At 46.1% G+C, this 242543-nt stretch overlaps 3 protein-coding genes and 1 pseudogene across 4 annotated transcripts; 1 reads left to right on the forward strand and 3 right to left on the reverse strand.

Annotated features, from left to right (window-relative positions):
* Positions 1-316: 316 nt before the first annotated feature.
* FOXN1 (forkhead box N1) lies at positions 317-27325 on the reverse strand. Its single transcript, XM_049859537.1, has 9 exons — positions 27321-27325; positions 14185-14336; positions 13291-13758; positions 10681-10791; positions 8903-9033; positions 7575-7671; positions 3450-3657; positions 2733-3224; positions 317-1101 (listed from the first exon to the last, which is right to left on the reverse strand). The coding sequence occupies exons 2-9, from the start codon at positions 14305-14307 to the stop codon at positions 782-784; spliced, it is 1950 nt and encodes a 649-aa protein (XP_049715494.1). The 5' UTR covers positions 14308-14336; positions 27321-27325; the 3' UTR covers positions 317-781.
* A 10913-nt stretch (positions 27326-38238) lies between these two features.
* SLC13A2 (solute carrier family 13 member 2) lies at positions 38239-117740 on the reverse strand. 2 transcript variants are annotated; one of them, XM_049859539.1, is made up of 12 exons: positions 117720-117740; positions 45939-46067; positions 45037-45173; positions 44722-44927; positions 44009-44189; positions 43776-43898; positions 41726-41944; positions 41406-41494; positions 40989-41110; positions 39694-39855; positions 38953-39090; positions 38239-38443 (listed from the first exon to the last, which is right to left on the reverse strand). In XM_049859539.1, exons 2-12 carry the CDS (start codon positions 46035-46037, stop codon positions 38279-38281), a joined length of 1641 nt encoding a protein of 546 aa, XP_049715496.1. In that variant the 5' UTR covers positions 46038-46067; positions 117720-117740; the 3' UTR covers positions 38239-38278. The 2 variants fall into 2 exon arrangements, with proteins under 2 accessions (XP_049715496.1, XP_049715495.1); XM_049859538.1 differs by lacking the exon at positions 117720-117740 and adding an exon at positions 45515-45523 and having other exon boundaries at positions 45037-45161; positions 45939-46066.
* An 8865-nt stretch (positions 117741-126605) lies between these two features.
* LOC126063134 (solute carrier family 13 member 2-like) lies at positions 126606-162574 on the reverse strand. Its single transcript, XM_049861326.1, has 12 exons — positions 162473-162574; positions 133803-133931; positions 133143-133279; positions 132828-133033; positions 132130-132310; positions 131895-132017; positions 130024-130242; positions 129703-129791; positions 129287-129408; positions 127993-128154; positions 127270-127407; positions 126606-126770 (listed from the first exon to the last, which is right to left on the reverse strand). The coding sequence occupies exons 1-12, from the start codon at positions 162572-162574 to the stop codon at positions 126606-126608; spliced, it is 1773 nt and encodes a 590-aa protein (XP_049717283.1).
* Positions 162575-188690: 26116 nt separating this feature from the next.
* LOC126063135 (ubiquitin-like protein FUBI) lies at positions 188691-206506 on the forward strand (annotated as a pseudogene).
* The last annotated feature ends 36037 nt before the right edge of the window (positions 206507-242543 follow it).

Here is a 242543-nt window from a genome sequence, read left to right on the forward strand (position 1 = left end):
ACACTTTGTGTCGGAATTGGGCTCAGATTGGTCCTGGAGTGGACGTTGCCCTCTCCCGTGTGTCACCCAGGGGAGGCTGGATGGAGCACATGTTGAAGATAGGTAGAGCCTGGATGGAGTAGGTGCTGCTAAGTGGCAGGATCTCAGGTCCCCATTCCCCCTGCGGTGCCCACAGACAGCTTGGGGAGAGGCTTTATATCTCCCCCTCCTTCCTGGGTTGTTGGGATAAAGATGGGGGAATAAATACAGGGGGCTTCTGGGAAAGAACATGCCTGAAGGCGGACAGCCTGCAGAGTGCTGATGTCAGAATGGGGTTCTGGGGTGGTCTTTGACCTGGCATGGGGGCTCTGCGCTTTTGGTAACCAAAACCCTCAGCTCTCAGCTGCCCCAGAAATGAAGCCAGGCTCTCTGTGATGTAGAGTTAACTCCTCTGGGCTATAAGGCGTGTGGATGGGTGTGTGTCTGCCTAATTCTGTGTGTGCATGTGGGTTCAAGTGTGGATGTCGGTGAGCTAGGATGAGTGTTTTCTTCCTGCTCCAAAACTTGCTCTTCAGGGGCTCTGAGTGAGGAGCTGGCCCACCAGGTGGCAGAAATGTGTGAGGGACAGCATCCTGGGGTGGTGTCCTCTTCACCCCCTGCTGCCAGCTAAAAAAACAAGTTGGCTTAGTGGCATAAGGGATAGGTAGTGTTTTCCTTCCTTGACCTTTCGGGTGAGCCCAATGTGGGCGGCCAGCTGGGACTTCTGGGCCAGGCAAAGGCTGGAGCTAATGCCAGGCACAGCTCATGCCAGGGCCATGGGCTTGGAGCTGGGGCTGAGGTACACAGAGGAGCCAGCAGGGGCTGTGGGGGGCGTGGGCTCCAGCTCCATGAAGGCCGAGTAGAGGGTGGTGAGGTGCAGGTCACCCAGTGCCCCAGAATCCCCGCTGTCTGCTGGTGCCAGCTCACCCGCTCCACTGCCTGTCTCTGCCAGGCAGGGCCCAGAGGGGAAGCAATGGGGTGGTGGCGGGGGTGGTGGTATGGAAGATGATGTCGGGGACGAGGTCACCAGTACCAGGGGGTCCAGGGCCAAGCTGTCATCCTTCAGCTGTTCCCACAGATTTCCTGGTTGGAGGAGGAGGGAAGGAGAGAAACAGATGTCACCAGGAAGCACTAAAGGAGCCCTGTATGCATTCCCCCGCCCCCAGTGGCTCTCGTGTGCTGCAGAGAGCAGGACTGGGGTAATATTGACTGGGGCACAGACCCTGGAACTAGCTGTGTGACCTCAGGCAGTTGCCGAAGCTCTCTGAACCTCAGGTTCCTCTTTCTATGTAGTAGGGTCTGAAAGCCATGAACTCGGGAGGAGGGTCAAGGATTTGAGAGCTGCCTACTGGACAGGTTGATGCAAATGCTGTACACTCTGGGGTTAGCTTAGGGAGGGAGCCCTGGGAACTCTTCATCCTGGCTCCTGCCCAGGCTTCCAAGCAAGGTGGATCTGCAGCCCAGAGCAAGTATCTTCCCACGATACATTGATGGGCCCAATGAGGTAGGTTGGGCATGGTTGCCTGGGCTTCCTCCACTGCAGGGTCCAGGGGATGGGAGCAGAGCTGGAAGCACACCTGACTCTGGGGAGCAAGCAGTGTGGACACTTGATCCCCCTCTCTGTGCTGTGAGACCTGCATGAAGACCAGGGCCTGAGGTTCCTGCCCGGGGTATTGGGGCTGCAGGGTCTGGAGGAAGAAGCCTGGCTAAACCCTTGCTTGGACTCCAGCTGCCTAGGTTCAAATCCAACTTCTCCCCCATTCTAACTACATGATCTTGAGTAAGTTACTCAACCTTGAGTAAGTTACTTGTCTGTGAAATGGGTTTAAGAATCCCTCCTGTCTTATCGGTCCTGATGAGGGCACATGTAAAAGGACTGGCATGGTGCCTGCTATTTAGTAGGGGCTCAAGTATATGTTATTCCATCCCACATGTCCATAGCTTCTTCTGGAGCTGCTTGAGCCCTGCCCTCCTCTCTGGACTGGGGAAAGGCAAGGGTCCAGCTGCACTTTTCCAACAATAGCTTCCCAAGACCTGGGCAGTCTTCTCATTAGACTGGGAACCCTCAGAGGGTAGGCTGCCTTCACCTGCTTGTGGATATTACCCACCCCAGGGCACACAGAGGGTCTGAGGCCTGGATTGGCCCTCTAGCCTCTTATACACCAGGGCCTGGGAGTGCGCTGGAGTTTAGATGGGAATAGGTGGGCTTTGCCCTATGCAGAGATGGAGCAGGTAAGATGGAGTATAATGGATAAAACCTGTCCCTGGACTCCTACCCCCAAATCTCTACCCAACCTGCCCAGCTCTGAGGCCTTCTATTCCACCACAGGAAGGGTCTCTCTCCTATTTTTAGATTAAAAGATGGACTCTGGGAAAATGCAAATGATTCTAGTAATGTCAGACTATCAGTCACTCACAACTAAGTATGAAATAGAACGTCAGACCCTTTCCAGCCTATCCAGAGTTGAGAGTGATTTGACGATGGTAATAGTTGGAACACGTTCACAGACACCAGGTAGAGGGAAATGGCAAGGGCATTCTTCTTTGTCCCATTCTCTGGATGGCAGGGAGCTTGACACACCCTGCCAGCTTAGGCCTTCTCTGCTTCAGTTGACCAGAAACCTGGCTGCCTGAAGACCAGGAGAGGATAGGCCACGTGGCCAGGTGCACCTCTCCAGTCCTGTCCCACCTCCTCTTTCCCATCCCCAGCTCACCCTGGAAGTCAAAGTCGGTGAGAGAGGGGTTGATGGCATCCAGGTCAGTGCCAAGGTCTCCATCTGGCAGCAGGGTGTCATGCACGGTCCTGGCGGGGGAAGGCTCAGCCAGCAGCTTGGCACTATGGCTGGGTGGGGTGTGGGCAGGCAGAGGTGAGTCCTGGGGGGTGCCTGGCTGGGCCCGCAGCTCAAGGTGCCCATCTGGCTGCGGGAACAAAGGCTGCGGGGGCCCTGGAGGGGCCAGGCCCGTTGAGAGGTGTGAGTATGTCTGCCCGTAGCAGGAGGGTACGTGTCCCCCGAATAGGTTCTGCAGGGGGTTCTTGCCAGGAATAGGGCCTGCCGTGGGGTGCAGTGGGTGCAGTGGCTGGGAGAGCCCAGCTGGGGGTGCCAGGGGCCGGATAGGGCCTGAGCCTGCCAGCCCAGGGGGTGGGCAGCCCAGCAGCGGGGAGCCCAGCTTCTCCCTCTTGTCTCCAATGAGGCTGTCCAGCTCTTCTGAAAAGGCCCGAGAGAGAAGGAATACCATGAGCCTTGATGGCTGAGCGCTCCCCCAATGCCAGGGTCTTGAGACCTCCCTTTCCCCCAGAATCTCCCTCACCCCCAGCCTTGGAACCCAGTCAGTGGCTGGAGCCAGCCCTTCCCTTACTCATCAATTCTCCCTGCCCAGCCTTTCCTCTCAATGCTCCCCTCTTAGTCCTCTCTGCACGCTGGTCCTCCCACCTGGCTTGGCCATGCTTTTGCGCACAGCAATGGGGTCTTTCCTCTTCCACTTCTGCAGCTCCTCCTGCATCTTATCAATCTTGGCTGGATTGAGGGCCCACAGGCAGCCCTTTCGAGAGGAACTTCCCGATTTGTTCTCCACCTTCTCGAAGCACTTGTTCAGGGACAGGTTGTGGCGAACAGAATTCTTCCAGCCATCAGGCGCCGTCTGCCAGAGCAGAGCATGCAAGAATTCAGGCCAGGTTCAGGTGGCCAGAGCCACCCTGGGGCCTGGGCTCCTGAAAACTCTTTTGCCCTCTGGGCATAGAACTGCCACCCACTCTGGGGTCGGCCTCTCTTCTCAAGCCCACGCTCTGCACATTTAAGTGGTGGAAAAAGAGTGAACAGGAACCTTGGCCACAAGTTTTCATCTAAAATCTGCCTTCATCCTACCATCATCCCTGGCCCCCTAAACCTGCAGAGGATTGCCAAGGCGATTCATAAAGGCAGGGCTGGCAGGGGCTACAGAGACTTCCTGGCTCATTCCTCATCTGAAGTTGGGACCCTCCCCACTGGGTCTTCAGTCCTGTGCTTGGACTCCTCTGTGGACAGGGAACTCACTACTCTGAGTTCTCCTGTGCCAGCTGTGGAGAGGGAGTTAGGGGAGACTATGCAACACTCCTCTCCTGGGTCTGCCTCATCCCATTTAGGGGTAAACCTGGGAGAAAAGAAAGATGGGTGAGGCTGGGGAGTGTTTGGGTGTGTGCACCTGTGACTATGTAATTGCACATGGGTGTGTGTGCGAGTGTATGGGTGTTATGAATTGAATTGTGTACCCCCAAAATATGTGCTTCAAATTCTAACCCCATATCTGTGGATGTGATATCATTTGGGAATAGGATTTTCTTTGTTATGTCGATGAGGCTATTATCAGCGTAGGGTGTGTTTTAAGCCAATCACTTTTGAGATAGAAAAGGAGCAGATTAGGCAGAGAAGCAAGGAAGCACAAATGGGGACAGACTGACGCCACGTGGACGTGGAGATCACCAAGGAACCAAGGAAGAGAAGCTGAAAGAGAAAAGGATTTTCCCTCAGAGCGGACAGAGAGAGACTTCCCCTAGAGCCGGTGCTCTGAATTCAGACTTCTAGCCTCCTAAACTGAGAAAATAAATTTCCGTTTGCTAGAGCCACCCACTTGTATTTCTGTATAGCGCACTAGCAAACTAAGAGACTGGGTTTTGGTTTAAGAAAGAGACAGAGAGAGAGAGACTGGGCATATCCCCTAAGTGTGTCTCCCTGGAGTGATCAGACTCCTGGGTCTGGGTCTGGGTCTGTGACTTCCTTGGAGTGTGGGGACAGACTGTGGGGACAGACTGTGGGGACGCGTGTGTGTCTCTGAGGATGAGTGTGTGGGAAAAAGTCTCTCTGGGGATGTGTGAGTACCAATGAGCGTATGAGTGTGTGGGCGGGAGTGTTTGCTTGAGTGTGCCCTGGGTGGCGTGCCCTAATGGGGAGGCCAGCCCTCCGGCTGGGGGTGCTCGTGCCAACAGAATAAACACCCATTAGGAGTCATGCCACCAGTGCAGTAATTGTGCCCAGGGAGGGCTGTAAAAACCATTAGGCTGACTCAATGGGTGACAGGCGGTGGCAGGGGTGCCAGTGGGCACCCCTTCTGCCCACCACCTCTGGGTCTCTTCCAGGCTCTGTGGCAGCCCTGATCCAGCAGGGGCTGACTGTGGCAGAAGACTCCCTTGGCCAATGGGGCCCCTCCGCCCTTATCCCCTTATCCCTCTCCTTTCCAGCCTGAAATTGCTGCTTAATGAGGGGCGGCCACTCCCTCCTCACCAGCTCACTTGCCCCAGGGAAGAGCCGATCCGAGTCACGCCCAGCAGAACCAGGCACTGATGTCAGTGTACTGCAAGTTGCTGGCAGGAGCTGCTGGAGCCTTCCTGGGGGGTGGGGGGCAACTGGCCCAGGGCAGCGGTCTGGTTGAGATGACCCCCAAGGCTTCCTGGGTCATGAGGGAGGATTCTCAAGCCACCAGACCAGCCGGCTGGGGATTCGCCTTCAACTCCCAGGACAGTCCCCACAAGAAGTCAAGGATGTGTCGCCCCATGGGCAGAATTAATGGGCACTGGGCCCTTTTATGGCCCCATAAACCTGTGACTTTGAGATGCCAAGGCAGCCCCCACCCCAGCCAGTCCCACATCCTTGATTCATGGGGCTACAAGTCACTCACCTCAGCTACCTTGGGCATGAGTGCTGCCCACCTCAGGGTCCACTCTGTCCTTGCCCAGAAAAATGACCTTCAAATGGGGAGTGGGGATGGTGGGGGCAGGGGATGGTGGAATTAATTCCTTAAGTGGGCCAGAGAACTATCAGAGTTGGAAAGAATCTTGTGTTCCCCTCAACTGCTCCAACCCAACCATTTTACGGATTGGGAAACTGAGGCCCAGAGAAGAAAGCCTAGCCCTATATCACACAAAAAGGCAGTGACAGAGTCCAGACTCCAGCTCTGTCCCCCAGTTAAAGTCCCTGCCAAATTCACCCCACAGGGCCTGCCTTGCCATCTGGTCCCTGTCCCATCTTCACAGATGCTTTCTCTCTGAAGTCAAATGTAAACCTGGGAGTGAGGGAGTGATGCAACTGGCTAAGAACAACAACTAGAACCAAAAAAAAAAAAAAAGCTGTTAGACCTCTTCGCTCTTCAGCCCCATAAAACAGGGATTACACAGCTCCCAGGAAAAATAATTAAGCCAGGAAGATGAGATGCAGGGAGGGGCTGGGGGCCAGGCAGGGAGTTGGCAGGGAGGGGAGGCTGAGAGGAATAGGGCAGGGCCCTCACTTCCCTCCCTGGCCCAGTCCCTTGAAGCCCTAGAGGGCCCTCCAAAAGCCTTGGGTGTTAGGCTCATTCTGCCCCTGGCCTGCTAGGGTGTGGGGGGCAGCCCTGGAGATGGGCTCTGATGCTTCTCAAGTATCAGAGACAACTCTCCTTCCCTCCTTCCTCCCCTCTCTTCCCAAATCGCTGGTGAATCACCATACTTTTCCATTCTGGCCAGACCACCCTGGCCATTTTGCCCCCTCCCCAGTGGATGGCAGCTCAGCAAGACCAAACTTGTTTGAATCTTAGCCTCAAATTATCCCCAGGCAGGACAATTGGGTGGATGGAGGGAGTGAGACTCACCCACTGGCAGGTGGAGCTGAGTTCTGGATTACCTTGACCTCAGCTTCCACCCTCTGCCTGGGTAGCAGATGAACTTGTCCTTCCTAGAGAATGTACTCCTCACACAAAGCTCTGGTCTCCCCCCTTCTCCAGAAGAAGGGGTCTGTGCTAGAAGGGGTGCATTGTGTGAGGGATAGGGAGGGAGGGGATGTGGGTGATTTGTGAAGCTAAATATCTCAACTCAGCAACTGATCCCAGCTACTGTGTGATCTTGGGCAAATGGATGGCCTTCTCTGGTGTGTTTATGCATCTGGGCAGAAGGGCACCTGTCCTGCTTCTATGGAGGGAGTTGGGCTTATCCCCTAGAAATCCTCTCTGGGGATGACAGGAGCTAGATCCTGCCCCTGACAGGGAGGGGCAGGTAAACCAGCTAGTTCCTTGGGGCACTCCAAGACTATGAAGCCCACACCCTACTTTCTGGCAGAAGTGCTGCTGAGCCCGCTGCCCACAGAGGCAGATCCTAATCTCACCTTGGAAGGCAATGGGCTCTGTGGTCCCAGCATCCCATGTCACCTTGGCTGGCCAGCTCCCACCCAAATTCCTCCGGCCCCGAAGTATCCTGGGGACGGGGGCGGGGATAGCCTCTCATTTCGTCCCAACTTCCTCTCCTCACTTGAGGTAGGTAGATACTCCCTGAAGCCTGTCAGGGCTGACACTGCCTGTTAGACCTGGGGAAGGTCTGACTCCAGCCTACTGCATAACCCTGGGTGAGCGCCTTGAGCTCTCTCTGCTCCCCACACAGAGCCCCTTCTTCAGGAAGTTGGTCCTTCTGAAGAGAACAAGAGGAAACCCATGGGGAGGCAAACCCCCTCTTAGCTTTCATTTTAATGCTTCTCCCACCTCAGGGCTGCATCCTCGGGCTCCAGAGAGGCCTGTCTTACCCAGGACTTGAGAGTGGTGGTGGGGGGCAGTCATGGGCTCACCTTGAAGTAAGGAAAGTGTTCCGTCATGAAGTTGTAGATCTCGCTGACAGGAAGGCTCCCAGTTTTACTGTTCTTAAGGGCCATGAAGATGAGGATGCTGAAGGCAGAGAAAGCCTCTGAGATTCCGAACCTCTGGCCAGGCTCTGAGCCCACCCATAGCCCCCATGACTGGAGTAATGGTAGAGGAATAACCTCCTTCAGGATTAATAGGTGAGAGGCTCCATGAAGTTGAAAGGAGAGGAGATGAGAAAGTATGCTTCAATGGCCACTGAAGTCAGGGATGGAGATACATGAGGGTCTTGTGGAATATGAGAGACCTGGGTTGCAATCCTGGCTTAGCCACTCACCAGCTGTGTGACTTTGGGCGAGTGTCTTAACCTCTCTGCGCCTGTTTCGTCAGTTTTGAAGTGAAGAAAGTAATAGCTATCTCAGAGTTGTAAAGATTAAGGACGATGCCTAGCACAGAGAAGGCACTCATTGCTCGGAAGCTGCCATTACCCCAATCAGTCCTCAGTCAACTGCATGGGAGTGGGATAGTAAGGGAGGGAACTCAGGTTTCTTGAGCCCCTACAATGTGCCAGGCACGGTACCTATGGTCTCTCACTTAATCCTTTCCACAGTCCTGAACTTCTGTCCCTGTATGTATAGATGAATCAACAGAGCCTTAAGTAACTTGTCTAAGGTTTCACAGCTAGTAAATTCCAGGGCCTGGACTTGAACCCAGTTCTTCTGGACTCCAAGGACTGCATGTGTGCCTTTTTGCACATCATGCTATCTTCCATGAACCATTTCTCTGTGCTCCTGGCAGATGTTTATGTTCTTTTTCCTTCCCCTCAGCTCACACTGGCTGATGACCTGACCCTACATAGGGCCTGGTACACAGTAGGTCGAGTGTCATTGTTAGTTGGATGAATGAAAGGATAGATGGAAGGGTCTCCCAGATGGGATGGGTACTGCTGGCCTGGCCTTAAAAACCACAGCCACAAAGCAGTTCCATCAGATCTGCCGCATGGTGAATAACTGAGACTTCATCCTTCATTTACTTCCTGTAGAGCTTTGGGGGTTTGGCTTCTCTCTGTATTTGGGGAGGAGGGGAAGGGGACATGCTCACCCCAGGGCACTGCATCGACATGGCTCCTCAGGGTTAAAAGAGAGGTCAGAGGTGATGTAGTATACCCCCCTGCCCGTGTAGGAATCTTCTCTCCAGCACTCTCAGGAAGCCATCCACCCCCTGCCAGTACTGTTTTACCCTGAGGGTTCCATGCCTCAGTTTCCCCAGGGGCTCCCCCACCCTTCCCTTTCTACCCCAAGAGTGCAGAGAAAGGTACCTGTAGGAGTAGATGGGTTTTGGGAAGAGAGGCTGGTGCCCATCAGTGCTGGCCTGGGGTGCAATCCGCTGGTATGGGTAATGCGAGGAGCCCAGGTAGGGTACAGTGTAGCTGCCACCACCTGGTGAGTACTGTAGAGGTCAAAGGGCAGAGTGGTTTCCAAGGTGACTCTTGCTCACCTCTCCCCATTCATTTACTTCCAGAGAGGGAGCTAAGGCTAGATTCTGCTCTCTCTGCTCATGGGCTCCACCTCCCTCCCTCAATGGCAGAACCAAGCATGTGGACATCTGAGGACCTCTGAGGAGACTCACAAGAGATCTTGAATTCAGGATCTCAGATGTCTCAAAGCTCCCTTTCTCCATCTCCTTCCTCTCGGGCCCTTTTATATACTTTGGTGGCTGTGGTGATGGGACAAGAGTCTGGCTGGGCATTGCCACCCTTTACGAGTTTCAGTGGCTTTTTAAAAGGGCCAGTCATGGTGGTGGGCAGGTGGGGGTAGGAGGTGGTTTTATGGCAAAGGGAGTGGCTGTGGTGTCAGGGATGGTGTTTTATGGAAGGGGGGTAGAAGACTCTGACTCCCCCAGCTGCTCCAGGCTGAAATGCTTTTTCCAGGTCACCCAAGAGGCACTTAGTGCCTGAGTCACCCTCTCTCCAGGTCCATAAAGCCCTGGGTGCGGCCATCTTATTTGGGGAGGGGGTGTAGAACGCAGAGGGCATCATAGCAGGGCAGGGACATGGAGAGGCCATTTAAGGTCTGGTGGCCCCTTAGCCCTGCTGTGGCTCTGACCCTGGGGGTAAGCTGACCCTTTATCCTGGGTCAGACCCTGAGCCTCAGGATGGCTTCGGTCATTCCCCTCCAGACAGTGAGGGTGTACCCTCATGTGTTCCCTCTAATTCCCTTCATCTCTTTCTTTCTCCCACAAAGTAGGCAGTCTGTCCCCTCCCCCCAACCCCTGCCTGTCTCCCTGGCTTTGCCAAGATCAGGACCAATGCCAAGGAGCTGGGAGTAGAACTCGCTCCACAGGCAGGGCCTGTCTCAGTGCGAGGCTGCAGGTGGATGGAGCCGGGTGATGGGCAACCACTTGCTCCATCTTGCCCGGTGACTCCTGGGAGCTCCCTGGCTGCTCTGGGTCTCTTTTCTTTCTCTTTTTAAAAACATCCATCCTATGCCAGTGTGGGGCAATTACTTGGCATCCTGAACATCTGGGAGGAGCTGAGACTGGGCAGTGGGGTGGGGAAGTGGCAAAGGGCAGAAGCTGGTGGAGACTTGGAGCAGTCCAGGTCGGAGGGGCCCCTAACCCCACACCTGGTGCCCACTTCCTGTAGGCTAAAGGAAAATGAGGGACCGAGGTCACATAACAAGATGGTGGCAGCCTGAGACGGGAGCCCATTGTTCCCTGCCTGGCTTGCCATGGTGGGTTGTGCTATATACTCCTTTTCTCTCTGCCCCGTCTGTCTGTGGCGACTCTCCTCCTCCCTCTCTTTTTGGTTCAAGTCTTGGTCCCTGCCCCAGTCTCAGCTTGGCTGTCTTGTCTGATACCTCTCAGGCCCATCCGCTCTGACAGAAGGGCAATTGTTTCCCTCCTGATTAACCACTGCTCTCTTACCCCCTCTGCCCCCTCTCCATACCCCAAGTGGCTCAGCATGGGGTTCAGGTCCCTGGTGCCCTTACCTGCCATCCAGTGCATACACACTCACATACACACTCACACACTGGAGAGCCCTCAGGATAATATCCTGAGGCCCCAGGGAAGCCTGCCCACCTGCCCTAGACCTACCTGGTGGAAGGGGGGCTGGGAGGGGCAGTACATGTGCTGCAAGGGGGGCTGGTAGCAGTACATCCCAGGACCACTCTCCAGAGCTGGGGGCTTGACCTTGACCTCCGACCCCTGCTGGAAGAGAAAGCAGATGACCAGATTGTGTTTTATTTTTCTCCTCTCTTTCCCGTGTCCTGAATCTTTGTTTTGCACAAAAGCAGCCTCTACCCCTTCCTCTATGAAGCTTATTCCTGGAGAAAAGAACAGTGAGGGGCAGATATTTTTCTAAGGGCAACAGCAAGTTAGTGGTGGAGCTGGGCCTGGCTGAGGCTATCTAGAGAAGTGGGGGAAGCTTGTCAATGGTCACCCTCAAACTGCGGTAGGACTGGAGATCTTCTAGGCTGGCACAAGGGTCTAGTGCCTGACCTCAGCTTACCAAGCCTCACTCAGGGCCTGCTAGTTCACAGCCCAAAGTCCCTCAGAGCAGGCTTGCCAGACACCCAGAATAGGCCACAGCTCCAGAATTCCCACTGAGGAGCTACAGAGTGGGTGAGGATGGAGGAGGAGGATGAACTATGGGAGGTGGCCAGACAGGTTTGTCCAGCTGTGGCCCCCAGGCCTCTGTTACTTCCTTCTCTGCAAAGCCCAGGGCAGCTCCAGCCAGGCTTTCTGAATGGGGCCATCCAGTCCTCTTCATTCTACCTCCTGGCCGTCCCCAACTCAGAGCTTTCACTCCTTCTTGCAAGGAGTTTACCCAGTTGCAGGTCTGTGTGGCCTCTATCACACTATTTTGTCTTAGGCAGGAAACCCTGGTGGCATAGTGGTTAAGTGTTAAGGCTGCTAATGAAAAGGTCAGCAGCTCAAATCCACCAGGTGCTCCTTGGAAACTGTATAGGACAGTTCTCTGTCCTATAGGGTCGCTATGAGTCAGAATCGAGTCAATGGCAATGGGCTTGGTTGTTTATTTATTTTTTTTGCCTTAGGCACAGGCAGCCTGCAGCTGGTGGTGGCCAGACCCTGGATTCCCATGGGACTGTGGGTCCCCCTGGACCTAGGACAGAGCTCTGTCTTACGTAGGGCCAGGAGGGGTGAGCAGCTGGGTCCTGGTTGATGAGCCAGATCTGGAGGAGGAGGACCACTTTGCCTGGGGCTACCAGGGGCTTTGGGCACCAGCATCTGGGCCCAGAGGGTTAAATCAGTGGGGACCTCTTTCTGCCCTGGAGTGGTTGATGCAGAGATTGCTGTAATCACAGAATCTTAGGCCTGGAAGGGCCAAGAGCACTTGTGTTCAAACCCCTCATTTGACAGATGATGGGGCTGAGCCCAAAGAGGGGAAGTGATGTGCCTGAGGTCACCCAGCCAGTCGACCAGCTGGTATGTCTCTGGGCCTGAGCTCTTCTCCGCTGTGAAGGGTAAGAGCTTGAGTTCAAATCTCAGCCTCACCTCTTACAGGCTAGAGGACACCTTGGCCAAGTTACTTGCCCTCTGTGAGCCTCAGTTTCCTCATCTGCAAAATGGGGATAGTGGGAACTCTTTAGAGAGTTGGTGTGAGGATTAAACAGACACTCAAAAGAAAGCACCTTGCAGAGTGAGCGTGGGCTGGCATTAAGTGGACATTTGGGGGACAGTAGCTGAGACTATGGTACTCACTGTGGGCTGCTGTCATGTTCAAGGGGCCTGAGGAGAAGCCATCAAAGGGCCCCAGAACCAGAACAAGGTCCTGTCTTGGCCACATTCAGTAGGTGTCCAAACCCCTTTCTCTATCTTTCAAGCCTGGGAAATAGGCTTTTAGGGGGGTTGCTTGGGGCTGGAATGGGGGCCTGTTTGGGAGCAAGAGGTGAGGAAGGCTGGTGAGCATTGAAGTAGGCATAGCCTAGGCTGAACCCAGTCAAGGCTCACCACCTGCAGGACCTCAAAACCAGAGCTGGGGAGCAAAGAGCAAAGCTTCGTTTAGCTTTCATCTTCAACAACCCTATAATGCAAATACTGTTCACCTTAATTTTTAGATAAGGCTCAGAGAGATTAAGTACTTACCTAAGGGTGCACAGCTTGTGGGTATGGCTGTGGAAGGACATGCTGACCTTCCAAGGTGCCTTCAAGATATTTCTGTGAATGTATGCTCAGATCCCACTCTGGCCAAAGAAGGTAGCTGGGAAGAACCCCTCAGGAAGACCTAGTCCTCTCAACTCTGTATGCTGTTGCTGGAGAGGGAAAACTGTGCTCTGTGGCTTCTCCCTAAACCCTCTGTTTTGGCCTCTGGAATGTGTTTTTCTTTTCACAATTGTATATGGGTGTGCTGGTCTGGCTGGGGATTCTTGACACTTAAACAAACAGAAGTCACACACTGGAATTCTGACTCAGGAGCCTCTGGGAAGCTGCCAGCTTTCTTAGCCTGACCTGCCTCCCCCATTTTACCCCCTCCATGCCGGGCCAGGTCAGCATTCCCCCCGCCCAGCTGACCTGGAGGCCTAGCACGAAGCCGAGAGGCCCTAACTCTCTGAGCTTGCCGCTTCCCTGGCTCACACTGATCCTAAGTGGAAAGGCCTGGAAAGAGAAGGCGAGGAATTTGGTCTTTTCCTAGGTTGCCAGGAAAGGGGGTAGGTGGGATGCCGACCGGCCACTATTACTCACCAGGACTTGGGGGCCTTGCTCCTGGCTGGGGTAAGGAAGCCCATTGCACCAGGCCTCTGTTGAGAAGCCAGGTAGGAAACCCTCAGCATCCCCCACATCCACGGGGATCTCCTCGAAGGTCTCCAGTGGCCCCGGGGTCTTAAAGGAGTGTCCATCGAGGGCCAGGGCAGTCTGGGCCTCAGGGAAGACGTCCTCATGGAAATGCCGTTTGTAAGGGTGGAAAGGCACATGGCTGCCCTTGAGGAAGCGTCCGGGGCTGCCTCCTGGACCCTCTTCAAAGCTGAAGCCACTGGGGTACTTGTCTGAGGATGAGAGCTGGAAGGCACCCAGGCTGGGGCCGGCTGGGCAGTGGCCCTGCACTTGCTCGGGGCCTGGTGACGCGACGCTGGGGCTGCGTGGGGGCAATGAGGGTGCCCTCTCTGCAGGGCCATCAGGCACAAAGGATGAGCAGCTGAAACCGGCGTGCTTCTGGGTGGACAGAGGGTAGAGAGCTTGTGAGCAGAGGTTGGTAGGCCTGCAGATCTGCTTGGACCCTACGTTGTGCTGGGGTGAAGGGGTCTGTGGGTGGCTCTAGGGATTCCCCAAATGATGGAGGAGACACATCCTACCCTTGGAAGCCCCAATCTGATGAGGGCACCCTGCCCCTAAGCCTGGGGAGCCCCAAGTCTGATGGGGCTCCACCCAGCCCTGCCCTGGGAAAGCCCCAGACTGGAGAGGTAGGCAGAAGTCTGGATCTGAACAATTCTGGATCATGGGGTCACTGATTACTTGCTTCCTAGTGGAAGAGACAAGACAGACCCTGGAGTTCCAGGGGATAGGGGGTGATTTGTACACCTGCTGCCTGTGCAGCCCTCGGGCCGTGGCTTAACCCAGGACTAGGTGCAAGATACTTACACTCTGTGAAGCAGGGGAGCCTGGGAGGCCTGGTGCCTGCATGAGGTCCCCTTGGGGCTCGGCCTCCAGTCTGGTGGGGCCTGGCAGCGTGACGTCAGACTGAGGCGGGAGCAGCGACACCATCACCCAGTCCTGGCCTTGAAGAAAGCCAGCTGTGATGAGAGGGAGGACCAGCATCCAGGGGTGATCAACCCCAGGTCCACCTGCACTCCCACCCCATCCCTGGGCTGGGCCCTGCCTCCAGCCCATCATCAGAGAGAGACAGAGAGAGAAGCAGACAGACAAAAATGAGAGAAACAGAAGGAAATAGACAAACAACAAGAGATGCAGAGCAAGAAAGGCAGAGAGAGAGAGAGAGAGAGAGAGAGGAGATAGATGGGTGAGGAGAGAACCAAGGGAGCAAGATAGCTGCCCTAGGAAGAGGGAGGGCTTGTCTGTGCCTGAAGAAGACCCTGCCTTGGACTCCTGGGGCTTAGACTCCTTGTCTCCACAGGGAGGGGGTAGGCCATGTGATTCAGGCAGGCAGCCTCCCTTCAGTAAGGGTGGGGAGAAGCTGGGGGACAAGTCGGACTCAGGCTTGCAGTGGGGGCTGGGCTGCAAGGGACTCAGCCCTCAGTGGAGGCTGGGCTTGACGTGGCATCTTTGGGGTCTTATCGCAGCAGCATGACCACAGTGTGCAACCGGTGCCTTAAGGGTCCTGGGTTACCTGGTGGCACCATGACCCAGCCAGCACTGGGTATGCCCCCGGCTCACTGCGCAATGTCCAGCATGTGCTGTTTTCACCTATGCCCTCCAAGCTCCAGCGCTTACCTATGACCTGCGCAGGCTGCTGCCACAGTCTCAGTTTCCCCATTTGAAAAGCTAGGTGCTTGGACTAGATGATGTCTGAGGGTCCTTTCTGCTCAGATCTTCTAGGATTATAGGGGATCCCTGTCCTCAGCACAGAGGAGTGGTTAAGAGGACTCAGGGCTCAAAGCCAGGCTCGGTCCCTTCCTTAGTGAGCTCTCTGAGCTTCAGCATCATCACAAGCAGAATGATAGCACCTGCCTCATAGAGCTGTGAGTATTAGATGAAATCATGCATAGAAAGTATTTAGTACATAGTATAGTCAGCTGTCATTAATACCATCATTCGTATGCTTATTATTATCCCTGGTGGCACAGTGGTTAAGAGCTTGGCTGCTAAGGAAAAGGTTAGCAGTTCAAATCCACCAGCCGCTCCTTGGAAGCCCTATGGGGCGGTTTTACTCTGTCCTATAGGGCCATTATGAGTCAGAATTGACTCGACCACAATAGGTTTTGGTTTGGTTATTATTATCCCCAGCTCTCTGCCTTCTCTACCAACTGCAAAGGGCAGCTCCTCTTGAATTCACTCCTTTTGCCCATGTTGTTTCTAATAAAAGCTTCTATTTGCTGAGGGTCTGCTCTGGCTGGCCATTGTGTAAATGATTTGCCCCCATCACACAGCGAATCCTTGACACTCCTCTTACGGTTTCTTCATTTGCTAGGGGTGAGGGTGGGAGTGGGAGAAGCTGGGTGACCAGGCAGCAAAAAAGCATGAGGTTTATATTTATGCCTCCTACACAAGACCCCCTTGAGCCAGAGCAGGGAAGCTGTGCTGTCCCAGGAGCTGTGTGTGTATGTGGGGGGATGGCTTCGGCTCCTCAGCGCTCAACCCGGGATGGGTACATCTTTGTTAACTACGCCATCTCCTTCATTTGGCAGAGGGGGTCATGAGGGCAAGGAAGGAAGAGATCTTGCCCCAAGTCCCACAGGAGATGAGTGGCAGAGGGGGATGGTAGCTGGGGTCCTGGTGGGGAATGATGCGGAGGCTCTCCCTCCCCTCCAAGAGTCCTCATCGCCCCTTCTCGATGTCCCGGCGCCTGCTCACTCGGCAATGCTAAATGTGGCGTGACCAGGGAAGCGCCAAGCTGGCCGTAACTGGACACCGAGATGGAGCAGGCCTGGGGCCCCAGAGTGCGGGGCAGCCCATCTCTGGCTCCGCATGAAGGCCAGGCCTGGCTCCCAGCTCCCTGGACAGCTCCTCCGGGACAGTGGGCCTGCCTGTCACACCTCACTGGCCCAGGGCTGCTTCCCCGGGAGGTGTTGCAGGGCTTGGCGCCTTCCCAAGCTGTTCTCCAGCTCCTCCAGCTGCAAGGCTGAGGACAGGCGGGGCTCCTTCCTCCCCCCAGATAGTGGGCTTTGTATGGTGGGGAAACAGTAGCTCCCTCCCTGGAGGTGGGAAAGCACGGTGGTGAAGAGCAAGAGTTTTGGAGTTGGGCAGACCTGAGTTTGAATCCCAGCTGTGTTACTTCCTGGCTCTGTGACTTTGGACAACCTCTAGCTCTCTGTGTCTCCCTTTCCTCATCTGATAAAAAATGGGGCTTGTGGACCCACCTCCCAGGGTTGTCATGAGGATTGAATGAGACGATGTGTATAAAGTGCCCAGCACATAGAAAATGCTCAAGGACATGTCATATATCTGGCCTCAATCGGCCAAATGAAGCTGGGCCCAAGGTTCTCTAGCCCCAGACCCTATAGGTTCCCTGATGGTCTTGGTGCTTCAGGCCTGGGAGTCCTGGGAAGACTGACTGATGACCCCATCTGAGGTGGCAGCTGCCCTTGCTACCTCTGCCCTGCCTGCCTGGCCTCCACTCAGTGGGGTTCAGGGGGCTCAGATCTCAGCTCTGCTCCTCCTTCTGAAGGTGTGGACCTAAGGAAGTGTTCCTGAGCCAGGGCTCTGGCCCACACGCCCTCCTGAGGGTCTGGCCTTTCCAGAACCCCCACAGCATCTGCCTCACCCCATCCTTGCACCAGGCCCTGTTTCCCAGGACCTTATCTGTAGCCCTGCCTGAGTTCCTGCAGGTCAGAGGCCTTAACCGAGGGATTCAGTTCACAGTCATGGCATTTATACCCTGGCTTGGCCAAACCCCACTTCCTCTAAGCCCCCACAAACAAGTTTACAAACCACAAAGGGAGGGATTTATAAAGGCTATGCGAAGTCCAGAGGGCTTGCCCTTTAATTTTCATTGATGGTACAGAATTCTCTTAGCCGTTTCCAGTCCAGAGTTTCCTGTGGGCAGGTTTTCTAAGTGATGACCTGATTCAGGGTCATGGCAACCCCTCGGTTCCCTCAGCTGAAGCTCTGTTTTACAAAGGAGGAAAGGAGGCCCAGGGAGGTCAGGTGATTTGCCTAAGACCACATAGCCCAGGAACCAGGAACGAGGTGGTTCTCTACTAAATGCCTTCAAAAGGGCCCTCCAGCCCCAGAGGCTCTGAGAGGTGTATATGAGGGACACCTGTCCAGTACAGGGAAGGGCTCACTGTGGGAGACGGACAAGGTGCTTTGGACCTTGACCCCCTCCCCAGAGTAGCCACCAGGGCTCCTGAAGTTGGATGATCTAGTTCAGAAGTTCTGAATCCCGTGGCCGTGAGACTTTGGTTGGGCAAATTGCTTCACTTCCTTTCCTGGGCCTCAGTGTCCTCGTCTGTAAAATAGGGCTAATAATACATACCTCTCTGGAGGATTAGACGAAATATTGCTTGTAAATAGCTTAACACACAGTACATGCTCAGTAAATGATAGCTATTATTAATAATTAGCAGTGGGACAGCATTAATTTAAGGCATGAGCTATGGGGGTGGGTAGAACAGAGGGGACTCCCCTTTCCTTCTTCCCACCTCCTTCTCTCTGACATTATCCTCCCCCTTTAGCAGACACTAAATCCCCCTCTTCTTGACTGTCTAGCCTCAGAGGTCATTTCAGCCATCCACCTGTGGGAAAGCCAGGGCCTGTAGAAACTCCCAGGGACTGGAGTAGGAAGAAGGGGGTGACTCTGTTGGTTTGGATCTCTCGGGAGGCCTCTCTGATGGCTTCAGTGTCCTGAGCCTCGCATCTATATGGGGAAGGAATCTTCCACTGAAGTCTAACCTTTATCCTTCAGTTTCAGGGAGCATGATGGGACTGGGCAGGCAAATATAGATCCAGTCAACTAATACAAGAGGTGCTGTCAGCTCTCTCCTCCCTTCTCAGATTCCAGGAGCTACCTTAGATGGCTCTCACGACTCTGCCACTTTAATGTGGTCTCCCACAACCCACAACCTGCTGCCTTCTTGGGCAGGGTGTCAATGGCGGACTGTGCCCTGGGGCCCCCTTGACCATAGGACACTCCACATCTACCAAGCACTTTGCAGTTTACAAAGTACTTTCCTAGCCATTATCTCATTTCATCTTCCCTCTGCCCCTGAGGGTAGCAGGCAGTAGTGGTGCGCCAGAGCCAGCTGGTATGGGCTTGCAAGAGCCAGTTGTGCCCATCTTGCCCAACTCCATGTCCGGTGAAATAGGCCCAAATCAGCCACTGGGACAGCATTTATCCATATCCATGAAAATTAGCAAATACTACAAACTACACCCTTTTGTTGTCGTTGTCGTTGGGAGCTGGTTGATGACACCAGCACACTGCTGGCAGGGATAAGGTCATTAACCTCATTTTTCAGGGGAGCAAATTAAAGCCCAGAGAGAGGAAGTGAAATGTCCAGGGCTACACAGCTAAAACTGGAAACCACATCTCCTGATTCTCAGGCCTCGAGATACCCAACTGAACCCCTAACACACACACTCCAGAGGAGTAACCCAGGAAGAACATTTAGCTGAAGACCATGGGTATCTGGGGCATTCTGTTTACCCTCTGAACTCTAACCTTTGGCCTCTTCTCCTCCTTCCATGGTCCTGAGGAGTTGGGGGGTAGGGGTAAGGAGAGAGGAGTAGACTTGCTCTGCCCTGGAGCAGGGAGAAGAAAGCAATGACCACCCCTCTCTGACCGGAGCAGGAAGGATGGTGGGTAAGAAGTTCCCCAGAAAGCATGACAAAAATTATCAAAAATGGTCATCAGTGAATCCCTGCTTTGGGCCCTTATCACAAATAGCTGGGCCCTGTGCTCTCCCCTACATCCACGTCTATCTGCATCTCAGAGTCCCAGCCTGTCAGGACTCAGGCAGAAGGGGCTGTTCAGGGATGGATGCAGGGGTCACCCTGTTTGCTGGCTGCGGCATCTTGGGCAAGTCTGGAACTGTCTGAACCTCAGTTCCCTGTTAAGTAAGATGAAGCGAGAGGACCATTTGCATGTAAAGATGCTGAGGCTGGCCCTGTGGAGGTGTATATGGTACCTGGAGCTGTCAGCTCAGCCCTCCCTGTCGATCTACCTTCAGGAGGGTCCCCCTAGGGGAATCCCCAAGAAGGCCAGGAATAGCTGCGTGAGTTATTATGTCTCAGATGGGAGGTGCTGTATTATCAGCCCCATTTTATGGATGAGGAAACTGAGACTCAGAGAGGTTGGCTCAACTTGCCCATGTTCACTCAGCTAGTAAATTATGCTCCCCAGAATTCAGATCCAGGTTTCAAAGTCAGTGTGCTTAACCATTATGCCACACGGTCCCACTTTGGAAACACCTTGGCCTCCCTGCTTATATCTGGAAGCCAGAGTGGTGGGTAGTGGGCAAGGTTGGAGGTTTCCTTGGGATGGTTTGTCCCTGTGTCCCCTGTGGGCAGCTGAGTCACAGAGGACAGGCAGGCATGGGGCACTAAGGGCCCTTACCAGCTCTCCATGCTCCCTCCTACCCCCCTTTAAGAGTGAGGTGGAGACAGCTCAGTTCCGCCTTAATGGTTTCTGTTGCTGGCTGCAGCAGCATGTTTTATGAGGGGTGGGGCCCTTGCCCAGTGCTCCCCTGTGGCCCCACCCAGGGTTCCGCCCCACCTGGCTGCTGGGAGGGGTCCCCTGGAGCAGCTCCGTAATTACTTAGTGGGGGGTGGTGGCAAGGAAGGGCCTGAGGGCCTTCCCTGAGACTTAGCCACACCAGGATACTGGGAGTCTGGGGGTGCCAAGAAGCGGGTTTCTTAGCTCCCTTCTTCCCATCAAGTTTGGGGGTTCTGAGGCCAAAATTCTGGCCCCTCTTGTTCTTGGCCTGCCTCAGTGAAGCTATTTCAGAAATGGTTCAATTTCCCCTGCCTGGAGTTCTGATTAAAGTGCTTTGCCAAGCAGGTAGGGATGGAAGGGGCAGAGGGTGGCAGTGGGGAAGAAGAACAAAGATGAAGGGGAACCATATCCTCCCCGTGAGAGGCACTGACACCTGCAGCTCAGTCATGCCCGTCCCCCAAATCAGGCCTTTCCTAAAGCCACTTCAGGCATTCTTCTGCCTCTGGAATTAAGCTGGTCCCAGAGCATCACTCAGTATGCCCATCCTGAGAAAGCACTTGAGTCACCTTATCTGCCTGTGGCTGATACGGAAGTTCTTCCATGTATCTAACCTTAACTCTCTTGTAATCTTGTCTTATCCTTCTTGCCATTCGCCAAGGGACCAACTACAAGCTAGATAAGGACAAAGGACACATCCCACCTCCAGGGTGAGTCCCAGCCTTGCTGCAGATGTCTGACTCCAACAACTTCTTGTTCCCTCACTCCCCTTTGCCCAGCATCCCTTCCACTCCGGCATCCCTGGCTAACTTTGAGCAGTTTCCCATCTCTCTAACCTCGCCCCAATCCCTGTCACCCAGCCTTGACCCCAAAGGAGTCCATTCCAAGCACTCACATTGGGCTCTGGGCCATGGCCACCATCACGGCTTCGAGGAGTCATTCAGTCCAGAAGCTTCCCCAGGAGCTTCCATGGAGGTATAAATACTCCCACATGCCTGGACCAGCCCCCTGCCTGAGGGCTGGGGCGAGACTGCCTCCCCAGGCCAGGTAGGCAGGTCACATGCCCCATGAATGCCACAGGACCACAAGCCCTTCCCAGCAGCCCTGGGGAGGCCAATTAGGGCCTGACCTCTCCAGATGGCTGGCTGGATGGAAGGATAGGATAGATGAAGGGATGGATGTATATATGAACAGATAGAATAGACAGATTAGTGGATGAACAGATGAACAAATGGATGAATGGAAAGTTGGACAGATGGATAGTTGGACAGGTGGGAAGACAGACAAATGGACAGCAGTGAAGATGGATGGATCCTTATTTGGTAGATGGCAAGGAAGGTTCCTTGGTTTCAAGGAAAGAAGAAATGCTACCCCTCAAGCTCCCATCCATCCACTTCTGAGACACCTACCAGGGACCCCTCTCTCCTCTGCCATGGCCACCTTAGTCTGAGACATAGGCTCTGCTGGCTCTTGCTACTCCGTAGACGTCCCTTTCCAGGGACCCCCCCTTCCCCCGATGCACTCCTAGCTGTGGGGATCTTTTGCTCTAACTTCTGGATGTCATTCTTGTTCTACCTTTTCCTCTCTCCTGCCTACCCTGGAGTTCAGGCTCTGAGGATGTGAGCCTGCCCCAGACCCAGCTCCCAGAAGCAAGGTCAACTTGTCCATCAAAGTTAATGGGGTCACAGAGGGTTTATAAAGTTCTCAATTCCAAGAAAATGCGACCCTGGGTAGACAGTTTTGGGAGAAGGTACCTCCCCCCCTCCCCCCTCCCCGGGGGGTTTTAAAGGCATGACTGAGTCTGATGGTGTAAACAGGCTTAGCAGGGGACTTGGGGGTGGACAAGGTGACCTAGAACGATCGAGAGCCTGGATGGAGGGCTAGTTCCAGGGAACATCTTCTCTTAATCCTCCCAGAGTGCAGCATGCAGAAAGCAGTGGTCTGAATCTCTAGACACTGATTTGCAGAGAAGAAAGTCCCCTCTAATCCTCACTGTGCTCAGCTGTGTGAAAGGGGCCAGAGTGGATGATGAGGTGGGGGAGTGATGGAAGGGACAGGTGGATTTTTCACAGAAATGTAGCCTTCATCTTTCCTTGAAACAGCCTTCCTCCAGTCACACTGGCTGAACTGGGGTGGAGGAATGCTCTGGGGGTTGGGGCGAAGGTGCTTGCCCTGAGCAACTATTAGCTCTGGGACCCAGTGGTCCAGAAGCCCCGCCCCCACAATGAAGTCACTCAAGCAGAGGCTGGGGGTCTGGCCCCGAGCCCCCTGTGGGCTGCCCTTGGTAACCCACGGCGGAGTTGATTGGCGGAGTTGATTGGCAGCTAAAGGTTTGAATTGTGAAGCCAACAGAGGTGATTAAAACTCTTCCGCTGGCCTGGCATTCCTGTCTCTGGAAGCCTTCACCGACCCTGGTGCCTTCCCCCCACTACTGCCCTGCAAAGCCCCCTTTTTCCCTCACAGGGAGTACTCCTGACCAAGGACTCCAGAAGTGTCCTCTCCCAGCTCTGCCACGGGCGTAGGCTAGTCACAGGAATGAGCCTCATTTCCTTCTTCATATAAGGGGGAACCCTCATCCGTGCCCTGCACACCTCACCTGACTGTCCTAAGGACTGAGTGAGAACCAGGATGTCAAAGGCTCTGAGGCAGAGAAACCGGCGCCATCTTGTCTGGTGCCCCTGCCTCCTCCCCTGGGATCCCAGGGCAGTGGAATTTCAGGAGAGGGTTGGGGGTTGAGATCTTTTCCTTTCCAAACAGTTTCCATTCCCAGGAGGCTTCCCCATGGGGGTGGTCAAGAGCACTCACATCCACCTAGTGGCCCCCTCTTTGCTACCTTAGTGGGGGTATTAGATGGACCAAGATCCCACCATCCCTCTGGTCAGGGGCCTCTCAGGGCTCTGTACATATCATTATCAGAAGGCTTGCTCATTATTCCCAGTCTGTTATTAGGGATATTAATTCTGCTGCCACTACTAATAATACAGACCTAGTATAAGACGAATACATACTGGTGCACCCCTCTCCCCCCATGCTGTGTGTGTATGTGTGTGTGTTTCACACACAGAGGAGGTAGCCAGCAGGTTATCTGCTTGGAGTTACCAAATCTTAGAGTGGGAAGAGCACTCTGAGGCCCTCCTATCCAAGCCCCCTCTGTTTTACAGATGGGAAAACTGCGGCCCCATCAGTAGGGGGGATTGTTCCCTGCTGTGTAGGCACCTGCGTTCCTAATCATCCCCTTGCCCCATTGAGGAGTGATGTGGGAAATGGAGGTTCTGGCGGTGTTTCCCTGAGTCCATTTAATTCCTTGGCTCCAGCCCCTATCTTTCCCACTTGACCACTGTCATCCCAAAGAACTCTCCAAAGCCCTTCCTCTCTCAAGCAGATTGGACATGCCCATGGGCAAGCCCAGAGAGGCTGATTCACCTTTCCAAAGCCACACATTCTGTGAGGCCCAACATGTGCTCCAAGAACTGCCTCCCAGAGGGAGCTGGGGACACCATGGAAAAGCAAACACTGCTTTGGTCACTGGACTCTGGGGGCGGGGGCGGGGGGGCGGCGGGGACTGTTAAGTGCAGAGTCTGAAAATTGGGTTTTCTGATCATGGTGGTGAATGTGTGTGTTTTTGTGTGCCCTCGCACTCATCCTATGCCTTTGGAGACTGATGGGCTGATGCAGTCTGGGACATGGCTGTGGAATTTACAAGTGTAGGTGGGAACTCCAACTGTCTCCAGGCAATCCGGTTCCCGACACGCCCCATTCTGGGTGTGTGTGTGTGTGTGTGTGTGCTCGCGTGCACACGCACATGGGTTGGTGCCCAGGCTGGCTGTAGTTTGTCAGAAGCAGCAGTTTCAGACTGGGGGAGCCCTGAAGGTCCCTGGAGGGTGCTTGAGGGCAGGGCTTGAAGCTGACCGGCCATGCATCCTCCCAGTGAGCATGGGGTAGAAGGTCAGATTCCCACTGGGCTCTCTGTTGCATCCTGGGGTATCTTGAGGGATGCCCATCCCCTGGGGCTTCCAGAGAGTTGTGAGAGCCTGGGTTCCCTTTTCACCATGACTCACGGCTGGCTCTCAAGTCAAGTTCCCTGAGAGATCACGATTCAGCTAACTCTCTCCCTGGCCCCATTAATCTGAGCTGACTAAGCAAGAGCCACAGGCGGGGTAGAGACCCGGGATGCTCATGACTGCAGTCATTCCTAAACAGCCTGGCAGACCTTTCTGTTTCAGCTTCTGTCCATCTCTCTGCCTGAGGCCTGGCCATGCCCATCTGACTGAGTAAGCTCCTAGCCCCTCTGATGAAGGCTGCCACAGCCTCCCTTTGGTGCCCTCTGAGCATGTCTTTCCATCTCCTGTTCACCTGACACACGCCTGCAACGTAGAAAAGTCCATCTGGACAACAGACCTAAACTTGTCTTGTTGCACCTGAGCTCGTTTTTACTGTTTGGCCAGCATCCAGACTTTAATGCCCAGAGAGGAACAGGAAGCTGAGGCTTCTCCAGGGATGACCCCAATCAATCGGTTCTTTCCCAGTGACATGGCTCCAGGCTCTTCCTGAACACTCGGAGAAAAAGGAGAACAAACCAGGGCCTGGCAGGGTGTTGGACTCTGACTTGTGGGGAGATCCATCCTAGGGCAAGGCGGATGGTGTGGGATGGAAAGATGGGGTTAGAAATGAGGATGAAGGTGGGGTTGTGGAGGGAAGGTAGGGAGGAAGAGGGGATGAGGCTGTAGAGCTGGATCTGGAATTGGGGATGGGGAGATGGATAGGAAGGGGGCTGGGCTGGGATTGGAATGGGAATGGGCACAGGGTTGGGATTCAAAAGGAGATATGGATGGGGTGGAAGAGTTGGGGGCAGGGCTGGGGTTGAGGTTGGAGAAGGGCATAAAGATGGAGGAAGGGGCAGGGGATTGGAGTGGATAAATTGGAAAGAACAAAATCAGGGACCATTTGCTTGAGGCTTCTGAGATGCACTCTCCCAGAGGTCATCTTGTCACTCTCCGGCTTCTGGGCATGCTGCCAGCCCAACCCCACCCATCCCAGATCAATGGCTGACTCTCCACTCAGGAAACTACCTCCTGGGCCACATAGTCCAATCAAACTCACTTTAAAACACTGAAAGCCTTTCTGAAGTCTAATGTCAACCCCTCCTTCTGCTGCAGAAGTCAACCTCGGCTTGCTGACCTCCACCCTGCAGGCCTCAGCAGGGATGGCGTGCTGAGACTCAGAAGGCAAGCGGAGGGCCTATTTGCAGGACTTCTGTCCTGTCCGTCCCTCAGTTACAGGAGAATTGGGGGCGGGGGAGGGGGAGGGCAAAGTAGAAGTGACTCACAACAGCCTCCTCATTACAGTATGGAGCTGGAGAGACTAAGGCGGCAGCAGACAGGGGCCTTCTCTCTGCCCCTTCCTGCACACATGCCCCCAGGAAATTTCAATGTGACTGAATAACAGTCTCTGGCAAGGTGCGTGGCTCCTGGCTGCGGGTAGGGGGTTCTGCTGGTCCATGAGAACCAGGGTCAACTCAAGGTGGAAGGAGGGATATTAGACATCCAGGCTGGGAAGGATGGAAAGCCCAAGGGAAGGGTTGCTGTGTTGCCTTCTTAGAGGACAGATGGGCCTCTTCATGGGGGCTAAAGGGAGGTTACCCTTGAGGGCAAGGATGAGACATGAAAATTTCCAGGGGCCATGTGTCACCAGTGGGCTTTCCCCCCTTATCTTTAGCTTTCTTGAGCCTTCTCCCATCTCAGGATGAATAATGATAGGCCATGTGTAGATAAGCCAAAGGTGGGGAGCAAGGAGGGGCCCAAAATTCCTTAATGCTTTTCTCCTGGTCCCAGGGCCCACTGAGAATTCTGGGGCTCCCCGGCCCCCTGGGAAATAAAGTCCTCTGAGAACTCCCTGGCATTCCCGGGAGAACAGGTTCCTGGCTCTGGGAGGTGAGTGAGGCGCCGGGCCTGGGGGGGCAGCGTGCCTCGGCAGGCCCTGGAGCTGGAGCTGAGCTCGACAGAGGCAGTGCGGGTGGGGTCGGGCGGGGAGCTGGGAGGACATGAGCCTCTCCCCATGACACCTTTGCCCAGGAGGATCCTGAGCCTGGGGCAGCCGCCTCCCCCTTTGCCCTCCCCAGGACCCAACCCAGCTCTGTCCCTGCCTGGCCCACCCTGGGCCCCATGCAGCACCACCAAAGAGGGGTCAGAACAGGAGGTGCTGCTCCCCCCTCATCAGATGGGGATGACTTTACACTGCCTAGATCGTGTGGGTCAGAGAATCACCAAGATGGTCAAAGGGTCTGAGCCCAGTGGGGACAGGACTAGCAAGCAGTGCCACCCTCCTCACCTCACCCTCCAAACAGCCCAAAGGGACTGTGGAACAAGCAGAGCTGGACCCTACAGCAGTAGAGACCTCAGTCAGTCTCTAGGGAAGACTTCATGACTGTGAGGGAACTAACTAATCAAGTTTCCTCCTTGGAGGACTAGGAGAGGTAGCGTGGGCTGGCCCGTCAGGCGTGGGAAATGACCAGTACGCAGGCAGAAGGATGGACAAGATGACTTCTCAAGAGGATGAGCCCTCTCCACCCAGCCCTTTCCCTCTGACCAGCTAAGCCTTTCCACAATGCACAAACAAACACATCCCCCCACATCTTAGGTGCAGAGAGAAGAGGCAAACACGCCCACTTGTTAGAGTCTCTTCTTAATCCGCCATGCTTCTTGGGACATTTAGGGAGGGCCTGGGGGACTTCAAGGGGAATGCCAGAATCTTATCTGATCAGGTAGGGGGTGGGGAGGAGCCATGGGAGCCAGAGGGGGCCCTCTGATGCCCTAGCCATATCCTTAAGGGCCTTTAGCCCCCAAACCTCAATTCTAGGCCCCAAGGGTCTGAGGGCTCCCAGCCTGTCTCAAGTCTGCTCACCAGGCCTCCTTGCCTCAGGAGTCTTGAAGCAGAGAGGTTCCCAGACCTCCAAGGATTCTGCCTGGAGCTCAGCATCAGCCACTGGTCCTGACACCTGTTTGCCACCTGTCTGCTTCTCCACCAGATGCACCATCTCCTTCCTGCAACCCAGGCCTCCCCACAGGCTCCAGGCATGCAGACCCAGGCCCAGGCTGCCCAGAGATGTTGAGCGATTCCTTGGTCCACACACACCCTTGGCACCACAGAGACTCAGCTCTCAGAGCTGGGCTCTCCCCACTCCTCCCGGAAGAGCCACTCAGTTGGGAATCTGCCTCCCTGTCTTTCAGCCCTAGTTTTCCAGTTCTAGCACTTCTGAGTTCTCATTTTCTCCCAGCACAGGATGGGTAAGCACACTGCCTCCAACACACAGAGACGCACACACACAATCCAATGAACAAACACCAGAAGGAAAACTCATGCTACAGCAAGAAGGATTGAAGTTAGACAACCTGGAACAGTAATTAGAAGAGCATGGAGGAGGGGGACCCCTTGGCCTCCAGGCACTCACCCTGCTTCCCGAGTCTCCCTTGGGCTGCAGTGAGAAGATGGGGAGCACTCAGGTGCTCCCAGCCAGTCCAGAGGCCCGTTAAAAAGGCAAGCCCCCTCCCCATGCCCTGGCCCGGCCCAGCTGGCCTCCACGGCTGACTTGGGCCGGGTCTCCTCTTACCTGCTCAGTGAAGCAGGTCGGCGTGGGGGCCCAGGGCTGGGGGGCCAGGAGCTCCGTCCGTCTGTCAGTCCGTCAGCTTGGCCGTCCTGGGTCTGTGCTGACATCAGGTGAGGGGAGGCAGCTGCCCGGTGAGCCAATAATTATGATATCAGCTTCCCCTTGCCCTGAGGGGCTGCTGCCAAAATGGGGAGAAGAAAAAGGTGACTAAGAAGCTAGTTTGCTCCTTGGCTCTCGTTTGACAGGTACCGGCTCCTGTGCCCGCCCCAACCACGCCCCGGCCCCCCAGCCCCTCCCTCCTCCTGGGCCAGCCCAGGCCCCCTGTCCCTGCCAGCCGGCATAGCCTGTGGCCTGTGGAGGAGGTTGTCCCGTGGCCCCCATCTGTAACCCAGAATGGGAATGTCAGTCCCCATGGGTGGGGCACAGGCTAGTTGGGGCATGCACATGTGTGTCAGGAGAGCCTGGTCGCCACATTCATGTTTGTGAGCTGGGAGGGGGTCTGGGCAGCAGCACTGGATGGTGGCCCAGGGTTCTCTGAGGCAGGAGTGGGTGGGCAGTGGCTCTGATTTCTCAAGGGCCAGGGACCAGGCACTGATTGGCTGGGAAGTGTCTGTCCACCTGGGCCAGCCATCTGTCTGTCTCTCCTGGTCTCTTGATACCTTCAGGGTGTCTCCTTGTGTGTGTAGGTGTGTGTGCACACATGTGTATGTGTCCGTGTTTCCTTCCCTGTGTCTGTGTGGGCATGCGAGTCTCTCCACGTGTACAGCTCCCTGGTGTGTGTTTGTGTCCTGGGTTGGCAAGTGTCTTGCTGTGTGTGTCTGTGACCTTGTATCCAGGTTGTGTCTGTGTCTGCTTGTGTGTCATCTGTGTGTTGACACCCTCATGTCTGTGTGCACATCTCTGGCTCTGGGTTTACAGCCCTACTCTCTTTTTATCTGTGTGTCTATGTGGTTCAAGATGGAGATGGATCCCCTGGTTCTGTGTCATGATCCCACTGCCACATTTTTTTTGAAAATAATTTCTATTGTGCATTAAGTGAAAGTTTACAAATCAAGTCAGTGTCTCACACAAAAACCCATATATACCTTGCTACACACTCCCAATTACTCTCCCCCTAATGAGACAGCCCTCTGTCTCCCTCCACTCTCTCTTTTTGTGTCCATTTCATCAGCTTCTAACCCCCTCCACCCTCTCATCTCCCCTCCAGGCAGGAGATGCCAACATAGTCTCAAGTGTCCACCTGATCCAAGAAGCTCACTGCTCACCAGCATTCTTCTCCAACCCATTGTCCAGTCCAAGCCATGTCTGAAGAGTTGGCTTTGGGAATGGTTCCTGTCCTGGGCCAACAGAAGGTCTGGGGGCCATGACCACAGGGGTCCTTCCAGTCTCAGTCAGACCATTAAATCTGATCTTATGAGAATTTGGGATCTGCATCCCACTGCTCTCCTGCTGCCTCAGGAGTTCTCTGTTGTGTTCCCTGTCAGGGCAGTCATCGGTTGTAGCCGGGCACCATCTAGTTCTTCTGGTCTCAGGATGATGTAGTCGCTGGTTCATGTGTCCCTTTCTGTCTCTTGGGCTCGTAATCAGCTTGTGTCCTTGGTGTTCTTCATTCTGCTTTGATCTAGATGGGATGAGACCAATTGATGCATCTTAGATGGCTGGTTGCTAGCGTTTAAGACCCCAGACGCTACTCTTCAAAGTGGGATGCAGAATGTTTTGTTAATAGATTTTATTATGCCAATTGACTTAGATGTCCCCTGAAACCATGGTCCCCAGACTCCTGCCCCTGCTACGCTGGCCTTGGAAGCATTCAATTTATTCAGGAAACTTCTTTGCTTTTGGTTTAGTCCAGTTGTGCTGACCTCCCCTGTATTGTGTGCTGTCTTTCCCTTCACCTAAAGTAGTTCTTATCTACTTTCTAATTAGTGAATGCCCCTCTCTCACCCTCCCTCCCTCCCCCCTCTCATAACCATAAAAGAATGTTTTCTTCCCAGTTTAAACTATTTCTCAGGTTCTTATAATAGTGGTCTTATACAATATTTGTCCTTTTGCAACTGACTAATTTCACTCAGCATAATGCCTTCCAGGTTCCTCCATATTACGAAATGTTTCACAGATTCCTCACTGTTCTTTATTGATGCGTAGTATTCCATTGTGTGAATATACCATAATTTATTTATCCATTCATCTGTTGATGGGCACCTTGGTTGCTTCCATCTTTTTGCTTTTGTAAACACCCACTGCCACATTTTATAGTCTGGAGGATGGGAAACAAAAACCCTTGTGGTTATGGCTCTTGTCCTTGATCCCTGAGATCCATGGAGAGAGTGGAGTGACTGGTGAGTCCTGAGGCTCTTGGACTTGGCCTGTACAACCTCCACCTGGGGCCTGTCCCTGACTCCCTGACAGTCCTCCCTGTGCCTGCCCCAAACCCTGTCCCCACCTCCCTCTCACTGCTTTCTTTGTCATCTTCCTTCTCTTCACTCCTGTTCCTAGGCACTTGCATGTCCCAAGACCCTGTCCTGGCCTCGACATCCTCTAAGCCCAAATGTATCTCCAGGGACCTAGTGGTAGATCTGCTGTCCGTCAAGGCCTGGGGTTTGGCTTCTGGCCTGAAGATGTAGACAGATCAGCTCCTCCCCACGTATTGAATCTCATTCCTAGGAGGGAGGCCTTGTAAACCTTGGCTGGGTGATGGTGGTGGTCATCTGGCAGAAGTGTGGAGTAAATTAAAACATTTGGAGACTTCTTGCTCTAGGCAGGGAATGTATTGTGCTAAATATCCATTTCGGAAAAGAGGATACTGAGGTAGAAAACAACGAACCCATTTGTGAGTGATAGCTGTGTGACCCTCCAGACTTATTCTTAGCCTCAGTTTCCTTATCCGTTAACAAGGGAAGAATACTAAGCACCCATACGCTTGTGAGGGTTAAATCAAACTATATGTTTAAAGTTCCCAAAACAATCCCTGGCATATAGCAAAAGCTCAATAAATGTGTATGTGTCCCCTTTTCTTTTCAGCAAGGCCAGTGATACCAAAACAAAACAAAACAAAATAAAACGCTTTGCCATTGAGTCGATTGCCACTCATATCAACCCTATAGGACAGAATAGAACTGCCCCATAGAGTTTCCAAGGAGCACCTGGTGAATTTGAACTGCCAGTCTTTTGGTTAGCAGCCATACCTCTTAACCAGTAAGCTACGAGGGTTTCCAGCCCAGTGGTAAACCCAGTGCCGTGGAGTCAATTCCAACTCATAGCCATCCTATAGGACAGAGTAGAACTGCCCCATAGAGTTTCCAAGGAGCGCCTGGCGGATTCGAACTGCCGACCCCTTGGTTAGCAGACGTAGTACTTAACCACTACATCACCAGGGTTTCCAGCCCAGTGGTACTGGTTAGGAAATGAAGAAGTGTTGACATGCCCACTTGGGTAATTTTGTTCTGGGGCTAGAACAGGGGTACCTTTCTCTGGGACTGATACTAGTAACCAATATCTTGGTCCCTTAACCTAATTATCCATGGAGTTTCATGGTGTAAGGGCAGCAGTCAGAACCTTCAAGTTGTTTGCTACTTGCTCCTATCTGATGTATACAGGGCTAATTGTCATTCCTAGACTCATAGGTATTTCCATATGGATGATCTGGGACAAAGAGCTGTGAAAGTGGTTCACGGGAGGCTGCTATCACTGCTATTGACCGGCATATTCTGAAGGTCCTAACCAGTGCAATTAGAAAAATAAATAATGGGTATAAATATTAGAAAGAAGGAGACAAAATCTTCATTAATCAAAAACAATCTGTTTCTAATTAATGGAAATCTAAGACAATCAACTGGACAACTACTAGAATAATGAAAGAATTTAGTAAAGTAGCTGGATATAAGGTAAGTATACAAAAACCAAGAGCATTTGTATATAACAACCAATTAGAAAATGCAAGGGAACAAAAGATCCAATTCACAATACTTTACTAAATACCTAGGAATAAACTTAATAAGAAATAACATAAAAAGTATATGAAGAAAAGAATAAAACTTTACTGACAGACATAAAACAAGACCTGAATAGATAAAAGTTCATATCATAATCCTGAGCTGGAAGACTCAATATCATATTGTAAATGTCAATTCTCCCCTAAATAATCAATAAACAGAATGTACTTCAAATCAAAAGCCTAATCTTTTTTTTTTTAATCTTAACACATTGATTCTAAAATTTAGGGGAAGAGTAAATACAAAAGAATAACTCAGAATTTTGTGAAAAAGAAGACCAATAGGGGGAACTTGCCCTGCCAGATTTCAAAATGAACAATAAGGCTTCTGTAATTAAAACAGTGTGACTTGGTTGCAGAAATAAAAGGCTCCAGAACAAACTTGGGTATTTGTGAGAAGTGAGTATATGATAATAAAATGTTTCAAAACAGCAGGGAAAAAAGGAGTTGGGATAGTTGACTTTCAATTTGAAAGATACGAAGTTAAATCCTACTTTACACTATACATAAAAAAAAATCAAGATAGATTAGTAATCTAATGTAAAAATGAAAACTGTATAAGTAAATAGACGACAATATAGAAAAAAATTGTAATTATGGAGTGGAAAAGGCATTTTTAAGCATGACATTGAATCTAGAAGCCATAAAGAAAAATGTTGACGGACAACTGAATAAAAATTTAAAATTTCTGTACAGGAAAATATGCCATAAACAAGTTAAAAGACAAAGAACAAAACAAACAAACAAACAAACAAAAAAACCCAGCAGCAACAACAAAAACAGCCTGGAAAAAAGCCTTGCAACATGTATAACAAAGGGTTAAGATCCATAATATATAAAGAATTCTTCTAAATAAAACAACAACAACAAAAAACACAATCTCACAGAAAAATAGACAAAGGACATGAATAAGCAATTCACAGATAAAATACAAATGGCCAATAAACAAGTGAAGAAATTTCAGCTTCATTAAAAATCAAGGAAAGGCAAATTAACTCGGGGGCTGAAGGTCCCAGTGAGGTCCTGATGAGATCCACAGGAAAGGACTGTGGTTGTCGCCTTCCCATAGTCTCTGCTTCTGATGTGTGAGATGCACTTCTCTTCTGAGACAGGGTCCATCTGTGCCCCAGGAATGGGCATGGGCTCTGGTTTCTCTTCCCTTTAGGAAGCACCACTTCTTCATTGCACGTAGTCTGGGAGTTGAAGAAAAAGCCTTGGGGATTCCAAAGAACTTAGACTGAAAAGGGATTTACAAGGAAAGTCTACGGGGCAGTTCTACTCTGTCCTGTGGAGTCGCTATGAGTCGGAATTGACTTGACGGCATTGGGTTTTTTTTTTTTTTTTTGGTTGCTCCTCATTCTGTGCCTCCAAACAGGACTATCCTCTCTTACTCTTACTCTTTTCACACCACGAATCTAGCCTCAACTCTGGCTACTGCGGTGTTGGCTCTGAAGGCACTCAGATTTCCAACCCTGCAGATGGAGCTGAGTTGGGCTCCTGCTTGGATGGGCTGTAGCTGAGTATCTAACTGGGCTGGGGTCCTGGGCAGCTCTGCCCCTCTGGAGACTAGAGGTCAGAGCAGATTCACTGTCTGCTGCTGAGCTCTGACCAGGGCTGGACTGCTATGAGCCTGGAACAGCCCTGGCTGAGGGTGGAAATTGCTGGGACTAGTGTCTGCCATGCTCCAGTCTGGGGCAAGACCCTGGGGACCCCAGGGAGGTGGAAGAGTATGTTCCCTTTCTCAGCAGGCCCAGTGTGGAGGAGAAGGCAACCCTCTCCTGCACCCCATATGGGTCTGGCCATTTTCTATCCACTTCTGCTTATGTGGGCTAGGCTTGTCTTCTCAAAGTGAGTTCCAAGACAGATCCTGCCTTCGCCAGGCCTTTCAAGCCTTACTTCTTGGTATGGAAAAGACTTAAAAGCACCTGCAGAGCAACAGACCCAAGCAGAGCTGCTATGAGGCCCTGAGGACCGAGGACCCCACACCAAAGAAGGGTTGGAGAGGCCAGGATGGGCTTCCTAGGAGAAGACAGGCAGCTCCTCAGCTGTGGGTGATGAAGAGCTCCCAGCCAGAGCTTGGAGGGTATGTGGCAGGGGAGCTGGTCTGGGAGGTCTGAACCTGTTCTGGTTGGCTGACCCCCTGGGAAATCCAGGGAGTTTCCAAGCTGAGCGCTTGGGGGAGGGGGTCTGGTGGGGTGGTAGGATTATAGCAAGAGTCCTGCTGGGTGGGGAGGGCTTCTCCAGTCTTGTCTTAATCCCTCCTGCTGCAGGAGGCTTAGTAGTGGAGGTGAAGGCAACAAAGTCAGTGTGTGTGTGTGTTCAGTGGCATCAGCTTGTCTGTAAGTACACACATACCTATTTGTGAGTGTGCAATATCTACATTTGTGTTCCCGTGCTCACGTGTGCCGCAGTGGGTGTGCTGTAAGTCTGTGCAGCTACGTATGTGATGCTGGGCATGCCCGTGACAGTGTCTGTGTCTAATCGTGTGTGAGCACCTGTGTCCTTGTGAGAACACTTAGATCTGATACTATGTGCGCAGGCTCCGTGTTTATGAGTGTCCCTGAACGATTAGGTGTATGCTAGCGTCTGTGACTATGTCCATCTGCCTATGTGTGTCTTTCTGTGAATGACTTGGTGTGTCTGAAGGGCTGTAAGTGCCAGTGAGTAACTTTGTGCATGCTTATCAGTGTGTCTGAGTGTGTGTAATTGTGTGTATGCAGGTATCTATGTCTGTCTATGTGGTTGTATGTTATTCTATGTTACCCAAGAATCCATGGCTCTGGTACATGTGACTGTGAGTCTCTACACCTTTAGGAACAACACTTCTGAATCCTTGTCACAATCTTTCAATCAGACTGCTCCCCTCCCCACCTCTGCCCCTGCCTCCTGGTCCTTGGGGTTGGGGGCTCATCCTTTTGAGGACCTCAGCCTCCATGCCCCTAGTAAAACCTTATGGTTTCACTGACCGTGACCAACGGGGCCCAGACTAGGGTGGAGACTGCAGGGGACACCCTCTCCAGGCTGGCACCCCACCAGGAACCTCACCCATCCCAGTCCTGCACCATCTCCCACCACACACCCGAGGGTGTACTTGCCCTCTCCCCCCTATATTGCCAGCCCTCGCCTTCAAGGAGCAGCCTCTCCTGAGACTTTGGGGAGTTAGGGAAGCCATGGTCTGAGCCCCCAGGGGACCTACTCTGGGGTGAGGGCCTGAACCCCTAGAGCTTCCCTTGACCTGTGGCCCGGAAGCCTAGGAAGGTGCATTCCAGAGTGGGGTCCACAGCCTTGCTCCCACCTCCTCAGTCTCCCTAGTAGGCTCCCCTCTTCTGCCCTGCCCTCTTCCTCCTCCTGGCAGGGCTCCACAGTTGCTTCCCTGGACTCTCTGGTTGCCATGGTCACCTCAGAGGCTGGTGCTGGCCAACAGGTGCTGGGAGAAAGGGAAACAAGGAAACTCCCAGGACCCTAAGGGACAGGGTCAGGGGGTGTCTTGGTTATGTAGTGCTGCAATAACAGAAATATCACAAGTGGATGGCTTAAACAAACAGAAGTTTATTCTCTCACAGCCTAGTAGACTAAAAGTCCAGTTCAGGGCATCAACTCCAAGGGAAGGCTTCCTCTCTCTGTCAGCTCTGGAGAAAGGTCCTTGTGATCAATCTTCCCCTGGGCTAGGAGCTTCTCAGCGCAGGACCCCAGGTCCAAAGGATGCATTATGTACCCAGTGTTTCTTTTTTTGGTGGTAGGAGGTCCCCTTGTCTCTCTGTTGGATTCTCAATTTTATATCTCAAAAAAAAAATTGACTCAAGACAATCCAATCATGTCGATTGAGCCCTGCCTCATTGACGTTATGCCACTAATTCCATCTCATCAACATTATAGAGATAGGATTTTAACACATAGGAAAATCACACCAGATGACAAAAAGGTGGACAATCACACAATACTGGGAATCATGGCCTAGCTAAGTAGGCAGATATTTTTCGGGGACACAATTCAATCCATGATGGGGAGAAATGGAAAACAGTAGGAATTGGCTCAGGAGCCCAGGTCTATTTGCTGAGCCTAAAATGACCTTGGCTCAGGGACACTTATAGAAAGTTGCCTGGAAAGGGGCTTTGGGGGCAGCCTGTCCAGCTTCTCTCCAGGAGCAAGAAGTCCCTCTGTGCTTCTGATACATTCATTCACCCATAGAACATTCACTGTGCCAGGACTTGTGTGCTAGGAACCAGGGACACAGAGCTGTATCAGGCCGACACTGTCCTCAGGTTGCTTCCGGCCTCACTGGTCTTCTTCAGCAAGTTCACTACCTCATAAGTTCTCAAGTCAGAGCGCTGCACAAATTCAGCTGGTTGGAGACACCCAAAGCCTCTTGCTGCCTCCCTAGAAGCCATGGTGGAAGGGTGCAGGTACCCAGGCGGAGAGGTTGCAGACCCAGTCCCAGCCAAGCCCCATCCACCTGCTAAAGCCTGAGTGTGTGTGCAGAAGGGCCAGGTTGCTAAGCTGTCTGTACAAGCCTGACCGGGGCTGCCAGGCCCTTCCTTCAAAGGCTGGCCCAGTCCCTGCTGCTTTATTGCCCAGCTAATGATGGTGATTAGGTCGACAGGTGCTACCTGCCTGCCTGCCCACCTACCTGTGTGCCCTGCTGCCTGCTGAAGAGGGTAGTTTCCAACAGCTGGGTGAGGACTACTCTCCAAGCTCTGTCTGGGCACCACCACAGATGACCCCTCCGGACTTGGGAGGGCTTGCATCCACCTCCTCCCCCGAGAAGGCAGGACCAGCCCAGTCCTCATCCCCTGGGGCTGCTGTGTGACCTCAGCCCATACCTGCCTCTCTCTAAGCAAGACAGTGGGGAAGGGGAGCTGAGAACAGTGTGTGGGGTGTGTGCACCTCATGAAGCTCATCCGTGTTTTCTCCAGCCAGGGCTAGACAGTGGGTACCGATGCAGGGTCCAGGAGGAGAAAGCATTCACAGAAGGGTCCTCCTTGCAATGGGCCTGGGGCTTCTCCTTAGGAGCCCACTGCATTGTGGGAAAGCCATTGAGGGAGCCCCACCATTCTGGGGCCAGCCCACTCCCATGGGGACTGTTGCCTGGGGCTTTGGTGGGGGGTCCCAGGTGTGGGTCTAGGTGGGAGCTGTGATTTATGACTGTGCTTCATGAGTGAGGAATGCCAGCCTAGGGGGCCGCAGGCAGGGTGGAGCCTCTCGCCTGACACTCCTCGCTCTCCTGGATGTCTGGCGTGTCCTGTCAGGATCCCCTGTCCCCTGGGGACGGCCACGTTCTCCCTCTTGCAGCGGCTCCCTCCCATTCATGCCTCCCCACTCCTCCATTCCAGCTCTGTGAGAACTGAGTGAAGACCCAGCCCAGGGGGGACCTCGAGTTAAATCCTTTCTGGTGGTCTGTCTTCAGAGCTCAGCCTCCCTTTTCATTTGGACATGAGAGTGATGGTAAATATGTCTTTTCTCTCACTGCAGCAGAAGGGAGCCAGATGAGGTTCTTGGAAACTTCCATCTAGATGAACTCAAGACTTTCAAAAGGAAGCCACATGAGGTTACATGCTCCTGTCTACAGTGAGGGAGACTTCAGGTAGACTCAAGGATGCACTTCCAGCCAGGAAGAGATGTTGAGCTCCCAGAATGGATGATGGGTCTTGCACCCCCCCCCCCACACCTCCCAGCAAGATAGATGAAAACTCTGGAGTCCGTGGGGGCAGGGATCGGTGGGGGAGGCAGAATCATCTAGAGTGTTGTCTGGCCCTGGGCTCTACAGGCCATGCCAGTTTTGAGCCCGTTCCAGTGAGTCTCACCTGCATTCTTCTTGCTGCAGGCTGTCATTTTGGGTGGGGGTCCATCCTTCTGGGCACCCAGCATGGGTCAGCCTGCCTCCCCTGGTCTGGTGGGACCAGTTTTTCCAGCCAGAGGAAGGGTCGGTGAGGAATTGGCAGGGGAAGAGAGTTTTATGTAAATGTCCAGGGAGAGCTCTGGGAACGGGGAGGCCGGTTTTCCCAAAGACACGCAGGGACTGGCAGCTCCCAACTAGCCTGGCTGGGTGATGTCAGTGCTGCTTTCCTGGGTGGCTGCGCCCACTCTGGTCAGCCTTGGCAGGGGCGCCCCACCATTACCTTCTCTCTTGGGTGGGAAGGGTGCCAAGGGGGCCGGATGGCATGCAGGGCAGAGGCCAGACCCCCTTCCACTGTGCCCTCAACCTGGGGCCTGATCACATGTGGACCAGCCTGGAGAAGGCTGTGAAAAACCATCCCAGACTCTACCAAAAAGACTTTAATGTGGCTAATACCTGAACTTTCCCCCAAACCAGCAGAGGCTGGGGAGACCTCAGAACCCTGGGCCATCCCAGAGACTGTTCCCATGGCAACCACTGATAGGCGTCTTCCCCAGCCCACCTTAACCCTGAGTTTCAAAGGGGTCTGGTCATCAAGTAGGAAAGATAAAGATCATGGACGCCAGAGATAGGATGCCGTATTGCCTGTGAACTCACACACATGCATGAGCTGTGCACATATGCACTGTGAAACGCACACACCTCAAATCATGTGCACACACAATGCCCCTCTCAGACATGCTCACATCACACACTGCCCTCGCATACATATATATACATATATACACACGCTTTTCTCAGACACACAGGATCGCACACATGTACCTTCCTTACAGACACACATCAGATGATGTATATACACAGGGGCCTTTCTTTCGGCCTTTGGTCTAGGACTTGGAGTTTGGGGTGTCCCCATCCAGCTCAGAGGAGGGGAGACAGGAATGGGTCTTTCTGTGTTTGGCCAGGCTGTGCCCTGGTCTAGGGCTGGGGCATCATGAAGTTGGGCTGGCAGTGGGCTGTGGTGTTGTCAATGTGGGCCCAGGAGGGGAAGGTGTGCAGGTCGAAGATGGCATAGCTCCAGCTGTTGATGGCCAGCGTGATGACCAGCACCCCGATGATGTTGAGCAAGAGTCCTGCCCGAGCCTGGTGTGAGGAGAGTCAGTTTGACTTCGCAGGTGCTGAGCTGAGCCGGTGCTCACCCCTCAGGTGTTCTGGGAGGCTCTGGGACCCTCCCACTAGCAAAATTCTCCCTGGGAAGTCCCCCACTGGTATAACTTGTATCACTAGGCAATGCCCTGTCCCTTGCTTGACTCCCAGTGCTAACAGGAAGAAAGGAGGCTCTTGGTGAGCTTATAGGGCCCTGGGCCTTGTTCTGTCTGAGCCCAACTCCCTGCTTGTGGGTACCTGATCCTTTAGAGTTGTTTCCATATTCCTTGCCTCCTTCCCTCTCTCTCAGTGGATGGGGCAGAAAAGAGCCCTAAAGATGTCCCAGCTGAGGGGTCACGTCCCTGCCTACCCCCACAGTCCCCCCGATCCAGGGCCCACTGTCAACTCTGAGAATCTCAGTGGTTTTAGGCTGCTTTGTGGTCCACCAAGCTGAAGAGACAGAGCAGGAAGGAGTGCTGAGGCCTCCCGCCCTCCCCACCACTCACCATATCAGACACTTTGAGGCCCCCGAAGGAGAAGACGATGGCATTGGGCGGGGTGGCCACAGGCAGCATGAAGGCCAGGGAGGAAGCCAGAGTACAGGGCAGCATGACATAGAGTGGGTGGAGGCAGATGGCCCGAGACTGCAGGGGAGAGGTGGGGCAGAGCTGATCCCACCCCTAGCCCAGGGGGGAGGAGTGCCCCCAATTCCTCTGCTCCCCTCTTGGAGGGACCACCCTGTCCACACACTCTGGTCATGACCCCACCACTTTTGCCAGAAGGCACTGTGTGACCTAGGAAGGGCCCCTTGACCTCTCTGGAGGGGACGAATGTGCAGCCCTGCCCTCTGGGGTGTGGTAAGGGGAGGGGACCATAAAACTGATCTCAAAGGGGCTCTAGGGATGTCATCAAAGGCAGCGGGGACGCACCTCGGGAGGAAGGGGCTAGAGACGCTCTGGTGAGCAATTTCACCTTGTGACCCCAAGAATGACCAGAACAAAGGCAAGGCTGGGAAGTGGGTGAGGCCACCAGCGAGCTCCATTAGGATACTCAAGGGGTGATGTCACCAGGGATAGGGCGAGTCAGGGGCCAGTATGCCTTGGGGCATGGGGGAGCTCAAAAGCCTGGGGAAGTACGGAAGTTCAGGGGTCCTCTCCCAGAGAGGGAGAAGGTACCCAGCAGGCAGAACTCTTGGGAGGGGTGGACTGGAGGGCTGCTTGGAGGTGGTGCCTACAGGGCCAGCTTACCATCGAGGCCAGGATGGGCAGAAAGATCGTGGTGGTGGCCACGTTGCTGGCGCACTCGGTGAAGGCGGCAACCAGGAGGCAGAGGATGAAGGCAATGGCAGGAGGTGGCACATTTTCCAGTGGGGTCAGTTGGTTCCCCAACCACGTCGACAGGCCCGAGCGCTGTGTGCAGAGTAGGGTGGTGAGTGAGAAGCTGGGCTACCTAGGGTCTCAGAGCCTGTGCAGAGTCAAGGGCAGCTCTGGGGACAAGACAGGGCCCAGGTAGAACTGCAGGCCTCTTCTCCTGTTCTTGGAGAACACTTAGGTGTGGGGAGAAAGGTGAGAGGAGAAGCTCAGAGAGGCAGCCAAAGGGTCTTCTTGGGAAACCTGGGGCTTGGTGGGAGTAAAGACCTGTGATCCTGCTTACTCCTGCCCTCCTGCCCTCTCTTGGGAAGTCCCTGGACAACCTTAGCCCTCTCCCTGCCTCCTCCAACCCAGTGAGCTGGGGCAGAGGGGACCTTACTCCTGGCAGGCAGGGGGAGTTGGGGAGGGCCCTGGTAGAGGCTGGAAAGAGTCTGACAGGAGGATGTGGGCATTCACAGGGTCAGAAGAACTTCAAGGTCTTCAAGGTGCCCCCTGCCTCCCTGGGTCTGTAATGTTGTAATTCTCTTGTACAATGCCACATGACCAGCACAGGGCTTGGCACAGTTGGTGCTCAATGAACGCTTAATGGATGAACTAATCACAGAACCAGGAGCCCACCGTCCACCCCCAGCACCAATACTTAACTCAGGGAAGCCCCCTCCTGCCTATGCAGTGAATGAAATCATCTGGGACACTGAGGCCCAGGGGTACAACTTAGGTTCAGGGATTTCCCATTTGGAAGGAAGCTCTGGGAAAGATGCACTGATCCCCGGAGCCTGGCACCCCCTGGTGGCTGCAGCAGGCAGACCGAGTCCAACCAAGGCCAGCAACTTGGTAGCTAAAGCTATTGCAATCTCTGCCTGGCAGCAGGGGTAGGAGAGGGCGGCCTGGGGAGGGGATGGATAGAGGTGAGAACAGTCTTCACCCTCTAGAGAAGCTTGCCTTCCCTTTGCCTTGACCTCAGTGGAGAGAGGTTTCTATGACTGGGGCCTCTGCCCCCTCCCTCAGACTGGCTCTAATCTAAGTCCCTCCAGCTGCCAGGAATTTTTTGCCCACAAGGGCAGCTCCTAAAAGGTGACCAGGTTTCCCCGCTTGGGATAGAAGTAGAGCCCCTCTGTCTCTTCCACACAGTCTCCTTTGAATAGGCTGGGGAGGGGCTGGAGTTTTCTCACCTCACTGCCCTTGGCCAGGGCAAAGCCACCACCCAGCAAGAGCACGACATTCCAGGGCATCTTCTCATTCACTGTCTTCCAGTTGAGGAGGGCAGGAGGGGCCTTCAGCTTCCCTGGATTTTCTGCTCCGCAAACAGAGGAGGAGGGGTCACCAAGAGAGAATGGGCCTTCCCTCCCCTCAACTTGGGATGTCCCTCTGTGGGTCCCTATCAGAGCCTAATGCATTCAGGAGGGGAATCCTCACTTCTGCAATATCCTGACTTTGCCACTGAGTCCCTGTGACCTTGGCAAGTCACCCCAACCTCTCTGGGCTCTGTCTACTCCTGCCAAGTGCAGTCAAAGATACACAACATGCCTGAAGGCTGGGGTTGCCCAGAGGAACTGAAGGCCTTTTCCTGCCCCAGACCAGGTGCTTACCTGGGTCCTGGGTCAGCCCTGGGATCTTGGAGGGCACGATGAACATAACTATGCTGATGAAGATGGCCACTGTCCCATCGGACAACATGCTGTGGGTGGGGTAGGGAGGGCAGGCTTAGTGGCTCAGGGTAACTCAGGGCCACAGGATGGAGGGGTGGCAGAGGGAAGCCCCTCCTACAGACATGGCAACCCCTCCTGGGAAGTTCCCACCTCCCAGGTGTTATGTTCCATTCTGTACTGGGGGCCTGCCCCTCTCCTCCTTCCCCAAATGTATGAAGTACACAGGTGTCATCCACCCTCCTCTGCCTAGCAACTCTCACCTTTCCCCCTTGGCGTTGGGAAAAGCCAGGTTGCCCCAGCCAAGGAAAAAGCCTGGCTCCCGGGTGAACCAGAGTAGCACCAGGGTGACAAAGAAGATGGCGACAGCTTTTTCTGCAAAGGTCATGGGGCCCAGCAGCCTGTGCTCTGTCTGGATGACACGAAAGACTGTCTGCTCTTGCTCCCGCGCCTCTTCTCCAATGCCAAAGTTCTTCTGGAAGCTGCAGGCAGAGGGGCAGGGACAGCTCTTGAGGGCCCTGCACCAGGCAGGAGAGCAAAGGGCTTTTAGTGCCCATTATGTGAAGACTGAGGCTTATGGAGGGCACCTCAGGTCACTATACTAAGGCCCTGGATCCACCCAAGGTCCTGGAAGAATAGAACGCTTTCAGAGGGCCATGGTTGTCATTTAATAGGGCAGGGCTGCAGCAGGGGAGGCTGATTTGTACTGGCTTGGCCCTGTTCCATGTGTCCTATGGACCCCCTTTCCCTCCAAGCATTCTCTTCTGCTGAGCCCTCTCTTGCTCAAGATGAGGAGGGCCTAGTAGCCCAGACCATATGCCTCCTCTTGGGCCTGAGTCACAGTTCTTCTCCCTCAACCACCTTTCAGGAAATCTTTCCCTCTTCCACCTGCTTCTGGGTATCCCCTGCCCAGCATGAGCCCCACCCACATTGTCCTCAGAAGCACAGGGGACTGTGGCCCACTTCTTTGTGTCTCTTACTTAACTTGTGTTGACATTTAACTTTTCACATGGGTAAATCTCAACTCCCTTGCTGGACTGTGAGTTCCTCAGGGGCAAAGACCATGCTTCACACGTATTTGAGTCTTCTATGGTGCCTCACGCTGTGCTGGTCTCTTTGACTACCACCTTGCCTTGTAACAGCCCCCAGTCTCAATTCAGTCTCCTCACATCTGCTGAAGTGATTTTTCCAAAGTACACTCATCATGCTTAAAAACTTTGAATGGCTCCCTGTTGCTTGTGCAGGAAGGGCAAATAACACAGTACTCATAGCACTGTTTCCCTATCCTCTTCTTAAGGCAGACATCACTGATCAATCATAGCACTTGATGCAACTGAGACCAGGGGGTCTTGCAATGATTTTCAACTCAGAGCTCCAAATAGCTACTAGTTACCCAGGTTTAGAAGTAGGAATAAAACCTGTTTGCTACTGGTGGCCTCAAGGACAAGGTCTAAACTATGAAGCCCATAATTTCCTCCATATTCTGCCCTTGCCTATTTTTCCAGCTATGTCTCCTGATATGCTATTTTGCACTTTATATTTTAGCTGCACAGATCTATAGTTCCCCCAAAGACATCATGTTCTTTCTTGCCTCTGTTTCTTTGTACAAGCTGTTCCTGCTGCCTGGAATGCCTTTACCCCATTCTCCACCTGGCTGACTTCTAGTCCTACAAGATTCAGCTCCAGCATCATCTCCTCCAGAGGCTTTCTGGGATCACATTACCCTGGGCTGAGTTAGGACCTCCCTCCTCTGTGCTCTTGTAGTGCCTGGGCTTCCCTCTGCCATGCCCCCAGCGTATATCATCACGCATCAGATGGCGTCTTCCAAAGACAGGGACTGTGCCTCCTGCCTCTTACCATTCTCAGTGTCCAGGATAGGGCCAGGCATACAGTAGGTACTCAATAAATGTGTTTGCAACTGAACACACTCAGTGTGTGCTCATTAAACATTATTAAAGGATTGTGGAGCACTGTGGGAAGGGGTCCGGTCCGGGCATCAGGAGACATGGTTTTCGATTCCAGCACTGACAAGTCTAGCTGTGTAAAAACCCACAGGGCAAATCTCTTTCTCACCCCTGAAGCCTCAGTTTGCTCATGTGCTTAATGGTATACTATTCTCCACTGGGTAATGCCTTGGGTTGCTGGCAACCAAAAGGGGGATACAAATGTACAGAGGGGCCTTGGGGGGTGGGGAGAAGTCTTCCCACTGGGGTCATGATATAATTTCCCATAATGGAGCAGCATCTGGACCCTGGAAGGTCCCAGAGGGTAAGGGCAGGGACTGAGGCATCTCCTACCCATTCCACCACTTACTTGAACCCCAGGAAGGCGATCTGCAGCCATAGCCAGGCCATCAGCAGCAGGATGACCATGGTGGGGAATGCAAAGCCGAACCAGGAAGCAAAGTTCACCACATTGGCATTTTGGGAGAAGAGCCTGAAGTGGGATGTGGGCTGCTGTGTGGCATTGCCTGGCAACCACCCAGCCCCATCAGCGTCTCAGTGAGCATACAGACGCCTCCCAGAGCCCCCTTCCCCAACACTCACGAGTTGATCTGGCCTTGCAGCACCAGGTTGGGTGTGGTGCCAGTCAGTGTTGCTATGCCCCCGATGCTGGCCGAATAGCACACGCACAGACTCATGCCCTTAGCGAAGCGAAGCTGTTCCTGGCTCTGACGTGCCCGTGGTCCAGAAGGAGCAGGCAGGGTGGGGAGGACCTGCCCGTTATCTGGGAGCCAGGGAGAGCTTAGGCAGGAGGCGGGCACATAGCCTCCTTGGACATCTTGTCAGAGAGTGGCCCAAGGTCTGGGCTGGGAGGAGGACAGAAGCTGCCCCCAGGTCTCATGGGTCCAGCAGCGTCCTGGGTCTCAGGGTGGGATGACCCTTAGGTCCCATCTGGCCCAACCTTCCCCTTGAGAAGCTTAGAGAGATGAAGAGGATGATTCGTGGTGTACAGGAAGAGTGGAGACTAGACTCCTGGCAGCCCACCCAGACTCCAGCTGTCTTCTTGCTAGGGAGGCCAACTATCCTGTTTGCCCTGGACCAAGGGGATTCCCGGGATGCAGGACTTTTTTAACCAAGAAAGTCCTGGGCAAACCGGTATGATTTGGTCATCCTACTTCTTGCCTCCCTGTTCCTTTTCCCCTAAGCCTCCCAGCTGACCACCACTGGGAATGGACATCCCCTCAGGTTCTCCCCAAGAGCCAAGGGGCTGGGGTGAGGGAGGGTGGGGGGACAGGCTTTGGCCACATCTTTCTCACCAAGCTTGGTCATCTCCTTGTGGGGAATTGGTTCCTGGAGCTCGAAGGTAGGGTTGTTGCTGCCCTCCTCGACGTCCTTGCCGGCGGGATGGCTGTGTAGCTGCTCCAGGACGGCATGTGCGATGGGCACCATCATGGCTGTGGTGGCTGTGTTGCTGATCCACATGGACAGGAAGGCTGTGACCGCCATGAAGCCCAGGATCAGCCTAGGGATGGCCAGACAGACACACTGGTGTTCCCATGTCCCTTGAGGGACTGGATATCCAGGATGTCACCCTGCCCCAGGAACTCCTGCCCTGGAGCGTGGGGACTCACAGGGCGGGCCGCACCCCAATGATGAGGAGCACACGGAGGGCGACGCGTTTGTGCAGATTCCAGTGCTCCACAGCGATGGCCACCAGCAGCCCCCCGATGAACAGGATGTTGCTGTCCCTCAGGTACTCGATGCAGACCTGGTGGGCAAACACATGTGGACGGGGACAAGCTGAGAGGCAGGAAGGCCCTGAGGTCTCCTACTGTGCACCTGGGCAGATATAAATGCGTAAATAGACTTTAGTCACCTGGTCTTTGGATTATCCGACCTTCAGTATTAGCCAGCTTCCTCTGCTCCCACCAAACTCCCTCTTTCTCCCCTCAGGAATGTTTGGGAGAAAATGCAGGCTGATCCCACTTATGTTTCAAGTCATGGACTAGGAGATAGATGATTTCATTCTGTTTCTATGAACTAGGGCCACGGTTCTCAAGGTGTGGTTCCCTGACGGCAACCTCAGCATCACCCAGTACTTAGGAAAACACTCAGGCCCTACCCTACACCTACTGAATTGGAAGCTCTGGGGCGGGGCTCAGAAATCTGTGTTTTAATGACCCCTGCAGGTGATTCTGATCATGCTCCTGTTTAGGAGACATTTAACTAGAGGAATACAAGCCCTTTAGCTGACTTTCAAGGCCTTTTCCTGGGTCACCAGGCCCTTCCACTTCCCTGGCCTAAGCCTAATCACTCCCACCTTGAATTAACTTTCAACACCAGCTGTACACTCTTCCTCATGTCTTCTAGCTGACTTCTCCCTCAGTGCCCTCTGATCTTCCAAGCACAAGCAGGGACCGCTCTTCCATGTGCCCTCCTATGATGAGGCTTCCCTGGTCACCAGGATCCTAGGGAAGACCCTCCCCTCCCCCTGCCCCATGAGCCCTTTCTCCTGAGGATGGGGGAGTCTCACCTCAGAGGCATCCATGATGCCCATCATGGGGAACAGGATGATGGGAAAGAGGGCAGTGACCGCCAGGGGCAGAGCTTCAGTGCACCAGAGGAGGGCCATGAGGATGATGGCATAGCCGCAGTAGGCTTCCTGTGGGTGGGAGGGGAGCAGCAGAGCTGTTGGGGGAGACAGGCCTGCTACCCAGTGTCACTGTCACCTCCTACCCCCCAGAGAAAACAGGCTGTTCGTAACAGTGTGGGGAGAGCCCGTGAAAGCAATAGTCACTGAATCCCAAGTCCAAGGTCCCATTTCAAAATGGAAATAAAAACAAAGCAAGTTCTGTTAAGGGTGATGGAAAAATTTGGGAGTGGCGATGGTTGAACAACGTGATGAACGTAACTAATGTCACTGAACTGTACATGTAAAGATTGGTGAAATGATAAATGTTTTCTTATCTATATATTTACTAAAATAAAAAGAAAACAAAGCAAGGCTGTCACCACCTTGTCTTTGACTTTGAGGTGCCTAGGCATTATAATCCAGCCACACTGGAGGGGGCTGGAGGGTCTGGAGTTGGATATCAGGCACCACTTGGCCTCAGATGAGATAAGGGCTGCTAGAGCAAGGACAGAAGCCTGGGCATTGTGGACCCCTTCCTGGCACCCTGGCCCTCCGTGGCCCTTGTTGCAGCTGTAATAATATTTTTATTTCTAAGACTATTTAATTACTGTACATTCACTCTACTAGGAAGTGAGCTCCATGATTCAGTTTTGTGGCCTCTGGGTCCTTGAAGCTCAGACCCCGGAAGGCTTCAGAGCAGATATCTTCTGCACGCAGATGGAGAGTTGTGGGGCAGGAGCAGTGGACGGTCTTATTCCTAACCATCCTGGCATGGATGCTGCACTGCACAACTCCAGGGGGTGCCATTCACATTTACAGCATTAGTGAAATGTTCTCCTGTGCAGGGACGAGTCGTGGTTTTGTGAGTCTTTGGGTGCCAGAGACTCCCCTTTCCTGTATGAGATGCCATGTCCAGAGAGTCCTGATTCAGGCCTAGGAAGGGACCTCTGGCAGGAATGGAGGCCTAGACAGTCAGCCCCAGACACCAGGGGCCCACCCTTCCCAACAGAGCCTCTCCACAGGGCTAGAAAAGAAGAGCCGGGGAGTCATTAGCCAGAAGGAGGCCTCCAGGAAAGGTGGCACTGCATTCAAGGCTCCCCAGGGCCCCAGCACCTGCCCACTCTTTGTTTGCCAAGGGAAGGGGCTGTGTGCTGGGTTAGTTGGACAAAGGGACTGGTGGGCGGGCGGGGGGAGCGGACAGAGGAGGTCCCTCCTTCCTTTCGCCACCCAAACTGCCCTGTCCCTCAATGTCTCCCCATCTGGTACCAGCTGGGCTCACTCCACTCCCGCATCCCAGCCTGCCCCCTCAGTACCCTGATGCTTGGGAAGGGCCCCTGGGGCAGGGCTAGGGGTGATCCATGGGAAGAGGAAGCTGCTGCTTACTGAGCAACTCACAAGAGCTTGGTGTTTTCGTGTATGGAACTGTTGGAACAGGCATTAAGGTGGGTGTGGTGGTCCCCTTATAGATAAGCTCAGAAAGAGTAAGTGGCCCCTGAGACTATGGCCCCTGGACACCCTGCTAACTCAGAACTGAAGCCACTCCCGAACTCCACCTTTCGCCAGGCCTATAAAACAAACAATAACACATGTGAGGAACATGGTTTTTAATTCAATCAAGTATACGAGACCAAACGGGCAATACCCGCCCAAAGGCAAAGATGAGAAGGCAGGAAGGGACAGGAAACCTGAACCAATGGACATGGGGAACTCGTGGTGTAAAGGGAAAGCGGGAGAGTGCTGTCACATTGCAGGGATTGTCACAAAACAATTTGTGTACAAATTTTTAAATGAGAAACTAATTTGTGCTATAAACGCTTACCTAAAGCACTATTAAAAAAAGAATAAATGGCTTGCTCAAGGTCACAGAACTGGGGAGTGGCAGGGCCAGGATGCGAACCAAGGCAAGGTGACTGTTTTGCACCACTGCGAGGGCAACCCCAGAGCATTTGCTGTGCTGTCTATGAGCACTGCGCCCCTGGAGCGTTGTGGTATGCAGCCTGCACTGTGGCACACAGCCTGCTGTAAAGCCAAGTCTGCTGATGCCAGGCTCACTTTCCTTCCTATCAGCCTCCACCGCTTGTCCCCACCCTGGACTTGAACTCACTGGTCCCAATGGTGGGGCCACCATGACCCTGGACCAGAGACCCATCCCCCTTCTTTTCCTCACAGGAGGCTGTTTCTGCTGATGCTGGCGTTTATCCTCACCGGCTTCCTCACCTGCAATGACGGGTCACCAGTTACTAATCCTCCCCACCCCTCCTCTCGGGCTGAGGGCAGCCAGCCCCCCTGGACCCTGGCATCCCCCGCCCCACCCACCCAGAACTCTTTGGCCTGAGTCAGGGAGGGGGGTGGGATGGTTGTCACTCTGCTGATTCAAGAAGAAACCTCTGCTAATAATCACAGCAGGGTGCCCTGGCTGGCTCCTCCTGCAGACATTGTGCTGAGTGTTTTTTTTTTGTTTGTTTCTTTTCTTTTCTTTCTTTCTTTATTATGCTTTAGGTGAAAGTTTACAGCTCAATTTCTCATATAAAAATCTGTACACATATTGTTATGTGACACTAGTTGCAATCCCTATAATGTGACAGCACACTCCTCCTTTCTACCCTGGATTTCCCCTGTCCACCCAGCCAGCTCCTGTTCCTTCCTGCCTTCTCATCCCGCCTCCGGACAGGAGCTGCCCATTTGGTCTCCTTTATCTGCTTGAACTGAGAAGCACACAGGTATTATTTTATGTTTTATAGTCCAGTCTAGTCTTTGTCTGAGGAGTGGGCTTCGGGAATGGTTTTAGTTCTGGGCTAACAGAGCATCTGAGGGCAGTGGCTTCCAGGGTTTCTCCAGTCTCTGTCAGACCATTAAAAAAAAAAAAGTCTGGTCTTTTGATGAGAATTTGACTTCTGCTCCACACTTTTCTTCTACTCTGTCAGAGACTCTCTGTTGTGTCCCTTGTGTTTTTCATTTTTAAATCACAGTTGTTCTGTGAGGTAATGACTGTTGTCCCCATTTCACAGATGAAGAAACAAAGGCACAAATAAATTAGGTAAATATCTCAAAGTCACACAAATACTAAGTGGAGAAGTCACACTATCTGGTTCCTGAGGCTCAGCTTTTTACCTTTTTACCTTTGCTCTGAGCCCAACCCCTTTTGCTAACTAACCCCTTCTCTGCCCTACCGACCTCACATCTGAGGGATGATCTCCAGTCTTGGGAGTTCCTGGGTGATGCAAACAGCTAAGTGCTCAGCTGCTAACCACGAGGTTGCTGTTCTAGTCCACCCTGACGTGCCTTGGAAGAAAGGCCTGGCTGGCAAGCTACTTCTGAAAAATCAGCCATTGAAAATCCTATGGAGCACAGTTCTGCTCTAGCACATATGGGGTCACCATGAGTCAAAATCGACCTGACAGCAACTGTTTTTTTTTTTTTTAATCAGATTACACAGATCAGGTGTTGCAGGTATCTCAAAATATTGTTTACATCCATCAACATTTTGAAATTATGGTTATTATGCCATTGCTTAATTTTACTAATAACAAAGCACATATATTTTGAATTGCATTTTTTTCATGTTTTGATAACTGTATTTTAAAATAAATGATTTCCTTTGTAATCCTATGCCTGTTGTTTTGTGCATTTAAAAGCAGTATTCTGAGAGGGGCCCACAAGGCTGCCAAAGGCAATCCCAAAAATGGATTAGAACCCCTGCTTTAAGGCAAAGGGAAGGAAAATATCTAGTGGCAACTACTGTGGCTTCCCTGAAGCACCTTGGGGATCTTCTAGACCTCCAGGCTCACACTCACTGTGGAATTAGTGTCTGGGTGGGAGCGGGAGTCTCTCCAAGCCCCAACAACACCGATGTGAGCCAGGTGGAGAATCGACAGTGGCCAGGCGTCAGCTGAGTGGGCACTGTGCACACGTTGTCACGCTCATGTCATCCTCATCCACCACCCACCTGTCAGGTTGTACTGTGGTGACTTTCATGTGGCTGTGATGCTGGAAGCTATGTCGCTGGCATTTCACATACAAGCAGGCTCACCCATGGTGGGTGGGTTTCAGTGTCACTTCCAGACTAAGACAGACCAGAAAGAAAAGCCCAGGGATCTACTGCAGAAAATTGGCCGAAGAAAATCCTGTGTATCACAGCAGAATATTGTTCAGTATAGCGCTGGAAGATGGGCCCCCAGGTTGGAAGGCAGTCAAAATACAGAGTGGCCAAAACAATGGACTCGAGCATACCAGCGATTGTGAAGGCGCAAGGCTGGGCAAAGTTTCCTTCTGTTGTCCACGTAGTGACCATAAGTCAGAGCCACCTCGATGGCAATTCGCAACAACTCATCCTCACGACCTCGTCTCCATGTCCCTAGCCCCTGGCACAGAGGTGTTGCCAGGGTTGGCCCTGTGAATAAGGCTCTGGCGGCCCCCCTCTCCCAGGACCGTGCCTGGTCCTTTGCTGGGGGGGGGGCTGGGGTCTGTAAGCCCTCCTTTCCCACATGTGTCACTGCCACCCTCTCACACTGCAGCTCCAAGACACCTCCCTCAGGAAGCCACCCTGTTCAGATCTCCATTCTCCTCCAACCTGTGCAGTTCCTGCTACTGGAAGCTCCTTGTGGGCAGGCACTGGCCCCTTCGTCTGTTCATTAGCCTCATTTAACACGTGCCCTCTCTGTGCCAGGTCTCCTGTCCTGCTCGTTCCACCCACAAATGCTCCCATCCACTGCTCTCCAGCACTCTAGGCCACTAGCCTGGCCCAGCATCGCTCATGGGGCTCCTGCAAGGGCCTCCTTACTCATCTCCCTGTTTCCTCTCTTGCCCCTAAAAGCCTTTCTCCTTGATGTAGTCAGAGTGATCTCAAATCTGTTTTATATAACCCCCCACCTCAGCCCAACACACACAACTCACCTCAAAGCAGCTCAAACCTCTTCTGTGGCTTCCTTCTGGTCTTAGGAAAGGTGGACTGGCCTGGGGCTCATGTCTTATAACACTCCCGCCTTGCTATCTTTGCTCCAGCCACACTGACCTTCCATTTCCTCAAATACTCCATCCTCCTTCTAGCCACAGGGCCTTGGCACATCATTTCCTCTGCCCGAACTCCTGTTCCCTCCCTGCTTTGCCTACCTGTTGCCTTTGAGTTCATTCCGACTCATAGTGACCCTGTTGGGCAGAGTGGAGCTGCCCCACAGGGTTTCCAAGGAAGTAATCTTTACGGAAGCCAGCGGCCACATCTCTCTCCCAAGGAGTGGCTGGTGGGCTTGGGCTGCCGATCTTTTGTTTAGCAGCTAGTGCTTTAACCACTGTGCCACCAGAGCTCCTTTCACTTTGCCTAGTTGATGGCTGTCATGGATTGAACTGTGTCCCCCCATAATATGTGTCAACTTGGTTAGGCCATAATCCCAGGATTGTGTGGTTGTCCTCCATTTTGTGATTGCAGTTTTGTGTTAAAGAAGGTTAGGGTGGGATTGTAACGCCTTTACTAAGGTCACATCCCTGAGCCAATGCAAAGGGAGTTTCCCTGGGGTGTGGCCTGCACCACCTTTTATCTTACAAGAGATAAAAGGAAAGGGAAGCAAGCAGAGAGTTGGGGACCTCGTACCACCAATAAAGTAGCACCAGGAGTAGAGCACATCCTTTGGGCCTGGGGTCCCTGTGCCTGAGAAGCTTCTTGACCAGGGGAAGATTGATGACAAGGACCTTCCTCCAGAGCCAACAGAGAGAGAAAACCTTTCCCTGGAGCTGACACCCTAAATTTGAACTTCTAGCCTACTAGGCTATGAGAAAATAAATTTCTCTTTGTTAAAGCCATCCACGTGTGGTATTTCTGTTATAGCAGCACTAGATGACTAAGACATTGACTATTCATTCTTGAGAGCTCAGCTCAAAGACTCTTCAAGGAAGCCTCCCATTTTTCACACTCTAAGCCCCTGCACCTCTTGTATACAACACTCATCACTATCTGTAATAAACATTTATTTTTATGAATTTCTTGATGAATATAAATATTTTTCTTTGGACTGTGCTCCCCTGGGAGCAGGGATCAAGTCTGTGTCTGCTTACCTGGGGCGGGGGGGGGGGGGGGGGGGGCTGGCACCTACACAGAATTGACGCTGAATGAATGAGTGAATAAATGTTAGACACTAGGGATACAGATGTTAGTCAGGCCTAGCCTGGTGTGGGCTAATCCCTAGGGCTGTGGCTTGGCAGGCTGGTAGCAGAGGGGTCAGAAAACCTGCACTCAGGCCCAAGCCTTATTTTGGTGTGTCCTTGGGCCAGTTACTTAACCTCTCTCAACTTCATTTTGTTGCAGGCAACATTGAACATTTTTAGCTGTAGACACACTGATCTCCTTTATGGAGTTTCTTTATCTAGAAATGAGAATAACAGAAAGGACCACCTTGTCAGGTTATTATAAGCAGCTAACAGATGTGAATATGGAGATATGAATTGTAAAAGACTTTGTGGAGATGGCAGGGTTAGTGTAGTGAGAGGAATGTGCTCCTGGGCTGCTAGGGTACCACGGTGGATGCATCCAGAACAGACTCTGGACTCTGGGCATGTGGCAAGGTGTGGGCAAGGTATGGGACCTGCGGGTATCATGGCCTTTACCCAGTACAGGCACAGTACAGCCTGCAGCTGTGGGACAGCAACAAATATGCCCAGTTTTAAAGGTGTCTCAGCTTATTCCTCCTGGTGATTGAAGGTTAACCCAGGGGGGCAATGAGCTGGCACACAGCGGGCCACTCCCCATTGGCCCTCTGCCTCTAGCAGGTGTGGATGCTGCTGGCAGTGAGAGTTCAAGGGACTGGGGAGTGAGGCCAGGGTACAAGATGGCAGCCTGCCAAGCACCATGACAAAGAAGTAGCCAGAAGAGGTCTGGTCTGAGGATGGCTTCTAGAAAGGGTATACTTGAGTGGGTATTGAGGGATAAGTAGGGCAGTACGGGCTGGGATGAGGGAGTAAGTGCAGATGGAACAGAATGAGGCATAAAAGATCAAGATGTGTTCTTGGAGGGGTTTGTGCTTGCAAAGAGCCTTGTCTACCCTCAGAAGGATCTAGAACATTATCTGGAAGACAAGGGTGGATGCGGGGAGGCCCTTGAAGGGTTTTAGGTGGAGAGAATGACCTGGTCAGAGTGTGTTTTTATTAAAAGATCATTCTGATGCTACTATATGTTAAAAAAAAAAGTGTACAAATGTTTGTATATGTTCAGATGAACTTCTGGATCCGGAGTTCTTACTTTTTTCCTTTTTTGTACCAGGACCTTCTTGGCTGCCTGGTGAAAACTTCCAACCCCTTCTCAGATTGATGTTTTTAAATGCATTACATACAATACATAGGGCTACAAAGGAAATCAAATATATTGAAATATAGTTATTGAAATGTGAAAAAATGTGTAAGATATGTGTGCCTCTTTGTTAGCTAATAAGACCTTCAGCTTTCTAATGACAACTGTAACTTCAAAGTCGTTATGAATGTAAACAATATTCCAAGATAACTGCAACAACTCTAATGCGTTGTGAAAACATCTGTGGTTTCTACCGGTGACTGTCACAGGTACTTGCCAATACAATTGTGCTTTGTTGTCTACCCTCAAAACAGAATGAAATGCTAAATTTTCTTTAGATATTGTTGTTGTTATTGTTAGCTGTCATTGAGTAGGCCCCCGACTCATGGCCACTCCACGCACAAGAAAACTAAATGTTGCCCAGTCCTGCACCAACCCCGTGATCGGTTACACACTCGACCTTTGTGATCCATAGGGTTTTCACTGGCTGATTTTTAGAAGTAGATCACTGGGCTTTTCTTCTTAGTCCATTTTAGTCTGGAAGCTCTGCTGAAACCTGTTCAGCATCGTAACACCATGTAAGCCTCCACTGACAGACACTCGGTGGCTGTTCATGAAGTGCGTCAGCTGGGCCTCCAACCTGGATCGCCCACATGGAAGGCCAGTATTCCTCCACTGAACCACCACTGCCCTCTCTTTAGAGAGTAGTGACAATAAAATGTAGTTTTTTCCATCCAAGTGTACAGACTTCCTGAATTCTCCATTGGCCCCCAAGAGTTAGGAGTCTCTGCTCTGGAAGGACATGCACGATGCTGGCCACTGGGGCTGCCCTGGGAAACGGGGTTACAGAATGGAAGGGTAGAGTGGGAGGGAGCCCACAATTTCACACTTTTGAACCATATGTATGTGTTATCTAGTTAAATAAATAAATCACCTAAAACCAAAAACAAGAAGCTTACACCAACTGTGGTGTGGCAAGCAGATGGGAAGACATAGGATGGGAGGCTGGAGATCACAGGAGGCCACACTGGGTGTCCACCAGGGTGATGATAATTGCAGCTCAGGGCAGGTCATGGCAGCAGAGATGGAGAGAAGAGGGCGCACTCCAGAGACATGGGAGGTGGGACAGATAGGCCTTGGGTGATGGGTTGCGTCTAGGGTGGAGGAGGAAAGGGAGGAACCAAGGGTAACACCCAGGTTCCTGTCCTGGATGCAAAAAGCATGGCAGTCAGACCCTGAGCTAGGACCACAAGGAGAGGAGCCAGGCTGAAGGGGCTAGGGGGAAGGAGGTACCGAGTGGGCTGGAGGCAATGATAGGCCAAATGCCTAATACAACAATGAGAGACTGGACATTCAAATGGACAGTGGCCAGACCACATCTAAAAACAAGACTCTAACTCACAAAAAAAGGAAAAAAAAAAAAAGGCCAGACTTACTGGTCTGACAGAGACTGGCAAAACTCCAAGAGTATGGCCCATGGATACCCTTTTAGCTCAGTAATGAAGTCACTCCTGAGGTTCACCCTTCAGCCAAAGATTAGACAGGCCCATAAAACAAACTGAGACTAAAGGGGCACACCTGCCCAGGGGCAAGGACTAGAAGACAGGAGGGACAGGAAAGCTGGCAATAGGGAACTCAAGGTCAAGAAGGGGAGAGTGATAACATGCCATAGGGTTGGTAACCGATGTCACAAAACAGTATGTGTGCTAACTGTTAAATGAGAAAATAGTTTGTTCTGTAAACCTTCATCTAAAGTACAAAAAAAAAAAAAAGAAATATAAAAAAGTTAAAACTGACCCACAGCCTCTGTAGCAATTGGTTCCAAATAGTCAGAATTTGGTTAATAACTGCAAGCTTTTCTAGTTTTTGGCTCCTGGCTGCTAACTGAAAGGCTGGAGGTCTGAGTCTACCCAGAGACACCTCAGGAGAAAGGTCTGGCAATCTACTTCCAAAAGATCAGCCACTGAAAACACTATGGAGTACAGTTTTACTCTGGCTCACAAGGGGTTGCTACGAGTCAGAATCGACTTGATGGCAACGGAGTATCAACCAGAGAAAGGCAAATATGCTCCCAAACCACTTACATAGGATGCCCCACTTCTAGTTAATTCTCCTCCAGCTTCCCCTTGCTAATAGCCTTCGATCAGGACACACCTGAAGTCTTCCTTTTTTTTTTTTCTCACTATAAAGCTTTTCCACTCAAAGGCCTGCCTTTGAACCTCTGCCAAATGCTAGAGATGGTGACTGGCTCCCTTCCAATAGCAAGCCCTAAATAAATAGCCTTTGCTTGTTCTTGTTTGGGTGCTTTTCCTTTATTTTCAAAACTTTATGTAAATGACTAAGGAGTCCTGGTGTCAAAATGGCTCGGTGCCTGGCTGCTAACCAAAAGGTTGGCGGTGGGAACCCACACAGTGGCTGTTGGGGAAGAAATCTGGAGCTCTCCTGTAAAGATCACAGTCTTTTGCAGCAGATTTGCCCTTTGCAATACTTGGTTTGATTTCTTGACTACTGCTTCCATGCGAACTGATTGTGGATCCAAGGAAAACGAAACCTTTGACAGCTTCAATCTCTTCTCCTTTTATCATGATATTGGTTATTGGGTCAGTTGTGAGGATTTTTGTTTTCTTTATATTGAAGCATAATCCGCACTGAAGGCTGTAATCTTTGATCTTCATCAGTAAGTGCTTCAAGTCCTCTTCACTTTCAGCAGGCATGCATATGGAAACCCTAGTGGCGTAGTGGTTAAGGGTTCAGCTGCTAATGAACAGGCCAGCAGTTCATATCCACCAGGTGCTCCTTGGAAACCCTATGGGACGGTTCTACTCTGTCCTATAGGGTTATTAGGAGTCAGGACAAACTCGACAGTAATGGGTTTGGTTTGTTTTGTTTTTCATATGGATGCAAAAGCAGGACAATGAATGAAAAAGACTGAAGAAGAATTGATGCCTTTGATTATGGTGTTGGCGAAGAATATTGAATATACCACGGACTGCCAGAAGACTGAACAAATCTGTCTTGGAAGAAGTGCAGCCAGAATGCTTCTTAGAAGCAAGGATGGCGAGATTTTGTCTCATGTACTTTGGACCTGTCATCAGGAGGGAAGAGTCCCTGGAGAAAGACATCATGCTTGGTAAAGTAGAGGGTCAGCGAAAAACAGGAAGACCCTCAACTAGATGGATTGACATAGTGGCTGCAACAATGGGCTCAAACATAGCAAAGATTGTAAAGATGGCACAGGACCAAGCAGTGTTTCGTTCTGTTGTACACAGGGTCGCTATGTGTTAAAACCAACTCGACTTCACCTAACAGCAACAGATTTGGTAATCTGGGGGCAAGATCCAAGCTGCAGAAATTTCTCCCTGCTCCAGGGATCCTGGGTTTTGAAACTGGCTCCTTCTATTCCTACTCCTAGGCATCTCAGAGGCCAAGAAACCTCTGTACACACAGCCCGAGGGGCTGCTCAGGTTACATTTAGGGATCACGCCTCTACGCTCTGGTGGGGGTGGCCAGACCCATTTCTTGTTTCATAGGTGGGGCTATCTGGCCTTGGAGAGGACAGCTGTCTGTTTGAACAGGGCTGTTTGAACAGAGCCTTGGAGACAAACCAGCATCTACGTAATGCCTGAGGCCACTTTGTTTTTTCCAGGGGCCCAGGAATTTAGACACGGCGCAGAGGGCGAAGGCAACCAGTGTTTACAGTGCCCCTGCATGCCAGTCAGGGTCCTTAAGTGGCACAAGTAGTTAAATGCTATTAATCAAAAGGTTGGTGGTTTGAGTCCACCTGGTAGTGACTGGGAAGAAAGGCCTGGAGAACTACTTCTGAAACATCAGCCACTGGAAACCCTGCGGAGCACAATTCTACTTTGACGCAAGTGAGGCCATCATGAGTCAGTTTGCTTGATAGCCGAAAAACCAAACCTGCGGCTGTTGAGTCGATTCAGACTCATAGCGACCCTATAGAACCTAGTAGACCTGCCCTTTAGGGTTTCCAAAGAGCGCCTGGTGGATTCGAACTGCCGACCTTTTGGTTCTTTAGCGGCTGTAGCTCTTAACCACTGTGCCACCAAGGTTTTGACATTATGGCAACTGGTATTTACTGGTGTGTGCCAGGAACTCACAGAGTGGGTTCTATCATCTCATCTCCATAACAGCCCTTAGGGACGAGAGGGCTTGGAGAGGCTCATTAAGGTCACATGATTTGTACGTGCTCCAGAATGGATTTGAACCAGATCCCTCCGGCTCCAAAATTCATGTTTTGTTCACTGGACTCTGCCTTCTGGACCAGGAGTCAGGAAGTCTCAAAAGATAGTGGCAGGCCCCAGAACTGAAGTCCAAATTCCTTGTACAGCCTCAAACTCACAGTGAATCACCTGAATCCTTGTCTGCCCCAGGGCTCGGGAAGAGCTTGCACTGAGGGCCTTTTAGTGAATCAAATTTACAGCAGGCACACACTGTCCTCGTGTTCTGGGAGTGCAGGTGACTTAGATTAAGAAATTCCACCTTCTATTCTTACTGTGGAAACCCTGGTGGCACAGTGGTTAAGTGCTACGGCTGCTAACCAAAAGGTCAGCAGTTCAAATCCGTCAGGCGCTTCTAGGAAACTCTATGGGGCAGTTCTATAGGGTGGCTATGAGTCGGAATCGACTTGACGGCACTGGGTTTGGTTTTTGGTTTTTGGTTTTTTGATTCTTACGGTAAATATAGTATAGATTTCAGCCAAGCCCTGTCCCAGCAAACATTGCGCCACCAGGAGAATGTTTTTACAGTTGGTGCATTGGGGCCCAGGAGGTATTTTTTTACTTTAACGTACTAGCTGTTTGACCTTGGACAAGTCATTTAACATCTTTGAAACTCCATCGTCTCTTCTATCAAATGGGAATAATATCTACCCACCAAAGTTGTTGTAAGGAGCCTGGTGGCATGGTGGTTATGTGCTTGGCTGCTAACCGAAAGATTGGCGGTTGGAACACACCAGCCTCCCAGGGGGGAAGATGTGGCGGCCTGCTTCGGGAAAGATTTACAGCCCTGGAAACCCTATGGGGCAGTTCTACTCTGTCCTATAGGGTCGCTATGAGCTGGAATTGACTCAAAAGCAGTGGGTTTGGTTTTAAAATTGTTGTGGGGCCCAGGTGAGCTTTAAGACATGAATAGGGTCAGGTCACTCTCCTGCTTAAACCATCCAGTGCCCCTCATGGCCCTCAGAGTAATATCCCCAGTCCTTTCCATGGCCTTGCAAGCCTGACTTTGTCTGACCTCTTCCCTCCTCTCTAAACTTGACTGAAGCTCTCTTCTCCTCTTGGTGCCACACTGGCCTTGTTTATTCTACCACCTTGCCAAGCTCACCCCAGCCCTTGGGCCTTTGCACTTGCTGTGTTTTCCGCCTGGATGACCCTTCACCTACAGTTATGGCTGGTTGGTCTTTCTTGCCATTCAGGTCCTAGGATAAATATCATTTCCCCAGGCACGTGCTTTTGTCCGTCTCTCCTCCCACCCCCATACAAGCTCCATGAGAACAGGGCTGGTGTTTGTTCTCCCTGAATCCCCTTCTCCCACCTACACAGTACCTGTCATAAAATTAAAGACAACAATAAACCAGTAGCCGTTGAGTTGACTCTGACTCATGGCAACCCCATGTGTGCCAGAGTAGAACTGCTCTCCATAGTGTTTTCAGTGGCTGGTTTTTTGGAAACAGATCACCAGACCTTTCTTCCGAGGCACTTCCGGTAGATTCAAACCACCAACCATAGTTAGCAGCTGAGTGCTTAATTGTTTGTGCCATCCAGCCACTCCTGTCACACAATAAAAAACCCATTGCCATGGAGTTGATTCTGACTCATGGAGACTCCCTATGCTTCAGAGTAGAACTGCTCCATAGGGTTTTTGGAATTGATTCCATGGCAACTGATAACAACAGTTTTTACAGAAGCGATTGGCAGGCTTTTCTTCCACGGCACCACTAGGTGGGTTGGAATCACCAACCTTTTGGTTAGTAACCCAGTGCAAACTGTGTGTGCCACCCAGGGATTGGTGTCATAGAGTAGGTGCTCAGTACTAAGGAACGAAGGAGCGGATATAAGGTTTCTGGCTATGGGTGACACTTCTTCCCTGTCTGGCTACAGAGTGGGGGACACACACAGTGAGGCGGTCTCAGGCCCCACCGTTCGCCATGACCACTAGCATTTCAAGGCTTCTCTTGCCATTAAGTGAACAAATGTACCATTTCCAGCCCCTAAACCTCTTCTCCCTTGATTCCCTTCACCTGACCTGCCCTCTGCTGATGCCTATGACTATTGAAATCTCACCCAGCCTTCAAGGCCCAACTCAAATGCCACCTGCTCCGTTCTTGCCCTTGACTCAGTTGAAAGAAGTTGCTCCCTTCTGTGAGCTCCTGCAGTCTCGGGCTAGACTGCTGCTGTAGCATAAATGCCTGTCTCCTCCTCTAGACTGTAAGAAACTTAAGGACAGAATGTCTGTATTCCTTTTCTGTAACTCCTGATGGGACAGAGCAAGGGCCCAACAGACGTCCCCACCTGAAGGATCTGCTGAAGGATTGGCTGATGGCTAGATGGATGTGAGGGTGGGTGGCTCAAAAGATGGGTTACAGTGGGGTACCTGCCTCCCTGGACTGCTTCAAGCAGAGACCCCAAGCCCTGGGTTTAGACTTTGCCTTGTTTTAGCTGGGACCTTAGGAACATTACCACTCTGGGGCTCAGTTTACATGTCTGTGAAAGGGAGGTTATTGTGCTATAGGGTCGCTATGAGTCAGAATCGACTTGATGGCAACGGGTTTGTGTGTGTGTGTGTAATAAATGAGCTAACACTTTGTAGTGTTTTACATGTCAGCTAGCACATCAATGGAAATCCTGGTGGCATAGTGGTTAAGTGGTACGGCTGCTAACCAAAAGGTTGGCAGTTCAAATCTACGAGGTGCTCCTTGGAAACTCTATGGGGTGGTTCTACTCTGTCCTATAGGGTCCTTATGAGTCGGAATCAACTCAGCGGCAATGGGTTTGGTTTTGGGGTTTTAGCACATCAATAAATGGCAACTATAATTACTATGAACACAGGTCTGAGCCTAGCCTGAAGCTCCCTCCCACCCTGACCCTCGGGGGCCAGGGAAATGAAGCTAAGCTTGGAATTCACGGCAGAGAGCAGATATTCAATAGGAATTCAGGACAAGACCCTCTTTGCTGTCATTCATTCATTCAATGAGTATTTTTTGAGCACCTACTGTGTTCCAGGCACTGAGGATTCAGTTTGGAAAAAGACAAAGTCCCTGCTTTCATGGATTGACTCTATAGAAGTGGGTTTGGTTTTTGGTTTAATATATTCTAGTGTGGGAAGTCAGAGAATACATAGAAAATAATTTAACACATACTTTCAGATAGTGAAAGCCTTATAAATAATAAGTAACAGAGGTATGTGATAACGAGTGACTGCAAATGGTTAGAGAAGGCTTTTCTAAGAAGGTGGATTTAAGCTGAGCTCTAAAGAATGACAAGGAAGTATTTGGGAACAGAGCATTCCAGGCAGGGGATGAGTAATTAGAGGAGAAAAAAAGATAGCTGATGGGGCTGGAGAAGAGAGAACAAAAGGTAGGATATAGGGGATGCAAGGTCCCTGAGTGGAGCAAACAGTTTGCACTTGACTACTAACCTAAATGTTGGTGGCTGGAACCTACCCAGTGGTACAACATAAGAAAGGCCTGGAGATCTGTTTCCTTAAAGATTGTTGTTGTTAGTTACGATTGAGTCGATTCCTACTCATGGAGGCCCCATGTGTGTAGAGTAGAACTGCTCCATAGGGTTTTTAAGGCTGTGACCTTCCGGAAGCAGATCGCCAGGCCTTATTTCTGAGATGCCTCTGGGTGGGCTCAAACTGCCAATCAAGAAAACCCTACAGAGCAGTTCTACTCTACAACACATGGGGTCGCCATGAGTCTGACTTGATGGCAACGGCTTTGGTGTTAGTTTTTATAAGAGATGGAGCCTGAAAAGTTGGCAGGGGTGAGCCTCAGGGACTCATGGCCACTCCGAGAGGTTAGGATTTTATTCTAAGTTTGATGGGAAAACGATGTAAGGTTTAAAGCAGGGGAGTGACATGATCTTATTTATGTTTTGAAAAGATCATCCAGGCAGCTGGGTGGAGAATGGGGAGAGATGGAGAATGGAAGCTGAGAAATCATGGCGGCTTGGATCAGGGTGGAAGCAGTGGAGGTGGAGGGAAGTGACTCTACCCAGAGTATCTTGTGGATGGACAGTGAATAGGACCTGGTGATGCATGTGGAAATGGATGAAAGAGAGGTCTAAGGAACGACTCCGAGTTTGGGGCTGGTGAATCGTCAGCAGAGAGATGCTTTTAAAGCCATGGGGAAAGCGAGAGAGAAGTGCTTGAGCGGTGCAAACGGCTGAGTGTTCAACTACTAGCTGCAGGGTTGGCCTGGTGCTCTGCTCCCAGAAGATCACAGCCTTGAAAAAACCCTATGGAGCAGCTCTACTCTGCACACATGGGATGGCCATAAGTTGGAATCAACTCGATGGCACCCAACAACAACAACATGGGGAGAGTGAAGACAAGGAAGAGAAGCAGGTTGTGCCCTTGAAAACCCCAGCATTCAGAAGGAGCCAGGCAAGGTGGCTGAGGTGGAAAAAAAAGAGGAGAAGTTGTCCCCAAAGCCAGAGAAGACTGTATTGCCAAGAGGGGGTGACTGGCTGTGACCAGTGCTGCTGGAGGTTGAAGAAGGTGAGGACGGACCATGGGGTTTGGGAGCATGAAAGGTGATGGTCACAAGAATCATCTTGGTGAACTAGGGGAATGGAGAGGAAGTGGGTGTGCCATGTAGACAATGGGTTTGAGGTCTCCTTTTGTGAGAGCAAGCAGAGAACAGAGGCACTACCTGGAGGGCAGTGTGGGACCAAGGGAAGCTTTTATGTTTTGGTCTGTTTTTTTTTTAAGATAGGCGATATCTCAGCATGTCTGTGTGCTGATGGGAGATACCAGAGAGAGAGGGGAAAATGGATGAAGCAGCAGAGAGAGGATAATTATAGGAGCAAAGTCCTTGAGTGGGGCTGGTATCCAGGGCCCCAGTGAAGGGGTTGGCCTACCATAGATAGGATCGAGGACAGTTCTTAAGTCAGGACAGGGGAGGCAGTGTCTGTGGCCCGAGGCAGGCAGCAAGGCCGGAGGCCAGGCTTCTTGTCCTGCCTGTGCCTCAGCTTTGCTGTGTGACTTTCGGCACGTAATCGAGTCTTCCTGGGCTGTGCTCTCCTAAAGGGTAATCACACACAGCTTCTGTCTGGCTTCCCTCCTGGGGTAAACACACTCGCCCTGGCCTGTCTGAAAATCCATGGGATGGGTCACCAGCAGAGTGAAACCCCTGGCTTTGGCCTGAGATGAGGGTCATCTAGGGGCCAGCAGGACTTGTCACTCATGAGGTGACAGGGGCCAAGGGGCTGTGCCATCACCACTCCAGCCCTCACCCCTTGGGGACATCGTGAGCAAAAAAGGCTTTCCCATCTGTGACAAAAGGAAGAAAATAGCTCCACGGGCTGTCCAAGGGGTGTGGGTAGGGTCATGACTGTTCCAGTCTTCAGGAAGCAGCTGGGTGGAGAGAGGACAGCACAGGCTTTGGAGCCAGACCACAGGCCCAGCCATGCCATGTCCCAGCTGGGTGACTTGCCGGGGGCACATTTGCTGTGGAGCTTGAGCTTCAAGGCCCTTCGCCTAGTAGAACCCTTCCTAAAGCCCAGTGTTAATCTTAGATCCATAGTTTTGTGTTCTTTTTCTTACAGAAGGGTCCCTACATTGTATCATATTGTAGCTCCACAAAACCAGGATCTGCCCCTGGACCTTGGTTAAGTGACTTGACCTTACTTTCCTTGTCTGTAAAATGGAATCATCAGAACCTGCCTCCCAAGGTAGGGAAAGATTACTGGGTGCACAGGGCAGGGCACACGGTGGTGGCTCAAATTAATGGAAGCCATAGCTATGACTCCTGTTGCTGGGGGATGGGAGGCAGGGATGCCCGGCTGTGCCCAGCTCCCCCGCATCCAGGGCACGGTCTCTTCCAGTTCCCATTCCTCCTCCTCAGTTGACTTAGCCCTTAAGATCAGAGGTGAGCTCCTTCCTCTTCTATTTACATTCTTAAAGATACAAACTGTCTGAGGCCAGCTCCCTCCTACTTCCCTTCGTCCCTCTCTAAACTGTCTCTCCTGCAGACTCACAGGCAGCACCTCCCATCCCTCAATGAGCCTGGATGCACATCAGTCCCCCACATCCCCCACTGATCCCAGAACCACAGCCAGTCCCTCCCACCCCCCACTGAGCCCAGCCCAGTTCTGGGCACATTGTGGGCAGCTCAACCCTCATGTACCCCCTCCTGCATCTCCTTGGCGGCACTGGCTTCCTGCTTCCCAAGACAGTAGATTTCAAGTACATCCATGCAACTCATATTGGCACCCACTGGGTGTCAAGCAAATGCCCTCTTTGACCTTTTTCTTAACCCTTAGCCTTCAGGAGGACCAGGTGGGTACAGTCTCACTTCCAGGGTAGGGGAGATGAGGAGGTTATGCCGGGTCCTAAGGATGCCCAGCCTGGCCCAGATGGTCCCCTTCCCTGCCCTCCTGGAGTTCATTTGTGCCAGAACTCCAAGTCCTTACCTTGGTGGGGATGACGATGGGCAGAGGCAGCAGGAAAATGGGCAGGAAGAGCACAGTCAGGTAGGAGCGATAGGCCCACAAGCCTTGCCACCAGGTGGCCATGGTGTGGACCAGCTAGGTCTGACTGCAGCACCTCTGGGAGCTGGGAAGCAGCCAGGGAGTGGATGCAGCCCGTAGGTGGCTGGAGCAGGCAGGAGGCTTATATAGAGCCAGCTGAGTGTTAACCATTGACCCACCCTGGCAATTAGAGTGTTTTTGGAGCCCGGGAGGTAAAGAGTAAGGAGGAGGGACCTCCAGGAGGTGTAAAGACCAGGAAAGCTTTGCAAAGAAAAGGAAGGAAAAAGAATAAGGAATAAAAGCTTAAGGTACTTTCAAGAAGTTAAGCCCAGAGTTAACTCCTTCTGTTCTTGGAGGCTGCTAGTGGCTGGAGGAGCTGGAGAAGCTGGAGAAGAAAGGGGACCAAGGAAGCCCCATAGCCAGCCTCCATAGGCAAGACCCCAAGCCCCTCTCCCCAGACCAGCCTCTCCTCTCTCCTTTTATTTCCCAAAGCCAGGTTCCAAGCTGAGCAGATGATACAGTTTGGGGTGGCCCCTCCTACAGAAACACCCTCCATTTCTCCTAGGAGTTTCCAGTCTAAGGCTGAAGGCAGACTAGTCCTGGAGCAAACCCTTCCCCCTCCTCCCAGTGTCAAGGAAACTGTCAAACTCACTAGTCCTGACTGTCTCTTACTCACTGTGTGATATTGTATCTGGGACTTCACCTTTCAGAATAGCTACTTCCTCGTTCTGCAGTAATACCTTCCTATTGCGAGTAGGGACAGATTATCCAACAGGCAAAGTAACCATGGGCTTACTTATTAACCTTTAGTGAACAATTTCACATGTTTTTCACCACAGGGCTTACTTTGCTTACCAGGTCATTTGTCCCTGTCAGGGATTGTAACTTTGAAAAGAGGCTTTGATTCTGTAGGAAGGTGCTGTGAAGGAGAGAGACAGATACCAGCCATACCTACAAGCAGACTCTGCTGTGGTGAAAAAATGTGAAATTGTTCACTACAGATGATCTGATAAGGAAGGTAAGCACAGTGCCTATTGGGTAATCTGCCCCTGATGGCGAGGCTCAGATTAAACAACTGATGGTATTAACAACAAATTAAACAACTGAGCACTGATATGTAGTAGGTGTGCAACATAGGTTTGTTTCTTTCAGTTTCTTCCTCCCTTCCCAGCTCGACTCCTGCCCCAAACTGCCATGGAAGACCAGCAAAGATTGTCTCATATTTTGGAAACCCAATCAGTCTCTCCACTTATCAATCCATTCATCTGTCTGTCCGTCTGTCCATCTGTCTGTCTGTCTGCCTAGCCACCCATCCACCAAACAAATGTCTGGTACCAATTACATGTTCAGCCCTGTGCTCAGGGTTATGGATAAAAAAAAGAAATTTTTTTTTTTTTTAGAGAGAGATGAAAATGCTGCTACTGCTGCTGGTAGTAGCTAACATTTGTTCAGCATTTAGTATAAGCTGGTTAGTGCACTATTTCATTTACTCTGTCCAACTACACCATGAGTTAGGTGTTCCTATTCCATTTTACAGATAAGGGAACTGAGGCCCAAGGACACAGAGCTAACCAGAATTCTAACATGGTTTGGTGAGGTCCAAGCCGGTGTGAGAGCCCCGGGTAGAAGGGGAACACTGGGAGCATCGTAGGAGGATTCTTGGAGAAGGTGGCTTCTGAACTAAGGCTTGAAGGTTGAGTCTAATTTGGTCATGAGTAGGAGTCCTTGGGGGCACAGTGGTTAAGGGTTTGGCTGCTAGCCAATATGTCAGCAGTTCAAATCCACCAGCTGCCCCTTGGAAACTCTATGGGGCAGTTCTACTCCGTCTTATAGTGTCGCTATGAATATGAATCAACTTGATGACAATAGGTTTTTTTTTTTTTTTAAGGGTTGTGTCTTAGTCATCTAGTGCTGCTGTAACAGAAAAACCACAAGTGGATGGCTTCAACAAAGAGAAATTTATTCTCTCACAGTCTAGGAAGCTAGAAGTCCTAATTCAGGGGGACAGCTCCAGGGGTAGAATTTCTCTCTCAGTGTGCTCTGGGAGAATGTCCTTGTCATCAATCTTCCCCAGGATCAGGAGCTTCTCTGCATAGGAACCCTGGGTCCAAAGGACACGCTCTGCTTCCAGCGCTGCTTTCTTGATGATAGGAGGTCCCCTGCATCTCTCTGCTCACTTCTCTCTTTTATGTCTCAATAGAGATTGACACAACGCAATTTTGTAGATTGAGTCCTGCCTCATTAACATAACTGCCTCTCACTGTGCCTCATTAACCTCATAGAGGTAGGATTAACAACACATAGGTATGTCACATAAGATGACAAAGTAGTCGACAATCACACAGTATTGGGCCTCATGACCTACCCCAGTTGACACACATTTGTGGGAGACACAATTCAATCCATAACAGGTTGCAAACAGAGGGAAGAGTGAACTAAGGTCCAGAGGGTTCTTTGTGTGTGTTGTGGGGAGGCGTTGGGGTGGGTTGGAAGGGATTGCCAGTTGTCAGTCTGGTCAGAGCTTCTGTATCTTGGTACCTGGCCCCTTCCTCACCCCACACTGCACACAGTAGGTGCACAATCCACAGTTCTGACGATTGTCACAATGTGACATCTGTGTGTGCCAGGATTAGAAGGCAGGATGTCAGGGAGAATGTTCCTGGCAGTGAACCCACTTGGCAAAGGTGCAGAAGCGTGGTGGACTTTAGAGAACAGAAGGTTCTTTGCAGTTAGGAAGCGGGTTTGTGGGGAGGTAGGATTGAGAGCTGATAACCACATTTCTAGGGTGAACAATAGCATGGCCTGGGCTGTTATGCCAGGGGGAAACACCTGAAGCCAGTGGGGTCTGTGTGTGAGAGACATCCAATGCCCTCTGCAGGAGTGGGCTACAGATATGGTGGATCCAGGTCTCAGGGCTCTGGTCCTGGCCAGCCCAGGGTGGGTGGGAAGCTACAGTAAGACAGGACAGACTGGCTACCCCCTCCACCATTCAGGCGCTGGCCCTCTGTTCCCATGCAGCCAACCTGCCGCCTGCTCAAGGCCAGGTGAGGAAGAGCCTGGAAGCACAAGTATAAACAAAAGATTTCAGATACCCACTACAATACCCCATCCTGTCTCGCCGAGAAGGCCTCTCCTGTGGCCTGAAGCTCTAGGAGAGTCTCAAGATGAGAAGGGCTGGGCCTCACCCCAGAAGAACAACATTCATTGTGTGTATAATCTATACTCCAGTTGCCCTAACTCTCCCTACCAACCCTGAGAGATAGGCTTAGAGCAATGAAGCTACTTGTCCAGGGCCACATAGCCTGTGAGTACCTGAGAGAGGGCCCAAATTCATATCCAAGACTGCCTGTGTCCTTTGTCCAGCCCTCCACGCCCTGGCCTCCTTCCAAGGAGCTGGGACAAAACTCAGTTTCCAAGTTAGATGGCTATTTTCCTGAGACCCCCTGGATTTACACCAATAAAAAAACCAACAGTCTGCTTCAAAGTCATGGACTTGGGACAACTGCCGACCTTCCTTTGAGCACCACAGTTAGGGGGCCATCACATCCCTAGCAACCACGCCCCATCAGTGATTAATTCACCTCAGAGACAGTGTCCTGAGGTGAGTGGCAAGCCTCTAGCAGTCACAGGTAGCTGAAAGGTTGATGGTTCAACATACCTAGAAGTGCCTCTGGAGACAGATCTGGTGATCTGCTTCCAAAAGGTCACAGCGTTGAAAACCCTAAGTAGCAGTTCTACTCTGCACACGTGGGGTTGCCAAGAGTCAGGATCCATTCAACAGCAGTTAGCAACAACTACCTCTTGCCTGGCAATCACAGCCAGGACCCTGCTCTGCTAGCCAGATACTCAGATTCATGCCAGGCCTGGTCAAGTCTCCAGTCTACCCCTCCCCACTTTGCTTCAGTAAGTGCAGCCATTACCTGTGATTTTTTTTCGTGGCTCCTAATGGACTACTGTGAACAACTTGTGGCTGTCCTCCTTCAGTCTCTCTTGGGGCTTTCCCTGTGATAGATCTCTTTACTATCTCAGGGAAGAGTCAGAACTGACACTCACTTGCGCTTTGACTATTGATCCTACTGGAGAGAGGCATCAGAGAACAGCTGAGAAAGGCCTAGGGGGAGAGGAGATGGTCCCTGCTTTCCTCAGAAGCCAGTGGCTGATAAGCTGGAGATAAGGCAGGGGTCGGGGCTGGGGCATGAGGGTGGCTCTTAGGAAGTTCAGAGCTGGGCATGTGGGCAGGGTTCAGAGAGCAGTCCCTGAGGGAATCTGGGGTTGAGCCAGCTGAGCCTGGAGCTCACTCAGGCACAAAATAAGCGGTCATGGGAAGGCGGGGATAGCGGGATATATCGGGCAGCATTAGGAATGGTGTGCAAAGCCTGGGACTGTCCAGCTGAGAAGAGAAGACAGGTGAGGGGCTGTCTTCAAATCCTTGATTGAAGAAGAGGCAGAGAGATTCCCAAGGACAGAGAGGGGACCACAGGACAGCACGACTGAAGGGCCAACTGGAGCCGTGCGTTAGTTTGTGAGGGCTGCTGCAACAAAATACCATAAATTCGGTGGCTGATAAGAACAGCAGTGTATCTTCTCATGCTGCTGGAGGCTAGAAGTCTGAATTCAGGATGTCATAGAGCCATGTCTCTGAAGGCTTTAGGGGAAGAGCCTTTGTCTCTCCCAGCTCCTGGTAGCACCAGGAGTTCCTTGGCTTGCAGCTGCAGCATAACTGTGTCCTCTAGTGGCCATCTTCCTCCTGCCTGTCTCTTCCCGTCTTTTATGAGGAACATTCAGATTGGATTAAGACCCACCACCCTACTCCAGTATGACCCCATGTTAATTTATCCATCCTACTGGGTGGCACAAATGGTTTGCTCTTGCCTAACCTAAAAGTTGGCAGTTTGAACCCACTCAGAGGAGCTGCGGAAGAAAGGCCTGGCAATCTGCTTCCATAAAGATTACAGAAAACCCTAAGGAGCAAGTTCTACTCTGTAACACATGGCATCGCTATGAGTTGGAATTGATGGCAACGTGAGGAGACTCCAGTATTACCTCATGATAGCATCTTCAAAGACCCTATGCCCAAACAAGGTCACTTTCACAGGTACCAGGGGTTAGGACTACAACATATCTTTTGGGGGGACACAATTGAATCTATAACAGACTGTTTTCAAGGAAAATGCCTCCCACCCCAAGAGAAAGAACAGAACTGGGTGAAAGGAGATGGGTTCCCCAGCCCTGAAAGTACTTCTTTGGGTGGCTAGTTTGCCCCAGGACAGTAGGGGGAGGCCGTGTAGGTCCCAGACTGAGTAGGGGGGTTGGGTATCTTGCTTACAGCTCTGAGAATCTTGGACCCAGAATCTGACTAATCCAGTGGCCCTTACCTCTCCCTCATCTTCCACTGCCTCTCCAGCTGGTCTACTTCATTTCCAAGCAAAACCAAACCAAAGCAGTTGTTGTTGAGTGGTTTCTCACTCATGGCAACCCCATGTGTGTCAGAGTAGAGCTGAGCTCCACAGGGTTTTTAAGGCTGTGACATTTTGGGAGCAGATTGCCAGACCTTTCTTCTGAGGTGCCTATGGGTAGATTTGAACCATCAACCTTTCTGTTAGTAGTCTAGCACTTAATTGGTGACACCACTCAGGGAAGCCCTACTTCGTGTCCAGCTGGGTCTTATGCATGATTATATTTCCCTCACACCTTGAAAAATGTGTTTAAGTGACCTTACAAGATCCAGTTCTTGCTTTCTTCTTTTGCCTCAGCTCTCACTCTTGGTTAGCACTCAGCAATAAGCCAGACTCAACTGTTTTCAGCTCCTCAGGTCGACCCAGCATTTTCTGAACTCTCCAGGGAGTTAAGTGCCCAGGCTCTTCCTTCTCTTAGGTATATTCTCCCTGCCTCCTCCTCCTCCCTACTTTACTGATGAACTCTTGCTCATCTTTTGGGTCTCAGCTGAAGACTAAACTTCTTTCCTGAACTTTCATCACAGGCTGGAGGGAGTCCCCTCCTAAGTGCCCTAGATGCCCCATCACAACATGTATCATGCTGCATTGTGTTCTCTTGATTCCAGAAAACCCATTTTGATTGAGTTAATTCTGACTCATGGTGACTCCATTTGTTATAGACTAGAACTGCTCCATATGGTTTTCTTGGCTGTAATTTTTACAGAAGCAGATTGCCAGGTCTTTCTTGCACAGTGCTGCTGGGTGGGTTTGAATCACCCATCTTCAGATTAATAGTCAAGTGCAAACTGTTTGTGCCACTTAGAGACCTCATCCTCCTGATATTTCCTCTATATCCTCCACCAGACTTTCAGCTCTACGAGGGCAGGGGCTGTCTGTCTGTACTTGGTATAGAGTGGGTGCCCAACAAATGTGTGTTGAAAGAACACATGAGTGGAGGAGTGAACGAGTGGGTGAATAGATGGGTAGGTGGGTGGGATGCCTATATGATAATTTACAAAGTTCATGCCAGAGAACCAAGCCCTCCTTCTAGCATGCTCTGGAACTGGTCCCTGGGGCCTCAGTAAGAGACAAATGGAGGCTATTGGTTAGGCAATGAAGAAAAGACATGAATGGGTTTTCATCACCATTAAGATCATGCTGAGGGAGGCGGAGCCAACATGGCACTATAGACAGAAGCACCATGCCATCCCTCTACAGCAAAGACCTGAAAAAGGAAGTAAAACAGATACAAACGTGGATCTTGGACCTCAGCCACCAAGAATGACAGACAAGGAGTATGGGAAGGCAACTTTACAGAGCTCCCAATAGGAGACAGAGCACCTGCCCCACACACCACGTCCTCTCCCTTCCCTCCTGCATATCTGCACTGTGTGTTTAGTGCTGCACCTCGATTGGCACAGGTGTAGACCACCAGACCCAGCCCTGCACTGCCCCCCGTCAGTCCCTGTATGTGCTGCAAACAACCCATCCCCACCCGACCCCTTCCTCTAGACCTGCCCTGCTGCACCATAGCCAAGTGACCAGCCCACCTGGACAAGGTGGTGAGAAGTATCATGCCCACAGACAAGAAAGCAACAAAGGATGCCCAGCCTGCCTGCCCAGACATAACCAAATAAATTAAAAAAGCAGGACCCAATGAACAAATCTACATTCAATAAATGAAGAAAATAATTCCTGAATGTCCTGAAGACAGGAGACAATACCAAAACATATTAAAAAAAAGGACAAGATGGCTCCAGAAAGCATCCGAAATGAAATATCAGATGACCTTCTGGTAGAAGAAAAGGCACTGGAGCTACCTGATGGGGAATTCAAAACTCTAATTTTCAGGGCTTTCCAAGAGATGAAGGAAAACATGGACAAAAATAAGGAAAAAAAAAAAGTCAAAATCATGGAAAAGACAGACAAAACAATGGAAGAATTCAGGAAAATAACACAGGAACAAAATTTCAAAATAAACAAAGAACTAGATATCATACAAAAATAGCAACTAGAAATCCAAAAGATAAACACCAAGATTTCAGAAGTGGGCAGTGCAGTAGAAGGCTTTAGGAGGGAATCTGAAACAACAGAAAACAGGGTCAATGAAATTGAAGACAAATCCTTGGATACCAAATTGTTTGAAGAAAAATCAGAGAAAAGAATGAAGAAAATGAAGAAACTCTGAGAACGATGTGGGATACAATCAAAAGCAAAAATTTGCATGTGATCGAAGTTCCAGAACAGGCGAAGAAAACAGAAAACACAGAGAGGATCATTGAAGATTTGATGATAGAAAACTTCCCTAACATCATGAAAGATGAAAAGCTGACCATCCAAGAAGGTCAACAAACCCCATATAGGATAGACCCCAGAAGAAAATCACCAAGACATATTATAATCACACTCGCTAAAACCAAAGAGAAACAAAGAATCCTCAGAGCAGCTTGAGAAAAACAAAAAGTCGTATACAAAGGAGAAACAATAAAACTGAGCTCTGATTACTCAGCAGAAACTATTCAGGCAAGAAGGCAATGGGACAATGTATATAAAGCCTTGAAAGAAAAACATTGCCAAAAAGAATAATATATCCTGCAAAACTCTTGCTCCAATAAAAAAAAAAAAATTTTTTTTTTTAATATGATGGTGAAATTAGGACATTTCCGGATAAACAGAAATTAAGGGAATATGTAAAAACCAAACGAAATTTACAAGAATTATTAAAGGGAATCCTTTGGTTAGAGAACCAACAATGTCAAACAACAACCTAAATCTAGGATGCAAGACAGCATCAACCAGATACCAACTGTCATGGATTGACTTGTGTCCCCTGAAAATAGCTGTCAACTTGGCTAGGCCATGATTTCCATTACTACGTGATCGTTGGCCATTTTGTCATCTGATGTGATTATCCTATGTGTTGCAAGTGCTACCTGTATGAGGTTAATGAGGCAGGATTAGAGGCAGTTATGTTAATGAGGTGGGACTTAATCTACAAGATTAGGTTGTGTCTGTTATAGCAGCACCAGATAACTGTCTTAGATATTCAGGGCTGCTATAACAGAAATACTACAAGTGGATGGCTTTAACAAAGAGAAATTTATTCTCTCACAGTCTAGTAGGCTGAAAGTCCAAATTCAGGATGCCAGCTGCAGGTGAAGACTTTCTTCTTCAGTTGGCTGTGGAGGAAGGAACTTGTTATCAATCTTTTCTGGTCAAGGAGCTTCTCAAAGGGTGTGCTATACTCTTGGCTCTTGATTCTTGGTGGTATAAGGTCCCCATGTCTCTCTGCTTGCTTCTCTCTTTTATATCTCAGAAGAGATTGGCTTAATTTGTAGATTAATCTCGTATATTGAATCTACATAACTGTCGCTAATCCCACCTCATTAACAAAACAGAGATAGGATTTACAACACATAGAAAATCACATCAGATGAAAACATGGTGGACAATCACACAGTACTGGAAATCATGACCTGGCCAAGTTGACGGATATTTTCTGGGGACACAATTCGATCCATAACACTGACTAAGACACCAACCTAGGTAATAAGCTCTCAAAGATAAAACAAAACTAAAAGATTTACAACAGGGAACCAGGGAGGTCAATCTGTAAATGACAACAATATCAGGACAATAAAAGAAATAAACGGTGTATGTGTAGAACTTTCAAATGGAGAAGAAGGCAAGGTGATATCAAGTAATAAAAGAGTGTTTTAAACTAAGGAAAAAAAAAATAAGATGGGGTAAATTTCAAGGTAACCACACAGAAGGTTAACAAACCTACTCATCAAAATAAAGAAGAAAAACATAAAATCTCAGTAAACACAAAATCTACAAGAATGAAAGAAAAAAAAATCCACAAACAAAAGGAATTCAGCACAGGAGAGTAAGAGCAACAAAGAAAACATCAGCACCACAAAAGAAAAAAAAAAAAAAGAAAGCACTATAAAATGACAGCAATAAACTCACGCTTATGAATAACCATACTGAAAGTAATGGCTTAAATGCACCACAAAGAGACAGGGAGTGACAGAATGGATTAAAAAACAAAACAAATAGGACCCATCAATATGCTGTCTGTAAGAAAACAGCTTGGAAACAAAGACATAAATATATTAAAAATCAAAGGATGGGGGGGGGAAAAAGCAGACAGCAACCAAAAAAGAGCAGGAGTGGCAATACTAATTCAGATAAAATAGACTTTAAAACAAAATCCACCATAAAAGACAAGGAAGAACATTATATAACTATTAAAGGGACAATCCACCATGAGGACATAACCATAATAAATATCTGTGCACCCAGTGACGGGACTCCTAAATATATAAATCAAACTCTAACAGCACTGAAAAAGGAGTTGACAGTTCCACAATAATAGTCAGAGACTTCAACATACCACTCTCAGTAAAGGACAGAACATCTAGAAAGAAACTCAACAAAGATGCAGAAGATCTAAAGGCCACAATCAACCAACTTTACCTCATAGACATATATAGAACACTCCACCCAACAACAGCAAAGTGCACATTCTTTTCCAATGCATGTGGAACATTCTCCAGAACAGACCACATATTAGGCCACAAAGCAACCCTCAACAGAATCCAAAACATTGAGATAATACAAAGAATCTTCTCTGATCACAATGCCATAAAAGTAGAAATTAATAACAAGAAGAGCAAGGAAAAAAAAAATCAAATACATGGAAACTGAATAACACCCTGCTTAAAAACCATGGAAAACCCTGGTGGCATAGTGGTTAAGTGCTACAGCTGCTAACCAAAGGGTCGGCAGCTTGAATCTGCCAGGCACTCCTTGGAAACTCTATGGGGCAGTTCTACTCTGTTCTATAGGGTCGCTATGAGTTGGAATCAACTCGACGGCACTGGGTTTGGCTTGGTGGTTTTAAAAACCACTGGGTAATAGAAGAAATCAAAGATGGAATAAAAAAATTCCTAGAATCAAATGAGAACAAAAACACATCATACCAAAACCTTTGCTACCAGAGGTCAATTTATAGCAGTAGATACACACATCAAAAAAGAAGAAAGCGAAAAAACAAAACATTAGCTACACAACTGGAACAAATAGAAAGAGAACAGCAAAAGAAGCCCACAGCCACCAGAAGAAAGGAAATAATAAAGGTCAGAGCAGAAATAAATGAAATAGATAATTTAAAAAGAATAGAAAGGATTAACAAAACCAAAAGTTGGTTCTTTGAAAGGATCAACCAAATTGACAAACCTTTGGCCACACTGACAAAAGAAAAACAGGAGAGGACACAAATAACGCAAATAAGAAATGAAACGGGGGACATTACAACAGAATCAACTGAAATAAAAAGGATAATAACATAGTACTATGAAAAACTACAACAAATTTGAAAATCAAGAGGAAATGGGCAAATCTCTAGAAGCACACTACCTACCTAAACTAACACAAACTGTAAGTCGAAAATCTGAACAGACCCATAACAAGAGAAGATACTGAAAAGGTAATAAACTCCCAACAAAAGGAAGCCCTGGCCCAGATGGCTTCACTGGAGAATTCTACCAAATATTCAGAGAATAGTTTGTACCAGTACTACTCAAACTATTTCAGAACATAGAAAAGGAAGCCAGCATAACCCTGATACCAAAACCAGGCAAAGATACCACAAAAAAAAAAAAAAAAAAAAAAAAATTCAGACTAATATATCTCATGAATATAGATACAAAAATTTTCAACAAAATTCTAGCCAATAGAATTCAGCATCATATCAAAAAAATAATACACCTTGACCAAGTGGGATTCATACTACGTATGCAAGGATGGTTCAACATTAGAAAATCAATCAACGTAATCCACCACATAAATAAAACAAAAGAATCACATGATCATCTCAGTCGATGTAGAAAAGGCATTTGACAAAGTCCAGCACCCATTCCTGATAAAAACCCTGAATAAAGTAGTAATAGAAGGGAAATTTCTCAACATAAAAAGAACTGGAGATAGAAAACCAAAGGGGAAGAACATGCTTGGCTTTTCTCAGGCTGAAAGAACTGAAGAAAAACTTCAAGCCTCGAGTTGCAATAGTGAAGGATTCTATGGGAAAAATATTAAACGATACAAGAAACATCAAAAGAAGATGGAAGGAGGGCCACATAAACCAGAGACTACATCAGCCTGAGACCGGAAGAACTAGATGGTCCCGGCTACCACCAGAGACTGCCCTGACAGGGAACACAACAGGGAACCCTTGATGGAGCAGAAGAACAGTGGGATGCAGACCTCAAATTCTTATAAAAAGACCAGGCTTAATGGTCTGACTGAGACGGGAAGGAACCCAGAGGTCATGGTCCCTGGATCCTCTGCTAGCCCAAGACTAGAACCACTCCAAAGCCAACTCTTTAGACAAGGATTGGACTGAACTGTAAGACAGAAAATGATACTGGTGAGGAGTGAGCTTCTTGGCTCAAGTAGACACCTGAGACTATGTGGGCAGCTCCTGTCTGGAGGCAAGATGAGAAAGTGGGGTGGAGGGGTAGAAACAGGAGCCAGTTGAATGGACATGGGGAATACAGGGTAGAGAGGACGAGTGTGCTGTTTCAGTAGGGGGAGAGCAGCTAGGAGTACATAGCAAGATGTGTATAAGTTTTTGTATGAAAGACTGACTTGACTTGTAAACTTTCACTTGGAGCATGATTAAAAAAAAAAAGAAGAAGATGGGAGGAATACATAGAGTCATTATACCAAAAAGAATTGGTCAACATCCAAGCATTTCAAGAGGTAACATATTATCAGGAACTGATGGTACTGAAAGAAGCAGTCGAAGCTGCACTGAGGGAATTAGTGAAAAACAAGGCTCCAGGAATTGATGGAATATCAATTGAGATGTTTCAACAAATGGATGCAGCACTGGAAGAGCTCACTTGTCTATGCCAAGAAATTTGGAAGACAGCTACCTGGCCAACTGAGTGGAAGAGATCCATATTTATGACTATTCCCAAGAAAGGTGATTCAACCAAATATGGAAATTATCAAACAATATCATTAATATCACATGCAAGTAAAATTTTGCTGAAGATCGTTCAAAAGTAGCTGCAGTAGTGTATTGACAGGGAACTACCAGAAATTTAGTCGAATTCAGAAGAGGGTGTGGAACCAGGACATCACTGCTGGATGTCAGATGGATCTCGACTGAAAGCAGAGGATACCAGAAAGATGTTTATCTGTGTTTTATTGACTATGCAAAGGCATTTGACTGTGTGGATCATAATAAATTATGGATAACATTGCAAAGAATGGTAATTCCAGAAGACTTAATTGTGCTTATGAGGAACTTGTACATAGATCGAAAGGGATAGAATAAGGGGATACTGAAGGGTTTAAAGTCAGCAAAGGTGTGCGTGAGGGTTGTATCCTTTCACCATACTCATTCAATCTGTATGCTGAGCAAATAACCTGAGAAGCGGGACTATATGAAGAAGAATGGGACATCAGGACTGGTGGAAGACTCATTAACAACCTGTGTTACGCAGATGACACAACCTTCCTTGCTGAAAATGAAGAGGACTTACCTCACTTACTCATGAAGATCGAAGACCACAGCCTTCAGTATTTATTGCACCTCAACAGAAAGAAAACAGAAATCCTCAAAACATAACCAATAAGCAATATCATGATAAATGGAGAAAAGATTGACGTTGTCAAGGATTTCATTTTAGTTGGATTCACAATCAACACTCATGGAAGCAGCAGTCAAGAAATCAAAAGATTCCTTGCGTTGGGCAAATCTGCTGCAAAAGACCTCTTTAAAGTGTTGAAAAGCAAAGTTGTCACCTTGAAGACTAAGGTGTGCCTGACCCAAGCCATGGTATTTTCAATTGCATCATATGCATGCGAAACGTGGACAATGAAGACAGAAGAATTGATGCCTTTGAATTGTGTTGTTGGCGAAGAATATTGAGCATACCATGGACTGCCAAAAGAACAGACAAATCTGTCTTAGAGGAAGGACAACCAGAATGCTCCTTAGAAGCAAGGATGGTGAGACTACGTCTTACGTACTTTGGACATATTGTCAGGAGAGATCAGTCCTTGGAGAAGGACTTGGTAAAGTACAGGGTCAATGAAAAAGAGGAAGACCCTCAACAAGATGAATTGACACAGTGGCTGCAACAATGGGCTCAAGCTTAACGATTGTGGGCATAGCGAAGGACCGGGCGGTGTTTCCTTCTGTCGTACATGGGGTCACTATGAGTAGGAACTGACTTGACGGCACCTAACAACATACAAAACCAACAGCCAACATCATTCTCAATGGAGAGAGGCTGAAAACATTCCCCTTGAGAATATGAACAACATGAGGATGCCCTTTATCACCACTCCTATTTAACATTGTGCTGAAAGTCCTAGCTAAAGCAATAAGGCAAGAAAAGGAAATAAAGGGCATCCAAATTGGTAAGGAAGAAGTAAAACTGTCCGTATTTGTGGATGGTATGATATTATACATAGAGAACCCAAAAGTCTCCACAAGAAAATTACTGGAACTAATAGAAAGATTCAGCAGAGTATTAGGATACAAGGTAAACATACAAAAATCAGTTGGATTCCAAAACACCAATAAAGAGAACTATGAAAAGGAAATCAGGAAAGCAATACCATTTATAAGAATCTCTAAAAAAATAAAATATTTAGGAATAAATCTAACCAGGGATGTTAAAGAGATATACAAAGAAAACTACAAAACACTACTGCAAGATAGCAAAAAAGACCTACATAAATGGAAAAATATACCATGCTCATGGATAGGTAGAGTCAACATTGTGAAAATGTCAATTCTAGCCAAGGTAATCTACAAATACAATGCAATCCCTATCCAAATACCTGCAGCATTTTTTAAGGAGATGGAAAAACTAATCATTAACTTTACATGGAAAATAGAGAGTCCCCAGGTAAGTAAAACACTATTGAAGAAGAATAAAATAGGAGGACTCGCACTACCTGACCTCAGAACCTACTATACAGCTACAGTGGTCAAAACAGCCTGGTACTGGTACAACGACAGACACATTGACCAATGGAACAGAATTGAGAACTCAAATGTAAATTCATCCACCTAAGGTCACCTGATCTTCCACAAAAGCCTGAAGTCCATTAAGTGGGGAAAAGACGGTCTTTTTAACAAATGATGCTGGCAAAACTATGTGTCCATCTGTAAAAAAAAATGAAACACTACACACAAAAACTCACTCAAAATGGATCAAGGACCTAAACATAAAACCCAAAACTATAAAGATCATAGAAGAAAAAAATAAAGTCAACACTAGAGACTCTAATACATGGCATAAACAGGATATAAACCATAATCAACAGTATACAAACACCAGAAGATAGGCTAGATAACTGGGATCTTCTAAAAATTAAACACTCATGCTCATCAAAAGACTTCACCAAAAGAGTAAAAAGAGAACCTACAGACCGGGAAAAAAATTTTCGCTATGACAAATCAGACAAAAGTCTAATCTCTAAAATCTGTAGGAAAATCCAACAACTCCACAACAAAAACACAAATAATCAAATAAAAAAATTGGCAAAGGATATGAACAGACGCTTCACCAAATAACATATTTAGGCAGCTAACAGACACATAAGGAAAAGCTCAGGATCACTAAACATTAAAAAAAAAAAATTGTCATCAAGTCGATTCCAACTCATAGTGACCCTATAGGACAGAGTAGAACTGCCCCATAGAGTTTCCAAGGAGCGCTGGTAGATTCAAACTCCCACCTTTTGGTTAGCAGCTGTAGCTCTTAACCATTATGCCACCAGGTTTTCCCACTAAACATTAAAAAAAAAAAATTAGAGAAATGCAAATCAAAGCTACAGTGAGATACCACCTCATCCCAACATTACTGGCATGAATCAAAAAATAGAAAATAACAAAAGTTAGAGAGGCTGCAGGGAGGTTGGAACTCTTACGCACTGCTAGTGGGAATGAAAAATGGTACAACCATTTTGGAAATCCATATGGCACTTCCTTAAAAAGCTAGAAATAGAAATACCATATGATTCAGCAATCCCTTTCCTAGGAATATATCCTAGAGAAATAAGAGCCGACACGCGAACAGACATGTGCACAGCCATGTTCATTGCAGCATTGTTCACAATAGCAAAAAGATGGAAACAATCGAGGTGCCCATCAACACTGTGGTACATATGCACAATGGAATACTATGAAACGATGAAGAACAATGATGAATCTGCTAAGTATCTCACAACATGGATGAATCCGGTGGGCATTATGCAGAGTGAAATAAGTCAATCATGAAAGGACAAATATTGTATTAGACCACTACTACAAAAACTCATGAAAAGGTTTACACACATAAAGAAAAAATCTTTGATGGTTACAAGGGAGGGGAGGGCAGAGAGGGAAAAACACTAAATAGGCATTAGCTAAGTGGTAACTTTGGTGAAGGATAAGATAGTACACAGTACTGGGGAAGCCAGCGCAGCTTGTACAAGGCAAGGTTATGGAAGCTCCATAGACACATCCAAACTCCCTGAGGGACCAAATTACTGGGCTGAGGGCTGAGGACCATGGTCTCGGGGGACATCTAGCTCAATTGGCAGAACATAGTTTATAAAGAAAATGTTCTATATTCTACTTTGGTGAGTAGCATCTGGGTTCTTAAAAGCTTATGAGCGGCCATCAAAGATACTCCACTAGTCTCACTCCATCTGGAGCAAGGGAAAATGAAGAAAACCGAAGACATAGGGAAGGATTAGTTCAAAGGACTAACGGACCACAACTACCACAGCCTCCACCAGACTAAGTCCGGCACAACTAGGTGGTGCCTGGCTACCACCACTGATTGCTCTGACAGGGATCACAATAGAGGGTTCTACACAGAGCTGGAGATAAATGAGAACAGGATTCTAACTCACACACATACACACAAAAAAGAGCAAATTTACTGATCTGACAGAGGCTGGAGAAACCCCAGAATATGGCCCTGGACATCCTTTTAACTCAGTACCGAACTCTGTCCTGAGGTTCACCCTTCAGCCGAAGATTAGACGGGCCCATAAAACAAAATGAGAGCAAATGGACACACCAACCCAGGGGCAAGGACGAGAAGGCAAGAGGGGACAGGATAGCTGATAATCGGGAACTCAAGGTCAAGAAGAGGAGAGTCTTAACACTTTGTGGGGTTGGCAACCAATGCCACAAAATAATATGTGTATTCATTGTTTAATGAGAAACTAATTTGCTCTGTAAGACTTCATCTAAGAAAAAAAAAAAAAAGACTTCATCTAAAGCACAATAAAAAAAGAAAGAAAAAAAATCGTGATGAGGACATACGGAGTAACTCTCCCAGAGCTGCACCCCCCCGCCCCCCCACCATCTGCTCCTGCTGCTGGAGGCTGGGCAGAGACCCACGGAGCCTTCCTATCCTAAAAGAGACCTGAGGCTCATTTATATACAGCAGGCCCAAGAATTCCCTCCCTGCCTCACCAAGCAGCAAGTGCCCTCCTCACTTCTTCTAAGTCTCCACGCCCAGATCTTTTGATGCCTCTCTCTTTTCTCATTTAAAATTTCCTCTCATGTTTATTTTAGTGATTTTACCTATTTCTGTATTTCAGGGAGGCAGTCGAGTTGGCATAAGACGGTAAGTGAAATGATTAACATTGGCTCCTCAATCTTTTGGGTCCCTGAACCTGATCCCGTCCTCCCATCCATTCCTTATCCATCCATGTCTTCATTCATACAGCAAACACTTACTGAAGGGCAAAATAGAGTTCTGGAATCCAACAAATCTGGATTTGAATCCTTCCTAAACTTACTGCCTATGTGACCTGAGACAAGACACTTAACCTCTATGAGCTTAGTTTTCTCCCGTTTACAGTGCCTGTTTAGCAGAGAAGAAACTGGAAATGTAGCTGGGAGAGAAGACTTGAACCTTGCAAGGTTGTTGGGAGAATTGCAAACACTGCAGGTGAAGGGCTCACTCTGGATGGGAACTAATGAAGAATAAACCAGTCAACCAACCAGTGTGTGTCTGACCCATGTGTGTCAGGGCAGAGCTGCACTCCATAGGGTTTCCAATGGCTGGTTTTTCAGAGGCAGACCACTAGGTCTTTCTTCTGAGGCACCTCTGGGTGGATTTGAACCAGCAATCTCAGCAGCTGAGCATGTTAATCGTTTGTACCACCCAAGGACTCCCAATAAATGGTAGCAGTTGTTATTTCTCCCTGGCCAATACTGGGCAGATGCAGCTCTTCTCCAGGGTCCCTTGAGTCTCAGTATCAGGAAACCAGTGCCTTTCGGGAGTTCAGCTTTAGTTTATTTGCCCGAGATTATTAGGTAACAACAAAGCTAAACAGGACTCTCACCAAGCCTCTCCCACAGCGACAGCAACAAAGTTTCCCTCATGTGTTCTGTCCTTGAAGGAAGGGAGTGGACCCTGCTTGGCAGGGAGGGGAAGGAGGACTGTGTTTGTGGAGAGAAGAGCCCATTGTAAAAGATCTTTTACTGTTGACCCATAACCCGCTGCCATCAAGTCAATTCTGACTCATAGCGACCCTACAGGACAGAGTAGAACTGCTCCATAGGGTTTCCCAGGAGTGGGTGGTGGAATTGAACTGCCAAACTTTTGGTTAGCAGGCGAACGCTCCAATGATGTCACTGATGACTGCAGGATTTGATGGGGTTGTTCTGGGTTGGTGAAGTGGTAATAAGACTAATACAACTGAGCACAGTGTTTGTTTGATTCTTGGAACTCTGTGACAAGGACAGCAAGTGGAAGGCTGCCCAGAAGAGGAGAGAGACCTCGTTGGTCCTTCTCAAGAGAAACGGGTCTTCCCCTCCTGCCAAAGAATTCTTCACTCCTCAAACCCTAGAAGCAGCTTCTTTCTGAGTGTATGAGTCTGGAGGACAGGTTGGAGTTCTGGACCTGCCTTCTAATATGGGCTGTGCTGGATTAGACCAGTTCCTGGTCTTTCCGAGTCTTAGTTGCTTTTTTCTGTAAAATGAATGTGAGGAAGACCTATCTGGAAGGGTTGAGGTGGGGTGTACACGAGAGGATAGATGAAGAGTGCCTGGCATACAGTAGATCCTGAGATAAAAGTTGGCTTCCTCCTTCTCCCTTTCCTCTTCAGCCTCTGCTTCCTACTCCACTCTCGTATTTACACACAGCCAGGTGTCTACCCCTCCTGACCAAACATCCTCAGGACTTCCCATACCCACCCACTCCCTGACTCCACGCTGCTGGGCTGAATACAGCCTTGACTTCTGGAATATGCTGCCCATCTCCTTCTCTGCTCCATGAAAACTCTTTCCATACCTTGAGGCCAGATCGCATCTGCCACCTTGCCCGATGTCGTGGCCCATCCTGACCTTGCTGTCCCCAGAATCTCTTTTAGGACATACTGGCTCCTTTGGATTCCTGGCACAAACTGTAGTTTTGGTGATAACATCTGCCCTTGCCGTGTCCTCCATTAGACCGTGAGGGCCTGGAGAGCAAAGGCAGGATCTGATTCACCCACCTTTTTAGGTAGTTTAGTGTGTAGCCCAGTGCTCTTCTCAGAGCAGGGGTCTAAAAAATGGTGATGGCTGACTGACAGACAGATGGACCCACTGGATTCCTTTATTAAATAAATTTGAGACCTCCACCTCCGCTTTCACCTCAACAAGATGGAAAAGAAGAGCCCCTTACCATTTACTTTCAAAGCATACAGCCCTCTAGAGCAGAGGGGGGGTCCTCGCACTGGGTGCCTGTCCCCTGACTTGAGACCCTTCACACTCTAGAATGTGTGCTCTTTAGGAAGCAGAGGAAGATACCCTCACTATTCAGGCTACAGGTTCCTGGAATAGTAGAGCTGGAATGGGGACTAGAGATTATCCAGATGAAATTTCTCAGTTCATGCTGAGGAAACTTAGGCTCACAGAAATTAAGGCATCCTGAACTAGAACTCAGGGCTCTTCCTCCATTCATTTCACTCTAAACATTCAGCCAACGTTGAATGCCCACTGTGGGTTAGGCCCTAGCTAGGCATTTTCACATCCATTCTTGAATTTAATTCTCACCATGCTGCTTGAGGTTGATACTGAACAGAAGGGCAAACTGAGGTGTCAGAAAAGGGAAATGAGTGGCCCAAGGCCTATGGCTAGTAAGTGGCTGAGTCAGAACTTGAACCCAGATTCTTCGACTGCCAGTGCCTTTTTCATTAACCATGCAGCCCCTCTTTGGCAATGCTGAAAGGCTGCTGGGAGAGCTGGCACCCATGCCGGGAAAGAGGCAGTGTTAAAGCCTATCAAAGAGATTGGGTGGCACAGTTGATGACAGAAGGCCACAGCAATGGCCTTTTGATAGAATAGGGCCCTGCTTTGTATAGCATGGAAATCAGACCTCACAGTCCTCAGGAATGCTGCAGGACAGCTCAGTACAGCTGAGAGCAGACAAAGTCCCAGGCCAGCTGAGCTTCCTGATGACAGCAGGGTCCCACACCCCATCCTGGTTTGACTCACACCTCCTTCTGGATGCCTCCTATAATGCAAGCATCATCCATACCCAATCCTAGTTCCCATACTTTTATCTCCTTTGGGTCTCAGTTTCCTGGCCTCAGACGGGATGATGATAGTGGTGTACATGAAGGTTTTTTCCCCTGAAACACCACTTTGTGGAGGTCAAGGCTCCATTCAAACACCCTTAGTCCCTACATATGCCTCATAATAATGACAACTGTTACTTGTTATTAAGTACTAACTACGTTCTGGAACTTTGCTGCATCCTTACCCTTATACGGTAGATACCATTAATATTCCCATTTTACAGATAGAAGAACTGAAGAACAGAGCAGTTAAGTACGTTGCCCTAGGTCACAAAGCTAGTAAATGGCAGAGCTGCGATTTAACCTCCAGTTGTCTTTGAGTTGACTCTGACTCATGGCGGCCACGTGTGTGTCAAAGTAGAACTGTGTCCCGTAGGGTTTTCAAAGGCTGATTTTCAGAAGTAGGTCACCAGGCCTTTATTCTTAGGTGTCTCTACGTGGACTGGAACTTTCAACCTTTCTGTTACCAGCTGAGTGTGTTAAATGTTTGCACCACCCAGGGGCTCCTGATTTAATCTCAGGATCACCCAAGTTCAAATTCAGGGTTTGCTCTATAACATCAGGGAATCTTGTGGGATACTTTATCCACTATTTAAAGCCCTACCTCCATAATCTATCTCGATTTCCCTTTCCAACCCCAACTTCATTCACATAGGCTCACTCACTGGTCCCCTCTGTGTTTTCTATCTGGGATAACCTCCCACTTCTCTCCAATTACCTAAATGCATATGCTTGTATTTGTGTGTGTGCATATTCATATAAGCCTAGATGTTGTTGTTGTTGCAATGTGCTGTCGAGTTGATTCCAACTCACAGATGCCCTATGTACAACAGAACGAAACACTGCCCAGTCCTGTGCCATTCTCACAATTATTTCTATGTTTGAGCCCATTTTTGCAGTCACTGTGGTAACCCATCTCTTTGAGGGCCTTCTTTTTTGCTGACCCTACTTTACCAAGCATGATGTCCCTCTCCAGGGACTAGTACCTCCTGAAAACATGCCCAAAGTACTTGAGACGAAGTCTTACAACCCTTGCTTCAAGGAACACTCTGGCTGTACTCCTTCCAAGACAGATATGCTTGTTCTTCTGGTAGTCCAATATTCAATATTCTTCACCAACACCATAATTCAAAGGTATCAATTCTTCTTCAGTCTTCCTTATTCATTGTCCAGGTTTTGCATGCATATGAGGCGATTGAAAATACCATGTGTTGGATCAGGTGCACCTTAGTCCCCAAAATGACATCTTTGTTTTTCAACACTTTAAAGGGGTCTTTGATAACAAATTTGCGCAATGCAATATGTCGTTTGATCTCTTGACTGCTGCTTCCATCGGCATTGATTGTGGATCCAAGTAAAATGAAATCCTTGACAAATTCAATACTTTTTTGGTACATCATGATGTTGCTTGTTGGTCCAGTTGTGAATATTTTCGTTTCCTTTATGTTGAGGGGTAATGCATACCGAAGGCTGTAGTCTTTGATCTTCATCAGCAAGTGCTTCAAGTCCTCTTCACTTTCAGCAAGAAAGGTTGTATCATCTGCACATTGCAGATTGTTAATGAGTCTTCCTCCAATCCTGACTCCCCATTCTTTTTCATATAGTCCAGCTTCCCAGATTATTTGCTCAGCATACAGATTGAGTAAGTATGGTGAAAAGATACAACGCTGACGCACACCTTTCCTAACTTTAAACCATGCAGCATCCCTTCATTTTTTACGAACGACTGAGTCTTGGTCTATGTACGGGTTCCATATGAGCACAATTAAGTGTTCTAGAATTCCCATTCTTTCAAATATTATCCATAATTGTTACAATCCACACAGTTGAATGCCTTTGCATAGTCAATGAAACACAAGTAAACATCTTTCTGGTATTTTCATGCATCTGTCAGTTTGTCGTACTGTGGTGGCTTGCGTGTTGCTGTGATTCTGGAAGTTTTCGAATACCAGCAGGGTCACTCATGGTGGACAGGTTTCAGTGGAGCTTCCAGACTAAAACAGACTGGGAAGAAGGACCTGGTGATCTACTTCGGAAAAAATTAGCCATTGAAAACCTTATGAACAGCAATAGAATGCTATACATGTGTTTATATCTATGTGGGATTTCTGCTGGGTGATTTTGGGGGAGCACTTAAGAAAGAAAGAGTTTGCTCTAAATTGGGTGCTGTCAGGAAGCAGTGGCAATTTGCTGATTACATACATGTCCCTGGTGGTACAAACTGTTAAGCACTTGGCTACTAACCAAAAGGTTGGCGGTTCAATTCTACCTAAAGGCCCTTTGGAAGAAAGGTCTGGTCATCTACTTTTGAGAGATCCCAGGCTTTGAAAACCCTGTGAAGTGCAGTTCTTCTCTGACAATACATGGGGCTCCCATGAGTCGGAAACTTAATAAAAAAACGACTGGTTTTGTTTTTTTAATCTAGCCCTGTTGGTCAAAGGAGGCAGGTAGGTACAACATTCAAATCTGGATTCTTCCAACTCTTGCCTTGTCAGCCTCCTGGAGAGCCTCTTGGGCATTAAGGTTCTATCTGCAACCCAGTACCTATTTGAGGTTGGAGTCAAAAGAGGCAGAAGTTTCCTATTTCTTTCCTCAAGCTTCCTCCCTTAAATCAGATCATTGGAGCTCCAAGTAGTAAGGTCCCAGGTAGTAAGTTCAAGGCCTTAGTAACAGCTGGATGTGAGGAAGTCGGTCTCCAGTAAAGTAAGCCAAACTGGTGGTGGTGGTGGGGGTAACCCCTGCTGGGAGGGAGAGCTTGCCCAGAGTGCTTAGGGCCTGAGAACTTTCGTCTATGAAAATGCCTGAGACCTAAAACAAAATTATAGTGGCATCAAAATACAACAAAATGCAAAATCAAAATTACCTACTTGATAATTAATTAAATGTCGCCAAAAAAAGTAATATGTCAAGGGCAACTCAATTTGATATGTAGAGTTTATTTACCGTGGGGTGGACAGCTTAGTCAATACCAAACCAAAACCATTGTGGTTGAGTTGATTCCAACACATAGTGACCCTATAGGACAGAGCAGAACTGCTCCATAGGGTTTCTAAGGCTATAAATCTTTATGGAAGCTGACTGCTATGTCTTTCTCCCACAGAGCAGCTCGTGAATTCAAACCACCAACCTTTTGGTTAGCAGCTGAGTGCTTTAACCTCTGCACCACCAGGGCTCTTGGTCAGATCCTAAAACTAAAAAAAACATTGCCTTTGAGTCAAACTGCCCTTTAAAGTTGCCAAGGAGTAGCTGGTGGATTTGAACTGCCAGATTTTTGGTTAGCAGCCAAGCTCTTAACCACTGTGCCACCAGGGTCTGGTTCTAGGCACACCTTAATCTGGCCCTTAATCTGTCTCTGTACACAGAATCACCCAATTCAGCTGCACTGGCCTGGGCCCCACTTGGAGCAGGATGAGCCAGCCTTGCCAGGTAAGCCGCAAGTGCTGGGCCGGGCCAGACCTCGCAATCGTTCTCTCCAGGACCAAGTCTCCATGTTATGTTTCCCTCCAGGAGGTGGCCTGGGATGTGTACCAACGGCCACAGCTGGGAGGCAGGGTGGACTAGGCAACAATACACAGGCCCTGAGACAGTCTGTCACCCTGGATGGCAGTGTCACTTCATAAGTGAGCAGGCAAAAGTTCAGGGCCACTCCCTTTATCCTTAGTAAGGCTTTGTGCATTAAAGTCTATTTGGTTTGATATTTTTATAGCCACACTAGCTTTATTTTGGTTGGTGTTTGCTTTTTAGATATTTTTCCATCCTTCAATTTCAACTTTGCAGTGTCCTCATGTTTTAGGCTTATCTCTTGTAAATTGCGAAAGCTAAAAACCAAACCTGTTGCTGTTGAGTCTGTTCCAACTCATGGCAATCCCAAGTATTGCAGAGTAAAACTGTTCCACAGGGTTTTCTTGGCTGTAATTTTTACAGAAGTTGACTGTACTGGCTTTTCTGCAACTAGTTTTTTTTTTTTTGAGTGTATGTACCAGCAGAGGGCGTGGTGATGACAACCCTCAATATGACTCCCTCATGAGTCATTTTGCTTCAGTGTGGAGAGTTTATCTGGGACACAGTTGTCATCCTGGGATCTTCCTTTATCATCATTCTGGGTATTCCCTTTCCTTCTCTTCTGTGTAGGATCTCCTATGTCATGTATTCACTTCCTCTTCCTTAATTTACACCCTCATTTTGGTAGAGACATCTTCTAATGAGCTTGTTGGGAAAGGATGCATGAGGTAAACTTTGTGAGACCTTACATATCTAAAAATGTCTGATTCTACCTTCACACTGGAATGATCATTTGGCTGGTTGTAGAACTCTAGATTGGAAAAAAAAAATTTTTTTTTTCAGAATTTTGAAGTCATTGTTCCATTGTCTTCTCATTTCGAGTGTCTCTTTTGAGAAGTTAGTTATTCTGACTCCTGATCCTTTTACGAAACCTGTTTTTTCTCTTTGAAAACCTTGAGGGTCATCTCTTTCTAATAGTCTAAAAAGTTTTGGAGTGGGTCTAATTTTAACCTTTGTGCTGGACATTCAGTGGACTCTGTCCATCTATCTATAAGCTCATTTCCTCCAATTCTGAGATTTTTTTTGGAAAAGTTTCTTTGAAGTTTTCCTCCCCTGTATTTTTCTGTTTTCTCTTTTTGGATTATTTAGATTTGGAGCCTGCTAGGTGGTGTCTTTAATTTTATATTTTCTCTCCTATTTTATACTTCTTTTTCTTTAGTTTCTTGGGGAATTTTCTCAGCTTTCTCTTGAACTTTTCATTTCTACTCCTATGGTTTTAGATATCTGACTGCTCTTTTTCTAATAACATCTGCTCTTGTTTCATGAACGCAATATCTCTTATCACGCTGATGATATTAATAATAGAATTATTTTGCAGTTTTCTTTTTCCTATATAGTTTCCATTTCTTCTGAGTTTTCTTTTGTTTGTTTTGGTCTCTAACTTCAATGTTAGAGGCTTTTCTCAGTTGTTGATAATCTACTATCATTTGTTTATAATTAAGAATGGGGAAGGAAAAAGCAAATCAGATGCTTTGAGTCAGCTGTGAGATTCCTTATGGTGACCTGGATTATTCATTTGTGTGTAAACCCCAAATGTCTCTATTTTTAGATCTTTCCTCTTTGGCTGTTCAGATTCCCCAGAAAAGACTTCTAATATTCTGACTAGAGTATGTAGGTTTTACTTCTAATGTCCTGAGGGTCCAGGGGAGAGAAATGGATGTGGTCTCTAAGCTTTCAGCATGTATAAAGTCACATAATCCACCTTTCAGTATAGTCCTCAACTGTGTTAGTCAACTGTTCCCTATCCAGAGACCTTCTGTTGTTCCTTCTTTTAAGAATAACCCTCCCCCCTGAAGCACTTTCTAGATAACATACATTTGCTATTTTTGGTGATGGGAAATGTAACACCAAATGTGGATAAAGGGTGCACAGCTTGGCCAAATTAAATGATGGCACTAAGATATACACACACAAAAAGGACCTTCTGGTAATTGCTATGGCATATATAATTTTGCAAAAATAACCAAAAAATATAAGTATGTATGTAGGCATATATGTATATCCAAAACCAAACCTGTTACTGTCAAGTCGGTTCCAACTCCTACATGTATATGTATGTATATATGTGTGTACATACAGGTGTGTGTATAAGTATATGCATGTATGTGTGTGCATGCATATATATTTGTATATATAATAAAGCACATAGGGGGCACAGTTATAGATACTTCTTAGACATAACCAAACACCTTGCAGCATTGGTTTTTTGGGTTTAAAGGCCTACGACTATAGTCTCGTGGGACAACTTGCTCATTTGGCATAATATAGTTCATAAAACTTATGTTCTCCATCCTAGTTTGGTGACTAGTGTCTGGGATCTTAAAAGCTTGAAAGGAGCCATCTAAGATACAACTGTTTGTCTCTACTCATTCAAAGCAAAAGAGAAAGAAGGAAACCAAAGAAGCAGAGAGGAAACTAGTCTACAGGCCTAATAGGGAAAGGATAGGTGGATCATGATAGAATGGGAGAAAAACGTGAAACAGAACCTCAAATGCTTAAAAAATCCAGACTTATGAACCAGCTGAGACTAGAAGACCTCCTGAGACTATCGTCCTGAGATGGTCTTTAAACCTTGAACTGAAATTACTCCCCGAGGTCACCTTTTAGCTAAATAACAGATTGCCTCACAAAATAAAGAAAATCACCTGTGAGTACTGCATCCCTTTAAAAAAAATCATCTAAATGGGACCAAACGGTCAACAATTACTTTGAATACAAAGATGAGAGGCTAATGGGGCAGGGAAACTGGATTACTGGAGCAGAACAACTGGAATGGAAATAATGAGAACCTTCGCACATTGTGAAGAATGTAACTTTTGTCACTGAACAATTTGAGTAGAAGTTATTGAATGGGAACCTAACCTACCATGTAAACTTTCACCTAAAACACAACAAAATATTATTAAACAAAAGAAAGAAACATATGGAAAGTTAAGTTCTTGGTTAGTTAATCCAGTGGTTAGTTAGCTGCCAGATTATCCCTTAAACTGTTTTCCTTGTGGGTTGCCACCACGTACCCTACTCTCTCCACTCTATTTCTGATTCTTGTTATAATTCCTCCTATTAAATGAATAGTACATTTTCCCCTTTAGAGAAAAATAAACATAGCATATCATCCAACTAAGAAAAAAAAAAAAGAATAACTCTCAATCTTCTGCTGAGGTGTAGGAAGCGCAGTCACCCCATGGCATAGGGTAGAGGAGGGAATTTGGCATCTAACTGCTTCTCAGCTTTCAACCAATCCTCCTTATTTTAAGCTCCACTCCCTTCCATCTCCAGTTCCAGAGGTGCTTGTGGCTTTCAATTACTGAGTATACAGAGAATTCAATGGTGAAAATGTGGTTGGTTCCTCACCGTTCCTTCAGAATTCTGCTTCTCTATTGTGTTAAGTAAAGTCGTCTGGTGGCGTAGTGGTTAAGTGCTACTGCTAACCAAAAGTTCAGCAGTTCAAATCCACCAGGTGCTCCTTGGAAATTCTATGGGGCACTTCTCTGACCTACAGGGTCGCTATGAGTCAGAATCGACTCGACGGCAATGGGTTTGTTTGTTTGTTTTTGGTATTCTGTTAAGTAGGAGCCCTGGTAGTGCAGTGGTCAAAGAGCTTGGCTGCTAACAGAAAGGTCAGCAGTTCTAGGGTTGGATTCTATTAAGCCACTTGGCCCATATGCTCATTGTCTTCTAATATATTACTGTTGTTGTTCTCCCTCCCCAACTCTTCTCCCCTTCTTTACTTTCAAAAGTAGGTGTCTTTTAAGAGGCTTTTTACTATATTTTTATTTAGGTATTTTTACTGTACTTTTAATTGGGTTTTGAATGAAAGTGAGATTAGTCGTATAGGTTGAATCTGCATCTTAACCTGGAAGTAATTTACTTTTTAAATTCAATTCCTTATCTCTCTCTCTTTAGAGGTTATAAACTCTATTTCTCTTCTTTTAGAATGTTAACAACTTAAAATACATGTGTTATATAAAGTCTAAACTATTCAATATCTCTACCATTCTTCTTAACACCAATCACCTCCACCTGTCTTACAAGTAATTGTCCATTTTTATCTGGTTACTTTTTACAATACTCCTCCCAAATTATACATTATTATTATAGTGTTTTCAACAGCCCATGTTTACTTTGATTTACCCACATGGTTACAGATTTATTTATGCACAATTTCTTCTTTCATCCTAAATATTTCCAGGGTCACTTAACCTACACAGCTCTTATTGTGAATATGATGATTTGTATCTTTCTTTAGTTCTGGAAATTTCTCAACCAATATCTCTTTAAAAATTGTGTCTTCCCATTATCTCTAGACTCTTCTGGAATCAAGATTAGATCTATGTTAAATTTCATAGTTTGTTCTATCCTCTAAGTTTCTTAACCCGTATTTCATTTTTCCCATTTTATTTGGCTCTGTACTGAATTCTGAATATTTCTTCAGTTCTATTTTCTAGCTTACTAATTCCCTCTTCATCTGTGTCAAATCTACACAGATAATATTTAACCTGTCCTCTCAATTTGGTCAAATTTTGTAAAAAACAAACAAAACAAAACCAGATTTATGTATTTGTTTATTTAATTGAGATTGGTAGGCGAGGGTAGGGACAGAGGAGAATAAATGGTTATGGAAAAATTTTAAAAGGTGGGATAGACTCAGCATGCTTAAATGATGACAGAAAAAGAGGAGAGACACAGACAGAAGGAGAGAGAGAGACTGATTTCAGACATTGTATGAATATACTTCTATGTGGAATAGATATGATCTATTAACATCTGTTCAAGCATTTGTTTTCAGTCAAGGTTCTTAATTGCAGTCCATGGGACCCAGGATAGCTAATTTAAGTAGGAAGAGGTTTATTAATAGATATCAAGTGGCTCAAAGAATTTCTGGAGAGCCAGGGAACTGAGCATGGAAGTTAAGCTACCAGCCCAAGGCAGCAAGAATAACAGGGGAAGGAAAAAGGCCTACCGACACCATAGGATTATTCCAGCAGAGGCACTACTACTGCCACAGCTCACTGCCTAATCCCTATAACACTAAAGCCTGGACCCTAGAACCTCATTCCCAGCTGTCCCCAAAGAACCAGAAGTCTGCACCACTGAGTTTTACAGACTTTTCAAACTCCCAGCCTGTGGCCCCTGACTCACATTTCTCCGTTGTTGGTTCCTGTGCTTCAGGGGGACAAGGTCATTGTAGCTGGTGGGAGCCTAGGAGATGTAGAGAGGAAGGCAAACTAGAAATGGATCGGAATAGTGACGAGTAAGCTGATCTACAGCATCTGCCAAACATGTAGCTTTATGTCTGGTGGTAGGGGAGACAGAAGGAGTCCTGGTGGCACAAATGCTTGAGAGACTCAGGAGAAAAACCAGCTTCCATAAAGATTACAGCCAAGAAAACCCTATAAAGCAGTTCTTTGCTCTCACATGGGGTCATTATAAGTTGAAATTGACTTGACAGTATATAACAACAACAGGAGAGACAGAATAGATTCCATTTATGGGATCAACGTCCGGTGGTGGTGTCAACGGAAGGACCCATGTCCAGTAGTGATGACCAGCTGTGTCCCAAACAGACAGTTCTTGGGCAAGCCTTTATTGTGGTTCCTGCTTATTTACCAAGTCTGGTTTTCCATTTAGTTCTGTGAACTTCTCAATGACCTTCTAATGCACTTCTGTTTAACTTAGCTAACATTAGTGTATATTGCTGCCAACAGAACCCTGATTCCTACCTACCCCAATCCTGCTTTTTACCCAACTGCGGTCTGTAAAAATGATGTGGGGGTGATGTCTGACCTCCTCTAACTTTACAATGGGGAAGGAGAATGAAGGTCAATAGCCCAAGGCTGATTCCTATGAGGCAGAGATCAGACGTGCCTCTTCTCTCTGTCATTTTTACTACCTCTGACACCAACCATCCTTCTCACAGCACTGTCTACTTCTCTGCAGGGTTTGATAATTCATTGCAGCGGCTACACAGAACTCACAGACCATACTCACGACTGTGGGGTTTAATAGGGAAGTAATAGTTACAATTCAGGCTCAGGAGCACCCAGGATACAGTTCTTCCATCAGGACAGCCTCTTCCCAGCCATGCTCACAGGTATACCTCTCCCTGGCCTTTAGCCTCTGTCCAAAGGCACTCAGCTTTCTTTCTCCATGGGCTGGGAAGCTCACCAGGGTATCTCCTGCTGCCTGGTCTTGCTGCCTCTGTCTCCTCTGGCTCCAAAAATCATACTCGCTCCTGGCTGTTTTTCCTTGATGGCAGTGGAATTTTCCCTTTTCCTGCCTCTGGGGTGGCTCATTTCAAGCTCAGCAGGATGTCAAAACTAACCAATCCCTTTGGTGGGCTACAATTACCCACTTAAACAGCCCTGCCCGATCACTTGGGTGGGAGTTAGAAGACCATGGCTAGAAAGGCACGGCAAAAGTGATACATCATACCGCAGGCCATCCCTGGCTTTTCCAGCCATGGTGCTTTCATATTTGGAGGATATCTTCCACCTCTCAATCATTTCACCAGTCCAAAACAGTCGTTAACAATTAGTTCAGCAGAAGGGCAAAGAGTCCTAAGGATGAGGTTACTCAGGTGCCAGCGATTCAGGTCTGTTGTGGAATTCCATCTGATCTGGTCAGGTTCTCTAAAAGTCATTTTGTCTTCAACCTTCCTGGTGTCCGATAAAATTTAACTGAGAGGAGATTATTCCCTTGCTCTGAGCCTCAGGAGGTATCACATAAGCAAAACTTTTAAGGGACTTTAGGTTCTGCCACTGTACTCCAGTCCAGCAGTGTCTCCCCCTTAGTCTACTCTTTCACACTTACAGCTTCTGCAATTACAGCTTTTACAATTACAATTAACCCTGTTAATAATCACCACAACCGAATCATGTAATCCTATCACCATCTTCTCTCACCCTCTCTTCCCCAAATCCATGACGAAAAGAGGAAATTATTTCAGTGGGGATCCTCCCTTATCCCCTTTACTTTGAGTATAAGTACACGTATGAAAGCATGTAAGCCATCCACTTTGGGCCTGTATCTCCCCCCACCCCCATTTTTGATAGCCAATGTTTAAATTGCCTGTCCCTATCAAATCAGTACTCTGAGGAGACAATCATGTTCCTTGGTCTTGAAGAATCTTCTGTTCCCGTTGGAACTTGAAGCATCTGCATCCGTAAGCAAAGTCTTTTCCAGAGCAAGCCATCAAATTGCAGCAATCTACACCAGCTCATGGTGTCAAGCATCTTTTTCTTCATGATACTGGGTGGAAACCCCAGGTTCTTACTTGGCATGACTTGTATCGGTCAATAAAGAAGAGACTGAGGTGGGAGAACAGGAAAGGCACCTTTATTTCATTGTACAAGGAAATGGAGTCAGTCAGAGCTGCTGCTGCCGAGGAAGGCGCAGGCAGGTTGCTTTTAAAAGGGATTACAAGTAAAAAGTTCATACAAGTTAGGTCAGCAACATTCTAAATGATACTACGCAGGCGCAGTGGGATTTACAAATAACCTCCAAGCAAAAGCAAGGGGCAAATGCAAAGTAGGTGGGTGGGGAGGGGAGCCCAGCAAAGGAAAAGATTCCTCAATACAGCACTGTAGGGGAGGTAGCCAGGTAAAGAATACAGCACTGTGGGGGCTCTGTCTCACTTCACCCATTTCTTTTTGGACATTAGTCATTCAAGACCAGTGTCCATTTTGAACTATAGCCCAGCTCAGAATTGTTTGGCATATTTTTGGGGAGGGGCAAATATTGGGCCTAGGCCTTTCATTGTGGCTACTGACCCCTTGTTGCCTTATACCTATTTAAGAGTGGCTTTCATGTGTTTATGTGAATAACTCTGTAAAAGATTCTCTCTCTTTTTTTTTTTTTTTTCCCAGATTGTTTTAGCTGTTGTCTTTATACCTCAGGGCCCAGTTGATGTGTCTTTATGAGTCTTTGTGGGTTCAGCTCCAGCTGGGTCACATTCTTTATACTCAAGGACTAGGAACAATGGCCCCAATATTATCTCTTAAATCATTCTTTTCTTTTGGCTGGAGACTGGAGATATTAATACCTGGATTTAGTCAAGTCCTTAGATGGTGGCCATGGCAGGCTCTTTAAACTCACGATGCTGGTTTTCCACTAGATACCATCTGGTTCTTCACCAGGCTCTTAAGTAAGAACGATGTCAGTCACATTGCCGAAGTGACTAGACTCAAAGTACACCGACATTTTAGCCCAAACCTTCTTTTGCCCTTTTAGGTGTGTAAGACAACAGAAGACAAATTTTATTATGCCCAATATTATCAGGATGCAGACTAAGAACATTACTATCCCTTGCAGTAGTGATCTAGCCCATGTACTTATTCCTGATGGTAACCAACCAGATAAATCTGGTGTTTGTAAGGGTGTTACAGAGTGTAACCTAGTAGCTTACCATCTAATTCTTTGTACATACTATTCTACATCTCCTGTGTTATTTATCCAAATGCAACAAGAGGTATTTGCTACAGCAGACTATACTTCCTTGGGCTAATAAAAAAATCTAAGGCTATTTTGTTGTCTCATGTCACCTCAGCTAATGAGGTCAGAGATTACTGTTGTGTTTTTATCTCATTAGCAATTTTGTCTGTTATTTGTCCCATAATGGTTGATAAATATCTTAAAGCTTTCTCCAGTTCAACTATACCATAACTAGGAATTAAAGCTACCAGCCCTTCCCTGAGTGTTGGAGCAATGGGTTTCTTTCTGACTCTAGTTTTTTAGTGTCTAACAATTTAACGTTACCTTTTCAATATTTACTAGCTTCATTATTATGAGTATCTATAAATCTGTTGCTGTTGAGTCTATTCCAACTCATAGCAACCCTATAGGACAGAGAACTGCCCCACAGAGTTTCCAAGGAGCACCCACTGGATTCGAACTGCTGACCTTTTTGTTAGCAGCCATAGCTCTTAACCACTATGCACCCAGGGTTTCCATGAATATCTGTAGGTAATCTTAAAATTCTCAAAGTGCATTGCTCATGCATTCACCAGGAATCTAAATAAGAGATTGCCCACGTAAACTCACTGTCAGTTGGAAAGGGCTAGCGGAAATGGAAGACATAGAAAAAGTCACACATGACAACCAGATTTTCATTAGAGAATACATGACTAAAAAGATAATATAGGATGGACCTCTCCTGTTGGAGGTCTTCAGTTAATCTGTTTAAAACATACGAAGTGTTCTTCTGGAGGGTAAGCTGTCCCTACTTGGTTTACCTATTAACAGTCATGGGCCACTTTCTCAGAAGCAGAAGTGTCACAAAACTGTTTTCAGGAGAGAAGAACTTCTAATTCAAGAGTTATAATATCGAAGCCCATTAGTTAAATAATTTAGGAGAAAGGAAAATGGTTTCTTATATCCAGAAAGTAGGACCTTAAAACGTCAGCAATATTCCCACATAAAACCCACAGCTTCCTTTCATTTATTCAGTCTTATGTACTTAATTTCTGTTCCATATGATTCTGGATCAGCCACAGTCTGTGAACTCATCAGCTTTTGCACAGGAGTTCTAGAAATTTTATTCAGTCTAGTCACAGTTCTTCTTGCAAGCCCAATATTTTGGTCAAAAGCTTTCAGCAAATCAGCAAAAACTTATCTGCAGATGACAAAACTTAATATGGTCATGATTAGCTTATAGAAATAATACTCTTATAATGAAAGACCTGGCATAAATTAATTACAAGCATAACATAAAGGTCAAATAAGTTAAAAAATCTTTAGAGATATAAAAATATCTCTAAATATAATCATTAACTGTATATTTAAAGAGCTCCAGATATAATACATAATAATCTTGAGACATAATACTAGGGTATACCAAGTCAGATATACCAAGAATATACCAAGGTTATCAAATCTTTAAATACCTGAATAGTAATAAAAGAAAACTTCCTGGGTAAAGGATGTGAATTCCCAAACCATTGGCTTCAATAAAGTTGTGACCAAGTTAGCAATTAAGAAACAATCATAAAATTATGACATAAAATTATGCATTTGCAGTCTAATATTAGGCAAAACACAGGAGGAAATACTAACATATACATTGTAACCCAAAGAGAATCAGGCGTTTGTCTTGATTTTGACAACATGTTCCACGTATTTTATTAAATAAAACCTTTTAGAGCTCTATTTTATAACAGTTTTTTGTGGCTTTCCATGAAGTTTCAGAGTTGACAGGAGTTTATCATAGGTCACCGTGAAACAAAACTTAAGCTATTTAACCAAAGATCTTAAAGTAAAAACCTTAGCTTTTTTTTTTTCTTCTAAAGCCAATGTGGCTTGATTTTCAACTCAGGAATCTTATTCTGATGATAGACGGAAGCTTTGTCTTCTAGACAGATTAAACTGAGACTAAATTAATCCTTCAATTCCAAAATCAAAGAAAGTTTTGTTATTTTAACAGCAAGAAACCTGATTCTTTGTTTTATATTTTATTTAACTGACGCTCCTAAAATCTCATAAATTAAACCATTAAACTTTAGTCAGACAGATAAAACTTTTGACCATATTGAGAGAGATATGGTTAACAGTGCTGGTGGAACAAAAGAGTTGTAAAAGATTACAATCTAGAAGTTGGGTAAATAGGAGCCACTCCCTGTCAACACAAGATAATGCTGAAACAACCAGTGAATTACTATCTCCTTCTTAGTGTTTTCTAGTCCCTTCCCCTTTTACAGGCTCCCTCAAGTGCATGAAGCGCCCAAGATCAGTGTGCTTGTGCTATATCCCATAATAAATGATGCCAAGGGCTGCCAAAAGGATTCCATCTTGAATATCAGTGGGTTCCATCTTGGATTCCAGATGCATGTACAACCTAATTGTTTTCTGGGTAAGTTACCTAAAAGGTCTTAGAAATTCTTTTAAGCCTCTATACCATAAAACGTAACTACTATGAAGTTTCATTCAACTTTTACTATTTCCTGTGTTTTCCCGATCGAATTTTAGCCCTTGAAGATTTTATCAACTGGCTTTGGAAACCACAAAGTCTCTGTTCAACTGACCAATTCATTGATATGGATATAACCTTAAAGTGTCTGGGTAGGGTTGGAAATATTCTCCCAGGCCGTTTCCAGTGTGTCTCATTTTGATTTCCTTTTTTTTTTTTTTTGGCTTCTTAAAGTTCCCCTACAATGGAGAGAACTTGTTTTCAGTTCTTTTATGATTGGGATCCACCCAATTTCTGACAACTATAGTAAAGTAGCAATTTTTCTTATTTCTTTTTTGTCTTAAAAGGGTCTCCACCTAGTTGGAAAGGGTCTTTCAAAATGCTTTCCAGGAGCTATATGACCTTGGAGACTGGCGGCTGGAGAACCCTGATGTTGTCCCACGCTCTCTATTTTTTGACTTCCGGTAGAAGACAAGATTAAGCTATTCTGATTCATTTCAATATGTTTAAATAGATTCAGGCATTTTGAAAGGCTATCTACCCAGTAAATACCAAAGCCCTTGAGCAATTTTGTAAATGAATCCATCCATTCTTGGCTAGGGAGGGGTCATCCCAATTTATTTAAAAAAAAAAACATATGTTTAAATTGATCCAGGCATTTTGAAAAGCAAAAGATCATTGATTTCTTTCCCTTTTATTATTCTCTTGGAAAGCAGTTTTGCTTTCTCTTTATCACAACCTTTTATTTACCCAGTAAGTACCAAAGCTCTTTAGCAATTGTTTTGTAGGTTTTCCTCCTTTTTCATACTCTGGAACTGTTACCTTTACTTTAATTCAAAATTATCCCTTTTCTTTAAATAAAACACATTTCATATAATATCTAGCTCAAGTTACTTAGAGAGGTTGCTTTTTAGATTGACTTAAACATAAAGTTCTTCAATGTAGCTACAAAAAAATCTAAATCATAAGACAGAGAGAAGACTGTTTTTCTTGGATGAGGAAAGAACTGAGGTTCTACGACAGCCTTACAAAAAACAGCAATTCTCAGCCATAGCTTCCAGCCTGATACGAGACAGAAACCTAGACACAATGCTTTAGACCAGAAGCAAGCTCTCAGAAGAAAAAGAGACAGAAAAACCACATAAACTCACTGAACAATACCATACAAAGCAAGGATATGGGGATTCTAGTTTCTTAAAATGTATGTAGCAATTTTTGGTAAGATCAACTCAATTCAACAGAAATAACAGGTTTTGGTTAAAATTTATTAACCTGCCAGAGCATCAGATAGAGGAATATTATTGTGATTCTTTATCGAGAAACTCTATCATAAAACAGGTATGGAGCTACCACTTCTCCCTGCAAATTTTATAAAACAGGTCAGGAGTTGCCACTTCTCCTTGCAAATTTGGCAAGAGAGAGAACTATTTTCCAGGTTTTCTCTGAGCCACAAAAAGAAACCTAACACTGAACCCTGCAGAGTTCGGGCAGTGTTTCCCTTAGAGCAATGTGTACCTTTGTTGTTCGAGAGTTTGCTCGTGGGTGGTGTTGCTGGTGCCTCTATGCCTTTAATTGAAGAAGGTTCTTACCTCTCTCACTGGTCAAGAATGAACAGGTAAGGAAGGCACAGAGAATTTTTCCACACAAGGAAAGCTTTATTGAAGAGGCTTGCAAGCGGAGATGAGGAGGGCCTAGACAACGCTTACCCCTGTCTCCCAGAACAAAGAACTTGCATGTGTTTTTAAAGGTTTTTGGGTGGGAAGGGATTTATGTTTATTCATGGGCATAGGTGGGGTTTTCCGGCAAGTGGCCCTTCTGGGCAGGGCTACGTTAACTACAGTGGTGTGCAGCAGCTTTCTAAGATGGCTCCTGTCTAGGAGGCTTCTGGGATTTGTAGCAGGACTTATTATGGGGTGTCGCACCTGCTCAGTCCCTCTTGTGGTGTCAGTTCAATTCCTGTCTCGGGTACTTGCATCAGGCAGAAGTCATTCGTTGGTGACCTTGTGAATGTCTGCGCATGCTCCAGGAACCAGATTGGGCTGGTTCTTCTGAAAAACATCTTACAAGGGAGTACATTCTTTGTTCTTTCCTTATTGGACATTCCAGGTTGGGAGTTTTATGTCATTAGCCAAGTGCATAGTATCGTAAGTTGCAAGTTGCAGGTGTTGCAGGGCTCCTTGCCTGGGGGCTCAGTCCCTGTTTCTTCCCTATCTCATTGGCAGGCAGCCTAGTGCTCTAGACTGTCTTGTGACCACCCTATCCTATCATGGGAGCCTTTGACACTCACGATGAGCACTGGCGACCACCCTAACGGCTTTTACTGGTTGACCCATGCCCAAATTTTTGTGGCTTATAGTGGCTCAGAGCTCTTTGAAAACGGAATTACCTCTCTAATGTTTCAAACACCTGGATCTGGACCTAAACTGCACTTCACCAAGAGTTATTAGGTACCACTCTTGAACAAACAATTAAGCAAAAATCTAAGAAAGATTCTCCTTAATTAAACAACCAGTTTTTCAAACAAATATGCCAAACAAAACTTAAGAAAACATGAGAAAAAGAACAAAAAGAATAAGCAAAGACTCGTTTTCCAAAAGCACACACCCCATCAGTGTTAAAGGGATTTGTAGCGTAAACTCTTGGATCCAAAAGATAGGACCTGCATTTTTGCTCTGCAGTCCAGGTTTCCTGGGGGTCAACTGGATTCCTGGTTTTAGAATCTCTGCAACAATTATGCCATTAACTCTTGTAGGATGAAAACACTGCAAAGTTTAGTAAAGGTTTTATTCAGTATATATTTAAAGAGGCAAAAGTAGGAAAGGGATAAGCATGCTGCCAGTGCCATGTGTGTTCCAATCTCTATTTCCAGCTCTTAAAGGTGCATCCTAGTGGGCCGTGTTCTGGGCTCCTTTGAACGTTCCCCATCCTCTGGATACACACAGTTACACACTCACACAACCTAATCTGGTGCACTAATTTAACAGTTACCTGAGCCTTTTATGCCCTCAGTGGTCAAATCCTCCCACTTCTTGGGACTCTTCTAAGGGCTTACCTAGGAATTACCCTGTTACTTACCAGATAACCTCAGATTTCTAATGCCCTCAATGGTCAATTTCTCCCACTTCTTGGGACTCTTCTAAGGCCTTACCTAGGCACTTACCAAACAACCCAGGTGTGTTTCATGTCTTTCATAGAGCCATTGTTTGGGCCCCAGGGGGGATTGGCTTTTACAGCTGTTCCAAGGTCTCCAGGAGAAAATCTCCTAGTGGTGCCAGACATCGGGGCCTTTGTATTTTCTGATCCATCTCAGAAACCAAGCAGGTGGCTCCTGGCTGGCTCGTCAGAAATGTTACTGGGTGGAAACCCCAGGTTCTTGCTTGGCATGACTCAGATTGACCAATAAATGAGAGACTGAGGTGAGAGAACAAGAAAGGCACCTTTATTTCGTTGTACAAGGAAATGGAGTCAGTTAGAGCTGCTGCTGCCAAGACTGCTCACCAAGAGCAGGCAGGCATGTTAATTTTAAAGTGATTTACAGGTAGGAAGTTCATACAAGTCTCATGGATTGAATTGTGTCCCCCCAAAATATCTGTCAACTTGGCTGTAAATCCTATCACTATGATGTCATTAGAGGGATTAGCGGCAGCAATAGAGGTCTACAAGATTACTTAGTGTCTTAAGCCAATCTTTTTTGAGATACAAAAGAAAGAAGCAAGGAGAGAGACATGGGGACCTCATACCACCAAGAAAGCAGCTCTGGCAGCAAAGCATGTCCTTTGGACCTGAGGTTCCTGCACTGAGATGCTCCCAGACCAAGGTAAAACTGATGACAAGGACCTTCCTCCAGAGCCGATTGAGAAAGAAAGCCTTCCCCTGGACCTGGCACCCTGAATTCAGACTTCTAGCCTACTGGACTGTGAGAAAATAAATTTCTGTTTGTCAAAGCCATCCACTCATGGTATTTTTGTTATAGCAGCACAAGATGACTAAGACACTCGGCAACATTTTTAATCATACTACGCAGGTGCAATGGGGTTTACATATAACCTACAAGCAAAAGCAGAATTCAAATGCAAAGCTGGAGGGAAGCCCAGCAAAGGAAATGATTTTTCAACACAACACTGTACGGGAGGAAGCCAGGTAAAGAATATAGCACTGTGGGGGTCTGTCTCATTCATTTGGTGGGGTTCTGGTCAGCTTATCCCTAGCCATCTAAAGTAGGTCACAATGGGTAGTAACCTTAGGCTCGAGAGTTCACACACACCTCTGGGCACTTTAGACAGTCCCTTCACACTCTCTTATCTCCAGCCCCATTGAACTAGGTCAACAGGTTCCACCTATAGGCTTAGGAGTTCACACACAACTCCTTTTATTTCTGACCAGCCAGCCTTCCCTCTCTCTCTCATCCCTATCTCTTGTGGGCTAGGTCAATGGGTGCCAGTGGAACATGTCCAAACTCAGCCCCTCTCTTCATTGCTGCAGTTCCCCCACTTCAATTCATGAATGAACCCAGATGGTCAGCACAAGCGAGCATACCAAGCTGCCTCCTCACTGGCGCCCTTTAACTTCCAGTCTTGGAAGGGTGTTGCTCCTGATGGACATTGACTTTTCCTGATGCATCCAACAGCAAACTGCTTTCTTGAAATTCAGAAAGCAAAACACTTTTTCTGTAAGTTCTTCCTTCAAATCCAAATCTTCTGTTCTCTCAGCAGTGCTGGGTGGTTCTGCATGTCTTTTCAAATGCAAAATCTGGGTGGGGCTCAGGTTTCATCCTAAGGCCCTCACTCTATACATAGGGCTACTGCATTCGAACAGCCTGTGTTTCCCTCAGGAAAATCCTAGTTCCTGTTTTAGCATATCCAATCAAGTATTGGATGAAGAGGGAGTTCCATGCACTTTGTAATCTATAATACCCAATAATGATTTCTATCATATATTTAGGTCAGCTTTACAACACTAAAGTGCCATCGAGTAGGTAGGAGAAATATTCAATATCCATAGTACATTCAATTAAACACATAATCCTAAACCCATAACCCTTTTAAAAATATTCTGGTTTTGTCTTCTTGTCTCCAACACTTGACTATCTTCCCCTTCATATGCATATGGCCTTGGAATGCTGGCTGGTTTGAACCAGTAGACCCTGGCCCCTTATCAGTCATCCTGCTTATGTGGCCTGGCTTTGGCACCAGCCACTTCAGCTGCAGCTTTTCAGCCATTACAAGTAATAACAACCAAAGTAATCATTTAAGAGTCAAAAGTTTGACTTCCCAGGTAGGCTTTGGCTGTGATGGTGGAGGCTATGGTGGCAGCCGAGTGCTGAGGAGAGGCCCGGGTGGCCTTGAGGCTGCTACAGGTGGAGACTGGGCCACTGTGCAGGGAGGCAGGAGCAGGAAAGCAGTGGATGTGGACACCAGAGAGCCCCAGTCAGCCGTCAGGAAGGTGTGGGAGGCTCTGCACATCTCCCACCGTTTGGCTGCTATCCCTCACAGGCCCTGCAGCCACTACTGGTGCCTCCTTGGGCTCCACCCTGGGCTCCACAGCCCTGGCCAGGGACAGACGGCAGCCTGCATGCTGGTGAAGCTGTCAACTAATAGGTTCTTGTCAAGCTGACTAGTGAATTTAAGTCAGCCAAACGCAGGGTTGGAAGAACAGAAAGGTTTATTCACAGTTTGCCAACTGGGAGGCAGGCAGGGACTCATGACCTGAAGCTGCCAGCTCCCTGAACCAGGGCAGATTTGGTCCTTTTATAGGGAGTGACATGCATATGCATGAACAGTGAGGGGAGGATATTATTCTTGTGAGGCACACGCAGTCCACATAATTTTAGTGAATGGATTTTTGTGCATGGCTCTCAAAATACTGCACACAGCCCTAAAAAAAATGGTGATGGCTTACTACTGCCACCCCAGGAAGGTCATGTAGCAGGTAGATTCAGAGTCAGTGCGCCTGTGCCTCAGCCTCCTGCCAGGAGAAGAGAAGAAACCTGGGGATTTGACCAATCATGGTGAAGTGCTGTAAAAGGTGTAACAAAAATGTAGCAAGAGTAGACTTTTCTGAAAAACAACTATTATGGGATGATTAATAACCCTTAATAACCCTTTCATGACTGCCAGCTTCATTCTCTCCTCTAATACTGGTCCCTTTAATCTTAAAGGGAAATAGGGGGTGAAGGTCATTCTTCTGTAGCTACTTCAAGCTGAATATGGGCAATGGTCCAAGCCTATAGGGCCCTCACAGAGTCAACTTACAGCTTTATCTGCAGGGATAGGTCAAAAGCCTTGTTGAAGCATCATTTGTAAATGGAATTTTTCAATCCTAAAAGGCACAAATCTAACAAGAAGCTTAAATATACAGGGACCAAAGGCAATAAGAGAAGTGCAACCAGGGGACCTAACAAGGGAAGAAATCAAGTGAGTGAGGGAAGTGCACTTTTTACAGCCTGCCATATATCCTGGCATTTCATCCCTGGTTAAAATTATGGAGCCACAGGGACTGATCATTTATCTTTTTTACTTTGATCTCAACCTGGCCAGAGGAATTTATATATGTGCAGCAAGATGTGTTTGCTACCTCACACGATCCTCCTTGTTCTGTCAACTGGTAGTCCAGTGCAATCTGGTGGTCCAAGACCACTTTGACCAAGGAGTCCAAGGATTTTTGCTGAGCTTCTATTGCCTGGCCTGTGGACTACGCTATGGTCTCAGTGCTCTGGGTTAAATTTTCTTAAGGTAGCCTCATGATAGATGAGTCCTCTCCAGGGGAGGAGCATTCTTATGGTGGCTCTAATTCCTGCCAGAATCAGTCCTATAGCTTGTATGTGTTGGGTGTCATTTTGAGGAGTGAGAATCTGTCTAGAGGTCTAGGTTGGCATTAAGAAGCCCAAGGTACATTCTCCCCCATGAAGCACGGGGTCTAGGTGCTCAAGGACCCACTCATCAGAATGACACTTCATTAGGTAGTGGGAAGTAACAATACACCCAGGCATATCCTTTCAGGGCCCAGAGAAAGTGGTTCGAAGGCATGGTGGTCAGGTTACCTTGGGCCTCCCTGAACCACCTGTTCTCAGAAATATTTCATCCCAACAGGCCAAAATAGCTGGTGCCAGGAGAGAAAGGTGGTGTGTTGGCTCAACAATCCCACTGGAATGAATTATAGGGCCTTTTGCTTTTTCTATTCGGACGGAGGTGTTGAAGTCAAGTGCCCAGCTCACCTCCACCCAAACACTCACTACACAAATTCCCTTGCCCCTTCGTACCTTGCAGTGCTGCTGGCATTTTTAAAGGAGTTTTCACAATCCTGGAGGTGGGAGACTTTCCAATTATCCATTAAAGTCAAGTTTTCTACTAGGGCCTGGGCCCTAACATAAAAAAAAAAAAATTAGGTCTCATTTATTGTCCCTTTGAGCTATAGGTCAAAAGACATGCCTGCTGGGTAGGTCTTGTTGAGGACTCCAGTATAGTTAAACCCAGCTGTAGGAGGCTTAATGAAAGGGAGGAGCAAGTAGGCTCTGTAGGGAAAGCTAGAATGGTTGAAAGTGGGGGGTGGCCCCTGGGAGTAGTCATAGGGAGAATTTGGAGGTTCCCTGAGGTTTTCATGGGAGGGGAAAAACATATTTAACATAAATGAAGTGGCTGGCCTCCACTGATGTAAAAAGTAAATTATTTCCCCAGTTTTTGGAGCCCTGTGCCCAAGGGATAGAGTAAAGAAACCCAGGAGGAATGTGAGAAGGGGCTTCATCTTAAGAGTCTTCTGTGTACAAAAGCAATTAATTCTTGAGAATTAAACCTTTGACTCCAAGGGAAGTAAGCGTATCCAAAAATGGGGAGCTGACAAGCAAAGGCCAAACATCTACAGCTATATAAGAGCTATAGCAAATGCAATTCCTAAGATCTCTACTACGTTCATAATTATCAGATATTTTCGCTTATCATGCACTTGCTCAGGGCCTGGTGACATGATGCTGGGGCTGTGTGGGGGCAGTGAGGGTGCCCTCTCTGGAGGGCCAATGGGCACAAAGGATGAGTAGCTGAAGCCGGTGTGCTTCTGGGTGGACAAAAAAGACAGAGGGTAAAAAACTTAGGAGCGGATGTTGGTAGGGCTGCAGATCTGCCTGGACCCTACTCTGTCTTGGGGTAAAGAGGTCCCTGAGTGGCTCTTGGGATCCCCCAAATGATGGAGGAGACACAGCCTGCCCTTGAAATCCCCAATCTGATGAGGACAACCTGCCCCTAAACCCAGGGAGCCCCAAGTCTGATGGGGCTTCATCCAGCCCTGCACTGGGAAAGCCCCAGACTGGAGGGGTAGGCAGAGGCCTGGATCTGAACACTTCTGGATCATGGGATCACCGATTACTTGTTTACTGGTGGAAGAGACAAGACAGGCCCTGGAGTTCCAGGGGATAGGGGGTGATTTGTACACCTGCTGCCTGTGCAGCCCTCGGGTTGTGGCTTAGTCCAGGACTAGGTGCAAGATACTTACACTCTGTGAAGCAGAGGAGCCTGGGAGGCCTGGTGCCTGCATGAGGTCCCCTTGGGGCTCGGCCTCCAGTCTGGTGGGGCCTGGCAGCGTGACGTCAGACTGAGGCGGGAGCAGCGACACCATCACCCAGTCCTGGCCTCGAAGAAAGCCAGCTGTGATGAGAGGGAGGACCAGCATCCAGGGGTGACCAACCCCAGGTCCACCTGCACTCTCACCCCACCCCTGGGCTGGGCCCTGCCTCCAGCCCATCATCAGAGAGAGACAGAGAGAGAAGCAGACAGATAAAAATGAGAGAAACAGAAGGAAACAGACAAACAAGAGATGCAGAGCAAGAAAGGCAGAGAGAGAGAGGAGATAGATGGGTGAGGAGAGAACCAAGGGAGCCATATAGCTGCCCTAGGAAGAGGGAGGGCTTGGCTGTGCCTGAAGAAGACCCTGCCTTGGACTCCTGGGGCTTAGACTCCTTGTCTCCACGGGGAGAGGCTAGGCCATGTGATTCAGGCAGGCAGCCTCCCTTCAGTAAGGGTGGGGAGAAGCTGGGGGACAAGTCAGACTCAGGCTTGGGGTGGGAGCTGGGCTGCAAGGGACTGAGCCCTCAGTGGAGGCTGGGCTTGACGTGGCATCTTTGGGGTCTTATCGCAGCAGCATGACCACAGTGTGCAACCGGTGCCTTGAGGGTCCTGGGTTACCTGATGGCACTATGACCTGGCCAGCACTGGGGATACCCCTGGCTCACTGCACAATGTCCAGCATGTGCTGTTTTCACCTATGCCCTCCAAGCTCCAGCACTTACCTATGACCTGCGCAGGCTGCTGCCACAGTCTCAGTTTCCCCATTTGAAAAGCTGGGTGCTTGGACTAGATGATGTCTGAGGGTCCTTTCTGCTCAGATCTTCTAGGATTATAGGGGATCCCTGTCCTCAGCACAGAGGAGTGGTTAAGAGGACTCAGGGCTCAAAGCCAGGCTTGGTCCCTTCCTTAGTGAGCTCTCTGAGCTTCAGCATCATCACAAGGAGAATGATAGCACCTGCCTCATAGAGCTGTGAGTATTAAATGAAATCATGCATAGAAAGTATTTAGCACATAGTAAGTGCTCGATAAATGTGAGCTGTCATTAATACTATTATTATTATCCCTGGTGGCACAGTGGTTAAGAGCTTGGCTGCTAACGAAAAGGTTAGCGGTTCAAATCCACCAGCCACTCCTTGGAAGCCCTATGGGGCAGTTCTACTCTGTCCTATAAGGCCATTATGAGTCGGAATTTACTCGACCACAATAAGTTTTGGTTTGGTTATTATTATCCCCAGCTCTCTGCCTTCTCCACCAACTGCAAAGGGCAGCTCCTCTTGAATTCACTCCTTTTGCCCATGTTGTTTCTAATAAAAGCTTCTATTTGCTGAGGGTCTGCTCTGGCTGGCCATTGGGTAAATGATTTGCCCCCATCACACAGTGAATCCTTGACACTCCTCTTACGGTTTCTTTATTTGCTAGTGGTGAGGGTGGGAATGGGAGAAGCTGGGTGTCCAGGCAGCAAAAAAAGCATGAGGTTTATATTTATGCCTCCTACCCAAGACTCCCTTGAGCCAGAGCAGGGAAACTGTGCTGTCCCAGGAGCTGTATATGTGTATGTGTGGGGGGTCATGGCTTCGGCTCCCCAGTACTCAGGCCGGGCTGGGTACATCTTTGTTAACTATGCCATTTCCTTCATTTGGCAGAGGGGGTCATGAGGGCAAGGAGGGGAGAGATCTTGCCCCAAGTCCCACCGGGAATGAGTGACGGGGGTGGGGGCTGGTAGCTGGGGTGCAGGTGGAGAATGATGGGGAGGCTCTCCCGCCCCTCCAAGAGTCCTCACCCCCCTTCTCGATGTCCTAGCGCCTGCTCACTCGGCAATGCTAAATGTGGTGTGACCAGGGAAGCACCAAGCTGGCCGTAACCGGACACCGAGATGGAGCAGGCCTGAGGCCTGAAAGTGTGGGGCAGCCCATCTCTGGCTCCGCATGGCAGCCAGGCCTGGCCCCCAGATCCCTGGACAGCTCCTCCTTACTGGCCCAGGGCTGCTTCCCCGGGAGGTGTTGCAGGGCTTGGCGCCTTCCCAAGCTGTTCTCCAGCTCCTCCAGCTGCAAGGCTGAGGACAGGCGGGGCTCCTTCCTCCCCCCAGATAGTGGGCTTTGTATGGTGGGGAAACAGTAGCTCCCTCCCTGGAGGTGGGAAAGCACGGTGGTGAAGAGCAAGAGTTTTGGAGTTGGGCAGACCTGAGTTTGAGTCCCAGCTGTGTCACTTCTTGGCTCCATGACTTTGGACAACCTCTAGCTCTCTGTGTTTCCCCTTCCTCATCTGATAAAAAATGGGACTTGTGAACCCACCTCCCAGGGTTGTCATGAGGTTTGAATGAGATGATGTATATAAGGTGCCCAGCACATAGAAAATGCTCACGGACATGTCATACATCTGGCCTCAATCAGCCAAATGTGGTTAGGCCCAAGGTTCTCTAACCCCAGACCCTATAAGTTCCCTGATGGTCTTGGTGCTTCAGGCCTGGGAGTCCTGGGAAGACTGACTAATGACCCCATCTGAGGTGGCAGCTGCCCTTGCTAGCTCTGCCCTGCCTGCCTGGCCTCCACTTAGTGGGGCTCAGGGAGCTCAGACCTTAGCTCTGCTCTTCTTCCTGAAGGTGTGGACCTAAGGAGGCCTCCCTGAGCCAGGGCTCTTGCCCACACCCCTCCTGAGGGTCTGGCTTTTCCAGAACCCCCACAGCATCTGCCTCACCCCATCCTTGCACCAGGCTCTGTTTCCCAGGACCTTATCTGTAGCCCTGCCTGAGTTCCTGCAGGTCAGAGGCCTTAACTGAGGGATTCAGTTCACAGTCATGGCATTGATACCCTGGCTTGGCCAAACCCCACCTTCCCTAAGCTCCCTATTCTCTCACTCTCCTTCGCACAGCATCCCTTGCTCTCCACCGTCCCTGGCTAACTTTTAGCAGTTTCCCACCTCTCCAGCCTTGCCCCAGCCTCTGCCACCCAGCCCTCACCCCAAAGAAGCCCAGTCTAAGCACTCACAGTGAGCTCTGGGCCATGGCCACCATCACGGCTTTGGGGACTCATTCAGTACAGCCGCTTCCTCTGGAGCTTCCATGGAGGTATAAATACTCTCACATGCTTGGACCAGGCTCCTGCCTGAGGGCTGGGGCAGGACTGCCTCCTCAGGGCATGTAGGCAGATCACATGCCCCATAAATGCCACAGGACCACAACCCTTTCCAGAAGCCCTGGGGAGGCCAATTAGGGCTTGACTTCTCTGGATGGATGGATGGATGGATGGATGGATGGATGGATGGATGGATGGATGGATGGATGGATGGATGGATGGATGGATGGATGGATGGATGGATGGATGGATGGATGGATGGATGGATGGATGGATGGATGGATGGATGGATGAGATAGATGAAGGGATGGAAGTATAGACGAACAGATAGAATAGACAGATTAGTGGATGAACAGATGAACAAAGGGATGAATGGAAAGCTGGGCAGACAGATAGATGGACAGGTGGAAAGGCAGATAGACAAATGACAGCTGTAAAGATGGATTGATGTCCTTGACCTGCATGTGGATGCTTATTTGGTAGTTGGGAAGGAAGGGTTCCTTGGTTTCAAGGAAAGAAGAAATGCTACCCCTCAAAGCTCCCATTCATCCACTTCTGAGACACCTACCAGGGACCCTTCTCTCCTTTGCCATGGTCACCTTAGTCTGCTGGGTTCTTGCTACTCCATAGATGTCCCTTTCCAGGGACCTTCCACCTATACACTAAATGTGGCTGGGCCCAAGGCTTTCTAACCGCAGACCCTGATGGTCTTGCTGCTTCAGGCCTGGCCGGGAATCTTCTGCTCTAACTTTCAGATGTCATTCATGGTCTGCCTTTTCCTTTCTCCTGCCTACCCTGGAATTCGGAAACCCTGGTGGCATAGTGGTTAAATGCTACAGCTCTTAACCAAAGGGTCGGCAGTTTGAATTCACCAGGCACTCCTTGGAAACTCTATGGGGCAGTTCTACTCTGTCTTACAGGGTTGCTATGAGTCGGAATCGACTCGACAGCACTGGGTTTTGGTTTTTGGTATCCTGGAGTTCAGGCTCTGAAGTTGTGAGCCCACCCCAGATGCAGCTCCCAGAAGCAAGGTCAGCTTGCCCACGAAGGTTAGTTAGTGGGGGTCACGGAGGATTTATAAAATTCTTGATTCCAAGAACATGAGACCCTGGATAGGCAATTCAGGGAGAAGCTGCCCCCGCCACCCCCCACCCCATGGGTTTTGAAGGTATGACTGAGTCTCATTAAGACAGAGACTCAAACCGCTTTGCATCAAAATCCTGTTTTCTTTGCTTGGCTTCATCCCTTACAGTGTTGCATTAAAAATCCCATTTCCTTTGCTGGGCTTCTTTCCCAACAGCTTTGCATTAAAATCCTGCTTTCTTTGCTTGGAAGATACATATAAACCCCATTGCACCGGTGTAGTATGATTAAGAAGGTTGCTGATGTAACTTGTATGAGCTTCCTACTTGTAAACCCCTTAAAAGTAACTTTTATCCTGGCCCTCGGGGAGAAGACTTGATGGCGGCAGCTCCAACTGACTTCTTTTCCTTGCGCTAAGAAATAAAGGTGATTTCTGCCTTCCCACCTTGGTCTCTTGTTTACTGGTCATTATCAGTCATGCTGAGCAAGAATCTGGGGTTTCGCCCAGTAACAGGATGGTGAAAAGAGGCTTCAAAGGGAACTTGGGGGTGGACAAGGTGACCTAGAATGATCGAGAGCCTGGACGGAGAGCTAGTTCCAAGGGACATCTCTTAATCCCCCCAGAGTGCAGCGTGCAGAAAGCAGTGGTCTGAATCTCTAGACACTGATTTGCAGAGAAGAAAGTCCCCTCTAACCCTCACTCTGCTCACCTGTGTGAAAGGGGCCAGAGTGGATGATGAGGCGGGGGAGTGATGGAAGGGACAGGTGGATTTTTCACAGAAATGTAGCCTTCATCTTTCCTTGAAACAGCCTTCCTCCAGTCACACTGGCTGAACTGGGGTGGAGGAATGCTCTGGGGGTTGGGGCGAAGGTGCTTGCCCTGAGCAACTATTAGCTCTGGGACCCAGTGGTCCAGAAGCCCCGCCCCCACAATGAAGCCACTTAAGCAGAGCCTGGGTGTCCCACCAGGAGCCACCTGTGGGCTGCCTCGGTAACCGGCGTAGTAGTTGATTGTGGCAGTGATTGGCAGCTGATGACTTGAATTGTGAAGCCAACAGAGATGACTGAATCCTTGTTTCATCTCATCCTCTGGCCTGGCATTCCCATCTCTAGCAGTCTTCTCGGAGCCCTGACTCCCCACTGCCCTGCAAAGCCCCCTTTTTCCCCCTCACAGGGAGTACTCTTCACCAAGGACTCCAGAAGTGTCCTCTCCCAGCTCTGCCACGGGCGTAGGCTAGTCACAGGAATGAGCCTCGTTTCCTTCTTCATATAAGGGGGAACCCTCATCCGTGCCCTGCACACCTCACCTGACTGTCCCAAGGACTGAGTGAGAACCAGGATGTCAAAGGCTCTGAGGCAGAGAAACCGACGCCATCTTGTCTGGTGCCCCTGCCTCCTCCCCTGGGATCCCAGGGCAGTGGAATTTCAGGAGAGGGTTGGGGGTTGAGATCTTTTCCTTTCCAAACATTTTCCATTCCCAGGAGGCTTCCCCATGGGGATGGTCAAGAGTGCTCATATACAGCTGGTGGCCCCTCTTTGCTACCTTAGTGGGGACGTTAGATGGACGAATATCCCACCATCGCTGGGGCTTCTCTCGGCTCTGTACATATCATTAACAGAGGGACAGCTCATTATTCCCACTTATAAGGGATATTAATTCTGCTGCCACTACTAATAATACAGACCTAGTATAAGACAGGAATCCCTGGTGGTGTAGTGGTTAAGAGCTATAGCTGCTAACCAAAATGTTGGCAGTTTGAATCCGCCAGGCTCCTTGGAAACTCTATAGGGCAGTTCTACTCTTTCCTATACGGTCGCTATGAGTTGAAATTGAATCGACAGCCACAGGCTTGGACTTGGGCTAGTATAAGACAAATACATACTGGTGCACCCCTCTCCCCACATGCTGGGTGTGTGTGTGTGTGTGTTTACACACACACAGAGGACGTCGCCAGTAGGCTACCTGCTTAGACTTACCAAATCTTAGAGTGGGAAGACCAATGGGAGGCCTTCCTATCCAAGCCCCTTCTATTTTACAGATGGGAAAACTGAGCCCCCATCAGTGGAAGGGATTGTTCCCTGCTGTGTAGGTGCCTGGGCTGATGTGTAGCCGGCTCTGCATTCCTAATCATGCCCTCACCCCACTGAGGAGTAATGTGGGAAATGGAGGTTCTGGGAGTGTCTCCCTGAGTCCATCCAACTCCTTGGCTCCAGCCTCCACCTTTCCCCCTTGACCACTGTCATCGCAAAAAGCTCTCCAAAGCCCTTCCTATCTCAGGCAGATTGGACATGCCCATGGGCAAGCCCAGAGAGGCTGATCTGCCTTTCCAAAGCCATAAATTCTGTGAGTCCCAGTGTGTGCTCTGAGAACTGCCTCCCGGAGGGAGCTGGGGACACCATGGACAGTGAACACTGCTGTGGTCACTGGACTCTGTGTGTGGGGGAACTGCGAAGTGCTAAACTATGAAAATTGAGTTTTCTGATTATGGTGGTAAAAGTGTGTCTATATGTGTGTCCTTGAGCCCGTCCTGTGCCTTCCTAGACTGATGGGCTGATGCAGTCTGGGACATGGTTGTAGAATCTTCAAGTGTAGGTGGGACCTCCAACTGTCTCCAGGCAATCCGGTTCCTGACACGCCCCATTCTGGGTGTGTGTGTGTGTATGTATGTGTGTGTGTGCGCGCATGCACACACATATGGGTTGGTGCCCAGGCTGGCTGTAGTTTGTCAGAAGCAGCAGTTTCAGACTGGGGGAGCCCTGAAGGTCCCTGGAGGGTGCTTGAGGGCAGGGCTTGAAGCTGACCGGCCATGCATCCTCCCAGTGAGCATGGGGTAGAAGGTCAGATTCCCACTGGGCTCTCTGTTGCATCCTGGGGTGTCTTGAGGGATGTCCATCCCCTGGGGCTTCCAGAGAGTTGTGAGAGCCTGGGTTCCCTTTTCACCATGACTCACGGCTGGCTCTCAAGTCAAGTTCCCTGAGAGATCACGATTCAGCTAACTCTCTCCCTGGCCCCATTAATCTGAGCTGACTAAGCAAGAGCCACAGGCAGGGTAGAGACCCAGGATGCTCATGACTGCAGTCATTCCTAAACAGCCTGGCAGACCTTTCTGTTTCAGCTTCTGTCCATCTCTCTGCCTGAGGCCTGGCCATGCCCATCTGACTGAGTAAGCTCCTAGCCCCTCTGATGAAGGCTGCCACAGCCTCCCTTTGGTGCCCTCTGAGCATGTCTTTCCATCTCCTGTTCACCTGACGCATGCCTGCAACATAGAAAAGTCCATCTGGACAACAGACCTAAACTTGTCTTGTTGCACCTGAGCTCATTTTTACTGTTTGGCCAGCATCCAGACTTTAATGCCCAGAGAGGAACAGGAAGCTGAGGCTTCTCCAGGGATGACCTTATCCGATCTATTCTTTCCCAGCAGCATGGCTCTGGGCTCTTCCTGAACATTCGGAGAAAAAGGAGAACAAACCAGGGCCCAGTGGGAGTGCTGGCGAGATCAATCCCTGGGGCAAGGGGGATGGTGTGGGATGGAAAGACGGGGTTAGGAATGAGGATGGAGGTGGGGTTGTGGAGGGAAGGTAGGGAGGAAGAGGGGATGAGACTGTGGAACTGGAGCTGGAATTGGGGATGGGGAGATGGATAGGAAGGGGGCTGGGCTGGGATTGGAATGGGAATGGGCACAGGGTTGGGATTCAAAAGGAGATATGGATGGGGTGGAAGAGTTGGGGGCAGGGCTGGGGTTGAGGTTGGAGAAGGACATAAAGATGGAAGAAGGGGCAGGGGATGGGGATGGATAAATTGGAAAGGACAAAATCATTCAGGGACCACTTGCTTGAGACTTCTGAGATGCACTCTCCCAGAGGTTATCTTGTCACTCTCCGGCTTCTGGGCATGCTGCCAGCCCAACCCCACCCAACCCAGATCAATGGTTGCTTCTCCACTCAGGAAGCCACCTCCTGGGCCACATAGTCCAGCCAAACTCAATTTAAAATGCTGAAAGCCTTTCTGAAGTCTAATGTCAACCCCTCCTTCTGCTGTAGAAGCCAATTTTGCCTTCCTGACCTCCCCCTACAGGCCTCAGCAGGGATGGTGGGCTGGTGGTTTGTGACTTAGAAGGAAAGTGGGGGGCTGAGTTGCAGGACTTCTGTCCTCCATCCCTCTGTTATGGGAGAATTGGGAGGGGGGAGCAGAAGTGACACCCAACAGCCTCTTCCTCATTAGAGTATGATGGGTGGAGAGACTAATAGGGGGGCAGCAGACAGGGGCCTTCTCTCTGTCCCTTCCTGCACATACACACTCCCAGAAAATTTCAATGTGACTTAATAACAGTCTCTGGCAATGTGCATGGCTCCTGGCTGGGTGGTAGAGGGTTCTGCTGTTCCGTGAAGACCAGGCTAAACTTAAGCTGGAAGATTAGACATCAGGAAGGACATCCAGGCTGGGAAGGATGGAAAGCCCAAGGGAAGTGTTGCTGTGTTGCCTTCTTAGAGGACAGATGGGCCTCTTCATGGGGGCTAAAGGGAGGTTACCCCTGAGGGCAAGGATGAGACATGACAAATTTCCAGGGCCCTGTGTCACCATTGGGCTTTGCTCCTTGTCTTTAGCTTTCTGAGCCATCTCCCTTTTCACAATAAATGATGAGGGCTGTGGATAGGCCAAAGGTTGGGATCAGGAAGGGTCCCCAAACCCCCTAATGTTTCTCTCCCCTTCCCAGGGCCCACTGGTCTAGAGGATTCTGGGGCTCCCCAAGTCCTGGGAAATAAAGTCCTCTGAGAACTCCCTGGCATTCCTGGGAGAAGAGGTTGTTCTTGGCTTTGGGAGGTGAGTGAAGCATGCGGCCTGGTGGGGGGGGAGCACGTGCCTCTGCAGGCCCTGGAGCTGGAGCTGCGCTTGGCAGAGGCAACGCAGGTGGGGCGGGGCGGGGAGCTGGGAGGACATGTGCCTCTCCCCGTGGTATATTCTCTCCAGAGGATACAGAGCCTGGGACAGCCTCCTCCCCATCTGCCCTCCCCAGGACCCAGCTTAGCTCTGTCCCTGCCTGGCCCACCCTGGGTCCCTTGCACAGCCACCAGAGAGGGGTCAGGAGGTGCTGCTCCCCCATCAGATGGGGATGCCCTTCCACTGCCTAGATCTTGTGGTTCAGAGAATCACCAAGATGGTCAAAGTGTCTGAGCCCAATGGGGATGGACAGGACTTGTGTGCAGTGCCACCCTTCTCACTTCACTCTTCAAGCAGCCCAAAGGAACTGTGGGACAAGCAGAGCTGGACCCTACAGCAGTAGAGACCTCAGTCAGACTCTAGGGAAGACTTCATGACTGTGAGGGAACTAATCAAGTTTCCTCCTTGGAGGACTAGGAGAGGTAGTGGGCTGGCCCGTCAGGCATGGGAAATGACCAGTACGCAGGCAGAAGGATGGACAAGATGACTTCTCAAGAGGATGAGCCCTCTCCACCTGGCCCTTTCCCTCTGACCAGCTAAGCCTTTCCACAATGCGCAAACAAACACATTCCCCCACACCTTAGGTGCAGAGAGAAGAGGCAAACATGCCCACTTGTTAGAGTCTCTTCTTAATCTGCCATGCTTCTTGGGACATTTAGGGAGGGCCTGGGGGACTTCAAGGGGAATGCCAGAACCTTATCTGATCAGGTAGGGGGTGGGGAGGAGCCATGGGAGCCAGAGGGGGCCTTCTGATGCTCCAGCCATATCCTTAAGGGCCTTTAGCTCCCAAACCTCAATTCTAGGCCCCAAGGGTCTGAGGGCTCCCAGCCTACCTCAAGTCTGCTCACCAGGCCTCCTTGCCTCAGGAGTCTTGAAGCAGAGAGGTTCCCAGACCTCCAAGGATTCTGCCTGGAGCTCAGCATCAGCCACTGGTCCTGACACCTGTTTGCCACCTGTCTGCTTCTCCACCAGATGCACCTTCCTGCAACCCAGCCCCCGCCCCCTACAGGCTCCAGGCATGCAGACCCAGGCCCAGGCTGCCCAGAGATGTTGAGTGATTCCTTGGTCCACACACACCCTTGGCACCACAGAGACTCAGCTCTCAGAGCTGGGCTCTCCCCACTCCTCCCGGAAGAGCCACTCAGTTGGGAATCTGCCTCCCTGTCTTTCAGCCCTAGTTTTCCAGTTCTAGCACTTCTGAGTTCTCATTTTCTCCCAGCACAGGATGAGTAAGCACACTGCCTCCAACACACAGAGATGCACACACACAATCCAATGAACAAACACCAGAAGGAAAACCCATGCTACAGCAAGAAGGATTGAAGTTAGACAACCTGGAACAGTAATTAGAAGAGCATGGAGGAGGGGGACCCCTTGGCCTCCAGGCACTCACCCTGCTTCCCGAGTCTCCCTTGGGCTGCAGTGAGAAGATGGGGAGCACTCAGGTGCTCCCAGCCAGTCCAGAGGCCCGTTAAAAAGGCAAACCCCCTCCCCATGCCTTGGCCCAGCCCAGCTGGCCTCCACGGCTGACTTGGGCTGGGTCTCCTCTTACCTGCTCAGTGAAGCAGGTTGGCGTGGGGGCCTGGGTCTAGGGGGCCAGGAGCTCCCTCCGTCGGTTCGCCTGTCAGCTTGGCCGTCCTGGGTCTGTGCTGACATCAGGTGAGGGGAGGCAGCTGCAGGGTGAGGCAATAACTATGATATCAGCTTCCCCTTGCCCTGAGGGGCTGCTGCCAAAATGGGGAGAAGAAAAAGGTGACTAAGAAGCTGGTTTGCTCCTTGGCTCTCATTTGACAGGCACTGGCTCCTGTGCCCGCCCCAACCACGCCCCGGCCCCCCAGCCCCTCCCTCCTCCTGGGCCAGCCTGGGCCCCCCTGTCCCTGCCAGCTGGCACAGCCTGTGGCCTGAGGAGGAGGAGATTGTCCCGTGGCCCCCACCTGTAACCCAGAATGGGAAGGTCAGCCCTCACGGGTGGGGCACAGGCTGGTTGGGGCATGTAGGTGTGTCAGGAGAACCTGGCCACCAGACACATGTTTGTGAGCTGGGTGGGTGGGGTCTGGGCAGCAGCACTGGATGGTGGCCCAGGGTTCTCTGAGGCAGGAGTGGGTGGGCAGTGGCTCTGACCCCTCAAGGGCCAGGGACCAGGCACAGATTGCCTGGGAAGTGTCTGTCTATGTGGTCCAGCCATCTGTGTGTTTCCCAGTCCCTCGATACCTTCAGGGTGTCACCTTGTGTGTGTGGGTGTGTGTGCACACATGTACATGTGTCCCTCCCTATGTGTGTGTGGGCATGTGAGTCTCTCCTCGTGTGTACCTCCCTGGTCTGTGTTTGTGTCCTTGGTTGGCAAGTGTCTGCATCCATGTCTTGTGTGTGTGTGTGTCTGTGACCTTGTATCCAGGTTGTGTCTGTGTCTCCTTGTGTGCTGTCTATGTGTTGACACCCTCACGTCTGTGTATACCTCTCTGGCTCTGGGCCTACAGCCCTGCTCTGTGTGTATCTTCGTGTCTATGTGGGTAGATGTCTTAGAAGAAACACAGCCAGAATGGTCCTTAGAAGCAAGGATGGGGTGACTACGTCTCACATACTTTGAACATGTTATCAGGAAGGATCAGTCCTTGGAGAAGGACATCATGCTTGGTAGAGGGTCAGCAAAAAAAGCAAGACCCTCAATGAATGGATTGACACAGTGACTGCAGCAATGGGCTGAAGCATAATATCCCTTGTGAGGATGGCACAGGACTAGGCAGTATTTCGTTCTGATGTACATAGAATTGGTATGCGTTGGAACCAACTCGATGGCACATAACAACAGCATGAGTAGAAATGGAGATTGTCCCCTTGTGGCTGTGGCTCTTGTCCTTGTTCCCTCAGAGTCCATGGAGAGAGCGGAGTGACTGGTGAGTCCTGAAGCTCTTAGAGTTGGCCCCCACAACCTCCACCTGGACTCAGGTCTGGGGTCTGTCCCTGGCTCCCTGGCAGCCCTAAAACCTATCCCTACCTCCCTCTCACTTCTTTCTTTGTCATTTTCTTTACCCCCGCTCCTGTTCTCATACCCTGGTTATCTTTCCTCTAGTCCTCCCACACCCACCCAAGACTCTGTCCTGGCCTTGACACCTTCCAAGCCCAAATGTATCTCCAGGGACCTAATAGTGGATCTGCTGCCCGGCAAGGCCTGGGGTTTGGCTTCTGGCCTGAAGATATGGACAGATCAGCTCCTCTCCACTTATTGTATCCCATTCCTAGGAGGGAGGTCTTGTAAACCTTGGCTGGCGGATAGTGGTGGTCAGCTGGCACAAGTGTGGAGTAAGCTAAAACATTTGGAGACTTCTTGCTCTAGGCAGGGAATGTATTGTTCTAAATTTCCATTTCAGAAAGGAGGATGCTGAGGTAGATATCAATGAACCCATTTGTGAGTGATAGTTAGCTGTGTGAACCTCCATACTTACCACTCTTAGCTTCAGTTTCCTCATCTGTTAACAAGTGAAGAATACTATTCACCCATAGGGTTGTGAAAGTTAAATCAAATTTTATTTTTAAAGTTCCTAGCACAATCCCTGGCACATAGCAAAAGCTCAGTAAAAGCATATGTGTCCCCTTTTCTTTTCAGGAAGCCCAGTGGTGCTGGTTAGGAAATGAGGATACATTGCCATGCCCACCTCAGTATTGGAATTTTGTTCTGGGACTGGGACAGGGGCACATTTTATTGCCAGGTGAAAACCCCAGGTTTTGCTTGGCATGACTTGTTACAGCCAATAAACAAGAGACTGAGCCGTGAGATCAGGAAGACACCTTTATTTCATTGTACAAGGAAAGGAGCAATCAGGGCTGTTGCCTCCAAGACTGCTCGCAAGCAGCTTGGGGAGGTGGGCTTGTACAGAGAGCAGAAAATGGAAATTCATCAAGAATATTGAGGATTGACCTTCACGCAGTCACTCAGGGTTTGGGGATGACTATGCATTTTCTCTACACAATGGTTTGATACTCTGGGATGGAGGAAGAGATTGATTTTCCTTCGTTAGGTTGCTAAGTCTCCACCCAGAAGCAGGTTGATGCCATCTATGGCCCATTCTGTGGTTATCTTGTCAAGGACAATTTCTGGCCCATTCTATAGCTATCTTGTGAAGGACAGATTCAGAAGAATGTGTAGCCTATTCTGCTCCTTGTAGGAGAATAAGCCAGACCAGGTGTCTCTTTAGAAGTGTTGGGCTTGAGGCTGCCTGTCTCACTTTCCCTGGGATTGGCACTAGTAGTCAATATCCTGCTTCCTTAACCTAATAATCAATGGAGTTTCATGGTGTAAGGGGAGCAGTCAGGACCTTCAAGTTATTTGCTAATTGCTCCTATCTGATGTATACAAGGCTAATTGTCATTCCTAGACTCTTAGGTATTTCCATATGGATACTCTGGGATAGAGAGCTGTGAAAGTTGTTCATTGGAGGCTGCTATCGATCAACATATTCTGAAGGTCCTAACCAGTGCAATTAGAAAAATAACTAATGGGTATAAATATTAGAAAGGAGGCAAAGTCTCCATTAATTAGAAACAATGTGATTGTTTATTTAGGAAATCTAAGACAACCAACTGAACAGCTAGTAGAATGAATGAAAGAATTTAGTAAAGTAGCTGGATATAAGGTAAGTATACAAAAATCAAGAGCATTTGTATATAACAACCAATTAGAAAATACAAGGGAACAAAAGATCTAATTCACAATACTTTACTAAATACCTAGGAATAAACTTAATAAGAAATAACATAAAAAGTATATGAAGAAAAGAATAAAACTTTACTGACAGATACAAAATAAGACCTGAATAGATAAAAAGGCATATCATAATCCTGAACTGGAAGACTCAATATCATATTGTAAATGTCAATTCTCCCCTAAATAATCAATAAACAGAATGTACTTCAAATCGAAAGCCTAATCTTTTTTTTTAATCTTAACATGTTGATTCTAAAATTTAGGGAAAGAGTAAATACATGAGAACAGCTTAGAATTTTGTGAAAAAGAAGACTAATAAGGGTAACTTGGCCTGCTAAATTTCAAAATGAACGATAAGGCTTTTGTAATTAAAACGGTGTGATATGGGTGCAGAAATAGAGTCCAGAACAAACCTGGGTATTTGTGAGAAGTGAGTATATGATAATAAGGTATTTCAAAACATCAGGGAAAAAGGAGTTGGGATAGTTGACTTTCAATTTGAAAGATATGAAGTTAAATCCTACTTCACACTGTATGTAAAAAAATTCAAGATAGATTGGTAATCTAATGTAAAAATAAAAACTGTATAAATAAATAGAAGACATTATAGAAAACAATTATAATTACGGAGTGGAAAAGGCATTTTAAACATTACATTGAATCTAGAAGCCATAGAGAAAAATGTTGGCAGATGGTTAAATAAAAATTTGAAAATTTCTGTAGAGGGGAAAATATCCCATAAACAAGTTAAAAGACAAAAAACAAAACAAAAAACCCAGCCACAACAACAAAAACAGCCTGGATGAAAACCTTGCAACACATATAACAAAGGGTTAATATCCATAATATATAAGAATTCCTCTAAATAAATAAGACAAAAAAAAAAAAAAGACAAAGGAAAAATAGACAAAGGACATGAATAAGCAATTCATAGATAAAATACAAATGGCCAGTAAATAAGTGAAAAAATTTCAGCTTCATTAAAAATCAAGGAAAGGCAAATTAACTCAGGGGCTGAGGGTCCCAGTGAGGTCCTGATGAGAGTCAGGGTAAGCTCTGGCCCTCACTGTCCCCTGCTGAGCTCTGCCCAGGGCTGTACTGCTATGAGCCTGGAACAGCCCTGGCTGAGGGTGGAAATTCCTGGGACTAGTGTCTGCTATGCTCCAGTCTGGGGCAAGACCCTGGAGACCCCAGGGAGATGGAAGAGCATGGTCCCATTCTCAGCAGGCCCAGTGTGGAGGAGGAGGCATCCCCCTCCTGTACCCCACATCGGGTCTGGCCATTTTCTATCCACTTCTGCTCATGTGGGCTAGGCTTGTCTTCTCAAAGTGAGTTCCAAGACAGATCCTGCCTTCGCCAGGCCTTTCAAGCCTTACTTCTTGGTATGGAAAAGACTTAAGAGCACCTGCAGAGCAACAGGCCCAAGCAGAGCTGCTATGAGGCCCTGAGGACCGAGGACCCCACACCAAAGAAGGGTTGGAGAGGCCAGGATAGGCTTCCTGGGAGGGGACAGGCAGCTTCTCAGCCGAGTGATGAAGAGCTCCCAGCCAGAGCTTGGAGGTATGTGGCAGGGGAGCTGATCTGGGAGGTCTAAACCTGTTCTGGTTGGCTGACCCCCTGGGAAATCCAGGGAGTTTCCAAGCTGAGCACTTGGGGGAGGGGGTCTGGTGGGGTGGTAGGATTATAGCAAGAGTCCTGCTGGGCGGGGAGGGCTTCTCCAGTCTTGTCTTAATCCCTCCTGCTGTAGGAGGCTTAGTTGCGGAGGTGAGGGAGGCAAAGCCAGTGTGTGCGTGCGTGTTCGTGTGTGTTCACTGGCATCAGTGTCTTTGTAAGTACACGCATCCCTGTATGTGAGTATGCAATATCTACATTTGTGTTCCCGTGCTCTTGTGTGCCACGGTGGGTGTGCTGTAAGTCTATGAAACTATGCATGTGATGCTGCGCATGCCCGTGACAGTGTCTGTGTCTAACTGTGTGTGAGCATCTGTGTCCTTGTGAGAACACTTAGGTCTGATACAGTGTGCACAGGCTCTGTGTTTATGTGCATGTCCGTGAGCCGTTAGGTGTATACTAGTGTCTGACTCTGTCCGTCTGCCTATGTGTGTCTTTCTGTGTATGACTTGGTGTGTCTGAAGGTCCACAAGTTCCAGTGAGTAACTTTGTGCACACGTATCAGTGTGTCTGACTGTGTGCGACTGTGTGTACCCAGGTATCTATGTCTGCGCATGTGGTTGTGTATTATTCTGTGTGTACCCAAGAATCCATGGCTCTGGTACATGTGACTGTGAGTCTCCACACCCTTAAGAGCAACGACTGTGATCCTTGTCACAATCTTTCAATCAGACCGCTCCCCTCCCCCATCTCTGCCACTGTCTCCTGGTCCCTGGGGGTGGCGGCTCACCCTTTTGAGGGCCTCAGCCTCCCTGCCCTTAGTAAAGCCTCATGGCTTCACTGACCATGACCAGTGGGGCCCCGACTGGGATGGAGGCTGCAGGGGACACCCTCTCCAGGCTGGCACCCCACCAGGAACCTCACCCATCCTAGTCCTGCCCCTACCTCCCACCATGAACTCAAGGGTGTACTTGCCCTCTCCCTTCTATATTGCCAGCCCTCCTCCTTCAGGAAGCAGCCTCTCCTGAGACTATGGGGAGTCATGATCTGAGTCCCCAGGGGGCCTACTCTGGGGCGAGGACCCCAAACCCTAGAGCTTCCCTTGACCTGAGGCCCAAAGTCCTAGGTAGGTGCATTCCAGAGCGGGGTCCACAGCCTTGCTCCCATCTCCTCAGTCTCCCTAGTAGGCTCCCGTTTTCTACCCTTCCCCCTTCCTCCTCCTGGCAGGGGTCCACAGTTTCTTCCCTGGCCTCTCTGGTTGCCTTCAAAGCTGGTGCTGGCCAACAGTAGCTGGGAGAGAGGGAAATAAAGAAACTCCCAGGATGCCAGAGGACAGGGTCGGAGGAAAAAATGGAGAACGGTAGAAATTGGCTCAGAAATCCAGATCTATCTGCTGAGCCTAAAATGGCATTGGCCCAGGAAGGCCAGGACACGATAGTAAGTCGCCTGGAAAGGGGCTTTGAGGGCAGCCAGTCCAGCTTCTCTCCAGGAGCAAGAAGTCCCTCTGTGCTCCTGATGCATTCATTCATCCATGCAACATTGACTGTGCCAGACCTTGTGCTAGGAACTGGGGACACAGAGCTGTATCAGGCTGACTCTGTCCTCAAGTTGCTTCCGGCCTCATTGGTCTTCTTCAGCAAGTTCACTACCTCATAAGTTCTCAAGTCAGAGCGCTGCACAAATTCAGCTGGTTGGAGACACCCAAAGCCTCTTGCTGCCTTCCTAGAAGCCATGGTGGGTACAGGTACCCAGGCAGAGAGGTTACAGACCCAGTCCCAGCCAAGCCCCATCCACCTGCTAAAGCCTGAGTGTGTGTGCAGAAGGGCCAGGTTGCTAAGCTGTCTGTACAAGCCTGACCGGGGCTGCCAGGCCCTTCCTTCAAAGGCTGGCCCAGTCCCTGCTGCTTTATTGCCCAGCTAATGATGGTGATTAGGTCGACAGGTGCTACCTGCCTGCCTGCCCACCTGTGTGCCCTGCTGCCTGCTGAAGAGGGTAGTTTCCGACAGCTGGGTGAGGACTACTCTCCGAGCTCTGTTTGGGCACCACCACAGATGACCCCTCCGGACTTGGGAGGGCTTGCATCCACCTCCTCCCCCGAGAAGGCAGGACCAGCCCAGTCCTCATCCCCTGGGGCTGCTGTGTGACCTCAGCCCATACCTGCCTCTCTCTAAGCAAGACAGTGGGGAAGGGGAGCTGAGAACAGTGTGTGGGGTGTGTGCACCTCATGAAGCTCATCCGTGTTTTCTCCAGCCAGGGCTAGACAGTGGGTACCCATGCAGGGTCCAGGAGGAGAAAGCATTCACAGAAGGGTCCTCCTTGCAGTGGGCCTGGGGCTTCTCCTTAGGAGCCCACTGCATTGTGGGAAAGCCATTGAGGGAGCCCCACCATTCTGGGGCCAGCCCACTCCCATGGGGACTGTTGCCTGGGGCTTTGGTGGGGGGTCCCAGGTGTGGGTCTAGGTGGGAGCTGTGATTTATGACTGTGCTTCATGAGTGAGGAATGCCAGCCTAGGGGGCCGCAGGCAGGGTGGAGCCTCTCGCCTGACACTCCTCGCTCTCCTGGATGTCTGGCGTGTCCTGTCAGGATCCCCTGTCCCCTGGGGACGGCCACGTTCTCCCTCTTGCAGCGGCTCCCTCCCATTCATGCCTCCCCACTCCTCCATTCCAGCTCTGTGAGAACTGAGTGAAGACCCAGCCCAGGGGGGACCTCGAGTTAAATCCTTTCTGGTGGTCTGTCTTCAGAGCTCAGCCTCCCTTTTCATTTGGACATGAGGGTGATGGTAAATATGTCTTTTCTCTCACTGCAGCAGGAGGGAGCCAGATGAGGTTCTTGGAAACTTCCATCTAGATGAACTCAAGACTTTCAAAAGGAAGCCACATGAGTTTACATGCTCCTGTCTACAGTGAGGGAGATCTAGGATAGACCTAAAGATGTACTTCCAGCCAGGAAGAGATATTAAGCTCCCAGAATGGATGATGGGTGCGGCATCTTCCCTTCCCCACCCCACTCCCCGGAAGAAAGATGAAAACTCTGGAGTCCATGGGGGCAGGGGTCAGTGGGGGAGGCAGAACCATCTAGAGTGTTGTCTGGCCCTGGGCTCTACAGGCCATGCCAGTTTTGAGCCTGTTCCAGTGAGTCTCACCTGCATTCTTCTTGCTGCAGGCTGCCATTTTGGGTGGGGGTCCATCTTTCTGGGCACCCAGCATGGGTCAGCCTGCTTCCCCTGGTCTGGTGGGACCAGTTTTTCCAGCCAGAGGAAGGGTCGGTGAGGAATTGGCAGGGGAAGAGGATTTTATGTAAATGTCTGGGGGGAGCTCTGGGAACGGGGAGGCCGGTTTTCCCAAAGGCACGCAGGGACTAGCTCCCAATTAGCCCGGCTGGGTGATGTCAGTGCTGCTTTCCTGGGTGGCTGCGCCCACTCCTGTCAGCCTTGGCAGGGGTGCCCCACCATTACTTTTTCCCTTGGGTGGGAAGGCTGCCAAAGGGCTGGCATGCAGAGCCTGACTACGTGTGGACTAGCCTGGAGAAGGCTGTGAAAAACCATCCCAGACTCTACCAAAAAGACTTTAATGTGGCTAATACCTGAACCTTCCCCCAAACCAGCAGAGGCTGGGGAGACCTCAGAACCCTGGGCCATCCCAGAGACTGTTCCCATGGCAACCACTGATAGGCGTCTTCCCCAGCCCACCTTAACCCTGAGTTTCTATACATACAGCGCAAAGGGGCCTGGTCATCAAGTAGGAAAGATAAAGATCCTGAACGCCAGACAGAGGGTGCTGTATTGTCTGTGAACTCACACACATGCATGAGCTGTACACATATGTACTGTCAAGCACACACACCTCAAATCATGTGCACACACAATGCCCCTCTCAGACACGCTCACATCACACACCAACCTCATATACATAAAAAATATATATATATACATATATACACACGCTTTTCTCAGACACACAGGATCGCACACACGTACTTTCCTTACAGACACACATCAGATGATGTATATATACAGGGGTCTTTCGGCCTTTGGTCTAGAACGTGGAGTTTGGGGTGTCTCCTCCCAACTCAGAGGAGGGGAAACGGGAGTGCATCTTTCTGAGTTTGGCCAGGCTGTGCCCTGGTCTAGGGATGGGGCGTTGTGAAGTTGGGTTGGCAGTGGGCTGTGATGTTGTCCATGTGGGCCCAGGAGGGGAAGGTGTACAGGTTGAAAATGCGGTAGCCCCAGCTGTTGATGGCCAGCATGATGACCAGCACCCCGATGATGTTGAGCACGAATCCCGTCCGGGCCTGGTGTGAGGAGAGTCAATTTGACTCCACAGGTGCTGAGCTGAGCCGGTGCTCACCCCTCAGGTGTTCTGGGGAGGTCTGGGACCCTCCCACTAGCAAAATTCTCCCTGGGAAGTCCCACTTGGTGCAACTTGTATCATTAGGCAATGCCCCTGTCCCTTGCTTGAATCCCGGTGCTAATAGGAAAAAGGGAGGCTCTTTGTGAGCTTAGAGGGCCCTGGGCCTTGTGCCCTCTGAGCCCATCTCCCTGCTTGTGAGTGCTTGACCCCTCCTTATTCCTCACCTCCTTCCCTTCCTCTCACATGGCTGGGGCAGAAAAGAGCCCTAAAGATGTCCCAGCTGAGGGGTCATGTCCCTGTCCCCCCCTACAGGCCCCCTGATCCAGGGCCCACTATCAACTCTGAGAATCTCAGTGGTTTTAGGCTGCTTTGTGGTCCACCAAGCTGAAGAGATAGAGCAGGAAGGAGTGCTGAGGTCTCCTGCCTTCCCCGCCACTCACCATATCAGACACTTTGAGGCCCCCGAAAGAGAAGGCGATGGCATTGGGCGGGGTGGCCACAGGCAGCATGAAGGCCAGGGAGGAAGCCAGAGTACAGGGCACCATGACATAGAGTGGGTGGAGGCAGATGGCCCGAGCCTGCAGGGGAGAGGTGGGGCAGAGCTGATCCCACCCCTAGCCCAGTGGGGAGGAGTGCCCCCAATTCCTCTGCTCCCCTCTTGGAGGGACCACCCTGTCCACACACTCTGGTCATGACCCCACCACTTTTGCCAGAAGGTACTGTGACCTGAGAAGGGCCCTTGACCTCTCTGGAGGGGATGAGTCTGCAGCCCTGCCCTCTGGGATGTGGTAAGGGGAGGGGATCATAAAACTGATCTCAAAGGGGCTCTGGGAGTGTCATCAAAGGCTGCAGGGATGCACTTGTGGAGGAAGGGGCTAGGGATGCTCCAGGGAGCAATTTCACCTTGTGACCCCAAGAATGACTAGAACAGAGGCAGGGCTAGAAGTGGGTGACCAACAGGATGCCCAAGGGGTGATGTCCCCAGGGATAGGGCGAGCCAGCAGCCACTGTACCATGGGGCCTGGGTTAGCTCACAAGCCTGGGGAAGGGTGGACGCTCAGGGGTCCTCCCCCAGAAAGGGATAAGGTACCAAGCAGTCAGAATCCCTGGGTGGGGTAGATGGAGGGCTGCCTGGAGGTGATGTGTCTGCAGGACCAGCTCACCATGGAGGCCAGGATGGGTAGGAAGATCGTGGTGGTGGCCACGTTGCTGGTGCACTCAGTGAAGGTGGCAACCAGGAGGCAGAGGATGAAGGCAATGGCAGGAGGTGGCACATTTTCCAGTGGGGTCAATTGGTTCCCCAACCACGTCGACAGGCCCGAGTGCTGTGTGCAGAGTAGGGTGGTGAGTGAGAAGCTGGGCTACCTAGGGTCTCAGAGCCTCTGTAGAGTCAAGGGCAGCTCTGGGGACAAGACAGGGCCCAGGTAGAACTGAAGGCCTTTTCTCCTGCTCTTGGAGAACACTTAGGTGTGGGGAGAAAGGTGAGAGGAGAAGCTCAGAGAGGCAGCCAAAGGGTCTTCTTGGGAAACCTGGGGCTTGGTGGGAGTAAAGACCTGTGATCCTGCTTACTCCTGCCCTCCTGCCCTCTCTTGGGAAGTCCCTGGACAACCTTAGCCCTCTCCCTGCCTCCTCCAACCCAGTGAGCTGGGGCAGAGGGGACCTTGCTCCTGGCAGGCAGGGGGAGTGGGGAGGGCCCTGGTAGAGGCTGGAAAGAGTCTGACAGGAGGATGTGGGCATCCACAGGGTCAGAAGAACTTTGAGGTCTTCAAGGTGCCCCCTGTCCCCCAGGTCTGTAATGCTGTAATTCTCTTGTACAATGCCACATGACCAGCACAGGGCTTGGCACAGTTGGTGCTCAATGAACGCTTAATGGATGAACTAATCACAGAACCAGGAGCCCACCGTCCACCCCCAGCACCAATACTTAACTCAGGGAAGCCCCCTCCTGCCTATGCAGTGAATGAGCTCATCTGGGACGCTGAGGCCCAGGGGTACAACTTAGGTTCAGGGATTTCCCATTTGGAAGGAAGCTCTGGGAAAGATGCACTGATCCCCGGAGCCTGGCACCCCCTGGTGGCTGCAGCAGGCAGACTGTATCCAACCAAGGCCAGCAACTTGGTAGCTAAAGCTATTGCAATCTCTGCCTGGCAGCAGGGGTAGGAGGGGGCGGCCTGGGGAGGGGATGGATAGAGGTGAGAACAGTCTTCACCCTTCAGAGAAGCTTGCCTTCCCTTTGTCTTTGACCTCAATGGAGAGAGGTTTCTATGACTTGGGCCTCTGCCCCCTCCCTCAGACTGGCTCTAATCTAAGTCCCTCCAGCTGCCAGGAATTTTTTGCCCACAAGGGCAGCTCCTAAAAGGTGACCAGGTTTCCCCGCTTGGGATAGAAGTAGAGCCCCTCTGTCTCTTCCACACAGTCTCCTTTGAATAGGCTGGGGAGGGGCTGGAGTTTTCTCACCTCACTGCCCTTGGCCAGAGCAAAGCCACCACCCAGCAAGAACACAACATTCCAGGGCGTCTTCTCATTCACTGTCTTCCAGGTGAGGAGGGCAGGAGGGGCCTTCAGCTTCCCTGGATTTTCTGCTCCGCAAACAGAGGAGGAGGGGTCACCAAGAGAGAATGGGCCTTCCCTCCCCTCAACTTGGGACATCCCTCTGTGGGTCCCTATCAGAGCCTAATGCATTCAGGAGGGGATCCTCACTTCTGCAATATCCCGGCTTTGCCCCTGAGTCCCTGTGACCATGGCAAGTCACCCCAACCTCTCTGGGCTCTGTCTACTCCTGCCAAGTGCAGTCAAAGGTACATGACATGCCTGAAGGCTGGGGTTGCCCAGAGGAACTTAAGGCCTTTTCCTGTCCCAGACCAGGTGCTTACCTGGGTCCTGGGTCAGCCCTGGGATCTTGGAGGGCACGATGAACATAACTATGCTGATGAAGATGGCCACTGTCCCATCGGACAACATGCTGTGGGTGGGGTAGGGAGGGCAGGCTTAGTGGCTCAGGGTAACTCAGGGCCACAGGATGGGGGGGGTGGCAGAGGGAAGCCCCTCCCACAGACATGGCAACCCCTCCTGGGAAGTTCCCACCTCCCAGGTGTTATGTTCCATTCTGTACTGGGGGCCTGCCCCTCTCCTCCTTCCCCAAATGTATGAAGTACACAGGTGTCATCCACCCTCCTCTGCCTAGCAACTCTCACCTTTCCCCCTCGGCATTGGGAAAAGCCAGGTTGCCCCAGCCAAGGAAAAAGCCCGGCTCCCGGGTGAACCAGAGTAGCACCAGGGTGACAAAGAGGATGGTGACAGCTTTTTCTGCAAAGGTCATGGGGCCCAGCAGCCTGTGCTCTGTCTGGATGACACGGTAGGCTGCCTGCTCTTGCTCCCGCACCTTTTCACCGATGCCAAAGTTCTTCCGGAAACTGCAGGCAGAGGGGCAGGGACAGCTCTTGAGGGCCCTGCACCAGGCAGGAGAGCAAAGGGCTTTTAGTGCCCATTATGTGAAGACTGAGGCTTATGGAGGGCACCTCAGGTCACTATACTAAGGCCCTGGATCCACCCAAGGTCCTGGAAGAATAGAACGCTTTCAGAGGGCCATGGTTGTCATTTAATAGGGCAGGGCTGCAGCAGGGGAGGCTGATTTGTACTGGCTTGGCCCTGTTCCATGTGTCCTATGGACCCCCTTTCCCTCCAAGCATTCTCTTCTGCTGAGCCCTCTCTTGCTCAAGATGAGGAGGGCCTAGTAGCCCAGACCATATGCCTCCTCTTGGGCCTGAGTCACAGTTCTTCTCCCTCAACCACCTTTCAGGAAATCTTTCCCTCTTCCACCTGCTTCTGGGTATCCCCTGCCCAGCATGAGCCCCACCCACATTGTCCTCAGAAGCACAGGGGACTGTGGCCCACTTCCTCGTGCCTCTTACTCGTGTTGACATTGAACTTTTCTCTTCAGTAAATCTCAGCTCCCTTGCTGGACTGTGAGTTCCTCAAGGGCAAAGACCATGCTTCACACATATTTGAGTCTTCCATGGTGCCTCACACTGTGCTGGTCTCTTTGACTACCACCTTGCCTTGTAACAGCCCCCAATCTGAACTCAGTCTCCCCACACATGCCCAAGTGATTTTTCCGAAGTATAGCCATCATGCTTAAAAACTTTCAGTGGCTCCCTGTTGCCTGTACAGGAAGGGCAAATAACACAGCACTCACACCACTGCTTCCCTATCCTCTTCTTAAGGCTGACATCACTAATCGATCACAGCACTTGACGGAACTGAGCCCAGAGGGCCTTGCAATGATTTTCAACGCAGAGCTCCAAATAGCTACTAGTTACCCAGGTTTGAAAGTAGGAATAAAACCTATTTGCGTCTGTGCCTTTGTACAAGCTGTTCCTGTTCACCGGAATGCCTTTACCCCATTCTCCACCTGGCTGACTTCTAGTCCTACAAGATTCAGCTCCAGCATCATCTCCTCCAGAGGCTTTCTGGGATCACATTACCCTGGGCTGAGTTAGGACCTCCCTCCTCTGTGCTCTTGTAGTACCTGGGCTTCCCTCTGCCATGCCCCCAGCGTATATCATCACCCATCAGATGGCGTCTTCCAAAGACAGGGACTGTGCCTCCTGCCTCTTACCATTCTCAGTGCCCAGGATAGGGCCAGGCATACAGAAGGTACTCAATAAATGTGTTTGTAACTGAACACACTCAGTGTGTGCTCATTAAACATTATTAAAGGATTGTGGAGCACTGTGGGAAGGGGTCCGGTCCGGGCATCAGGAGACATGGTTTTCAATTCCAGCACTGACAAGTCTAGCTGTGTACCACAGGGCAAATCTCCTTCTCACCCCTGAAGCCTCAGTTTGCTCATGTGCTTAATGGTATACTATTCTCCACTGGGTAATGCCTTGGGTTGCTGGCAACCAAAAGGGGGATACAAGTGCACAGAAGGGCCTTGGGGGAGAATTCTTCCCGCTGGGGTCATGGTTATAAAATTTCCTATAAATGAGTACCCTCTGGACTCTGGAAGCTCCCAGAGGGTAAGAGTGGGGTTGGGTCATCTCCCACCCATTCCATCACTTACTTGAACCCCAGGAAGGCGATCTGCAGCCACACCCAGGCCAGCAGTAGTAGGATGATTGAGGTGGGGAATGCAAAGCCAAACCAGGAGACAAAGTTCACCACATTGCCATCTTCGGAGAAGAGCCTGAAATGGCATGCAGGCTGCTGTGTGGTATTGCCCAGGCAACAACCTAGTCCCATCTGCCTCCCAGTGAGCATGCCGATGCTCCCTGGTAATCCCTTTCCCCAACACTCACGTGTTGAGCTGGCCTTGCAGCACCAGGTTGGGCCCGGTGCCAGTCAGCGTGGATATCCCCCCGATGCTGGCCGCATAGCACACGCACAGGCTCATGCCCTTAGCGAAGTGAAGCTGTTCCTGGCTCTGATGTGCCCGTGATCCAGAAGGAGCAGGTAGGGTGGGGAGGACCTGCCCGTTATCTGGGAGCAAGGGAGAACTTAGGCAGGGGGCAGGCACATAGCCTCCTGGGACATCTTGTCAGAGAGTGGCCTGAGGTCTGGGCTGGGAGGAGGACAGAAGCTGCCCCCAGGTCTCATGGGCCCAACACTGTCCTGAGTCTCAGGCTGAGATAACCCTCAAGTCCCATCTGGCCCAAACTCCCCTTTGAGAAGCTCAGAGAGATGAATAGAATGATTCAAGCTGCACAGGAAGAATGGAGACTAGACCCCTGGCAGCCCACCCAGACTCCACTGTCTTCTTGCCAGGGAGAAGAACTATCCTGTTTGCCCTGGACCGTGGGCATTCCCAGGATGCAGGACTGTTAAAATAGAGGAAGTCCTGGGCAAACTGGGATGAAATGGTTACCCTACTTCTTGCCTCTCTCTTCCTTTTCTCCCAAGCCTCCAAGCTGACTGCCACTGGAAATGGAAAATGCCCTCAGATCCTCCCCTAGAGCCAAGGGGGTGAGGGGACAGGCTTTGGCTCCATTTTTCTCACCAAGCTTGGTCACTTCCTTGTGGGGACCTGGTTCCTGGAGCTCAAAGGTGGGGTTGTTGCTGCCCTCCTCGACGTCCTTGCCGGTGGGATGGCTGTGCATCTGCTCCAGGACGGCATGTGCGATGGGCACCATCATGGCTGTGGTGGCTGTGTTGCTGATCCACATGGACAGGAAGGCTGTGACCGCCATGAAGCCCAGGATCAGCCTAGGGATGGCCAGACGGACACATTGGCATTCCGATGTTCCTTCAGGGACGGGATATCCAGGATCTCACCTTGCCCCAGGATCTCCTGCCCTGGAGCGTGGGGACTCACAGGGCGGGCCGCACCCCGATGGTGAGGAGCACACGGAGGGCGATTCGTTTGTGCAGATTCCAGTGCTCCACAGCGACGGCCACCAGCAACCCTCCCAAGAACAGGATGTTGGTGTCCCTCAGGTACTCGATGCAGACCTGGTGGGCAGACACATGTGGACGGGGACAAGCTGAGAGGCAGGAAGACTGTGAGGTCTCCTACTGTGTGTCTGGGCTCCTGGGATGCAGATACAGATGCACAAATAGATGTTGATCCCCAAGTCTTTGGATTATCTGACTTTCAGTATTAGCCAGGTTCTTCTCCTCTAGCCAAACTCCCTCTTTCTCCCATCAGGAATGATTGGGGACCATTTCATTAGAGGAATACAAGCCCTTTAGCTGACTTTCAAGGTTTTTCAGGGATCACCAGGCCTTTCCACTTCCCTGGCCTAAGCCTAATCACTCCCACCTTGAATTAACTCTCAACACCAGCTGTACACTCTTCCTCATGTCTTCTAGCTGACTCCTCCCTCAGTGCCCTCTGATCTTCCAAGCACAAGCAGGGACCGCTCTTCCATGTGCCCTCCTATGATGAGGCTTCCCTGGTCACCAGGATCCTAGGGAAGACCCTCCCCTCCCCCTGCCCCATGAGCCCTTTCTCCTGAGGATGGGGGAGTCTCACCTCAGAGGCATCCATGATGCCCATCATGGGGAACAGGATGATGGGGAAGAGGGCAGTGACCGCCAGGGGCAGAGCTTCAGTGCACCAGAGGAGGGCCATGAGGATGATGGCATAGCCGCAGTAGGCTTCCTGTGGGTGGGAGGGGAGCAGCAGAGCTGTTGGGGGAGACAGGCCTGCTACCCAGTGTCACTGTCACCTCCTACCCCCCAGAGAAAACAGGCTGTTCGTAACAGTGTGGGGAGAGCTCGTGAAAGCAATAGTCACTGCATCCGAAGACCAAGGTCCCATTTCAAAATGGAAATAAAAATAAAGCAAGTTCTGTTAAGGGTGATGGAAAAATTTGGGAGTGGCAATGGTTGAACAATATGATGAACATAGCTAATGTCACTGAACTGTACATGTGAACATTGGTGAAATGGTCAATGTTTTCTTATCTATATATTTACTAAAATAAAAAGAAAACAAAGCAAGACTGTCACCACCTTGTCTTTGACCTTGAGGTGCCTAGGCATTATAATCCAGCCACACTGGAGGGGGCTGGAGGGTCTGGAGTTGGATATCAGGCACCACTTGGCCTCAGATGAGATAGTGGCTGCTGGAGTAAGGACAGAAGCCTGGGCATTGTGGACTCCTTCCTGGAACCCTGGCCCTCTGTGGCTCTTGTTGCAGCTGTAATAATATTTTTATTTCTAAGACTATTTAATTACTGTCCATTCACTCTACTATGAAGTAAGCTCCGTGACTTAGTTTTGTGGCCTCTGGGTCCTTGAAGCTCAGACCCCAGAAGGCTTCAGAGTAGATATCTTCTGAATGGAAATGGAGAGTTGTGGGGTGGGAGCAGTGGAGTGTCTCCTTCCTAACAATTCTGGCATGGCTGCTGCATAGCACAATTCCGGGGGTGCCATTCACATTTATAGCATAAATGAAAGGTTCCCCCTTCCCTGCATTGTGCAGGGATGCATGGTGGTTTAGTGAGTCTTTGGGTGCCAGAGGTCCCCCTTTCCCACATGAGGCACCATGTCCAGAGAGTCCTGATTCAGGCCTAGGAAGGGACCTCTGGCAGGAATGGAGGCCTAGACTGTCAGCCCCAGACACCAGGGGCCCTCCCTTCCCAACAGAGCCTCTCCACAGGGCTAGGGAGGAAGGGCCGGGAAATCATTAGCCGGAAGGTGGCCTTGAGGAGAGGGGGCTCCATACCTAGTCTCCCCAGGGCCTGGGCACCTCCCCACTCTTTGCCAAAGGAAGGGGCCGTGTGCTGGGGTTAGTTGAACAAAACGACTTTAGGGAGAGCTGGCAGAGGGGGTTTCTCCTCCCTTTCCCCACCCCAACTGCTCTGCCCCTCAATGCCTCACCATCTGGTACCAGCTGGGCTTGCTCTTAGTACCCTGATACTTGGGAAGCGTTCCCTGGGCAGGACTGGGGGTGACCTAAGGCAAGAGGAAGCTGCTGCTTACTAAGCAAGTCTTAACAGCTTGGTGTTTTCGTGTATGGAACTGTTGGAACAGTCATTAAGGTGGGTGTGGTGGTCCCCTTATAGATAAGCTCAGAAAGAGTAAGTGGCCCCTGAGACTATGGCCCCTGGACACCCTGCTAACTCAGAACTAAAGCCACTCCCGAACTCCACCTTTCACCAGACCTATAAAACAAACAATAACATATGTGAGGAACATACTTCTTAGTTCGATCAAGTATATGAGACCAAACAGGCAACAACTGCCCAAAAGCAAAGATGAGAAGGCAGGAAGGGACAGGAAATTTGAACCAATGGAGATGGGGAACTTGTGATGTAATGGGAAAGGGGGAGAATGCTGACACATTATGGGGATTGCAACCAATGTCACAAAACAATTTGCGTATAAATTTTTTAATGAGGAACTAATTTTTACTGTAAATGTTCACCTAAAACACAATTAAAAAAAAAAAAAGAAAGAGGCAGGGCTCAGATGGAGGAACAGTCAGATGCTTCCTGTTGCCCTAACAACAAAGACCCAAAAAAACAAGCGAATTGATTAGATATGACAATCTAGGAGACCTGATAATCAAAGACAAAGCTGAGGAGTTGGACTGAGTGACAGAGGAAAAGATAGACAGTTCAGAAGCATTGAAAGTGAGGTTACTGGCACCCTGCTGGCTGGGTCAGCCAGCATATGAGGGCTGAGGTGAGCAGTAGCATTTGGGATGCGTTTCACCATGTTGGGAGAGTCTGGGTTGCAGAAAGTCTGCACAAGCCTCCAGAGCCAGGTAGAAGCAGAACTGGATCTTCAGAAGTTAAGTGCAAGTGTCTAACCTACTGCACTGGGTCAAAATAATCCCTCCCCCTCTGGAAATTTCACAGTGGAGAAGTGTCTCTTTCTCCTCACTCACTCCCCTCCCTATTCTATCAACCCAGAAAGGGAAGATGCAAAAATAAGTCAAAGCTAGAAGACTGAAAAGAGGGAAACAGAGGTGTCAGTATGTAAATGATGACGACACTAAAACAAAAAAGAGGGAATAAATCGTGTAGTCATAAAAACTTCCATATGGAGAGGAAGTTGAGGCCATATCAAGAAATAAAAATTGGTTTAAACTTAGAAAAATAAAGGTGGATTTTAAGGTAACCACAAAGGAAGTTAACAAATCTACCCATCAAAATGAAAAAGAAGAAAAGTACAAAGACTTGGCAAACACAAAATCAACAATAATGAAAAAGATGAAAAGAAAATACATAAAGAAAAATTATTCAGCACAGAAAATTAAGTGGAACAAAGAAACTGTCAACACCATAAAAAAAAAAAGAAACATAAAAATGACAGCAGTAAGCTCATAAAAATACCTCTCGATAATTACACTGAATGTAAATGGACTAAATGCATCAATAAAGAGACAGAGAGTGGCAGAATGGATAAAAAAAAAAACACTCTCCGTCGATACACTGCCTACAAAAGACCCACAGACCCACCTTAGACCCAAAGACACAAACAAACTAAAACTCAAGGATGCAAAAAATATATCAAGCAAACAACAACCTAAGCAGAGCAGGAGTGGCAGTAATAATCTATGGCAAAATAGACTTGAAAGCTAAATCCACCACAAAAGATAAGGAAGGACACTATATAATGATTAAAGGGCCAATACACCAGTAGGACATAACCGTAATAAATATATATGCACCCAATGACAGGGCTTCCAAATAAAACAAACTCTAAGAGCACTGAAAAACAGAAATAGACAACTCCACAATAATAGTAGGAGACTTCAACACACCACTTTCAATGGAGGACAGACCATCTAGAAATAAACTCAATAAAGACACAGATGATCTAAACCCCACAATCAATCAACCTGTCCTCATAGGTGTATACAGAACACTCCACTCAACAGCAGCCAAGTATACATATACATGCACATGGAACAATCTCCGGAATAGACCACATTTTAGGCCACAAAGCAAGTCTTAACAGAATCCAAAACACTGAAATATTACAAAGCATCTTTTCTGATCATAAAGCCATAAAAGTAGAAATCAATAACAGAAACAGCAAGGAAAAAAAATCAGATACATGGAAACTGAACAACGCTTTGCTGAAAAACTACTGGCTTATAGAAGAAATCAAGGATGGAATAAAGAAATTCATAGAGTCAAATGAGAATGAAAATCCATCTTACCAGAACCTCTGGAACACAACAAAAGCAGTGGTTAGAGGTCAATTTATGGCAAAAAATGCACACATCCAAAAAGAAGAAAGAGCCAAAATCAAAACATTAACCCTACAATTCAAACAAATAGAAAGAGGGCAGCAAGAGAAAGCCTCGGGTACCAGAAGAAAGGAAATAATAAAAATTAGAGCAGAAATAAACGAAATAGAGAACAGAAAAACAACTGAAAGAGTCAACAAGACCAAAAGTTTGTTCTTTAAAAAGACCAACAAAATTGATAAGCTGCTGGCCAAACTGACAAAAGAAAAACAGGAGAGGAAGCAAATAACCTGAATAAGAAATGAGATGGGCGATACCACAACAGATCCAACTGAAATAAAAGAGTTCATAACAGAATACTATGAAAAATTGTACTCCAACAAATTTGAAAACCTAGAGGAGATGGACAAATTTCTAGAAACACACTATCTACCTAAACTAACACAAAGTGAGGTAGAAAAACTAAATAACCCTGTAAGAAAATAAGAGATTTAAGAGGTCGTAAAAAAAACTCTCAATAGAAAAAAGCCCTGGCCCTGATGGCTTCACTGAAGAATTCTATGAAACTTTCAGAGAAGAGTTAACACAAGTACTACCAAAGGTATTTCAGCTCATAGAAAAGGATGGAACACTACTGAACTCATTCTATGAAGCCAGCATAATGCTGATTCCAGAGCCAGGCAGAGACACCACAAAAAAAGAAAATTACAGACCAATATCCTTCATGAACATAGACACAAAAACCCTCAACAAAATTCTAGCCAACTGAATTCAACAGCATATAAAAAAAAAATTTACCATGACCAACGGGGATTCATACCAGGTATGCAGGGGTGGTTTAACATTAGAAAAACAATCAATGTAATCCATCATATAAATAAAACAAAACAACCACATGATCTTATCAATTGATGCAGAAAAGGCATTTGACAAAGTCCAACACCGATTCATGAAAAAAAAGTCTCAGCAAAATAGTAATAGAAGGGAAATTCCTCAGCATAATAAAGGGCATTTATACAAAGGCAACAGCCGACGTTTTCCTAAATGGAGAGAGCCTGAAAGCATACCCCTCGAGAACAGGAACCAGACAAGGATGCCCTTTATCACCACTCTTATTCAATATTGTGCTGGAGGTCCTACTCAAAGCAATAAGGTAAGAAAAAGAAATAAAGCATATCCAAACTGGTAAGAAAGAAGTAAATGTATCCCTATTCCCAGATGATATGATCTTATACACAGAAAACCCCAAAGAATCCACAAGAAGACTACTGGAACTAATAGAAAATTTCAGCAAAGTATCAGAATACAAGATATACAAAATTCAGTTGGATTCCTCCACACCAACAAAGAGAACTTTGAAAAGGAAATCACCAAATCAATGCATTACAATATTCCCCTAGAAGTTAAACTACTTAGGAATAAACCTAAACAGAGACATAAAAGACCTATAGAAAGAAAACTACAAGACGCTACTGCAAAAAACCAAAACAGACCTACATAAGTGGAAAAACACACCAGGCTTATGGAAAGGAAAACTCAACACTGTGGAAATGTCAGTTCTACCCAAAGCGATCTACAGATATAATGCAATCCTGATCCAAATTCCAACAGTGTTTTTCAATGAGAGAGAGAAAAAAATCACTAACTTCATATGGAAAGGGAAGAGGTCCCAGATAAGTAAAGCATTACTGAAGAAGAACAAAGTGGGAGGCCTCACATTATCTGATTTTAGAACCTATTGTACTGCTACAGTCATCAGGGTGTACTGTACAACAACAGACACATAGACCAATGGAACAGAACCCAGACGTAAATCCATTCATCTATGAGCAGCTCATATTTGGCAAAGTCCCAAAGTCTGTTAAATGGGGAAAAGACAGTACTTGTAACAAATGGTGCTGGCATAACTGGATATTCATCTGCAAAAAGATGAAACAAGACCCACATCTCGCACCATGTACAAAAACTAACTCCAAATGGATCAAAGACTTAAATATAAAACCTAAAATGATAAAGATCATGGAAGAAAAAATAGGGACAATGCTAGGAGCCCTAATACATGGCATAAATAGTAAACAAACCATAAGTAACAACACACAAATACCAGAAGAGAAACTAGATAACTGGTAGCTCCTAAAAATCAAACACTTACGTTTATAAAAAGATTTCACCAAAAGAGTAAAAACAGAACCTACAGACTGGGAAAAAAAATTTGGCTATGACATATCAGAAAAGGGTCTAATCTCTAAAACCTACAAAATACCGCAACACTTCAACAACAAAAAGACAAAAAACAGATTGAAAAATGGGCAAAGGATATGAACAGACACTGCACCAAAGAAGACATTCAGGTGGCTAACAGCCACATGAGGAAATGCTCACGATCATTAGCCATTAAAACCCATTACAGAAATGCAAATGAAAACTACAATGAGATATCATTTCACCCCAACGAGGCTGGTACTAATCCAAAAAACACAAAATAATGAATGTTGAAGAGGTCATGGAGAGACTGGAACACTTACGCACTAGTGGTGGAAATGTAAAATGGTACAACCACTTTGGAAAACGATTTGGCGCTTCCTTAAAAAGCTAGAAATAGAAGTACCATAAGCTCCAGCAATCCCATTCCTAGAAATGCATCCTAGATAAATAAGAGCTGTCACAGGAATAGACATATGCACACCCATGTTCATTGCAGCACACTTCACAATACCAAAAAGATGAAAACAACTTAGGTGCCCACCAACAGATGAACGGATAAACAAATTATGGTACATACACACAATGGAATATATGCGACATTAAGGAACAATGATGGATCTGCAAAACATCTCACAACATGAATGAATCGGGAGGGTATTACGCAGAGTGAAATTAGTCACTCACGAAAGGACAAATATTGTATAAGACTACTATTATAGGAACCCATGAAAAGGTTTAAACACAGAAGAAAGCATTTTATGATGGTTAAGAGGGTGGGGACAGAGGAGAAGGGGAATTCATTAACTAGATAGTAGACAAAGATCACCTCTTGTGAAGGGAAGGACAACACACAATACAGAGGAAGTCAGCACAACTGGACCAAAGCAAATGCAAAGAAGTTTTCTGAACACATCCAAAGACTTTGAGAGACAGAGTAGCTGGGGCTGAGGACTGGGGACCATAGTTTTGGGGGACATGAAGGTCAATTGGCGTAACAAATTTTATTAAGAAAATGTTCCGCACCTCACTTTGGTGAATGGTGTCCGGGGTCTTAAAAGCTTGCAAGCGGCCATCTAAGATGCATCAGTTGGTCCCGTCATGAATTGAATTGTGTCCCCGCAAAATATGTGTCAACTTGGTTAGGCCATGATTCCTAGTATTCTGTGGTCGTCCTCCATGTTTTTAACTGTAATTTCACGTTAAAGAGGTTTAGGGTGGGATTGTAACACCCTTGCCAGGTCACATCCCTGATCCAATGTAAAGGGAGTTTCTCTGGGGTGTGGCCTGCACCAACTTTTGTCTCTCAAGAGATAAAAAGGAAAGGGAAGCAAGCAGAGAGGGGGGAGCCTCATACTACCCAGAACACCGGGAGCAGAGAGCATCATTTAGACCCAGGGTTCTTGATCAGAGAAGCTCCTAGTCCAGGGGAAGATTCTCAAGAAAGACCTTCTTCCAGAGCCAACAGAGAGAGAAAGCCTTCCCCTGGAGCTGATGCCCTGAATTTGGACTTCTAGCCTACTAGACTGTTAAGAAAATAAATTTCTCTTTGTTAAAGCCATCCACTTGTGGTATTTGTTACAGTAGCACTAGATGACGAAGACAGGTCCCAACCCACTTGGAGCAAAGGAGAATGAAGAACACCAAAGACACAAGGAAAATGTTAGCCCAAGAGACTGAAGGATCAAATGAACCAGAGACTCCACCAGCCTGAGACCAGAAGAACTAGATGGTGCCTGGCTACCCCCAATGACTGCCCTGACAGGGAACGCAACAGAGTCTCGGATACAGCAGGAGAAAAGCGTGGAGCAGAGCTCAAATTCTAGTGCAAAGACCAGACAGTGGTCTGACAGAGACTGGAGGAACCCCTGAAATTATGGCCCCCAGACACTCTGTTAACCTAGAATTGAAAACATTCCTGAAGCCTACTCTTCAGACAAAGATTAAACAGGACTATAAAATAAAAAATAATATACATGAGGGGTGTGCTTCTTAGTTCAATCAGATACACAAGACCAAATGGACGGCTCCAGTCCAGAGGCAGGATGAGAAGGCGGGAAGGGACAGGAACTGGTTGAATGGACACAGGGAACTCCAGGTGGAAAGAAGGAGTGTGCTGTCACATTGTGAGGATTACAACTAATGTCACAAAACAATACGTGTATAAATTTTGTATGAGAAATTAACTTGAGCTGTAAACTTTCACCTAACAAAAAAAACTAAACTAAAGCATAGCAAAAAAAAAAAAAAAAAAAAATGCATATATGAAAAAAAAAAGAAAGAATAAGTGGCTTGCTCAAGGCACAGAATTAGGGAGTGGCAGGGCCAGGATGTGAACCCAGGCAAAGTGGCTGTATTGCACCATTGCGAGGGCAACCCCAGAGCATTCACTGTGTCATCTACAGACATGGCGCCCCTGGAGCGTTGTGGTATGCAGCCTGCACTGTGGCACACAGCCTGCCGTAAAGCCAAGTCTGTCTGATGGCAGGCTCACTTTCTTTCCTCTAAACCTCCACCACTTGTCCCCACCCTGGACTTGAACTCACTGGTCCCAGTGGTGGGGCCACCATGACCCTGGACCAGAGGTCCATCCCCCTTTTTTTTCCTCACAGGAGGCTGTTTCTGCTGATGCTGGCGTTTATCCTCACCGGCTTCCTCACCTGCAATGACGGGTCACCAGTTACTAATCCTCCCCACCCCTCCTCTCAGGCTGAGGGCAGCCAGCCCCCCTGGACCCTGGCATCCCCCGCCCCACCCACCCAGAACTCTCTGGACTGAGTCAGGGAGGGGAGTGGGATGGTTGTCACTCTGCCGATTCAAGAAGAAACCTCTGCTAATAACTGTAGCGGAGGTACCCCGGGTGACTCCTCCTACAGATGTTGGGCTGAGTGGTTTTTTTTTTTTAAATCACAGTTGCTCTGTGAGGTAACAACTATTGTCCCCATTTCACAGATGAAGAAACAAAGGCACAAATAAATTAAGTAAATATCTCAAAGTTGCACAAATAGTAAGCGGAGAAGCTACGCCATCTGGTTCCTGAGTCTCAGCTTTTTACCTTTGCCCTGAGCCCAATCTCTTTTGCTAACTAACCCCAGTCTCCACATTTAACCCTTCTCTGCCCTACCGACCTCGCATTTGAGGGATGATCTCCAGTCTTGGGAGTTCCTGGATGATGCAAACGGCTAAGTGCTCAGCTGCTAACCAAGAAGTGCTGTTCTGGTCCACCCAGAGGTGCCTTGGAAGAAAGGCCTGGCTGGCAAGCTACTGAAAAATCAGCCATTGAAAATTCTGTGGAGCACAGTTTTGCTCTGACACACATGGGGTCACCATGAGTCAAAATCGACCTGACAGCAACTGTTTTTTTTCTTAAATCAGATTACGCAGATCAGGTGTTGCAGGTATCTCAAAATATATCTCAAAATATTGTTTACATCCATCAACATTTTGAAATTATGGTTATTATGCCACCGCCTAATTTTATTAATAAAAAAGTGTGTATATTTTGAATTGCTTTTTTTTCTTCATGTTTTGATAACTGTATTTTAAAATAAGTGATTTCCTTTGTAATCCTATGCCTGTTGTTTTGTGCATTTAAAAGCAGTATTCTGAGAGGGGCCCAAAGGCAATCCCAAAAATGGATTAGAACCCCTGCTTTAAGGCAAAGGGAAGGAAAATATCTAGTGGCAACTACTGTGGCTTCCCTGAAGCACCTTGGGGATCTTCTAGACCTCCAGGCTCACACTCACTGTGGAATTAGTGTCTGGGTGGGAGCGGGAGTCTCTCCAAGCCCCAACAACACCGATGTGAGCCAGGTGGAGAATCGACAGTGGCCAGGCGTCAGCTGAGTGGGCACCGTGCACATATTGTCACGCTCATGTCATCCTCATCCACCACCCATCTGTCAGGTTGTTGTACTGTGGTGACTTTCATGTGGCTGTGATGCTGGAAGCTATGTCGCTGGCATTTCACATACAAGCAGGCTCGCCCATGGTGGACGGGTTTCAGTGTCACTTCCAGACTAAGACAGACTAGAAAGAAAAGCCCAGGGATCTACTGCAGAAAATTGGCCAAAGAAAATCCTGTGTATCACAGCAGAATATTGTTCAGTATAGCGCTGGAAGATGGGCCCCCAGGTTGGAAGGCAGTCAAAATACAGAGTGGCCAAAACAATGGACTCGAGCATACCAGCGATTGTGAAGATGGTGCAAGGCTGGGCAAAGTTTCTTTCTGTTGTCTGTGTAGTTGCCATGATTCAGAGTCACCTCGACAGCAGTAGGCAACAGCTCATCCTCACGACCTCACCATGCGGCAGCGACTCTCATTATCCCCATTGGGAGGTGAGGAAACTGAGTCTCGAGGAGGTCTAGAAGCACTGCCTAGTTGCCATTTGTCGGTTGACGCTTAGAGGGCCTGGGTTTGAGGTTGGGAAGCTAGCTGTTTTCTGAGGGGTCAGGAGCCAGGCCCTCTGCCACCTTCTGAGGGCAGAGCACTGGGGATCCTTACTCCTGGGCCTCACAGAGTGTCTGATTCCAAGGTAGTATCCCCAGTGCGACAAGTGGAGACTTGGAAATTCATGCTGCGTGGCTGAATCCAGTCCAGGAGGAAACAGGCTCAGATCTGTCCTCCTAGGGGACCCTAGTACCCTCTGCCTTGTAGCCCTGTGTTTTGGGCACTTAGGCCAGCCAAGCAGGTTTACACCCTGGCCACTGGCAGCTACCCGGAGTGCCATTCATGTATGGAGTGTGCAAGGCACAGCTTGCCTACACTACTGTTTGTGGTGGCCCCTCCTGGGGCTCAGAAACCAGCAGGAAAGAATTTTCTTCTGGCAGGTGATGCTTTTCTTCCTTTTCTGCCACTACCCACTTCCCCAGGCCAGTAGGACAGTTGATCCCTATCTCTGTTCCTGCCTGTAGCGTGGGCTCTTCTCTCTGTACTGGTTTATGGGCCCCTGATATTGGGAGCCAAGTTTCTTTTGTCTCCATGTCTCTAGACCCTGGTAGAGAGCTGGCACCCAGGCTGGTCCTGTGAATAAGGCTCTGGTGGCTCCCCTCTCCCAGGACCGTGCCTGGTCCTCTACTGGGGATGGCCGGGTCTGTAAGTCCTCCTTTCCCATGTGTGTCACCGCCACCCTCTCAGTTCAGCTCCAAGACACCTCCCTCAGGAAGCCACCCTGTTCAGATCTCCATTCTCCTCCAACCTGTGCAGTTCCTGCTACTGGAAGCTCCTTGTGGGCAGGCACTGGCCCCTTCGTCTGTTCATTAGCCTCATTTAACACGTGCCCTCTCTGTGCCAGGTCTCCTGTCCTGCTCGTTCCACCCACAAATGCTCCCATCCACTGCTCTCCAGCACTCTAGGCCACTAGCCTGGCCCAGCTTCGCTCATGGGGCTCCTGCAAGCGCCTCCTTACTCATCTCCCTGTTTCCTCTCTTGCCCCTAAAAGCCTTTCTCCTTGATGTAGTCAGAGTGATCTCAAATCTGTTTTATATAACCCCCCACCTCAGCCCAACACACACACTCACCTCAAAGCAGCTCAAACCCCTTCTGTGGCTTTCTTCTGGTCTTAGGAAAGGTGGACTGGTCTGGGGCTCATGTCTTATAACACTCCCGCCTTGCTGTCTTTGCTCCAGCCACAATGACCTTCCATTTCTTCAAATACTCCATCCTCCTTCTAGCCACAGGGCCTTGGCACATCATTTCCTCTGCCCGAACTCCTGTTCTCTCCCCGCTTTGCCTACCTGTTGCCTTCAAGTTGATTCCCACTCATAGTGACCCTATAGGACAGAGTAGAACTGCCCTATAGGGTTTCCAAGGATGTAATCTTTATGGAAGCAGAATGCTACATCTTTCTCTCGCTGAGGGCTGATGGGTTTGAACCACCGACCTTTTGATTAGTAGCCGAGCGCTTTAACCACAGTGCCATCAGGGCTGCTTTCACTTTGCCTAGTTGGTGGTAATTCATTTTCAAGAGCTAAGCTCAAATACTCTTCAGGGAAGCCTCCCTGCTCCCCAGGCTGGGGTTTCCTCTTCATTTTTCCCACTCTAAGCCCCTGCACCTCTTGTGCATAATATTCATCACTGTCTGTAATAAACATTTAATATTATGAATTTCTTGATGAATTTAAATATTTGCCTTTGGACAAATCTGTCAAGTCTGTCTCTGCTCACCCCAGCAGGAGGGCCTGGCACCTACACAGAGTTGACACTGAATGAATGAGTGAGTGAATGTTAGACACTAGGGATACAGATGTGAGTCAGGCCCAGCCCGGTGTGGCATGTTCTTCTGAAATTGTCCTTGACAAGAAAAAAATGGGCCATAGATGGCCTCAGCCCACCTCTAGGTGGAGATTTAACATGCTAATAAAGGAAAACCCATCTCTTTCTCCATCCCAGGGGATGAAGCCCTTGTCTAGAAAAAATGCATAGTAATCCCCAAGCTCTGAGCATCTGCATGAAGTTCAATCCTGAATATTCATGATTAAATTTGCATTTCCTTGTCTGCTATCTGTAAAAGCCCACCTCCCCAAGCTGCCTGTCAGTAGTCTTGGAAGCAGCAGCCCCTATTGCTCCTTTCTTCTCCTACCTCAGCCTCTTGTTTATAGGCTGTAACAAGTCACTCCTGGGGTTTCCACTCGGTGACATTTCTGGTGAGCCAGCAAGGAGTCATCACCCAGATCCTGAGAGAGGGGACCCTGCTTGTCATCTGGCGGCACCCAGAGAGTTCTCCAGAAGACCTCAGGGTGGTCATAAAGGCCAACCCACCTCAGACTCAATGGTGACTCCGTGAGAGACCACAAAACACTCCTGGGGTTATTTGGTAAGTACTTAGGTAAGGCCTTAGAAGAGTCCCAAGAAGCAAGAGTATTGACCGTTGAGGGTGTAAAAGGCTCTCGGTATCTGATGTTATTTGGTAATAACCTAGATAAGGCCTTAGAAAAGTCCCCAAAAGTGGTAGTATAGTCCTTTGAGGACGTAAAAAGCTCTAGGTTTGGTAAGTAACAGGGTAATTCCCAGGTAAGGCTACAAGAGTCCCCAAAAGTGGGAATATTGACCATTCAGGGTGTAAAAGACTCTAGGTACCTGTTGGTGCATGGAATTAGGTTGCGTGAATGTGTAAAGTGTGTGTCTGGAAAATGGGGAATATTCAAAGGATCCTGAAATGCAGCCCACTAAGATGCATTTTTAAGAACTGGAAATATTTCAGGTCAGACCCTATGAAAAAGATGATTTTCTTCTGTAGCACCACATGGTCTCAATATGAACTGGCAGATCAGGAAAAAAAAAAAAAAAAAACCAATTACCAGTGCCGTCGAGTTGATTCCGACTCATAGCGACCCTATAGGACAGAGTAGAACTGCCCCATAGAGTTTCCAAGGAGCGCCTGGTGGATTCGAACTGCTGGGCCTTTGATTGGCAGCCATAGCACTTAACCACTACACCACCAGCAAATTGGTCTCTAAATTATACTACCCTCCAACTTGATCTTTTCTGTACTCGTGAGGGTAAACGAGAAGAAAAGTACTATATGAAAGCTTTCATGACTCTGTATCAGGAAAGTTACAGAAAAAAGTAAAATCTTAGTTCAGAAAGGGGCTGATAAATTACAAGTGCCAGTCCTCCCTCCTGACCCTGAGGAGGATCTTTCAGCTCCCGCTGCTTCAGCACCCACAACGCCCCCCTCCCTACACCCTGCCTCCACCCAACGGAGTTGCTGCGCCAGTAACAGCCCCCACTGTTAAGCCCCCTAAACGTTTATATCCATCCTCCCTGGGTTCTTCTGTCCTGCCAATGGGCTTGCCATCCCCCCACACAGAAGGGAATGCCTTTGGGTGCCCTGATTCGGCCATTAGGGAAAGTAAAAATGCACTGGGTGAGACTGGTTCTTGAGAGAGCCATAGTATCTTAGGACCATGTTCACAGGTTCACTGAGCTGGATTCCAAGAGCTCTGAAAATGCCCAAATGATCCATATAATCTTTATAGGGCAAAGTGCCCCCGATATCAAAAGAAAGCTTCAGAAAGTAGAAAAAGGCATAGCATTAAAAATCTCTCAGCTAGTGGAACTGACCTGCCAAGTTTACTCTAACTGAGATAAGGAACAAGAAATAAAGAAAGTTGCAAACCAAAAGTGCCAGGCAGCCTTCCTAGCTGCTGCCTTGCAGGCCAAAGGCCATTCCCCAAAAGAATAAAGAAAGGGAGGGAGACCAAGACTGCAGGAGCCAAAAAGGCCCCACACCACTGGAAAAAGACCAGTGCGGCTGGTGTAAAGAGAAAGGGCATTGAAAGCGAAAGTATAAAATACCAAGCAAAGGAACTGTCTTGGTCATCTAGTGCTGCTATAACAGAAATACCACAAGTGGATGGCTTTAACAAAGAGAATTTTATTCTCTCATAGTCCAGTAGGTGCCTGCTCCAGGGGAAATCTTTCTCTCTCTTTTGGCTCTGGAAGAAGGTCCTTGTCATCATTCTTCCCTTGGTCTGGGAGCATCTCAGCGCAAGAACCTCAGGTCCAAAAGATGTGCTCTGCTCCTGGCACTGCTTTCTTGGTGGTATGAGGTCTTCAACTCTGTACTTGCTTCCCTTTCCTTTTATCTCTTGTAAGGTAAAAGGTGGTGCAGGCCACACTCCATGGAAACTCCCTTTACATTGTCTCAGGGATGTGACCTTTGTAAGGGTGTTACAATCCCACCCTAATCCTCTTTAATATTAAATTACAATAACAAAATGGAGGACAACCACACAATAATGAGAATCATGGCCCAGCCAAATTGATACACACATGTTTGGGGGGACATAATTCAATCCATGACAGGAACTAAAAAAAAAAAAGAGAGAGAGAGAGAGGAGACCCAGTGCCTGGTCATGCCACTAGAAGATGAGTCAGACTGAGGGAGACTGGAGGCAAGACCTCCACCTGGGCCTCTGGTTATAATGAAGGTAGAAGGAGGACCTGTAAAGTTTCTAGCAGATACTGGAGTGACCCACTCACTTCTGACCTCCCCCCGACAAAATCTACCCAGACAAGACGGACAGTATCTGTTGTGGGAGTATCAGGAAAAGAAGAGCATCTTCCCTTCCTACAACCTATAACTTGTTCTATACAAGAAAAACCTTTAACATGCTCCTTCCTTTACGAAAAATGGGTGGCAGTTATAAATAGCCCTCACTACTGGGCCACCAACTAACTATAGGAAAGAAGAATATTACCAAGGGTTAGTTAATCCAGATATCAGAGATGCAGTAGTGCCATAGATGTGGGCCAACAAAATACCGGGAGCACAAAAATGTCCCTCCTATTGTCATTAAAGTGTTACCTGGTATAGTTCCCCCAAGGCTTAAGCAGTATCCCATCCAAGCTGAAGCCTGACAGACACTGGGCAAATCATCACCAGATACCTAAAACATGGGCTTCTCAGACTGTGTCAGTCACAGTTCAACACCCCCATCCTGTCGGTAAAGAAAAAAAACAGAGAATACCGGTTCGTTTAAGATCTGTAAGCTGTCAACCAGATAACCGTCAGGGTCCACCCTGTAGTCCCCAACCATATACCTGCTGTTGACTTTGTTGTCCACTTTTTCCAGGTTCACTGTGCTAGACCTGAAGGATGCCCTCTTTTGCATCCGAGTGGAGAACATAAGTCAAAAAATCTTCGCCTTCAAGTGGGCAGACTCAGGAACAGGACAAACACAACACTTGTGTTGACAAGTCCTCCCACCCATAAAAACCCATTGCTGTTGAGTAGATTCCAACCCATACCGATCCTATAGGACGTAGGAGAACTGCTCCATAGGGTTTCCAAGGAGCACCCGGTGGATTCAAACTGCTGACCTTTTGGTTAGCGGTAGAACTCTTAACCACTATGCCACCAGGGTTTCCAGCTCTCCCACAGGACTTTAAAAACAATCCTACTCTTTTTGGGTCAGTTTTAGCACAAGAACTGAGACAACTGACCTTAACCAATGGTGTCCTCCTCCAATACATAGACGACTTACTCATTGCCAGTCATGACAATAAAAGCATTTACATGGAATGAGGAAAAAGAGAAGCTCGATATTCGGTGGTCACTTTAAAAGAGGTTCTAGAGGCTAATGCACGTCCCCCAGGTACTGCTGCCCAGAAGGCCGAACTCATTGCCATGCTGTAAGCCCTTAAAATCACCAAAGGTAAGTGAGCAATTCTTTATACTAATTCCAAGTACGTATTTGGGGTATCACATGCACACAAGGCAATCTGGAAGGAGAGAGGGCTCCTAACAGCTGGTGATAAGAACATTAAATATTCTCAAGAGATCTTACAACTTTTATAAGCCCTTCTCCTGCCCACCCAAGTAACAGTAGTACACTGTGAAGAGCATCAGAGAGGGGATACTGTGGTGTCCAAGGGTAATTACGAAGCAGATGCAGCAACAAAGAAAGCTGCAATCCAACAGAAATCTATCAAAGTAGCCCTGCTAATTCCCCATTTAGAGTTACCTCCACCTGACCTCCACCTGGACTATTCCCAAAAAGACAAAGACATTGCCAGGACTGGAAGGCCACTCTAAACAAAGATGGATGGCTGTACACTCTCCATGGAAAGATTTTCATTCTGTCAAAACTCATGTGCCCAATCTTACAGAGAGCCCACTAGTCCACCCAATATGGACATGATGGACTATATGATTGGGTTAAGAGATATCTAATTGGACCAAAGGTCCATGCACTAATTCAGCAGTGATGAAGAGCTGCCCCACCTGCCTGAAAAATAATCCCAAGAACACTGCTAAAGTGCCCCCAGGGGTCCAATGAACTGAGGCAATGCCTAGAAACAGCTGGCTGGTGGATTTATAGACATGCCTTGAGATCCTAAGAATTACAAATATCTGCCAGTTTTTACTGACACATTTACTAACTGGGTTGAAGCTTTTCCTTACAGGACTGAAAAAGCCACTGAGGTTATAAAGCACCTCCTGGAGAAAATCATGCCTTGTTTCTGGCTTCCTGTCTCCATTGGCAGTGATAACAGGCCCCATTTTGCAGCCTTTGTGGTGTAATCGGTGGCAATTGCCCTGGACATTAATTAGAACGTACACACAGCCTGGAGACCCCAGTCCAGTGATAAAGCAGAGCAGGTTAATCAGGCTCTAAAGAGACACCTAGCAAAGCTGTGCCAAGAGATCAAGTTGGTATGGACAAAAGCGCTGCCGATGGCCTTCTTGCTAATTCAGTCTGCACTAGAGGCAAACTGAAACTTAGCCCATTTGAGCTATCACACGAGCTCCCTTTATTAGAGAACCCCAATATGACCAACATAGCCTTCCTTAATAATAACCTTCCTCCCTCCACGAGGTTGGAGATGTTCCATTTACTAAATACCTACAGTTTTTTTTGGTGACTCTGTCTTTTGTCCACAGGTATGTGCACCAGAAAATCCCACCAGAACCAGAAGTAGCCCTGCACCCATTTAGCTTGGTGATTATGTCTTCCTAAAAGCCTAGAAGTTGGAGCTTCTCTAGCAAAAGCAGACCGGTCCTTTTGAGGTGTTACTAACATATCCAACCTCCGTCAAACTCAGCGGTCTCAAAGAAAACCGTTCCACCAGACACCTAAGGACAAACTCCCGAGAACTGTGAAAACTGGACTCGCAAACTTATTAAAGACCTAAGTGCTTGTCTGCCAAACACTCTCCTGCCTAGATCCAATCCCAAACTAACTTTCAATTTTGTTCCTTGTATTATATACACGATTTACCTTTTTGTTTCTTTATTTGGTGTTTAAACAAGTCAGACTGATAAGAGTCTGAGAGCCCTCTAGCGACAATGAAAATGGTAATGATTGTTGTTATCCTTCTCCAAAAGATTCTTGTAGTCCAAGCTGAGTGGAAAAACAACTGATTCCTCCAACTTTCCAACTCTGTTTCCTGGGGGGTTAATCTGCGGGATTGTTAGATCTGCCATCCATTCCTTACCTCCTCTGCTGATTTAAAAGTTCCCCGGAAAAGCTCTATCCCCTTATAAGACACTCCAGACTTGGTTCACAATTGCCTAACAGTTTAACACTTCTGACCAATGCCCAGAGAAAAGGAGGGAATGAGGCAGACAGCCTCAGAGCCCAACCCTTCTAAGAGACACCTGCTCTGGTTTATCTGCCTACGCAGAGCAGAATAGGCAGCACATTTTTCTGAAATTGTCATTGACAAGATAACCACAGAATGGGCCATGGGTGGCCTCAACCTCCCTCTAGGTGGAGACTAAACATGCTAATAAAGGAAAACCAACCTCTTCCTCCATCCCTGGGGATCGAACCCTTGCCTAGAAAAAAAATGCATAGTCATCTGCCATCTCTGATAGCTTGCATGAAGGTCAATCCTGAATATTTATGAAGAGTTTGCATTTCCTTGTCTGCTCTCTGTAAAAGTCCACCTCCCCAAACTGTCTGTGAACAGTCCTGGAGATAGTAGCCCTGACTGCTCCTTTCCTTGCTCAACAAAATTAAGGTACATTTCTTCTGCCACCTCAGCCTCTTGTTTTTTGGCTGTAACAAGTTAGGCCAAACAAAACCTGGGATTTCCACCTCCAAACATAATGACTACTGTAACTTCAAAGTCATTATGAATGTAAACAATATTCCAAGATACCTGCAACAACTCTAATGCGTTGTGAAAACATCTGTGGTTTCTACCGGTGACTGTCACAGGTACTTGCCAATACAATTGTGCCTTGTTGTCTACCCTCAAAACAGAATGAAATGCTAAATTTTCTTTAGATATTGTTGTTGTTAATGTTAGCTGTCATTGAGTAGGCCCCCGACTCATGGCCACTCCACGCACAAGAAAACTAAATGTTGCCCAGTCCTGCACCAACCCCATGATCGGTTACACACTCAACCTTTGTGATCCATAGGGTTTTCACTGGCTGATTTTTAGAAGTAGATCACTGGGCTTTTCTTCTTAGTCCATTTTAGTCTGGAAGCTCTGCTGAAACCTGTTCAGCATCGTAACACCATGCAAGCCTCCACTGACAGACACATGGTGGCTGTTCATGAAGTGCGTCAGCTGGGCCTCCAACCTGGATCGCCCACATGGAAGGCCAGTATTCCTCCACTGAACCACCACTGCCCTCTCTTTAGAGAGTAGTGACAATAAAATGTAGTTTTTTCCATCCAAGTGTACAGACTTCCTGAATTCTCCATTGGCCCCCAAGAGTTAGGAGTCTCTGCTCTGGAAGGACATGCACGATGCTGGCCACTGGGGCTGCCCTGGGAAACGGGGTTACAGAATGGAAGGGTAGAATGGGAGGGAGCCCACCATTTCACACTTTTGAACCACATGGATGTGTTATCTAGTTAAATAAACAAATCACCTAAAATAAAAACAAGAAGCTTACACCAACTGTGGTGTGGCAAGCAGATGGGAAGACATAGGATGGGAGGCTGGAGATCACAGGAGGCCACACTGGGTGTCCACCAGGGTGATGATAATTGCAGCTCAGGGCAGGTCATGGCAGCAGAGATGGAGAGAAGAGGGCGCACTCCAGAGACATAGGAGGTAGGACAGACAGGCCTCGGGTGATGGGTTGCGTCTAGGGTAGAGGAGGAAAGGGAGGAACCAAGGGTAACACCCAGGTTCCTGTCCTGGATGCAAAAAGCATGGCAGTCAGACCCTGAGCTAGGACCACAAGGAGAGGAGCCAGGCTGAAGGGGCTAGGGGAAGGAGGTACAGAGTGGGCGGGGGGCGGGGGGGGGGGGTGTTGCGGATAATAGGCTAAACGCCTAATACAATGAGAAACTGAATATTCAAACAGACACTGGCCGGACCACACCTAAAAATAAAACTCTGACACAGCCTTTGTAGCAATTGGTCCCAAATAGTTAGGATTCAGTCACGAACTACAAGCTTCTCTAGTTTTTGCCCCCCAGCTGCTAACCAAAATGTTGGAGGTTCTAGTCCACCCAGAGACTCCTCAGAAGAAAGGTCTGGCAATCTAATTCTGAAAGATCAGCCACCTGTGGAGTACACCTGTGGAGTACAGTTCTACTCTGACTCACAAGGGGTTGCCATGGGTCAGAGTTGATATGAAGGCAACTGGTTTACTTCCAACGCAGTATCAACCAGAGAAAGGCAAATATGCTCCCAAACCACTTACATAGGATGCCCCACTTCTAATTAACTCTCCTCCAGCATCCACATGCCAACAGCCTTCAATCAAGACACACCTGAAGATTTCCTTTTTTTTTTTTTTTTTACTTTAAAGCTTTTCTACTCAAAGGCCTGCCTTTGAGCCTCTGCCAAACGCTAGAGATAGTGACTGGCTCCCTTCCAATAGCAAGCCCTGAATAAATAGCCTTTGCTTGTTCTCATTTCAGTGATTTTCCTTTATTTCCGTACCTTGATGTAAATGACTAAGGAGCCCTGTGGCGAAATGGTTCAGTGCTTGGCTGCTAACCAAAAGGTTGGCGGTTGGGACACACCCAGCATCTGGTGGGAGAAAAGACCTGGAGATCTACTCCTGTAAAGATTACAGCTTAGGAAACCCCATGGGGCAGTTCTGCTCTGTCATATCCAACTTGATGGCACACAACAACATGTAAGTGACTTCGTTACATCATCTTCTGCTGTAAGAGATCAAAGGGTGGCAATGGGTTTCTGAGTGTTGGAGAAAGCAAAAGGTGGGCGGGGAGTCCTGGCATCACAATTTGGTCCAGGGGCAAGTCTGCCTGAGTTCACTAAAGAGCAAAACAGCAGAACAATGAAGAAAGCATTCCCACACTCCATGGCTAATTTGCTCCTCACAACAGGCCGAGGCCTTAATTTGAAGATTCTCCCTTGCTTTCCCATTCCTGACCTTCAACTAGGAGGGGCTGATAAACGAGGACTAGATTGTTGATGTCAGATGGGTCTTGGCTGAAAGCAGAGAATACCAGAAGGCCGTTTACCTGTGTTTTATTGACTATAAAAAGCATTCGACTGTGTGGATCATAAATTATGGATAACATTGTGATGAGTGGGAATTTCAGAACACTTAACTGTGCTCATGAGGAACCTGTACATAGACCAAGAGCCAGTTGTTTAAACAAAACAAGGGGATACTGAGTGGTTTAAAATCAAGAAAGGTGTGTGTCAGGGTTGTATCCTTTCACCATATTTATTCAATCTGTTTGCTGAGCAAATAATCCAAGAAGCTGGACTATATGAAGAACATGGCATCAGGTTTGGAGGAAGATACTTTAACAACCTGTGATATGCAGATGACACAACCTTGCTTGCTGAATGTGAAGAGGACTTGAAGCACTTCCTGATGAAGATCAACGACTATGAACTTCAATATGGATTACACCTCGACATAAAGAAAACAAAAATCCCCACAACTAATCAATAAGCAACATCATGATAAATGGGGAAAAGATTGAAGTTGTCAAGGATTTCTTCTTACCTGGATCCACAATCAACACCCATGGAAGCAGCAGTCAAGAAATCAAATGAAGGGGTAGGCAACTAAATTCAGAGACTTAAGAGAGATAAATAAATGCAATGCTGTGGTCTTTGACTGGATCCTTATTTGAAAAAATTAGCTATAAAAGGCATTTTGCAGATAACTGGGGAAACTGAATATGGATTGGGTATTAAATGATATTCGGACATTATTATTAGTTTTGTTAGGTGTGGAACTGTGGTTTTCTAGGTAAATGTTCTTATTTTTTTAGAGGTGTATGCTGCAGCATTTAAGTGACATGTCAGGATATCTGTAATTTGCTTTGAAATAATTCAGCAATATATACATATAAAATAATTATATTTTAAAAATATTTTATAAGTTACATTTTAAGTAAAGAGGACAAAATGCTAGCAACAGTTGAATCTGGGTGCTACATGTATATTGTTCATTATACTATTCTTTCTACTTTTCTGGATGTTTCAGTTATACTAAAGAGTTCAAATGAAAAAATTAACTAGACTATTGCTTACAGAGCACTGAGTTTCTGTTTACAGTGAGAGAAAATTCCCACTGATTAAGGGTAATAATTAATGTCATTGATGTCGATACATCAATGTAAAAAGCTGAATTGGCAAATGCCGTGTGATAGATATATTTGCAACTACAGCAAAAAAGAGCAGCCGCAGAGGCTGCTTATGTACAAACCCCTCATAGGATTTGGTTTCTTGGTGTGGAGGTTTAGGGTCATTGTTTCCTGGGGGATCCCAGTTAACTGGCCTAAAAAAAAACCCCAGTATCATGCTAAGTGCTTCTGTTCTACCTCCTAGTTCCTTGCGTAGTACCTGGGGTCTTAAAACTTGCAAGTGAGCATCCACGGTACAACAATTGGTCTCTATTCACCTGGAGCAACAGAGGAAGAAGTCAAGAGTAGGAGGAGGAAATGGAATGTGTGGTGACTGCCTCCGCGAACAACTGCCCCCTTCGCCGTGAGATCGGAAGAACTGGATGGTGCCCGGCCACTACTGCTGATCGTTCTGAGCAAAGAGTCTATAGAGAAATCCTGATCAAAAAAGGGAAAATGCAGAACAGAATTTCAAATTCTCATGGGATCCAGAATTTGTGGAACCATAGAGCCCTGAGATAATCTTTAAACCTTAGACCAAAAATATCGCCTGAAATCTTCTTTAAACCAAACAATAGTTTAGCTTAACTAGTAAAGAACGTCTGCCTTGAGCATTGTGCTATCTATATGATATCAAACTGACAACAGCAACTTGAAAAGTTAGACAGAAAGTTCAGGGGGTAGTGAGTTTAAGTTAGTAGGGGTGGAAAAAATTTGGAAAAGGAGGCTTAGAATGGTTGTACAATTTGAAGAATGTAATCAATGTCATTGAATTGCAAATGCAGGAACTGCTGAACTGGTGTATGTTCTGCTGTGCATATTTTTCAAAATGACAAAAATAAAATAATTAAAAAAAAAAGAAATCAAATGAAGTCTTATCACATTGGGCAAATCTGCTGCAAGAGATGTCTTTAAAGTGTTAAAAAGCAAAGATGTCACTTCGAGGACTAAGGTGCACCTGACACAAGCCATGGTATTTTCAATTACCTCATATGCATGCAAAAGTTAGACAGTGAATAAGGAAGGCCAAAGAAGAACTGATGCCTTTCAATTACAGTGTTAGCGAAGAATATTGAATACACCACGGACCTCCAGAAAACAAATGAATCTGTCTTGGAAGAAGTACAGCCAGAGTGCTCCTTGAAAGCGAGGATGACAAGACTTTGTCTCACGTGGCTGCAACAAAGGGCTCAAACGTAGCGACGATTGTGAGGATGGCACAGGACCGGGCAGTGTTTAGTTCTGTTGTACATAGTGTCGCTATGAGTCAAAACTGGCTGAACTGCATCTAACAGGTTTGGTAATCTGGGGGCAAGATCCAAACTGCAGAAGTTTCTCCCTGCTCCAGGGATCCTGGGTTTTGAAACTGGCTCTTTCTAATCCTACTCCTAGGAATCCCAGAGGCCGGGAAGCCTCTATCTACACAGCCCCAGGGGCTGCTCAGGCTACGTTTAGGGACCATGCCTCTACCCTCTGGTGGGGGTGGCCAGGCCCATTTCCTGTTTCATAGGTGGGGCTATCTGGCCCTGAAGAGGACAGATGTCTGTTTGAACAGGGCTGTTTGAACAGAGCCTTGGAGAAGAAACAGATATCTACACAATGTCTGAGGTCAATTTGTTTTTTCCAGGGGCTCAGGAATTTAGACACAGTGCAGAGGGTGGAGAGAACCAGTGTTTATGATGCCACTGAGTGCCAGGCAGAGTCCCTACATGGCACAAGCAGTTAAACATGTTTAACTGAAAGGTTGGTGGTTTGAGTTCACCCAGTCGTGACTGGGAAGAAAGGCCTGGCAATCCCACTTCTGAAACATTAGCCACTGAAAACCCTGTGGAGCGCAATTCTACTCTGACACAAATGAGGTCACCATGAGTCAGTTGACTCGATGGCAATCGGTATTTACTGGTGTGTGCCAGGAACTCACAGAGTGGGTTCTATCATCTCATCTCCACAACAGCCCTTAGGGATGAGAGGGCTTGGAGAGGCTCCTTAAAGTCACATAGCTTGTACATACTCCAGAATGGGTTTGAACCCAGATCCCTCTGGCTCCAAAATCCATGTTTTGTTCACTGGACTCTGCCTTCTGGACCAGGAGTCAGGAAGTCCCTGAAGATAGTGGCAGGCCCCAGAACTGAAGTCCAAATTCCTTGTACAGCCTCATACTCACAGTGAATCACCTGAATCCTTGTCTGCCCCAGGGCTCGGGAAGAGCTTGCACTGAGGGCCTTTTAGTGAAGCAAATTTACAGCAGGCACACACTGTTCTCGTGTTCTGGGAGTGCAGGTGACTTAGATTAAGAAATTCCACCTTCTATTCTTACTGTGGAAACCCTGGTGGCACAGTGGTTGAAGAGCTTGGCTGCTAACCAAATGGTCAGCAGTTCGAATCCACAGCTGCTTCTTGGAAACCCTATGGGGCAGTTCTACTTCCTATAGGGCCACTATGAGTCGGATTTGACTCAACAGCAATGAGATTGTTTTTTGGTTTTTGTATCCTTACTGTAGTAAATGTAGTATGTATTTCAGCCAAGCCCTGTCCCAGCAGACATTGCACCACTGGGACAATGTTTTTACAGATGGTCTGTTGGGGCCAGGGAGGTATTTTTTGACTCTAACTTACTAGCTGTTTGACCTTGGGCTAGTCATTTAACATCTTTGAAACTCCATCATCTCATCTATGAAACGGGAATAATATCTCCCCCCTCCAAAGCTGTTGTAAGGAGCCTGGTGGCACAGTGGTTACAGGCTCAGCTACTAACCGAAAGATAAGTGGTTCGAAACCACCAGCCTCTCCACAGGCGAAAGATGTGGCAGTCTGCTTCCCGAAAGATTTTACAGCCTTGGAAACCCTATTGGGCAGTTGTACTCTGTCCTACAGGATCACTCTGAGGCGGAATCTGCTCAAAGGCAGTGGGTTTGGTTTTTGTTTTTTTTTTTTAAGTCATTGTGGGGACCAAGTGAGCTTTAAGACATGAATAGGGTCAGGTCACTCTCCTGCTTAAAACCATCCAGTGCCCCTCATTGCCGTCAGAGTAATAATGTCTCCAGTCCTTTCCATGGGCTTGCAAGCCTGACTTTGTCTGACCTCTTCCCTCCTCTCTAAACTTGACTGAAGCTCTCTTCTCCTCTTGGTGCCACACTGGCCTTGTTTACCCTACCACCTTGCCGAGCTCACCCCAGCCCTTGGCCCTTTGTACTTGCTATGTTTTCTGCCTGGACCACTCTTCACCCAGAGCTGTGTTGGGTTGGCTCTTTCTTGCCATTTGGGTTCTAGGGTAAATATCTCTCCCCAGGCACATGCTTTTTGTCTCTCTCTACCCCTTCTCCCCCATACAAGCTCCATGAGAACAGGGATGGTGTTTGTTCTCCCTGAATCCTCCCTTCCCCCACCTACACAGTACCTGTCATACAATTAAAAAAAACAACAATAAACCAGTAGCTGTTGAGTTGACTCTGACTCATGGCAGCCCCACGTGTGCCAGAGTAGAACTGCTCTCCATAGTGTTTTCAGTGGCTGGTTTTTCAGAAGCAGATCACCAGGCCTTTCTTCGGAGGCACCTCTGGGTGGATTTGAATCACCAACCTCTTGGTTAGCAGCTGAATGCTTAACTGTTTCCACCACCCAGGGACTCCTGTCACACAATAAAAAACCCATTGCCATGGAGTCCATTCTGACTCATCATGACCCCCTGTGCTTCAGAGTAGAGCTACTCTAGTCCAGGCAGGGGGATGAGCAGTTAGAGGAGCAGAAAGAAAGCTGGTGGGGCTGGAGAAGAGAGAATAAGAGGTAGGATATAGGGGACGGAAGGTCCTTGGGTAGAGCAAATGGTCTGCACTTGACTACTAACCTAAAGGTTTGTGGCTTCGACCCACCCAGCAACACCACATAAGCAAGGCCTGGAGATCTGTTTCCTTAAAGATTGTTGTTGTTAGTTCCATTGAGTCGATTCCTACTCATGGAGGCCCCATGTGTGTAGAGTAGAACTGCTCCATAGGGTTTTTAAGGCTGTGACCTTCCGGAAGCAGATCGCCAGGCCTTATTTCTGAGATGCCTCTGGGTGGGCTCAAACTGCCAATCAAGAAAACCCTACAGAGCAGTTCTACTCTACAACACATGGGGTCGCCATGAGTCTGACTTGATGGCAACGGCTTTGGTTTTGGTTTTCATAAGAGGTGGAGCCTGAAAGGTTGGCAAGGACGAGCCTCAGGGACTCATGGCCACTCCGAGAGGTTTGGATTTTATTCTAAGTTTGACGGGAAACCAATGTAAGTTTTAAAGCAGGGGAGTGACACGATCTTATTTATGTTTTGAAAAGATCATCCAGGCAGCTGGGTGGAGACTGGGGAGGGATGGAGAATGGAAGCTGAGAAATCATGGCGGCTTGGATCAGGGTGGAAGCAGTGGAGGTGGAGGGAAGTGACTCTACCCAGAGTATCTTGTGGATGGACAGTGAATAGGACCTGGTGATGCATGTGGAAATGGATGAGAGAGAGGACTAAGGAACGACTCCGAGTTTGGGGCTGGTGAATCGTCAGCAGAGAGATGCTTTTTAAAGCCATGGGGAGAGCGAGAGAGAAGAGCTTGAGTGGTACAAACAGTTAAATTCAACTACTAGCCAAAAGGTTGGCCCAGTGCTCTGCTTCCAGAAAGCCACAGCCTTGAAAACCCTATTGAGCTGCTCTACTCTGCACACATGGGATGGCCATAAGTTGGAACCGACTTGACAGCACCCAACAACAACAACGACATGGGGAGAAGGAGGATGAGGAAGAGAAGCAGGTTGTGCCCTCAAAAATCTCAGCATTCGGAAAGAGCCAGGCAAGGTGGCTGAGGTGGAAGAATACCAGGACAAGTTGTCCCCAAAGCCAGATTGCAAAGAGGAGGTGACTGGCTGTGACTGGTACTGCTGGAGGTTGAAGAAGGTGAGGATGGACCATGGGGTTTGGGAGCATGAAAGGTGATGGTCACAAGAATCATCTTGGTGAACTAGGGGAATGGAGAGAAAGTGGGTGTGCCATGTAGACAATGGGTTTGAGGTCTCCTGTTGTGAGAGCGAGCAGAGAACAGAGGCACTACCTGGAGGGCAGTGTGGGACCAAGGGAAGCTTTTATGTTTTGGTCTGTTTTTTTTTAAGATAGGCGATATCTCAGCATGTCTGTGTGCTGATGGGAGATACCAGAGAGAGAGGGGAAAATGGATGAAGCAGCAGAGAGAGGATAATTATAGGAGCAAAGTCCTTGAGTGGGGCTGGTATCCAGGGCCCCAGTGGAGCGGTTGGCCTACCATAGATAGGATCGAGGACAGTTCTTAAGTCAGGACAGGGGAGGAAGTGTCCGTGGCCCGAGGCAGGCAGCAAGGCTGGAGGCTAGGCTTCTTGTCCTGCCTGTGCCTCAGCTTTGCTGTGTGACTTTCGGCACATTATCGAATCTTTCTGGGCTGTGCTCTCCTAAAGGGTAATCACACACAGCTTCTGTCTGGCTTCCCTCCTGGGGTAAACATACTCGCCCCAGCCTGTCTGAAAATCCATGGGATGGGTCACCAGCAGAGTGAAACCCCTGGCTTTGGCCTGAGATGAGGGTCATCTAGGGGCCAGTCAGGCTTTGTCACTCATGAGGTGACAGGGGCCCTCACCCCTTGGGGATTTCATGAGCAAAACAGGCTTTCCCATCTGACAAAAGGAAGAAAATGGCTCCATGGGCTGTTCTGTGGGTGTGGGTGGTGCAAGGACAGTGACTGTTCCAGCCTTCAGGAAGCAGCTGGGTGGAGAGAGGACAGCACAGGCTTTGGAGCCAGACCACATGCCCAGCTATGCCACATCCCAGCTGGGTGACTTGCCAGAGGCACGTTTGCTGTGAAGCTTGAGCTTCAAGGCCCTTTACCTGGTGGGACCCTTCCCAAAGGCCAGTGTTAATCTTAGATCCATAGTTTCATGTTCTTTTTCTTACAGGGGGTTCCTATATTGTATCATATTCTAGCTCCACAAAACCAGGATCTGCCTTTGGATCTTGGGGTAAGTGACTTGACCTTACTTTCCCCATCCGTAAAATGGGATCGTCAGAACCTGCCTCCCAAGGTGGGGAAAGGTTACTGGGTACACAGGGCAGGGCATGTGGTGGCAGCTCTACTTAATGGAAGCCATAACTATGACTCCTGCTGCTGGGGGGCAGGAGGAAGTGATGTTTGGCTGTGCCCAGCTCCCCGGCATCCAGGGGATAGTCTCTTCCAGTTCTCATTTCTCTTCCTCAACTGATTTAGCCTTTAGGACCAGAGGTGAGCTCCTTCCTCTTCTATTTACACTCTCAAAGACACAAACTGCCTGATGCCAGCTTCCTCCTATTCCCCTTCTTCCCTCTCCAAACTGTCTCTCTTCCAGGCCCATAGCCAGTCCCTCCCATCCCCCACTGAGCCTGGACCACAGCCAGTCCCTCCCATCTCCCACTGAGCCCAGCCCAGTTCTGGGGACATAGAAGGCAGCTCAACCCTCATGTGTCCCCTCCTGTATCTCTTTGGCAGCACTGGCTTCCTGCTTCCTTGAAGCACTGGCTTCAAGGCAATTGGATTTCAAGTGAACCCATGCCACTCATACTGGCACCTACTGTGTGTCTTAATCCTTAGCCTTCAGGAGGACCAGGTGGGTACAGTCTCACTTCCAGGGTAGGGGAGATGAGGAGGTTATGCCGGGTCCTAAGGATGCCCAACCTGGCCCAGGTGGTCCCCTTCCCTGCCCTCCTGGAGTTCATTTGTGCCAGAACCCCAAGTCCTTACCTTGGTGGGGATGAGGATGGGCAGAGGCAGCAGGAAAATGGGCAGGAAGAGCACAGTCAGGTAGGAGCGATAGGCCCACAAGCCCTGCCACCAGGTGGCCATGGTGTGGACCAGCTAGGTCTGACTGCAGCACCTCTGGGAGCTGGGAAGCAGCCAGGGAGTGGATGTAGCCTGCAGGTGGCTGGAGCAGGCGGGAGGCTTATATAGAGCCAGCTGAGTGTTAACCATTGACCCACCCTGGCAATCAGAGTGTTTTTGGAGCCCGGGAGGTAAAGAGTAAGGAGGAGGGACCTCCAGGAAGTGTAAAGACCAGGAAGACTTTGCAAAGAAAGGGAGGGAAAAAGAACAGGGAATAAAAGGTTCAGGTACTTTCAAGAAGTTAAGCTCAGAGTTAACTCCTTCCGTTCTTGGGGGCTGCTAGTGGCTGGAGAAGCTGGAGAAGCTGGAGAAGAAAGGGGACCCAGGAAGCCCCATAGCCAGCCTCCATAGGCAACACCCCAAGCCCCTCTCCCCAGACCAGCCTCTCCTCTCTCCTTTTATTTCCCAAAGCCAGGTTAGGAGCTGAGTAGCTTATACACGGCCCTGGGTGGGGTGGCCCCTCCTACAGAAACACCCTCCAAAACTTCTAGGAGTTTCTAGTCTAAGATTGAGGGCAGACTAGGCCTGGAGCAAGCCCTCCCCCCTCCTCCCAGTGTCAAGGAAACCGTCAAACTCACTAGTCCTGACTGTCTCTTTACTCACCGTGTGATGGTGTGTCTGGGACTTCACTTTCAGAATAGCCACTTCCTCGTTCTGCAGTAATACTTTTCTATTGTGAGCAGTTTTCCCCTAATGCCTTCAGTGCAGCTTGGACTTCTTCCTTCAGTACCATCGGTTCCTGATCGTACGCGACCTCTTAAAATGGTTGAACATCAACTAATTGCTTTTGGTATAATGACTCTGTGTATTCCTTCCATTTTCTTTTGATGCTTCCTGCATCGTTTAATATTTTTCCCCATAGAATCCTTCACTATTGCAACTCGAGGCTTGAATTTTTTCTTCAATTCTTTCAGCTTGAGAAACACAGAGCATGTTTTTCCCTTTTGATTTTCTGTCTCCAGCTCTTGGCACATGTCATTATAATACTTTACTTTGTCTTCTCGAGCCACCCTTTGAATCTTCTGTTCAGCTCTTTTACTTCATCATTTCTTCCTTTTGCTTTAGTGGCTCGACATTCAAGAGCAAGTTTCAGAGGCTTGGTCTTTTCTTTCTTTCCTGTCTTTTCACTGACCTCTTGCTTTCTTCATGTATGATGTCCTTGATATCATTCCACAACTTGTCTGGTCTTCGGTCATTTGTGTTCAACGCGTCAAATCTATTCTTAAGATGGTCTCTAAATTCAGGTGGGATATACTCAAGGTATCAATGGCACTGGGTTTGGGTTATGCTCAAGGTTGTATTTTGGCCTTTGTGGACTTGCTCTGATTTTCTTCAGTTTCATCTTGAACTTGCATATGAGCAAATTGCTTGTCTGTTCCACAGTTGGCCCCTGGCCTTGTTCTGACTGAGATATCGAGCTTTTCCATTGTCTCTTTCCCCAGATGTAGTCGATTTGAGTCCTGTGTGTTCCATCTGGCAAGGTCCATGTGTATAAAAAAAAAAAAAAAAAGTGGCCGTTTATGTTGGTGAAAGAAGGTATTTGCGATGAAGAAGTCGTTGGTCTTGCAAAATTCTGTCATTTGATTTCTGGCATTGTTTCTATCAACAAGGCCATATTTTCCAACTACCAGTCCTTCTTCTTTGTTTCTGACTTTTGCATTCCAATCACCAGTAATTATCAACGCATCCTGATTGCTCATTCGATCAATTTCGGACTGCAGAAGCTGAGAAAAATCTTCAATTTCTTCATCCTTGGCCTTCGTGGGTGGTGCATAAATTTGAATAACAATCATATTAATTGCTCTCCCTGTAGGAAGGACATTATCCTATCACTGACAGTGTTGTACTTCGGGATAGATCTTGACATGTTCTTTTTGATGATGAATGCAACACCGTTCCTCTTCAAGTTGTCATTCCCAGCGTAGTAGACTATATGATTGTCCAATTCAAAATGGCCAATACCAGTCCATTTCAGCTCACTAATGCCTAGGATATTGATGTTTATGCATTCCATTTCATTTTTTAAAATAATTTTTATTGTGCTTCAAGTGAAAGTTTACAAATCAAGTCAGTCTCTCACACACAAACCCATATACACCTTGCTACACACTCCCAATTACTCTCCCCCTAATTTTTTTTTTTTTTTAATGAGACAGCCTGTTCTCTCCCTCCACTCCCTCTTTTCATGTCCATTTCGCCAGCATCTAACCCCCTCCACCCTCTCATCTATCCTCCAGGCAGGAGATGCCAACATAGTCTCAAGCGTCCACCTGATCCAAGAAGCTCACTGCTCACCAGCATTCTTCTCCAACCCATTGTCCAGTCCAATCCACATCTGAAGAGTCGGCTTCGGGAATGGTTCCTGTCCTGGGCCAACAGAAGGTCTGGGGGCCATGACCACCGGGGTCCTTCCAGTCTCAGTCAGACCATTAAGTCTGGTCTTATGAGAATTTGGGATCTGCATCCCACTGCTCTCCTGCTCCCTCTGGGGTTCTCTGTTGTGTTCCCTGTCAGGGCAGTCATCGGTTGTAGCCGGGCACCATCTAGTTCTTCTGGTCTCAGGATGATGTAGTCGCTGGTTCATGTGGTCCTTTCTGTCTCTTGGACTTGTAATCAGCTTGTGTCCTTGGTGTTCTTCATTCTCCTTTGATCCAGGTGGATTGAGACCAATTGATGCATCTTAGATGGCTGCTTGCCTAGTGTTTAAGACCCCAGACGCTACTCTTCAAAGTGGGATGCAGAATGTTTTGTTAATAGATTTTATTATGCCAATTGACTTAGATGTCCCCTGAAACCATGGTCCCCAGACCCCTGCCCCTGCTACTCTGGCCTTTGAAACATTCAGTTTATTCAGGAAACTGCTTTTGGTTTAGTCCAGTTGTGCTGACCTCCCCTGTATTGCGTGCTGTCTTTCCCTTCACCTAAAGTAGTTCTTAACTACTATCTAATTAGTGGATGCCCCTCTGCCACCCTCCCTCCCTCCCCCCTCTCGTAACCATGAAAGAATGTTTTCTTCTTAGTTTAAACTATTTCTCAAGTTCTTATAATACTGGTCTTTTACAATATTTGTCCTTTTGCAACTGACTAATTTCACTCAGCATAATGCCTTCCAGATTCCTCCATGTTATGAAATGTTTCACTGATTCCTCACAGTTCTTTATCAATATGTAGTATTCCATTGTGTGAATATACCATAATTTATTTATCCATTCATCCGTTGATAGGCACCTTGGTTGCTTCCATGTTTTTGCTATTGTAAACAGTGCTGCAATAAACGTGGGTGTGCATATATCTGTTCGTGTAAAGGCTCTTATTTCTCTAGGGTATATCCAAGGAGTGAGATTGCTGGATCATATGGTAGTTCTATTTCTAGCTTTTTAAGGAAGCGCCAAATCGGTTTCCAAAGTGGTTGTACCATTTCACATTCCCACCAGCAGTATAGAAGTGTTCCAATCTCTCCCTAGCCTCTCCAACATTTATTATTTTGTGTTTTTTGGATTAATGCCAGCCTCGTTGGAGTGAGATGAAATCTCATTGTAGTTTTGATCTGCATTTCTCTAATGGCTAATGATCGTGAACATTTCCTCATATATCTGTTAGCTACCTGAATGTCTTCTTCAGTGAAGTGTCTATTCATATCTTTTGCCCATTTTTTAATTGGGTTATTTGTCTTTTTGCAGTTGAGTTTTTGCAGAATTATGTAGATTTTAGAGATCAGGCTCTGATCAGAAATGTCATAGCTAAAAACCTTTTCCCAGTCTGTAGGTAGTCTTCTAACTCTTTTGTTGAAGTCTTTGGATGAGCATAAGTGTTTGATTTTTAGGAGCTCCCAGTTATCTAGCTTTTCTTCTACGTTCTTTACACGGTTTTCTCTACTGTTTATGCCATGTATTAGGGCTCCTAACGTTGTCCCTATTTTTTCTTCCATGATCTTTATCATTTTAGATTTTATATTTAGGTCTTTGATCCATTTTGAGTTAGTTTTTGTGCATGGAGTGAGGTATGGGTCTTGTTTCATTTTTTTGCAGATGGATATCCCCATTTCATTTTTGACCATTTCCAATTTTCCTAGATTCATACTTTGTACATTCCAGGTTCCGATTATTAATGGATGTTTGCAGCTGTTTCTTCTCATTTTGAGTTGTGCCACATCAGCAAATGAAGGTCCCAAAAGCTTTACTCCATCCACATCATTAAGGTCGACTCTACTTTGAGGAGGCAGCTCTTCCCCAGTCATTTTTTGAGTGCCTTCCAACCTGGGGGGCTCATCTTCCAGCACTATATGAGACAAAGTTCCACTGCTATTCATAAGGTTTCACTGGCTAATTTTTTTCAGAAGTAGACTGCCGAGTCCTTCTTCCTAGTCTGTCTTAGTCTGGATGCTCAGCTAATACCTGTCCTCCATGGGTGACCCTGCTGGTATCTGAATACCGGTGGCATAGGTTCCAGCATCACAGCAACATGCAAATGCCCATAGTAGGACAAACTGACAGGCATGTGGGGGAATTGACCGAATATCAATTGAGATGTTTCAACAAAAGGATGCTGCACTGAGAGTGCTCACTCGTCTACGCCAAGAAATATGGAAGAGAGCTTCCTGGCCAACTGACTGGAAGAGATCCATATTTATGCCTATCCCCAAGAAAGGCAATCCAGCTGAATGCGGAAATTATCAAACAATATCATTAATATCACACACAAGCAAAATTTTGCTGAAGATCATTCAAAAGCGGCTGCAGCAGTACATCAACAGAGAACTGCCAGAAATTCAGGCTGGTTTCAGAAGAGGACATGGAACCAGGGATATCATTGCTGATGTCAGATAGATGATGGCTGAAAACAGAGAATACCAGAAGGATGTTTACCTGTGTTTTATTGACTATGCAAAGGCATTCAACTTTGTGGTCATAACGAATTACAGATAATGTTATGAAGAATGAGAATTCAAGAACACTTAATTGTGCTCATGAGGAACTTGTACATAGATCAGGTGACAGTTGTTTGGATAGAACGAGGGGATACTGAGTGGTTTAAAGTCAGGAAAAGTGTGCGTCAGGGTTGTACCCTTTCACCATACCTATGCAACCTGTAAGCTGAGCAAATAGTCCAAGAAGCTGGACTATATGAAGAAGAAGGGGACATCAGGATTGGAGGAAGGCTCATTAATAACCTGCGTTATGCAGATGACACAATCTTGCTTGCTGAAATTGAAGAGGACGTGAAGCACTTACTAATGAAGATCAAAGACCACAGTCTTCGGTATGGATTACACCTCAACATAAAGAAAACAAAAATCCTCACAATTGCACCAATAAGCAACATCATGATGAAAAGCAGAAAGGATTGAAGTTGTCAAGGATTTCATTTTACTTGGATCCACAATCAACACTCATGGAAGCAGCAGTCAAGAAATCAAAAGACGCGTTGCATTGGGTAAATCTCCTGAAAGGACCTCTTTAAAGTGTTCAAAAGCAAAGACATCACCTTGAAGACTAAGGTGTGCCTGACCCAAGCCATGGTATTTTCAACTGCTTTATATGCGTGTGAAAGCTGGACAATGAATAAGGAAGACCAAAGAAGAATTGAGGCCTTTGAATTCTGGTGTTGGTGAAGAATATTGACTGTACCATGGACTGCCAAAAGAATGAACAAATCTGTCTTGGAAGAGGTACAGCCAGAATGCTCCTTAGAAGCAAAGATGGTGAGACTGCATCTTCCATACTTTGGACATGTTGTCAGGAGGGATCAGTTTGTGGAGAAGAACATCATGCTTGGTAAAGTACATGGTCAGTGGGAAAGAGGGAGACCCTCAATACGATGGATTGACACAGTGGCTGCAACAATGGGCTCAAGGATAACAATGATTGTAAGGATGGTGCAGGACCAGGCAGTGTTTTGTTCTGTTGTGCATGGAGTTGCCATGAGTCAGAACCTACTTGACGGCACCTAACAACAACAACATTGCAAGCAGGGGTGGATTATCCAACAGGCAAAGTAAGCATGGGCTTGTTTGTGCTCGCTTACTAATCTGTAGTGAACAATTTCACGTTTTTCACCACAGGGCTTACCTTGCTTACTGGGTCATCCATCCCTGTCAGGGACTGTAACTTTGAAAAGAGGTTTTGATTCTGTAGGAAGGTTCTCTGGGGTTGGGAGAGAGAGAGATGTCAGCCATGCCTGTAAGCAGACTCTCATGTGGTGAAGAAATGTGAAATTGTTCACTACAGATGATCTGATAAGCAAGGTAAGCACCGTGCTTACCTTGCCTATTGGATAATCTGCCCCCGATGTTGAGGCTCAAATTAAACAACTGATGGTATTAACAACAAATGAAGCAGCTGAGCACTGATGTGTAGTAGGTGCACAACAGAGGTTTGTTTCTTTCAGACTCTTCCTGCCTTTCCACCTCCACCCCTGCCCCAAATTGCCATGGAAGAAGGCAAAGATTGTGTCATATTTTGGAAACACAATCAATCTCTCCATTCTCCATCCATCTGTCTGTCTGTCTGTCTGATTATCCACCTGTCCTAGTTATCTAGAGTAGCTATAATAGAAATACCATAAGTGGATGACTTTAACAAAGAGAAATTTATTCTCTCACAGTCTAGGAGACTAGAAGCCCAAATTCAGGGTGCCAGCTCCAGGGGAGGGGTTTTTCTCTCTATCAGCTCTGGCGGAAGGTCCTTGTCATCAGTCTTCACCTAGACTAGGAGCTTCTCTGCACAGAAATCCTGAGTCCAAAGGAAGTGTTCTGCTCCCCGGGCTACTTTCTTTGTGGTATGAAGTCGCCTGCATCTCTCTGCTTGATTTTCTATTTTCATGTCTCAACAGAGATTGACTTAAGATACAACCTAATCTTGTAGATTGAGTCCTGACTCTTTAACATAACTGCTTATAATCCTGTCTCATTAACATCATACAGGTAGGATTTACAACACTTAAGAATATCATATCAGATGACAAAGTGGTAGACAATCACACAATACTGGGAACCATGGCCTAGCCAAGTTGACACACATTTTGGGGGGACACAATTCAAGCCATAACAGAAAGAAGAGTGAACTAAGGCCTGTATGGTGGTGTGTTGGGGGGAGAGGCATGGGTGTGGGTTGGAAGGGGTTGCCAGTTGTCAGTCTGGTCAGAGCTTCTATATCTTGGTAACTTCACCCCTCCTAACCGCACACCGCACACAGTAAGAGCACACTCCACAGTTCTGATGATTATCAGAGTGTGACAGCTACGTGTGCCAGGATTAGAAGGCAGTATGTCAGGGAGAATGTTCCTGGCAGTGAACCCACTTGGCAAAGGTGCAGAAGTGTGGTGGACTTTAGAGAACAGAAGGTTCTGTGCAGTTAGGAAGTGGGTTTGTGGGGAGGTAGGATTGAGAGCCGATAACCACATTTCTAGGGTGAACAATAGCATGGCCTGGGCTGTTATGCCAGGGGGACACACCTGAAGCCAGTGGGGTCTGTGTGTGAGAGACATCCAATGCCCTCTGCAGGAGTGGGCTACAGATATGGTGGATCCAGGTCTCAGGGCTCTGGTCCTGGCCAGCCCAGGGTGGGTGGGAAGCTACAGTAAGACAGGACAGACTGGCTACTTCCTCCCCCATTCAGGCACTAGCCCTCTCTTACCATGCAGCCAACCTGCCACCTGCTCAGGGCCAGGTGAGAAAGACAATAATTAACATCATTCTCAATGAAGAGAGGCTGAAAACATTCCCCATGAGAACAGGAATAAGACAAGGATTCCCCTTATCACCATTCCTATTTAATATTGTGCTGAAGCCCTAGCTAGAGCAACAAGGCAAGAAAATGAAATAAAGGGCACCCAAACTGGTAAGGAAGCAGTAAAACTGTTTCTATTTGTGGATGATATAACACTATACATAGAGAACCCAAAAGACTCCACAAGAAAACTACTGGAAGTAATAGATTCAGCAAAGTGGCATGATATAAGATAAATATACAAAAATTAGTTGGCTTCCTATAAACCAACAAAGAGAACTATGAAAAGGAAATCAGGAAAGCAATACCATTTATAATAGCCCCTAAAAAAATAAAACACTCAGGAATAAATCTAACCAGGGCTGTAAAAGACCTGTACAAAGAAAACTACAGAACACTGCTGCAAGAAGTACAAATGGAAAGACATACAATGCTCATGGATAGGTAGACTCAACATTGTGAAAATGTCAATTCTGCCCCAAGAAATCTACTAATACAATGCAATCCCTATCCAAATACCAAAAGCATTCCTTAAGGAGATGGAAAAACTAATCATTAACTTTATATGGAAAGGGAAAGGGCCCTGGAGACATAAAGCACTACTGAAGAAGAATAAAGTAGGAGGACTCACACTACCTGACTTCAAAACCTACTATACAGTTATGGTAGTCAGAACAGCGTGGTACTGGTGCAAATAATAGACACATTGACCAACGGAACAGAATTGAGAACCCAGATGTAAATCCATCCACCTATGGTTACCTGATTTTCGACAAAGGCCCAAACTCCATTAAATAGGGATAACAGTCTTTTTAACAAATGGTGCTGGCAAAACTGGATGTCCATCTGCAAAAAAAAATTAAACAGGAACCATACCTCATACCATACACAAAATCTAATTCAAAATGGATCAGAGACCTAAATATAAAACCACAAGCTATAAGATAACAGAAAAAAAAAAACAGGGTCAACGCTAGAAGCCCTAATACAAGGCATTAACAGGATACAAGCCATAACTAACAAAACACAAACACCAGAAGATAAGCTAGATAACTGGGATCTTCTAAAAACTAAACACTTACATGCTCATCAAAAGACTTCATCAAAAGAATCAAAAGAGAACATACAGACTGGGAAAAAAAAAATTGGCTATGACAGATTCGACAAAGGTCTAATCTCTAAAACCTACAGGAAAATCCAACACCTCTACAACAAGAAGACAAATTATTAACTAAAAAATGGGCAAAGGATATGGACAGACACTTCACCAAAGAAGACATTCAAGTGACTAACAGACACACTAGGAAATGCTCTCAATCACTAGCCATTAAAAAAAATTGTAAATCACAAAAAAAGACCAGACTTACTGGTCTGATAGAGACAGAAGAAACCCAAGAATATGGCCCCCAGATACCCTTTTAACTCAGTACTGAAGTTACTCCTGAGGTTCACCCTTCAGCCAAAGATTAGACAGGCCCATAAAACAAAATGAGACTAAATGGGCACGCCAACCCAGGAGCAGGGACAAGAAGGTAGGAGGGGACAGGAAAGCTGATAATGGAGAACCCAAGGTCAAGAAGGGGAGTGTTAACATGTCGTAGGGTTGGCAACCAACGTCACGAATAAGTGTGTATTGATTGTTTAATGAGAAACTAATTTGCTCTGTAAACCGTCATCTAAAGCACAATTAAAAAAAAAAAGATCATGATGAAGCTATAGGGAGTAACCCTCCCAGAGCTGGCCCCACCCATCAGCTCTGGCTGCTGGAGGCTGGGCAGAGATCCACCGAGCCTTCTTATTCTAAAAGGGACCTGAAAACCAAAAACCAAACCCAGTGCCATTGAGTCAATTCCAACTCATAGCGACCCTATAGGACAGAGTAGAACTGCCCCACAGAGTTTCCAAGGAGCGCCTGGCAGATTTGAACTGCCGACCGTTTGGTTAGCAGCCGTAGCTCTTAACCACTCAGGGTTTCCTGAGGCTCATTTATATACAGCAGGCCCAAGAATCGCCTCCCTGCCTCACCAAGCAGCAAGTGCCCTCCTCACTTCTTCTAAGTCTCCACGCCCAGATCTTTTGATGCCTCTCTCTTTTCTCATTTAAAATTTCCTCTCATGTTTATTTTAGTGATTTTACCTATTTCTGTATTTCAGGGAGGCAGTCGAGTTGGCATAAGACGGTAACTGAAATGACTAACATTGGCTCCTCAATCTTTTGGGTCCCTGAACCTGATCCCATCCTCCCATCCATTCCTTATCCATCCATGTCTTCATTCATACAGCAAACACTTACTGAAGGGCAAAATAGAGTTCTGGAATCCAACAAATCTGGATTTGAATCCTTCCTAAACTTACTGCCTATGTGACCTGAGACAAGACACTTAACCTCTATGAGCTTAGTTTTCTCCCGTTTACAGTGCCTGTTTAGCAGAGAAGAAACTGGAAATGTAGCTGGGAGAGAAGACTTGAACCTTGCAAGGTTGTTGGGAGAATTACAAACACTGCAGGTGAAGGGCTCACTCTGGATGGGAACTAATGAAGAATAAACCAGTCAACCAACCAGTGTGTGTCTGACGCGTGTGTGTCAGGGCAGAGCTGCACTCCATAGGGTTTCCAGTGGCTGGTTTTTCAGAGGCAGACCACTAGGTCTTTCTTCTGAGGCACCTCTGGGTGGATTTGAACCACCAACCTTTCACTTAGCAGCTGAGCATGTTAATAGTTTGTACTACCCAACAAACAAGAACTCCCAATAAATGGTAGCAGTTGTTATTTCTCCATGGCCAGCACTGGGCAGATGCAGCCCTTCTCCAGGGTCCTTTAAGTCTCAGGATCAGGAAACCAGTGCCCTCTGGGAGTTCATCTTTAGTTTATTTCCCCAAGAGATTATTAGCTAATGACAAATCTAAATGAGACTCTGACCAAGCCTCTCCCACAGTGATAGTGACAAAGTTTCCCTGTCCTTGAAGGAAGGGAGTGGGTCCTGCTTGGCAGGGAGGGGAAGGAGGCCTGTGTTCGTGGAGCAAAGAGCCCTTTGTAAAAGACTTTCCCTGATGACAGCAGGGTTTAATCAGATTGTTCTGGGTTGGGGAAGTGGTGATAAGACTAATACAGTTGAGCATAGTGTTTGTTTGATTGTTGGAACTCTATGACAAGCAGAGCACCTGGAAGGTTGCCCAGAAGAGCAGAGAGACCTCGTTGGTCCTTCTCAAAGGAAACGAGGCTTTTCCCTCCTGCCAAAGGATCCTCCACTCCTCAAACCCTAGAAGCAGCTTCTTTCTGACTATATGAGACAAGAGGAGGGGCTGGAGCTCTGGACCAGACTTCTAATACCGCCTCTGCCAGTTCCTAGTCTTTCTGAGTCTTGATTTTTTTTTTTAATAAATGAACATGAGAAAGACCTACCAGGAAGGGCTGAGGTGGGGTTTACATAAGGGGATAGATGAAGAGTGCCTGGCACACAGTAGGTTCTGGGACAAAAGTTGGCTTCCTCCTTCTCCCTTTCCTCTTCAGCCTCTGCTTCCTACTCTGCTCATACTTACACACAGCCAGGTGTGTACCCCTCCTGACCAAGCATCCTCAGGACTTCTCATACCCACCCACTCCCTGACTCCACGCTGCTGGGCTGAATAGAGCCTTGACTTCTAGAATATGCTGCCCATCTCCTTCTCCACTCCATGAAAACTCTTTCCGTACCTCGAGGCCAGATCGCATCTGCCACCCTGCCTGATGTCACGGCCCATCCTGACCACGCTGTCCCCAGAAACCTTTTAAGGACGTAACTGGCTCCTCTGGTTTCCTGGCACAAACTGTACTTTTGGTGATAACATCTGCCCCTGCCATGTCCTCCATCAGACTGTGAGGGCCTGGAGAGCAGAGGCAGGACCTGATTCACCCACCTTTGTAGGTAGTTCAATGTGTAGCTCAGTGCTCTTCTCAGAACAGGGGTCTAAAAACTGGTGATGGCTGACTGACAGATAGACCCACTGGATTCCCTTATCAAAAGTCCAGACCTTCACCTGCCCCCTTCGCCACAACAAGATGGCAAAGAGGAGACCCTTACCATTTACTTTGCAAAGCATACAGGCCTTTAAGGAAGAGGAGGTCCTCGAAATGGGTGTCTGTCCCCAACTTTGAGGCCCTTTACACTCTAGATGTGTGCCCTTCAGGAAGCAGAGGAAGACATGCTCACTGTTCAGGCCACAGATTCCTGGAATGATGGAGCTTGAATGGACACTAGAGATTATCCAGACAAATTATCTCATTTCATGCTGAGGAAAGTTGGGCTCGGAGAAATTAAGAGACTTTCCGAAGGTCACATACATGTGGCGCATCATGAACTAGAGCTCAGGGCTCTTCCTCCATTCATTTCACTCTAAGCATTCAGCCAACATTGAATGCCCACTGTGGGTTAGGCCCTAGCTAGGCATTTTCACATCCATTCTTGAATTTAATTCTCAACGTGCTGCTTGAGGTTGATACTGAACAGAAGGGCAAACTGAGGTGTCAGAAAAGGGAAATGAGTGGCCCAAGGCCTATGGCTAGTAAGTGGCTGAGTCAGGACTTGAACCCAGATTCTTCAACTGCCAGCACCCTTTTCATTAACCATGCAGCCCCTCTTTGGCAATGCTGAAAGTTTGCTGGGAGAGCTGGCACCCATGCCGGGAAAGAGGCAGTGTTAAAGCCTATCAAAGAGATTGGGTGGCACAGTTGATGACAGAAGGCCACAGCAATGGCCTTTTGATAGAATAGGGCCCTGCTTTGTATAGCATGGAAATCAGACCTCACAGTCCTCAGGAATGCTGCAGGACAGCTCAGTACAGCTGAGAGCAGACAAAGTCCCAGGCCAGCTGAGCTTCCTGATGACAGCCAGGTCCCACACCCCATCCTGGTTTGACTCACGCCTCCTTCTGGATGCCTCCTATAATGCAAGCATCATCCATACCCAATCCTAGTTTCCATACTTTTATCTCCTTTGGGTCTCAGTTTCCTGGCCTCAGATGGAATGATAATAATGGTGTATGTGAGAGTTTTTTTCCCTGAAGCACCACTTTGTGGAGGTCAAGGCTCCATTCAAATGCCTTTAGTCCCCACATATGCCTCATAGTAATGACAGTTGTTACTTGTTACTAAGCACCAACTAAATTGTGGGACTTAGTTGCATCCTTACCCTTATACAGTAGATACCATTAATATTCCCATTTTACAGATAGAAGAACTGAAGAACAGAGCAGTTAAGTACGTTGCCCTAGGTCACATAGCTAGTAAATGGCAGAGCTGCAATTTAACCTCCAATTGCCATTGAGTTGGCTCCGACTCATGGTGACCACATGTGTGTCAAAGTAGAACTGTGTCCCATAGGGTTTTCAATGGCTGATTTTCAGAAGTAGGTCACCAGGCCTTTATTCTTAGGTGTCTGTATGTGAACTGGAAACTCCAACCTTTCTGTCACCAGCTGAGGGCATTAACCATTTGTATCACCCAGGGACCCCTGATTTAATCACAGTATCATCCAATTTCAAATCCAGGGCTCGCTCTGTTACATCATGATACCTTATCCACTGTTCAAAGCCCTACCTCCATAATGTGCCTCAACTTCTCTTCAACCCGAGCATCATTCACGTAGGCCCACTCACTGGTTCCCTCTGTGTTTTCTACCTGGGATAACCTTCTCCTTCTCTCCAATAACCTAAATGTATATGCTTGTATTTTGGGTGTGTGCATATTCATATGAGTTTAGATGTTGTTGCTGTTGTTAGGTGCCATTGAGTCAGTTCCAACTCATACCCACCCTATGTACAACAGGACGAAACACTGTCCAGTCCTGCCCCACCCTCACAATCATTGCTATGTTTGAGCCCATTATTGCAGCCACTGTGTAAATCCATCTCGTCGAAGGTCTTCCTCTTTTTTGCTGACCCTCAACCTTACCAAGCAGAATGTCCTTCTCCAGGGACTGGGCCCTCCTAATAACATGTTCAAAGTACATGAGACGAAGTTTCTCCGTCCTTACTTCTAAGGAGCATTCTGGCTGTATTTCTTCCAAAACAAATTTGTTCATTCTTCTGGCAGTCCATGATAGATTCAATATTCTTCACCAACACCATAATTCAAAGGCATCAATTATTCTTTGGTCTTTTGCATGCATATGAGGCAATTGAAAATATTGTGGGTTGGGTCAGGCACATCTTAGTCCTCAGAGTGACATCTTTGCTTTTCAACTTAAAGAGGTCTTTGGCAGCAGATTCGCCCAATGCAATACGTAATTTGATTTCTTAACTGCTGCTTCCTTGGATGTTGGTTGTGGATCCAAATAAAATGAAATCCTCGACAACTTCAATATTTTTTCCATTTGTCATGATGTTGCTTATTGGTCCAGTTGTGAGGATTTTTGTTTTCTTTATGTTTGGATGTAATCCATATTGAAGGCTGTAGTCTTTGATCTTCATCAGTAAGTGCTTCAAGTTGTCTTCACTTTCAGCAAGCAAGGTTGTATCATTGCATAATTGCAGGTTGTTTTTGGGTCTTCCTCCAATCCTGATGCCACATTCTTCATCATATAGTCCAGCTTCTCGGGTTATTTGTTCATACATACAGATTGAATAAGTATGGTGAAAGGGTACAGCCCTGATACACACCTTTCCTAATTTTAAACTACACAGTAACCCCTTATTCTGTTTGAACAACTGCATCTTGGTCTACGTACAGGTTCCACCTGAGCACAATTAAGTGTTCTGGAATTTTCATTCTTCTCAATGCTATCCATAACTCGTTACATTCCACACAGTTGAACGTCTGTGCATAGTCAATAAAACACTGGTAAACATCTTTCTGATATTCTCACACATCTGTCAGTTTGTCATACTGTGGTGGGTTGTGTGTTGCTATGATTCTGGAAGCTATGCCACTGGTATTTTCAATACCAACAGGCTCACCCATGGTGGACAGGTTTCAGTGGAGCTTCCAGACTAATATAGACTAGGAAGAAGAACCTGGCAATCCACTTCTGAAAAAATTTGCCAGCAAAAACCTTAGGAACAGCAACAGAACACTGATGAGTTTAGATACATATATTTATATCTATGTGGGATTTCTGCTGGGTGATTTTGGGGGGAGACTAAAGGAAAAAAGAGTTTGTTCTAAAGTGAGTGCTGTCAGGAAGCAGGGACAATTTGCTGGTTGTATATGTGTTCCTAGGCGGCACAAACAGTTAAACACTTGGCAACTAACCAAAAGGTTGGTAGTTCGAACCCACCCAGAGGCACCTTGGAAGAAAGCCCTGGTGATTACTTCAGAAAGATCACAGCCATTGAAAACCTGTGCAGTGCAGTTCTGTTCTGACACACACGGGGTTGCCATGAGCTGGAATCAACTTCAAAGCAACTGGTTTTGGTTTTTTAATCTAGCCCTGTTGGTCAAAGAAGGCAGGTACATCATTCAAATCTGGATTCTTCCAACTCTTGCCTTGCCAGCCTCCTGAAAGCCATTTGGGTTGTTAAGATTCTACCTGCAGCCCACGACCTACTTGGGATTGGAGTCAAGAGAAGCAGAAGTGTCCTATTTCTTTTCTCAAGGTTCCTCCCTTAAATTAGTTCATTGGCACTTCAGGTAGTAAGTTCCCAGGTAGTAAGTTCAAGGTTTTAGTAGACCTGGACGTGAGGAAGTAGGTCTTGGGTAAGGTAAGCCAAACTGGTAGGGGGGTAACACCTGCTGGGTGGGAGAGCTTACCCAGAGTGCCTAGGCCCTTGGATCATTTGTCTATGAAAATGCCTGAGACCTAAAAACAAAATTACAGTGGCATCAAAATACAAAAGTCAAATCGCAAAATAAGAAGTACTTACTTAATAATTAATTAAATGTCTACCAAACAGCAATATGTCAAGGGCAACTCAATTCAATATGTAAAGTTTATTTACTCTGGGGTGGACAGCTTAGTTAACATCAAACCAAGCCCATGGCCGTTGGGTCGATTCAGACTCATAACCACCCTATAGGACTGAGTAGAACTGCCCCAGAGGGTTTCCAAGGCTGTAAATCTTTAAGGAAGCTGACTGCTACCTCTTCCTCCCACAGAGCAGCTGGTGGGTTCAAACCACTGACCTTTCAATTAGCAGCCGAGAGCTTTAACCACTGTACCACCAAAGCTCATGGTCTTGTCCTAGGCAGGCCTTAATCTGGCCCTTAATCAGTATCTGTGACAGAATCACCAGTCCAGCTGGGCTGGCTTGGACCCCACTCTGGACAGGATGAGGCAGTCTAGCCAGATAAGTGGCAGGTATTGGGCTGGGCCAAACCTCAGAAATCTATCTCTCCAGGACCAAGTCTCCATGTTGTATTTCCCTTCAAGAGGTGGCCTGGGATGTGTGCCAAGGGCCACCGCTGGGAGGTGAGGCAGACTGGGCGATAACACACAGGCACCGAGACACGCTGTCACCCTGCATGTGGTGTTACTTCACAAAGGAGTAGGCAAAAGTCCGGGGCCACCAGAGAACTTAAACACACCTAACATGTGAAAGAAGCGTGCTAAAATCTTCTATGAAGAAGAATTGATCTCTGCTAAGTATCCTTGTTTGTCAATTTGTCCTTGTAGTTCTGTCCATTTTTACCTTACATATTTCGAGGCTATGTTAGGTGTATATGTATTCGTATTTGGTTCTTCCTGGTGAATTGAACCTTTTATCATTATGTAGTGACTCCCCTTATTCCTAGTAAGTCTTTGTGCATTAAAGTCTATTTTGTTTGATATTTCTATAGCCACACTAGCTTTATTTTGGTTGGTGTTTGCCTGTTAGATATTTTTCCAACCTTCCGTTTCAACTTTGAGGTGTCCTTATGTTTTAGGTTTATCTCGTATAAATTGCAAAAACTAAAAACAAAACTCATTTATTCCAAATCGTGGCAATCCCATGTGTTACAGAGTAAAACTGCTTCATAGGGTTTTCTTAGCTGTAATCTTTACAGAAGTTGACTACACTAGTTTTCAGCAATTTTTTTTTTTAATAGATGGATATCTGGTTATGTAAGCACCATTTATTAAAGAGACTGTCTTTTCCTTATTTAATGAACTTTGGGCCTTTGTCAAATATCAGCCACTCATGGGCGGATGGATTTATGTCTGGATTCTCAATTTTGTTCCATTGGTCTATGTATCTGTTTTTGTACCAGCACCAGGCTCTTGACTACCGTGGTGTATAATAGGTTCTAAAATCAGGTAGTGTGCGGCCTCTTACTTTATTTTTCTTCTTCAGTAATGCTTTACTTCTCTGAGGCCTCTTCCCTTTTCATTTGTTTCTCCATCTCGTTAAAAAATGTCATTCATATTTGGATTGAAATTGCATTGTATCTGTAGATCAGCTTGGGTAGAATAGGCATTTTCACAATTGTGAGTCTTCCTATCCATGAGCATGCTGTTTTTCCACTTATGTAGGCCTGTTTTCATTTCCTGCAGTAGTGTTTTGTGGTTTTCTTTGTATAGGTCTTTTACGTCTCTGGTTGGATTTATTCCTAAGTACTTTATCTCCTTGGCGGCTGTTGTAAATGGTATTGATTTGGTGACGTTCGTTTTGAAGTTTTCTTTGTTGGTGTAGAGGAACCCAACTGATTTTTATATGTTTGTCTTGTCTCCTGATACTTTGCTGAAATCATCTATTACTTCTAGTTGTTTTCTTGTGGATTCTTTGTGGTTTCCTGTGTATAAGATCATATCATCTGTAAATAGATACTTTTACTTCTTCCTTACAAATTTGGGTGCCCTTTATTTCTTTTTCTTGCCTTATTGCTCTAGCTAGGACCTCCATTACAGTGTTGAATAGGAGTGGTGGTATACAGCATCCTTGTCTGGTTCCCGTTCTCAAGGGGAATACTTTCAGTCTCTCTCTGTTTAGAATGATATTGGCTGTTGGCTTTATATAAATGTCTTTTGCTATGTTGAGGAATTTCCCTTATATTCTTATTTTCAGCAACTGGTTATTTATTTGTTTCTTTGTTTATTTATTTGTTTGTTTATTTATTGATTGATGCATATGTACCAGCAGAGGGCATGGTGATGACAACCCTCAATATGACTACCTTATGAGTCATACTGCTTCAGTGTGGAGGGGTTGTCTGGGACACTGTTATCATCCTGGGATCTCCCTTTATCATCATTCTGGATATTCTCTTTCCTTCTCCTCTCTGTTGGATCTCCTATTTCATGTATCCACTTCCCGTTTCTTAATTTACACTCTCATTTTGGTAGAGACATCTTTTAATAAGCTTGTGAAGAAAGAATGCACGAGGTAAACTTTGTGATACCTTCACGCCGTATTTAAAAATGTCTGATTCTACCTTCACACTGAAATGATTGTTTGGCTGGTTATAGAATTCTAGATTGGAATTTTTTTTCCCCCCAGAATTTTGAAGTCATTTCTCCATTGTCTTCTTACTTCAAGTGTCTCTTTTAAGAAGTCTAAAGTTATTCTGATTCCTGATCCTTTTATGAAACCTGTTTTTTTCTCTTTGAAAACCTCGAGGGTCATCTCTTTCTCTCTAATACTCTGAAATGCCTTGGAGTGGGCCTATTTTTAATCTTGTACTGGCCATTCAGTGGAGTCTGTCGATCTATCTATAAGCTCATGTCCTCCAATTCTGAGATTTTTTTTGACTAATTTCGTTGATGTTTTCCTCCCCTCTCTTTTTCTGTTTTCTCTTTTTGGATTATTTGGATTTGCAGCCTACTAGATGGTGTCTTTAATTTTTTTTTTATCTTTTCTCTCCTATTTTGCACTTCTTTTTCTTTTTTGCTTTAGTTTCTTGGAGAATTTCCTCAACTTTTCCTTGACCTTTTCATTTCTACTATCATGGTTTAATTATCTGAATGCTCTTTTTCTAATAGCATCTGTTCTTGTTTCATGAATGTTCCTTATCTTCTCTTATCCCTCTGATGATATTAATGGTAGGGAATTTTTGAAGTTTTATTTTTCCTACAGAGTTTCCATTTCTTCTGAGTTTTTTTGTTTGTTTTTTCAGTTTGTTTGTTTTGGTCTCTAATTGTGATGTTAGGGGCATTTCTTAGTTGTTGATAATCTACAGTCATTTGTTTATAATTAAGAATGGGGGAGCAAAAAGTAAACAAGATGCTGTGAGTCAACTGCTAGCTTTTTTATGGTGAACGGGATTGCTCATTTATTTTTAAACCCCAAACATCTCTATTTTTAGGTCTTTCCTCTTTGGCTGTTCAGATTCCCCAGAAAAGACTCTTCTAACATTCTGCCTAGAGGATATAGGTTTTACTTGTAATGTTCTGGGAGCCCAGTGGAGGGAAATGGATGCAGTCTCTTAGCTTTCATCATGTATAAAGTCAAATAATCCACCTTTCAGTATAGTCCTCAACTGTGCCAGTGAACTGTTCCCCATCCAGAGACCTTCTGTTGTTCCTTCTTTTAAGAATAACCCCATTCCCTAAAATCACTCTCTAGATGGTAGACACTTGTTATTTTTGGTGATGCGAAATGTCACACCAAATGTGGATGAAGGGTGCACAGCTTGACCAAGTTAAATGATGTCACTAAGATGTACACAAGAAGAAAGGACCTTCGGTGATCGCTATGACATATATAATTTTGCAACAACAGCAACAATAACTGTCTTAGTCATCTAGTGCTGCTATAACAAAAATACCACAAGTGGATGGCTTTAACAAAAAGAAAGTTATTTCTTCACAGTAAAGTAGGCAAAAAGTCCAAATTCAGGGCATCAGCCCCAGGGGAAGGTTTTCTCTCTCTGTTGGCTCTGGAGAAAGGTCCTTCTTGTCAATCTTCCACTGAACTAGGAGCTTCTCTGTGCAGGAACCCCAGGTCCAAAGGATGCGGTCTGCTCCTGGTACTTCTTTCTTGGTGGTGTGAGGTCCCCACTCTCTGCTTGCTTCTCTTTCCTTTTATGTCTTGTGAGGTAAAAGGTGGTACAGACCACATCCCAGGGAAATTCCCTTTACATTGGATCACAGGATGTGACCTGGGTGTGGTGTTATAATCCCACCCTAATCCTCTTTAACATAAAATTGCAAAAAACAAAATGGAGGACAGCCACAGAATACTGGGAATCATGGACTAACCAAGTGGACACAGGTTTTGAGGGAACGCAATTCAATCCATTACAACAACCAAAAAATATATGTATGTATGTAGGTGTATATGTGTATCCAAAACTAAACCTGTTGCTGTTGAGTGGATTCTGACTCAGATGTGTATCCAAAAAAAAAAAAAAAAATTGTCATAGAGTCAATTCTTACTCATAGTGACCCTATAGGACACAGCAGAACTTATAGGGTTCCCAAGGAGTGACTGGTAGATTCAAACTTCCAACCTTTTTGTTAGCAGCCATAGCTCTTAACCACTGTACCACCAGGGCTCCATATGTGTTTAACTGTGTATATATGAGTATATATGTTTGTGTATATATATATATACAGTTGTATGCACATGTGTATGAATATATGTATGTGCATGCATATATATTCATATATATAATAAAGCACATAGGGGGTACAGTTATGGATACTTCTTAGACATAACCAAACACCTTGCTGGATTGTTTTTTGGGGGGAGGGGTTTGAAGGCCTAGGACCATAGTCTCACGGGAAAACTTGGTCAACCGGCATAATATAGTTCACAAAGCTTATGTTCTACAACCTAGTTTAGTGAGTAGTGTCTGGGGCCTTAAAAAGCTTGTGAGCAGCCATCTAAGATTCAACTAATTGGTCTCTAGTCATCTAGAGGAAAAGAGAAAGAAGGAAACCAAAGACTCAGAGAAGAAACTAGTCTACAGGACTAACAGGGACACAATAGATGGATCCTGATAGAATGGGAGAAAAATGTGGAACAGAATCTCCAATCCTTAAAAAGTCCAGACTTACTGGACCAGGTGAGACTGGAAGACTCCCTGAGACTATCGTCCTGAAATAGTCTTTAAACCTTGAACCAAACTATTCCCTGAGGTCACCTTTTAGCTAAATAACAGATTGCCTCACAAAATAAAGAATATCACCCATGAGTACCGCACTTCTTTAAAAAATCATCTATATGAGACCAAGTGGTCAACAATTACTTTAAAAACAAAGATGAGAAGCTAAGGAGGGAGGGAAACCAGATTACTGGAATGGAACAACCGGAACTAAAATAAGGAGAACATTCACACATTGTGAGGAATGTAACCATTGCCACTAAACAATCTGAGAAGAAATTATTGAATGGGAACCTAAGCTACTGTGTAAACTTTCACCCAAAACACAATAAAATATTATTAATAAAAGAAAGAAACACACAGAAAAGTTACATGCTTGGTTAGTTAATTCAGTGGTTAATTATCTACCAAATTATTACTTAAACTGTTAATCTTTCCTTGTGGGTTGCCACCATGTACCCTACTCTTTCGCCTCTCTTTCCGATTCTCGCTCTAATTCCTCCTATTAAATGAATAGTACATTTTCTCCTTTAAAGGAAAAAAATGCAGCAGATCCTCCAGCTGAGAAAAAAAAAAAAAAAAAAGAATGACCCCCAATCTTTTGCTGCAGTGTAGGAGGGATAGTCACTCCATGGCATAGGGTAACGAAGGGGATTTGTCAACTAACTGCTTCTCAGCTTTCAACCAATCGTCCTTATTCTAAGCTCCACTCCCTTCCCATCTCCAATTCCAGAGGTACTTGTGGCTTTCAATTACTGAGTGCTTACAGAATTCAACGGTAAAAATGTGGATGGTTCTTCACTGCTCTTTCAGAATTCTGCTTTTCTATTCTGTTATGTAGGAGCCCTGGTGGCACAGTGGTTAAAGAGTTTGGCTGCTAATCAAAAGGTCAGTGGTTTTAGGGTTGGATTCTGTTAAGTCACTTGGTCCATATGCTCTTTGTCTTCCAAAATATTATTGTTATCCCCTCCCCCCCAGCTCTTCTCCCCTTCTTTACTTTTAAAAGCAGCTATCTTTTTAAAACATTTTTTACTATACTTTTAATGGGGTTTTGAGTGAAAGTGAGATTAGTTGTATATGTTGAATCTGCATCTTAACCTGGAAGTAATTTACTTTTAAATGCAATTGCTTATCTCTCACCTCCCTTTGTTTTAGAAGTTATAAACTCTATTTCTCTTCTTTTGGAATGTTAACAATTTAACATGCATATATAAAGTCTAAACTATTCAATATCTCTACCATTCTCCTTAACTTCAATCACCCCCTCCTGTTTTACATGTAGTTGTCCTCCATTTTTGTCTGGTTACTTTTCAAAGCTCCCCTCCAAATTATACAATATTATATTGTTTTGTACTGTCAATGTTTATTTTGATTTACCCACACGTTTACAGATTTATTTGTGTACAATTTCTTCCTTCACCCTAAATATTTCTGGAGTCACTTATTCTACATGGCTCTTACTGTGAATATGATGATTAGTGTCTTTCATGAGTTCTGGAAATTTCTTAGCCAATATCTCTTCAAAACCTGTGTCTTCCCATTTTCTCTAGCATCTTCTCCTAGAATCAAGATTAGACATATGTTAAACTTAACCTTTATTTCATTTTTCCCATTTTATTTGCCTCTGTGCTGAATTCTAAATATCTCTTCAGTTCTATTTTCTAGCTCACTAATTCTCTCTTCATCTGTGTCTAATCTACACAGAAGATATTAATCTGTCCTCTGAATTTGGTTTAATTTTATAAAAAACAAATAAAACAACACCAGATTTATTTGTTTATTTAACTGAGATGCGTAGGAGAGGGTAGGAGAATATATGGTTAAGGAAAATTTTAAAAAGATGGGATAGACTTAGCATGCTTAAATGGTGACAGAAAAGAGACGAGAGACATAGAGAGAGATTATTTTCAGACATTGTATCTTTCTTCCATGTGGTATAGGTATTGTCCATTAGCATCTGTTGGAGCATTTGTTGTTAGTCAAAGTTCTTAACTGCAGTCCACAGGATCCAGGATAGCTAATTCAAGCAGAAAGAGGTTTATTAATAGATATCAAGTGGCTCAGAATTTCTGGAGAGCCAGGGAACTGAGCACGGAAGTTAACCTACCAGCCCAAGGCAGCAGGAATAACATGGGAAGGAAAAAGGCCTACTGACACCATAGGATTTTTCTAGCAGAAGCACTACTACTGCCACAGTTCACTGCCTAATCCCTATAACACTAACTTCTGGACCCAGGAACCTCATTCCCAGCTGCCCCCACAGAACCAGATGTCTGCACCACTGTGCTTTACAGACTTTCCAAACTCCCAGCCTGTGGCCCCTGATTCACATTCCTCTCTTGTTGGTTCCTGTGCTTCAGTGGGACTAGGTCATTGCAGCTAGTGGGAGCCTAGGAAACGTAGACAGGAAGGCAAGCTAGAAATGGATCAGAATAGTGCTGAGTAAGCTGATCTACGGCATCTGCCAAACGTAGTTTTATGTCTGGTAGTAGGGGAGACAGAAGGAGCCCTGGTGGTACAAGTGGTTGAAAGACTCAGGAGAAAGACTGGCCTCCATAAAGATTACAGCCAAAAAAAACCCTGTAATGCAGTTCTAGTCTCACAAGTGGTCATTAAGAGTTGAAATTGACTTGACGGTACCTAACAACAGGAGAGACAGAATAGACTCCATTCATGGGGTCAATGCCTAGCGGTGGTGTCAACAGCAGGGTCCATGTCTAGCAGTGATGACCAGCTGTGTCCCAAACAGGCAGTTCTTGACCAAGCCTTGATTGCGGTTCCTGCTTATTTGCCAACTGTGGTCGACTCTGTGAACTTCTCAGTGACCTTCAAATATACTTCTGTTTAACTTAGCTAATATCAATGTATATTGCTGCCAAGAGAACCCTGATTCCTACCTACCCCAATCCTATTTTCTACCCAATTACAGTCTGTAAAAATGGCATGGAAGCTATGTCTGACTTCCTCTAACTTTACAAGGGAGAAGGAGAATCGAGGTCAATAGCCCAAGGCTGATTACTAAGGGGCAGAGATCAGACATGCCTCTTCTTTCCGTCATTTTTACTACCTCTGACGCCAACCGTCCCTCTCACAGCACTCTCTACTTCTCTGCTGGGTTCGATAATTCATTGCAATGGCCACACAGAACTCACAGTCAATACTCACGATTAGGGGGTTTAGTAGGGAAGTAACAGTTACAATTCAGGCTCAAGAACAGTCAAGATACAGTTCTCCCATCAGGATAGCCTCTTCCCAGCCATGCTCGCAGGCATGCTTCTCCCTGGCCCTTAACCTCTGCCCAAAGGCACTCAGCTTTCTTTCTCCATGGGCAGGGAAGCCCAACACACTGTCTCCTGACGCCTGGTCTCACTGCCTTCAGTGTTGTAGCTCTCTCTCTCTCTCATCTCTGTCTCCCTTCTCAGTGCAGGGATCTCAGGTCCAAAGGCCGTGATGGCTCCTGGCTGTTTTTCCTTGGTGGCGGTGGGATTCTCTCTTTTCCTGTCTCTGGGGCGGCTCATTTCAAGCCCAGTGAGATGTCAAAACTGACCAATCCCTTTGGTGGGCCACATTTACCCTATCACAGTTCTGCCCAATCACTTTGGTGGGAGTTACAAGACTGAGGTTACATAAAAAGCGATACATCACACTGCAGTCTCTAAATTACTATTTATCCATAAAGTAAGTAGAATTCAGAAGAGAGGCCAGGAGTAGTTGGCATTTGTCTTTTTTGCCTGCCTAGCATCCACTCCTTTCTTTTTTGGTTTCCTTTGAGGAACCTCTCTTCCCTCATTCAGTCCGTGTAATGGGGAGGAGTAATCTCCACTCTACAATCCAGAGTGGGTGGATGACATACCAGAAAAACCAAATCCAGTGCTGTCAAGTCGATTCCGACTCATAATGACCCTATAGGACAGAGCAGAACTGCCCCATAGAGTTTCCAAGGATCACCTGGCTGATTTGAACTGCCAACCCTTTGGTTAGCAGCTGTAGCACTTAACCACTACTCCACCAGGGCTTCCAGGTGGATGACATAGGCCTGGCTAATCAGAGTATTTCTTCCTCCTGATCGCTGTTCAAAGAACATGACTCAAGCCAGGACTGTTGCTGTTGAGTAGTCTCCATCTCATGGTGAATTTATGTATAACAGGAAGAAACATTGCCTAGCCCTGTGCCATCTTTATGATCGTTGGTGTGTTTGAGTCTATAGTTACAGCTATTGTGACAATTCACCTCACTGAGGATTTCCCTTGTTTTTGCTGACCCTCTACTTTACCAAGTATGATGTCCTTTTGTAGTGATTGGTCTTTTTTGATGACGTGTCCAAAGTAAGCAAGCCAAAATCTCTCTATTCTTATTTCTAAGGAGCATTCCGGTTGTGTTTCTCCTAAGCCTGATTTGTTCATTCTTCTGGCTGTTCATGTTATACTTTGACAATGCCAAAATTCAAATGCATCAATTCTTCTTCTGTGTTCCTTTTTCATTGTCCAGCTTTCATATGCATATGTGGTGATTGAAAAGACCATGTCTTGAGTCAAGCACACCTTAGTCATCAAAGTGACATCTTTGCTTTTTAAAACTTGAAATAAGTCTTTTGCATTTGATTTGCCCAGTGCGATAGACAACACATCATTTGATTTCTTGACTGCTGCTTCCATGGATGCTGATTGCTGATCCAAGTAGAATGAAATCATCGAAAACTTCAATTTCTTCTTCATTTATCATGATGTTGATTGTCAGTCCAGTTGTGAGGATTTTCATTTTCTTCATGCTCAGGTATAATCCAAACCGAAGGCTGTGGTCTTTGAGCTTCATCGGTAAGTGGTTTTTGTCAAGCAAGTTTGTATCATCTGCACATAGAAGTTCTTAATTTTTTAAACAATATGTGTACTGTTTAATGAGAAACTAGCTTGTTCTGTAAACCTTCATCTAAAGCACAGCTAAAAAAACAAAAAGAAGTTCTTAATTTTAATGTAGTCTAATTTATCAATATTTTTTTCCCTTGTGGTTAGTGCTTTTCATGACCTGTTGAAAAAATTTTGCCTACTTCAAAATTATTAAAGCATTTTCCTGTGTTCTATTCTAAAAATCTTTACTGCCTTACCTAGTAGGGTGGGTTCTAAATCAAATCACTCTGAGTTATAAAAAGTGTAGATTAGACACAGAAGACTCCCCCCCCACACACACACATGAGTAAGACAGATGCCATGTGAGAATTGCCAAAGAACCAAGGAAAGCCTGAGGCTACCAACAAGGACGGAATTGACATGACTAAGATCTTGATTTGGACTTTAACTTCCAGAATTGTGAGAAAATTAATTTCTGTTCTCTAAAACCACCCCCTTGTGTTTTTAGTGTTATAGCATCCCCTAGGTAACGAAGACAATCACTTTTTCAATCATCCGACAAGTATTCGGTGGCATGTCAGGTGATGCTAGAGGAGGTAAGACAAAATTCTTCCCTTCAGAGAAAAAACAGTCTAGTATTCAGATGGGGAGTGTGCTTCCCAGAGGAGGGGCTATCTGAGGTGAGTCTAGAAACATGAGTAGGAAGGAGTTACTCCTGTAAATAGGCAGGTAGGGTAGGATAGGACGGGGGCTTCTAGTTGGGGATAGTATCAGGTGCCAGGGCTGGATGGATCCTGCCTGGAGGGAGGGCTAGAATGTGAAGAAACTGACACCAGGTCAGAAAGTCCAATGTTACCCAGAAATAAAATCTGCCATTGCAGATTTTTTAACTGGGAAGTGACAGAATCAGGTTTGTACTCTAAAAACTTCACCACAGAGAAAGATTTGGAAGCAGAGCAAGACTAGAATATATGAGGCAAGTCAGGTGTTCGTTGGAATAGCCTGAGGAGGGAAGAGGCCTGGGCTGATAGAATGGCAGTGGGAACAGGGAAGGAATCAATGGGAGGGTGATTGCGTAGTAGAGTAAGGTCGAGGAGAGGAACAGCGGAGGTCACAGAAGGCCTCATCCACAAGGCTAAGATGTTTAGTGGTGAGGGTAGGCAGTTGGTCTTCTACAAGAGCCATTCTGGCCATGGCAGTGGAATCTTGGGCAGTTGACCAGTCCTACAGCCCCAAGGAAACCCTGGTGGTGTAGTGGTTAAGTGCTATGGCTGCTAACCAAAAGGCTGGCAGTTCGAATCCACCAGCAGCTCCTTGGAAACCCTATAGGGTAGTTCTACTTTGTCCTATAGGGTCGCTGTGAGTCAGAATGGACTCAATGGCAACGGGTATTTATTATGATTATTCAGTTTATATATGATTTTTTGAAACATTAAAACAGATTATATCTGGGACAACTCAATGGCATGAAAAAAAAAAAAAGGTGGAGGGAGATGAGGGAATGGAGAGACTGTTCCAGAAAAGAGACTTAAGGTCATAACGTGCTCTTAGAATGAGTAGTACATGGGCTGGTTTGGACCCTGGTTCAGACACACCAATCATAAAAAGACATTTTTGAGACAGCTATCAAATACCAAGTGTCCTAGTTTTTTACTACTGTTGTAACAGAAATACCTCAAGTGGGTGGCTTTGACAAACAGAAATTTATTTTCTCACAGTTTAGGAGGCTACAAGTTCGAATGCAGGACATCGGCTCTAGAAGTCTCTCTCTGTCCGATCTGGGGGAAAATCCTTGTCTCAGTTTCTCTAGCAATGTTCTCAGTATTCCTCAGTTCCCTGACAATCTCCGTGTGACATCTACCTTTCCCCCATTTGAGCTCTGTGTCTTATCTGCTCTTTTTATGTCTCAAAAGTCATTAGGTTTAAGACACACCCTACACTGATATGGCCTCACTAACATAACAAAGAAAATCCTATTCCCAAATGGAATTACATCTACACGTCCAGGGGTTAAGATACCAATACATATTTTGAGGGGACTTAATTCAATTCATAATACCAAATATCAGATGATACCAAATTTTAAGATGTAATAATAGCATTGTGCTTATGTGAGAAAATGTCTGTATATTTTAGAGAAAAATATACTTCACCCCTAATAAAACATGTATTGTTTATTCTAAATAAACATATTTATTTATAAATATATTTTTAAATATAAATAAATACATTTATTTAGAACCCACTGCCATCGAGTCAATTCTGACTCATATCCACACTATAGGACAGAGCAGAACTGCCCCACAGGGTTTCCAAGGCTGTAAATCTTTTACGGAAGCAGACTGCCACATCTTTCTCCCATGCGGCTGGTGGGTTCAAGCCACTGACCTTTCAGTTAGCAGCCAGCACTTTAACTACTGTGCCACCAGGGCTCTTTATTTAATTAGAGATAAATATACTTCATCCCTACCAAAACAGAAGTGAAATGATACGGTGTCTGGGGTTTGTTTTAAAATATTTCATTGAAGGAAAAAAGATCAATGAATTTATGCTAGATTTTGACAATTGTTGAATCCAGATGAAGAGTATATGAGGGTTCATTGCACTACCCTCTCTATTTTGTGTATGCTTGAACATTTTCACAATCATAAAAAGTTAAGGATGGATTAAACAGTAGTGACAATAAGAGTTAAGATTCCAGGGTAATTTCATGCCCCCCCCCCCAATTCTCATTCTCTCATCTTCTTAGGAGACAGAAGAAATCGTTCGTAAAATTGGGAACAAGGACTCGCTGATGCTGATTTTTCAATAGAGATTTTGTTGAAGTTTGAGTAGGAGACCGTGATGTGGACTTTGATGGGGTTTTAGTGACTTGCAAATTTTCAAGAGGAAATTGAGTACTAGCTTTCTTTGCTTGAGAAAGGATTCTGTAATGAGTTGGCTATCCAATAACAGGTCTACAGGCTCAGGAGGCTGCAGAGGGAGGGGGTGAGAAGTCTGGGCTTTGGAAGCAGACAGACTGGGGTTCCAGTCCCAACTTTGATCCTTAATTAGCCACATGGCCTTTGATAAATCACTCAACCTCTACAAGCTTCAATCTCCCCCTGTATGTAGAGCACAAGGTTAAGTGCTCGACTACTAGGTAAAAGGTTGGCACTTCAAACCCACCCAGAGATGCCTGGGAAGACAGTCCTGGAGATCTGCTTCCGAAAGGTCACAGCCTTGATAAAGCTAAGGAGCAATTATACTCTGCACACATGGGGTCACCATGAGTTGGAATGGAAATAACAACAACCATTTTATAAGGATTAGTTGAAATATTTCTGTGCTTGGCATATGGCGAGTACTCACTATTAGCTACTGTCTTAGACTGGGTTCTCTAGAGAAGCAAGAACAGTGAAACATGTATATATATGTGTGTGTGTATATACACATGTGTATGTGTGTATATATATGTGTGTGTATACACACACATACATACATATATATATGTATGTATATATAGAGAAAGAGATTTCTCTCAACAAAATGGTTCACACGGCTGTAGAGGCTGGTAAGTACCAAGTCTGTGGCTCAGGTATCAGGCTGGAGGCTTCTCCTGACTCAGATATCTGCAGGGGCTGAGGAACCCAAGATCAGCAAGTCAGAAGGCAAGCCGCTGGCTCAAGTCCCAAGAACCAGAGGTCACATGATGACAAGCCAGATACAGGATCCAGTGCAAGTGATAGAGTTTTCCCAGAACGTTCAGATATATATCGAAGGCAGGCCACACCCCTGCGTAACTCCCCTTACAACTCATTGGCTGATCATATCAGATCACATCATGGAGAATGACTACATCATTACATAACTGTCAAATTACGTCATCACATAACTGCCAAATTACATCACTACATAACTGCCAAACCACTAAGAATCACAGCCCAGCCAAGTTGACACACTACCTTAACCATCACAACTATTATTATTTTTCCTGCTGCGTTTGGGTCACTGACATTTCTTTGTTTTTATCTAGTTCTTTTTGTTGTTGTTGTTGTTATTGTTTTTGTAATATGACTTTTACAGTTTCCTAAAAAATACACTTACAAGAAATAGTGAGGGAAGATTCTACTACCCAGGAGCTGGATGACTGCTCACATCATTTTTCACAGGTTCTTTTTTATTCATGGGGATAAACCCAAGATCCCTGCATACCCCCGCCACCTTTCCAGAAGTTGTTTAAAGGTCCAAAGTACCCTAACATATATATTTGGAAAGCAATTCAAGTCTACACTTTGAAAACAGAGGAAATACAATCAACAAAATAAGATATACATTGAAAAAAAAGATTCAAATATACATTTTGAAAGCAAGCAGAATTACACTGAACAGGAAAAGTGCATATCAGAAAGGGGACTCATGCACACATTTGAAAAAAGAGTCAAAGTATTCATTCAGGGTTGTTAATTCTTAGAATGTATGATATAATGTGCTTTTGATGAAAGAGGGCTCGTCTTCCACTCTCTAAGGATGTACAGTCCACTTGTTTATAATTGTCTATTCATTAGGTTATAAAGACACAGTAAGGGACCCTTGAGGCAGAGGGACATGAGGAAAAGAGGACCAGCTACTGGCAGCAGCACACTACAACTGGAAACAAAGTCAAGAATTAGGAATCCTAGAAGAATCCTGTGTCGGTGTTCACTCAGCTACCTTCTGGTTCATGCTGGTAGTCTTGAGGCTATTTGATCTGTGCTCCAGGTGGATGTTTTTGATCCTAAATCCAGAATTTTAGAGACCTCCCATCTCTTTATATTGTAGGCACACTCTTGGATGCACAATCCCATTACTTCACAAGCTTTCTTTAAATTCATCCTTTTTCTTCCCCACTGAACAACCTGTCACCCACCATCTTGGTTTCTTAGGACTGCTGTAACAAAGCACCACAAAGTGGGTGGTTTAAAAAGACAGAAACTTATTCTCTCACAGTTCTGGAGGCTAGAAGTCAGAATTCAGGGTGTCAGCAGGGCCATGCTCTTCTGAAGGCTCTACGGGAAGATCCTTTCTTGTCTCTCATGGTTTTTGGTAACCCCAGGTGTTCTTGGCTTGCAAGCTGCAGCATAACTCTGTGGTTACATGGCAGTCTTCCCTGTGTCTCTCTCTCTCTCTGTCTTCTCTCCTCTTTTGTAAGGAAACCACTCAGATTGGATCAGGACTCACTCTACCCCAGTATGACCTCATGTTAACTGACAACATCTTCAAAGGCCCTAATTTCTAAACAAGGTCATGTTCACAGGTACTGAGGGTTAAAACTCCAAAGTATCTTTTTGGGGAACAGAGGTCAATCCATTGCACTCGTCTTCAGTGCAATGAACATTCAACTGAGGCCCAAACCTATCACTTTCAGGTGCCCAATGGTCTTCCATCTTTTTCTGAAATATATCAGTGCCAGAGTCAGCCCCAGTGTTTTCCGTTTTCTCCACTTTTATAAAATAAATGCAAATGTCAATCAAAGATCAAATAACTGGGTGGAAAAGTTGAAAATTAGAGTTGGCAGAGTGGGATAGCCTTAAGTGTTGGTTCAGCAGGGCTGTAGAGATGACCCAGTTTACGGGTAGTTTAGGAGCGTTGGAGTGTAAGTATGAAAGAGCTGGAGCTAGTACCGTTGAGGACAGCTGGCTTCCTTGACAGAGAATGCGTCTGCCTCTGTCACTCGCTTAGCCAGCTGAGGTTGGGTGGGGTTACACCTTTTACCAGTTCACTTCCCCTGACTAGGTTTCAGCCTCAGCTCTGCTTCCCTGAGATTGCACTGGTCACAGAGATCAGGCCTGCCTGTTCCTAGACTCCTTAGTCCTACCTAAGAGAGGGGCTAATCTCACTCCAGAATGTGTTGGGTCTTGCTTATTGCATTCTATAAGGTGACCCCAACAAGGCACACCTTTGTTTCACTCCTCAGTGCTAAATGTACCGTCGATCCTTACTTAAACTATTGCAGTCTGATTTTCTTCTGTTCCCTCAAATCCAATTCTGATTTCCCCTTCCTTTATCTCACCTCCTGAAACTGTCCTGGGGTGCCCACCATTGACCCTTAATTGCCTACATTTCCCTAAACCTCTCTTTAATAGTCAGCATATCACCACTCTTGCCTGCAAATTCTCTTCTTTTGGCTTCTTCAACACTCTCTTCTGCTTTTCCTCCTACTCCTTCTCTGCCCACTCCTTCTTCTTCTGTCCACCTTGAAACATTTCACTGACCCCTGCCCAAGATCCTTGTCAATTGTCCTCTCTGGATGGTCTGTCCACTCCACGGCTCATCACACATATGTAGACAGCTCCCAGCCCTACCTTTCTTCATGAGCTCTGGGTACAACTGCCTATTTAAGCCTGCCCTCTACCAGGATGTTACACCAAAGAAAAAAAAAAAAAACCAAAAACCTAACTAAACCCATTGCTATGGAGTCGATTCCAACTCATAGTGATCCTGTTGGACAGAGTAGAACTCTCCCATAGGGTTTCCAAGTAGCGCCTGGTGGGTTTGAACTGTCAACCTCTTGGTTAGCAGCCATAGCTCTTAACCACTAAGCCACCAGGGTTTCCAAGGATGTTACACAGGTACCTCAAAATCAGTAAGATCCAAATGGAACTCCTTAGAGGCATAATCTGTCTCCTACAAACTTCTCCAGTTTTATACTCTCTCCCCATTGCTATAAGGTATAGTAATACCAGATTGTGTGCATTAGTCACTAAGGTGTCCATTGTAGCTAATTAAATCAACTGAATATGGGAGGAAACAATAGTTTTCAGGTTCTTGGAATAATGGCTTGGCATGGGGTCACAGTGATTTTGTCTGTTTATGTTCAGAAAGCCTCAGTCCAAATCCCATAAAAACTTTGGTATCCTTTTTCCAGGCAACAGCACAGCATGAGAAATGGGCCGCAAGCTTGATAGCCTACAGGGCCAGGCATACTTTCTATGAATGAAGGCTGGTGTGGTGGAAGCGGTGAACTGGAGAACATGTGCTCCACCTAAAGGGAGGGGACAGCCTCTTCCCAGCTTTAGCCAGGTACTGCCTTGTACGAATGTTGTCGCATTTTCTGAGATTTCAAGAGAATCCAGAAATCTGGATTTTTTCGTGAATCTTACAATTTTTTAAATGTTGGCAACTAATTTAAAATATACTATGTGAGCCAAATGTCTTGGTGATCTAGTGCTGCTATAACAGAAATACCACAAGTGGATGGCTTTAACAAACAGAAATTTATTTTCTCACTGTCTAGTAGGCTAGAAGTCCAAATTCAGGGCATCAGCTCCAGGAAAAGGCTTTTGCTCTCTGCGTGCTCTGGAAGAATGTCATTCTCGTCAATCTTCCCCTGGACTTGGAGCTTCTCCACACAGGAACCCTGGGTCCAAAGGATGTGCTCTGCTCCTGGTGCTTCTTTCTTGGTGATATGAGGTCCCTCTGTCTCTCTGCTCGCTTCTCTCTTTTTTATCTCAAAAGGGATTGGCTTAAGACACTACCTAATCTTGTAGATCTCATCAATATAACTGCTGTTAATCCATCTTATTAACATCATAGTGATAGGATTTATAACACATAGGAAAATCTCATCAAATGACAAAAATGGTGGACAATCACACAATACTGGGACTCATGGCCTAACCAAGTTGACACATATTTTTGAGGGACACAATTCAATCCATGACACCAAGTAATTTTAAAATCAGACAAAGAACATCTGTGGGCCATATCCAGGCTACATGTCTGTGAACTATAGAGAGTAGAAAGAGTAAAGGCTTGGAATCATACAGACATGGACTCAACTATGGGCTCCACTGCTCTTCAGCTCTATGTCTTTTGGCAAGTCCCATAATGTCTCCAATTTCCTCATCTATAAAGCATGGATAACAATACTTACCCCACTCTATCACAATGAGGATAAGAGATTGTTTTGGGCTGATGTGTGTCCCTACAAAGATAAGTTCAAATCTCAGCCCCAGTAGCTGTGAATGTGATCTTATTTGGAAATAGCGTCTTTGCGGATGTAATTAGCTAACATGAAGTCATACTGGAGTAGGGTGAATCCAAACCCAACATGGCTGGTGCTCTTATAAGAAGAGGGGAGCCACAGAGATGACCATGTGAAGACGGAGGCAGAGACTGGAGTTATACTGCATAAACCAAGGAACAACCTGGGCCACCAGAAGCTGGAAGAAACAAGGAAGGATCATCTCCTAGAACCTTTAGAGAGAGGATGGCCTTGCTGATACTCTGAATCCATACTTCTAGCCTCCAGAGCTGTGAGACAATAAATTTCTGTTGTTTTAATTTTTTTTACTCCATGCTTTGTTATGGCAGCTCTAGGAAATTAATACAAAGATCATATATATGTATAGTGGCTGGCACATAGCCATTCTATAAAGGGAATTTGATTATTAATCAGCACTATTGACACATCTATAAAAATAACGTGTTTACATGGTCAGCATAGGAAAATGGGGTACATGAACACCACCAAGGAAAGAGAACAAGCCTGGCTTACAGGGTCACAAGCACTCAGGCCCTAGAGAGTGGGGACTGAGTGGTGGCTTCCCTTGGCTTTGATTCCTGGCTTGCCTAGCACCTTTCTAATCAGTAATTCCATTTTCCAGGTCTTTTGGATACATGGGTTCCCCTGAGTTGGAATCGACTCAATGGCAACTGATTTTAACTGGTACTGGTATTACCAATCGCCAACCTGACACAAAAGGTCCTGTCTTTTCCTGAGTAAGAATACATGCAAAAGACAGATTTTATCTTCAGCAAGCTTTATTTTGCTTGAGTCAAGCAAAAAGAGTCAGTGAGGGGGTAAGCCTCTCCAAAAGACTGACTCGAAAAGGAAAGCAAGGCTAGGGCTTGTATGGATTCAGTGGAGACTAATAGAGTAATGAATATTTAGTGGGCTTCTTTCAAAGGGCGGGCACTTCTCAGAATGGCAGTGCACGTTAATTAGGTTGCACATGCACCTGGAATCCAAGATGGAACCTGTTGATATTCAAGATGAGGTCCTCTCGGCAGCCCTTGGCATCACTTATTATGGGATATAGCACAAGCACACTGATCTTTGGCACTACATCGCCATCTTCAGTGGACTAAGGAAGGTTAAACAGTGGTCACACTTTGTTCTTCTGTGCATGTGGGAGCCTGTAAAGGGAGAAGGAACTAGAAAAACACTAAGAAGGAGATAGTAATTCACAGGTTGTATCAACCTTATCTCATGTTGACAGGTTGTGGTTCTTGTTTACCCAACTTCTAGGTAGTAATCTTTTAACAGCTCTTTTGTTCTGCCAGCACAAGTTAACCCTATCTGCCTCACTGGGAATGGAGAGCCATGGAGGAGAGCTGTGGCCATTACAGCCTGTGAACAAAGAGACTCTGTGTTAGCAAACAGCAACCTTCTGATCTGCACCCACATCTTGCTTGAGTTTGTTCTCTGAGGATTGTTACGGATTGAGTTATATCCCAAAAACATATATTGAAATCCTAACCATTGCCCCTGTGAATGTGACCCTGTTTAGAAATATGGGTTTTCCCCTTATTTTATATTAACACATATTTAACATATTATACATATATATATGTATATATTTATATACATATGGGAGCCCTGGGGAAACCCTGGTGGCATAGTGGTTAAGTGGTACGGCTGCTAACCAAAGGGTCAGCAGTTCGAATCTGCCAGGTGCTCCTTGGAAACTCTATGGGGCAGTTCTACTCTGTTCTATAGGGTTGCTATGAGTCAGAATCAACTCGACGGCACTGGGTTTGGTTTGGTTTGGGAGCCCTGGTGGAGCGGTAGTTAAGCACTCAGCTGCTAACCAAGAGGTCTGTGGTTTGAACCCACCAGCTGTTCCTCAGGAGAAAGATGTGGCAGTCTGCTTCCATAAAGATTACAGCCTTGGAAACCCTATATGGGCAGTTCTACTCTGTCCTATAGGGTTGTTATGAGTCAGAATCAACTCGGTGGCAACGGGTCTGGTTTTTATATATATAGTCTAAGAGTAAGAGTTTTTGTTTGTTTTTTTTTAAGAGTAAGAATGCTCAAGAGATTTATTGAGGGTCGTACGATTCGAGAATTGGGGGGCAGGGCTGAATCTACCAAGTGCTCCAACATTCTGAGGGAGAGGTGAGATTTTTATAGAGTAAAATGGGCAAGGTAAATGTGTGACAGTGCATGACAATCAACAAAATGGGAAAGAGCAGGGAGAGACCACCAACATCATAATCTCTCTTAACATCTGCAAACCAGGGAGTGATAGGGAGAGACCACCGACACCATGATCTCTCTTATTCTTAACATCAACAAACTGGGGAGGGGTAGGGAGAGACCACCACATTATAATCTCTTAGTCTAAACATCAGCAAACAAGGGAGGGGTAGGGAGAGACCATCAACATCATAATCTCCCTTCCTGGAACAGCCACACACTCATCCTCCCCGCTCTTATATGCTAAAAGTGGTTAAAGTTTTGGGAAGTCACGGGCTACATTCTCCGCAGTGCAGAGGCGGAGGTTTTGGTCAAGCTAAAATCTGATTCAAAATGGAGTCTAGTTAACAATATGGAGTTTGATTCAAAGCAGGGTTACCTATCCTGTTCCAGCCAGGCACCTCAATTTGTAGTGTTCCTACATAATATGCACATATATATTACATATACATATATATATATATCATTCTATCTCCGACAATGTTTCTATCACCAAGGCCATATTTCCCAACTACTGATCCTTCTTCTTTGTTTCCAACTTTCGCATTCCAATCGCCAATAATTATCAATGCATCTTGATTACATTTTCAATCAATTTCAGACTGCACCGGCTGATAAAAATCTTCTATTTCTTCATCTTTGGCCCTAGTGGTTGGTGCATAAGTTTGAATAATAGTCTTATTAACTGGTCTTCCTTGTAGGCATATGGATATTATCCTATCACTGACAGCGTTGTATTTCAGGATAGATCTTGAAACGTTCTTTTTGGTGATGAATGCAACACCATTCCTCTTCAGGTTATCATTCCCAGCATAGTAGACTATATGATTGTCTGATTCAAAATGGCCAATACCAGTCCATTTCAGCTCACTAATGCCTAGGATATCGATGTTTATGCATTCCATTTCATTTTTGATGATTTCCAATTTTCCTAGACTCATAATTTGTGCATTCCAGGTTTTGATTATTAATGGATGTTTGCAGCTGTTTCTTCTCATTTTGAGTCGTGCCACATCAGCAAATGAAGGTCCTGAAAGCTTTACTCCATCCACGTCATTAAGGTCAACTCTACTTTGAGGAGGCAGCTCTTCCCCAGTCATTTTTTGAGTGCCTTCCAACCTGGGGGGCTCATCTTCCAGCACTATATCAGACAATGTTCCACTGCTATTCATAAGGTTTTCACTGGCTAATGCTTTTCAGAAGCAGACTGCTGGGTCCTTCTTCCTACTCTGTCTTAGTCTGGAAGCTCAGCTGAAACCTGTCCTCCATGGGTGACCCTGCTGGTATCTGAATACCAGTGGCATAGCTTCCAGCATCACAGCAACATGCAAGCCCCCACAGTACAACAAACTGACAGACATGTGGGGGTTTACCTGTGTTTTATTGACTATGCAAAGGCATTCAACTGTATGGGTCATAACAAATTATGGATAGCATTGCAAAAGAATGGGAATTTCAGAACACTTAATTGTGCTCATGAGGAACCTTTACATAGATCAAGAGGCAGTTGTTTGGACAGAACAAGGGGATACTGATTGGTTTAAAGTCAGGAAAGGTGTGCGTCAGGGTCGTATTCTTTCACCACACCTATTCAATCTGCATGGTGAGCAAATAATACGAGAAGCTGGACTGTATGAAGAAGAATGGGGCATCGGGATTGAAGGAAGACTCGTTAACAACCTGCATTATGCAGATGACACAACCTTGCTTGCTAAAAGTGAAGAGGGCTTGAAGCACTTACTAATGAAGATCAAAGACCACAGCCTTCAGTATGGATTGCACCTCAACATAAAGAAAACAAAAATCCTCACAACTGGACCAATGAGCAACATCATGATAAATGGAGAAAAGGTTGAAGTTGTCAAGGATTTCATTTTACTTGGATCCACAATCAACACCCACGGAAACAGCAGTCAAGAAATCGAAAGACGCATTGCATTGGGTAAATCTGCTACAAAGGACTTCTTTAAAGTGTTGAAGAGCAAAGATGTCACCTTGAAGACTAAGGCGCGCCTGACCCAAGCCATGGTGTTTTCAATGGCATTATATGCATGTGAAAGCTGGACAATGAATAAGGAAGACCGAAGAAGAATTGACAACTTTGAATTGCGGTGTTGGCAAAGAATATTGAATATATCATGGACTGCCAAAAGAATGAACAAATCTGTCTTAGAAGAAGTACAACCAGAATGCTCCTTAGAAGCAAGGATGGCAAGGCTGCGTCTTACATACTTTGGACATGTTGTCAGGAAGGACCAGTCCCTGGAGAAGGACATCATGCTTGGCAGAGTACAGGGTCAGCAGAAAAGAGGAAGACCCTCAACGAGGTGGATTGACACAGTGGCTGCAGCAATGAGCTCAAGCATAACAAGCATCGTAAGAATGGCTCAGGACTGGACAGTGTTTTGCTCTGTTGTGCATAGGGTCACTGTGAGTCGGAACTGACTCGACGGCAGCTAACAACAACAACAACATATATATAATATACATATATACTGTAATTATTCTGTGAATAACACAGTTAAATAGCACTGTAGTGTGTGTGTATGTTAAAATGTGTTCGTTTGCTAAATGTAAATATTTAAAATATGCTGTAAAAACCTGTGTTGGCAAGTCTTCATGCATAATTCGCCTAGATCCTTGTGTGTGTTGGAGCCCTGGTGGCGCAGTTGTTCAGAGCTCAGCTGCTAACCAAAAGGTCGGCAGTTCTAATCCACCAGCCACTCCTTGGAAACCCTATGGGACAGTTCTACTCTGTCCTATAGGATCACCATGAGCCGGAATCGACTTAATGACTGTTGGGTAACTACCCAGTGGCGCCTGAACTCAAGGTCAGCGGCATCTCCAAGAAACCAAAGAAAGACTCCGGAATCAGCAATCATGACTTATGGTTTATCTGGGAAACTTACTTATGGGACCGTGGCCCAGGGCGGCTGGACTAGTTTAACACTCCGCAACCACCTAGCAAGGGACACAAGCTTATATACCATTCCAGCTGGGACCGAGGCTCATTTTTTTTCTCCCACGCCCTTGGGCGGTCAGTGTTCACAGGGCCTTCACGTCCAGGCCCAGATGTTTTCCTTCTTGTTGCTAAGGCATTCCTCGGCCTTGGCCACTGGTCCATTCATGCCACTCCTGGCATTGTCCCTTAGCCTGAGTCCATCCCCAATTCATCCCCAGCATGCTTCGGAGAAGAGCAAAGCTGATTCCATTAGGAGGGGATGCATATAGCTGAATAGGATTACCCTACAATGACAGTGGGTTTGGTTTGGGTTTTTGTCTTAGTTACCCAGTACTGCTGTAACAAAAATACCACAAATAGATGGCTTTAAAGAACAAAGATATTATTTCACTGTTTTGGTGGCTAGAAGTGTACATCAGGGCATTGGCTCTAGGGAAGGTTCCCTCCTTGTAGACAGTTCCTCAAATGGTTCCTTCCCCCGTGTGTATCTTTCCACGTCTGTTTTCCCTTTTTATAAGACACCATTTAACACCAACCCCAGTGCTAGGAAATACAGAGACAAAGAAAACATTGCATCTACCCTCAAGTCTGGAGGCAGCACGTGGGGAGGGATAGGGAGGTGACAAACACGTGAACACATACTTACAACCAGATTGTAAACTAGTATAAAAACCAAACCAAACCTGTTGCCATCAAGTCAATTCTGACTCATAGCAACACTACAAGACAGAGTAGAACTGCCCCATAGGGTTTCCAAGGAGTGGCTGGTGGATTAGAACTGCCGACCTTTTGGTTAGCAGCTGAAGCTCTTAACCACTATGCCACCAGGGTTTCCTTAATCTGTATAAACCAGTGTAAAACCAGGGAAGGGATCATTAACATAATAAAAGCCCTTATTTCTAAACAGGGTCATATTCACAGGTGCAGGGGTTAGGATTTCAGCTCTTCTGCTGTGAATCCTTCTTTGACCTCTTCTTGAGGGCATTCTCTTTCTAAGCTGGTGTGTGCTACCACATACTTTTGTTATTATTATTTGAGGTTTGTGGTCCTGTCTCCCCACTGGTCAAGGAACCCCCTGAGGGGACTGTGTAAGCTCTTGTCTGTACCTCCAGCACCTAACTATGAGCCTGGCAGGCAGTAGAGGCTGAACAACAGAACGGGGGTGGTGTGTGTGTATGTGTGTGTGTGTGTGTTTGTGAATGAATGGAATGGCTACAATGAGAAGAAAGAGCTTAAAATGGGCCCAAGGGCAGGAACCCCAAGACAGGAAGTGGTTTGGGAAATCTCCCTTGTGGTGTAAGTGTCCAGTGTGATTGAAGATCTGTCCTCACCCCTCCCCTGAACTTCTCTGGATTCAGGACAGTCTTCTCCTCTGGTGCTCAGTACTCACCTGGGACAACCTCACTTCTTTCTGGTGAAATCCCTTCCTACCTTCAAGCTTGGCTCAGCAGCCACCACTATCTCTGGTACCTGAACACAACCACACACAATTTCTCATTTGATCCTAACCACCACCTAATGGATTAGATATAATTACTTCATTTCACAGATGAGGAAATTGAGGCTCAGAAATTATTTCATAGATGAGAAAACTGAGGCCAGGAGAGGAGTTGACCAAAGTCTCACAGTGAGATGGACAAAGTTGGAGTTTCTACTTCAGTGCTTTCAATACTCGTAGTTGTGACACGAATGCTGCTTTGACTTCTAGGGTTGTTATGTAAGAAGCAGCAACTTAAAACAGGAAATGGCTTTCCCCCCTCACGCTCTCTCTTCCCTGCCTCTTAATACTCAAATACATGAACAACACTTTGGAAGCTACAGTTGGCCACTTGTGGAAAGAAAGCACAGGTTTTGGTTGGAAGCTATGACAAGACTGCCAGAGCGATGAGGAATTCCATGTCGCAACCTTTCTCTCACTGTTAATAATCATTGGTTGTACAGTCTGCCTTCCAGAGGCATTACCTGCCTGGCAGAAAAGAGATACTTACAGCTTTTAGGAACTTCTCCAAAGTCTCTCAACACAGCTTATTGAGCAATAAGACTGAAATATTTCAGGGTTGGACAAATATTGTCAGTGCTAATACTCATCATCCCTAAGCCCACGGCAGACATCACTAATGGATCACAGGCCTCCTCACCAAGCCACGCAGTAGCCCTACTCAACACAGCAATCAAGGCAGCTGCAATCAATCAACTGACCAGAGTTGGTGCATGACATGAAATCAATTTACCATTTTCATCTTATTGCATACCAGGCCCAGTGCTAGAGAATACAGAGATGAAGAAAACATTGTCCGTGATCTCAAATCTGGAAGCAGGGTGTTGAAAGGAGACAAACAAGTGAATATATATCTACAACCAGGTTGCAAATCTGTTGTCTTAATTATCTACTGCTGCCATAACAGAAGCATCACAAGTGAAAGTCTTTAACAAAGAGAAATTTATTCTCTTACAGTCTAGGAGTCTAGAAGTTCAGGGTGCCAGTTCCAAGGGAAGGCTTTCTCTCTGTCACCTCTGGGGGAAGGTCCTTGTCATCAATTTTCCCCGGTTGAGGAGTTTCTCAGCACAGGAAACCCCGGGTCCAAAGGATACATTATTCTCCTGGCTCTTGTTTCTTGGTGGTATGAGGTCACCCTGTCTCTCTGCTCAATTCTCTCTTTTATATCTCAAAAGAAATTGATTTAAGATGCAACCTAATCCTGTAGGTTGAGTTCTGCCTCATTAAAATAACTGCCCCTAATCCTGCCTCATTAACATCCTAGAGGCAGGATTTATAACACATAGGAAAATCACATCAGATGACAAAATTGTGTACAATCACACAACACTGGGAACCATGGCCCAGCCAAGTTGATACACATTTTTGGGGAACACAATTCAATCCATAACACCTGTGTAAACCAGCGTAAAACCAGGGTTAAATGTATGAACACAGTATTGTGGAGGCTCATATGAGGAACGATTAATTTGTCTAGAAATGTGACACAGAGGCGGGTTTTGAAGGATGAATAGGAGTTCAATAAGTGAAGCAAGGTAAGAAAGGTATTCCTGGCAAAGGGGCCAACATACACTACGGCTTGGGATCCAGAAAGAACCCAAGGAACATGAAGCCAATCTTCAGCAGTTAAACCAGCATAGATTTGAATTACAGCAACATTCTCAGATTTAAAAAATTTTTTTTTCTATTATAGAGATACACATTTATATTAAAAGAGTTGAAAATATTTTTAAAAGAAGAAAATCTTACATCCCGTTGCTAATTAACATGTTAATTATTCAGTGAGGCGATGTAAGATTTTCTCTTAATTTCTGTTAATATTTTAGTACTATGTCTTTCAGTCTTAGTGCAATTCTTTTCTACAGCATATTAAAAAAAATAAAATTAAATTTTTTTTTTAATGAACAAAAAGGTCTCTGGTTTTTTCACATAAAAATTATGACAAACATTTTCCTATGTTATTACAATCTCTTTGAATATATCATTTTAATGGCTAAGATCCATTGAGTGGATATACTGTAAATAACCACAGCTGGACAAGTAGGTTGTCTACAATTTATTTTTACTATTGTCAGTAATATTATGGAGAACATCTTGGCACATAGGCTTTTTCTGTACTTCAGATTATTTCCTTAGGATAGAGACCCAAATATGGAATTAAAGAACATAAGGAATGAATAATTTCTTTTTGAAGGATCAACACGAAGCTGGTTCCTATGAGGTGCTGATTAAAGATGCCCCAAATGTCCAACTTTTCCAAACTGCTGTATCGCTCCCTCGTCTCTAATATCAACTCCTCCTCCTCCTCCCCTCACTACTCTCCTTCTTGTCATTGGGTTCTGTAATCCACTGCAATATCTCACAGAACTCACAAACTGTCAAGGAAAAGGCTCATGTGGTTGTGAAGGCTGGTAAGTCTCAAATCCGTGGATCAGGTGTCAGGCTGGAGGCTTCTCCTGACTCATGTGGTTGCAGGGGCTGATGAACACAAATCAGCAGGTCAGATGACAGGCTGCTGGCTCACAAGGTTGAGGACGCTGGAGAATCAGGTTAGACGATAGGCTGCTGGCTCAAGTTCAAAGAACCGGAGGTCAGATGGTGACCAGCCAGATGCAGGATCCAAAGCAAGAGAGAGAACACTGCCAGAGCATTTATATATATATCGGATGCAGTCCATACCCTCAAAGAAACTCCCTTTATTTGAGCAAGGTGGTACAAGGGTATGACTCGAATTAAGGTGGTAAGGGTGGTGACTGGGGTAAAGGTGGTATCTTGAGTCACATCCTCTAGTAAAATGGTGACTCGAGATACATCCCACCCTAATCCTGCCTCATTAACATAACAGACAACTCACTCCCAGGTGAGACCATAACCACAGGCATAGAGGCTAGGATTTACAACACATCAAAAAATGCAGGATAATTACATCAGATCACAAAATGGAAGATGACTACATCATTACACAACTGCCAGATTATATCATTACATAACTCCCAAACCACTGAAAATCTTGGCCCAGCCAAGTTGACACATAACCTTAACCATCACAGGTTCCATGCACCTTATTTGCATTAGCAGCAAGCTGCCCAATCCCCTTGGTGGGCCACAAGCACCTTATGTGCATAGTCCCAACCAATCATTGTGTGGGAGTCACAAACACCATAGCCAGAAGGGCCATATTAAGTAATTCACTGTACTGCAGGTCTTCATGGGTGATGCAAATAGTTAATTTGCTCAGCTACTAGCCAAAAGGCTGGGGGTTTGAGTCCACTGAAAGGTACCTCAGAAGAAAGGCCTGGCAATGTACTGCCAAAAGATTAGCCATTGAAAACCCTATGGAGCTGGGACTGCATTTCAGTTGCAGTCATACAGCTCTTTGTTCAAGCCCGGGAGCTACACACCCTTGAGGTGACGTCCAGGAGACGGTAGCCCAGATCAAGGCTCATGTAGTGTTGCTGAGGGGTACAGACCCAGAATACCAAATCATGCTCCTAACAGGCACACCCCAGAGGATGAGGCTACCCTGGGCCAGTATAGGGTGTAGGCCCTGCCTACTCTGCATCATGATGGGAAAGTGACAAGTCAGACTCCCAAGCAGCCAAACAGAAGAAGGTCAGCCAGGCCAAATTGTGTATGCATTACAACTGGCACTTCATCAACGTCATGAGCACCTTTGACAAGAAGAAGGGCCCCAGTGCCAACTCTTAAGTAACTCTGGCTTTCTCTAATAAAACCACTTAGCCCAGCTGTTATGGGTTGTACTGTGTCCCCCTAAAATGTGTATAGCTTGACTTGGCCATGATTCCCAATATTGTGTGGTTGTCCACCATTTCATGATCCGACATGATTATCCTATGTGTTATAAATCCTAATCTCTATGATGCTAATGAGGCAGGATTAGAGGCAGTTGTGTTAATGAAGCAGGACACACAATCTACAGGATTAGGTTGTATCTTGAGTCAATCTCTTTTTTTTATTGTGCATTAGGTGAAAATTTACAGCTCAAGTTAATTTCTCATACAAAAATTCATACAAATATTGTTATGTGAGTGATGTTAGTTGCAATCCCTACAATGTGACAGCACACTCCCTCTTTCCACCCCCGGGGTTTCTTGTGTCCATTCAACCAGTTCCTGTCCCTTCCTGCCTTCTCATCCTGCCTCTGGACAGAAGCTGCCCATTTGGTCTCGTGTATCTGCTAGACTAAGAAGCACACTCTTCATGGATATTATTTTATGCTTTATAGCCCAGTCTAATCTTTGTCTGAGGTGTGGGCTTTGGGAATGGTTTTATTTCTGGGTTAACAGAGCATCTGGGGGCCATAGTTTCGGGGGTTCCTCCAGTCTCTAACAGACCATGAAGTCTGGGCTTTTTATATGAATTTCAGTTCTGCTCCACACTTTTCTCCCACTGTCTGGGACTCTCTGTTGTGTTCCCTGTCAGGGCGGTCATTGGAGGTATCTGGGCACCATCTAGTTCTTCTGGTCTCAGGCTGATGGCGTTTCTGGTTTACATGCACCTTTTGTCTCTTGGCTAATATTTTCATTGTGCCTTTGCTGTACTTCATTCCACTTTGGTCCAAGTGGATTGGGACCAGTTGATGCATCTTAGATGGCTGCTCACGAGGTTTTAACACCCAGACACCAACCACCAAAGTGAGATGCAGAACATTTTCTTAATAAACTTTGTTATGCCAATTGGCCTAGATGTCCCCTGAAACTATGGTCCCGAGGTCCCAGGCCCAACTACTCTGTCCCTCAAAGTGTTTGGGTTGTATTCAGGAAAATTCCTAGCTTTTGCTTTGGTTCAGTTGTGCTGACTTCTGTATTGTGTGTTGTCCTTCCCTTCACCTAAGATGATTCTTGTCTACTGTCTAGTGAATTCCCCTCCCACCCATCCCTACCCTCAAAATCATCAAAGAATGTTTTCTTCTGTGTTTAAACCTTTTCTTCAGTTCTTATAATAGTGGTCTCATACAATATTTGTCCTTTTGTGACTGACTAATTTGACTCAGCATAATGCCTTCCACATTCATCCTTGTTGTGAGATATTTTGCAGATTCATCATTGTTCTTTATCATTGTGCAGTATTCCATTGTGTGTACATACCATAATTTGTTATCCATTCATCTATTGATGGGCACCTAGGTCGTTTCCATCTTTTTGCTATTTTGAACAGTGCTGCAATGAACATGAGTGTGCATGTGTCGATTTGTGTGATGGCTCTTATTTCTGTAGAATATATTCCACGGAGTGGGATTGCTGGATTATATGGTATGGTACCTCTATTTCTAGCTTTTTAAGGAAGCGCCAAATCGTTTCCCAAAGTGGTCGTACCATTTTCCATTCCCAGCAGCAGTGCATAAGTGCTCCAGCCTCTCCACAACCTCTCCAACATTTATTATTTTGTGTTTTTTGGATAATTGCTAGACTTGTTGGGGTGAGATGGTATCTCATTGTAGTTTTGATTCGCATTTCTCTAATAGCTAATGATCTTGAGTATTTCCTCACGTGTCTGTTAGCGGCCTGAATGTCTTCTTTGGTGAAGTGTCTGTTCATATTCTTTGTCCATTTTTAATCAAGTTTTTTGTCTTTTTGTTGTTGAAATTTTGCAGTATCTTGTAGATTTTAGAGATTAGACCCTTATCGGATCTGTCGTAGCCAAATTTTTTTTTTTCATAGTCTGTAGTTTCTCTTTTTACTCTTTCGGTGAAATCTTTTGATGAGCATAAGTGTTTGATTTTTAGGAGTTCCCAGTTATCTAGTTTTCCTTCTGGTGTTTGTGCATTGTTAGTTATGGTTTGTATAATATCTATGTCATGTATTAGGGCTCCCAGCATTGTTCCTATTTTTTCTTCCATAATCTTTATCATTTTAGATTTTATATTTAGGTCTTGGATTCATTTTGATTTACTTTTTGTACATGGTGTGAGGTATGGGTCTTGTTTCATTTTTTTACAGATGAATATCCAGTTATGCCAGCATCATTTGTTAAAAAGACTGTCTTTTCCCCATTTAATGGACTTTGGGCCTTTGTCAAATATTAGCTGCTCATAGGTGGATGAGTTTATGTGTGGGTTCTCAATTCTGTAACATTGGTCTATGTATCTGTAACAGTACCAGTCTGTTTTGACTACCATAGTGGAATAATAGGTTCTAAAATCAGGTAGTGTGAGGCCTCCCACTTTGTTCTTCTTCTTCGGTAACACTTTACTTATCTGCAGCCTCTTCCCTTTCCATATGAAGTTGGTGATTTGTTTCTCCATCCTGTTAAAAAATGCCATTGGAATTTGGATCAGGATTGCATTGTGTCTGTAGATCACTTTGGGTAGAATTCACATTTTCACATTTTAAGTCTTCCTATCCATGAGCATGGTATGTTTTTCCACTTAAATAGGTCTCTTTTGATTTCTTGCAGTAGTGTCTTATAGTTTTCTTTGTATAGTCTTTTACATCCCTGGCTAGGTTTATTCCTAAGTATTTGATCTTCTTGGGAGCTGTTGTAAATGGTATCGACTTGGCAATTTCCTTTTTGAAGTTCTCTTTGTTGGTATAGAGAAATCCAGCTGATTTTTGTATGTTTATCTTGTAACCTGATCCTTTGCTGAAATTTCCTATTAGTCACAGGAGTTTTCTTGTGGATTCTTTGGGGTTTTCTGTGTATAAGATCATATCATCTGCAAATAGGGATACTTTTACTTCTTCCTTACCAATTTGGATGTCCTTTATTTCTTTTTCTTGCCTTATTGCTCTGGCTAGGACCTCCAGCACAATATTGAATAAGAGTGGCGATAAAGGGAAATCTTGTCTGGCTTCCTTTCTCAAGGGGAATGCCTTCAGGCTCTCTCCATTTAGAATGATGTTGTCTGTTGCCTTTGTATAAATGCCCTTTATTATGTCAAAGAATTTCCCTTCTATTTCTATTTTGCCAAGGTTTTTTTTTATCATGAATAGGTGCTGAACTTTGTCAAATGCCTTTTCTGCATCAATTGATAAGATTGTTTTATTTATGTGATGGATTACATTGATTGCTTTTCTAATGTTGAACCACCCCTGTTGTATCCCACTTGGTCACAAAGAATTATTTTTTTGACGGTCTGTTGAATTCTATTGGCTAGAATTTTGTTGAGGATTTTTGCATCTATGCTCATGAGGGATACTGGTCTGTAATTTTCTTCCCTTTTTTTTTTTTTTGTGGTGTCTTTAGCCGGTTTTGGTATCAGGGTTATGCTGGCTTCACAGAATGAGTTTGGAAGTTTTCCACGCTTTGAAATACCTTTGTGCTCTAGTAGTGGTATTAACTCTTCACTGAAAGTTTGGTAAAATTCTCCAGTGAAGCCATCAGGGCCAGGGCTTTATTTTATTGGAAGTTTTTTGTTTGTTTGTTTTCATTACCTCTTCAATCTCTTCTTTTGTTATAGGTTTATTTAGTTTTTCTACCTCAGTTTGTGTTAGGTTAGGTAGGTAGTGTGTTTCTAGAAATTCATTCATTTCCTCTAGGTTTTCAAATTTGTTGGAGTACAATTTTTCATAGTATTCTGTTATGATCCTTTTTATTTCAGTTAGGTGTGTTGTAATATCACTCATCTCATTTCTTATTCAGATTATTTGCTTCCTGTATTGTTTCTCTTCCGTTAGTTTGGCTAATGGTTTATCGATTTTTTTTTTTTTTTAATCTTTGCAAAGAACAAACTTTTGGTCTTGTTGACTCTTTCAATTGTTTTTCTGTTCTCTATTTGATTTATTTCTACACTAACTTTTATTATTTCCTTTCTTTTGGTACCCAAGGGCTTCTTTTGCTGCTCTCCATATGTTTTAGTTGTAGGGTTAATGTTTTGATTTTGGTCCTTTCTTCTTTTTGGATGTGTGCCTTTACCACTATAATTTGACCTCTGAGCACTGCTTTTGCTGTGTCCCAAAGGGTCTGGTAAGATGTGTTTTCACTCTGATTTGATTCTATGAATTCTTTTATTTTGTCCTTGATTTCTTCTATAAGCCAGTAGTTTTTGAGCAAGGTGTTGTTCAGTTTTCAGGTATTTAATTTTTTTTTCCTTGCTGTTACTGTTACTGATTTCTACTTTTATGGTTTTGTGGTCAGAAAAGATGCTTTGTAATATTTCATTGTTTTGGATTCTGTTAAGGCTTGCTTTGTGGCCTGATATGTGGTCTATTCTGAAGAAAGTTCCATGTGCATTGGAAAAGAATGTATTCTTGGCTACTGTTGGGTGGAGTGTTCTGTGTATGTCTGTGAGGTCAAGTTGGCTGATTGTGGCATTAAATCTTCTGTGTCTTTATGGAGTTTCTTTCTAGATGTTCTGTCCTTCACTGAAAGTGGTGTGTGGAAGTCTCCTACTATTATTGCGGAGCTGTCTATTTCTCTTTTCAATGCTGTTAGAGTTTGTTTTGTGTATTTTGGACACCTGTCATTGCATGCATATATATTTATTATGGTTATGTCCTCCTGGTGTATTGACCCTTTAATCATTATGTAGTGTCCACCCTCATCCTTTGTGGTGGATTTTGCTTTAAAGTCTATTTTGTCAATTAATATTGCCACTTCTGCTCTTTTTGGTTGTTGTTTGCTTGATATATATTTTTCCATCCTTTGAGTTTTAGTTTGTTTATGTCTTTGAGACTAACGGGTGTCTCTTTTAGGCAACATATAGACAGATTGTGTTTTTTAAATCCATTCTGCCACTCTCTGTCTCTTTATTGGTGTGCTTATTCCATTTACATTCAGTGTAATTATTGACAGGTATGAGTTTTATTTTTTTTTTATGAGTTTACTGCTGTGATTTTTACTTTTTTGTGGTGTTGACTGTTTCTTTTTCCACAATTTTCTGTGCTGAGTTGTTTTTCTCTATGTATTTTCTTTTCATCTTTTTCATTATTGTTGATATTGTATTTGCTGTGTCTATATATTTTTCTTCTTTTTTAATTTGATGGATAGATTTGTTGGTTTCCTTTGTGGTTACCTTAAAATTCACCTTTATTTTTCTAAGTTTAAACCAATCTTTTATTTCTTGATATTGCCTTAACTTCTCCATATGGAAGTTCTACGACTACACTAGTTAGTCCCTCTTTTTTATTTTTTAATTACATATTGATGTCTCTATTTCCCTATTTTCTGTTTTTTAGCTTTGACTTATTTTTGCGGCTTCCCTCTATGGGCTGATATCTAGTTGTTCCGTCCTGTGTTCTAGTCTTGGGCTGTTGTCTGATATTGTTGGTTCTCTGGCCAAAGGACTACCTTTAATATTTCTTGTAATTTTGGTTTTTTTTTTTTTAACTCCCTTAACTTCTGTTTATCTGGAAATGCCCTAATTTCACCATTATATTTGAGAGACAGTTTGGTTGGACATGTAAGAATTCTTAGCTGTCAGTTTTTTTTTCCTTCAAGGCTTTATTTATGTCATCCCATTGCCTTCTTGTCTGCATAGTTTCTTTTGAGTAGTCAGAGCTTAGTCTTATTGATTCTCCTTTGTAGGTGACTTTTCATTTATCCCTAGCTGCTCTCAAGATTCTAGGTTTATCTTTGGTTTTGGCAAGCTTGATTATAATGTCTTGGTGACTTTCTTTTGGTATCCACCCTGTGTGACATTCATTGAGCTTCTTGGATAGATATCTCCTTGTCTTTCATGATATCATGGAAGTTTTCTGCCAGAAAATCTTCAACAGTTCTCTCTGTATGTTCCGTTACCCTCCCCCCCCCCCCGTTCTGGTACTCCAGTCTCTTGTAGGTTTTTCCTCTTGATAGTGTCTCACATAATTCTTAGAGTTTCTGCATTTCTTTTAAAGTTCTTTTTCAGATTTTGTCTCAAATAATTGGTGTTAAGGGATTTATCTTCAATCAGTCTCACTAATTCTGACTTCACATGCCTCAACTCTGCTCCTATGACCTTCTCTTGAGTTGTCTAATTCTGAAATCTTATTATTAATCTTTTGCATTTCTAGTTGCTGTCTATTGTTTCTAGCAGCCTGCTAAATTTGTCCTTCTGTTCTTGTATTGTTTCCCTGAATTACTTTATTGTTTTGTCTGTGTGTTTCTTGGCTTGGTCTGAATTTTGCCTGATCTCCTTCCTGATCTCTTGAAGAGCTCTGCATATTAATCGTTTGAATTCTAACTCTGGTAATTCCAAGACCTTCTCTTCCTCTGGAAGGGTTTCTGGTTCTTTGTTTTGGCCACTTGCTGGAGCTATCTTAACCTGCGCCTTTATGTGACTTGATATTGACCGTGGCCTCCAAGCCATCAAAAAATTATTGTATTTATTTATTGTAGGTTTGTTTACTGTGCCTTAATTTTTGTTTTGTTTTTATATGCTCAAGTAGGCTGGGCATGTGAGCTACTTTGGATATTGGCATCTTTGAAGCTCCCATGCCCTGTCACCAGGTGGTTAGAGCTGCTACTAGGTGTGTGAGCCCACAAGTCTGTTTACTTTTCTTGTGCATATTCAGCTTAGGTGTCCAGGTTGTCAATCACTGAGTGTGTGGTGCAGACTCTCACCCACAGTCCTAGACAGGCAGGGTAATAGGGATCAGGTACAGGTTTCTGACAGCAGTAGGGGGATATGTGCTAATCAAAGGGCTGATGGCTCCCCCCGAGTGCCTGGGTGGAAAGCATGTCCCTGTCCCCTAGAGCACATAGTTGGGTGGGTTTTGCAGCCAGATTTTGGGAACCCAATGCTGTTGGCTGTAACAACTGGGAGGCACCACTTATTCTCAGACCTCTGTTGTGGGTGACTAGTTGGAATGGGTGAAACTGTAAGTCCTCAGGCCCCTGATGTGGGTGGGCGAGGACCCTGCTTAATGGTCAGGGCAGTGTCAAATGTCATGAATCTGAAACTTTCCCTTGGCTGCTGCAGTTGAAAACAGGCTTCAGGGATATATCCTGGTTTTCTACGCTAACGAGGGCCTATGCTGTTCAATCGGCCCACACAGGTCTAGGCAGGGGTGAAGGGCATTACACGTCTGTGGATCTTTTATGCCTGTGCCTAGGCAAAGGGTCAGCTTCTGTCCTGAGTTACCAGCTTAGGGGGTGTGGTGATTTTTAAAGCTGTGAGACTGGTTTGGGCATGGATATTCCTGAAACTTCAGCTCGGGGCTTGACATTAATAAGGACCTGCGATGTTGGACCCATTATGCCAGTGCCTAGGCAAAAGGGGCAGTGCCTGCCCTGAGGTCCTAGCTTAGGAGACTTGGCAGGTGTTTTTCCTTTTTTCCTAAAGCCGGAAGACTAGTTTGGGCATGCTAGCTCTTAGTTCTGGCTTAAGGGGCGTGGCAATTGTTGAATATTGCCAGACTAGTGTCTGAGCAGAGTGGGGAGGGGGCTGGGTGAGAGGAAAGTGGCACTTCTCTGCTGTGGAAGTCCTTGAGGGGGAGGGGTTATTTTGATCTCACACAGTAGGTCAGACCCTTGCACTTAACTTTTGCAGATCCAATACCGCTTCCCCCTGGATCCAGAGGCTTGTGCAGATTCTTCACTACCTTGTCTTTCCTGATGTGGTGAAATGGGTCCTAAGCACTACTGCTCACCTCAGTGCACATGCGCCAGCCAACCTACCTGCACGTGCTGGCCACCTCAAGACTGGAACTTCTTCACCCCTTCTGAACTCTCTCTCCCTCCCCCTGCCACTCAGGCTGACTCCTCAAGTTTGTCTTTGCTGAACAGGGCTTCTAGATTTTCATATATAATCAATTCACTTGTTTTTTTGGGTCTTTGTTGTAAGAGGGACCACAGGAAGTGTCTGAGTATTCTGCCACCTTGGCCTTGCACCCCTGAGTCAATCTCTTCTGAGATATAAAAGAGAGAATCAAGTAGAGAGGATAGGGATCTCATGCCACCAAGAAAGAACTGCCAGAAGCAGAGTGCATCCTTTGGACCTGGAGTCCCCGTGCTAAGAAGCTCCTAAACCAGGGGAAGATTGATGACAAGGACCTTCCCCCAGAACTGACAGAGAGAGAAAGCCTTCCTCTGGAACTGATGCTCTGAATTCAGACTTTCTTGACTGTGAGAGAATAAATTTCTCTTTGTTAAAACCATCCACTTGGAGGCGGGGCCAAGATGGAGGACTAGGTGGATGCTACCGCAGATCCCTCTTGCAACAAAGACTTGGAAAAACAAGTGAATTGATCACATACATAACAATCTACGAACCCTGAACAACAAACACAGATTTAGAGACGGAGAACGAACAAATACGGGGAGGCAGTGATTGTTTTCAGAGCCTGGAGCCAGCGTACCAGTCAGCGGATTTTCTGGAAAAACTAGTTTCCCAGTGATGGCTCGGAGACAGCAGTCCATATCAAACCACATAAAGAAGCAGACCATGACAGCTTCTCCAACCCCCCAAACAAAAGAATCAAAATCTTTCCCAAATGAAGATACAATCCTGGAATTATCAGATACAGAATATAAAAAACTAATTTACAGAATGCTTCAAGACATCACAAACGAAATAAGGCAAACTGCAGAAAAAGCCAAGGAACACACTGATAAAACTATTGAAGAACTCAAAAAGATTATTCAAGAACATAGTGGAAAAATTAATAAGTTGCAAGAATCCATAGAGAGGCAGCATGCAGAAATCCAAAAGATTCACAATAAAATAACAGAATTAGACAACGCAATAGGAAGTCAGAGGAGCAGACTCGAGCAATTAGAATGCAGACTGGGACATCTGGAGGACCAGGGAATCAACACCAACATAGCTGAAAAAAAAATCAGATAAAAGAATTTAAAAAAATGAAGAAACCCTAAGAATCATGTGGGACTCTATCAAGAAGGATAACTTGCGGGTGATTGGAGTCCCAGAACAGGGAGGGGGGACAGAAAACACAGAGAAAATAGCTGCAGAACTCCTGACACAAAACTTCCCTGACATCATGAAAGACGAAAGGATATCTATCCAAGATGCTCATCGAACCCCATTTAAGATTGATCCAAAAAGAAAAACACCAAGACATATTATCATCAAACTCGCCAAAACCAAAGATAAACAGAAAATTTTAAAAGCAGCCAGGGAGAAAAGAAAGGTTTCCTTCAAGGGAGAATCAATAAGAATAAGTTCAGACTACTCAGCAGAAACCATGCAGGCAAGAAGGGAATGGGACGACATATACAGATGACTGAAGGAGAAAAACTGCCAGCCAAGGATCATATATCCAGCAAAACTCTCTCTGAAATATGAAGGCGAAATTAAGATATTTATAGATAAACACAAGTTTAGAGAATTTGCAAAAACCAAACCAAAGCTACAAGAAATACTAAAGGATATTGTTTGGTCAGAAAACCAATAATATCAGATATCAGCACAATACAAGGCCACAAAACAGAACGTCCTGATATCAACTCAAATAGGGAAATCACAAAAACAAACAAATTAAGATTAATTTTAAAAAATAAATAAATAAAATAATACACATAACAGGGAATCATGGAAGTCAATAGGTAAAAGATCACAATAATCAAAAAGAGGGACTAAATACAGGAGGCATTGAACTGCCAGATGGAGAGTGATACAAGGCGATATAGAACGATACAAGTTAGCTTTTTACTTAGAAAAATAGGGGTAAATAATAAGGTAACCACAAAAAGGAATAACAACTCCATAACTCAGGATAAAAGCCAAGAAAAACGTAATGACTCAACTAACATAAAGTCAAACACTATGAAAATGAGGATCTCACAATTTACTAAGAAAAACGTCTCAGCACAAAAAAGTATGTGGAAAAATGAAATGGCCAACAACACACATTAAAAGGCATCAAAATGGCAGCACTAAAAACTTATTTATAATTACGCTGAATGTAAATGGACTAAATGCACCAATAAAGAGACAGAGAGTCACAGACTGGATAAAGAAACACGATCCAGCTATATGCTGCCTACAAGAGACACACCTTAGACTTAGAGACACAAACAAACTAAAACTCAAAGGATGGAAAAAAATATATCAAGCAAACAATAAGCAAAAAAGAAGAGGAGTAGAAATATTAATTTCTGAAAAAATAGACTTTAGACTTAAATCCACCACAAAGGATAAAGAAGGACACTATATAATGATAAAAGGGACAATTGATCAGGAAGACATAACCATATTAAATATTTATGCACCCAATGACAGGGCTGCAAGATACATAAATCAAATTTTAACAGAATTGAAAAGTGAGATAGACACCTCCACAATTATAGTAGGAGACTTCAACACACCACTTTCGGAGGACAGGACATCCAGTAAGAAGCTCAATAGAGACACGGAAGACCTACTTACAACAATCAAACAACTTGACCTCATTGACTTATACAGAACTCTCCACCCAACTGCTGCAAAGTATACTTTTTTTTCTAGTGCACATGGAACATTCTCTAGAATAGACCACATATTAGGTCATAAAACAAACCTTGGCAGAGTCCAAAACATCGAAATATTACAAAGCATCTTCTCAGACCACAAGGCAATAAAACTAGAAATCAATAACAGAAAAACTAGGGAAAAGAAATCAAATACTTGGAAAATGAACAATACCCTCCTGAAAAAAGACTGGGTTATAGAAGACATCAAGGAGGGAATAAGGAAATTCATAGAATGCAACGAGAATGAAAATACTTCCTATCAAAACCTCTGGGACACAGCAAAAGCAGTGCTCAGAGGCCAATTTATATCGATAAATGCACACATACAAAAAGAAGAAAGAGCCAAAAGCAGAGAACTGTCCCTACAACTTGAACAAATAGAAAGTGAGCAACAAAAGAACCCATCAGGCACCAGAAGAAAACAAATAATAAAAATTAGAGCTGAACTAAATGAATTAGAGAACAGAAAAACAATTGAAAGAACTAACAAAGTCAAAAGGTGGTTCTTTGAAAAAATTAACAAAATTGATAAATCATTGGCTAGACTGACTAAAGAAATACAGGAAAGGAAACAAATAACCCAAGTAAGAAACGAGAAGGGCCACATCACAACAGAACCAAATGAAATTAAAAGAATCATTTCAGATTACTACGAAAAATTGTACTCTAACAAATTTGAAAACCTAGAAGAAATGGATGAATTCTTGGAAAAACACTACCTACCTAAACTAACACATTCAGAAGTAGAACAACTAAATAGACCCATAACAAAAAAAGAGATTGAAACGGTAATCAAAAAACTTCCAACAAAAAAAAGCCCTGGCCCGGACGGCTTCACTGCAGAGTTCTACCAAACTTTCAGAGAAGAGTTAACACCACTATTACTGAAGGTATTTCAAAGCATAGAAAATGACGGAATACTACCCAACTCATTCTATGAAGCCACCATCTCCCTGATACCAAAACCAGGTAAAGACATTACAAAAAAAGAAAATTACAGACCTCATGGATATACCTCATGAACATAGATGCAAAAATCCTCAACAAAATTCTAGCCAATAGAATCCAACAACACATCAAAAAAATAATTCACCATGATCAAGTGGGATTTATACCAGGTATGCAAGGCTGGTTTAATATCAGAAAAACCATTAATGTAATCCATCACATAAATAAAACAAAAGATAAAAACCACATGATCTTATCAATTGATGCAGAAAAGGCATTTGACAAAGTCCAACACCCATTTATGATAAAAACTCTTACCAAAATAGGAATTGAAGGAAAATTCTTCAACATAATAAAGGGCATCTATGCAAAGCCAACAGCCATTACCACTCTAAATGGAGAGAACCTGAAAGCATTTCCCTTGAGAACGGGAACCAGACAAGGATGCCCTTTATCACAGCTCTTATTCAACATCATACTTGAAGTCCTCGCCAGGGCAATTAGGCTAGACAAAGAAATAAAGGGTATCTGGATTGGCAAGGAGGAAGTAAAGTTATCACTATTTGCAGATGACATGATCTTATACACAGAAAACCCTAAGGAATCCTCCAGAAAACTACTGAAACTAATAGAAGAGTTTGGCAGAGTCTCAGGTTATAAAATAAACATACAAAAATCACTTGGATTCCTCTACATCAACAAAAAGAACACCGAAGAGGAAATCACCAAATCAATACCATTCACAGTAGCCCCCAAGAAGATAAAATACTTAGGAATAAATCTTACCAAGGATGTAAAAGACCTATACAAAGAAAACTACAAAGCTCTACTACAAGAAATTCAAAAGGACATACTTAAGTGGAAAAACATACCTTGCTCATGGATAGGAAGACTTCACATAGTAAAAATGTCTATTCTACCAAAAGTCATCTATGCATATAACGCACTTCCAATCCAAATTCCAATGTCATATTTTAAGGGGATAGAGAAACAAATCACCAATTTCATACAGAAGGGAAAGAAGCCCCGGATAAGCAAAGCATTACTGGCAAAGAAGAAGAAAGTAGGAGGCCTCACTCTACCTGATTTCAGAACCTATTATACAGCTACAGTAGTCAAAACAGCCTGGTACTGGTACAACAACAGGCACATAAACCAATGGAACAGAATTGAGAACCCAGATATAAATCCATCCACGTATGAGCAGCTGATATTTGACAAAGGCCCAGTGTCAGTTAATTGGGGAAAAGATAGTCTTTTTAACAAATGGTGCTGGCATAACTGGATATCCATTTGCAAAAGAATGAAACAGGACCCATACCTCACACCATGCACAAAAACTAACTCCAAGTGGATCAAAGACCTAAACATAAAGACTAAAACGATAAAGATCATGGAAGAAAAAATTGGGACAACCCTAGGAACCCTAATACAAGGCATAAACAGAATACAAAACATTACCAAAAATGATGAAGAGAAACCCGATAACTGGGAGCTCCTAAAAATCAAACACCTATGCTCATCTAAAGACTTCACCAAAAGAGTAAAAAGACCACCTACAGACTGGGAAAGAATTTTCAGCTATGACATCTCAGACCAGCGCCTGATCTCTAAAATCTACATGATTCTGTCAAAACTCAACCACAAAAAGACAAACAACCCAGTCAAGAAGTGGGCAAACGATATGAACACACATTTCACTAAAGAAGATATTCAGGCAGCCAACAGATACATGAGAAAATGCTCTCGATCATTAGCCATTAGAGAAATGCAAATTAAAACCACGATAAGATTCCATGTCACACCAACAAGGCTGGCATTAACCCAAAAAACACAAAATAATAAATGTTGGAGAGGCTGCGGAGAGATTGGAACTCTTATACACTGCTGGTGGGAATGTAAAATGGTACAATCACTTTGGAAATCCATCTGGCGTTATCTTAAACAGTTAGAAATAGAACTACCATACAACCCAGAAATCCCACTCCTCAGAATATACCCTAGAGATACAATAGCCTTCACACAAACAGATATATGCACACCCATGTTTATTGCAGCTCTGTTTACAATAGCAAAAAGCTGGAAGCAACCAAGGTGTCCATCAACGGATGAATGGGTAAATAAATTGTGGTATATTCACACAATGGAATACTACGCATCGATAAAGAACAGTGACGAATCTGTGAAACATTTCATAACATGGAGGAACCTGGAAGGCATTATGCTGAGTGAAATTAGTCAGTTGCAAAAGGACAAATATTGTATAAGACCACTATTATAAGATCCTGAGAAATAGTATAAACTGGGGAAGGACATCATGCTTGTAAAGTAGAAGGTCAGCAAAAAAGAGGAAGACCCTCAAGGAGATGGATTGACACAGTGGCTGCAACAATGCGCTCAGGCATAACAACAATATTGAGGATGGTGCAGGACCAGGCAGTGCTTTGTTCTGTTGTGCTTAGAGTCTCTGTGAGTCGGAACCAACTTGACGGCACCTAACAACAACAACAGGTATGTCACAGAATGTTGGTGGAGTCCCTGGGTGGTACAAATGGTTAATGTGCTTGGCTCCTAACAGAAAGGGCTGGAGGTTTGAGTATACCCTGAGTCACCTCAAAAGAAAGGCCTGGTGATCTACTTCTGAAAAATCAGCCATTGAAAACCCCATGGAGCACAGATCTACTCTGATGCACGTGGGGTTGCCATGAGTTGGGTCAACTCAACACAACTGGTTTTGGAGCCCTGCTGGCACAGTGGTTAAGAGCTATGACTGCTAACCAAAAAGGTCAACAGTTCAAATCCATCAGCCACTCCTTGGAAACTCTATGGGGCAGTTCTACTCTGTCCTATAGGACCACTATAAGCCAGAATCCACTCGAGGGCAATTGGTTTGGTTTTTTAGGTAAATCACCTCTCTCTGGGGCTCAGTATCCCTATCTTTTATATGGGCGGGTAGGCCAAGATGCGATCTCTTGGCTTTCTTCCAGGTGTAGATTCTAGGACTCTGGATTCTTTCACAGTGCACCTTGACTCTAGCAAACTTCCTGAAGTGTTATGGGGTTCCAGTCAGGGAATCCCTTCTCCTTGGGACTGAAAGGAGTTCATTTTTTCATTCAGCTAACATCTTCTGAGCATTTACCATGTTCCAGGCACTATTCTAGGTGCCGAGGATAGAGTAGTGAAAAAAAAAAAAAAAAAAAAACCGCCACCATCATGACTTCTAGAAAAGGGAAATGGAGAACAAATAAAGAAATGAGAAATTTATAATAACTCAGATAATGATAAATACTAGTGAAAAAATAAAACAATGTTCAGTGTTAAGGAGTGCCAGGAGGGGAGTTACTATTATATAGGGGCATCAGGTGACATTTTAGCAGAGACCCGAGAGAAATCAGGGAGCCAGTCAGGTGGATATCTGGGGGATGATCATTCCAAGTATTGGAATAGCAAATGCAAAGGCAATGAGGCGATTTGGAAGGAGAGGGGTGTGACTGGAGCAAAGACAGCAAGAGGGATGGAGTAGGAGGGACTCTGAGTGAAACGGAAACTATCAGATGGTTTTGAGCAGAACAGTGGCCTGGCTCTATTTATGTTTTAAAGGAGTCAGGAGAGGTGTCCAGTCTAATAGACATCACTTACAGGCTCTGGCTCTGGGTTGAGCCACACCCTGTCCCACACCCAGCTGTGGAACCTTGGCCTAACCTCACCCAGCCTTAGTTTCTTTATCTAAAAATAATTCCAAGGTTTCAGCTGGGCACCCCTCCCTCACTGCAGCTGACCTAACCTGGACAAACTTTTGTGTAGGTGGTGGGGAGGGGAAGAGAGGGAACTGACCCAGAGGTTTAAATGTTTAATGTAGGTTTCCCCTCTCTCACAGGGCAGTGGTGCTTGTGGGGGAGGGGTGTCATTCAGTCAACCAGTGCTTAGCCAGCACTCACCTGTTCTGAGCCTGGGACTCTTTCCCCCTCGGGTGATATAATAAGAAACTAGACTGCTGTAGGGAGTCCCTTGGGGGTGCAAACAATTAACTCCCTCCACTACAAAGTTGGAAACAAAGAAGGATGGGCAGTTGGAAAACATGGCCTTGGGGATAGAAAGATAGATCACATGATTGAGTTTTGCAAGACCAATGACTTCTTAATTACAAATACCTTTTTTCACCAACAAAAATGGTGACTATACATGTGGACCTCACCAGATGGAATACACCGGAATCAAATCAACTGCATGGAAAGAGACGATGAAAAATCTCAATATCATCAGTCAGAACAAGGCCAGTGGCCAACGGCAGATCAGGCCATCGATTACTCATATCCAAGTTGAAGTTGAAACTGAAGAAAATTAGAACAAGTCCACTAGAGCCAAAGTATGACCTCAAGTATGTTCCACCTGAATTTAGAGACCATCTCAAGAATAGATTTGACACATTGAACACTAATGACTGAAGACCAGAAGAGTTGTGAAATGACATCAAGGACATCATACCTGAAGAAAGCAAGAGGTCATTAAAGACAGGAAAGAAAGAAAAGACCTAAATGGATGTCAAAAGAGACTCTGAATCCTTCTCTTGAACAGCGAGTAGCTAATGCAAAAGGAAAAAATGATGAAGTAAAAGAGCTGAAGAGAAGATTTCAAAGGATAGCTCCAGAAGACAAAGTATTATGATGACATGTACAAAGACCTGCAGATAGAAAACCAAAAGGGAAGAACACACTCAGCATTTCTCAAGCTGAAAGCACTGAAGAAAAAATTCAGGCCTTGAGTTGCAATATTGAAGGATTCTACAGGAAAAATATTAAATGACGTAGGAAGCATCAAAAGAAGATGAAAGGAATACACAGAGTCATTATACCAAAAAGAATTGGTCAATGTTCAACAATTTCAGGAGGTAACATATGATCAGGAACCAATGTTACTGAAGGAAGAAGTCCAAGCTGCACTGAAGGCACTGGTGAAGAACAAGGATCCAGGAATTGACGGAATACCACTTGAGATGTTTCAACAAATGGATGCAGCACTGGAGGTGCTACTATACAGCAAGAAATTTGGAAGACAGCTACCTGGCCAACCGACTGGAGGAGATCCATATTTATGCATATTCCCAAGAAAGGTCCAATCAAATGCAGAAATTATTGAACAATTCATTAATATCACATGCAAACAAAATTTTGCTGAGGATCATTCAAAAGTGGATGCAGCAGTATATAGACAAGAGGGCTGCCAGAAACTCAAGCTGGATTTAGAAGAGGACATGGAACCAGGGATATTGCTTCTGAAGTCAAATGGATCCTGGCTGAAAGCAGAGAGTACCAGAGATGTTTACGTGTGTTTTACTGACTATGCTAAGACATTTGGCTGTGTGGATCATAACAAATTATGGATAACAAATTATGGAGAATGGGAATTCCAGAACACTTAATTGTGCTCATGAGAAATCTCTACATGGATCAAGAGACAGTCATTCAAACAGAACAAGGAGATATTGCATGGTTTAAAGTCAGGAAAGGTGTGCATCAGGGTTGTATCCTTTCACCATATTTATTCAACCTGTATGCTGGGCAAATAATTGAGAAGCTAGACTATATGAAGAAGAATGTGTCATCAGGATTGGAGGAAGACTCATTAACAACCTGCTTTATGCAGATGACACAACCTTGCTTGCTGAAAGTGGACTTGAAGCACTTACTAATGAAGATCAAAGACCACAACCATTAATACGGATTACATCTCAACATAAAGAAAACAAAAATCTTCACAAATGGACCTACTAAGAAACATCATGATAAACTGAAAAAAGACTGAAGTTGTCAAGGATTTCATTTTACTTGGACCCACAATCAACACCCATGGAAGCGGCAGTCAAGAAATCAAAAGATGCATTGTATTGGGCAAATCGGCTACAAGAGATCTCTTTAAAGTGTTGAAAATCAAAGATGTCCCCTTGAGGACTAAGGTGCACCTGACCCAAGCCATGGTGTTTTCAATTGCCTCATATGCATGTGAAAGCTGGACAATGAATAAGGAAGACGGAAGAAGAACTGACGCCTTTGAATTGTGGTGTTGGTGAAGAATATTGAATATACCATGGACTGTCAAAAGAATGAACAAATCTGTCTTGGAAGAAGTACAACCAGAATGCTCCTTGGAAGCAAAGATGGTGAGACTATGTCTCACATACTTTGGACATGTTGTCGGGGGGATCAGTCCCTGGAGAAGGACATTGTGCTTGGTAAAGTAGAGGGTCAGCAAAAAAGAGGAAGACCCTAAACAAGACGGATTGACACAGTGGCTGCAACAATGGACTCAAGCATAACAACAATTGTGAGGATGGCGCAGGGCTGGGCAGTGTTTTTTTCTGTTGTGCACAGGGTTGCTACAAGTTAGAACCAACTCAACAGCATCTAAAAACAACAACAATGGCTAAGTGAAAGGTTGGCAGTTGGAATCTACCAGAGATGCCTTGGAAGAAAGGCCTGACAATCTACTTCTGAAAAATTAGCCATTGAAAACCCCATGGAGCACAGTTCTACCATAACACACATGGGGTTGCCATGAGTGGAATGTATCCCACATCATCTGGTATGGTACATTATAAACTGATGGTAGAGACCAATGGTGTAGACCAGTAGGACTCCTGTTCCCAGAGCTTTTCCCCTAGTGGGAGAGGGGGCAGGGGACAGTGGATAAGCCAGCAACAAGCCCACTTACAGCTGCAGTGCCCAGAAATGAGGCAACCCCAAGGTGGGGCCAAGATGGTGGAATAGCCAGATGCTTCCGGCAATCCCTCTTACAACAAAGTCCAAAAAAAAAAAAAACAAGTGAAACAGTTATATTTATGACAAGCTAGGAGCCCTAAACATCAAAGGCAAAGTTAGAAAACTGACTGAGAGGCGGTGGGGGGGCGGCGGGGGGGAGACGGTTCAGAAGTAGAGAGGAGTTGCCAGACCTGAATTGCCAGGATCTCTCAGGCACCACTCCTGGGAGCGGCTGTGTTGGGCTGGTAGTAGCGTTGGGCTGCAGTTTCCTCAGGGAGAAGCAGCCAGCCGCACAGCCTACTCACATCTCCGGAACCAGAGAGGAATGGCACTCTCAGCAAAAGCTAAGTAGTTCTGTATATTTTACCACACCCCCTGTACCCAAGCTGGCTTCAGAGGCAGTTGATTTCCCTGGGCCTGAGATAGGTCCTACTGAGCACCTGGAGCCATCCTCTCAGACTTGGAGAAGGAATAAATTCGCAGTTGGGGGAAAAGATTATTTGCCAGCTCCACTAACCTGGGGAGCTCCGAACAGAAGCAGCTCCTGTCCAGGCATAAACGGTCCATGGACTTTGAATACCTTTCCCCAGTGCATGGACATTTGTGGGCCTATTTCATGAGAATAGGCCCTTGTTGGCAGGCTGCAACTGATTCAGCTGTATGGTGAAGAGGTGAGTGTTTGATGATTGACACCACTTTGCCTATTAAACAGGCTCCTCACCTACCCACATCAGGAGCCTAGGGACTGGCAGCTCCACTCAGGTCAACCAGCCACCCATGATGGGGTCCAAGGAAAACTGGTACCTCCCAGTCCTTAAAACCAAAAGCATCGGGTGCCCATGGTCTGTCGGTAGAACCACCCACCAGTATGCTGTAGGGAAGAGGGATGTGCTTTCCTCAGAGTCACTTTGGGGACAATTCTCAGCCCCTGCCTTGCTCAGAGCATAACCCACTGCTGCAATCAGATACCAGTACCTACACCAATCACTCCTGTACCTCTAAAACTGTGGGACAGAGCCTGTACCACATACTTGATGACCAGCTACCTGGACACCTGAGCTGAATCCATACAAGAAAAGTGAATGGACTCCTAGGCTGATATACCTGATAAAAGCTCTAACCATCTGGTGACAGGACATCAGAGCTTCAAAGGCAAAAATAATCAAGCTAGCTCACTCAAGCACCCATTTGGGCATATCAAAACAAAACAAAGCAAGAAGATAGGATACAGTAGACAAACATAAAATAAACTAATACAATAACTTATAGATGGCTCAGAGACGACAGTCAATATCAAATCACATAAAGAAACAGACCATGATCACTTCAAGAAGCTCTCAAAACAAAGAATCAAGGAATCTTCTAGATGAAAGTTCCTTCCTGGAATTACAAGATACAGAATACAGAAGATTAATATAAAGAACCCTTCAAGACATCAGGAAGGAGATCAGGCAATATGCAGAACAAGCCAAGGAACACACAGATAAAACGGTTGATGAAATTTAAAAAGTTATTCAAGAACATAACAAAAAATTTAATAAGCTGCAAGAATCCACAGAGACACAGCGATCAGAAACTCAGAAGATTAAAAATAAAATTACAGAATTAGACAACTCAATAGAAAGTCAAAGGAGCAGAACTGAGCAAGTGGAAGGCAGAATTGGTGAGACTGAAGATAAAGCACTTGGCACCAATATATTTGAAGAAAAATCAGATAAAAGAATTAAAAAAAATGAAGAAACCTTAAGAATCATGTGGGACCCTATCAAGAGAAATAACCTACGAGCGATTGGAGTACCAGAAAAGGGAGGGCTAACAGAAAATACAGAGAGAATTGTTGAAGATCTGTTGGTAGAAAACTTCCCTCATACAGTGAAAGATGAGAAGATACAAGATGCTCATCGAACTCCACATAAGGTAGATTTTAAAGGCAAGTCACCAAGACATATCATAATCAACCCTGCCAAAACCAAAGATAATTTTAAGAGCAGGCAGGGATAAATAAAAAGCCACCTACGAAGGAGAGTCAATAAGAATAAGCTCAGACTACTCAGCAGAACCATACAAGCAAGAAGACAATGGAATGACTTATATAAAGCACTGAAGGAAAATAATTGCCAGTCAAGAATCATATATCCACCAAAACTGTCTCTCAAATATGAAGGTGAAATTAGGACATTTCCAGATAAACAGAAGATTAGAAAATTCGTAGAAAACAAACAAAAACTACAAGAAATACTAAAGGGAGTTCTTCGGTTAGAAAATCAATAATATCAGGTATCAGCCCAAGACTAGAACACTGGACAGAGCAATCAGAGGTCAACCCAGACAGGGAAATCACAAAAATTAATCAAGATTAAAAAAACCATTCAAAACAGGGAAACAGCAATGTTATTACGTAAAAGAAGACAACATTAAAACAAGAAAGAAGGACTAAGAAATGTAGTCATAGATCCTTCAAATGGAGAGGAAGACAAGGCAATATAAAAAATAAAAGTTAGGTTTAAGCTTAGAAAAATAGGGGTAAATATTAAGGAAACCACAAAGAAGACTAAATATCTTACTCATCAAAATAAAACATGAGAAAAAATAGAGACTCAGCAGAAACAACATCGACTAAGAGGAAAAGACAATATATAAACTACTCAGCACAAAAAATTAAGTGGGAAAAAAACTGTCAACAACACATTAAAAAAGACATCAAAATAACAGCACTAAACTCATACCTATCCATAATCACGCTGAATGTAAATGGACTAAATGCACCAGTAAAGAGACAGAGTAGCAGAATGGATTAAAAAAAAAAAAAAAAACGCTCCATCTATATGCTGCCTACAAGAAACACACCTTAAACTCAGAGACACAAGCAAACTAAAACTCAAAGGATGGAAAAAAATATATCAAGCAAACAACAATCAAAAAAGAGCAGAAATGGCAATATTAATTTCTGACAAAATAGACTTTAAAGTTAAATCCACCACAAAGGATAAGGATGGACACTACATAATGATTAAAGGACCAGTATACCAGGAGGATATAACCATATTAAATATGTATGCACCCAATGACAGGGCTGCAAGATACATAAAACAAACTCTTAACAACATTGAAAATGAGATAGACAGCTCCACAATTATAGTTGGAGAATTCAACACACCACTTTCAGTGAAAGACAGGACATCCTGAAAGAAGTTCAGCTAAGACATGGAAGATCTAAATGTCACAATCAACCATCTTGACCTTATAGACATATACAGAACACTCCACCCAACAGCAGCCAAGTATACTTTCTTTCTAGTGCACATGCAACATTCTCTAGAATAGACCACGTATTAGGTCATAAAGCAAGCCTTAGCAGAATCCAAAACACTGAAATATTACAAAGCATCTTCTCTGACCATAGGCCATAAAAGTAAAAATCAATAACAGAAGCAGGGAAAAGAAATCAAACACTTGGAAACTGAACAATACCCTGCTCAAATAGAAGACATTAAAGATGGAATAAAGAAATTCATACAATCCAATGAGAATGAAAACACTTCCTATCAGAACCTTTGGGACAAAGCAAAAGCAGCGTTCAGGGGTCAATTTATATCAATAAATGCACACATACAAAAAAAAAGAAAGGGCCAGAATCAAAGAATTATCCCTACAACTTGAACATACAGAAAGAGAGCAATAAAAGAAACCCTCAGGCACCAGAACAAAGCAAATGATAAAAATTTGAGCAGAATTAAATGAAATAGAAAAACAATGGAAAGAATTAACAAGACCAAAAGCTGATTCTTTGAAAAAATTAACAAAATTGATAAACCATAGGCCAGACTGACAAAAGAAAAACAGGAGAGGAAGCAAATAGCCCAAATAAGAAATGAGTCGGGCGATATTACAACAGACCCAACCGAAATTAAAAGAATCATATCAGATTACCACAAAAAATTGTACTCTAACAAATTTGAAAACCTAGAAGAAATGGATGGATTCCTAGAAACTTACTACCTACTAAACTAACACAAACAGAGGTAGAACAACTTAATAGACCCACAACAAAAGAAGAGATTAAAAAGGTAATCAAAAAACTTCCAACAAAAAAAAAAGCCCTGGCCCGGACGCCTTCACTGCAGAGTTCTACCAAACTTTCAGGGAAGAGATAAAACCACTATTACTAAACGTATTTCAATGCATAGAAAAGGACAGAATACTCCCAAACTCATTCTAAGAAGCCAGCATATCCCTGATACCAAAACCAGGTAAAGACACCACAAAAAAAGAAAATTACAGAGCTAAATCCCTCAGGAACTTAAATGCAAAAATCCTCAATAAAATTCTAGCCAATAGAATTCAACAACATATCAAAAAAATAATTCACCATGACCAAGAGGGATTCATAACAGGTATGCAGGGATTGTTCAACATTAGAAAAACAATTAATGTAATCCATCATATAAATAAAACAAAAGGCAAGAACCACGTGACTTTATCATTTGATGCAGAAAAGGCATATGACAAAGTTCAACATCCATTCATGATAAAAACTCTCAGCAAAATAGGAATAGAAGGAAATTCCTCAACATAATAAAGGGCATTTATACAAAGCCAACATCATCCTAAATGGAGAGAGTCTGAAAGCATTCCCCTTGAGATTGCAAACCAGACAAGGATGCCCTTTATCAGCACTCTTATTCAACATTGTGCTGGAGGTCCTAGCCAGAGCAATTAGGCTAGGTAAAGAAATAAAGGGCATCAGTTTGACAAGGAAGAAGTACCTCTATTTGCAGATGACATGATCTTACACACAGAAAACCCTAAAGAATCCTCAAGAAAACTACTGAAACTAATAGAAAAGTTCAGCAGGGTATCAGGATACAAGATAAACATACAAAAATCAGTTGGATTCCTCTACACCAACAAAAAGAACATTGAAGAGGAAATGGCCAAATCAATACTACCTACAGTAGCCCCCAAGAAGACAAAATACTTAGGAATAAACCTTACCAGAGGTGTAAAAGACCTATACAAAGAAAAGTACAAGACACTACTCTAAGAAACCAAAAGAGACCTAAAAAAGTGGAAAAACATACCTTGCTCATGGATAGGAAGACTTAACATTGTAAAAATGTCTATTCTACCAAAAGCCATCTATAGATACAATGCAATTCTGATCCAAATTCCAACGACATTCTTTAATGAGATGGAGAAACAAATGGAGAAATCTGGACAGAGGCCCCAGATAAGTAAAGCATTACTGAAAAAGAAGAACAAAGTGGGAGGCCTCACTCTACCTGATTTTAGAACCTGTTATACTGCCACAGTAGTCAGAAGAGCCTGGTATTGGTACAACAACAGATACATAGACCAATGGAACAGCATTAAGAATCCAGACATAAATCCATCCACATACGAGCAGCTGATATTTGACAAAGGCCCCAAAGTCAGTTAAATCGGGAAAAGACAGTCTTTTTAACAAATGGTGCTGGCATAACTGGATATCCATCTGCAAATGAAACAAGCCCCATACCTCACACCATGTGCAAGAACTCAAAATGGATCAAAGAACTAAATATAAAATCTAAAATGACAAAGATCATGGAAGAAACAACACAGGAGCCCTAATACATGGCATAAACAATATACAAAACATTACTAACAATGCAGAAGAGAAGCTAGATAACTGGGAGCTCCTAAAAATCAAACACCTATGCTCATCCAAAGACTTCACCAAAAGAGTAAAAAGATTACCTACAGACTGGGCAAAGTTTTTAGCTATGACATTTCCGATCAGTGCCTGATCTCTAAGATCTACATGATACTGCAAAAACTCAACTGCAAAAAGACAAATAACCCAATTAAAAAATGGGCAAAAGATATGAACAGGCACTTCACTAAAGAAGACATTCAGCTGGCTAACAGATACATGAGGAAATGCTCACAGTCATTAGCCATTAGAGAAATGCAAATCAAAACTACAATGAGATTCCATCTCACTCCAACAAGGCTGGCATTAATCCAAAAAACACAAAATAATAAATGTTAGAGAGGTTGTGGAGAGACTGGAACGCATATACACTGCTGGTGGGAATGTCAAATGGTACAACCACTTTGGAAATCGATTTGGCACTTCCTTAAAAAGCTAGAACTAGAACTACCATACGATCCAGCAATCCCACTCCTTAAAATATATCCTAGAGAAATAAGAGCATTTACACACCCAGATATATGCACAGCCATGTTCACTGCAGCACTGTTTACAAGAGCAAAAAGATGGAAGCAACCAAGCTGCCCATCAATGGATGAATGGATAAATTATGGTGTATTCACACAATGGAATACTATGCATCGAAGAAGAACGATGAATCCATGAAACATTTCATAACATGGAGGAATCTGGAAGGCATCATGCTGAGTGTAATTAGTAAGCTGCAAAAGGACAAATATTGTATAAGACCACTATTACAAGAACTTGAGAAATAGTTTAAACAGAGAAGAAAATATTCTTTGATAGTTACAAGAGGGGCGAGGAAGGGAGAGGGGTTTTCACTAATTGGATAGTAGATAAGAACTATTTTAGGTGAAGGGAAAGACAACACACAATACAGGAGAGGTCAGCATAACCAGACTAAACCAAAAGCACAGAAGTCTCCTGAATAAACTGAACACTTCGAAGGCCAGCATAGCAGGGGCGGGGGTTTGGGGAACATGGTTTCAGGAGACACCTAAGTCAATTGGCATAATAAAATCTATTAAGATAACATTCTGCATCCCACTTTGGAGAGTGGCATCTGGGGTCTTAAATGCTAGCAAGCAGCCATCTAAGATGCATCAATTGGTCTCAACCCACCTGGAGCAAAGGAGAATGAAGAACACCAAAGACACATAATTATGAACCCAAGAGACAGAAAGGGCCACATAAACCAGTGACTACATGGGCCTGAGACCAGAAGAACTAGATGGTGCCTGGCTACAACCGATGACTGCTCTGACAGGGAACACAACAGAGAACCCCTGAGGGAGCAGGAGAGCAGTGGGATGCAGTCTCTAAATTCTCGTAAAAAGACCAGACTTAATGCTCTGACTGAGACTAGAAGGACCCCAGAGGACATGGTCTCCAGACCTTCTGTTAGTCCAAGACAGGAGCCATTCCCTAAGCCAACTCTTCAGACAGGGATTGTACTGGACAATGGGATAGAAAATGATACTGGTGAAGACTGAGCTTCTTGGATCAAGTAGACACATGAGACTATGTTGGCATCTCCTGTCTAGAGGGGAGACTGGAGGGCAGAGCGGGTCAGAAGCTGGCTGAATGCACATGAAAAGAGAGAGTGGAGGGAAGGAGTGTGCTGTCTCATTAGGTGGAGAGCAATTAGGAGTATACAACAAAACAAAACAAAACCCACTGCTGTCGAGTCGATTCCGACTCATAGCGACCCTGTAGGACAGAGTAGAACTGCCTGATAGAGTTTCCAAGGGGCTCCTGGCAGATTCGAACTGCCGACCTCTTGGTTAGCAGCCGTAGCACTTAACCACTACGCCACCAGGGTTTCTGTATATAGCAAGGTGTGTATAAACTTATGTATGAAAGACTGACTTGATTTGTAAACTTTCGCTTAACATAATAAAAATTTTTTAAAAAAATGAGGCTACCCCAAGAGTCAAGCCCATGGATCATGGTGCAGGAGTGCCTCCAGGGCGCTCCTCAGCTGCCAGTACTTGGGAAAGGCAGCCTTTCCTGGCTCTGCTCCCCTCAAACCAGTCCAGGCCACCATGGAGCCCCACACTCCTCTCCTTTAAAGCATTTTCCACAGCTGGAAGGAGCCAGGTGGGCGCCATCTGTTTCCTTCACTGTTGTGTTCCCAGAGCCCCCCTAGCAAAGTACCTGGTGCATAAAGGGAGTTCAACATACATATTGAATGAATACATATTGAATGAATAAATGATGGGGCGGGGGATGGGTTTTACCAATTCTCTTTTACCATTCTTGTTTTACAGGCAGTAAAATCGAGGCCCAGACAAGGTCTGAGCTGCACAGCAGCTGGCCAAATTCCTGCAGTGGGAACACCCGGGTGCATAGGGCCACACTCAAGGGCCTCCCAGACTCTCCACTGCCATCTCTTCCCACTTTGATCTTCAAACAAGCCTGCAGAGCTGGACCCCAGCCCCAGAAGCAAAACTAGTTTCTCAAGAAAGAATCCTAGGGCAGGAATGGAACGTTAGCCTATTTACAATATAGCGCTGAAGGGGGAGCCAACATGGCAGTATAGACAGAAGCACCATGTCAATCCTCTGCAGAAAAGAACCGAAAAACTATGTAAAACAGACACAAACATCAGTCCTGGAACCCTAACCACCAAACGAAGAGATAAAGAACTAGATCAATCACCAAATGAAAGAAGAAACTGCCTCCCCGACCCCACAGCTGGATCTGCCCTCCTGTACCATAGCTAAGAGACTGGCTCTGCCCACCTGGACAAGGCGATGAGAACTATTCTGTCCACAGACAAGCAAGCAACGAAACAGGCCCAGCCCAGCTGCCAAGACATAAACAAATAAAACAAGAAGGCAGGAGGAACAAACAAGCCTACAATCAATAAACGAAGAAATTAATTCCTGAATTTCTCAGAGACAGCAGACAATATTAAAACATATTCAAAAAACAGGTCAGAATGGCTTCAGAAAGCATCCAAAACAAACACTAAATGAGCTTCTAGTAGAAGAAAAGGCACTGGAACTACCTGCTGGGGAATTTAAAACTATAATACTCGGGGCTCTCGTAGAGATTAGGAAAGAGATCAAGGAAAATGCAAAGAAAACTAAGGAAAAAATAGGCTAAATCAGAGAAAACACAGACAAAGCAATGCAATAATTCGGGAAAATAATACAAGAATAAAATGTCAAAATAAATAAACAATTAGAAATTACACAAAAACAGCAATTAGAAATCCAAAAGTTAAACAACAAAATTTGAGAAATGGACAACGCAATAGAAGATTTTAGGAGGAAATCAGAAACAAAGGAAGACAGGATTAGCAAAATTGAAAACAAATCCGTGGACACCAGTTTGAGGAAAAACCAGAGAAAAGAACGAAGAAAACCTAATTGTGTGGGATATAATCAAGAGCAAAAGTCTGCATGTGATCAGAGTTCCAGAACAGGGGGAGAAAATGGAAACCAGACAGGATCGTGAAAGATTTGCCTGACAGAAAACTTCCCTAATATCATGAGAGATGAAAAGCTGACCATCCAGGAAGCTCAATGAACCCCATAGAAGATAGACCCCAAAAGAAAGTCACCAAAACATATCATAATCACACTCACCGAAACCAAAGATAAAGAAAGAATCCTGAGAGCAGCTAAAAAAAAAAGAAAAAAAGAAGAGTCACATACGAAGGGAAAACAATAACGCTGAGCTCTGATTACTTGACTGAAACCATGCAGGCAAGAAGGCAATGGATGACATATGTAAAACCTTGAAAGAAAAAAATTGCCAACCAAGAATAATATGTCCTGCAAAACTCCCGCTCAGATATGATGGTAAAATTAGGACATTTCCAGATAGACAGAATTAAGGGAATATGTAAAAACCAAACCAAATTTACAAGAATTATTAAAGGGAGTGCTTTGGTTAGGGAACAAACAACATCAGGCAACAACCTGAATCTAGGACACAGGACAGCATCAGCCAGATACAATCCTAGGTTATGAACCCTCAAGGACAAAACAAAACAAAACTAAAAGATCTACAACAGGGAACCAGTGATGTCAATCTGTAAATGGCAACAACGTCAGAACAATGCAGGGGAGAATAAAAAGTATAGGTACAGGACTTCCAAATGGAGAGGAAGCCAAGGTGGTATCTGTAATAAAAGACTTATTCAAATTTAGGAAGATGGAGTAAATTTCAAGGTAACCACAAGGAAAGTTAAGAAACCTACTGTTGTAGTTATCTAGTGCTGCTATAACAGAAATACCATAAGCAGATAACTTTAACAAACATTAGAAATTTATTCTCTCACTGTTGAGAAGGCTAGAAGTCTGAATTCAGGGTGCTAGCTCCAGGGGAATTCTTTTTCTCTCTGTCAATTTGGAGCAAAGTCCTTGTCATCAATCTTCCCTTGGACCAGGAGCTTCTCAGCACAGGGCCCCCAGGCCCAAAGGACACACTCTTCTCCTGGCACTATTTTTCTAGTAGTATGAGGCCCCCTGTGTCTCTCTGCTTGCTTCTCTCTTCTATATCTCAAAAGAGATTAACTCAAGATACAACCTAATCTTGTAGATTGAGTCCTGCCTCAATAACATAAAAATAAATAAATAAATAAAATAACATAACTGCCTCTAATTCCACCTCATTAACATCATAGAGATAGGATTTACAACACATGCAAAAATCACATAAGATGACAAAATAGTGGACAATCACATATGCTAAGAATCATGGCCTAGTTGATTCGACACATACTTTGGGGGACGAAATTCAATCCATGACACCTACTCATCAATATAAAGAAGAAAAACAAAAAACCCAAGGAAACACAAAATCTACAAAAATGAAAGAAACAAAAAGAAATTTCACAAACAAAAGGAACTTAGCACAAGAGAGTAAGAGGAACAAAGAAAACGTCAGCACCACACACACAAAAAAATGCATTATGAAATGACTGCAATAAACTCATACACTGAACGTAAATGGCTTAAATGCACCCATGAAGAGATAGGGGGTGACAGAATGGATTAAAAAAAGAAACATGACCCATCAATACACTGTCTACAAGGGATACACTTTAGAAACAAAGACATAAATATGTTAAAAATCAAAGGATGGAAAAACATACATAGGCAAACAGCAACCAAAAAAGAGCAGAAATGGCAATACTAATCTCAAATGAAATACACTTTAAGGCAAAACCCACCATAAAAGACAAGGAAGAACTTTATATAATGATAAAAGGGACAATCCACCATGATGACTTAACCGTAATAAGTATGTACGCACCCAACGACAGGGCTCCAAAACACATATAACAAACTCTAATAGCACTGCAAAGAGAAATCGACAGTTCCACAATAATAGTGTAAGTCTTCAACATACCACCCTTGGTAAAGGTCAGAACATCGAGAAAGATACAAAAGATCTAAAGGCCACAATCAACCAACCTGACCTCATAGACATATACAGAATACTTCACCCAACAGCAGCAAAGTACACATTCTTTTCCAATGCACATGGAATGTTCAGCAGAATAGACCACATCTTAGGACACAAAGCAACACTCAAACTCAACACTGATATAATACAAAGCATCTTCTCTGATCACAATGCCATGAAAGTAGAAATTAATAACAGGAAGAGCAAGGGGGGAAAAAAAAAGGAAACGGAATAACAACTCACTTAAAAACCACTGGGTAATAGAAGAAATCAAAGGTGGAATTGAAAAGTTCCTAGAATCAAATGAGAACGAAAACACATCAAACCAAAACCTTTGGGACCCAGCAAAGGCAGTGCTCAGAGGTCAATTTATAGCAATAGATGCATATATCAAAAAAGAAGAAAGGGATAAAATTAAAAAGTTAGCTTTACAACTTGAACAAATAGAAAGTGAACAGCAAAAGAAGCCCACACACAACAGAGAACCCCTGAGGGAGCAGGAAAGCAGTGGGATGCAGACCCCAAATTCTCATAAGACCAGATTTAATGGTCTGACTGAGACTGGAAGGACCCCGGTGGTCATGGCCCCCAGACCTTCTGTTGGCCCAGGACAGGAACCATTCCCGAAGCCAACTCTTCAGACATGGATTGGACTGGACAATGGGTTGGAGAAGGATGCTGGTGAGGAGTGAGCTTCTTGGATCAGGTGGACGCTTGAGACTATGTTGGCATCTCCTGCCTGGAGGAGAGATGAGAGGGTGGAGGGGGTTAGAAGCTGGCGAAAAGGACACGAAAAGAGAGAATGGAGGGAGAGAGCAGGGTGTCTCATTAGGGGGAGAGTAATTGGGAGTGTGTAGTAAGGTGTATATGGGTTTTTGTGTGAGAGACTGACTTGATTTGTAAACTTTCACTTAAAGCACAATAAAAATTATTAAAAAAAAAAAAAAGCCCACAGCCACAAGAAAAAAGGAAATAATAAAGATCAGAGAAGAAATAAATGAAATAGATAATAGAAACAACAGAATCACAACTCAAAAGTTGGTTCTTTGAAAGGATCAACAAAATTGACAAACCATTGGCCAAACTGACAAAAGAAAATCAAGAGAGGAAGCAAATAACTCAGATAAGAAATAAAACGGAGGACATTGCAACAGAACCAACTGAAATAAAAAGAATCAAAACAGTACTATGAAAAACTGATCTCCAACAAATTTGAAAACCTGGAGGAAATGAACAAATTTCTAAAAACATATTACCTACCTAAATTAACACTAACTGAGGTAGAAAATCTGAACAGGCCCATAACAAGAGAAAAGATTAAAAAGGTAACAATAACAACAACAAAAAACTACCAACAACAACAACAAAAATACTGACCCAGATGGCTTCACTGGAGAATTCTACCAAATAGTTTGAATAATACTGGTATGAGTATTATTCATACCAGTATTATTCAAATACTGATACTCATACCAGTATTATTCAAACTATTTCAGAATATTTCCCCAAATTCATTCTATGATGCCAGCATGATCCTGATACCAAAACCACGCAGACACCACAAAAAAAGAAAATTACAGACTAATATCTCTCATGAACACAGATGCAAAAATTCTCAACAAAATTCTAGCCAATAGAATTCACATCATATCAAAAATAATAATGCACCAAAACCAAGTGGTGTATGCAAGGATGGTTCAACATAAGAAACTCAATCAATATAATCCACCACATAAATACAACAAAAGAATCACATGATCATCTCAATCACCACAGAAAAGGCATTCAATAAAGTCCAGCACCCACTCCTGATAGAAACTCTCAATAAAATAGGAATAGAAGATTCTTAATGGAGAGAGGCTAAAAACATTCCCCTGAGAACCAGAACAAGACAAAGATGTCCTTTATCACCATCCCTATTTAACACTGTGCTGGAAGTCCTAGCTAGGACAATAAGGTAAGAAAAAGAAATAAAGGGCACCCAAATTGGTAAGGAAGAAGAAAAACTATCACTATTTGCAAATGATATGATACTATACACACAGAACCCTGAAGATGCCACAAGAAAACTATTGGAACTGATAGAAAGACTCAGCAAAGTGGCTGGATACAAGATAAGCATACAAAAAACAGTTAGATTCCTATACACAAATAAAGGGAACTACGAAAAGGAAATCGGGAAAACAATACCATTTATAATAGCCCCTAAAAAAATAAAATACTTAGGAATAAATCTAACCAGGGACATAAGAGACCAATACAAAGAAAACTACAAAACACTACTTCAAGAAACCAAGAGACTTCCATAAATGGAAAAACACATCATGTTTATGGATAGGCAGACTCAACATTGTGAAAATGTCAATTCTGCCCAAAGCAATCTACAACTACAATGTAATTCATATCCAAATATCAAGAGCATTCTTTAACAAGGTGCGAAAACTAATCATTCTTATCATTAACTTTATATGCAAAGGAAAGAGGTCCCGGATAAGTAAACCATTATTGAAGAAGAGGAACAAAGTAGGAGGCCTTGCACTACCTGACCTCAGAAACTACTACACAGCTACAGTAGTCAAAACAGCCTGGTACTGGTACAACAACAGACACACGGATCAATGGAACAGAATTGAGATGTAAATCCATCCTCCTGCAACTACCTGATCTTTGGCAAACACCCAAAGTCCATTAAATGGGGAAAAGATTGTCTTTTTAACAAACAGTGCTGGCAAAACCGGGTGTCCATCTGCAAAAAAAAATGAAACAGGACCTATACCTCATACCATACACAAAAACTCATTCAAAATGGATCAAAGACCTAAAGAAAAAAAATTAAAAAATAAACCAAACCCATTGCTGTTGAATTGATTCCAACTCATAGTGACCCTATAGGACAGGGTAGAACTGCCCCATAGAGTTTCCAAGGAGTGCCTGGTGGATTCGAACTGCTGACCTTTTGGTTAGCAGCTGTAGCACTTAACCACTATACGACCAGGGTTTCCAAGACCTAAATATAAAACTCAAAACTATAAAGATCATGGAAGAAACAATAGGGTCAACACTAGGGGCCCTAATACATGGCATAAATAGAATGTAAACCATAATTAACAATCTACAAACACCAGAAGATAAGCTAGATAACAGGGATCTTCTAAAAATTATACACTTACACTCATCAAAAGACTTCACCAAAAGAGTAAAAAGAGAACCTACAGACTGGTGTCTTGGTCACCAATGCTGCTATAACAGAAATAACACAAGTGGGTGGCTTTAACAAAGAAAAATCTATTTTCTCACAGTCTAGTTTTTAGTAGGCTAGAAGTCCAAATTCAGGGAGTCGGCTCCAGGGGAAGGCTTTCTCTAACCGCTCTGCAGGAAGGTCCTTCTTGTATCTTCCCCTGGACTAAGAGCTTCTCTGTGCAGTAACCCTGGGTCCAAAGGATGTGCTCTGCTCCTGGTGCTTCTTTCTCGGTGGTATGAGGTCCCCACTGTCTGCTTGCTTCCCTTTCATCTCTTGTGAGATAAAAGGTGGTGCAGGCCACACCCCAGGGAAACTGCCTTTACATTGGATCAGGGATGTGACCTGAGCAAGGGTGTTCCAATCCCACCCTAATCCTCTTTAACCACAGGCAGAGATTATGATTTATAGCACGCAGGAAAATCACAAAATGGAGGACAACCATACAATACTGGAAATCATGGCCTAACCAAGTTGACACATATTTTGGGGGGACACAAATCAATCCATAACAACTAGGAAAAAATTTTTGGCTATGACATATCTGACAAAGGTCTAATCTCTAAAATCTACAGGAAAATCCAACACCTCTACAGCAAAAAGACAAATAATCCAATTAAAAAATGGGCAAAGGATAATGAACAGACATTTCACCAAAGAAGACATTCAGGTGGCTACGAGACACAGGAAGAAACGCTCTCAATCACTAGCCATTACAGAAATGCAAATCAAAACTACAATGAGATACCATCACACCCCAACATTACTGGCATGAATCAAAAAAACAGAAAATAACAAATGCTGGAGAGTCTGCGTGGAAATTGGAACTCTTTATGCACTGCTGGTGGGAATGCAAAATAGTATAATCATTTTGGAAAACGATATGGCACGTCCTAGAAGTAGAAATGCCATACCATCCAGCAATCCCACTCCTTGGAATATAGCCAAGAGAAATAAGAGCCATCACATGAATAGACATACGCACACACATGTTCACTGCAGCATTAGTCACAATAGCAAAAAGATGGAAACAACCTAAATGCCCATCAACAGATGAATGGATAAACAAATTATGGTACATACACACAATGGAATACGATGCAACACGATAAAGAAAAATGATGAATCTCTGAAACATCTCACAAAATGGATGAATCTGGAAGGCATTATGCTGAGTGAAATCAGTCAATCACAAAAGGACAAATATTGTATGAGAACACTATTACAAAAACTCAAGAAAAGGTTTACACAAAAAGAAACAATTTTTTGGCATAACAAAGTTTATTAAGAAAATGTTCTGCATCCCACTTTGGTGACTGGCGCCTGGGGTTTTCAAAGCTAGAAAGTGGCCATCTAAGATGCATCAATTGGTCCCAACCCACCTGGAGCAAAGGAGAATGAAGAACACCAAAGACACAAGGTGATTACAAGTCCAAGAGACAGAAAGGACCACATGAACCAGATACTCCATCAGCCTGAGACCAGAAGAACTAAATGGTGCCCAGCTACCACCAATGACCGTGCTGACAGGGAACACAACAGACAGTCCCTGACAGAGCAGGAGAAGGGATGTAGAACTCAAATTCACATAAAAAGACCAGACTTAATGGTCTGACTGGGACTTGTGTGACCCCAGAAGACATGGCCCCTGAACTCTCTGTTAGTCCAAAACTAAAACCATTCCTGAAGCCAACTCTTCAGGCAAAGATTAAACTGAACTATAAGACAGTAAATGATACTTGTGAGGAGTATGCTTCTTAGCTCAAGTAGATACATGAGACTAAATGGGCAGGCCTGTCCGGAGGCGAGATGAGAAGGCAGAAAGGGACAGGAGCTGGTTGAATGGACATGGAAAGAAAGGGGGGAAAGGAGGAGTGTGCTGTCACATTACAGGGAGAACAACTAGGGTCACGTAACAATGTGTGTATAAATTTTTGTATGAGAAACTAACCTGAATTGTAAATTTTCACTTAAAGCACAATAATAATAAAAAAAAACAACCAATATTTGAAGGTTAGGAGAGAGGGGAGGGACGGGGAATAAAAAACACCAACTAGACAATAGATCAGTGGTAACTTTGGTGAAGGATAAGACAGTACACAATACTGGGGAAGTCAGCACAATTTGACCAAGGCAAAGTCATAGAAGCTTCACAGACACATCCAAACTCCTTGAGGGACCAAGTTACTGGGCTGACGGCTGAGGGCTGTGGATCATGGCCTCGGGGGACATCTAGCTCAATTGGCATAACATAGTTTATAAAGAAAATGTTCTACATCCTAATTTGGTGATTAGTGTCTGGGGTCTTAAAAGCTTGTGAGTGGCCATCTAAGATACATCTACTGGTCCCACTCTGTCTGGAAAAAAGGAGAATGAAGAAGACCTTAGACACAAGGGAAAGATTAATCCAAAGGACTAACGGACCACAACCTCCCCCAGACTGAGTCCAGAACAACTAGATGGTGCCCAAATACCACCACCGACTGTTCTGACAGGGATCACAATAGAGGACTCCGGACGGAGCAGGAGAAAAATGCAGACCCAAATTCAAACTCAGAAAAAGAGATCAGACTCTTCTCTGTTCTGACAGAAACTGGAGAAACCCCCAGTGTATGTCCCCTGGACACCCTTTTAGCTCACTACTGAAGTCACTCCCGAAGTTCACCCTTTAGCTGACAGTTAGACAGGACACATGTAGTTCCATCACATATGTGAAAGAGACTAAATAGGCACAGCGGCCCAAAAGCAAAGAAGAGAAAGCAGGAAGGGACAGGAAAACTGGGTGAATGGAAATGGGGAACCCGAGGTTGAGAGGGGTGAGTGTTGAGACATCGCGAGGTTAGCAGCTAATGTCACAAAACAATTTGTGTATTAATTGTTTAAGGAGAAACTAATTTGCTGTGTAAACTTTCCCCTGAAGCACCACAAAAAAGGCGGGGGGGCATATAATAGTACTTATATTTGGCCACTCTTATGTACAACAACCCTTTGAGGTAAATTCTATTAACATCTTCATCTTACAAATGGGAAACTGAGGCACAGGGAGGTAAATGACACGCCCAAGGTAGTAGCAGAGGCTGGGTATTCCAACCCCAGGCATTCAAGCTCAAAGTTTTGCTCCTATCTTCTCTGTTACAAAAAAATAGCGCAGATAAACCAGCCTGGGCATCAGGAGTCAAGGGTTCTCGCTGGCCCTTGCGTGCCTGACAATCTTGCTTCTTCGCCTGTAGATTGGGATCGATTAGTGGCTACACGAAGGGTTGTCTGGAGATAAATTATTGCACTCCAAGAGTTTAGTAATTCGCCCAGCAG

Source organism: Elephas maximus, chromosome 19 (genome assembly GCF_024166365.1).
Source record: "Elephas maximus indicus isolate mEleMax1 chromosome 19, mEleMax1 primary haplotype, whole genome shotgun sequence".
Lineage (NCBI taxonomy): Eukaryota > Metazoa > Chordata > Mammalia > Proboscidea > Elephantidae > Elephas > Elephas maximus.

Bases quoted from the DNA above. Each gene is read 5' to 3' on its own strand.
- FOXN1 (XM_049859537.1), bottom strand. From the start codon at position 14,307: ATGGTGTCGCTGCTCCCGCCTCAGTCTGACGTCACGCTGCCAGGCCCC. The intron at 13,759-14,184 runs GTAAGTATCTTG...CTGTCCACCCAG, and splicing joins GCTCCCCTGCTTCACAGAGT to AAGCACGCCGGTTTCAGCTG. The intron at 10,792-13,290 runs GTGAGTAATAGT...CTCTTCCAGCAG, and splicing joins AGCAAGGCCCCCAAGTCCTG to GGGTCGGAGGTCAAGGTCAA.
- SLC13A2 (XM_049859539.1), bottom strand. From the start codon at position 46,037: ATGGCCCTCCTCTGGTGCACTGAAGCTCTGCCCCTGGCGGTCACTGCC. The intron at 45,174-45,938 runs GTGAGACTCCCC...TTTGCCCACCAG, and splicing joins GCATCATGGATGCCTCTGAG to GTCTGCATCGAGTACCTGAG. The intron at 39,856-40,988 runs GTGAGAAAACTC...CTCTGCACACAG, and splicing joins CCCTGGCCAAGGGCAGTGAG to CGCTCGGGCCTGTCGACGTG.
- LOC126063134 (XM_049861326.1), bottom strand. From the start codon at position 162,574: ATGGCCACCTGGTGGCAGGGCTTGTGGGCCTATCGCTCCTACCTGACT. The intron at 133,280-133,802 runs GTGAGACTCCCC...TCTGCCCACCAG, and splicing joins GCATCATGGATGCCTCTGAG to GTCTGCATCGAGTACCTGAG. The intron at 132,311-132,827 runs GTGAGAAAAATG...CCTTGCTCCCAG, and splicing joins CAAGGAAGTGACCAAGCTTG to ATAACGGGCAGGTCCTCCCC.